This window comes from Ovis canadensis, chromosome 24 (assembly GCF_042477335.2).
Source record: "Ovis canadensis isolate MfBH-ARS-UI-01 breed Bighorn chromosome 24, ARS-UI_OviCan_v2, whole genome shotgun sequence".
NCBI classification, from domain to species: Eukaryota; Metazoa; Chordata; class Mammalia; order Artiodactyla; family Bovidae; genus Ovis; species Ovis canadensis.
The window spans coordinates 16,939,159-17,206,247 of record NC_091268.1 but is presented as its reverse complement, the minus strand read 5'-3'; the positions used below and the strand labels follow the sequence as shown (position 1 = coordinate 17,206,247).

The following is a 267,089-nucleotide window of genomic DNA, read 5'->3' as shown; positions in this document are numbered from 1 at the left end:
GGAGCGCGGCTCCGGGGCGGTCGGCAGTGGAATTCCTGGTTTCCCTCCGAGCCGCGTTGACCTGCCCTATTCTGGGATTCGGCCTTGCCGCTGAGTCGGCGGCAGAGATCCCGGCGACCAGAGCCCATGGCGCACAGTGGGTTGTCAGTGAAGGTCTGAGCGGCCCGGCAGCGCTTCCGAGCCAGGGGTCTCTGAGCGCGGACCCCGACGCGGTCTTCGACCTGCGTGGACGCAGGCGAGCGGGCGCCCGCGGGAGGCACCTCACCCAGGCTGCCCCCTGACCTTAGTGGCCTGCACCCTGAGGCCGAAGGCCCTGCCTCCCGTCCTTGCTTCAGGCGAGGAGACCCTTGGTTCTGTCCGTGCCGCTGTTGGTATAGATAGCAGGGCAGAAACAGGCCTGGGTGATTCATTCAGCGCGTCTGACTCCTTCCCTTGAAACGCGGCTCACCCTGGACCCCTCCATCCCTCCCAGGGCAAACCCTCAGCGTGTCACCTGGGCCTTGTCAGTCTTCACCATCTCCTCGCGGTCAATTGGGAGCCCACTAAAACAGAAGAGCACGCCTGCTTGCTTTAGTGGCTGCAACACTCCGTTCACCCAGGTATTAGGCAGTGCCCACCCGGCCTTGTCTTTCAGGAACCAGCTCTCACCCCACCTCCTCCGTGAGACATTCTGACAAGGAAAGAAATGCAACTTCTGGGAGACGTGCTTGATGGCCAAGGACATAGTGGTTTTTCCCAGAGAAGCCAGGGAATCTGGGTCAAGGCTCTCTTCTTACACTCTTCCCAAGGCATCAAACTGCTCTGTGCCCACACCCCTCACTCACGCTGCTCTCTGAACTCCAGCAGGGTACTGGTTCTGTGCTCAGCAGCTGAACACACACAGGACCCAAGGTGCCAAGCCTCCAAGCCAGTCTGGAGTAGGAGACAAGTGAACAGATGATCACAGCGTGGCTATGAGGTTCCAGGGGTGAGGAGGTGGGGGTGGTGCGTGCAGAAGAGGAGTGGGTAGAGCAGAGCAAGCCTGGGGCCTGCTCCAACCCGAGGGGCGGGTCCTCCAGGCCTGCAGGCTTTCAGCCTTTCTCACACACCTGTGTTCCTACTGGCTACAGCTTCCTGTTTGGTACTTTCTGTCCCCCCCCCCCCCCCCTGTTAACTTTTTTGCTAGACTCCTCCAGGCAGAGGCCCTGGCTCTGAGCAGTCACAGGAAGTCATAGGAAAGAGGGGTGGGTGTGCAGCCAGACGTGGGGGTGGGAAGTAGGGCCGGGAACAGCAGACACCACGCTCCTTCCTGGAGCTTGGCTTAGAAGGGAGGGAGAGGGCTACCTGCAAAGGAGCCCAGCGGGGCTTGTGAGAGGGTCTAGCGAGACCACGCTGGAAAGAGAAGCTGTGTGCCCGGGCCCTTCTTGGAGGAGGGCCCTCTTGATAAAGGTGCAGGGCCACACCCATGCACACTCAGGCTTGATGGTCCCAGCTCACTGCTGCTCATGCCTGAGCTGCATCATAACACAGATTGCTGGACCTCACCTCCCAAACTTCTGATTCAACGGTGCTGGGGTGGGGCGCAAGAACCCACATTTCTAACAAGTTTCTGAAGAGGTGGATGCTTCCAGCCAGGAACCCCACTTGAGAACTTCTGCCTAAGGTGAATCCTGGCTCTGCCATCAGCTGACCATGGAAAGTTGCTGGATGTCTCTATGTCTCAGCTTACTCTTCCAGGCAATGGGGATAATTATGACTACATCACAGGTTGATGGAAGGCCACACACAGGTTAGGGTGTTACGGCCAGGGCAAAGAACAGATGGAGCCACCCAAATCCAAATATTGAAATATTGGAAAATGGTGACTTAGGTTTGCAAAGCTGTCCTACCTTCAGAACCATGGCCCTGTTACACCGTGGTCAGGGGCACGGCCCTGTTACACTGTAGTCAGAAGCAGAGCCCTGTTACACCATGGTCAGGAGCACAGCCCTCTTACACTCTGCTCAGAAGCAGGGCCTTGTTACACCATGGTCAGGAGCACAGCCCTCTTACACTCTGCTCAGAAGCACGGCCCTGTTATACTGTAGTCAGGAGCACGGCCCTCTTACACTCTGCTCAGAAGCAGGGCCCTGTTACACCATGGTCAGGAGCACAGCCCTCTTACACTCTGCTCAGAAGCACGGCCCTGTTATACTGTAGTCAGGAGCACGGCCCTCTTACACTCTGCTCAGAAGCACGGCCCTGTTACAGCCATGGTCACCCCCAGGCCTTCATGCTCCTGATGGGATATGACAGGTGTCCCTCTGATCCCACGGCCAGGTCTCAGTGAGCCTGTAGGCCACTTACGTGTGATCCAAGGGGATCCCTTCCCACAGAAATGGACCTGGATTCTCCACCAGGCCTCTAAGGCTGGTGCCCTCCATCTGGCAGAGAGCTAGCCCACTCCTCCACCCCCAAGCTGAGCTTACTGGGTCTTCAGGTTGCCTCTGTACGCGCCTTGCAGCCCATGGCAGGCTGTGTGCACCCGGGCTAGCCTGGCACAGGAAACTCTTTATTACAGCAAGGCAGTTTTTGAGGGATGTGGTGAGGGAGGCTGGGAGGCAGGTGGAGAGCGAGGCAGAGAGGGTGGCTGAGATGAAGACCAGGAGGAAGGCCTGAAGGGAATTGGAGTGGGAGACCAGGAGAAAGGCTGGGAGGAAGATGGAGTGGGGGGTGGAGTGGGAGGTGGAGAGGGTTGCTGGGAGGAAGAGGGAGAGAGAGGTGGACACGGAAACGTGGGGTCTGCGGGCTTGGCCCTCTCTTGTCTATTACTCCCTCGGGCAGGGGGCACAGGGCAGCTGAAACTCAGGAAGATGTCCTCCAGGGAGACCTGGTTGACTGAGTAGTCCTCCAACATGTATGTCGCCTTGGCTTGCTCCATAATGCCGAAAACCTGCGGGAAGGGAGGGGGCCACTGTGGACGGCAGGCACAGGGGAGCGGGGGCGGACGCAGCAAGGGGTGGGAAGACGTAGGGTCTCAGATTGTTACAGAGCCCCCAGAGGCCCATTCCTCTCTCAACTGCTCCCAGACCACCTCTCAGGCAGTCAGTCCTGCGGAATTCAGCTATCTGTGATCTGAAGGAAAGGGACCTGGCTGGGAGTGGTGCCAGAGGCAGAGGTCCCGCTGGGTCCTGGCCTGCTGTGTACCTTGGGCATGTGGCGTGCCCTCTTTGAGCCAGCTCCCCTCTCTGTGAGATGAGGGGGCAGAAGGAGCTGATCTCTGAGGTCCCTTCCAGTTCAAATATTCTTATCAAAATTTTCTATGAAATTCACATGAATGTTGCAGCAGGACTGAATTGGACTTCCACTGGAAGCAGAACTCTGAAAGTGCACGACATCAGAGGTGTGCTCCCTGATGTCCAGGTATGTGCTCACCTTCGCCCAGCTGAGGTCATCGCCGGGCAGGTGGTAATGGACCATCCCTTGGTGCTCATCCTCCAGGACGCTGCCTGCACAAAGCAGAGACCATGTCCCCGAGGGCCAGGCTGGACGGCTGGGGGAGGGTGGCGTTGGCCCCAGAATCATGACTCCCATCCCAGTGCTCAGGGATGCACAGACGCATGGCGCCCTCTGCAGCACATACCTGGGAAGGTCAGGCCCACGAACGCCTTGAACTCCTCCAGGGCCTCCTGCTGCCCATCACTCCGGATCTTGGCCCGCAGGGAGTAGCCACTGCCAAACTTGCTCTTGAGGTGCTGTGGGCTGCCCAGGCACTTGAACTGACCCTGCACCATGATGGCCAGCCGGGTGCACAGGGCTTCACACTCCTCCATGCTGGGGAGAGGGGGCGGAGCCTGATACAGCAGCGGGGAATGCTGATGCCCGCCCTCCACGCCAAAACCGTGCACCTGGGAAAGTGCTGACGCCCAGATCAAGCTGTTCCTGATTCCCATGCTCAGGGTGTGGCCCACTTGCCTCACAGACTCTTCACCAGAGGCTAACAGGTTTTCTGTCCACCCAGCCCCTCCTGGCCCACCCAGCCGACAGCCCCCGTCCTGGCTGAACCTGTGGGAGGTGATGACGATGGCCTTGCCGGACTTTCGGGCCCGTGCCACAGTGCCCCAGAGCAGACGCCGGGCCACAGGGTCCATGCCAGTGGATGGCTCGTCCAGGAAAATGACCACAGGTTCTCCCAGCAGGGCAATGCCGGCACTCAGCTTCCGCCTGTTGCCGCCACTGCGGCCGAGGGGGAAAAATTGGGTGACTGGCAACCCTAAGTTTCCAGAAGTGCAATCTTCCCTGCTTTTTCCTTTGTTAAGCAAGTGCTCATGCACCCTGGTGGGGTGTTCAGTAACATGACCCACCACCCTCCCCCAGGGGTACACTGTGACTCAGCTGTCCACTCAGCATCTAAACCATTCTCCTGGGCATAGCGATTGGTCCAAGCTGAGCACACGATCCGTGGATTTCCTCTGAGGGCCTCTATGGGTGTCACAGGGTAAGGGCATAGAACCGTTTTAACTAACTTCTTTTAATGAACACATAGCATTTATGATGGAAAGGTACTTCCCAAATGTTAATTCATTTAATCATCAAAAGATGCAGGGAAACATGAAAACATGATTAAAACAGAAGTTAACGGAAGAAAGAGGGCACCATCCTCTAACTCCTGGGCTCCCTGACCCAGTTCTGCTAACAGTCTGCAGGGGTTCTGTGCACAGCTCAAGGGGCGGCTTGGGACTTGGGACCGAGTAGCCTTGCTTTGTTTAAGCTAACTTGAATTGGGTTAGGATCACTGGTGACAAAGACTCAGGAAGACCCCACACTCTTCAGCTGAACATCAGCTACTCAGATGGCTCACACAGAGCAGGGTGCGGGAGTGTGGGTGTGCAGTGCAAATCTGCCGCAGGTCAGAAGCCCTTGTGAAGCGGCAGGAAGAGTAACAGCTGTGGTGCGTCAGCCCATCCTCAGCCAAGTAACCAGAGGAAGCAGGGCCATGGGACAGCCAAGGCCATTGATCCATTCTCACAGAGGAGGAAGGCCACCTCCCTGGAAACCTGCGCAGTGGTGAGGACCACACAGCTCCCCCAGGCACAGAGCCAGCAGGCCTTGCCCTACCCCCCAGCACTGAACAGAACCAGAGCACATCTTATTTTGGGACAGGGAGGGCTGAGGGGACCCAGAGTCTCACCTGTAGGTCTTCACCAATTTGTCGGCATACGTGTACATGAGCAAGTCATCAAGAATTTGGTCCACACAGGAGCTGATGTGACGCTCAGGGATGCCCCGGAGCCGGGAGAACATGACCAGCGTCTCCCTGCCCGTCATGTGGTCCAGCAGGGCATCGACCTGGGGACAGTAGCCAATCCACTGTCGCACCTGGAGTCGGAGCACAGCCCAGGGGGAAGGTGGGTCAGAAGGAAAGCTGCCCACTGGGCAGGTGCCTGGCCTCTGCCTCATGCACACCCACAAGTGCCAGGTGAACAGACGTGTGCCAGGGGCCACCAGTGATATTTGGGAGCCTGGATGCAGCACTGGCTGCTGGCGTGAACCCCAACCCCAGAGGGCGCACATGGGTCTGGAGCACTTACAATCCTGCCTGCCCAGCAGGAAACCTCAGTGTCCAGAGTTGCCCTATCTCTTGCCACTTACCAAGTGTATGGTCAGCAGAAGACACTTTATTTTTTTCCCGTTTATGCATATTTTCTATTAGACAAGTAACCCACAAATACATTTTCTTTGTGAGGGTGCTAGAGTCTCTTGTACAGGGCCTGCCCCAGGTGGTGCAGTCACATCTAGGTACACTTCCAGACTTCTGCACAGCTGCGTAAAACACAACTGGATCACCTTTATTTACCATTCTGCACTTACCATTTTACCATTCTATCATTTTAATTCAATATTATGTGTTAAAGATCTGCCTTGGTCAGTAAATATTAACACAAACCTACTCTAACTTGGGCTTCCCAGGTAGCGCAATGGTAGAGAATCTGTCTGCCAAAGGAGGAGGCACAAGAGACACAGCTTCAGTCCCTGAGCTGGGAAGATCCCCTGGAGAAGGAAATGGCAAGCCACTCCAATATTCTTGCCTGGGAAATACTATTGACAGAGGAGCTTGATCATGGGGTCTCAGAGAGTTGGGCACTACTGAGCAACTGAGCACACAAGCCTATTCCAACCCAGTTTGATTGCAACTTAATCATTCAGATTTGGGTTCAGTTCAGTTCAGTTGCTCAGCTGTGGCCAGGCCCACATGCCAGGCCTCCCTGTCCATCACCAACTCCAGGGGTTTATGCAAACTCATGTCCATCGAGTCAGTGATGCCATCCAGCCATCTCATCCTCTGTCATCCCCTTCTCCTCCTGCCCTCAATCTTTCCCAGCATCAGGATCTTTTCTAATGAGTCAGCTCTTTGCATCAGGTGGCCAAAGTATTGGAGTTTCAGCTTCAACATCAGTCCTTTCAATGAACACTCAGGACTGATCTCCTTTAGAATAGACTGGTTGGACCTCCTTACTGTCCAAGGGACTCTCAAGAGTCTTCTCCAATACCACAGTTCAAAAGCATCAATTCTTCAGCACTCAGCTTTCTTTATAGTCCAACTCTCTCGTCCATACATGACCATTGGAAAAACCATAGCCTTGACTAGACGGACCTTTGTTGGCAAAGTAATGTCTCTGCTTTTTAATATGCTATCTAGGTTGGTCATAACCTTCCTTCCAAGGAGTAAGCGTCTTTTAATTTCATTGCTGCAATCACCATCTGCAGTGACTTTGGAGCCCAGAAAAATAAAGTCAGCCACTGTTTCCACTGTTTCCCCATCTATCTGCCATGAAGATTTGGGTTGGCTGTTTATAAAAGATTCAGGCACGTGTGTGATATTTCCGAGTTTTTGCTGTTATGAACTTGCAGCAAACCAAGCTCCTCTGACCATGGGATTCTCTAGGCAAGAACACTGGAGTGGGTGGCATGCCCTCTTCCAGGGGAGTTGACCATAAATGCATGGGTTTATTTCTGAGCTCTCTATTCTGTTCCATTGATCTATGTGTCTGTTTTTATGCCAGTACCATATAGTTTTGCTTACTGGACCTTTGTAGTATAGTCTGAAGTCAGGGAGCATGATACCTCTAGCTTTTTATCTCAAGACAGTTTGTTAACATATTTTTAAAAACCATGAATGGGTACTGAATTTTCATCCAATGCTTTTTCTGCTTCTATTGATAAATATTTTCCTCCTTTCATCTATGAAGGTAGTGCTTTATACTGGTAGATTTCCTACTGTTAAATCTTACTTATGTTTCTGGAATAAGCCTGACAATTGTCATTTTTATTCTTTCAATATCCTGCTGAATTTCTATTCTCAATACCTTCAGTTTAGTTCTGTTCAGTGGCTCAGTCATGTCCGACTCTGTGACACCATGGACTGCAGCACACCATGCTTCCCTGTCCATCACCAACTCCCGGAGCATGCTCAAACTCATGTCCATCAAATTGGTGATGCCATCCAACCATCTCATCCTCTGTTGCCCTCTTCTCCTGCCTTCAGTCTTTCCCAGCATCAGGGTATTTTCCACTAGGTCAGTTCTTCACATCGGTTGGCCAAAGTATCAGAGGTTCAGCTTCAGCATCAGTCCTTCCAATGAATATTCAGAACTGGTTTCCTTTAGGATGGACTAGTTGGATCTCCTTGCAGTCCAGGGGACTCTCAAGAGTCTTCTCCAACACCACAGTTCAAAAGTGCTCAGCTTTCTTTATAGTCCAGCTCTCACATCCGTACATGACTATTGGAAAACCAATAGCTTTGATTAGATGGACCTTTGTCAGCAAAGTAATGTCTCTGCTTTTTAATACACTGTCTAGGTTGGTCATAACTTTTCTTCCAAGGAGTAAGCGTCTTTTAATTTCATGGCTGAAGTCACCATATGCAGTGATTTTGCAGCCCCCCAAAATAAAGTCAGCCACTGTTTCCACTGTTTCCCCATCTATTTGCCATGAAGTGATGGAACCAGATGCCCATGATCTTAGTTTTCTGAATGTTGAGTTTTAAGCCAGCTTTTTCACTCTCCTCTTTCACTTTCATCAAGAGGCTCTTTAGGTCCTCTTCACTTTCTGCCATTAGGGTGGTGTCATCTGCAAATCTGAGGTTATTGATATTTCTCCCAGCAATCTTGATTCCAGCTTGTGCTTCATCCAGCCTGGCATTTCACATGATGTACTCTGCATATAAGTTAAATAAACAGGGTGAGACATACTCCTTTACCAATTTGGAACCAGTCTGTTGTTCCATGTCCAGTTCTACCTGTTGCTTCTTGACCTGCATACAGATTTCTCAGGGGGCAGGTCAGGTGGTCTGGTATTCCCATCTCTTTCAGAATTTTCCACAGTTTATTGTGATCCACACAGTCAAAGGCTTTGGCGTAGTCAATAAAGAAGAAGTAGATGTTTTTCTGGAACTCTCTTGCTTTTTCAATGATCCAGCGGATGTTGGAAATTTGATCTCTGGTTCCTCTGCCTTTTCTAAATCCAGCTTGAACATCTGGAAGTTCACGGTTCATGTACTGTTAAAGCCTCACTTGGATAAATTTGAGCGTTACTTTGCTAGCGTGTGAGATGAATGCAATTGTGGGGTAGTCTGAACATTCTTTGGCATTGCCTTTCTTTGGGATTAGAATGAAAACCGACCTTTTCCAGTCCTGTGGCCACTACTGAGTTTCCCAAATTTGCTGGCATGTTGAGTGCAGCACTTTCACAGCACCATCTTTTAGGACTTGAAATAGCTCAGCTGGAATTCCATCATCTCTGCTAGCTTTGTTCGTAGTGATGCTTCCTAAGGCCCACTTGACTTCAGACTCCAGGATGTCTGGCTCTAGGTGACTGATCACTGTGGTTATCAAGGGTCATCAAGATCTTTTATGTATAGTTTTTCCGTGTATTCTTGCAACCTTTCCTTAATATCTTCTGCTTCTGTTAGGTCCATATGTTTTCTGTCCTTTATTGTGCCCATCTTTGGATGAAATATTCTGTTGATATCTCTAATTTTCTTGAAGAGATCTCTAGTCTTTCCCATTCTATTGTTTCCCTCTATTTCTTTGCTTTGCTGAGGAAGGCTTTCTTCTCTCTCCTTGCATTTGGAACTCTGCATTCAAATGGGTGTATCTTTCCTTTTCTCCTTTGCCTTTCTCTTCTTTCCTGAGCTATCTAAATATTTTACTTAAGGCTTTATGTTCCTATATGAAGTTGGCCTATAGCTCATGTTGGACACTGTCTTTGTTTGATTTTCACTTCAGATTGGGTAGCACCCCATCTTCTCTCCTCTGATTCAGAAGAGGTATACAAGAAGGAAATAACTGCTTGGTGGTGGCTGGTAGACTTGTCCGTCAATCCCTTTTAGCCCGGACTCTTTTAAGAAAGGGTAGATCTTCAATTATTATTTCAACTTTACCTCCAGCATTGGTCTATATAGGCTTTCAGCTTTGTGAACAAATTTTTGGATAGAAGGCTTGAAAATGTTATTATTTGATGCAAAGGAAATGAAGGAGTGTGCTCTTTCTTACACACCTGAGTCTGGAGTAAGCCTAGTGCCATAGGATGGCCACGGAGCCCGGCTCAGAGCACGGAGGCCCCACGGACCAGGGAAAGTCCCACAGTGGAGCCAAACGATTCTGAGACAGTGAATGATTTTGACAGAAATGCGTGTGGACATTCAAAAGTCACTGCTGACTTTCGGCATACCAGCAGATTCTGAAAAGAACTGCTGTTGCTGTTCAGTTGCTAAATCGTGTCCGACTCTTTGTGACTCCATGGGCTGCAGCACACCAGGCTTCCCTGTCCTTCACTATCTCCCAGAGTTTGCTCAAACTCATGTCCACTGAGTCTGTGATGCCATCCAACCATCTCATCCTCTGTCGTCCCCTTCTCCTGCTCTCAATCTTTCCCAGCATCAGGATCTTTTCCAATGAGTCAGCTCTTCACATGTGATAAGAATATATTTTAGGAAATGTGAAAGAATGTTTAAAAATATTTGCACATGTAAAGGGTGCTAAGCAGAAAGCTCACAAAAGAAGAGAGCAAGGATGTAGATTTGAGTTTGCTAATGAGATTAATCCATGTGGGACTTCTAGGAGAAAGTGAAGAGGAGTATGTTGAACTATATTTCCTACCATGAATTTTCACAAATTTCCAGGAGGTGATGTGCAGACAGATTCCAGGAAGACTGAAATCCAATTTCTTGCCAGTCAGACAGGAGGAGGGTCTTGTAGGCAGATGCCACTTGATTTTAAATAATACAAAGAAATGTAACATTCCTTTTCATCTGAGTTTACAGAGCAGGTTTGTACTTGCCTCTCAGTGAGCTTCAATAAACTGGATGGATGACTGGTGATGGTAAGGCTAGTGGGTGGGTCTGTCATGACCACCTGGCCTCACCCTGTCTTGCCGTGTCTTTTATTCCTTTGCTTGTTCATTCCTTCTTCCTTTTTTCGGTAACAGCTTATTGAGATATAATTCACATATCATACAATTCACCCATCAAATGTGTTCAGTTCAGCGGCTTTTAGTATATTCACACTGGTGGTCCATGATCACAGTCAATTTTATAACATGGCATCGCTCCTCCCCAGAGAAAACTCAAATCCATGAAAAGTCACTACCCATTCTCCCCAGAACGCCCAAGCCCTGGCAACCATCAGTTTGCCTATCACCATGGATTTGCCTGTCCTGGATGTTTCATATAAACAGAATCGCACAGTCTGTGCCCTTCTGCGATCTGCTTCTCTCACTCTGCATCCCGCGTTTAAGGTCCATGCGTGGTGTAGCGTAGGTCAGTGCCTCACTCCTTCTTTATGGTTGAACGATACCCTTGCGCATGGATAGATCACATTTTGTTTATCCATTCATCTGTTTGTTGGTGGACATTAGGGTTGATTCTACCTTTTGGCTACTGTGAAAAATGCTGCTATGAACATTCATGTACAAATTTTTGTGTGAATGTGTTAACAGTTTTTTAGTTCTCTTGGATATATAGACCTACGAGTGAAACTGCTGGGTCATATGGTACCTCTGTTCTAACCTTTGAGTATCTTCTCTAATAATCTCAATCTTCCAATTGAAGTCTTTCATCCATTTGTATGTAATGTAATTACTAATGTAATTGGATTTGAATCTACCATCTTGTTAGGGCTATCTACTTGTCCCATGTGTTCTATATTCCTTTTTCTCTCTCACTTTGTCTCCTATTACATTGGTTATTTTTTATGATCCACAGGGCTGCCTAAGAGTCTTCATGACATGGCCGTTAGTCTTCCCCAGAGTGAGTGGTGTGAAGGGGAGTATACCCCAAAGAGAAGCTACAGTGTCCCTCATGACCCAGTCTCAAAAGTGACATACCACTTCTTCCACAGCATTCTGTCAGTCACACAGACCAACCCTGGTACAATCTGGGGTGATCTTCTTAAGGGTGTAAATCTCAGGAGGGTTACTAGGGGCTGTCTTGAAGGTATACCACAATGTCTCTTACCTTCTTCTGTATATTTGTTTTCTACACTTTGATTCTCCATGCTTCATTCTAAATTATTTTTTTTGTGGGGAGGAGTTGTTGTTTAGGTACATGTGCGTGATTATTATTATTTTTTTAATGTGCACAAAACACTGCATTTCAAGTTGTTTGCCGAAATCATTTGAGGCCTAGGATGTGAGCCTCTTCTGCCAGCTTCTCCTGACATTTGCTCCTGCCGGGCACCTGGGAGCACTGGCGGTTTAGAGTCACGTCAATTCCATTTCAGGGACTGATAAGAGTCCAGGCATTCTGCAGTTCCTGCATGAACCTGTCTGAGTACAGTTCATCCCTACACCTGGGATGCAGCCCTCCAGGGTCCTGACTCAAGGAAAGGATGCTTGCATCAGGCCTCCATATGCCCCAGAAAGCTCATCCTGAACTCCAGTGCAGGCCAGTTCAAAACTAAGGGCAAAAAATATTCACATCTCAGCAACTCAGACTGGAATGGGCCAGCTCCTTGGGTCCCTGTCCTCCCCTACCTCTTGGCTCATTAGTCTTCACTATCTTTTTAGTTCTTTGAATCCTTCAAAGACATGTTTCCAAAATTTGGTCCTATTTTTCTAGTTATTAATGACCACCAGGAAAGGGATTAGAGTTACCTGATTTGCCATTACCAAAAGGCTTGTCCATAATTTCTAAAATAATAAAAATTAAAATTAATAGTAAATGGATCCTAGCCATGAGATGCTTACACTGGTTATGGTTCTTCGGTCAAGCAGTGTATGCTAAAAGGTGACAGAGAGTAATAATTATGAGCACGGATTCTGGAACTAGCCCATGTTGATTCTTCCGCCTTCTCTCTAAACTTTATGTTGGTCATGGGCAGTAAAGCTAGCACAGTGCACGCTGTGAATGGCACAGCTTCAGATAGGCCCCTGTAATTTGGTCTCCTTGTATGCCTGTCATTGAATCCACTGTATACTGACCCCACTCCCCCACCATCATTACACTTAAGTCACTGCATGGCAATGGCTGGTTCTCATGATCATAAGCTCCTTGCAAGTGAGAGTCACTGGGCTTACACAACTGTTGACATATACTAGGCATTCAAAAATTGTTTCACTGAATTGGTGCCAAGTAGACTCCAAGAAGAGGGTCAGGTGTGAGGGATATATACTAAATTTGACTATGTCTGAGTCAAGCTGTTTAGAAGGGATGTATATGCAGGTCTGAAACACAGGACTGGGATTGGGCTGAGGGTGTGGCTACTTGGGAGCCATCAGCAAACAGAAGATAATGGGAGTCAGTGTAAGGAATGAGACTGGGGGGGTGGGGACAGTGTGTGTGGAAGGACGAAGACGGTGGGCTGCTGCTACGGCCCTGGGAGCAGCGCAGTCTAATGGGCTAGAGGAAGAAGATCCACCGCAGGAGCCTAAGGAAGAAGCGTCAGTGAGAGCAGAGCCAGAAGAAAGGGGAAGCTATAGGAGCAAACAAAGGAAAGCCAGAGTGTGAAGGAGAGCGAGGCCTGCGTTAAGAAATGCTTCAAAGAAGGCAAGGAAGCTGAGGCTGAAAGTTAGGAGTGGCCTTGGCTTGCGAAGTGCAGTGGGCACAGAGTCAGGGAGGACAGATTCCAGGGCTCACTGGGAGGAAGAATCCATGGACCGTGGCCGCCGGCTGGGTGTCCTGAGTGGTGCCTGGGACAGCAGTAGATGGTGCCACTCACTCCTCCAGGGAGCACAGAGGGAGGGGGGGAAGAGACAGGGGTTTGCGGGGACAGCTGATGGCTTTGTGGGTCCACTGGGCTTGAGATGCCTTGGGTTTCAGGGACATTTTCTAAGGCAATGTTGATTAAGCAGCTTGACATAAAATCTGGAGCTCAGAGAAGAGGTCTAGGAAGGAGCTATGGATTTGGGAGTCAGAGATAAACCCGACACCTGGAATTTTCAAAGATGGGTTTCATTCCAGTTCCCTGTCCCCAGCCCTCTGTAACACCCACAGGTGTATTTCAGGGGACCCTCTTCCCGATATACCCACACCACCCCTAGGTTCATGCCCCCTTGTCCCAGGTCACCGCCTACCTTCCTCAAGTCAGAGCTGACGCTGATGCTGTTGACAAAGGCGTCCCCTGAGGTGATAGACTCTTCCCCAGTCAATATCTTGAAAATGGTAGTTTTCCCAGCTCCATTGAAGCCAAGAAGACCAAAGCACTCCTCTGCTCGAACAGCGAAGGAAACCTTGTTCACAGCCAATGGAGGCACCTTCCTGGAATAGACCTGAGATAGCCAAGACAGAAGACAAGACACCCAGTGAGGAGGCCTGGAGCCAGCAGCCTGGAGTTGTCAGCTGCACTCCAGTTCTGCCCCCAGGGCTCCAGGACTCCGAGGTATCCAGGCTGGGATCTGCCTTCTCATCCCAGCTACTGCTCCCAGTGGGCTCAGGAGGTTTTCTCTCTTTCTGCCCCTGCACACTGAGAACATAGTTCTCTAAGATAAGCCTCTTTCCTGCTTTCCTCGAAGCAAAGAAAACCACTTTGATGTTGCCTGAGCTGGTTTCTGAGGGCTTTTAAAAAAAAATATAAATCTATTTATTTTATGGAGGCTAATTACTTTTCAATATTGTATTGGTTTTGCCATACATTGACATGAATCTACCACGGGTGTACATGTGTTCCCCATCCTGAACCACCCCCTCACCCCCCTCCCCATCCCATCCCTCTGGGTCATCCCAGTGCACCAGCCCCGAGCATCCTGTATCTTGCATCGAACCTGGATTGGCGATTTGTTTCACATATGATATTATACATGTTTCAATGCCATTCTCCCAAACCATCCCACCCTCGCCCTCTCCCACAGAATCCAAAAGATTGCTCTATGCATCTGTGTCTCTTTTGCTGTCTCGCATACAGGGTTATTGTTACCATCTTTCTAAATTCCAAATATATGTGTTATTATACTGTATTGGTGTTTTTCTTTCTGGCTTACTTCACTTTGTATAAGAGGCTCCAGTTTCATCTACCTCATTAGAACTGATTCAAATGTATTCTTTTGAATGGCTGAGTAATACTCCATTGTATATATGTACCACAGCTTTCTTATTTGCTGATGGACATCTAGGTTGCTTCCATGTCCTGGCTATTGTAAACAGTGCTGAGATGAACACTGGGGTACATGTGTCTCTTTCAATTCTGGTTTCCTCAGTGTGTGTGCCCAGCAGTGGGACGGCTGGGTCATATGGCAGTTCTATTTCCAGTTTTTTAAGGATCTCCACACTGTTCTCCATAGTGGCTGTACTAGTTTGCATTCCCACCAACAGTGTAAGAGGGTTGGTTCCCTTTTCTCCACACCCTCTCCAGCATTTATTGCTTGTAGACTTTTGGACTGCAACCATTCTGACTGGTGTGAGATGGTACCTCATTGTGATTTTGATTTGCATTTCTCTGATAACGAGTGATGATAAGCATCTTTTCATGTGTTTGTTAGCCATCTGTATATCTTCTTTGGAGAAATGTCTGTTTAGTTCTTTGGCCCATTTTTTGATTGGGTCGTTTATTTTTCTGGAATTGAGCTACAGGAGTTGCTTGTATATTTTTTAGATTAATTCTCTGTCAGTTGCTTCATTTGCTATTATTTTCTCCCATTCTGAAGGCTGTCTTTTCACCTCGCTTATAGTTTCTTTTGTTGTGTAGAAACTTTTAATTAGGTCCCATTTGTTTATTTTTGCTTTTATTTCCAATATTCTGGGAGGTGGGTCATAGAGGATCCTGCTGTGATTTATGTTGGAGAGTGTTTTGCCTATGTTCTCCTCTAGGAGTTTTATAGTTTCTGATCTTATGTTTAGATCTTTAATCCATTTTGGGTTTATTTTTGTGTATGGTGTTAGAAAGTGTTCTAGTTTCATTCTTTTACAAGTGGTTAACCAGTTTTCCCAGCACCACTCGTTAAAGAGATTGTCTTTTCTCCATCGTATATTCTTGCCTCCTTTGTCAAAGATAAGGTGTCCATAGGTGTGTGGATTCATCTCTGGGCTTTCTATTTTGTTCCACTGATCTATATTTCTGTCTTTGTGCCAGTACCATACTGTCTTGATGACTGTGGCTTTGTAGTAGAGCCTGAAGTCAGGCAGGTTGATTCTGGGGGCTTTTTAACCACTAGTAACTACAGGGAAACAACTCTCTCTGTCTCTGTCTCCCTCCCTCTCTCTCCGCGTGCATGCGTGTATGCGTGTGTGCGTGTGTGCGTGTGCATGAGTGTGTGTACATTCCTGGCTGTCTGAAGAATCTCTCAGCACAGTCCCCATGGGCTCTCAGGGAGATTAGCAGGCTTGCTGTGGGCTTTCAGAGCCCACATCCCCTCCTTGGCTCCTCCACAGACTGCTTTCTAGATCCAGGAGAGACTCAACCATGTCTACCCTTCAGGGCTTCTGGGGATCCATGGCTCTGGCGTCCCTCCCATCCCAGGCCTCCTTGTCCTCAGGGGTCCCCAGAAGACAATGGGAGGCTGAGGCGCTACCTGCTGTCTCTGGGTGCACGAATGAGCTCAGATGCCATCTGTTCAGAGGAAACCTCTCTCTGAGTCTTTCCCATCAAAACTCACCTGAATCCTCTGCCAGTGCAGTAGTCCCCTTATCCCCGGGGATATGGTTCAAGAACCCCAGTGGGGGCGTGAAACCATGGATACCATAGGACTCTCTACTTACTATGTTTCTCCTATACTACATTCCTCTGATAAATTAGGCACAGTAAGGGAATATCCAAATTGCCAACATCAGCACCCTTGGGCTTTGGGGTAAGTAAAATGAGAAGTCCTTGAGGGCAAGCACTTGATACTGTGATACTGACTCGGATAACTGAGCCAGCAACTAAGCGATGAAACAGTGGAGAAGCTGGACAAACGGGTGGAGTGGAATGGCTTGAGTTAACCACGCTACCCAGAATGGCACACAACTTAAAACTTTTGAATTGATATTTCTGGAATTTTCCATTTAATATTTTTGGACCATGGTTGACCGCAGGTAGCTGAAACCTCAGAAAGCAAAGCTGCTGATAAATGGGCGCTACACTGTACTCCAAGTCAGCGGGCGGGGTCCTGGAGCCATGATGGCTGCTTCCCTACACAAGGATCCCCAAGAGTAATGGGGATGAAAAGTAAAGCAATGCTTTTCAAGCTACATCGGACTTTACCTTAGATAGTTCTTTAAGGACCAGTGGGTTTTTCTTACACAGATCTTCCCAAGAGTTCTTGATCATTTTTGCTTCCTCTTCCACATCTTGGTCTCCAGGCACAGACTCTGCATTCTGCAAAACAACCTGTTTCTCCCGAGATAAGGATGGCAGGTGTAAGTGCTTTTGCAAGGATAGGAGGAAGACATCAAGGTCCTTCCCCGTAATGTTGTAAAGGTGCCCTGGCCATGCCAGTTCCCATTTGCACACTACCACCCATTCTCAGGGAAAGTCGCAGGCAGGACTGAGTGCATGTTGACACGACCGTGATATGCTAGACAGGAAAGCATTGGTTTTTAAAGAAAAAAAAAAGACTTGAAGCCCAGAGGTGTCAAGATACAACAAATCCCATTTTGTACAGGATTTCCATGATCATGGGGCTGGGGGAGGTGCTTTGCCACTGGAAGATATTCAGGTCAAGAAATGACACAACAGACCTTTCTCCTATCTGGCTCCTGAATGACTGAGGGGAGAGGTGTTACAAGCTGACTAGTTTTAGGGAATCCACGGCTGGCCAGGGTCACAGGGCCCAGGCCAATGCCCTTCCCCCTTCTCCCCTCAGGGCCCAGGGTCCTGGGGACCTCAGTAACCCCTCTGCCCTGAGGGAGGTTTACACCATCTCCAGGCCCTCTGGCTCTGAGAATCAAGGTCACCGCAGACTGCAGGAATTAAGCCGTGAAGCCAGCCTCTTACCTGTCCTTACAGACTTATACTTGGACCCACTCACCATTTTTTGCTTCCAGGAGAGGCCAGAAAACCTGGATTTCAGTTCCCATAAGACATTGGTTTCAGTGAGGAAAAGCAGGATGAGGTACACGAGCCCCAAGATGGCGAGGACTGTCAGGTACTTTCCTGTCCCGAGAGACTCCCAGGCATAGATGTCCTCCTGGACCACATAGCCCTCCGCTACAATGGGACAAATGGACACGATCAGATTACACAGAGCAGCTAGATTCCTACGATAACAAATGTCATTTAAAAGGAGCATTATTGTCATCACTGTAGTCACTTCACCCCAGCAGATGGGAAACATATACAGTATTCTGCTTTTCTTGCTGGAACCAATGTTTAGCAGAAATTATGCAGTAAAAGTAAAAGACTTCTCCCTGTCCATATGACAGTCACTTGAAACGCAAGCTATTTACGTTTGATTCTGTTATCAATCACCCTGTAACGTCAATTGACCACTCATGCAGAAACACTCCGCAGCCTCAAGTCTATTTTAATTTGATTTGCCTTCAAATTTTCTTTTAAATACATGTATTTTTAAATTATACAATACACACTCATTGGAAAAAAGAGACACATCTGAGGTAGAGTCAAGGTACTTCTCCTCTCCCTACAGCTGTTTTATGTATATATATATATATAAAATATATAATACTTCCATAGTCTCTGGATATAATCTTTTAAAATACAAGTAGACTGATACTATGCATTATCTTCTCCAATTCATTTGTTTTGTTTCAGTTCAGTTCAGTTTGGTTCAGTCGCTCAGTCGTGTCTGACTCTTTGCGACCCCATGGACTGCTGCATACCAGGCTTCCCTGTCCATCACCAACTCCTGGAGCTTACTCAGACTCACGTTCAGTGAGTCAGTGATGCCATCCAACCATCTCATTGTCTGTCATCCCCCTCTCCTCCTGCCTTCAATCTTTCCCAGCATCAGGGTCTTTTCCAATGAATCAGTTCTTTGCATCACAGGTGGCCAAGTATTGGAGTTTCAGCTTCAGCATCAATCCTTCCAAGGAATATTCAGAACTGACTTCCTTTAAGATGGACTGGTTGGATCTCCTGGAAGTCCAAGGGACTCTCAAGAGTCTTCTCCAACACCATAGTTCAAAAGTGTCAAATTTTTGGCGCTCAGCTTTCTTTATAGTTCAACACTCACATCCATACATGACTATTGGAAAAACCATAGTTTTGATTAAATGGTCCTTTGTCAGCAAAGTAATGTCTCTGCTTTTTAATATGCTGTCCAGGTTGGTCATGGCTTTTCTTCCAAGGAGCAAGCGTCTTTTAATTTCATGACTGCAGTCACCATAGGCAGTGATTTTGCAGCCCCCCCCAAAATAAAGTCTCTCACTGTATCCATTGCTTCCACACCTCTCTGCCATGAAGTGATGGGACCAGATGCCATGATCTTAGTTTTTTGAATGTTGAGTTTTAAGCCAGCTTTTTCACTCTGCTCTTTCACTTTCATCAAGAGGCTCTTTAGGTCCTCTTCACTTTCTGCCATTAGGGTGGTGTCATCTGCATATCTGAGGTTATTGATACTTCTCCCAGCAATCTTGATTCCAGCTTGTGCTTCATCCAGCCTGGCATTTCACATGATGTACTCTGCATATAAGTTAAATAAACAGGGTGAGAATATACAGCTTTGACATACTCCTTTACCAATTTGGAACCAGTCTGCTGTTCCATGTCCGGTTCTACCTGTTGCTTCTTGACCTGCATACAGATCTCTCAGGGGGCAGGTCAGGTGGTCTGGTATTCCCATCTCTTTCAGAATTTTCCACAGTTTATTGTGATCCACACAGTCAAAGGCTTTGGCGTAATCAATAAAGAAGTAGACGTTTTTCTAGAACTCTCTTGCTTTTTCAATGATCCAACAGATGTTGGAAATTTGATCTCTGGTTCCTCTGCCTTTTCTAAATCCAGCTTGAACATCTCGAAGTTCACAGTTCATGCACTGTTGAAGCCTCACTTGGATAAATTTGAGCGTTACTTTGCTAGCGTGTGAGATGAATGCAATTGTGGGGTAGTCTGAACATTCTTTGGCATTGCCTTTCTTTGGGATTAGAATGAAAACCGACCTTTTCCAGTCCTGTGGCCACTACTGAGTTTCCCAAATTTGCTGGCATGTTGAGTGCAGCACTTTCACAGCACCATCTTTTAGGACTTGAAATAGCTCAGCTGGAATTCCATCACCTCCACTAGCTTTGTTCGTAGTGATGCTTCCTGAGGCCCACTTGACTTCAGACTCCAGGATGTCTGGCTCTGGGTGAGTGATCACACTGTCATGGTTATCTGAGTCATGAAGATCTTTTTTGCATAGTTCTTCTGTGTATTCTTGCCACCTCTTCTTAATATCTTCTGCTTCTGTTAGGTCCATATGGTTTCTGTCCTTTACTGCGCCCATCTTTGGATGAAATATTCTGTTGATATCTCTTATTTTCTTGAAGAGATCTCTAGTATTTCCCATCCTATTGTTTTATTCTATTTCTCTGCATTGTTCACTGAGGAAAGCTTTCTTATCTCTCCTTGCTATTCTTTGGAACTCTGCATTCAAATGGGTATATTTTTCCTTTTCTCCTTTGCCTCATTGGCATGAACTCCTTATTGCCAAACTCAGACTTAAACTGAAGAAAGTAGGGTCCTAGATCAAATTCCTTACAGTTTCGTTTAGATCATTCAGGTAAGACCTAAATCAAATCCCTTACGATTATACAGTGTAAGTGACCAATAAATTCAAGGGATTAGATCTGATAGAGTGCCTGAAGAGCCATGGAAGGAGGTTGTTTTGTTTACGCATATACAACAGACATCGGCCATATCAGGACATACAGATCAAACTAATACAGATCTCTTGCAAAAGTAGATACATGGACGTTATAATGGCTAGTATTGCAGTAACTTTGGTTTGTAACTCCACTTTTTGTTTTCTGTGTAACTTAAGAAACTGATGCATAAAAAAACAACGAATCTATGGTTCTAGGTACACAGTGGATAAAGAGGTCTTGTGACATCAATAATTAAAAGCGACTGGGGACAGGGCTGCATAAGAGCAGTTTTTCTATACTGTTGAAGTTAAGCTAATACAAATTCAAATTAGAATGTTAACTTAAGGATGTTAAAATGCAATTTCCATGGTAACCACAAAGAAAATAGCTATTGAATATACCCAAGAGGAAATGAGAAACGAATTAAATGTTTCATATGAGGCAACTAGAGTAGCCCAACTCCGAGAGTGGAATGGTAGTCGCTAGAGGCTGGGGTGGGGCCGTTAGTGTTTCGTGGGTTCAGAATTTCAGTTCTGCAAGTTGAAGAAAGTTCTGGAGAGGATGGTGGTGATGGTACAACAATGTGAATGTATTTAATGCCACAGAACTGCACACTTAAAAATGGTTAAAATGGTAAACTTCACATGTTTTTCCACATTTAAAGAAAATAACTAATTTTAAAAGGTGTTGGAAAGGACGTGGACAAATTGGAACCCTCATATGTTGCTGGTGAAATGTAAAATAGTGCAGCCACTGTGGAAAGTAGTTTGGTGCTTCCTGAAAAAGCTAAACATAGAGTCAAAAGCAAACCCACTCCTAAGTATATACTCAAAAGAACTGAAAACTGGTTCACACAAAAATTGGTATGTGAATGTCCACGGCAGCATTATTCATAATAGCCAAAACGTAGAAACAATCCAAATGTCCATCAGCTGATGAACGGATAAACTACTGAGTCCATCCATACAATGGTCTATTATGCAGCCATAACAAGCAACAAAGCGGACATACATGACACAACCTGGGTGAACCTTACAAATACTGTTGTAAGTGAAAGAAGCCAGATACAAAAGGTCACACAGTCATTCCAGTTACAAGAAATGCCTAGAACAGGCCAATCCATAGAGACAGAAAGTAGATTATTGGTTGTCAAATGCTTGGGGGAAAAGGGAATGGGAAGTGACTGTTAATGGATGGAACATTTCTTTATTCCCGGTGACAAGAATGTTCTGGAATTAGATGGTGGTGATGGTTGCACAACCTTGTGAATATCCCAGAAACCAATGAATTGTATACTTTATAAAAGGGTGAATTTTATATGAATTATATCTTAATAAAAATGTGATTAACACAGAAACAAACACAACATTGTAAAACTTAAAAAACAATGTAAATAACAAAAGTCTGTTTGTCATACTCACAAACTTTACTGCACTCAATCTGGTCCAAGCTCTTGACCTTGCAAAACTTCTGCAGTTCAAAGTTGTAGTACAGGTTGGATAAAGCCATCCCTAGGCAATGGCCTGGAAGCGGTAGGAACATGTTATCCAGGGACTCTGAGATCGCTGTGTAGCCAAGTTCTGTGAGGGGAACAGAAAATATTAACCCTTCTTTCAGGAAGAAGCGGGTACGTCCCCCAGCGACTCTCCAGGCCCCACGGGCCTCTTCTCCTCTATAAAGGGTCTGTTCTTTCTACCTGTGGCTGTATCTGTCTCTGCTCATCACACTCCTGGGCCCAAGACCAGAAATCAGGTTCTCCCGGACTCCTAGTGTTCCCCCTTCTGAGGCAGCCACCCAGCCTCTAAGCTGTAACTATTTTTCTTTTGCAGCACTTCCTGAAGTCATTTTACTTCTATTCCAACTGTTTATGCAGGCAAGTCAGAAAGAGCTTGCTGTGTCTGAGAAAACCAGCACGGCATGGCTGCAGTAGGGGATGCACTTCTGGAAGTCCTGGCTTTGAAGGCTGGAGGCTTACAAATGAGTTAGTGCCAAACAGGAAAGCCTGGGGCACCAGCTTTGGATTTATTAGAGTGTCATCTTACAAGTAGATAAGGAGAACACAGTTGCTGTGTGGACAGTTCGCGGAGACAAAACCACCATTATTTGCAGATGCTGTACATTATCACATACCTAGAAAAGCCACAAGAATCAACCAAAGTGGTCCTGTGGTTAGAATTCTTTGCTTCCAATGCAAGGGGCATGGGTTCCATCCCTGGTCAGGGAACTAAGATCCCACAAGCTTTGTGGCAAAAAGAAAGAAGAAAAGAAAATAGACTCAAGGACCTGGAGAATATGCTCGTGGCCGCCAAAGGGCAGGGGGCGGGGCGAGGCAGCAAGCCGGGCTTGGCGGACGCATGTTAGGCACAGGACGCATGAGCACCAAGCCCTGCTGAACACAACAGGGTCCTGCAGCCGATATCCCATGAGAAACCATGATGGCAAAGAATGTATAGATGTGTAAATCACTAAGTCACTTTGCTGTACAGCAAAAATTAACACATTGTAAAACTGGAATTCCAGTTGAGCCATTTCAATTCCTGAAAGATGATGCTGTGAAAGTGCTACACTCAATATGCCAGCAAATTTGGAAAACTCAGCAGTGGCCACAGGACAGGGAAAGGTCAGTTTTCATTCCAATCCCAAAGAAAGGCAATGCCAAAGAATGCTCAAACTACTGTACAATTGCACTCATCTCACACGCTAGTAAAGTAATGCTCAAAATTCTCCAAGCCAGGCTTCAGCAATACATGAACTGTGAACTTCCAGATGTTCAAGCTGGTTTTAGAAAAGGCAGAGGAATCAGAGATCAAATTTAAATTTCCAACATCTGCTGGATCATTGAAAAAGCAAGAGAGTTCCAGAAAAACATCTATTTCTGTTTTATTGACTATGCCAAAACCTTTGACTGTGTGGATCACAATAAACTGTGGAAAATTCTGAGAGAGATGGGAATACCAGACCACCCGACCTGCCCCCTGAGAAATCTATACGCAGGTCAGGAAGCAACAATTAGAACTGGACATGGAACAACAGACTGGTTCCAAATTGGGAAAGGAGTACGTCAAGGCTGTATATTGTCACCCTGCTTATTTAACTTATATGCAGAGTACATCATGAGAAATGCTGGACTGGAAGAAACACATGCTGGAATCAAGATTGTCGGGAGAAATATCAATAACCTCAGATATGCAGATGACACCACCCTTATGGCAGAAAGTGAAGAGGACCTAAAAAGCCTCTTGATGAAAGTGAAAGAGGAGAGTGAAAAAGTTGGCTTAAAGCTCAACATTCAGAAAACGAAGATCATGGCATCTGGTCCCATCACTTCATGGGAAATAGACGGGGAAACAGTGTCAGACTTTATTTTTTGGGGGCTCCAAAATCACTGCAGATGGTGACTGCAGCCATGAAATTAAAAGACGCTTACTCCTTGGAAGGAAAGTTATGACCAACCTAGATAGATAGCATATTCAAAAGCAGAGACATTACTTTGCCAACTAAGGTCTGTCTAGTCAAGGCTATGGTTTTTCCTGTGGTCATGTATGGATGTGAGAGTTGGACTGTGAAGAAGGCTGAGCGCCGAAGAATTGATACTTTTGAACTGTGGTGTTGGAGAAGACTCTTGAGAGTCCCTTGGACTGCAAGGAGATCCAACCAGTCCATTGTGAAGGAGATCAGCCCTGGGATTTCTTTGGAAGGAATGATGCTGAAGCTGAAACTCCAGTACTTTGGCCACCTCATGCAAAGAGTTGACTCATTGGAAAAGACTCTGATGCTGGGAGGGATTAGGGGCAGGAGGAGAAGGGGATGACCGAGGATGAGATGGCTGGATGGCATCACGGACTCGATGGATGTGAGTCTGAGTGAACTCTGGGAGATGGTGATGGACAGGGAGGCCTGGCGTGCTGCAATTTATGGGGTTGCAAAGAGTCGGACATGACTGAGCCACTGAACTGAACTGAACTGAAAACAAGTATACTTCAATTAGAAAAAAAGAAATAAAGGAGCGGTCAGTAAGTTGTCTGGTCCAAAAACAAATACAGAAACTGTGGCCTCTTAGAGATTAGAGAAGCCAATTTTTTATCTTATATTGAAAAGTGAAGAAATAACAAACAAGGTTATAAATAACCTTTGGTATATTTAAAATATTTTAAATATTTACAACAAATAAACACAACTGCTCTGCGAAATAACCATGCTACTCATAAGCAAATTAATCTGTAAGAGGGTGAACTCGGTGTGCTGCATGGGAACGGACCTGCATTGGGGCTGTGCCTACAGCCTCTCCCACCCCGCAGGCTGCTTGGTGCTAACCCCAGGCCACTCCACGTGCCACCAGCTGACACCCTGCACAAACCACAACACATCTCCACCAACAAGGAGGTGGGATTAGAGCTTTCATTTCAGGCTTCATGACTGGCTACATCACCCGCTCCAAATCAGGGGGGTCTGCAAGGAAGACAGCCCGGGGACACGTGACTTTCTTCAGACTCCCTGAAGAGAGGCTGAACAGACTCTTCATCTGAAAACGGGCTCTACTCTCAGGGCTTGGATTTAGAGTAGTACAGCTTTGGGGGATCAATTTATGAAATTCCTGTCAGTGGATGCCACTGCGATGTACAGGGAGTTGAACTTGGATGTGAGGTCTCCAGACCAACATTTCCTGGACCAGGACCCAGTAACTGAGCAGCAGAGCCATGGGGTCCACCATTTGGGGGCATAGCTCGAAGTCGTGGCTCCACATTGTGGCTGAGGCATCAGGGTCATGGCTCTGGTGATCAGACAGTTGCACCTGCGGATACCAGGCCCCAGTGGGTAGTTGCAGAGGGGAAGAGGCACAGTGGCTCGTGTCCTCTTCTCATATAGAAGTCTAAATGTGGAAATCTACCCTGGAGACTGAAGTAGAGGGGAGTGGGGAAACTGCCCCAACTCAGCTCTGTGGCTCCTGCGTGGGACAGAGACAGACTTAACCACAAGGCAGTCTTGAGAGCCCTGCCTGGAGTGAACAGTCAGCCACAGCGGCTCCCAGACCTTCCTGGGTCAGTGACCATCTTCTGACGCCCAGGAGAGGAGTGCTCGACAATCCCACATGTGGTCACAGGGACAGGTATTCACAGCTCCTGCTTATCCACCTGCCTGCCTTCCTTCCTTCTCTGCTGGTCCCACTCTAGCACTGGCTGAGGACGGAGGAGAGGCCACAAACCACCCTACCTAGTCGTCCGACTGAGGAATCTCCTCTGCCGCACTCCAGGGTGGGATGCATCCTCTGCTGGCTCTTGCGCTTTCTTCCTCCTTCGCTTTACTCCTGCACTTTGTTGGCCGAGATCCTTGACTAACTTTCCAAGAAAGTGGGGTGTGGGTTCGATTGCTGTTGCCCAGCTTAAGTAGTCTTTGCTCTGTCCCCCCATCTGCCTGACGACAGTACTCAGTACAGAAACCCGTCTTTCAGGAAGTGTTTGGGTCTCTCTTCATTCAGTGTTGGACATTTGATAAATCCTTTCAATCTTGAAGTCTGCTTTTTTCAACTCTGGGAAATTTTGTTTCTTGGGCAGTTTCCTCAACCTGATTTCCTGTTTTCTCTTTCTGGAAGGCTTATTGATTGGATACAAAGAGCATCTCCCGCATTTACTGTCACCTTACCTGCCTTTTCTCTCAACTTCTCTATTTCTCTTAACTTTTTGTTCTACTTTCTGGAAAATTCATTGTCTTTATTTTCCAACCCCTCTGCTAAATTCTTATTTTGGCAATCAGATCTTTCTTGTTTCCAAAGTTTTTCTTCTTCATGGGATTCTACAGAAGTCTCTTATTACCTTCTCTCAAACTGAGGAGTAGTCTGTTTCAGTGAAGTGCGTGATCACCAGTGGATAGTTTGATGATTCTGACAAGTATTTTTGCCCATGTAATCAACATCTCAATCAGAATACGGCTGTCCCCATCGCTCCAGGTCCCCTCTGGTCTCTGTGCAGTGGACCCCCAGCCCCGAGCTCAGGGCTGCGTCGTCCAGGCAGCACCCGGTGTGCCGTCTGTCCGCACTGCGGCCTGTGCTGAGTGTCTGTCCCCTGGGGGGTGCATGTCTGCAACACTGACGGTTTGGGGCTCTTCCAGTGACCACTGCTGAGAAGAGCTTCATGCAGGCCCCAGACACATGCTCTCACAGGCACGACTTGTGTGGCTGCCAGAGGGAGGGTTAAAGCTGTGTGATGTGTAGACCTGATGGGCCTCACCTTTTTCACTTGTGACCGAGACAAGAACAAAGGGGCCAATGCTCAGAAAGGTCAGCATGATGATGAGTTTGACACAGGCATTCCCCGCATTGTCAAAGCAGAAGCTGGTCAGGTAGATGAAGGGGATGATGGCCCAGGCATAGAGCATCAGCATCAAGAAGACAGCTGGGACATTCTCCTTGTGTGTAAAAGCCTCCTCATCATAGTATAGAAACACCACCTGGGGAAAGTGGGGCAGAATTTGGAAAAGTCACTAAGACTCAGGCCTAAGCATGAGAGAAAGGATACGATAATCTCAACTTATTCTTCTAAGGTAAACAAGGTGTTGGCAGGACTCCAGCAGCACCGCCCCTCCCTCACTCCTCTGGCCGTGCAGGGGACACCAGTGCAGTGAGAGGAGGAGCACAGAGGCAGAACCAGGGAGGACTTGCTCCAGGCTGCACCCCTCAGGGCCCTAGTGGGCTACTTCTGGAACGTAAACACCTGCCCCCAGGGCACTGTCTTACCAGCCTGAGGCAGCAGCTCTGGGGAAGTCACCACCTAGAGGCCCCAGAGCAGGGCCCCTGCTCCTAACGACACTGGGACGGGAATCGCCTTTCACTGAGGGTCAGCGAGGAAGCTGCATTCACAGCCATGCAGCCCATCAGGGGCAGAGCTGCCAGCCTAGACTTCTGGCTGGGTCCCGGTTCTTTGCAGGGGCCCCAAGGCCAGTCCCCTGGACACACGGGGTTGGGGGGAGGAGCCCCTCACAATGCAGCTCACCAGCAGCAGCAGGCTGGGGACAAGGAAGGACAGGAGGTCCCACAGCAGAGACGAGAGCCAGAACGTAGCCACGTGGACGCCGCTAATGAACTGGACCTGCTTGGCCTTGAGGCCTCTCTCTTTGACTGTCAAGATGGAAAAGGAACTCGAAAGGAAAGCCATTCCAAAGAGCAAGTTGATGACAAGATAATGTCCTTTAGGGCCCCTGTCAAAGGCAGGATATAAAGAGAGAGGCAGTCATTTAAGTAGAACCGGTCAAAGCAACCATATTCCAAAATAACAATTTGTAATTAAAACAAAGAGACAAAAAGGGAGAAAGCTGGCTGTAAAGGAGAAGCTTAGCGAGGACGAAGGAAAGCTGTACATACTCATACAAGATGTCCTCCGCGATCTCCATGCTCGACTGAGGCTGAGGGTGGTTCAGTACCGTTATGGATGCCCTGGGCCCAGAAAGCAACTTGAACAGGATGTTATCCACCAACGCCAGCACCTGGGCCGTGGAATGGTACGCCTGGTTATTGAACAGTGCTGTCACGATGGTGTGGTTCCCCACGTCGTCAAAAGAAATGGCTACCAGGTAGTTCTGGTCAAAGACCTCGGGCTCCTCCTCCAACTTTTTCAGGAGGAATGGTTCCACTGGGCCTGGAAGAAAACAGACCACTGAGCGGGTCGCACCAGGCCTCGAGAGGCAGGGAGGACAGCGGCTCCTCCTGAACATCTCTCTCCTCACCAAGCCTCACACATATCCCCAGTGGGGTCCTCCTGTTGTGGCAGTGCCCTGACTTCCAGTCATCCACTTGGCCTGCAGGGCTGCCTCCTGCCTGAGCCCCTCAGGCCTGGGGCCTCAAGAAAGTTTTCCTTTCCTTGACTGGAGCAGCAGTGAAGTCTTGTCCAGGCATCTTTCAGGCTTCCCTGCTGTGCAGCCCCCATTCACACCACAGGCTTTGAACTCAGGCGCACCCTCTGACCCTCTGAGGCTGAGCTATGTCTATGTGACCATCACGGACTGTTCCTCTGTATTACTGCTTATCCACAAGACCTCTGGGCTAGGAGCTCTCTGAGAGCTGTTCATCACCACACTTCTAGCACACAGGCTGATTGACCAAGAACCCTAGAATTTTTAAGCTGGAATGATCACTGTACTGGTGGCCGAGGGTTACTGAGTGCCAGTGTTGCAGTGCGAAGCACCTTTGATGGGCACTCCCCTGGACCCTCTGGTGACAGTGTGAGGAAACCAAGGTTGGGAGAGGCAAGGCACTACCATCCCAACCATTTCTGCAGCTGATCTCTTGTACTTTACTAAATATGAATCCTTAAAATTTTCATTTTAAATTAAAATAACATGTCAATATAATTTTAAAAATCAAATAATTATACAAAACTTACAATGAGAGATGACAGTGCCATGGCCTTCCACAGCACTATCCCTGGCCCCTGCTCACCGGGGCAACCATGTTGAAGTCTTTCAGTCTGGGTCTCTCAGGATCAATAAATAGTCCATTTCTCCACTGACAGCCTATCTTGGAAGCAAGGACTTGGCTCTCTTAGAGGACTACCCCCACCTTCTACAGCCTTCCCTAGAAGGGCCTTCTAGCCACACACTCTGACTTCAGAGAGCATCACGTAGCCTAGAAGCACATGGCTTCACTGCAGGGAGCAATGGGCCTGCTTCCTGCCCCGTTTTCCTGGGCCTGGTACTTACTTTGCAGCTCCAGAGGATTCTGGTCCTCAGCCATAAGCACATCTGTCAGATGGTCTAGAAGCTGCGGACCCAGCCTGGAGTTCGGAGAAATGTAGAATGGAACAATAGTTTGACCATATGATTTTAGGGTCAGCTCCAATGGGCTGTTGTCCATGCTTATATCGAAGTTGAGGAATGAGAGGCTGATGCTAAGAATGACCAGAGGCACCAGGATCTGTATTGACAGCATCATGATCCAGTTGCGCCAAGAATAGGTAGCCCTTTTCAAGAACATGGCATAGAACTGTTGGCAGAGAAGGCTGAACTACAATTTAAAAAAAGGACACACCATTACCATGGTCACAGGTGGGAGCTGGCAGGCAGTGAAGCGGCTCGTGTTCAACGGTATTCTCTCATATTATGTCTAACATTTTGATTGTGTCAAAAATTGCTTCAAATTAAAATTCTTTGACTCAATTATTAGATTAACATTTAATGGCAGAAAAAGAAGGCGCAGATTGGAAAGAGTTTGGAAGAGAAGTCTAAACAGACACCAAATGTAAACAGGATACATTGTTTTTTACCTGTCAGATTGGCAAAAATTTTACTTTGATGAGGATACAGGGGGAGGGAAATGCCATTGCTTGCTGGCATTTTAATTTGATATTACTTTTTTAGAAAACAAATGAGCTGAATGCATAAATTTAATTCGACATCCACACAGTCAAAGAGAAGAGACTGCACTTCTAGTAATGCACCCACAGATGCACCTGTGGAGGGATGCAGGCCACGCACAGAGAGGTCCCTGGGCTTCGACAGTGAATATCAAAGCGTGCAGGCATGTGCACTGGGATCCCAAGATTCAGCCTTGGGCCCAGAGGTGGTGGCTGTGGAGGTCGGCGCCACAGGCTCCCATCAGCTTCTCTTTCACTGGTGCTGCGCTAGCTGGGTGGGCTGGGGCCTTCAAGTCTCAGGTTTCCCAAATACCAAACACCAAAACACCCCAGAAAGCCTCTCCCAAGCACCCACCATGTCTCCCACATTTGGATTTGAAGCTCCTTCCTCTCAAGCATTCACCAAAAGGCATTGCTATCACTCTGCCGGAGGTGGTGCTCTGAGAAATACTTCCTGGGAAGGTTCTGGAGTTGTTTCCAAAAGCAAAGCTTGGCCAAGTAGAGGCTGAATAGATCCTTCCTGGGGTTGGAGAAGAGCCTTCTGTGTAGGACAGGCACTGGTCTAGATAACCCCCAAGACCCTTTCCAACTAGGGGCTCCATGGATGGCAGCTTCCCCTTGAACAGGTGATGTAAGACTATGAAACAGTGAGTCCTCTTCACTAACCCATGAAAAGGCTCCCTGGTGGCTCAGTGGAAAGGAACTTGTCTGCTAATGCAGGAGACGCAGGAGACACAGGTTTGATCTCTGGGTCAGGAAGATCCCCTGGAGGAGGAAATGGCAACCCACTTCGGTATTCTTGTCTGGGAAATTCCATGGACAGAGAAGCCTGGTGGGCTCCAGTCCATGAGGTCACAAAAGAGTCAGACACGACTAAGTGATTGAGCATGCATGCATGCAATCCAAGAAAACCAATCTCATTATTTTGTAATATATCTCATAGATAGCTAAATCAAGACGACTAAGTAAAATGTATATCAACATTCTTTTTTAAGCATTAAAACCTGTATGAAATACAGGTTGTCCATGTATTTCATAAGAATTTTTTTTTTTAATTAAGAATTTCCCTGGTGGTTCAGTGATTAAAACTTCACCTTCCAATGCAAGGAGTGCAGGTTCAAACCCTGGTGAGGGAGCTAAGATCCCACACGCCTCATGTCCAAACAACCAAAATAAAAAACAAAGCAAATTCAGTAAAGAATTTAAAAAATGGTCCACATAAAAAAAAAATCTTAAAAATTTTTAATTTCAGGTGGTACCATGCATGATCTGTTTCATAGTGAAAGACTAATAAGAAAGGTTAAATATGCTTTTTGGACAGCAGATTTAATGCCTTTTTTTAAAAGCTAAGTCTCTTGATTTCTTTTTTTTTTTTTTTTTAATGCTTATCTATTTGTTTTTGGCTGTGCTGGGTCTTTGCTGCTGTGTGGGCCTTTCACCAGCTGAGGACAGCTGGGGCCCTTCTCCAGCTGTGGCACACGGGGTTCCCACTGCGGTGGCCTCTCTTGTTGCCAAGCATGGGCTCTAGGGCACTTGAGCTTCAGTAGTTGCGGCCTCCAAGCTCTAGAGTGCAGGCTCAGTGGTTGCGGTGCTCAGACTTAGTCTCTCCGCAGCACGTGGGGATCTTCCCGCGTCAGGGATGGAACCTGTTCTCCCATGCTGGCAAATGGGCTCTTCACCACGGAGCCACCAGGGAAGCTCGATCTAGTGCTTTTACTCTTTCTTTTTTCTGGTGAAAGAAATGGCCACTCCCTTTCTATGAGCTTTTCTGATACTTCCTTTCATTGGGTTGATCCTGGTCAGAAAAAACACTAGCATTCTGATTTTCAACTGGAGCAAAGAGCATGGTATTCCTGAAATCCAGCAGAGCCAATCTTTTATGTCTCAAATCTGCACAGTTTTCCTTAAGCCCCTATTAAAGGTTGACATTCATGTCTTGACAGAATAATATCATGATTCCAGGAATGAAACAGAAACCTGCTTCCTGCATTTGATGTATCTGCTCACCCCAGTGTTAGGATGGATGGGTAGGCCGGATGGTATTGAGAAAATCCTTGAATGAAGACGTTTAATCCTGTTGACAGGAACTCTGCTCACCAGTGGATGAGAATGGAAGGAGGGAAGCTTGATGATCTGCAAGTCTATGTCAGAATCCATCAGCTTATTAACCCTAAACCAAACCAAAAGCACAAAGAAATGAGAACTCTCAAAATCACAACACATTCCATTTTGTTCAGATTTAAAGAATGAAAGTCATGTAAGATATGAAAAAAATAAGTTAGGACACAAACAATGAGGAGAAAAAAAGCCACACCAAGATTACATACTGTTGGCAAGTATATACTGGCTGCTGCTGCTGCTAAGTCGCTTCAGTTGTGTCCGACCCTGTGCGACCCCATAGACAGCAGCCCACCAGGCTCCCCCATCCCTGGGATTCTCTAGGCAAGAATACTGGAGTGGGTTGTCATTTCCTTCTCCAATGCATGAAAGTGAAAAGTCAAAGTGAAGTCGCTCAGTCATGTCCGACTCTTAGCGACCCCATGGACTGCAGTCCACCAGTCTCCTCCATCCATGGGATTTTCCAGGCAAGAGTACTGGAGTGGGGTGCCATTGCTTCTCCAGTATACTGACTAGAAAGGGCTTAAAAAGGAACTAACAACTGAATTAACTGACCAATAGCTTCTCCAAATAACTGAGGCAACACTAGCTTGAATAGATTTCATTGTTTTCCTTAAAAGATACCACACACAAATTAAAACAAAAATATAATATCACTTAATATGTATTTTATGAGCAAAACTATAAATTATAAAAGGTGGCGTTTCTGACACTCCAGGTCTGGGGTTTATAAACTATGGCCAGTGGGCCAAATCCAGCCCAAGGTTTGTTTTGGTATGGGACGAGCTCAGAAAGGATTTCACATTTGTAAATTGCTGTTACATGGTTAATTAAGTGCCTACATAATACCCTTGTTATGTGACCATTCCTACACAGCCTAAAGTGTTTACCAAAGCTGTAATAATACTTTGGCCACCTGATGCAAAGAGCTGATTCATTAGAAAAGACCCTGATGCTGGGAAAGACTGAAGGCAAAAGGAGAAGGGGGCAGCAGAGGATGAAATGGCTGGATAGCATCACCAACTCAATGGTGCAAACTCCGGGAGATAGTGAAGGACAGGGAAGCCTGGCGTGCTGCAGTCCATGGGGTTGCAAAGAGTCACACACAACTCAGTAACTGAATAACAACAACACAATACCCTTGATTATGCGACCAACCCTACACAGCCTAAAGAGTATACTATCTGACCCTTTAGAAAAAAGTTTGCAGAAGCCCTGTTCAGGGTCAAATTCAGCAAAGTATGAGGTCAAAAAACATACTTTTACTCATAGTCTTTGAGCTAGTTATTCCATTGCTGGGAATTTGTCACAAGAATATAATTCAATAAACTGGTTCATTTTCCCTCCAGGACAGTTCTGCAAAGGACAGTAAATGAACCGTTATTTACTGCAGTGACACAGATTATCCCAAACTTAGCATCTTAAAACAACAGTAAGCATTTACAATTTCACACAATTCCAGTGGGTCAGGAATTTTGGGGCGGCTCAGCTGAGTGGCTCTGCCTCAAGGTCTTTCCTGCAGATGCAGTCCAGCTCTCGGCCACGCTACAGTTGTCTGAAGGCCGGACTGGGGCCAGAGGGTCTGGTCCACTCACAGGATAGTGCCCTTATGTGGCAGCGGAAAGAAGGCAGTGGTGTGTGGTTCTCTAAGTGTAGTTTGGACAAGAACACTGGTTGATGTTTTAATTAACATTAATGATTAAGACAAAACTGAAACAACAAAGATGTTATGTCAAAACTTCACTCATTCATCCACAAGGTGAGTAATGTTTTTATTGGACTAAATAACACATTTAAAAACCTCAAAGAGTATTTCCTCAAATTCTATTAATGAAATTGCTTCAGATAGGACGTACTTTGAAGTTTAATTCACACTATTAACATTTTCTCAGTCATGACTTTCTAAATCTAGACAGTCAACAAAGAAATAAACTCCAATTTATAGTGTTTACCAATTTTCATGTTGTAAATACTCTTACCAGTATTGATTTCAAATTGTCAACATAATGCTTCCATCACACAGTGTAAGTAGATGTAAAAGTAACCTCAAGAGCACTGATCATAGTAAAATGTAACCAAATCATGAGGACATAGGTTTTATTATTTCCCTCTGTGATTATTGTTATTTATAAGAAATATAGATTTGTTCTTTGTCCTGGTTCCGGAACAGAGCTCCTAAAACTCTTGCAAATTTCTAAGTGAAGAGAGCCATAAGAGTGTCCTTTGTCATGGTGACTTGAGATGGGGTCTGGTTGCCAGGGGAACCAAAACCATGTGATTGGCAGGTTAGAGCTTTTGACCACCTTCATCCAGTTACCACACCCCTGTCTCCAACCTCTGAAGAAAGTGAAAGCAAGCCAAAGTTGTTCAGTTGTATTCACTCTTTGAGACCTCATAGACTATACAGTCCATGGGATTCTCCAGGCCAGAATACTGGAGTGGGTAGCCTTTCCCTTCTGTAGGCAATCTTCCCAACCCAGGGATCGAACCCAGGTCTCCCATGTTGCAGGCGGATTCTTTACCAGCAGAGCCACAAGGGAAGCCCAAGAATACTGGAGTGGGTATTTCTATCCCTTCTCCAGCAGATCTTCCCAACCCAGGAATCAAACTGGGGTCTCCTGCATTGCAGGCAGATTCTTTACCAACTGAAGTATCAGGGAAGCCTGCCTCCAACCTCTGGCAACCACAAATCTGTTGTTTCTGTGAATTTTTTTTTTATATTCCACATTTAAGTGAGATCACATAGTGCTTGTATTTCTGTGCCTGACATTTCATTGAGCACAATGCCCTCAAGGCCCATCCATGTTGTTGCAAATGGCATGATTCCTCTTTAAAAAAATTTTTTATGGCCAAACAGTGTGTGTGTGTGTGTGTGTGTGTGTGTGTTCATCAATCACGTCTTCTTTATCCATTCACCTGCTGATGGACACTTAGGTTGTTTCCGCAACTTGGCCACTGTAAATAATGCTGAAATAAACATGGCAGTACATGTTTGAGGTAGTGAGTCCACTTCCTTTAGATATATACCCATAAAGTGGAACCAGATCACATGATAGTTCTATTTTTAATTTTTTTGAGGAAATTTCAATATTGCTTTTTATAGTGGTTGTATATCAATTTACATTCTCACCAACAGAATACAAGGGTTCTCTTTTCTCCATATCCTTGCCAACACTTGTCATCTCCTGTCTCTCTGCCATTCCAGTGGGTGTTAAGTGATAGCTCATTGTGGTTCTGATTTGCATTTCCCTAATGATTAGTGATGCTGAACACCTTTTCATGTACCTGTTGGCCATCTGAATATTTTCTTTGGAAAAAAGTCTATTCAGGTCCTCTGCCTATTTAGAAATTGGATTTTTTTGCTATTGAATTGTATGAATTGTTTATATATTTTAGATACTAACTGCTTATCATACGTGTCTGCAAATACTTTCTCCCATTCAGTAGGTTACCTTTGCATTTTGTTGATCATTTCTTTTGCTGTGCAGAAGCTTTATTTTGATGTAGTTCTTCTTGTTTATTTTCCCTTTGTTACTTGTGCTAATATTCTCCCCTTTACTGTGAGCTGGACCTAGTGACTAACTTCTAGTAAATAGAATATAGCAAATGGGATAAAATGACACTTCCAAGATTAGGCGACAAAGTGAACATGGTTTCCATCTGGTCATCTTTCTCTGATCACTCACTGTGGGGGATACCAACTGCCATATCACAAGGTCACTCCAGCACCCTGGGTGGGGAGGCCCACATCATGAGCAACTGAGGCCAGCCAGCAACAACAAGAGTGAATGTGAAAGTGGATCCTTCCCCAGGTGAGCCTGTAGAGACTACAGCCCCAGCTGGAGACCTGACTACATGCTCACGCTCAGACACTCAGTTGTGTCCGACTCTTTGCGACCTCATGGACTGTAGCCCACCAGGTTCTTCTGTCCATGGGATTTTTCAGGCAAGTATATTGGAGCGCGTTGCCATTTCCAACCACCTCAAAAGAGATCTGAGCCAGAATCTCCTACCTACTTTCTCCTGGGCTCCTGACCCACAGAAACTGTGAGGTAACAAATGTTTGTTGTTTCAAGGCTGCTAAGTTTCAGAGTAATCTGCTAGCACCAATAGATAATCAATACAAGCCAAAAAAGGAGCATAACAGACATGAGACACCTGAAAGGGAAATATCATGTCTAAGTAGCTGTCTCAGTAAGAATGGAAAGAGAGGATGGATCAGAAGAGAGATTAGGTGAGAATTTTCCAAAACTGACCAATACCAGCAAACCACAATGTGAAAAGCGGTAAAAATCCTAAGCAGAACACAAAGAAAACCACAAATGCATATCACTGTAAAAATGTTGAAAACCTAAGAGAAAGAAAAAATAATATTAAAAGCAGCCAGAGGTAAAGGACAGATTGCATTAAAAGAATAATAATAATACTAGCAGCTGACATCTCAGTGGACATATGGAAGTCAGAAGACAATAGAATGGAAGGAATAAGCAAAAATGATCTATTCATATAACGGAGAACTATTCAGCAATAAAAAACCAAAGTATTTATTATACATGCTACAACATGAATGAACCTCCAAAAATTATTCTACAGGAAAGAAGCCAGATATAAAATACACACTGTATGATTTTCTACATATGAATCCAAATGATTCCATTCTTATGAAATGTCCATAATAGGTAAATATATAAAGACAGAAAGTAGACTAGTGGTTTCCTTGGACTAGAAATGGGAACAGGAATATTTGGAATATTTGCAAATGAACATGAAAGATCCTTCCAGAGTGATGAAAATGTTCTAATGTTGGCTTATGGTCCCACCATAAATTTACTAAAAGCTATCAAACTATATGGTATGAATTACTGGTTAATACTACAGTATGTAAATTATACCCCAACAAATCTGTTTTAAGAAGAAGAAATCAGAATTACATTGTAGAAGTATTAAAAACAATCCCTGACAATGTAAAATTCTGTATCAAGGGAAAATTCTTTTAAAAATGGAGACCAAAAATATATTTTCAGGCAAACAAAAACTCTGAGACTTCATCAGATCAGAAAATCTGCACTAAAGGAAATATATATTGTTTGGGCAGAAAGAAAATAGCCTGAGATGGAAGCTTAAGGATGAATGATGCTTAAGAGTGTAAGAACAATGCAAAGGGTAAATACGTGCTAAATTTAAATGAATGCTGATTGCACAAAAAAACAATAATGTGCTATAGACTTTTAAATATACACCGAATTGAAATAGTTGAATAAATACCACATAACAAAAGTGGAACAAATGGAATTTAAGAGTGCTATAGATTGCATTGTCTGGAATGCAGTAAATGTGCTAGTTTATTGTACACTTTAATAAGCTAAAAATGCACATTGAAATCTTAGGATAACCAATAAGAGAAGAGCAAGATAACGTACAAATTCTAAACTAACGGAGGAGAAAATATAAAGAAAAAAAAAAACCCACAAAAAACCCTCTAAATCAATTCCGAAGACTAGAAAGGAAATAAGAGAATATGGAATTGATGGGATAAATAGAAGACACTGAGCAATATGACAGATTTAAAACTAAATGGATTAGAAGTTTATTACTCACTAGAAAAGACCCTGATGATGGGAAAGATTGAAGGCAAAAGAAGGAGGCAGCAGAGAATGAGATGGTCAGATAGCATCACTGACTCAATGGACATGAATCTGAGCAAACTCCAAGAGATAGTGGAGGACAGAGGAGGCTGACATGCTGCAGTACACAGGGTTGCAAAGAGCTGGACATGAATTAGCAACTGAACAACAACAACACAGAACTACTTAAAAGATAAAGATATACAAATGAATGTTTTTTAAACTCCAACTATATTCCATTTATAAGAAACACATCTAAAATATGTAGCTATAGTATGAATGAATGCAAAAGAATGGATAAGGAGAATATCCTTCAAAAATGAGAAACAAAATCATTTTCAGACCAAAATAACTGAGAGCCTTTGGCACCAGCATAAAAACAGTAAAGGACATGGGACAGAATGTACTTCAGGCAGAAGGAAAGTCTGAGAAGCACAAGGAAAAAAAACACAGAAAGAGCTGAATATGTATATGAATTTAAACGACCATTGTCTTTGACAAAACAATAATGTTTTGTGGACTTAAAAAAGGTAATTAAAATACATAATGATAGTATAATGTATAAGTTGGTAATGGTAGGATGTGTGTGAATAAAATTAACGTGTTTCAAAGCCTTGATATTTTCCAGGAGCAGAGTAAAGATATTACTTCACCTGAGACTTTGATAAATTACTTATGTGTATCTCAATATCTAGGCTTACCATTAAAATAATAAAATAAGAATATATAGTTTCCAACTAGTATGGGGTAGGGAGGAAACTACAGAATGAGAAAAAAATAATCCTTAGAAGGGATAGAATGTCATACAGACTCAACAGGACTTGTAGAAAATATAAGGTAAAATGATAGATATATTGTATTGTAAAGTAATTAGCCTCCAACTAAAATAAATAAATTTATATTTTTTAAAATGATAGATATAAATTTTAATATATCATAAATAATACTCATTAATAGCTTGCATATTCCATTTCAAAGACAAACATTATCAGACTGGGTAAAATAATACTGACCTGGTCTCCTTGCCACTTTATGGCCCAGTGTGGCTGCCTGGGTAGTTTACCAGGGAGGCCCTCTCAAAGCCTTCCTCGCACTGAGCCAGCATTCCTGCTTCATTCAAATAGCTTGGTGGATGAATCAGCCAATGCCAGAGCTGCCCTACCTTGGGAGATCTTTTTTTTCTTTTAATTGGAGGCTAATTACTTTACAATATTGTGGTGGTTTTTACCATACATTCACATGAATCAGCCATGGGTATACATGTGTTCCCCATCCTGAACCCCTCTCCCACCTCCCTCCCCATCCTATACCTCAGGGTCGTCCCAGTGCACCAGCCCTGAGCACCATGTCTCATGTATCGAACCTGGACTGGCGATCTATTTCACATATGATAATAAACATGTTTCAATGGTATTTTAAATGAAATAATAAACCTTCCTAATGGTCTAAACCAGTCGAGTTCGGGTTATCAGTTACTTAGAGTCAAAAGCATCCCAACTGATATGATGCCACTTTTTGCTTTTCATCCCTAGGAATTTATGTTAAAATTATGATTGTTGGATGATATCATATTCAATATTTTCTACACTAATGAAATCCCTATTATTGGAAGCACTAGTCAGAGGCTGGAAGACTATTCAGTGAGGATGTTATAGAAAGGATTCAAACACTGGGCAACGTTTAAGTACCCTTCCAATCCTAAGATTCCTGGAATCTATGGTTTTGTATTCACTTACCGAATGAAGATTTCTTCCATAGTGGTGACAGAGACCCCAAAGCTGGCAATGCCCAGCTCTTCCTGCCTCAATTCCAAGTCAGTAAACAGAGCTTCAAACCTGGAAGGGAAGAGCAGTTTTATTCATCAAAGGTGGAAGTTGAATCCCTCTTTATTACCCTTGGCTTTCTACAAAGGAAAAAGCATGGACTATGGAGTTAAGAAGATATTTGTTCAAATCTCAATTCTGTCCCTCTTGAGCTTCATGACTCTGAACTTGAACAATGAGCATAAATAATACCATTTACTTCAAAACTTTCTGTAAGGATAAATCAAATATACACCTAGCACACTGCAGGTGCAAAGTAAATATTAATTCATCTCTGAAACTGTATCAAGCATCTTTTCTGACTAAAACACTGTAAGACTAGAAATCAACTACATGAAGAAAAAAAAAATAACCTGCAAAACCACAAACACATGGAGGCTAAACAACATGCTACTAAACAACTGATGAGTCACTGAAGAAATCAAAGAAGAAATTTAAAAATACCTTCAAATGAAAATGAAACCACAATCATACAAAATCTACATGGTGTGGCAAAAGAAAGAAGGTCTAAGACGGAAGTTTATAGTGATACAAGTCAACCTCAGGAAACAAGAAAATTTTAAAATAAATGACCTGTTTGGGAACGCATGTAAGAATTAAAGATTTTAAAATTAAAACAAAACAAAATAAATTTAAAAAAATAATAAATGACCTAAACTTAACCTAGAGGAACAACAAGAAGAAAAAACCCAAAGTTAGTAGAAGGAAATAAATCATAAATATTAGAGCAGAAATGAATAAAGACCAAAAACAATAGAAAAAAGCAATGAAACTAAGAGGAGTTTCTTTGAAAAGATAAATAAACTGATGAACCTTGAGCTAGACTCATTAAGATAAACAGAGTGGGCCCAAATCAATAAAATCAGAAATGAAAAAGGGGAAGCTACAATGGATACCACAGAAACACAAAGGAATATAAGAACTGTATATGAACAATCCTACACCAATGATATGGCCAATAAAGAAGAAATGGGCAAATTCACAGAAATTCAAGACTGAGCCAGGAAGAAATAGAAAATATGAACAGATCAACTATCAGTAATGAAACTGAATCAGAAATAATTTTTAAAAACTCCCAACAAACGAAAGTCCAGGACCAGCTGGCTTCACAAGTGAATTCTACCAAACATTTAGAGAAGAAAAATCCTTCTCAAGCTACTTCAAAAAATTGCAGAGGACATAATGCTTCCAAGCTCATTCTATAAGGCCCTGATACCAAAACTAGACAAAGATATCACACACAAAAAGAAAATTACATGCCAATATCACTGATGAGCATAGATGCGGAAATTCTGAACAAAATATTGACAAACTGCATTCAACAACATATTAAAAGGTTCACATACCATGATGAAGTGGGATTTATTTCAGGGATGCAAGGTTTGGTTCAGTATCTGCAAATCAATCAATGTGATATACCACATTAACAAACTAGAGAATAAAACTCATATGATTGCCTCAACAGATGAAGGAAAAATTTCTGGGCAAAATTCAATATCCATTTACATCAGAAACTCTCCACAGAGTGAGAATAGAATGAACGTTCCTCAACATAATAAAGGCCACATATAAGCCCACAGCTAACATCACACTTGATGTGAAAAACTGCAAGTGTTTCTTCTAAGATCAGGGACAAGACAAAGATGCTCACTCTCACCACTTTCATTCAACATAGTTTTGGAAGTCCTGGCCACAGCAACTGGACAAGAAAAGAAATAGAAGAAGAAGAAAAAAAAAAAGAAATAGAAGAAATCCATATTGGAAAGGAAGAAGCAAAGCTGTCTCCATTTTCAGGTGACATGATACTATGTGTATAAAATCCTCAAGATGCCATAAAAAAACTACTAGAACTCATCAATGAATTTGTAAAATTTAAAGGATACAAAGTTAATATACAGAACTCTATTGTTCTATATTATTCTGCTCTGTACACAGAACTCTGTACACTTACAAAAAATTATCAGAAAGGAGAATGAAGGAAACAATTTCATTTACCATCACATAAAGAACATTATAGCCAGGGACAAACATACCTGAGGAGATAAAAGACCAGTACTTAGAAAACTATAAGGCACTGATGAAAGAAATTGAAGACAACACAAAGAGGTAAAAAGATACACTTGTTCTTAGACTGGAAGAACTATTATGGTTAAAATGACCATATAATCCAAGGCAATCTACAGATTCAATGCAATCTCTATCAAGATACCAATGACATTTTTGACAGAACTAGAACAAATAATTCTAAAATTTGTATGGAAACATAAGAGGGCCTGAATAGCCAAAGCCATCTTGAGAGAAAAAAAAAAAAAAGACTAGAGCTGGAAGTATCACATAAAGCGACGGTATGGTATTGGCACAAAACAGACAAGTGGATCAATGGAACAGAACAGAGACCCCAGAATAAGCCCACGCAGCTACAGCCAATCAGTTTACAACAAAGGAGACAAGAACAGGCAACGGGGAAACAGTCTCTTTGTTAAGCTGTGCTGAGAAGTAAACTGGGCAGCTACACGAAAAGAATGAAATTAGAACACTGTCTCACACCATATAAAAAAATAAACTCAAAATGGACTAAGACCTAAATGTAAGGCCAGAAATCATAAAACTCCTAGAAGAAAACAAAGGCAGAACACAGTTTCACATAAACCATAACAATATTTTTTTGGACCTATATCCTAAGGCAAAGAAAACAAAAGCAAAAACAAACGGGACTTAATTAAACTTAAAAGCTTTTGCACAGCAAAGGAAACTATTGACAAAAAAAAAAACATCAAAGATTAGCTACTGAAATGGGAGAAAATATTTGCAAATAGTATGTGACTGATAAGGGGTTAATATCCAAAAACATATAAATGGCTCATTGAACTCAATATCAAAAAGACAAACAACCTAATTTTAAAACGGGCAGAAGACCTGAATAGGCATTTTTCCAGCTTGCATGGAAGGGTGTGAAAGTCACTGTGAAGTAGACTGAGTAATGCGTGGGCAATGAGATAAAGCAGGCAACATGATTAACCTAGTTTTAGAGAGCTTCAGCTGCGCAGGGTTACAGGACATGGAGTGGTGGCTGGAAAGAGAGGCAGGCTCAAGACAGTGCATCTCCAGAGCACACTAATATGTTCATGGACATGAGCCAAAGAAGAAAAGTCGATGATGTAGATGAAAGAGGAAATAATCAAACCAGCAAACTCCTAAGACCAAGTGGCTGAGTACTTGAGCTGGTGTTGAAAAAAGCAAGCTTGTAGGTCTGTTAAAAGGGATAAATAGAGTACTTGTTGGATGGTATTTACTTTCTCGATGAAGTATAACTAAGATTCCTATCCGAAAGACACATGAGGACTGAGGAGAGGGAGAGAGGGACATGTTGGGAACAAGTCTGAGGTCTGAAATAATTACAAGGCTGACCTTGGCTCCCACCCCACATGGAAAATCCACTTATAACTTTATAGTTAGCCCTCCAAATCCAAATGTTCTGCATCCACATATTTAACCAAACGAGGGGTAGTGTAGTACCATAGTAACCTATTTATTGAAAAATCCGGGTATATGTGGACTCACACAGTTCAAACCTGTGTCGTTTAAGGGTCAACTGTAATATAAAGGAAAATCAAGTACAGTTTTCATCTGAGCCCAGTTACTTGGGTGCCTGTAATTAGAGTTCACATAGTCAAGGACCCCTTTGACGCCATCATAAAGAATTTTATTTTAATCTGAAAGCAGCTGGGCGCCATCAGGGGTTTTTAAGGAGGGAGGGAACATGATCAAAAGGCTTCCCTGGTGGCTCAGATGATAAAGAACCCTCCTGCCAATGAAGGAGATGCAGGTTCGATCCCTGGGTCAGGAAGATCCCCTGCAGAAGGAAATGGCAACCCACTCCAGTATTCTTCCCTGGGAAATCCCATGGACAGAGGAGCCTGGCAGGCTACAGTCCATGGGGCTGCAAAAGAGTCAGACGTGACTTAGTGACTAAACAACAACAGAGTCCTATATTCTCAAGTGCACTCTGGCTGGAGTGTGGTGTCTTTCTGCTGCTGCTGCTGCTAAGTCGCTTCAGTTGTGTCCGACTCTGGGCGACCCCATAGACGGCAGCCCACTAGGCTCCTCTGTCCCGGGGATTCTCCAGGCAAAAACACTGGAGTGGGTTGCCATTTCCTTCTCCAATGCATGAAAGTGAAAAGTGAAAGTGACGTCACTCAGTCGTGCCCGACTCTTAGCGACCCCATGGACTGCAGCCCACCAGGCTCCTCCGTCCCTGGGATTCTCCAGGCAAGAGTACTGCAGTGGGGTGCCATTGCCTTCTCCGATTTCTTTCTAGGAAATATCAAAGGCCTAGAAATCCAAACCATTACAGAATTGAAAGTCCTTGGTGAGGACAGGGGTGGGCGAGATGACTGAACATTGAGCACATGCAAGCAATTACTCCAGCCCTCTCAGCTCCATACCTGTGCGTGCTCTCTTTAGGAAGTATAAATGTCAGTTCTTCTCCAATGCTAGACTGGAAAACTGCATTTGGTATGTGCTGGTAAACCAGAAGGGAAATCTTCTCTGTGTCACAACGTGGTTTTCTTACCAGAGTTATATAATATCCTGCACCTGAAACATTTAAAAGATCATGAAATGGTTTTTCTCTTTTTAGTTACCCTTAAATGTTCTATAGCCTAGAACATGACAGCTCCATAGGTTAGACAAGCTGGAGAGCTGTGGTGAATTTGCCTTGGAAAGTCTATAACACTATTCTTGAGTCTCTCCTTTGACTCCATAGTTGGAAGGTGATAACAGCATTTAGCAATACTAGGCAAAATAAAGGAGGGCTGCATTAAAGGCAACACTCTGCTTAAGGGATAACTAATGTGGGGAAGTGAAAATTGAGCAGAGAGAGACCTTGAACATTAAGGGTAAGAACAAAAGTATCTCTTTCATAATTAAATTATGTTTTGAGAGACATACCCTATGGTATTCTAAATATTCTTTCAGAAGCTACTAGTAACACTTGTTGCTACATTGCTGGCACTGTAGTCACTCAACAAACAGTCGCTGAGCTCTTATGACCTGACAGGCACTTTTCTAGACATTGAGTATATAGAAGCAGGTCAGTCAAAACTCCCTACTCTCACTCAAGGAGCTTTCATGACAGTAACGTGAGACATATGATAAGGTAAATAAGTAAATCAAGACCATATTAGTGACAAGTGCTAAGGTGAAAGATGAACAGGAAGGGGATACAGAGTATTAGGGATCATGACTTTGAAGGTGGGGAAGGCCTCACTAAGAATGTGACATCTCTGAAAGGACTGAAGACCTGAGGAAGAGGAGGAGGCGTGATGATATGTGGTCTGGGATGCAGGAGGAGGCCCATGTCCTGGATCAGAAAGGGGGCCCTGAGGCGGAAGCAGAAGAATATTGGGAGAAATGGCTGGGGAAGCGGGACCAGGCTAAGCAAGGCGTTTGAGCAACTCCCAGGACCCTGCTTTCTCCTTTCAGAAAGTGGGATGGGAAGTCATCAGTGGACTGAGCAGCAGAGCAGCACACTCATTCTGACAAGTGGGCCAGAGGCCAGCTGTGGGCTGGAAGCAACTTCAATGATTCAGGTAGGGAGACAGTAGGCTGGGCCAGGGGGTGAGGAAGGCAAGGCCACCCGGATTGGCAGATGGATCAGATATGGGCTATGAGACGCAGAGGATCAGGGAGCCCTGAGATTCCGGCCAAGCTGCTAAAAGGATGGAGCTGCCTTTACTTTGCGTGAACTGGTGTGTTGGTCAAGAGCTAGAGTTCAGCTGTGCACCAGCCATGGACAGTCCAACAGATACATTCACTGTCTAGGGGTGTGGACAGTAAGCAGTTAGATACACAAATCTGGAGTTCAGCTGAGAGGTCCTGCAGAGACATTTTTCAGCACAGATACGTATAAGTCAGGACACTGAATGAGACCACTAAGTCAGTGAGCAGGGGAAAAAATAGTGACGCGACCTGGGCCCTTCCAAGCCTAGAAGTAGAAGTGATGCAGAGGAGCAGTCAGAGACACTAGAGGGAAACCCAGATGGCTAGGGGCCAGGAAAAGAGGGGGATGTCTGTGGCAAGACGTCCAGCAGGAGTGCACCCCACTGTGGAGAGAACAACTCACCCTATGCAGGCATTAGCTCCCTCTTTGAGGAACAAGGTCTCTTAATCTTCATTTTAATAAAGGAAAATAATAGAATGGGAAAGACTAGAGATCTCTTCAAGAAAATTAGAGATATCAATGGAATATTTCATCCAAAGATGGACACAATAAAGGAAAGAAACGGTATGGACCTAACAAAAGCAGAAGATACTGACAAGAGGTGTCAAGAATACACAGAACTGTACAAAAAAGATCTTCATGATCCAGATAACCACGATGGTGTGATTACTCACCCAGAGCCAGATACCCTGGAATGTGAAGTCAAGTGGGCCTTAGGAAGTATAACAAGGAATAAAGCTAGCGGAGGTAATGGAATTCCAGCTGAGCTATTTCAAATCCTGAAAGATGATGCTGTGAAAGTGCTACACTCAATATGCCAGCAAGTTTGGAAAACTCAGCAGTGGCCATAGGACTGGAAAAGGTCAGTTTTCATTCCAATCCCAAAGAAAGGCAATGCCAAAGAATGCTCAAACTACACAATTGCACTTATCTCACACGCTAGCAAAGTAATGCTCAAAACTATTCAAGTGAGGCTTCAACAGTACGTGAACCATGAACTTCCAGATGTTCAAGCCGGATTTAGAAAAGGCAGAGGAACCAGAGATCAAATTGCCAATATCCACCGGATCACTGAAAAAACAAGGGAGTTCCAGAAAAACATTTTCTTCTGCTTTATTGATTATGCCAAAGTCTTTGACTGTGTGGATCTCAACAAACTGTGGAAAATTCTTCAAGAGGTGGGAACACCAGACCACCTGACCTGCCCCCTGAAAAATCTGTATGCAGGTCAAGAAGCAACAGTTAGAACTGGACATGGAACAACAGACTGGTTCCAAATTGGGAAAGGGGTACGTCAAGGCTGTATATTGTCACTCTGTTTACTTAACTTACATGCAGAGTACATCATGCGAAATGCTGGCCTGGTTGAAGCACAAGCTGGAATCACGATTGCCAAAAGAAATATCAATAACCTCAGATATGTAGATGATGACACCCTTACGGCAGAAAGTGAAGAGGACCTAAAGAGCCTCTTGATGAAATTGAAAGAGGAGAGTGAAAAAGCTGGCTTAAAACTCAACATTCAGAAAACTAAGCTCGTGGCATCTGGTCCCATCACTTCATGGCAAATAGATGGGGAAACAATGCAAACAGTGAGAGACTTTATTTTCTTGGGCTCCAAAATCACTGCAGATGGCGACTGCAGCCATGAAATTAAAAGATGCTTGCTCCTTGAAAGAAAAGCTATGACCAACTTACACAGCATATTAAAAGCAGAGACATTACTTTGCCAACAAAGGTCTGTCTAGTCAAAACTATAGTTTTCCAGTAGTCATGTATGGATGTGAGAGTTGGACTATAAAGAAATCTGAGAGCTGAAGAATTGCTGCTTTTGAACTGTGGTGTTGGAGAAGACTCTTGAGAGTCCCTTGGACTGCAAGGAGATCCAACCAGTCCATCCTAAGGGAAATCAGTCCTGAATATTCGTTGGAAGGACTGATGCTGAAACTAAAGCTCCAATACTTTGGCCACCTGATGCAAAGAGCTGACTCATTTGAAAAGACCCTGATGCTAGGAAAGATTGAAGGCGGGAGAAGGGGATGACAGAGGATGAGATGGTTGGATGGCATCACTGACTTGATGGACGTGAGTTTGAATAAGCTCCGGGAGATAGTGATGGACAGAGAAGCCTGACGTGCTGCGGTCCATGGGGTCGCAAAGAGTTGGACACAATTGAGCGACTGAACTGAACTGAAACTAAGGCTACAAAACGATGAACTAACTTGGTAACAAGGATGAAGAAGGGGTAAACTAGCAGCATGGAGCTCAGGCACAGGCCTTCTGACTCCAAGTCTCAGAGATTCTTTCCACTCTCCTCCTCCTCATTCTCACAGCCCCTCCTCCTGGGCCTCGGGTCTCCACCCACAGGGAGCAGACAGGCCGCCTAGAGAAGGCCGCTCCTCACTTGACCTCAGGGGCCCTCGGAGAACGTGACCAGTGGACACTTCCTCCCGCTCCTGGGCCAGCCACGCGGACCCCGTGCTGAATGGACTTCCGGCTGCCCCCCGGCCCCGCCCACCGTATTTCTCCTTGAGGAACAGCGGCGACCCGCAGCACTGCAGCTCCCCCTTGGCCATGATGGCGATGCGGTCCCCCAGCAGGTCGGCCTCGTCCATGAAGTGGGTGGTCAGCAGGATGGTGCGGTCGCTCTTGTGCTGCTGCAGAAGGTCCCAGATGGCCCTCCTGGAGATGGCGTCCACGCCTGAGGTGGGCTCGTCCAGCATCAGCACCTGGAGGGCGGAGGGGCAGCCCCGTGAGGACGGAAGAGCCCCGGCCTGGGCTGCAGGTCATGCCGCAGGCCCCCCGGGCCTACCTTGGAGCCCGCGATGAGGGCGATGCCGATGGAGAGCTTGCGCCGCATCCCGCCGCTCAGAAACCTGCTCCGGGAGTCCCGCTTCTCCTCCAGCCCGAGCACGTGCAGCATGCGTTTGACCTCCTCAGGGCACTTCTGACGCGGCAAGCCTTTCAGCTGAAACGGCAGGGATGGAGATCCGGCCTGGGCTTCCAATGGGGCCAGGGAGCGTGCAACAAGCATTTTGCTTGTAGAGCAGTAACTCCTTATCTCCCTTATCTGAGATTTTTCTTTCCACAGTTTTAGTTACCCATTACCCACAGTGAAACATGGTCTGAAAACATTAAATAGAAAATTAACAGAAATAAACTTGTAAGTTTTAAATTGTGCACACCCTTCTGAGTGTCTTGAACTCTGAAATCGTGTGCCATGCTGCTCTGTCCTGCTCAGGATCCCTACCCACCGACATCATCTGGTTTTGACATCCAACCATCAACACTTCCACCACCTGATGATCCAGGATCACCTGGAGCCTGGATCCTTCTTTTGATGAATCGTCAGAAGGTCAAGAGCCTAAAGCTGCGTCACAATGCCCGAAGTCCTTCACCTCACTTCATCTCTTCACATGGGCATCTTAGCATCTCAAATCACAAGAACGGTGCGTGCATGCTAAGTCGCTTCAGTCGTGTCTGACTTTGCAACTACACAGACTGTAGCTGCCAGGCTCCTCTGTCCATGCGATTCTCCAGGCAAGAATACTGGAGTGGGTTGCCATGTCCTCCTCCAGGGTTTCTTCCTGACCTAGGGATCAAACCCATGTCTCTCATATCTCCTGCATTGGCAGATGGGTTCTTTACCACTAGTGCCACCTCTAAGTACAGTACAATAAAATATTTTGAGAGAGATCACATTCAGATAACATTTATTACAGTCCATCAGGCTCCTCTGTCCATGGAGCCCTCCAGGCAAGAATACTGCAGTTGGTGGCCATCTGCTCCTCCAGGGAATCTTATTGACATAGGGGTTGAACCTGAGTCTCCTGCTTTGCAGGCGGATTCTCTACCATCTGAGCCACCAGGGAAGCTCCTTTATTACAGTATATTGTTATAATTGTTCTATTTTATTGACTGTTTTTAATGTCTTGCTGTGCTTAATTTATAAATTAAACTTTGTCATACATTGCATGTACCGGGAAAAAACAGAGGACATATAGACTTTGGTACTATCTGAGATTTCAGGCATCCACTGGTGGTCTTGGAGCAAATCCCCCACAAATAAGGGGGGTATCATATATACATAAACTATACATGAGAAAGGTACACAGTAAACTTATTACCTTCAGGGAAAGGGATACAAGGCTTTTGCATCTTTTTTTCCCACAAGCTGTGAGGCGTGTGGGATCTTAGTTTCCTGACCAGGGATTGAACCTGGGCCCTTGGTAGTGAAAGGGCAGAGTCTTAACCACTTGACTGCCAGGGAAGACCTGGCTTTTGCATCTTGAACCATCTAAACAAATGACTTATTAATACTAAGTTCAGTTCAGTTCACTTCAGTCGCTCAGTTGTGTCTGACTCTTTGCGACCCCATGAATTGCAGCACGCCAGGCCTCCCTGTCCATCACCAACTCCTGGAGTTCACTCAAACTCATCTCCATCAAGTCAGTGATACCATCCAGCCATCTCATCCTCGGTCGTCCCCTTCTCCTCCTGCCCTCAATCCCTCCCAGCATCAGAGTCTTTTCCAGTGAGTCAACTCTTCGCATGAGGTGGCCAAAGTATTGGACTTTCAGCTTTAGCATCAGTCCTTCCAAAGAACACCCAGGACTGATCTCCTTTAGAATGGACTGGTTGGATCTCCTTGCAGTCCAAGGAACTCTCAAGAGTCTTCTCCAACACCACAGTTCAAAAGCATCAATTCTTTGGCGCTCAGCCTTCTTCATAGTCCAACTCTCACATCCATACATGACCACTGGAAAAACTATAGCCTTGACTAGATGGACCTTTGTTGGCAAAGTAATGTCTCTGCTTTTCAATATGCTATCTAGGTTGGTCATAACTTTTCTTCCAAGGAGTAAGTGTCTTTTAATTTCATGGCTGCAACCACTATCTGCAGTGATTTTGGAGCCCCCAAAAATAAAGTCTGACACTGTTTCTACTGTTTCCCCATCTATTTCCCATGAAGTGATGAGACCAGATGCCAGGATCTTCGTTTTCTGAATGTTGAGCTTTAAGCCAACTTTTTCACTCTCTTCTTTCACTTTCATCAAGAGGCTTTTTAGTTCCTCTTCACTTTCTGCCATAAGGGTGGTGTCATCTGCACATCTGAGGTTATTGATATTTCTCCCGGCAATCTTGATTCCAGCTTGTGCTTCTTCCAGCCCAGCCACTACAGCATATTAAAAGGGTTATACACCATGACCAACTGGGATTTATCCCAGGAATGCAAGAAAGGTTCAATATATTAAGAATCATTATAAGTATTAACTAATAAAGAATCTGCCTGGTGTCTGTCCCCAGTTACTGGGAGGAGCCTCTAAATCCTTGGAGTGATGGGATGTTTTTGTTATTCCTGGTAGTACCCTCAGGTCACACCTGCTACTGAAGTGATCAAGATCCTGGCTGATCATACCAGAAAGATCAACCATGTGATTTGAGAGCTGGGACTTTGAGCCAGGTTATCAATCTGATCTCCCAATCTGCTAGGCGGGAGAGAGTGCAGATTAAGTTTAGTCACGAGGTTCATGATTCACTCATGAACCTATGTAATGAAACTCCAATAAAAACTAGACACTTGGGTGAAGCTTAGGTGAGCGACCCTCTATACAGTGATGCACCAAGAGGGTGACGCAGTCTTAAGACATGGAAGCTTTTCATCTGGGACCCTCCCAGACATCACCCTGCATGTCTCCTCTTTCGGCTGGTCCTGATTTATGTATCCTTTATAATATATGCATATAATATATACTATAATCCTGCGTTCTGTGAGTCCTAGTGAATTGGTGAAGCTGAGGAGTCAGTGGGAACTCCTGACTTTGTAGCCGGGTTGCGGGCAGTGCTTTGTTGGGAGCCCAGGGGCGTGGCTGTTTTCTGACGTGGCCTCGGGCACTGTGCCTGTAGCGTGTGAAGCGAGCACTGGCTCCATCCTTAGTGCTGAACTGCACTGCAGTGATGCAGCATATTAGAAGAATAAAGAGTCCAAGGGGCAAGCTGACCCTAGAATTTACATGGAAATGAAAGGGACCTGGAACAGGCAAAACAATCTTGAAAACAAAAAAGGACTCACATTCGTTGATTTCAAAACTTACTACAGGGACTTCCCTGGTGGTCTAGTGGCAAAAACTCCCATGGTCCCAATGCAGCGGGCCCAGGTTTAATCAGGGAACTAGATCCCAAATGCCTCAACTAAGACCTGGCACAGCCAAATAAATAATTAAATATTGTTTAAAACTTACTACAAAGCTATAGTAGTTAAGAAATTGTGGTATTGGCATAAGGACAGACGCATAGACCAATGAAATAGAGTTGAGAGTCCAGGAATAATCCCACATATCTACGGTCAATTGATTTCTGACAAAGGTGCCAAGACTATTCAATGGGGAAATAATGGTCTTTCCAACAAATGGTGCTGGAACAACTGAATACTCACATGCAAAAGAATGAATCTGACCTCTATCTCACACCATCTAAAAATTAGCTCAAAATGTATCAAAGACCTAAATGTAAGAACTAATGCATGAAACTCTCACAAGGAAACAGGTGTAAATCCCAGGCAATGCTTTTTAAAATATGACATCAAGAGCATAACAAGTAAAGAAAATACAGATACACTGAATTTCATCAGAATTCAAAACTTTTGTGCATCAAAGGACATTATCAACAAAGGGAAAAGAAAATGCACAGAAATGGGAGAAGGTTTTTTGCAAATCATATACTTGATAAGGATCTACCATCTAGAATACATTGAAAATTCTCAAAGCTAAACTACAAAGAGATAAGCAACCCAACTGAGAAATGGGCAAAGGACTTTAGTAGACACTTCTCCAAATAAATAAATGACCAATAAGCAAATGAAAAGATGCTTAATATCATTATAGTCATTGGGGAAATGCAAATCAAACCCACCATGAGATATCAATTTATGGCACCTAGAATGGAAGTACCTCAGAAAGTTTTTTAAAAAGTTAAACGCAGAGGTGGACCTTATGACTCATGAATTTCACTGCTAGGCATATACTCCAAAGAACTGAAAATAGGTGTTTAAACAAAAACCTGAACACTAGTATTCACGGTATTATTCACATGGCCAAAAGGTACAACCCAGGAGTCCATCGACTGATGAATGGATAACCAAGATATGGCACACAGTTCCATACAATGGAACATTATTCAGCCATCGAAAGGACTGAAATATTGATACATGCTGAAATATGGATAATTCTTGAACACATTAAGTGAAAGAAACCAGACACAGTCGACAGTCACATTTTGTGTGATTCCACTCACATGAACTACTTAGAATAGTCAAATCTACAGCGACAGAAAGCAGATTAGTGATTTCCAGGGGCTGGGGGGAAGGAAGAATGGGGAGTGACCATTGATGGATCCAGGTTTCTTTTCAGGGAGATGAAAATGTTCTGTAGTTAGAGAGTGCTGTGAATGTAGTTTTCAAAACTACTGAATTTTATATTGCAAAATAAGCAAAATGGTGAATTTCATCAATAAACAATTAGACTAAAACAATACTTTCTAGAAACTCTTTAATTCAAAGATCTTAAATGCCACACCCCTCCCTCTTCCTGAATGTTTAGGGAATAGTGTCCATATGGGGCTTCAAGTCCCTCTGAGGTTGAGTCAGAAAGTTGTGAGTTATCTTACCATCCTTAAAAATAGATACAGAGGAAACCAAGTCTATCATCCAGTGACTCACCTGAGCATAGAAATAAAGATGTTCCGCTACAGTCAAGTTATCATACAAGATATCATGCTGGGGGCACCAGCCCATGGTCTTCCGGATTTGAAGCATGTCTTGAGAAATTTCATATCCATTGATAAATGCCTGTCCACTTGAGGGAGTAATAAGTCCTAGAAGTAAGTGGAAGATATAACATCCTAAAGTCATTGTCATTCAGAGCCACAACAGTGCAAAGGCTTACTGAGGCCCCCTGCTTTGTCTGCTGCTCTTACACATACTATCCTACGTTTCATGTCACAGTCAGCAGCTTTCAAGGAGTATATGTTCCATGACCGTGTACAGGGACATTTAGGGGTAGTAGAAACAGATGCAAAGAAATAGAGGAAAACAACAGAATGGGAAAGGCTAGAGATCCCTTCAAGAAAATTAGAGATACCAAGGGAACATTTCTTGCAAAGATGGCCTCAATAAAGGACAGAAATGGTATGGATCTAACAGAAGCAGAAGACATTAAGAAGAGGTGGCAAGAATACACAGAAGAACTGGACAAAAAAAGATCTTCACGACCAAGATAATCACGATGGTGTGATTACTCACCTAGAGCCAGACATCCTGGAATGCAAAGTCAAGCAGGCCTTAGAAAACATCACTATGAACAAACCTAGTGGAGGTGATGGAATTCCAGTTGAGCTGTTTCAAATCCTGAAAGATGGTGCTGTGAAAGTGCAACACTCGATATGCCAGCAAATTTGGAAAACTCAGCAGTGGCCACAGGACTGGAAAAGGTCAGTTTTCATTCCAATCCCAAAGAAAGGCAATGCCAAAAAATGCTCTAATTACCACACAATTGCATTCATCTCACACGCTAGTATTGCTCAAAATTCTCCAAGCCAGGCTTCACCGATATGTAAACCGTGAACTTCCAGATGTTCAAGCTGGATTTAGAAAAGGCAGAGGAACCAGAGATCAAATTGCCAACATCCGCTGGATCACTGAAAAAGCAAGAGAGTTCCAGAAAAACATCTATTTCTGCTTTATTGACTATGCCAAAGCCTTTGACTGTGTGGATAACAATAAACTGTGGAAAATTCTGAGAGATGGGAATACCAGACCACCTGACCTGCCTCTTGAGAAACCTATACGCAGGTCAGGAAGCAATAGTTAGAACTGGACATGGAACAACAGGCTGGTTCCAAATAGGAAAAGGAGCACATCAAGGCTGTATATTGTCACCCTGCTTATTTAACTTATATGCAGGGTACATCATGAGAGATGCTGGGCTGGAAGAAGCACAAGTGGAATCAAGATTGCCGGGAGAAATATCAATAACCTCAGATATGCAGATGATACCACACTTATGGCAGAGTGAAGAGGAACTAAAAAGCCTCTTGATGAAAGTGAAAGAGGAGAGTGAAAGTGTTGGCTTAGAGCTCAACATTCAGAAAACTAAGATCATGGCATCTAGTCCCATCACTTCATGGGAAATAGATGGGGAAACAGTAGAAACAGTGTCAGACTTTATTTTTTGGGCTCCAATATCACTGCAGATGGTGACTGCAGCCATGAAATTAAAAGACGCTTACTCCTTGGAAGAAAAGTTATGACCAACCTAGATAGCATGTTGAAAAGCAGAGACATTACTTTGCCAACAAAGGTCTGTCTAGTCAAGGCTATGGTGTTTCCAGTAGTCATGTATGGATGTGAGAGTTGGACTGTGAAGAAAGCTGAGCACCGAAGAATTCATGCCTTTGAACTGTGGTGTTGAAGACTCTTGAGAGTCCCTTGGACTGCAAGGAGATCCAGCCAGTCCATTGTAGAGGAGATCAGTCCTAGGTGTTCTTTGGAAGGACTGATGCTAAAGCTGAAACTCCAGTACTTTGGCCACCTCATGTGAAGAGTTGACTCATTGGAAAAGACTCTGATGCTGGGAGGGATTGAGGGCAGGAGGAGAAGGGGACGACAGAGGATGAGATGGCTGGATGGCATCACCGACTCGATGGACATGAGTTTGAGTGAACTCCAGGAGTTGGTGATGGACAGGGAGGCCTGGCGTGCTGCAATTCACGGGGTTGCAAAGAGTCAGACATGACTGAGCAACTGAACTGAACTGAAGGAGATAATAAAAAATCTGAATCTGGAAAACTGTAAGATACTGATGAAAGAAATGGAAGACAACACCAACAGATGTAAAGATTTACTGTGCTCTTGGATTGGAAGAATTATTGTTGTTAAAATGATCAAACTACCAAGGCTACCTACAGATTCAATGCAATCCATATCAAATTACCAATGGCATTTTTTTTCACATAACTGGAACAAAAAGACGGTTTAAATTTGTATGAAAACACAAAAGAACCTGGATCACCAAAACAATCTTGATAAAGAAGAATGGAATAGGAGGAATCATGCTTCCTGACTTCACACTATACTACAAAACTACAATAATCAAAACAGTATGATACTGGCATGAAAACAGACACATTCATCAATGGAACAGGATAGAAAGCCAGAAACAAATTCATGCACTTATGGTCAATTAATCTACGACAAAGGAGGCAAGAATATACAATGTAGAAAAGAGAGTCTCTTCAATAAGTGGTGGTGAGGTAATTGGGACATTCACATGTAAAATAATAAAATTGGAACATTTTCTCACACCATACACAAAAATAAACTCAAAATAGAACTAAATGTAAGACTGGCTACTCTCAAACTCCTAAGAGAAAACAGAAAATTCTTTGACATAAATCATAACTTTTTTGGATCTGTCTTCTAAGGCAAGAAAAATGTAAACAAAAATTGATGAATGGGATCCAAAAGCTTTTGCACAGCAAAGAAAACCACAAACAAAACAAAAAGACAACCTACAGAATGGAAGAAAATATTTGCAAATGATGTATCGACGAGGGATTAATATTTCTAAAATATACAGGTAACTTACACTGATTAATATTTAAAAAATCAATCAAGAAATGGGAAGAAAATCTAAATAAACATTTCTCCAAAGAAGACATATAGATGGCTAACAGGCATATGAGAAGACACTCAATATCACTAATTATTAGAGAAATACAAAGCAAAACCACAACAAAGTATTACCTTACACAAGTCAAAATGGCCACCTTAACTTCAAAAAATTTACAAATAGTAAATGCTGGTGAGGGTAAGGAGAAAAGGGAACCCTTCTACACTGTTGGCGAGAATGTAAATTAGTACAGCCACTATGAGAAACAGTCTACTACTACTAAGTCGCTTCAGTCGTGTCCAACTCTGTGTGACCCCATAGACAGCAGCCCACCAGGCTTCCCCATCCCTGGGATTCTCCAGGCAAGAACACTGGAGTGGGTTGCCATTTCCTTCTCCAATGCATGAAGGTGAAAAGTGAAAGTGAAGTCGCTCAGTCGTGTCCGACTCCTAGCGACCTCATGGACTGCAGCCCACCAGGCCCCTCTGTCCATGGGATTTTCCAGGCAAGATTAATGGAGTGGGTTGCCATTGTCTGGAGGCTCCTAAAAACTAAAAACAGGATTACCATATGATCCAACAGTCTCACTCCTGGGCATATACCTGGAAAAGACAAAAACTCTAATTCAAAAAGATACATGCACCCCATGTTCATAGCAGCATGGTTCACAATAGTCAAGACATGGGAGCAACCTAAATGTCCATCAACAAAAGAATGGATAAAGAAGGCTTTACTCAGACATAAAAAAAGAATGAAATAATGCCATTTGTAGCAACATGGATGGACCTAAAGACATCATACTAAGTGAAGGAAGGCAGACAATGCAAGACAAATATCATGACATCACTTATATATGCAATCTAAAAAAATGAATACAAATAAACTTATTTACAGAACAGAAACAGACTCACAGACATAGAAAACAAACTTATGGATACCAAAGCGGAAAGGGGGCTGGATAAATTAGAAGTTTGGGATTAACATATATACATTACTATAGACAGATAAACTATATTTTACCACAGGGAACTATATTCATTAATATCCTGTAATGACCTATAATGGAAAAGAATCTGAAAAAAGAATATATATGTGTGTGTGTCCCAATACCAAAGGCACCTGAGAACAAGCTTCACAATATCACTGCTCTTCAAAGTTTTCAGTGGAAGGATGTCAGCAATCTGTGAGGAGGGTTGAGGCAGCTGGAGTCTGAGGAGCTCACAGCTCTCCAGATGTCTGGTGTTCTGTGTCCAAAACCAGTAGAGGAACTGGTCAGCTTTCAGAGCTCCTTGAGATTTGGAAATGTATCTTGCTGGTTTAGTACAGAGCCTTACATGGGTTAACCCTTCAATAAATACATTTTTCTTGAATGAATGAGTTTTCAAATATCACAGATATTATTTTAGTTGATGGGAAGAATTATTTAGGCATAAAAACTATTCTGAAACAGACAACTTCAACATAATCCACCAGGTATCACTCTAAAAGTGCTCCTGGCAATCAAAAGTATGATTTGTTTGGATGAAATGTTTGGTTGAGGGATCAGTGGTGCCTCACTGTACTGGAAGGTTCTGCTTGGAAGGAAACATGCCCAGCAGTGTTCACAGTTTCCTGGAAGTGTTTGAAACTAAGTACCTCAGACTGACTGAAAAAGTCAGATATTCCCTCCTCCTGACACAGGGTAGTGTGAATCACTAGATGGTAAAAAACAAACAACAAACAAAAATGTCAGGGAAATCCGATGGCGGGAAATGGAGCCAAACAATCTGGATCTGGATCAAGGATCTCTCCAGTGCCTCCTTGGGCGAGCTGGTCCACACGCACCTGTGAGAATGCTGCAGGTGGTGGTCTTGCCTGCTCCGTTGTGGCCCAGCAGAACCGTGATCTGGCCCTGGTATAGATTCACGGTCAGGTCTTTAACTGCCACGTGTTCATCCCTTCCCTTGTAGAACACCTGTTGAAAAGCCAAGTGTGACTGATAGCGTAACATACACGCTGTGGCGTTTCTAAAGAACCTATGACAGGCCGAGCACCCACACCAACATCCCCTGGAAGTTCAACAGTGGAACTCCAAGTGGAAATTCACAAAGGGAGCCCCTTCTTTCACAGTTTAGCTGCCTGGAGCTACTGAGGACCAGCAAGGTGCGGGGGGTTTCCCTGGCCTCGGGAACCCGGTGGGAGAGCAGCAGGACCACAGAGGCCAGAGTTCGAGGACGAAGGGCCCGGAGCTGGAATGAGATCATCTCCCTGCTTCTAGAGCCCACCTTGCTCCTCACCGCCTGGCCAAGCCCCTGAGAAAGGGCACCCTGCCTCTTCTGTGGGTGGTTGTCCTAGGGAGAGAACCCCAGACAGACTGGCCTGTTTTCTAAATCAGATGCTTTCAGTATTTTAAACACCATTTTTTTTTCTTATTATACAAGTAATCCATTTATAAGAGCATAAAGAAGAAAATGAAACCACCCACAATGCCATTTGCAGAGATAACATCACATTTCAGTCTATGCCTTAGACAATTTCTGCCCCATCAAACTCCATCAGGGCTGGATGTGGGGTCCGGAGTGCAGACACTATAGCTGAGTGAGACTTGGGTATCACTCCTCCCCACAATTTATCTACTGTGCTTGGGAGCACGGTGCTGAGGAAAGGAAGCTGGCACACTTCCTTGCCGCCAACACCATTTGGTGTGATTATTATGAATCAAGTGTGTCAGGCCTCTTCCCTGACTTCTCACTCTCCTTTCTGAAGTCAAGGTGGACACTTGGCAGAATTCTAGGCAAGAAGAAGAAGGGGTGATCTACCGGAGGGCAGAAGAGAAGGGAGGGAGGGAGGAAGGAAAAAATTTTTCCCAAAAGAAAGCCCCTTGCTCTTATCCTTCCCTGTAGATGAGCTTCAGCAGCCGTCTTGTAACCAGGGAATGACAAGCACACAGCAGGGAGCTACATGCTTCCACTGGTCCAGGGAAAATAAACGAAAGTCAGTTAGTAGAAAGAGCAAAGGGCTCTGGGATGGCTTTACTGAGCAGCCAACATCATGGCAGAACCATATGCCTGCAGGCTGCCTGTTTTGAAAAAAAGAGAGAGAAATCCCTGCATACTGAAGCCACAGTAAATCCAGTGAAGATGGAGCATTCCCAGCAGCTCCCACAGGGTGTGGAGGGGCTGGGGATGATCCCCCGTGCCATGGATCCCCTGGACTAGGACGTGATCCACTTGATCTCATAGGTCAGGAAAGGTGACACAAAGTGCTGAGCTAGTGCCTTGCCTCTGACCGTGTATCAGCCACACGGAGGGCACCACCTCTCCATAGGCCCATCCTGTCTGAGGAATGGAAGACTCCCCTGGAGGACACAGCAGGTATAGAGCTTACCCCCCAGGCATCCTGTCAGGGGAGCCCTTGGTCAACACAGGACTCAGCAGACGCTGGAGAGAGGATGAACACTTCCATATCTGGAAGCCAGCAGTAACATCTGGTTTACCACTTGATTTGGTTGCATAATAACACTGGTGGATCAAAGCTGGCCATCAAATGACTGAGTTCTAAGGCGTCCCCAATAAGAGATGCCTGGCATTTGTAAGACTGTTTTAAGAGAGATCATCTAGACCCTCCATCTAGTCATTTAACTTTATGACAGACAACAGGACATTTTACGTTAAACTTCTAATTTGGGGGATAATGTGACAGAGGGAATTAAAAATCTATCACGAGGCCACTCCTTTGGGGTCAGCCTGCCCTCACTGCCTGTTTAATAAAGTTCTGCTTGTTTGAGATGTAAAGAAAAAAAAGAAAGAAAGAAATCTATCACAAAATGTACCTTGTAACCGTCAGAATGAAACAGAAACCTCTATACACTATTTCTCAAGTTCTCAGAAGATCTGAGAGCTGATACCTTGTATAGATGCTGGATTTCAATTCCTTTTATCAAATTGGTAGGCTCATCCTGAATGAACTTGTTTCCCAGAGCTTGCTGAGGATCCTCTAAGTCTAGCACAGGATTCCTAAGGGATATAGGTTCTCCCGACCAGTAGGAGGGCTAGAGAGGAAGTAAACTCATTAATATGTTTAGGTGAACTGGCTTCTTGTTCTGAAAGAGAAATATTTTGGTAAATTAAATTCTCACACTTCCCTATCCTCAGCCTCGCCTGCCAGATTTCCTGGTATCCAACACTTGATGATGCCTGAAGGAGTCAAGAATTTGCTCACAGACTCGCTACTAATAAACTGCATTTGAACCTACAACCCATGGTCCAGGGGATGGAGCTACAGAAGATGCCTCACTTGCACACTCCTGGTGCAAGGGGGAAGCTGTTGGGACGGCCAGCAGCCTCCCCATGGGCAAAGGCCTGGAGAAACACTGGTGCTAACACCCACTTCTCCACAGACCAAGAAGGGCAAGCATGGCGGCCTTTGCCAAGGCCTGAAGTGAGGACCTGTGCAATTCAGATGGGATCAGACTGAATCTGCAAGAGGGAAAAATCAGGCATAATGAGTTCAACTTTGTAAGAAAAATGCAGCCATTGTAGAAGAGAAGAGATTCTGAGAACTTCATGGGGTCGTCAATGAAAGCTGTGCCCTCGGGTCACAGAGGTTTCAAAGAGCGCCAGGGCCTTGCCACCAGTCCAAGAGAAAAGAGGCCAAGGAGTCCTGAGGGCTCTAGCTCTTTGGGGTGGTATTCTGTGGGGAAATGTAGGGCCTGCCACTCAAGGGGGCCCATGAGACAGCCACCACACTCTTAAGGGGCCTCTGCACAGGGAATTAGCAGTGGGGCAAGAGTCAGAGAGACTGAGACTCATTAATCATGCTCCTTTGGCAACCATAAGTTGACAGGTTTGGGGTGAATCCAGACTGGAGAACCCCACTTAGATTCCTCAGAGTTTGAAGGTGCAACCAATATCACCAAGAGGGATAGGAACATTGATGACAAGCATTGATCCTGGTGTCAATCTATAAAACAGCAGCATCAGTACTCACCATGAGAAAGAAGTACCAGGGCTTGGGTGTACCATACTCTCCTGGGAAGACGGCCTCCACATACCAGGCCACCAAGCCATATATGACAGAGTCCAGCAGCAGCATCAGCAGCACCTGAGTGAAGTTAAACTCTCCTCCTATATGGCCCATGTTCCTCCACTGGATGCCTGTGCCTGTCAAAAGGGAGAACAGTCACCACAGCAGAGACAGAGAAAAGTTACCAGAGTTTTCCAATCAAACAGTAGAGACCAGGCCAATGAGAAGACTGGACTATTCACCTCTGGAGTATTAAGAGACAAAAATAAGGAAAGCTAACTGTTAGTTTCTCTTTTGAGATAAAACTTTTTTTTTTTTTCTTTTGGCCACACCACACAGCTTGCAGGATCTTAGTCGCCTAACTAGGGATTGAACTAGGGCTCAGCAGAGAAAGTGTGGAGTCCTATCCACTAGGCCACCAGGGAATTCCCAATACAACATTCTTCTTATTGCCAAAATGGTCCCTTCCTACTCCTCCTGACCTGCTCCACCTGGGTTAATTCTTACTTTGTAGGTCAGCACAGGTATCTCCTTCCCCAGCAAGCACACATCCTCTCCCTCTGGGATTACCTGCCTAACCCATGTGCGTCTGGGTCCCCTGCGCAAGCTGTGAGCACTGCAGGCTCTACTCTGCACTGGAAATCTGCTCATCTACTGCCACCCCAGCTTGGGGCCAGGGACTGTCAGATTACCTCAGTTTCTCCAGTCTCTGACCCAGAGCCTCACATGCAGCAGGTGCTCAGCACACACATGCTCCGTTAAGAAAGGAAGGTGCTGAGAAAGGGCCTGGGACGGATTCCTGGGTGTGAATAAAGGCAGGTATCCTTTGTGATGCCAACGGTCTCATCTGAATGCAACTTGACTGCGCTTCTCATGTAAAGCATCCAAGATGCCTGCACCTGCTGCCATTCAGCAGAACTGAGGAGGTGGTAACTAACAACACCATAGCAGATAAATCAAGGACTGGTGAGCAGACGGACGAGCTAGAGTGGTGCTTACTAGTCACCTGGAGATGCGGTTCTGATTGTATGTCTGGGTGGGTCTTGGAGTCTGTGTTTCCAACAAGTTCTCCCAGGGCTCTGATGCTGCTGGCACCCAGGCCATGCTGTGAGGACCAATATCAGGAGACCTCTGAGGCCCTTCCTGAGATGACATTCCCTGACTTGTGTCTGCCTCTGTGCCAGTCAAGAGCTGTGCCTCTCACTGTGGCTTACAGACAGGTCTCGCAACCCTCAGCGGCCGTAAACAGTCAGGGCACTCAATTCATGAAGGGCAGGTGCATCCTTGTTCAGTGCAAGTCCACAGTGTCCCAAGGAAAGGAAGAATTGAGGCTCCTTCCCCACCTCAGCAGACATTTAATTGCCACTTTATTTATTTATCAGGAATATACATTTCAAGTACAAAAAATGGAGTTTAACAAGCAATTACAAAGAAATTACCCTTGTGCAGCTACCACCTAACTCAACCAGCCCCAAAACCCCAGATATACACACCCCCATTACAACTTCACCGCCATCTTTGTTTGTAGGCAGCATCTAGTTGGGTTTTGCATTTTTATCTAAACAGTCTCTTTTTACTTGGTATTCATGTTTACTGTGATTATTGACTGTCTGGATTAAAATCTACCACTTTGCCAGCTCTTTTCTATTTGGTCCAAATTTTTGTTTCTTTTTTCCTCTTTTTCTTGCATTAATAGGAATTTTTATGATTCCATTTTAGTTCCACTATTATTATTTATACCTCTAAATTTTGTTTTTCAGTTTTGTTCTAGGGTGTAAAGGGACTTCCCTGATGGCTCAGGTGTAAGGAATCCGCCTGCAATGCAGGAAACCCAGGTTCAACCCCTGAGTTGGGGTTGAAGATTGCCCTGGAGAAGGGAATAGCTGCTCACTCCAGTATTCTTGCCTGGAGAAGTCCACGGACAGAGAAGCCTGGAAGGCTAAATACAGTCCATGGGGTCGCAAAGAGTCGGACATAACTGAGTGACTAACAACACACCAGGGTGTAAAATCCTCTTTAGAGTCTACATTCAATATTATTTGAAGATACTTCATGTGCAGTGTGAGGAACTCACAACAATCTTCCAGTCGCCAGTGCTTCCCTCCCACCCTTTGCTACTGTTGTCATGCGTTTTATTGTCATACAAGTTATTAGCACTTACACTGCTCCCATTTTTGCTTTAGACAGTCAGTTCTCTTTTAGACCCAAAAAAATTCCACAAAAGACATTTATTCTATTTTCCATTTTTAGTGTTCTTTATTTTTTGGTGTAGATCCAAGCTCCTGTCTGATATATTGTTTTTGCTCAAGGAACTCAACATTTCTTGTAATGTCTCCTAGCAATCAATTCTGTCACTGTTGTTTATTTGCAAGTCATCCCTGACTTTCTCCTGGATATAGAATTCTGGGTTGACAGGAGTTTTCTTCAGCACCTTAAACATGTCACTTTATTTCCTTCTAGCTTGCTTATGTTTGCTGCCGCTAAGTCGCTTCGGTCGTGTCTGACTCTGTGCGACGCCATAGACGGCAGCCCACCAGGCTCCCCCGTCCCTGGGATTCTCCAGGCAAGAACACTGGAGTGGGTTGCCATTTCCTTCTCCAATGCAGGAAAGTGAAAAGTGCAACTGAAGTCGCTCAGTCGTGTCCGACTCTTAGCGACCCCATGGACTGCAGCCCCCCAGGCTCCTCTGCCCATGGGGTTTTCCAGGCAAGAGCACTGGAGTGGGGTGCCACTGCCTTCTCCATATTTGAATATGCTTGTTTTGGTGAAGCACCTATTTTTGCCTGTTTGCTTTTTTATACTACAAAGTACAATTTTTAATTGATTTCATGAGTTCTTTAAATATCCTTTAAATACAAGCCTTTTGCAGGTTAAATGTGTTTCAAGTATCTTCCCCCACTCTGTAGCTTCTCTTTTCATTTTCCTTATGGTGTTCCTCGGTTTCAAGTCATTATTTATCAGTCTTTTCCTGACAGCTATTTTTGTGTCTTGTTTAAGAAATCTTTCTACTTTAAGAACATGAACATACTCTCTTTTATCATATCTAAAAAACTATAGTTTTTTGACATTGGAAACAATTTCTGTGTATGGTGTGAAATCAAAGTCCAAGTTCAATGTTTTCCATAATGTTCTTCAGTTGCTCCAGGATTGTTTATTAAACCCCACTGCTCTGAAGCATTGTCTCTGATACCTAACAGTGCATTTGTCTGTCTCTTCTTTTCCATTAGTCTATTTGTCAACTATAATTTTAATTACTACTGCTTTATGATAAATCACAAAATCTGGGAAAGCACGTTTTTCTCTCGTATTCTTCCTCAAGAGTTCTTGGCTCTTCTTGGTCGTTTATATTCCCATGTAAATCTGAGAATCAGCTCATTGAGTTCTATTTTTAAAAAAAACTGCTGGAGTTTGGACTGGGTAGGAGTTAGATGTTACTTGTTCGCACAATTCATACGATTATGCTTGAGAGTGAGGTGCTGCTGAAAGGAGTCTGGCAAATTCCCCTGCCCCTGTGTCTCTCTGATCCTGACTGTTCCTCTCTGACTTCTCAGTCTCCTCTGCAGTAGAAGAGGCCATGTGACACAAGCCCCTCCCCACACTACTTCTCTTGACTTAACCAAGCTTTTGATTATTCTATTTTCTATTAAGTTTGAAAGTTTTACACTGTTTCTAGCCTTTTGCTGGTGGGCTCAGTAATCAATTACCAGATCTACTCTGCTGCAAAGTCTAAAGTTAATCAACATCTTTACTCTCCTTCCAGAAAGTATTTATCCCCATTGACTTCTGACTTTATCTCTTCAAAAATCCTTTTATATATTCTAATTCCATCTCTTAAAAAAACAAACCATAAAGACATTATCATCATTATTATTTTATACAATATATAGGGATTTCCCTGGTGGTCCAGATGCTCCCAATGCAGGGGGCATGGGTTCCATCTAGATCCCACATGCCTTAACTAAGACTCTGCATATCCAAAAAAATTTTTAAGAGGTAATGCATTAATACAATGATATCTTTGTTTTGTTTCTCAACTGGTTCAGAAATTAAGGAGGAGGGAAAGGCATTATTTACTGGGCTTCTTAAAAATTAAAACTAATCTAGTAAATTAGTTTACTAATACAAAAGCTATGGTTTTTCTAGTAGTCACGTATGATGTGAGAGTTGGACTATAAAGATAGCTGAGCACCAAAGAATTGATGCTTTTGAACTGTGGTGTTGGAGATGACTCTTGAGAGTCCCTTGGACTGCAAGGAGATCCAACCAGTCCATCCTAAAGGAGACCAGTCCTGAATATTCACTGGAAGGATTGATGCTGAAGCTGAAGCTCCAATACTTGGGCCATGTGATGCAAAGAACTGACTCACTGGAAAAGACCCTGGTGCTGGGAAAGATTGAAGGCAGGAGGAGAAGGGGATGACAGAGGATGAGATGACTGGATGGCATCACTGACTCAATGGACATGGGTTTGGGTGGACTCCAGGAGTTGGTGATGGACAGGGAGGCCTGGCGTGCTGCAGCTCATGGGGTCGCAAAGAGTCAGACATGACTGAGCGACGGAACTGAACTGAACTGAACTGAAAAAAAAAAGAGGCCAAAATGTTTCTGCCATACAACCATAGGTCTGATTTATGTTGTATTAATATACAGTGATTCCTGCTTCAGATTAGAACTGAAAGCCCTGCACTAGACTTACTGAGAAAATGTAGAGGAATTCCATTTGTTCACTCACTATCAGGTCTGCCATCTGATTTGAACAGATAGGTCAGATGACCAGGAAAACCTAATTCAGTGAAAGCATGAGGACTCTAAGAAATATTATCCTTGGATTTTTAACATTTCATCAATTACATTCTCAGAGAATCCTAAATGTTTATGGTCATATGCACTTGCATTTCCTTCAGCTGTTACACCAGACAGCACTTGCGGGCTATCCCGTGCCTTTCAGGAAAGAACACTGATCATAAATAATCAAGACAGTCTTATCACGAGAACGACTTTAGCATAGGCCCAACCAGTCACTCTGATTCCCTCAGTTTTAACAAATAGACTCCATTAAGCATCTACAGTCATTCACTAATGTGGAAGGAATCAGATACACCATTTAAAATCTACTCTCTCCCCTGTAAGTATTTGTGATTTATGGGATCAACACTGCTTTGTTAAAGAAAATCACTCACCTTCAATAAATTCTGGTCAACTTAACATCTTTTATTAAATTTTAAGCACCCTTAATCCATTTAGCGGAGAAGGCAATGGCAACTCACTCCAGTACTCTTGCCTGGAAAATCCCATGGATGGAGGAGCCTGGTAGGCTGCAGTCCATGGGGTCGCTAAGAGTCGGACACGACTGAGCAACTTCATGTTCACTTTCCACTTTCCTGCATTGGAGAAGGAAATGGCAACCCACTCCAGTGTTCTTGCCTGGAGAATCCCAGGGACGGGGGAGCCTGGTGGGCTGCCGTCTATGGGGTCACATAGAGTTGGACACGACTGAAGCAACTTAGCAGCAGCAGCAGCAGCAGCAACCCATTTAGACCATCCCAACTTAACACAGAAATCCATTGGTAGGTGATGCCTCTCATCTGGCCATTGGAGACTATCCCAGGGGCAGTAAAGAGACCTGAAAACTAGACCCAACTTCAATTCCTATCCCTGCTATCTGCTGCAAAACCAGCTGTGTCATTTGGGATGTGGACTCTGGTGATAAAAACTAACACTGAGCAGTGAAGCGACTTGCTGGAGTGCTCAGAGTGGATCATCCTAGCACCGCTGAAATGTGAAACAGTTTCACTCAGTAAGTACTGAGACCCCACAGGGCTCAGAGTCCTACATTTAGATTGATATGTTGGCTGCAATCTTCTGCAATGATGTAGGTGTTGTGGAAACTCTTCAAACTTCAGAAACATGAGACAAAGGAAAACCTGGCATTGTACTTTCCACCCCAAAGTGTGTAAGCTGTAAGAGAGCTAGGACATGTCTGATGAAGGTCCCTTAGACTAGCTTGTTGTGAAAGAAGGCCCACCTGGAGGCCTATGAGGATATAATATGGTATCTGCAACAGCACATCATCTGTGAAGTTCTAAGGGGTTATTTGAACTTCTAATCATAACTCTATGCATTTTAGATCCATACAATTATATAGGCATATAATTCCCTAAATCATCAGCACGCTCTAGTTTTTCCCTAAAACTACATTGCAAGCTGCACAGTCTAAGCTTTGTTCCATATTTCCTAAGTATTCCTTACAGTACCTATCATCGATGTAAGTATTGTCCCGAACACCGAATAAAATGAACCAGTCATGTTCACTTGGAAATAAACATCAACTTTGCCTGTCAGGAAGTGGCAAGACATCAAGGCAGTTTACCTTGAGAAAGGTAAGGCTCACCTCTTGCTTCATATGTGGAGATTAATCGGACTCCCAGTGCCATGGCAACATTGGAGAAGAGGCAAAAGGTAATCTTTTGGAAGAGGCTCCTTTGGGTGTATGTGAACGTAAGGTAGAGATAAGGGAGGTAGGTGAAGAAGAAGATGATGCCTCCTGAGGCAGTGGCAACATGAGCTGCAGATTCAGAAGGCAGAAATGAAAAGAGTTTCATCAATAATGCACAGTCTTTTCAGAAATTTTGATAGAAACCTTTTACACTTGCACTTTCACTATCAAAAGATGAAGAGGATTTGTTGTACTTTAAAAAAATGAATACATCTTATGAAAATGCACAAGCATTTAACTTCCTAGAGCTTTCTCTAATAGTGCATTAATAACATCTCCAACAGTAAAAACCGTCTTCTTCAAAGATGAAAGTGCAAGTCACTCAGTCGTGTCCGACTCTTTGCAACCCCATGAACTATGTATATGTATCTCCAGGCCAGAATACCGGAGTGGGTAGCCATTCCCTTCTCCAGGGGATCTTCCTAACCCAGGGATCGAACCCAGGTGTCCCGCATTGCAGGTGGATTCTTTACCAGCTGAGCCACAAGGGAAGCCCAAGAATATTGGAGTGGGTAGCCTATCTCTTCTCCAGGGGATCTTCCTGACCTGGGAATCAAACAGGAGTCTCCTGCGTTGCAGGCAGATTCTTTACCAACTGGGCTGTCAGTTCAGTTCAGCCGCTCAGTCATGTCCGACTCTTTGCGACGCCGTGAATCGCAGCACGCCAGGCCTCCCCGTCCATCACCAACTCCCAGAGTTCACTCAGACTCACATCCATCGAGTCAGTGATGCCATCCAGCCATCTCATCCTCTGCCGTCCCCTTCTCCTCCTGCCCCCAATCCCTCCCAGCGTCAGAGTCTTTTCCAATGAGTCAGGGAAGCCCAAAGATGAGCAGTAGATTAAACAGCATCTATGGAGCATTGCCTGGCACCGTGGCTAGCACTTTAGATACAGTATCTTATTTAATCTTCCTAACCTCCCTGTTTTCCAGAGAAGGAAATTTATTTATTTACCCACATTAAATAAATTTGCTCAAGATCATGGGACTCATAAACAATTGGTCAAGGATTCAAGATTTCCCACGCCCTGAAGAAAGCTGAGTGCCAAAGAATTGATGCTTTTGAACTGTGGTGTTGAAGAAGACTCTTGAGAGTCCCTTGGACTGCAAGGAGATCCAACCAGTCCATTCGGAAGGAGATCAGCCCTGGGTATTCTTTGGAAAGACTGACGCTAAAGCAGAAAGTCCAATACTTTGGCCACCTCATGCGAAGAGTTGACTCACTGGAAAAGACTCTGATGCGGAGAGGGATTGGGGGCAGGAGGAGAAGGGGATGACAGAGGATGAGATGGCTGGATGGCATCACCGACTCGATGGACATGAGTTTGGGTGAACTCTGGGAGTTGGTGATGGACAGGGAGGCCTGGTGTGCTGCAATTCATGGGGTCACAAAGTCGAACACTACTGAGTGACTGAACTGAACTGAACTGAAGCATAGTGGTTTCAGATCTGGAGATAAACCAATCAAATGGAAGTCTGGGAAATGAGTATAAAATAAAGGCAAACATTTTCGTTCTAGGAAATTAAGAGAACAAAGATCAAAAATGTAAGGATTGCATACATAACAGAAAGAACCACCGTTAAGGCATCAGGCAGCCCTTCACTGAGCCCGACCACATGAATGATGGCTGACTCTGGGTCTCCTCCAGCTTCTCTGAATTTGCTTCTTTCGTAAAGGCTGATAATAATTGCTAACACGTTCTAAGTGCTATCATTTTCCAGAGAAATGGATATGGCATCTTTGGATCTGCTCAAGGTCAGGATAAACACTGAGAGGCAAATGCAGTGCTCTGAGGCCAGAATAAGAGCTTCTGATACGTAACAAGTAAATCTAGTTGTTGGTCTACTTGATATATAGTAGTCTGCATCTGTTAATCCCATACTCCCGATTTATTCTCTCCCTTTTCCCTTTGCTAACAAGTTTGTTTTCTATGTCTGTGAGTGTGTTTCTGTTTTGTAAATAAGTTCGTTGGTATTTTTTTCAGATTTCACATGTAAGTAATATCATATGATATTTGCCTTGCTCTGACTTACTTCACTTAGTATGATAATCTCTAGGTCTATCCATGTTGCTACAAATGGCATTATTTCATTCTTTTTTATGGCTAATACTCCATTCTCTATACACCACATCTTCTTTATTCATTCATCTGCTGACAGACACTAATGTTGCTTTCATGTCTTGACCATTGTAAATAATGTTGCTATGAACATTGGGGTGCATGCATCTTTTTGAATTACAGTTTTTCTCTTTTGCAGATATATGACCAGGAGTGGGACTGCTGGATCATATGGTAATTTTTTTAAACTTTTATTTATTTATTTTTGTCTGCGCTGGGTCTTCATTGCTGTGAGCAGGCTTTTCTCTAGTTGAGGTGAGCCAGGGCTACTCTCTAGCTGCAGTGCACAGGCTTCTTGCTGTGCGGGCTTCTCAAGGTGCAGAGTATGGGCTTTAGGTGAGCTTCAGCAGTTGTGGTGCACAGGCTCAGCTGTCCCATGGCATGGTGGATCTTCCTGGGAAACTGGAAGGTCCAGGAAGATCTGAACCAGAGATCGAACCCATGTCCCCTGCATTGGCAGGAGGATTTTTATCCACTGCACCACCAGGGAATTCCCCAAGTTCTCTTAAACCCTCTTTTTTTGTGTCGCCAGCTGCCAGGCCTGTCCTCCATCAGTGTTTCTATCTGCACCTCTCCAGGTTGACCCATGACTCAATTTTTCTGCACTCTTTGGCATCACTTCTTATTATTTTTGCCTTTCATGATTCATCTATTCTACCTATCATTTTAGAGGTAACACCCCTCCTGACAGAACCAAATTCCCAGGAGTTCCTCTTTTATTATGGCGTCTTACTATTGTTATGCCACAACTTCACAATCAGGACCTGGAAAATTATCTGCCCTGGATGTCTTACCCCTTCTTTCCTTCCAAACTGTGATTTATCATTTCCATCTATTTTGAAATAACATTTAGAAGCCCAGAGAAGCATAAAGGTATACATATATGGAGATAATTTCACGTCTTTCATGGTGAATGGAATTATTCCATTGTTAAAGTAACCATACAAGTGAAAAATTGACTCTGAAGGAATAATAATTAATGCCATAGGTAATGGACACAGCAATGCTACCAAGAAAAGAAGTTATAAACACACTCCCTGACAGAAAATTGTATCAGGACTCACCTTTTTGGAAGAAAGTGCTGATCATGAATGCAAAGAAAATTGTGGCAATTGCAAAACACATTAGAAACACAAATATCAAACTAGGGTCACTGTTTCCAAACACTGCTGACTTGTCAAACTACAAAACAATCACAGGTGCGCATAATTATTACATGGAAAGAATGAAGGCGTAAAAGACCCTTAAAACAATGTGTACATTTTAAAAAACCAGGACTATCTTAAACAAAACAATATATATGTAGGTTTTTAAGGCAGACCTTTAATCCGGCTTCCATTACCATTTACAAATCATGCTCTGTGTGTATACCTTTTTTAAGGAAAGCATAAGTTTGAATTCAATTTCTGGCCCAATGTGAATGTTCTTTTTGCTTTAATAAGAGAGTTTATCCTATTTACCATTATAACTACTGCAAATAATTTTAGTATTCTTTTTGATATTTTATATCTCCTCTTTTTTTATTTTCAGGCAATTTTCTTTGTTTATATATTTTGCTATATAGTCTGAGTTTTCCTGCCTTTCTACATTCAAAATGCCCCAATTTTGGTAATTTAGAAGGCAAATTTTCATGTATCCATATATTATAATTTAGTTATTAAACACAAGTTACTGAATTGGAACACAAAATTCCATTGACAGCATAAAAGGAAAAATTAACATGATACCTGGGCATAAAAGAACATTCTTAACTTTTACAATAGCTATTTTCAATTATTTACAGAGCACAAAATTTGCTATGTTTTAAAGTTTATAACTCAACTTTCCTAATGAACTAATCACACTCAGGCCCACTACTTGAAGACTGGAGAAGTGGAGGGAGGGCAAAGCTCTCCCAGATCATAAATTTCAATGCTTCCTCTGCCAAAGGCTTAGCAAATACCACCACATGTCAACCTGAGGTTTTTAAAATGTTCATCAATTACTGTGTTTTCACCATCTCTTGAATCTCACCACCGCCACCCACACCACACCATACTTTCCCCCCATTATCTTCAGAGCTTAGCACATCCTGAAAGACAAGAGACATGTACCTCTATGCAGAACAGAAAGGTCATGAAAGAAACCACAATGGAGGCAGAAATGAAGAACACGATGAACCAAGCCACCCAGTGTTGCCAGCTGTGCAGCCCCATCATGCACATATACTCCTAGAAAGAGCGAAAGAACCAGACGTTACAGGGTCTTCAGGCTCAGTCTGAACTGGTCTGGTTTAGCTGTCTGTTACTGAAGCCTGAGCAGTCTGGAATAAAGGGTCCCATGTGTGTCCTGGGAAGAGGCAGATCATGGATGTGATGGGGACTGAGTTGCAAAGAAATCAACAAACCAGACAGTGGCGTTTCTCTGGTAGAGACAGACCTTGGATCAAAATTATTCTTCTTTGGCTATGGTTAGTAAACTGCTGGTTCATTCATTTATTGAACACTGACTATCCGTGAATGGCTCCTATGGCCCTGAGGATAGAACCTAAAGTCCTCGGCATCCTGTGCTCTGGTCACAGAAAATCTTCCCATAATTCAGGAAACACATCTCAACCTCTGTGTCTTTTTTGTTTGCTTTGCCTCTCATACATGTTGCTCTGACCCTTTCTTCTCTCATTCTCTCTTTACCTATTGAAATCTTGCTTGATTTTCAAAACCTAGTTCAAGTGTTACCTGCTCTGTGAAGCCTTCTCTGCTCAGCTCCGCCCTTGCCCCATACAGCCATCACATCCACACATCCCATTACCCAAGCACTGGGGGCTCCTTTGTAACGTGTGACCTTACCACCATGAATCACCCGAGGAAAAGGACAGTGTCATTTTTATCTGTAACTCACACGCATATGTCTAGCAAACACAGGAGAAAAAAATGTCTGGTAAGTGAATAAAAGCAAAGCTCTATGCTGGGTACCATGCAGAAAAAATACTACAGGCAGAGCAACTGCATTCCAAAAGTTCACAGTCTCGTACTGGAGATAAATATGTGGTAATAAACCTGTATACTCCATGCCCTAAGTACAGAAATAGAGTTTTTATCTTTTATAAAGACCAGAAGAGGTAGTAGGTCAAGGAATCAAAAACGAGTTGGTTAAAGCAGGGAATCACAAAAACGACATACACGATTTAAAACTTCATCTTTACATAAACACGTAATGTGGGCCAGTACTGCGACGTCAGAACACGAACTCTTCTTCTGAAGCGTGTGCTGCTCATGGAGCACTGGAGCTCATGTGACTGTGCTGGGCCTTCACTTGGGTGCAGGCTTTTCGCTAGGGGCTACTCTTCATTGTGGTCCACGGGCTTCTCACTGCGGTGGCTTCTCTTGCTGTGGAGCATGGGCTCTAGGAACCACAGGCTTCACTAGCTGCAACACACAGGCTCAGTAACTGCAGCTCGGGGCCCCAGCACATGCGCTCTGAGACACCAAAGGCCTTCTGATTTCTTATTTAATATTACATCTTCTGTTGTATGTGCTTTTGTGTGTATGTGTGATTCCCTTTGTTTTCTATCTTTTGGTATATGGACTATATTTTCTTTCTTTTTATTTTCTCCAGGGTTTTTAATAATTAAATGTCCTACTTTTCAATACTATCTGGTGTTTACTTTTAAGCTTTTCAGAAGTGTTCTTTATTCTTGTCTAGAGAACAAACTCCGGTGTGAAATAGGAAACATACAACCAAGTCAATGATCTGAGTGAAAATATTCAATGCCCACCCCCTTCCCTCCACCAATCTGTTGTTGAAATGACTTAACAAATAGGAAAGAGAAAACTCCCCCCCTGAACTGGCAATGAAAAAGGGTTTCCAACAGCACACCAGAAGCTTCTGGCTTCCGTGGAGCTTTTCAGTCCATGCAGAGCCAAGTGGAGAGGCCTGCCATCAGGTCCTGTCTCACCAGCACCCGTCACAGTGGGTTAATATCCCTACCTTCCACCGCATCTGATCAAGCAGGAAACGCCCCACCCCCCACGGCCTCCCACAGCAGACTGATCACATGAGAAGGCAGAGCAAACGAGACATCACTGTTGAGGCTAAGCATGGCTCACGGAGCCACTGGCCACCTATTTTACATAAGAATCAACAAAAAGAGAAGAAAGCAGAGAGACTGAGAAGAGAAGATTTTCTTAAAGAGCAAAAAGTGAGGAGAGAAGTAACAAGAGAGATTAAGTAAGGAACAGAGGAGGGCAGAAAGATCTACCCTATCTTAAGTTGTGGCTTCTAGAGAACGCTCCCTGTCTACCCTGCCACAAAATAAGACTGAGTTAATTTTGGATGATTATTCCTCTCATTTGTCAGTTAGTCAGTTCACAAACATTTTCGCACACCTATCATGTGTGAGGCAGTGTGCTGGCAAGTCAGGAAACTAGGACAGACACTCCCCTTCTGAAAGGAAGAGTTCACCTAATAACATGAGCTAATCTGCAAGCCAGTTAAGATGGTGAAAGAACATCCAAGTTCCAACTCACTTCAAAGGCTGCTCTCATACCTGAAGCCGCCTCTCACCTGCCCTGGCCACCCTCCTCCCCTGGCCATTGTTTATTAGCAATTCCCACACATTCCTGGCCACCTGTCTGTTATGACAGGATTACCTTCAGCTTTCTCTCCTTCTCCAGTACGATGGAATTGATGGTGATGAGCTCAATGCAGATGAAGCTGAGCATAAGGAAAAGAGGGAACTCATTCTGAAGGACGAGGAAGAAGAGGTCCCGGACATATGCACCATGCGGGAATCTCTTCAGAAGCACAGTGAGGCTCTGAAACAGCCCGGTCGTCTCAGCGGGAGCGTGGTGCCACATGATGGCTCTATCTGTCGCGTGCTGTATGGCCAGGAAGCCTTCTTGGTAATATCCTGCGTGAAAAACAGCGGGTACAAGCACAGGAGATTAGGAACAAAGATGCAAAACAGCTGATAATCAGATGGGTGACGGCTAGCCATTCACATACAGTCAGGAATAGAAAAGGCACTGCTATAGCCAAGGTGCTACGATATAGAAGAAAAAGTCACAGTGGGACTCGTGCGGCGGAGGGAAGGTGTCTTTTATCAGAAAAATGAGACAGACAAATGAGGGATACCCAACACAGCCATCGTCGGGGCAGGGGGGCATCTCCTCCCGAGTCCTCAGGCTCTGCGGAGGGTGCCCACTCTGCAGTTGTGCTCTCCACCACACAGGAAGAGTCAAATTCAAAGAACTTGGAAGACGGAGCCCCTCTCAAATGCTGTGACCTGTCCCTGAACTGTCCCTGCTGTAGTCCAAGGGTTATGGTCACTGAATTTTGCTGCCAAACCTCAAAACCAGTCTTCACCATAAACAACCCTTGTTTCAATACAGCATAGCTGGTGTGCCAAGGTCAGCTTTGGGGAACAATACATAGACCGAGAGGCAAAGATCCCTGGTCCTGGAGTTTTCTAAGAAATAATAGCCCACGTCCAAGCAAGGGTCACCAGCCCTCCACACTGGCAGAGCCGAGCAGGGTATGCCAGCATTAGGGTAGAGAGGACCGAGGTCTTCTGGTGCCTGAGACCTAGGGAGGCCTCCAGATATGTCAGGATGAAAAGGGCAGGAACAAACTGTTAACAATAAAAGTCTGGGAACTGTTACATATCCGTGCTTGCAAGCAGGAGAACTGCCACAGAACTGCTAACAGCCTTTCTAGAATCACATGAAACTATAAACCCTGGGCCTTGGATTCCCACTTGGGGGGCTTCCAAGCCCAAGGCTTCAGGTCAATAGTGTGGCCACTCTACAAGGCGCTGCAGACTGGCGACTTAGTTTCCTAAAAGCAGTTCATCCCCAAGGGCGCAGAGGACGGTCACCCTAAACCCCTCATGAGGACAGAGGCCAAAACACGACAGGGGCTTGGAGGGCGCGAGTCCCAGAGAGGCCTGGTCCATGCGCTCCAGGCAGGAGGCCACTGCTTACTGTGGAGGAAACAGGAGGCACGAGTCTCCCCGCCGCCCCACTGTTTTCCCTCAGCACAGGGAGCTAACGGCAAGGACACACTGTTATAAGCGGGAACATAGAGAAAGCGCTCATTCTTGAAAAATGCTGCCATTCTTCTCGAACAATTCAGTATCATTACAAGACAATTAGCGGCTAAACTGCTGGACTAACTTACTCTAGAATGTAAGCATTTTACTAAATGCCACATTCCTTTTTTTAATGTTAATTTATTTGGCTGCACTGGGGCTTAATCGTGGCACGTGGGATCTTCAGCTGTGGCATGTGGGATCTAGCTCCCTGACCAGGGATTGAACCCAGGCCCCCCACATTAGGAACACAGAGTCTTAGCCACTGGACCACCAGGGTAGTTCCCTGAATGCCACATTTCTAAATGCACTGCTTCAGCCTCTTCTGAAATGTTAGTTTAGCAAGTGTTCAGACACAAAAGCAACACAAACGGCATCATTAAGACTGGATGAAACCAGCTGACGATGCAGAGAGGCTTCCTCACCTGGAGCTCCCCCTTCAGAAACTCCGTAGTCTCGGGGCTCTTGGCTTAGGTTCGGAGGATAAAGAAAGGATGTGAGCCAGCCCTGCATGTCATCTTGTTGGAGGATTAACCTCAAGGATAAATAATTCCTCTGAAAGAAACTGAAGCGCAAGTAGTACTTAACCTATGAAGAACAGAGAGAAAACAAAGGCAGTCATGAGATCGAGGAACTCAGAAATGGAACAGGACCCAGCAAGGGTGTGCCTGACATTAGCTGTGACAGGAGGAAGGGCACCCGCGCTGGGAGACATCCTCTGGGAGCACACACGGACATGTCTTCCCTGCATCCTTCTGTGACCAGCCTAAGAAACAAGAGGGGTCACAACTCCCATCAGGAAAGCGGTGCTGCGCAAAGGCTCTGAGTGCAGGCTCTGGAGCCAGACCACCGGGATCCAAACCCCCATCTCCTAATGAGCAGCCACGGCCATCTGGGCAAGTTACCTAACCTTGCCTAGGTTTCCTCATCAGTAAAACAGGAATGATGTTAACAGTACCTACCTCCAAGGTGCTGTGGGATCAAGTAAGATGGTCCCTGGGATGGGCTTGGCATTTGTAAGTGTCCAACATCCTGCACCAGTTCTAACAACTGATTGTTAAACTGTACCAGTTCCAGTTCAGCCACTTAGACAGGTCCGACTCTTTCCGATTCCATGAACCACAGCACGCCAGGCCTCCCTGTCCGTCACCAACTCCCAGAGCCCACCCAAACTCATGTCCATTGAGTCGGTGATGCCATCCAACTATCTCATCCTCTGTCATCCCCTTTCCCTCCTGCCCTCAATCTTTCCCAGCATCAGAGTCTTTTCAAATGAGTCAGCTCTTTGCATCAGGTGGCCAAAGTATTGGAGTTTCAGCTTCAGCATCAGTCCTTCCAAAGAACACCCAGGACTGATCTCCTTTAGGACGGACTGGTTGGATCTCCTTGCAGTCCAAGGGACTCTCAAGAGTCTTCTCCAACACCACAGTTCAAAAGCATCAATTCTTTGGTGCTCAGCTTTCTTCACAGTCCAACTCTCACATCCATATATGACCACTGGAAAAACCATAGCTTTGACTAGATGGGCCTTTGTTGGCAAAGTAATGTCTCTGCTTTTCAATATGCTGTCTAGGTTGGTCATAGCTTTCCTTCTAAGAAGTAACCATCTTTTAATTTCATGGCTGCAATCACCATCTGCAGTGATTTTGGAGCCCAGAGATATAAAGTCAGCCACTGTTTCCACTGTTTCCCCATCTATTTACCACAGCAGAGCACAAAAGCTATACATCAGTGGTTTTCCCATCCTAAAGCAGAAATCAAATATTCTGATATTTAAAACATTGCCTTTTCTTTAAATGAACAGATCCACTATATCTGAAGTCCATGGGATTAGTAATAATGACAATGACTATTCCTTCTGGAAAATGCCTCTACTCCATAGGCATAAAACTCATTTAATCCTCACACTAGTTCTATGAGTTAGGAACTACTATTAATTCCATTACACTGATAGAGAAACTAAGGCCCAAGAATGACAGTGGCTGTCCCAAGGTTACACAGGAGGAAGAACACAACTGGGACTCCAGTCTATGGGGTTGGGCACTGAGGCCCCCTTCTGTAGCCCAGTGGCTGAAAAGATGCCATCCTGCACCCTCAGGACACAGGCTCGCTCCAAAATGTCTTCTCTTTCGAAGAACAAGAAAACAGGACGTAAGGTATGAAATCAGGAGTACTGTCTGATCTCCTCTGGATATAAGACAGCCACCAGCCAACAAAGCTGATGAGGCACAGCTCGGTAATAAGATCGCTTACTGAACTCGCGTTGAAGGCAGGCATCATGAGAAGACTGTGACGGAAGAGATGCTCTTACCTCAAGTGGCAAGGGTTCCATGCTGTCATTGAAGTCATGATAAAAAACAATCCCAGCCAATACATAAAAAGCTTTGGGATCTTGAATTATGTACTTTTCAAACAAAGGTACTGAAGAGTAGCCTAGAACTACAAAGAGAAAACCCCAGTTAGTGAGTGGTTGGCAGGGGAATGAGGATGGGGGTGTTAAATGCTCCCCAACTACCCCCTTCCACCCCAAAAGATACGGACTTCCACCTCCTCGGCTGGCAAATGTCACTCACTCCTTCATCCTGCAAACAAATGCGCACATCCTACATAAGACACCCAGAACCATCATGGGCAGTGGGAATGCATAATCAATGATAACAGCTAAACCTCTGTAGGGTCTCAAAGCTCATGTGTATTTGAGTTCTTCTAGGCTGACTCACTGGAAAAGACACTGATGCTGGGAAAGATTGAGGGCAAGAGAAGGGGCAACAGAGAATGAGACGGTTGGATAGCGTCACCAACTTGATGGATATGAGTCTGAGCAAACTCCGGGAGATGGTGAAGGACAGGGAGGCCCAGTGTGCTGCAGTCCATGGAGTCACAAAGAGTCGGACACAACTTAGTGACTGAACAACAACAAAGCTGCACTTGGGACTGACGTAGATGGAACACAATTCTTGTTCACATGAATGAGAAAATTATCACTGCATTTCCAGCTTCTCTTCATGGTTATAAAAACCAAAAGTGGAAACAAAATCATCAAGAAGTATAGCTGCTCTGAAGAATTAAGTTTTACAGGTCACCTGCCCTCACATCAGACTGGCAATTCAGGATCCTCCTTGAGAATAATTCTTTCTTGGAAGGTTGAAGGTGTGACTACACCACTGAGCACGCAGTGCTGCCAAGGGCAATGTTTGATTCCTCGGAAGTAACTAGAAACCTGTGAGACTTCTGTTCCTTGATCCCTGGGTTCAGAAATGTCACCAACACAGGCCCACCTTTGCCCTTTCTTGTTCCCTTGCTTGTGATGAGTGCGTCCGCCCAAGCTGGCGATGCCCGTGTTCAGAAAGCTTTTCTCTATTGCTGTTTTCTTCCTGTCATTTGTCACCTTTCTTTCTTCCAGAAATCTGAACAGACGAGCTGGGACTTCCAGACATACCCTTCATGTCTATCCCCTCCTCCTTCATACATATTCCTTCATCCATTTCTTGGTCTCTTGGCTTTACAGTCTTAAGAGGCTTGACTTTACCTTCCCCATCACCAACAGAACTTCACACATGTCCATCCTATTATTTCCATGAATGTTATTTTGATAGTCATTTTTAATTTCTAAGTCCTCTGTTTCTTCCACTGTTTCCTTTTTTATGGGGGCCTGGTTTCACTTTGGAGTGGCAATATTTTCTCAAATGTCTCTGAAAATACGAATGAGAATTTTTTATCAACTAGATTAAAAAACAAAAACAAAAACAGGGCATGTACCTGGTAGAACTCTGAGTAATCCTAAAGGTTAAACAATGGAGTCCTTCAGCTACCACTGGCTCCTGATTCCTTTATCATGACACAATCTCTGTAAGCCAATTTCTTTTGTATACTAAAAAAAATCCATGACTTATGTTTTTGGTCATGATGGAGTAACAGAGATTGAATTTATCCTCCTACCACAAATAACCAAAAAATTGGACAGGCAAGAAAAGAATAAAGTTTTTCAGACAATGGCCAATACACAGCACAGCATTATGATTCCTGGGAAGAGAAACAAATAAGATGACCACTAAGAGTGCTCTGGTTTTCTGTCTGAAGGCACATTTCGGACCACAGAACAGGGAGGGGGAACCCAAGTGGAACGCAGACAGCTATGTGGCTGTGTTGACAGAGGTTTGAGTTGGAAGAGTCTGAAGTGGCTTTAAGTTGCAGGCCAGAGTTCCCAGGAGAAGAAGGCTGCGCTGGGAAATGGCCCCAGAAACCTGCTCAGAGGACCCTTTAATGACTCCTATGATGTGCCCTGCCTGGGTGAGCAGGACAGGATGGGCTCAGTGGTGCCCAGAGCCCACTGAGACCAAGAGGCACTTGAGTTCTGACCAGCCAGTGGGGACAGTTCCTGGTGATCACTTGAGGTATTCAGAAGAGTCACACCTTAGTAACGGAATAAATTAACTTTAAAGCACAAGCTGTTCCACACCTTGCCCCACACACAAAGAAGATTAAAACAACTCCTGAACTTTACCTTTTTACCAGAACAAAACCCACTCTAGATTAAACAACCACTTGATCCACAAAAGCTGAGACTTGATCCATTCTCAAACTGTATGATCAAGACTTTTCCGTTTTGTAGAGAAGTTCATTTGAACCTTTTTCTTAGATTACCATAGAAGCATTGTCATATGGTGCCTGTCTTTCTCTGTCTGACTTCACTCAGTGTGACAGTGAAGGTGAGGGAGAAATTGGAAGACTGTGACTGACATATACATACCATTATATATAAAATGGATAATAAGTACCTACTGTATAGAACATATTACTATACTCTGTAATGAGCCACACGGGAAAAGAACCTACAAGAGTGGGGAGATATATGTGTGTGTGTGTGTGTGTGTGTGTGTATTACTGATTCACTTTGCTATATTCGTGAAGCTAACACAATGTTGTTGCTGTCGCCGTCGTCGTCTAGTCATTCAGTCATGCTCAACTCCTTTGGGATCCCATGGAACTTCTAATAAAATTTTTAAAAAAAGACTTTCTTTTTCTTCCTCTGTATTACTTTTTTGATTACTTTTTTGATGTTAGCAGTTTCTGGGACTAAGACTTCCCAGCTGAAGTTCTAAATGGAATAATGAGGGCCCTGTCTCTTTTCTTCTACATTTTGTCACTTCATCTCTCTCTGTGTTGTATTCTGAAAGTCTCCTTCAGCTCTGTCTTCCAGTGCACCAGTTTTACCTTCAACTGAGTTTTGTATTATATTCTGATTATTTTTCACTTCTAGAAGTTCTGTTTGGCTCTTTTTCCCCCCTCACATCTGCTAGGCAACTCTTATAGTGGAATGCTATCTACAAACACTTTCAGGTTGTCTTTTATATTTTAAATCTAGTAAACATGGTGATTTCATAATGTGAGGCTAATAATCCATCATCTGAAGTATCTCTGGTTCTGTTTCTGCCGCCTGTCATTCACACTGATCTTCACCCTTGCTCTCTTGCTTCCTGGTATGTGCTCACTGACTGTGACACATCTGTGGCTGCCCTTCTTTGACATACAGAATCATGGCATGTTCTTGCAGAGGAGGGTAACATTTGCATCTGGCCATCAACATCTCACTTTGTACTTTGAGGGGTTTTCTCTTCTCCTTTTCTTTTGACAACCAGGGGATGTGAATCTGGGCTCCAAACCCCGGGGGCGGGCGCTCCTGCTGCTGTGCTGTTTTCTCAAAGCCCCTCCGGGGTGGGAAAGAGGCTTGTCCCCTTCCGGCTCAGGCTTACAGTGCGAGTACAGGCATTTGGGGTCCCAGCTCCATGGGCGATGGTCTCCTACGAGACATCCCACCTGAATGAGCTCAGTTCCCTCTTGTACGATGCAGGTTTCACAAGAAGCAGTTTGGGGATCCCATTGACCTCTCTCTGTGCTCCTTCCTTCACCTGGATTTTTTTTTTAATAAAAATATCTAAGAGTGCAGAAGTACTTTAACAATATGATAAATAAAATGTAGGTTAAGAAGAGTTCATTCAAGACAATCCAATTTTTGTTAGAAAAAAGGAAACAAGTGTGTATACAAGGCTTTAAAAAATCAAAGTGAAAGTCACTCAGTCGTGTCCAACTCTTTGTGACCCCATGGACTATACAGTCCATGGAATTCTCTAGGCCAGAATACTGGAGTTGGTAGCCATTCCCTTCTCCAGGGGATCTTACCAACCAAGGGATCGAACCCAGGTCTCCCACACTGCAAGTGGATTCTTTAGCAGCTGAGCCACCAGGAAAGCCCATACAAGGTTTTAAATAGCACTTATATCTGGGTGATAGGATTATGAGTACATTTGCCTTTTATCCTATACAAAGATTTGTTGTTGTTCTTTTGTTTCCTTAGCCTTATTTAGGTTGCCTTTTTAAATACATATATATACATACACACATATTTTGTTAAATTGTACAAAATAGTATACTTACAGGAAGGCATACAAAACACAAAGATTCAGTTTAATGAACACTTATAAAATTAACATCTAAGTAATTAATCCCTGGATCAATATATTTTTCAGTTCAGTTCAGTTGCTCAGTCATGTCCAACTCTTTGGGACCCCATGAATCACAGTACACCAGGCCTCCCTGTCCATCACCATCTCCCAGAGTTCACTCAGACTCATGTCCATCGGGTCGGTGATGCCATCCAGCCATCTCATCCTCGGTCGTCCCCTTCTCCTCCTGCCCCCAATCCCTCCCAGCATCAGAGTCTTTTCCAATGAGTCAACTCTTCGCATGAGGTGGCCAAAGTACTGGAGTTTCAGCTTCAGCATCAGTCCTTCCAAAGAAATCACAGGGCTGATCTCCTTCAGAATGGACTGGTTGGATCTCCTTGCAGTCCAAGGGACTCTCAAGAGTCTTCTCCAACACCACAGTTCAAAAGCATCAATTCTTCAGCGCTCAGCCTTCTTCACAGTCCAACTCTCACATCCATACATGGCTACTGGAAAAACCATAGCCTTGACTATTTTATTTGTCTTGATAGTTGGGTTGGTCCAAATAACCTAGAGTGCCATATTTCCAGAGGCAGAACAGCAATCATCTCTTTCTCAGAGATCCCCAGGAAAAAATCTTGCTGTTTCCTTGAGTCTTACTGAGTTATGTGTCTTCCCTGGAGAAACCCCTACAGTGAGGGGACTGCCAACTAGTACAGAGAAATTACAACTCATCCTGCACCCAGGGCGGAGCCAACATGGCTCAGACTGGGAGAGGAGCCAGGCCTCCAGGGAGGAATGGGCTCTGTGTGTATATCAAAAGGGTGGATAGAAAGGGAAGAAAAACCCAGATGTCTATCGTGGTTTGGAAGAGATCATCAAGCTATTGCTTGTCCTTACTTCTAGGCTGGAGGATTTGCTTAGGGGAATGGCCTGAAGGTATTAGTTGCTGTTGTCCAGTCGCTCAATTGTGTTCGACTCTTTGCAACCCCACGGATTGCAGCCTGCCAGGCTCCTCTGTTCATGAGATTTCTCAGACAAGAATACTGGAGTGGGCTGCCATTTCCTCCTCCAGGAGATCTTCCCAGCCCAGGGGTTAACCCGCATCCCCTGCATTACAGCCAGATTCTTTACCACTGAGCCACTAAGGAAGCCCATGGCATAAACAGGGGAGTTTAACGTTTATTCCCTATCTCTTTAATATTGTTTGCAATTTTCAATGCAAGGAACTTTTGTATTTATTGTAAATTTTAAGTTCCTTAAAAAAATTTTTTTAATTCCATAAAAATACATCCCAAACAGTTAACAAAGAATTCTGGGAAGTGGGATCAGGGAAGAGACTTTAACTCTGTTAACTCTGTTCCGTGTCACATATGGTTCTGTAATAAGGTGAGAGCTGTCTGAGGACAGGAGTGAGCCATGGGAACGGCAGGGAGGTGGGAACAGGTGAAGACTGCAGTGTCACAGCACTCAAGCAGCAGAGAATCCCAGGCAGGAAACGCATGAGCGCAGCCCCGCATGCTGAGGGCAAAGGAGAGGAAGCGCTGGGCCTAGCAGTCAGCAAGCCATCTTTCCCTCGTGAATGTCTGTGGGTACCAGCCCCTTCCAATCACCGCTCCAGAGGACAGCCAGAGAAATCTTTGTACAACAAATGACACTGCAGTCTAACCTGTCTTCTCAAAAGCCCTGCAATGGACCCCTTCTGCATGCAGAAGAAAGCCCGACGCCCTGACAAGGCCAGCGAAGCTCTGCACACTGTGGCTCCTACAGACGTGCCTGACCTCACCTAACCCGACACGTCGGCTTCACCTGCTGACTTCCAGAGCCTCAGTCACCCCAGGGACTGGCTGCTCGCTGTCCCCCTCCTGGATAGCCCCTGAAACCCACCACCCTCCCATTTCCTGTGGGTGGATCATCGTGTTTTATCACACTTATCACCTCATCAGGGAGGATTTCTTTTTAATTTTGTAATCTCGTATTTATAAAAGGTAGCTGAATTAGAATAGTATTTTAGAATACTAGGAAAACATAAAGCACAGCTTTCGAAACAGCTTCCCCACATGCTACACCTGAGGACCTTTAAAACAACTGCCACATTGAGTGGCACTCAAGTCAGGGAGTAGAACCCTTTCTTTTCACTTTCTGCCTTATGTATTATTAGAACACTTTATAAAAACATATAATTATAGTAACTTTGAAAAATTATTCCACATTTTGAAAAATTTTATCTACCTAACTGCATTCATTCATTCAGTAAGTATGTCCTGAACACCTACTGTGCACCGGGTGCAGTGTGTGCATGGAACACACACGCCTCTGCCCTGTGGCGGAGGCAAAGCGCTGCGGGGAAAGGCAGGCAGTGCACAGGAGCACAGTGAGCGGCAAGGCTTTAACTAAACAGCTATCAAGATGCCATGAGCACATCCAACAGGATTCTGTGAGAGAGAAAAAGGCAGAATTGGGAAACCTAAAACTTACATTCCTAACTGCCATTTTTAGCTGAAACCAGAATGATAAGAAGGAAAAGCTGGAGGCAAAGGGTTCTGTCAGAGGGAGGAAAGGCTCCCAGAGCCCAGGATATGAAAGGGGGCACGAGGAGGGCAAGCACGCAAGACTGGGGAAGGCCCGACCTGGCTCAGCGCGGCAGGGAGCCACTGAGGGCCGCAGGCTGGGCACTGGCCAGATCCCACCCATCTTTTAAAGACCTTTTTGGCTCCACATAGAGACTGGATGAGAATGGGACAAGAAGAGGAGAAAGGAGATCGGGTAAAAGACTAACTCAGAATCTCTGAGTGTTTTCTGTTTATTAGACAGGGACATATTATAACTGCAAACCAGGACTTCCGATTAAATATATGAGATGACCAGTATCACTTTGGTGAGTCAGAACAAACACTTCACATTTTAATTAGCCTTGAAGGCTTGCGACATAAATATACAAGTCTCTTGTGTATGTTGTGTGAAATAATAAAGATACATGCAGACTCTTCAGAATTTGGAGAGCCCAGATGTGGAACCACTACTGTAAGAACTCACAGGAAAATACTTCAAACTAGACTTTATAAAAATGCCCCCTCTGCCCTGCCCCCATCTTTATGGCTAACCTTCAAACTCAACAGTAAAGAAGTCTTTCACCATTTCAGTGATATTCTTCAAAGTTTCACTTTTGGAAGGGATATAAACTAGTTGAAATTTATTTTTCAGAGGAAATTGATTGAAGAATTCTGGCAGAGAAGTGATGTCAGTTACATTGTAGTCTACAGGAGGTCTCTTTCTTGGCAAACTACCAAAACGAAGATATATTATAACTGCACAAAACAGTAACGGCATCAAGATTTCAAGGACCGTTACCAGAGTCTTTCGTTTCTAAAATAAAAACAAAAGCCATATGTTAATCCAAAATAGAACACAAGCATTAAGACACTATATGGGAAATGTTCTTCCATTAAGAACACTTTCAATCAACTACACTTCACTAATAAATATGCTAATCCAAAATAAAACACAAGCATTAAGTCACTACATGGCAAATGCTCTTCCATTAAAAACACTTTCAATCAACTATGCTTCACATATGTGTGTGTGTGTGTGTGCGTGTATGAAAGAATGCTTATATTTCTTCCAGCCTCCCTGTACAACACATGAAAAAGTAAAAAGAAAAAAAAAAACAACAGAATGAGAATTAGCTAGAAACATCTGCTTTTATCTTTTCTGTAACACCAATGGCTAGAAATCAGTAGCAACGACTGATATCTTCAGTAATTAGAGCTAATGGAACTACCACAGAAAGGTGGCTCATTTGCAGAAAAGGGCTCCTTTACAAGTTCTTAATTTTTTTCTTTACTCCATGATTAGAAACCAATTTAACTACACCATTCAGTTCCTCCGAAGGAGACTCACATTCTCCCTACAGATAACCATACCCACCTTTAAAATGAAATTCTTCCAGAGAAGAAGTTTTAAGTTCCTGAACATTGTCATTTTTCTAGCTGAAGAGGAGTGATCGCCGCTAGCTGGGAGACAAATGGGGAGATGTTACTAACGTTAAAATGCTGAGTGGCTCTTCGGGCCTGGGGACACTCTCTGCTCCCAGGCTTTTGGAGCCCCGCCTGGACCACTTTTCCTCCTTCCGGTCCAGCAGTGCTGGCCCCTCCCCTCCCTGCCCTCTGAGTATTAAAGTGCTCCAGGCCCCACCCGTGGACTCAGAGCGGCGCCACTCTGTAGGTGCTCTCACTCACTATTTTGGGTTTAAATCCATCTACATAATGACTTTTCAAATTTACATTTCCAGCCTTGAGTTGCTTCTAGAGCCAAATGTTCAACTGCCTGCTTGTCATCTCCACTCAACCTGCCCAAACGAGTCTACTCATATATTTCTCCTACAACAGATAATCCTTAGTCTTCCTCTCCTCAGACAATGTCAGTTCATTCTTCCAGCTACACAGGGTTACTGAGTCTACTTCTGAAATAGACCAGAAGTCAATCCTTTCTCACCACTGCTTCTCTTCGCACCCTGGTGCAACATCACCTCACCACTCGCCTGAATGCCTGCAAGAGCCTCTTCAGTGGTATCACTGCTCCTGCCAACCTGCGGCCCGTCCTCCCTGCAGCAGCAGGGGCAGTCCTGTCAGGCCACATCCACTCCTTCACTCAAAACTCTCCCGGGGCTCCTGTTTCGCCGCAGGGAAGAGCCTGGCCTTGTTGACGACAACGAGCATCCCATGGGACGCAGCCTGTTAGCTCGCTCGTGTCTGCTCACCCGTCCCCTACTCTACTGCCCCTCCTCCTGCACTCCCAAGTCACAGGCTTGAGCAGAGGAGCCCCATGTCTGCCCCACACCTTTGCCCCCGCTGTCTCCTCTGCCCAGCACACACTTCCCTCTCATGTTGACATGGCCAGCTCTTCCACTTTTTTCAGATCTCTATTTAAAAGTCACTTTCTCAGCCTTTCTTGATCATCCTACATAAAATTTCAAAACACTGAACATTTTGTATCAGTCTTCCCTGTCAATTTTGCTTCTTAGCACCTTTAAACTATTTAACTTGATATTTATCTGATTTAATATGATTTCGCTACTAGAACTGACATGCTTCAAGAAAACAACAATTTTTTGTCTTTTCTTTTACCACTGAATCCTCAGACACAAGAATAGGGCCAGCATGTGGTAGTCAGTCGGCAAATACTGAATGGATAAATAAATAAATTCAAGGGCCGGCAATTTTTGCAGGAATGCAGTCAGAACAGCCATAACTGTGAGGAGACTAAACGCTCAGGATAGCACCAAGTCCCTTCCCTTTTCAGTCTGTGTTTCCCAAGTGTAACATAAGCTTTACCTTTTAGATACGACCACAATGAGGTTTTCTTTTTCAGAAAAATATTTTTCCATTGAGGGAAGAAAATGTGTATTTTTCCTTCAGTTAAAGTACCTCTGATGTTGCACATTAGAAGGTAAAGAAACTGGGGACTCCCCTAGTGGTCCAGTGGTTATGACTCTGCTCCCAACGCAGGGGGCGCAGGTTCAATCCCTGATCAGAGAACTAAGATCCCACACTGCCCCCACCACATGGCCAAAAAGAGAAAAGACATTAAAGCAACAGCATTGTTTAAACTGTACAATTTAACATGGCTAATTATGTGCTATGTGAATCTCCCCTTGATGAAAAATAATAGTGAATGAAGTGGCTCATTTACTTAAGTCAGCTACTGCTGCCATAACCTTACATGACAAACTCCACACCAGAACTCAGTGACCAAGAGCAACAGGCATCATTTACTTCCTGCCTATGGGTCTGCTGGAGATTTGTGGCTGTCCTGGCCTCTTGGGGCTGGCTGGACCTGTCTACAGGTCTGTCATGAGCTGTATGGTGTCCCCTCAGATTCACATGTTGAAGTCCTAACCACAGTATCCCAGAATGTGACTGCATTGGGAGTTTGGCCCTTTACAGAGGGGAGTCAACTACAACGAGGTTGTTAGGGTGGGCCCTAATCCAATCTGACTAGTGTTCTTAGAAGAGGATGAAGTCTGAATACACAAAGAGGCGTCAGGGATGCACAGCACAGAGGAAAGACCACGCAGGACACAGCCAGAAGACAGCCGTATGCAAGTCGAAGAGAAAGGTCTCAGAAGAAACTGAACCTGCTGACACCTTGATCTCACACTCCCAGCCTCCAGGACTGTGAGAAAATAAGTTTCGGTTCTTTAAGTCCCCCCGTCTATGGTATTTTGCTACGGCAGCCCGAAATAATACCGGCTTGTTCTGCGTCTCCTCAACCAGTCACCCACTGGAGCATGTGGTTCTAGTGGCAAGAGGCCAAGACAAACCACATAGGTACATGGAAAGCCTGTGCTCACACAACACTTGCTAAGCATCCTACCAGCCAAAGCAAACCCCACCCCAAGCCCAGTGTCAGCACCACAGGGGAAGAAACCAGCTCCTCTGGGGAGGGCACTGCAGCATCACACAGTGAAGGGCACGCATGTGAAAGCTCACACAAGGGAAGAGTGAGGAGCTGGGAACAGCACCATCTACCAAACGTCCTGCATTTAACTCTTTAAAAATTGCCATTAGAGTCTGCCAACCTAAACCCTCACCACTGGAAAAAGGAAAGATTTTGGCTCATTACTGGCCCAACACAAAAGGTAACAGCCAGAGACAATGAGAATGCATGGCTTTCTCTGATCACAGTTCCAGTTCAATGGAACGGGACAGCAAAATAGTAAGAGCAGATGGAGGTTTTCATATCTTTTAAAATGTGTGATAATACAGGTAGACTATTTCTTTTGAAAGAACATCTGGACTTCCCTGATGGTCCAGTGGTTAAGACGCCAAGCTCCCAGTACAGGGAGCACAGGTTCAATTCCTTGCCTGGTAAGTTTCGCATGCTGCCAGAAACGGCCAAAATTTTATAAAAATAAAAGAGCGTTTATTTAGATGCTTGTAATATACAACAGGGTTTCCCTGGTGTCTCAGTGATAAAGAATCTGCCTGCAATGCAGGAGTCCCAGGAGATGTGGGTTGGAACCCTGGATCGGGAAGATCCCCTGGAGGAGGAATGGCTACCCACTCTGGTATTCCTGCCTGAGAAATCCCGTGGACACAGAAGCCGGGTGGGCTACAGTCCCAAAGGGTCACAAAGAGTTGGACACGACTGAGCAACTGAGCACGCAGGAGGGCATGTACAACAACCAGCAATCACGTACTGAAGGCACTATCTCTCGGCAAAACGATACCATAAAAAGACTGATCCTAATGGAGCTCATCTTCCTGGAACCCAGTGAAGGAAAAAAGCCTAGTGAAGAAAAACGATATGTACAGGGGAAAACATGACAGCACAAGTGTGAAGTGGGAACCAACAGAGATGCACTTCAGGGTAAACAAGCTGACCAACGAAACAGAACCCAAGTCTAGAAAGACCCCACGGGCATACAGGCCCTTGTTTCTAACAAAGCTGACACTACAGGACACAGAGTTCAAAAAACTGCTCAGAGTCCACTGGGCCTCCACCATATACTAAATAGCAATTTCAGATGAAATATAGCTCAAAACATGAAAGATAAAACAATGAAGCTTTCAGGGGGAAAGCAGAACATAGTCTTGACCCTACAGTAGGCAAGCATTTCTTAAGTATGACTCCAAACCACTAAATACAGAGAAAAATGATAAATAGAATTTTGTATCAAAATTAAGAATTTCTATTCTACAAAAGACATTATCTGGAGAAGGCAATGGCAACCCACTCCAGTATTCTTGCCTGGAGAATCCCATGGACAGAGGAGCCTGGAAGGCCCCATGGGGTCGCAAAGAGTCAGACACAGCTTAGCAACAAGCATGCACACATATCCTTTAGACCCAACATGTGCAGTTTGGCTTGTCTCATTAAAGATGCTTGATGTCATCATTGGTTAATTTCCTTTTATTTTCCCGCAGACTTTTTCACAGATGCTATTTTTCCAAATCTGTATGGCTTTTTTTTTTCCTGTTTGTTCTGTTCTGCTGTGAATTGCTTTGGTGAACTTGTGTGAGTATACTTAGCTCATAGACGTTCGAGCCATTGTGAATTTTCTTCATCTCCGTAAACAGTTCATCTGTGCTTCTCCCTAATGACGTTTTATTTTTACCCCCATAAGCAACTGAGGTAGAAAAATAAAATTTTAGCATGGAAAAAAAAAAAGACGTTATCTATAATACATTTGTTGTCATTGTTGTTGTTCAGCTGCTCAGTCGTGTCCAACTCTTTGCGACCCCATGGGCTGCAGCATGCCAGGCTTCCCTGTCCCTCAACATCTCCCGGGGTTTGCTCAAACTCATGTCCATTGAGTCAGTGATGCCATCCAACCATCTTGCCCTCTGTTGTCCTCTGTTGTCCCCTCCTCTTCCCACCTTCGATCTTTTCCAAATGACTGGTATACAGAATATTTACAGAGTTCCTACAAGTCACTAAGCAAAAGACAGACATCCCAGTAGAAACTCAGGCAAGAAATCTGAACAGATGATTTCCAAATGAGGTACCAAATGGCCAGTAAGCATGAAAAAGTGCTCAACCTATCTGGTCATCAGGGAAGTGCATTTTAAAACCGCATAGCTGACACTGAGATGGTGATCTCTGCACAAGAAGTTTATTGAAAAGCACTCTCGAAATCAGTGCTTTGGAGAGTAAAGGAAGCAGGCCTGAGCAGAGAGAAGCCAGGCCTCAGTGGAGTCAGGATGAAGGCCTCAGTCACTTCCGCAGGCTCATAGCATCACAACAGAACACAAAATGTGAACTATCAGCCTCATGCCCAATTGTGAGGACTTCAGGATTCAAACAGGCCCCAGAAAAGCAGGGAAGGGATTAAGGAAACTCCATTTATGCTATATTTGGGGAAACAGATGGCTGAGACAAAGAAAAAAGGGCTGAAAATAAGCAACACGACAACTTTTCAGAATTTCTACACGAACACATTGCTAGTCCTTTGACCCACCAATCCCACTTCTAGGAATCAATTCTACAGACACAGCTGCACAAACATGAAATGACGTATGTATCAGGTTATTCACTGCAGCAGTGTTCGTAACAGCAACTGTTACGAACTGTAAACAGCCCATCAGCAGGGGATATAAAGTTATATAAACTGGTGTTTATCTAAGCAATGAAATGATATGCAATCTTTAAAAGGGTGGGGGAGAGTTCTATGTACTAGCAGAAATCTGGGATCTGCAAGATACATATGAAAAAATATACTTTCTTATTTATAATAAATGTGAGAAAATATACGAGAAAAAGAATAGAGACAAAATAAAGAGATAAGACTATAGACATAAAAGATGAGAAGATAAGAAAGACGCAGATAATTAATGTCCCTGAGCACAGAATCATGTGCTGGTGCTCTTGGGTGCCATAACAGACAGCACAGACTCCATGGCTTGCGCAACAGAAGTTTATTTTCATACAGTTCTGGGGGCTAGCGGTCTGAGATCAGGGTGCCAGCACAGTCCGGTCCCCGCAGTAAGGGCTGACCTCTCGGCTCACAGACGGCCACCTTCTCGCTGCACCCTCATACGACGGAGAGAGACCTCCCTCTCCCTCCCTCTTCTCACAGGACCAGTCTGTCAGAGCAGGGTGCTACTCTCACAGCCTCATTTAACCTCCATTACCTGAAGACTCTGTGTGAGTCAGAGTCACACTGGGGGTGAGTGCTTCAACACATGAATTTTAGGGGAACACAATTCAATCCGTAGCCCATGGCATAATTAGAACAGAAAATAAAACAGAAACAGACTCAAAGACATAGAGAACAGACTTGCTGCCAAGGAGGAGGGGAAAGGGAAAAGGATGGACTGGGAGTTTCTGGTTGGTAGATGCAAACAATCATATTTAGCATGAATAAACAGCAAGGTCCTAATGTACAGCATAAGGAAGTATATTCCATACCCTCTGATAAACCATAATGGAAAAGAATATAAAAAGATTGTATTTTTTAAAAAGAACAGAAATATATATAGATACACATTTGTATTAGGAGAAAACATGCTTTAAATGACGGAAGAGCTGAATTTGAAAAAAAAATTTTTTTTAAGATCTTCATGTTCCAGTAAAAACCTAAATAGAACTATAAAAATAGAGACCATCCTGGTGAATCACTGAACATCATGGATAAAGATTCCTACAAGCATCCAGGCAAAAAAATCCCAAAAAATATCAACTCACATCACTGACCAGAAGGGAGAAAATCAGTCCAGCCTCCCTCAGTCCTCTCCCCAGAGACTGTCAGCAAACAGTGCAGGAATCTCCTTAGAAGATGGAGGCAAAGAGCACAATTCTAAGACCTTATAATCAGCTGAGTTAATAGGCAGATATTTTTAAGCATGCAAACATCAATGGACCCATAAATACCCTGGGGAAAAAATCGAGGATGAAATCAATCAGTACTCAAATAATTCCAAAAAACTCAGAAATGGGTCAATTTTCACAAGAAAAGTACTTTTACTGGGCAGTGAATCTAAAGGGCATCTCAAATTTGAAGTGTCCACAAAGGTACTCTTGATTTTATTCTCTCTGCCTTGTCTACTATCCAGCTCAGTAAACAGTAAGTTTATACCAGATGCTTATGACAAAATCTAGGTTTGAACCTTAATCTCTTTCCCTCACCTCTCATATCAAATCCATCAGTAAGTCCTAATGATTCTGTCTCTGAAAAATATCTCAATATCGTCCACTTCTTTCTTTGTATTTTTCATTTATAAGTATCAGAAGTCCAACTCAACCTAACTTAAGCACTCCCCCAAAAAGAATTCATTACTCACGTAACTGGAAGTCCAAAGTGGAATGAGCCAGAGAACACAGCTGAATCCAAACGGTCAAATAACATAATCAGAGTTTTTTCTCTCTCCATTCTACTTTCCTCATGTCTTCTTGTCAGTTCAGTTCAGTTCAGTTCAGTCGCTCAGTCGTGTCCAACTCTTTGCGACCCCATGAATCGCAGCACACCAGGCCTCCCTGTCCAACACCAACTCCCAGAGTTTACCCAAACTCATGTCCATCGAGTCGGTGATGCCATCCAGCCATCTCATCCTTTGTCGTCCCCTTCTCCTCCTGCCCCCAATCCCTCCCTGCATCAGGGTTTTTTCCAAGGAGTCAAATCTTCACATGAGGTGGCCAAAGTATTGGAGTTTCAGCTTCAACATCAGTCCTTCCAAAGAACACCCAGGACTGATCTCCTTTAGGATGGACTGGTTGGATCTCCTTGCAGTCCAAGGGACTCTCAAGAGTCTTCTCCAACACCACAGTTCAAAAGCATCAATTCTTCAGTGCTCAGCTTTCTTCACAGTCCAACTCTCACATCCATACACGACCACTGGAAAAACCATAGCCTTGACTAAATGAACCTTTGTTGGCAAAGTAATGTCTCTGCTTTTGAATATGCTGTCTAGGTTAGCCATAAATTTCCTTCCAAGGAGTAAGCATCTTTTAATTTCATGGCTGCAATCACCATCTGCAGTGATCTTGGAGCCCAAAAAAATAAAGTCTGACACTGTTTCCACTGTTTCCCCATCTATTTGCCATGAAGTGATGGGACCAGATGCCAGGATCTTCGTTTTCTGAATGTTGAGCTTTAAGCCAACTTTTTCACTCTCCTCTTTCACTTTCATCAAGAGGCTTTTTAGTTCCTCTTCACTTTCTGCCATAAGGGTGGTGTCATCTGCATATCTGAGGTTGATATTTCTCCCGGCAATCTTGATTCCAGCTTGTGCTCTCTCCAGCCCAGCGTTTCTCATGATGTACCCTGCATATAAGTTAAATAAGCAGGGTGACAATATACAGCCTTGACATACTCCTTTTCCTATTTGGAACCAGTCTGTTGTTCCATGTCCAGTTCTAACTGTTGCTTCCTGACCTGCATACAGGTTTCTCAAGAGGCAGGTCAGGTGGTCTGGTATTCCCATCTCTTTCAGAATTTTCCAGTTTATTGTGATCCACACAATCAAAGGCTTTGGCATAGTCAATTAAGCAGAAATAGATGTTTTTCTGGAACTCTCTTGCTGTTTCGATGATCAACAGATGTTGGCAATTTGATCTCTAGTTCCTCTACCTTTTCTAAAACCAGCTTGAACATCTGGAAGTTCACGGTTCACATATCGGTGAAGCCTGGCTTGGAGAATTTTGAGCATTACTTTACTAGCATGTGAGATGAGTGCAATTGTGCAGTAGTTTGAGTATTCTTTGGCATTGCCTTTCTTCTTGTAAGGCGGGCTTTAAATACATGGGGCTGTGGGGAGATGGCCCCCAGGAGCTCTAGGCTTATATCAAAACCCCAGACAGAAGAGAGTCTCCATCCTAGCGGTTTCCAAGAGGACTCTTAATGGGTTAGCTTGAGTCCCAGCAGGGTGGCAGATAGAAGGAGGGTAGGGAAAAGTGGCGGAGAAGAGGTCAGCATCTCCTGAACCATATGGAACAGTTACCCCTTTACACACCCACTTATACACAGACAAAGAAGGTTTCTGTTACCAGCAGAAATCGGGGGGGGGGGGCAATTTCTGTTTTCATCCTGCATACACAATTTCTAACCTTCTCTACCTGATATAAAAAACCACCTACATACAACATAAAACACACTCGCTCCCTTTCCAAAAAGAAGGTCTGCTAGGTTTTGTGCAGTTTCTGCATCCAGGATCAAGGTTAGGCTGTCGGGCAACGAGCATTCCTCTGGTCCCGGTGTGCGTGTGACTCCCCAGGGTATAGCAATTCATGCTAAAAGATGAGAATATGATCACCCAAATCACCCAATGGATATTGAAAAGGGGAAAACTGGTTGAATCTGCGATCTTCATGACCCTTCACAAGTACGGAATAGGAGGCAATTTCCCTTCTGAGGTCACAGAACCTTAGTAGCTCACTTCCTACTGGTGTGATTTTGAGAAGCACCTACCTAGAGATTACCTTAGGGTTTGAGAGATTACAGAATTTTATTTATTAACCATTTCCCCCACTTCCAAAAATAAAAGTCCAGCAAAATATCAGTCTTTGCCAGTCGACTTACATTATGTTGGCTCCCTAAGATAGGAATTAAAACCAGATACCCTGCCCAACTACAGGGCTTGAGTCTGAATGGCGGCCATGGAGTTCTGTTTCTTTCCACAGATAAGGTCTCTCAGGTTCTCGGTTTACTTTTAGAAGTCAGAGCCCCTGACTCTGAAAGGACTGAGATATTGATGTGGTTCCCTGAAATTAGTTTAGTGGAGTTCTTGTTGAAAATACTTTCAAGATGAAAATTCATCATTGTTGGTATAATTCTACCTTAAAAGTGTACACACAAATCATCCTTGGGATCAAAATGTCCACTATATGAAAACAGGGTTAACATAAGTGAATCAAAAGAGTTCATACACCTCCACGGACTATTTATGAAAACCCAGTTGTGTAACCATAAAAAAGTCAAAATTCTAAAATGCTGAATAATATTGAACTTATTCCTAGATCAGAATGCACTGAAAGTAAATATTAATAAGATAAAGACACTAAGAACAGGAAAAACAAACAAAAAGCCCCACAAACCTTGGAAAATTAAAAACTCTTTCCTAAACCACAAAATACTATATAGACCAAGAAAATGAGAGGCTACAGGCCACAGGCTGGCAGAAAACATTTACCAAAAAACATATGTGATAAAGGACTGTTATTCAAAATATACAAAGAACTCATGTAACTAAACAGTAAGAAGATGAAAAACCAGACTTAAAAATGAGGAAAGAAATTAATGAACTAATGAGATAACAAATAAGTACATGAAAAGAGGCTCAACATCATTGATTATAGGGAACTGCAAATAAAAGCAATGAGATAGCACCACACACCTTCTAGAATAGCCGGATTTTCCTAGTGGTCCAGTGGTTACAAATCTGCCTGCCAATGCAGGGGACATGGATTCCATTCCTGGTTGAGGAAGATTCCACATGTTGTGGGCAACTAAGCCTGTGTGCCACTGAGCCTGCACACTCCAGAGCCCGTGCTCCGCAACAGGAGCAGCCGCCGCGATGAGAACCCCACGCACCACAACTAGAGTGGTCCTTGTTCTGTGCAGATAGAGAGGGCCCCCACCCAGCAACGAAGACCCAGTGCAGCCAAAAATAAATAAGTAAATGAATGAATAAATAAAATTATTTTTTTAAAGGGCAATAGGGTATTAGCTGAAGCACAAGCAGGCAAACTATGGCCCATGGACCAAATCCAGCCCACTACCCATTTCTCTACAGCCTGTAAACTAAGAATGGTTTTGACACATTTTAATGGTTAGAAAAGCTGTCCTCAACTACTATTATTCAACACTAAATAGCTTTTGAAGATTAGCTTTTACAGTCCTTTTATGTGAAACTCCTACTGTGGTACAGCCATTTTTATAACAACCAATGTTGTTTGGTTGTCACAAGCAACCACAAGGTGATCTAAGCACTTCCAATGCTGTCAGAACACAAGAAGTGCAATCTCCATCCCCAGACAAATTTGCAGCAGGTAGATTTTCCAAGGTCAGACTACATTTCAGAAGCATGTGTTCAGACCTTAACAAAAATGCAAAGGAAATCTTCATATTTCAAAATCAATTTAACTGTGCAATAGAGGAGCTTGCACCTAACTTTCTACTGAATGTGATTAATCTGGAATGTAAGAACAAGCGAAAAGGAAAGAATTTAATAGAATTTGATCAATGCCTTTCAAAGTCATGAACGCATTCAAAATCATATGTTCATGATGAAATATGCAAATATCATTACAGATTAACATTTACAGTAAATTTTGATGGTAGGGGACACTATCTTTGAACACAGCTACACAGTATGCTATCCCATAAAAAAGAATTCCATTCTTCTCACTAGTAGATATATGCTTTGAAAAAAACACATTCAACTATTATATTGAATCCCACTAATAAAAACTTTATGGAAATTTGCTTTGTCTCATGTAACAAGTAGCTATATGATATTTTCAACTCTGCCTCTTGGCATTAAAAGTCAAAAATATTTGCTATCTCACCCTTTGCAGAAAAATTTTCCAAATTCTGGGCTAAAATATCATATACACACAGATCAACGGAACAGAAGAGTCCAGAAATAGACCTACACAAATAAGGTCAATTTTTTTACAAAGGACCAATTCAATGAAAAAAGAGTAATCTTTTTAACAAGTGGTGGAGCAAGTAGAATCCATACAGGAAAAAATAAACCCACTTTGATCTATACTTCAATCCATTAAATGAAATTAATTTCAAATAGAACACAAACCTAAACTCAAAACCTAATAGAAAAAAACAGGACATCTTTGTGACCTTGGATTAAGGAAAATAGTCTTAGCTATGACACCAAAATCATAAAAGAAAAACTAATAAACTGGACTTCACCAAAATTAAAAACTTTTTCTCTACAAAAGACTGTAAACAGAATAAAAAGACAAATCACAGACTGGGGAGAGAATGTGTGTGAATTGCTTACTGACAAAGGAGCTGTATCCAGAATACATAAAACTCTCAAAACTCAATAATAAGAAAACAAACAACCCAATTTTTTTAAATGGGCAAAAACATTGAAGATGCTTCACCCCAGAAAAGATGTATGTATGGCAAACAATGGAGAAGGAAATGGCAACCCACTCCAGTATTCTTGCCTAGAGAATCCCATGGTCAGAGGAGCCTGGTGGGCTGCTGTCCATAGGGTCGCACAGAGTCGGACACGACTGAAGTGACTTAGCATGCATGCATGGCAAACAAGCCCATGAAAAGATGCCAACATCATCAGTCATGAGGGAAATGCAAATTTAAACCATAATAAAATACTACTACACAGCTACTAAAATGGCTAAAAAATTTTAAGAGCTAGCAAAGTCACAGAACAACTGAACTCTTATACAGAGCCAGTGTCAATGCAAATTGGTAGAGCCATTTGGGAAAATACGTTGGTTTTTTTTTTTATAAAGCTAAACATACACTTCCATGCCATCCAATAATCCCATTCTTTTTTACCCCCCAAACTGAAAATTTTTATTTTCAAATGTAAAAATTTTCTTTTTACACAAGAATCTGTCACAAATGATTATAAAAGGCTTTACTCATAATCTCCCCAAAATTGAAAATTGACCTGTAAAGCACTTTTTAAAGTATTTTATATGTTTTGATATATTGAATACTCATAACAATCCTATGAAGTGGGTACTGTATCATCATCCTCATTTTATACATGGAAATCAAGGCAGAGAAGAGTTAAGACATTAAGATCCGGGCTTCATTTCAACACTGTGTGGCCAGAGCCCATGACCAGTTTTAACCACTACAAATTAATGCCTCTCAGTCACTGAATGAAGGAGTACGTGTACAGCCCTTGGTCTAGAAGGCATCCCCCAGTTATAACATAGTCCTCTGGAAACAACTGGAGAAGCCCTATTCTAAAATTCTGCATTGAATGTCAGTAACTACTGCATACACTAGTAAAGTGATGCTCAAAATTCTCCAAGCCAGGCTTCAGCAGTACGTGATCCCTGAACGTCCAGATGTTCAAGCTGGTTTTAGAAAACGCAGAGGAACTCAAATTGTCAACATCCGCTGATCATTGAAAAAGAGAGTTCCAGAAAAACATCTATTTCTGCTTTATTGACTATGCCAAAGCCTTTGACTGTGTGGATCACAATAAGCTGGAAAATTCTGAAAGAGATGGGAATACCAGACCACCTGACCTGCCTCTTGAGAAACCTGTATGCAGGTCAGGAAGCAACAGTTAGAACTGGACATGGAACAACAGACTGGTTCCAAATAGGAAAAGGAGTATGTCAAGGCTGTATATTGTCACCCTGCTTATTTAACTTATATGCAGGGTACATCATGAGAAACGCTGGGCTGGAGAGAGCACAAGCTGGAATCAAGATTGCCGGGAGAAATATCAATAACTTCAGATATGCAGATGACACCACCCTTATGGCAGAAAGTGAAGAGGAACTAAAAAGCCTCTTGAAAGTGAAAGAGGAGAGTGAAAAAGTTGGCTTAAAGCTCAACATTCAGAAAACGAAGATCCTGGCATCTGGTCCCATCACTTCATGGCAAATAGACAGGGAAACAGTGAAAAGAGTGGCTGATTTTATATTTCTGGGCTCTAAGATCACTGCAGATGGTGATTGCAGCCATGAAATTAAAAGACGCTTACTCCTTGGAAGGAAAGTTATGGCCAACCTAGATAGCATATTCAAAAGCAGAGATATTACTTTGCCAACAAAGGTCCGTCTAGTCAAGGGCAGAGATATTACTTTGCCAACAAAGGTCCGTCTAGTCAAGGTTATGGTTTTTCCAGTGGTCATGTATGGATGTGAGAGTTGGACTATAAAGCAAGCTGAGTGCCGAAGAATTGATGCTTTTGAACTGTGGTGTTGGAGAAGACTCTTGAGAGTCCCTTGGACTGCAAGGAGATCCAACCAGTCGATCCTAAAGGAGATCAGTCCTGGGTGTTCTTTGGAAGGACTGATGTTGAAGCTGCACTCCAGTACTTTGGCCACCTGATGCAAAGAGCTGACTCATTTGAGAAGACCCTGATGCTGGGAAAGAGTGAGGGCAGGAGGAGAAGGGGATGACAGAGGATGAGACAGTTGGATGGCATCACTGACTCAATGGACATGCGTTTGGGTGGATTCCGGGTGTTTGTGATGGACAGGGAGGCCTGAACCAAATTGAACTGAACTACTGTATAAAAAGACACATATGTAAGCATATGTAGATACATAGATACTATTTGTGCCCCTCAAATGAAATAGAGCTACAATACTGCTTTCATTTTAAAAATGTATACAGTATATATACATATATTACTATATATGTCCTGCGTGTATGCTCAGTCACACAGTCCTGTCCTACTCTTTGCAACTCTGTGAACTATAGCCTGTCAGACTCCTCTGTCCATGGGATTTTCCAGGCGAGAATACTGGAGTGGGTTGCCATTTCTTCCTCCAGGGGATCTTCCCGACTCAGGGATCAAATTTGCATCTCTGTGTCTCCTGCACTGGCAGGCAAATTATTTCCCACTGAGCCACCTGGGAAGCCCCACTATATGTCAGCCAGCTATTATGATGACTAGGCTTACTGATGCTTGTAAAGCCACAAGATTTGATTATGAGTGTCACTATCCACTTTAGCATTTTCCATCAATCTTGAGCAATGTCTGAGCCATACGAACCCAAAGAAGTTTATCATATAACTTTTAGGCATATATCCATGGTATATGAATGTGACTAATTCACATACCAGAGTGTATTAAAGAGCTCAAGAACCTGAACACCTGGGTTCTGGTCTCAGCTCTATTATGTACTTTGACGACCATTATATGGATCTCCCAATGGACAAAGACTAGATGGAGCATTTAGGTTAGCCTTGCTTTTTTAGCGGGCCTTCCGCAGAAGGCTGGTGGAATTTTCAGTGATTGGGGGATGTGTGTGTGTGTGTGTGTGTGCACACACATGCATGTTTAGTTGTGTCCAACTCTGTGACCCCATGGACTGTAGCCCTCCAGGCTCCACTGTACCTGGAAGTTTCCAGGCAAGAATACTGGAGTGGTTGCCAATATTTCCTCCTCTGGGGGATCTTCCCAACCCAGGAATTGAGTCCCAGTCTCCTGGGTCTCCCGCATTAGCAGATGGATTCTTTACCACTAGCGCCACCTGGGAAGCCCTTAGTGATGGTTGAAGTGAGTCAAGAGTCCAGTTGGCAGCTGCTTGCAAACTGGGAGTCCAGAGCCTGGAATCTTTACATGTGACAATATGCCTTTGCCAGTGACCTTCACACCCTCCCAGTTCATGATTATGAAAATTGATAATAATTACAATCGCAGGCACCCTAACATGATTAAGAACAAAGATATAGAACTCTCTGCAGTTTTCTGCCTTGATCCACAAGATCATTCTTCTTGTAGCCCCAACCATAAAAGGGAAATTCTGAGTCAGCCAGTTCTGTTTCTGGACTTGGTTATGCAAAACTGTGATCAGGTTTAGAAAGGGGTTGAAAAAACTCATGGAGTAACCAACTTAAGTTAGAAATGGGAAGAATTGGTTCTTGAAATAAAAAAAAGATTAAGGAAGAGAAGCAGGGTGAAGAGAAGGACCAGTCATCCAGGTTCACAGAGCTTTTCCCAATACTTTCATTGTGAGGGAAGGGGCCCAGTATACAAGGAAAGATGGGAGAGACAATTTTTAAGATGTTTGTGACATTAATAATCCACTCATTCAGTAATTGCGTTCAATTTTTTTTTTTTTTGAATACTCATTACAGAGACCAGTATAGATTAAATCTCTAGTTATATTCTGCTTGCAGATCCCAGGGCATTGCAATCAGCACTTATGGTTTTTCCCATTTCATTTTGAAATACTAAATACCTTTGAGTTTGGTATTATCATTTTAATTGCAGGAATAGGAAATTGAGGTTCACGAACTTTAAGTGCCAGGCCTGCACTAGTTAGGGAATCCGGGCAAGATCTGAAGCCAGGTCGTTGTGGCTTTTTCATTCAATAAATATTTATCAAATGCCTCCTCTGTGCCGGGACCCTAGGATGTCGCCATGAACTATAAACAACGTCCCTCTTGGAGCCCACCTTCTGGTGAGAGAGACAGAAGAACGGCAAACAAGTAAATAACACCATTTCAGAGAGTGAAATAAGTTCCGAAGTAAAGACGCGGGGCTCTGTGATGCTCCATCGCTAATCCATTAAGAGTCTGGGGGCAGAAGTAAGCTCCCGCCACGGGTCATTACTTTACGGTTCAGAGGGTCGTGTCCGCATCCCAGGGACGCACTCGGAGTAGGCAGGAGCCCGGCTGGTCAGCAGGCGGCGTCCGGGCTCAGCGACCTCCGCCAGGAGCCGCCCGAGGCCCAGCCAAGGGCAGCCAGGCAGCCTGCGGCAGGCGGACGTTGGGCCGCGGGAGGATCCTCGGAATCGACGCGCCGCTGGCCGCGCTCACGACTCGGGCAGTCAGGAGCCGAGTAGCCAACCCCCGGCGACTGTTGGCCCCGCGCCGTCCCCTCCTCGAGCCCCTCCGCCCCCAGTGACCCCGGCCGGCCTCGGGACCCTCCCGTCCAAGGTGACCCCTAACCCATCCTCACGACTCTCTCGGCTTCCCTCCTGAGGTGACCCTGGCTCTGACTCTCGACCCTCCTGCCTGAGGTGACCCTCGAGGCCTCGCTACCCCATTAATTGACCCTGGCACTAACGCCACACCCGGGAAGTCTGGGCCGTCCTACCGACCCCACGGCCGTTTTCTAGAAATTTCCACGCCCTCCATGTTCCCCAGGGCCTCGTCTGCCTAGCCGTCTCCTCGCCAGGCCCATGGTGGCAAAGCACCCTTCTAGCGTCGGGAGAAGAGGCCCAGAGCTCAACGAAAGACCGTGCTGGAGAAGAAATGGAGGATGGCCAGGAAAGCCAGAAGTCGGGCAACGACTACTTCAGCTGCCTGGAAATCATGTGGACCACGCGGTTCTCCTCACGGGTGGACCCCGCACCCAGGCTCCCGCGTCGCGCGCCCCCTGCCGACCGTGTCGCGGACGCGCGGAACACTGCGCAGGCGCGAACTGAGCGGGGCCTGGGCGGGTCGGGGCGGGGCTTCCCCGGGGCGGGTCCGACACCCGCAGGGGCGACCTGCTGCGCATGCGCGAGCCGGCCGGCGCGCCCCCTGCAGGACCCGGGGCGGCCAGGTCCTCAGCCCGACGCTGGTCGCAGGCGCCCCCTCCCCGCCGCGGCGGCCCGGCAGCTGTCAGCAGCGATCGCCGCCGCGAGGCAAGAGCGGAGCCGGGAGCCGAGGGAGGGGACCCCGCGAGAGGGTAGCGCTGGCCGCCGTCGCCCGGGCGCTGAGGGTCGGTGAGTGCAGCCAGGACCCGCATCTCGCGCGAGCTGGCTCGCAGGGCTCTTGGCTTGGGGGCTACTTCCCCGCCCGGGACGCCCTTCGTCCCCCCGGCCGTCCCCGTCCCGGTCCGGGCACCCGGCCGCTCCTGCGAGCCCGCCGCGCCCCTGCCCTGCCACCGGCCTCCGGCGCCGGGCCAGCAGGTGCATCTCCCCGCAATGCCAGGCCGCCCTGACTCAGGCTGCCCCTCGGCGAGAGCTCTGGGCGTGTCCCCATCCCCGCAGGCAGCTGCCCAAAGCCGCTCCCCTAGGAGAAACTTAACCTTCCCGGAACTAGAACCTCTGCGGAATCCATTGTGCCGAGCCAAGGAGGGTGGACAGACGTTTCATACCTTAAGAACCGCTGGCCTTTACCCGGCAGACAGTTTGAGCACTTGCTGCGAAAGCCATGCAGCATCCCTGGCCGGGGAGCCGAGGCAGGGCCGCCAAGGATGCTGCTGCCTCATCTCTCGGTGCAGAGATTCCCAGTGTGGGTGGGAATGCATTCTCGTATCGGAGTCCGCCCTGCTCTCCAACCCTCCTTCTCATGAGCCTCGGGGTGGGGGTCCAGTGGTCCACTGTTAGTGGTGGGAGTTGTGTGGGGAACCGAAGGAAGAGGACCTCCTGGTCTAGGTGGAAGGGCCTTCAACAGCCTTGGTGCCCATGGTCAGTCTGTATTTGGCATGAATTTGTGTTTACCACACAGAGTCGGACACGACTGAAGTGACTTAGCAGCAGCAGCAGGTATCCTCTCTTGCCTGAAGTAGACTGTAAGCTTCATGAGGGCAGGGGCCGTCTCCTAAAAGAAGGCTTAGGTTGCAAGCCTGGTGCATATTTGTCCCTTGAATGAATGCCCCTCCCCACTTCCTGGGACTTTGCCTGATTAAAGACAGTTACCTGCTAGGGTTATTTCTGTTTGCTTGCCTCTCTGCCTCCTGAGCTGTGAGCTCCCTGAAGGCACAGAATGGCTCTTGTTGGGGCTTTCGCTCCTAGCACATAGCCAGCAGTTTGGCACATGTCAGGCACTCCAGGAATGCTTGTTGAAAGAGTGGATGAGACCTTGGAGCAGTGTGGAGACCCAGGCAGGCGAGGTGCAGGTGGAAGAGTTAGGCTCTTTTTCGCCTGAGCACATGCATCACTTGATTCAAAACACTTTGGTGCTGCTTTTTTTAAGATTAAGAATGTTTTCCTTCAAAAAGTTAAGGTCGTTGGAAAAGTAAAAGCAAGGGAAAACAGGTAAAAACTGATGCCATGGGAATCCGCTCCACCTAACTTTTCAGGGTGTTGTTTTTATTTAATTGAACAGTTGCTTACTACGTTCAACAAACAGGATGACATCATCCCTTCGCTAAGGTTATCGATCACCATTCTGATGAAACAGCATTTTGGAACAAGACAGGGAGTTCACATTGTTTTATTTTTTTAAGTCACTAGCTTTACACAGTGTATATGCCAGGAAGTCTCATGGGAACCTGTTTTCAGTTAGTCTCAACTGGGAAGGCCCAGGTAAGACTCCCTAATTGGCAGTTTCTTCTCCAGCCCTTCTTCCTGAAATAACAGTAGACTCCTCTGCTCTTGAGGCTTTTGGGGGTGTGGGGGGAGCAGAGCAGTCTAGAACTCTGGGGAGGGAGATAGGCAAGACACTGTGCACGACTGGGGACCTTGGGATAGAGCTAAAGAAATTAGTTATTCCCAAGTAACTGACCTCAGACAGAATGAGATAAGTGCCACACAGGACATCCAGAAAAGCTGCTGCAAGTGTGCAGAGGTGAAGGGATGGCTTTTGACAAGAACAGAAGGTCTCAACCCTGGCTGCAGGTTAGAATCGCCCAGGAAAGAGTCCCAGGCCCAAATCACAGCCCAGAATCTCCAGGGGTGGGCCTCAGGTATTAGTTTCTATCTTAAAGCACTCCAGAAAATTCCATCATGCAGCCAAGATGAACCCCCAAACCAGTCAGGGTTGTCGGTGGTGGCTGCATGAAGGGGCGAGGACTAGTCTGGGAAATAATAGGAAGGATTTCGGAAAGCAGAGGCTGGAATAGTGGATGATACTCCAAGCCGACAAAAATCACAGAAGGCCTATGTCCCAGCCCCAGGAAAGCATTAGGCGATGTCCGTCCCTGTCCTGGGAGACTTGGGCAGTGCCTGTCCCCCTGCCTCGCTGAGTCGTCCGCCACATTTGGAGAGATCTGGAGTCAATGGGCAGAGAGGCACTGTTGCAGGAGCTAATGAGCTTGCTGCCTTGCTTGTTACAGAAAATCCATGGTTACCTCTCTCTGGGGATGCTCAGTTGCCTCGTTACCTCGTTTCCTGCACCTCCAGAGGCAGAAGGCTAGTGGGATGGCAAAGCGGACCGAGGCTGCAGCCAAGGTTAAGAGAGTAGGCGATGGCACAGACTTTGTGGAACTCTCCCCTTGTAGCCTCCTCTGGGCCACACCTTTGGTTTAAAAATATACCCCATCACCTGTTGCTGGGAGCTTCAGTGCAAACTCAGAGCCATGTGGTTCTGAGGAGCCCACCACCACAGATCATGGCACTGAGTGTGAGACTCACCAACTAAGACTCCATTCCGGCCACCACATGACCGTGCCCTTGAAGCATGGCCTTGAACCTGGCCTTACAGGGCCCTGGGGCCGTGACCACGCCTTGTAGATTTGTTCCTACCTTATCTGCAGAAGGGCCAGTTGTGTGAATAAGTTGTCCAGAAGCTCTTTTCCGGGGCACTGCTATATGTAAAAGAGCTGGATCATGCACCACCATATATTTTATTTGCTTATTAGAAAAGAGAGCCATGTGGGCACTTCCCCGGTGATTCAGTGGTTAAGACTCCACAGGGTGGTGAGTTTGATCCCTTGTCAAGGAACTGAGATCCCACATGCCATGCAGTGGCAGAGCCAAAAAATAGGTGAATAAATTAAAATTTTAAAGATAGCCATATGCTACTGTCCTGAATATCATGGACACAGAAGCGCGTACAAATACAGACCTGTTAAATGGATGAGAGGCAAAGTGAACATGATTAATTTTTTCAATAGTGCGAAATCTACTGCACAAATGTGTGCTGTTCTTAAAAGAGAGCCAGGTGATCAAGTCTACATCCCGTTTATGAACTCTTGGTGAGGCCTGAGCCCAGCATCTGCAAGTCTGGTTCTGAGTTCTCTGTATGTCAGTTCCTGGTTTTCTAGCGGTCCACAGTGATCTTCAGGAAGGCACGCAGACTGTGCTGTGCGCCTGATCCTTGCTTGTCGATCCCAGCCACCAGTTGTGCCAGAGCTCTTGATGAATCTGGGCTGGTGAGTGTTCAGGGGCTCTCAGGTGTGGGGTAGACATTCTGGCTCCCAAAGCTTTTGCTGTTCGGGTACAAGTGTTCACGTGATGGTGCTCTTGCCGCATCTGTGGCAATACTGTCACGCGCTGGGGTAAACATCCCCAGACTCTGTGCTCATAAATGCTGTGTTCTCGGCACAGGTTATTCTGAAAAGCTGTAACTCACGCATCTTCACCTTTTCCTTGAAGGGATAGATTTGAGCACTTTGGCTTAAAACTGGTAAGCTGACTGACAGTCTGCTGCACTCCTTTGTCACTAGAGGAAAAAGAAAGAGATTTCCAGGTCTGAAACTTCTCATGAAAGAAGACGTATATTTCCTTTTTAAGTTGTAAGTGCTCACAATAGATGCTCACCAAATCACTGCAAAGTATCATCGAGCTTTGGCTCTTTAAGGGTCTGCTTAAAGCCACGATATCCCGAAGTGTGTAAACTCTAACACACCTGAGAGACAGCGGGCAAGGGCCCATTATCACCCACATGTCACAGAGTGATGACGGAGCCCCTCTTCCATCAGGGAGCCACAGCCACTGACACGCAGACCAGCAAGAGTGCCAGGGTGCATCCATGGATTAAATATTAGCAAAACCAAATTTTTCCTCATTTCTTAAGTAGGATTTCTCGCCATTCCTTTACTCCAGATTGTCTTTCCCATCGAGCTTGAAGACCAGCAGTGGGGCTCACTGGTGGGAACCATCCTCTATACATATGCCTACTGTTTTCAGCCTGATTTTTTTACGTTGCTTGTTGGTATTGGGACATTCACCTGTGGAATCCACTGAGTCAGATATTTTCACAATTTAAAGATCATTTAAAAGATCTTTTACTGGGTAAAAGATTAAGCAAAACAGAACACCCTCGAGCAGAATTACAGCACTTCTGGATACCTTTCTACCCGCTCTCGGCCCCTACCCAGGTTCCACCCCAGTGCCCTTCCTGGCAGAGAGTCCCAAGGCCTTGGTTGACTGCCCTTCCTGGTTCAGTCCCTGCCACTCTTCCCCCGCCACTCAGAGTTACTTTCTGTTCCCCACTGCTCCTGCTGCTGCTAAGTCACTTCAGTTGTGTCCGACTCTGTGCTACCCCGTAGACAGCCGCCCACCAGGCTCCTCTGTCCCTGGGATTCTCCGGGCAAGAACACTGGAGTGGGTTGTCATTTCCTTCTCCAATGCATGAAAGTGGAAAGTGAAAGAGAAGTCGCTCAGTCGTGTCTGACTCCTAGTGACCCCATGGACTGCAGCCCACCAGGCTCCTCCGTCCACGGGATTTTCCAGGCAAGAGGACTGGAGTGGGGTGCCATTGCCTTCTCTGTCTGTTCCCTACACACACTCTTTAATTTCTCCAGAATCCTATAATGCCCTCCCCACCCCAAGGAAACTGGTCTCCTGTGCAACCTCCTGCGAGCCTTCCCAGAGCCACACACTCACACACACACACACACACACACACACACACACACACACAGAATCCAGAGCTCCTCCAGAATCACCGTGATGCTTCCTTTGGCTTCAGCTGTAGCAATCACAGGTGGCGCTAGTGGTAAAGAACCTGCCTGCCAATGCAGGAGACGCAGGAGACATGGGTTCTGTCCCTGGTTTGGGAATATCCCCTGGAGGAGGGCATGGCAACCCACTCCAATATTCTTGCCTGGAAAGTTCCATGGACAGAGGAATCTGGCGGGCTATACATAGTCCATGGGGCTGCAAAAGAGTTGAACACAACTTTTCAGAACACAATCTGAAGCAACTCAGCACGTAGCGATTACAGTCCATGCAAGCATTTGCAGACTGTGAACTCCTTGGGTTAAGAACACAGTTTCATTTCCGAATCCTTAGTACCTGGTGTAAGTGCCCATCACACATAAGCACTTAGCAAACGTTTGCTGGATGAGTAAATGCTTTTTTGCTTTGTATATCCTGCAAGGCTGCAGGGTCTGCCAGCATACAATTAAGTACTCTCGTGCCTTCTTCAGTGGGTACACACATAGGCTTAAAACCGCTGACTGTTGTGGGCTCCCTGTGTCCATCAGGAAATGCTTTCCCAGCTGGGATGGGTTCTTGCCCACCTTGGTCCTCAGGAAAAGTGCCAAGACCCAGCCAATATCACCAACAAGGCTATCTCTCTCTGTTCTGCATCTGAGTTCAAGAGGGCAGAGCCGTGACTGTCTGCTCTCCATAACGGGGGGGATCTCACACTTTGGCCTTGATGAGACCCCTCCCACCCAGCCATGCCTCCCTCCACGCCTGTGCAGACTTGGCTTCCGTGGAAGGAGAGGTGCCAAGCTTGGGAAATATCAGAACATGAGATGGAATGCTATGTGCCTGGCCCCAGGGGCCTGTCCACTTCTTGCTGGCCTTGACACCTGCTTGGCAGCGACCTTTTCCAGAAGTGTTTTGTTGTTGTTTAGTGGCTAAGTTGTGTCCGACTCTTCATGACTCCATGGACTGTAGCCTGTCAGGCTCCGCCATCCATGGAATTTCCCAGGCAAGAATACTTCCCACCATTCTGTTCTGTGTATGCAGAGATAAAAGCTTCTTTTGCTTGGGTGCATAGAAACTGGAGGACATATTCAAGCCCATAATGAAAAAGTCCCCAAATCAGGAAGGGAGGTGTTGGGACTCAGCACGTGCTGGCACACACCCGACATGGTGCTCCCAAACTGGGACATGGTTTTCAGAGGGACCTGGTGCACCCTCGAGAGCATGCTCAGGAGTGAGCAGCCCACGGCTGTACTCACTCTGAACCAGCTCAATTGCTCACCTGAAAAGCAAACACTGAAATAGTCAATGATTTGTGTAATGTTTAATGTTTTAACAGTAAGCAAACAAGCCTTTCCGTGGTAAAAAGAGCTTTCCCTTCCTTTGCTGGCTCCGTCCTGGGAGGTGTGAAGTGAGCCCAGTGAGAAGTCCTCAGATGCTCTTGAGGGGCTCTGCGGGCAGAGCCTGGAGTGGACCCACCTGGCCTGGTTCTGGATCCCAGCGCTGCCCCCACCCCCACCCCCCAGCCAATTCTGGGAGACTCTGAGTGCCGCGGCCTCAAGTGTTTTGAGGAACTTGAACTTCCTTTCCTCGTGTACATTTGCTTTCATAACCAGAAAGCTTCCCAGATTTTGTAATTCTGGGAATCTCCTCCTTTAAATTCCTTTTCCACTCAGACAGAGCAGACCACTGGTATGGCACTCAGGGAGACTTCAGCTAGAGCCAGGCCAGCACCGAGCCATGTGGGGAGACAGAAATACATACGATGGGACTCCCGTGGTGGTCTAGTGGCTAGGACTGTGCACTCCCAAAGCAGGGGGACCAGGGTCGGTACCTGGTCAGGGAGCTAGATCCCACGGCTGAAACTAAAAAAGATCCCGCATGCTGCAACTAAGACCCGGTACAGCCAAATATATTAATTAAAAAAAGAAATACATACGATGTCTGTTATGGTAGTGAGGCTCCAGGGATATGCTTTCTTTTTGATTTCTAGTGTTAGGTTCTGGGAGAAATGTGTACAGATTTTATAGTGGTGTTTGCTGCTTTTAGGGTACATAAGATTGTAGGGGTTTCCGTGGTAAAAGCAGACCGGGAGGGTGGGATCCTGGGACAGTCGCTTCCTCCTCATCTGAGAAAGGAGGAGGGTACCAGAGCCAGGGCTGGGTTAGGAAGTTCTGAAATATGAAAGAATAGGAAAGGAAAGTCTCTCATGGTTTGGCGCTAGGAGAGAGAACACAGTGCCTCGCCAGAGTTCTCAGTTTCCGCGAATCCAAGTTTCTTTGATAGTATTTGGTTCTGCTGAAGTAAACCTGCTTGTGATCTCTTTTGCACTTTGATTTTCTAACTCAGTGAAAGGTGTTTTATGATTATTTTTTTATTTTTTGAATTATGCCCTGGCGCCCACCCCTCCATTTGCCCAAAGGTGCCGGAGCGTCATGCCAGCAAGCCCCAGGCCCCTCCCGATGTCCCATGAGGTATCCGTGCTCCCGAGCTCCAAGGTCAGCCCTCTGCACTTCAGAGGCCTGCCAGCCCCACCCCAGAGCCGTCCACACGGGGCCACCTCCTCCCAGCCAGACCTCCCGTAGGCCCAGAGGACAGCCTCAGCCAGGAGCCGCTGCTGGGACTCAGGTCAGTTCCCTGGCGCCACTGTCCGGGGTTGTTCTCATGGGAAGCTGGATGGGCTGTCTCTCCGCCTTCCCAGCCCCCTGCGCCTGGAGAGGTGGAATTAGGTGGAATTAGGGGACGTGTCCTTTCTTGGCCAGACCTTTCCAGAAAAGGAAGTCGTCGACTCCTCTGTCCAGAAGACGTCTTTGAACTGTGACCTTTTCGCCCTCCGCTCTTGGTCGAGGAGCGATCGTCTTGGCCACACCAGGCGCCCGTCAGCCAGCCGTGCGGATGACCAGCCCCTCTGGAGGCGCCCCTTCCCCAGCTTAGCCTGAACCAGTTCTTGAAACTGATCACAGACCGCAGGCCTTCGTGGGTAACGCTACACAACTACTCTATTATCAATGGTCTACGATTTCTCTTAAGACAGGTTTTCCAGCTTGTTAATTCTAAAAGAATTCGGATGACTTACTAAGTTGCTGCTTAATAGCACTTCATACTATTTTAGCTTTTATCGCTTCACATTTTAACTGTGCGGTTAATGAAAAGCCGTATTTTTTTAAGTTAATTTGTAAATAACTTCTCGCAGTTGCGTTTTCTATTAATATTTATTGAGTGCCCTTTAAAGCATACGTTTTGAGGAACTACCATTAGACAGATACGGACAGCCACATTTTTTTTTTTAAAGCAAGAGTTTAATTTTAAAAAGAGCTTTCCTGAAAATGATTTTCAACTAACTGGAGACAAAAGTAAAACTGGCTGTTTCAGAAAACAAACGAGCTCTTGCTCCGTGAGCACTGGGTCTGGAGGTGGGTTCTCTGGGCTGGAGTGCTGGAGTGGGTTAACTAGGGAAGGATTTTCCAGCCATTTGTCCGAGTCTCCCTTGGGTCCTGAGCCGCCTGATGGACGGTGTTGGGTCCGTGTGAGTGTGGAGCTGGCTGGTCGCACGCAGGACTCTTCCTGTGAGTCATGGGGGCTTCTCCCCACAGGCAGGACCAGGAGCTGTGAAGGGCCCCTCTGCGCTCCAGCTGCGTCCTTGGCTTGAACAGTGACCAGGAGCTCTCGGGTCACCCTCCTCTGCTGCCCTCACCGCCCACCTTAGGTCCAGCCTCAGCCTGCAGGCCGGCGGCTTCTGGAACCACGTGCTTCTAGCCACAGGCATCCTGGGGCCTTCCTGAGCTCCTCCAACCCCCTCCTTCTCTAGAGGTTAGTGTGGCTCTGTGTCTCTGCTTCTCACACTGCAGTCTCAGAAGGCGAATTTCCCTCAATCCAGGGAGAGCTTGATAAGCCCCTGTTCTTGTTTCTGCTGTCACTGTTTGGTGATCCATTTTGCATCAGATTCTCCCAGTTCCATGTGCTGGATTTAAATTAGAACATTCGGAGTGGGATGGGTTGGAGTGGGAGGAGGTTTGAGAGGGAGAAGGAGAGGACATAGGTATACTTACGGCCGATTGACGTTTTTGTTCAGCAGAAAGCACCATGACATTGTAAGGCAGTTATCCTCCAGTTAAAAAAATGTCAGCTTTCACAAGTGACTGAGAGTAGTTCTCTCTAGAGGAAAGTGGTCAGTGTTGTCAGGAGGAGGCCCGCAGGCCACTACTCACAGTTAAGGCAGGAAAAACTGGTCCTTGGGGCTGCAGGCGGGAGAGCACGCGCCCTCCGGCCACCTGTGTGTCCTGCGGTGTCTGCTCCCGGGTCAGGGCCCTCACCGCTCCCCCATAGCCCTCTCCAGCTCTCAGACATCAGCCCACAGCCAGGACTCTGAGCTGACTTTGCTTTTACTGTCCTAGGATGGTGGAGAGTAAAGCGTCAGGGCTGGGATTGCATCGGCCTGAGTTTCGGCCAAGAAACTGCACATTCAGGGACTTCCTTAGTGGTCCAGTGGCTAAGACTCTGCGTTCCGAATGCAGGGGGCTCAGGTTCAATCCCCGGTTAGGAAACTAGATCCCGTGTGCCACAACTGAGACCCGGCATATCCACATAAATTTTAAAAAAAAAAGAAAAAAAGAAACAGCACATTCATATCAACTGCAGAGAACGTACGAGTAGCGTTCATCACGATTGCCACTCTGGTGGGCACGGTGCATCTGGTTCCAGAAGAAACTAAGTCAGCTTCCTAACAGGGCGTGTGTTCCTGGAACTCACAGAATAGGACAGAACAGACCTGACACCCTCTTCTCCGGGAGCTGGTCTGAGTCAGGCTGGGACACAAACAGGTGCTGAGGGCCTGTGTCTCATGACCGACTGTCCCCCCACCTCCCACCTTCCACCAACACCATTCTCGTCTCACCAGCACCCTGACCCTGTCTTTGATCCATGACTAGTGGCCCCTCCAGCAAGGATGGCGGTGCTCAGGCAGCTGGCGCTGCTGCTCTGGAAGAACTATACGCTGCAGGTGGGCCCGGCTCTGTGGGTGCTGTGCGGGGCAAGGGGCCCGGTGGAGGGGCATCGGTGGGAGGGGCTGTGGGGCCCTCTACCTCCAGCTGAGGGGGTGGTGAGGGGCCTGGTGGAGGGGCATCGGTGGGAGGGGCTCTCGTGCTCCCTCACCCCGCGGTCCCGTCTCTCTCCAGAAGCGGAAGGTCCTGGTGACCCTCTTGGAGCTCTTTCTGCCCCTTCTGTTCTCTGGGATCCTGATCTGGCTCCGCCTGAAGATACAGTCAGAGAACGTGCCCAATGCCACCCTCTACCCCAGCCAGTCCATCCAAGAGCTACCCCTCTTCTTCAGCTTTCCTCCCCCGGGGGCCACCTGGGAGCTGGCCTACATCCCATCCCAAAGTGAGGCGGTGCGCACGGTGGTGGAGAACGTGCAGAGGGCGCTGGTGATCAACCTGCGAGGTGCGGTGTCCGGGTCGCGGTGGGCGGGGGTCCATAGCGCGGCTAGGCTTGGGCCTCAGGGCAGGGCTGGTGGTGCAGGAGCCGGGCAGCGGCTGGGTGGACCCCGCCACCCCCATTGTGGCCGCACTGCCCGAATCGCTCGGCCGTGTGGAGTCTCAGTGTAGCAGGAACCAGGGTCGTGACGGTCACGCAAAGGAACGTGCGTGACGATTTGCAGCCCCCAGCTGTTCAAGTGGGGATGGCGTCCACATACCCCAGCGAAGTTCTTTGTCACGAGGGCGAGGCGTGTTTCCAGTGCCCAGTGCCAGGGACCTCTCCTGGGATGTGGTTTTGCGAGGGCAGCTCTGACAAAGGTCAGCAGGAAGCCCACTGAGGAACATCCCCAGGAAACGTGCAGCCACCCTCGTTAGGTCTGTGCTCGCAGAACAGAGAGTATCTCCCCTTTTCTCTTGCGCTTGGTTTGGGCACCACTTTCCCTTGATCTGTACAGGCCAGTGCAGCCAGGACTTAGGGGAAGGTTTTGCTTCCTCCCTGGGGGATTAAGAGTCAAACCCTTCATGGGAAATGGGGTCCCTGAACAGATTATATGTCCATACCCCCTTGGGTTTTTGAAGCCCACTGTTATGGTTCTGAGAGAGAGACAGACGCGGGCTGCAGAATCCAGGGCAGGGCAGCCACCCCCAGAGAGGGGCCAGTAACCACTCAACGCTGCTGCCGGCCCAGCTCTGGTTCTCAGCTTCCAGAAGCCCAGGACCCTCTTGGATGGTGAGGTTGTGCCGGTCTTCACTACAGCCCATCTCTGCCAGAAACAAAAGCCTCCTAGAGTCTTAGGAGAGGTTTATAAAGCGCTAGAGAAACTTGGGAGTTTTAGTCCTTGATCTGAAAGTGCAGTTTTTTCAAGCAGAGCAGGTGATTGGGCAACTCCAGGCGCCCCTTCTCCCCATAGCTCACGGCTTCGCCTCCGAGAAGGACTTCGAGGACTACATCAGATACGACAACCGCTCCTCCAACGTGCTGGCTGCCCTGGTGTTCGAGCACACCTTCAACCACAGCCGGGACCCCCTGCCGCTGGCGGTGAGGACCCCAGCCCCAAGGGGACCAGCTGCTTCTCCAGGAGCCAGGCCGCCAGTGGTCACGGCAGACACTCTGCCTGCCTGGGAACAAACGTGACTGTCCCCTGCATCCAGAAGTTTTTGAGGCCTCGCCTGGCTGAGGACAGTGGCTGTAGACTGTCGCTGTGGCCCCTCTGTCCTGTTGTTCTGTAAAAGGCATTTCTGATCTCCCTGGACAGAAGCAAATAGGACAAGTAGGAAAGCCACAGATGCTTGGAACTTGGTGCCACATGGCATTAAAACTTCAGTCACGCATTTAAACAAACAGAAAGAAAGGTGTTCTGGTTCCCCCGGCGGCACTAAGGCTGGGAAGCTGTCGGACCCCCAGCCGTGCGCTGGAGGCCTGCTGGTCAGTGGTGGTGCGTCACAGGTGGAGTTGCCGTTGGTGACGTAGAGGAGGGTGCGATGGGTGATGCAGAGATAACCCCGGCTCCCTGTACCCCAGCAGGACACTCCCTCCCACCTCCTGAGCCCCGGACCTTGGGGGGCGGGGTAGAGCTGAGGTCACAGCAACAAGGGTCCCCCAGGTCCCCAACACTGGACGTGGACATTTGCTCCTTCGACCAGACCCCTCACAACGCCTGGTTTTCTGTTTACTTCTGCAGGTGAAATACCACTTACGCTTCAGTTACACGCGAAGAAACTACATGTGGACTCAGACAGGCTCCTTTTTCCTGAAAGAGACAGAGGGATGGCACACCGCTTCCCTTTTTCCACTCTTCCCGAACCCAGGACCCAGGGAGCCCACATCCCCTGATGGCGGAGAACCTGGTGAGGAGCACTTTCAAGGGGCCTCCTTCCCTCCCTGGGTGCTGGCTGGTGATAGTCGCATGGGGGAACCCACTCTGCATTTCTTTGGAGGAAGGTTTTTTTAATAATGTTACTCATTTACTTGTTGATGGCTGTGCTGGGTCCTCGTTGACGTGTGGTCCTTCCTCTAGCTGCGGCGATCAGGGGCCACTCTTCCTTGCGGTGCCCAGGCTTCTCGTCACAGTGGCTTCTCTTGTTGCGGAGCACGGGCTCTAGACTCACAGGCTTCAGTAGTTGTGTCTTCTGGGCTCAGTGGCTGTGGTGCCCGGGCTCAGTAGCTCCGTGGCCTGTGGGATCTTCCCGGATCAGGGATCGAACCTGTGTCTCCTGCATTGGCAGGTGGATTCTTTACCACTGAGCCACCAGGGAAGCCCTGGATGAAGATTTTTTTATGAATATTAGATCTTCTTCGCAGAAGAACGGGAGCTTCCCAGGTGGCACTAGGGGTAAAGAACCCGCCTGCCAACGCAAGTAACATGAGAGACACGGGTTCCATCCCTGGGTTGGGAAGATCCCCTGGAGGAGGGCACAGCAACCCGCTCCAGTGTTCTTGCCTGGAGAACCCCGTGGACAGAGGAGTCTGGCGGGCTACAGTCCACGGGGTCACAGAGAGTCAGACAAGACTGAAGTGACTTTGCACGCACGCAGTAGAAGGAAGACATCCAGTAAGCCTGGATTCTGAGAGACCAAAATAATCTTTAAAAACACCTAAGGCTGTCTGTTTCCAGGAGACGTGGGCTTTCATGTTTCTGTTTTTAAGGAGCTTCAATTTGCACAGGGTCTTTAGGGGCTGGTTCTGCATTTCCCTTCTCTCCTGCCCGTCTCTGTGTACAGTTTTATAGGCTTTGTAAGCTCTGTGGTCCTTGTGTAATTGTCCGCGATTTCACTGAGTCAGTGGAGTGTTTGCAAAAGTCAGATCTCGGCTCGTTGTCTGTCACGGCATGCGTAGGTCTGTCCAGTGTAACGCTGGCGCGTAGTTGGCTTGTTTGTCTCCTCTGACAGTGGTCCTGTCTTAAAACTGAGTTTCTGGGCTCCAGGACTAGGCTTTGCCCTCAGGCCAAGACCTTCAGGCATCATCCTGGGTATTTCAAAGAATGTAGAATTCCTAGGTCTGCAAGAAACAGAGCTTGTTAGAGAGTCTGATGAAAAGACCCCGGGAATGTCCCTAGACGGAGCTGGGACTGCAGGAGGCGGCCAGCCTCTGGAGATGCATTTCAGAGGCCAGGGCCCTGTCACCAGGCTAAAGTTCCAGGGGAAAGGTTCAAATCAGAAAGTGGAGCTGGGACAAGCATGGCAGGGTGAAGCGTATAAGGCCCCACAGTGGGACCCTGGGCAGGTCCCCAAGTGGGGAGGAGAAACCACGTCAGCTGCCACGCCCACTGCCTATGGCCAGCGGCAGGAAACCCTGGCCACGGTGATCCAGGGCAGCGCTATCCTTCCTGTTTGTGGGGACAATTTCCTAAGCTTGGAAGCAATAGAGGAAGCAGTTCCGCAAGGAAAGGCCTGACAGATTTCACTGTGTACAAACTTGAAATTTGCTTAAAAAAAAATGAAAGGAAAAGATAGAACAATGATTTTGAAACAAGAGATGGGGAAAGCATTGCAGCAAATGATGAAGAGTGAATGTTTCCTGTGTCATAAAGGACTCCTTAGTCCAAATCAGCTTTAAAAACCCACAAAGACCAGAGAGGCGTAGAAAGGACGTGAACCTGGCACACAGTACCACGCCCCCCGCCATGAATGAGGCCAGGGTTGTCCCCAAGCCCCCCCACCAAGGGTCCATACCTTAGACCCCTGATCCCTGATAAAGACACAGCCCCTGGAATAGCCTGAAAGAAGGAGAAAATCCAGACACACAAAGATGTTTCCCACAGCATTATTTACGATCATTAAAATTTCAGCTGTGGGGCCATGATTGATCACAGAGGATAGCTGCTCGTCAGTGTTGAGCAACCGCAGAGGTTGTGGCGGTAAAGACCCTTCAGCAGCATGCGTGGCCTCACAGGGGAACCACATGTGAGCAGGAGGCAGGCAGGGTGTTTCCTGGGGGAGGTGGCGTGCAGCCAGACAGACGTTGGCTTTCAAGCCAGGAGACCAGGGTCCATCTTGGCTGCGGCCCCTCCTGCTGTGCGGGGGCTCCACACCTGGGCCTCGGTGGCCCTGTGTGTCCCGTGAGGACAGTGTTGCCTATTCTGCAAGGTCTTTGTGAAGACGAGAACTAAATCGCCACCCTGCACAGCGAGGGGTACCGTTCACTGGGCGCCTGCTGTTATCGCAGCCATTGGAACCACTTACTCTCAAGGGAGATGGCAGACGTGACGGTCTTGTGCAGGGGGTGGGCATAGGATTGCTTTTCTGTTTTCTAGAGGCAGCTCACAGTTCAGTGTCAGAGGACATTAGGTGTTCCAAACATCACTCATTATTTTAGGGATAAGGGTACCTACGCCACCCAGGCCTGCACCCCACATCCCCTGGGCCTCGGACCTTAAGGACCCAGGCTGCCCTTCTGAGGCTGGGCCCACGCTTCCATAGGCTCAGCCCCTAGCAGGCCTTGCTCTGGACTGGAATATGTATCATCCCTCTCTTTTTCACTGTGAAAGTTTTATCACGGACGCCTGTGAGGAGTCAAACAGGGCTGGCAGAGAGGGATCACCGAGCGCACAGAGGTGTGTAGTGCTGGCCTCTGGTCTGTGGATCCTGCCTCCCTGTAAGATGGGGATGAACGTTGCTGATCAGCTGGTCTCAAGGGAGCAAGACTATTGTCGATTATCTCAGTAGGTCCTTAAAAGGAGGTAAGGGAGGCAGAAGAGAGACAGAGAAAGAAGTGATGACACGGAGGCCGGTCAGAGAGATGCTGCCTGGCCGGCTGGGAAGGTTGAGAGAGGGCTCAGGAGCCAGCGAGGAGTGAGCGGCCCCTGCGAATGGCAGGCCTCCAGGAGACCTCAGCCCGCCACCAGCTCGGTGCCCGCAGCACTCCGAGTGCCCGCACCGGGATGTGACGTCCCCCGTGCGTGTCACTCCCACGAGCCAGAACACCCTCTGCCCCCACACACAGGTTACATCCGTGAGGGCTTCCTGGCTGTGCAGCACGCGGTGGACAGGGCCATCATGCATTACCATGCCAACGCCTCCGCGCACCAGCTGTTCGAGAAGCTCACGGTGATCGCCAAGCGGTTCCCTTACCCACCTTTCATCTCCGACCCCTTTCTGGTCGCCATCCAGTACCAGCTTCCACTGCTGCTCATGCTGAGCTTCACCTACACCTCCCTCAGCATCATCCGGGCCATCGTGCAAGAGAAGGAGAAGAAGCTGAAGGTAACCCTTCTGTGTCTGCCTGGAGGGACCCTGGGCTTTGGTTCTGTGCAGCCACAGGCAGTCCTGTCCTGAGTCCTGCTGTCCAGCCTGGGCAGCTGCTGGGCACTGAGGTCACCGGGGCAGCTGGACGTGGGGCTGATGCCCACGAGGTCCAGCCCATCTTGGGCTTCTCTGAAATCAAGCCTGGTCCATCCAGATTTTTACCGCCCTGATAAAGCACCGTGGTTCGTATGCTGTACACTGAAGACCTAACCTGATGGCTCAGACAAGAAAGAATCTGCCTGCAGTGTAGGAGACCTGGGTTCGATCCCTGGGTTGGGAAGATCCCCTGGAGAAGGGAATGGCTACCCACTCCACTATTCTTGCCTGGAGAATCCCATCGACAGAAGAGTCTGGTGGGCTATCGTCTATGGGGTTGCAAAGAGTCAGACATGACTGAACAACTAACACTTTTTTACTTTTCATGTTAAAGACTGAACATTGAAAAGACAGTGTTCTGAATGCATCAGGTTAAGTGAAACACATCATTGAAACTGATCTTACTTTTTGCTTTAAACTTTTTTTTTTTTGGCCATGCCGTGCAGCTTGCAAGGTCTTAGTTTCCTGACCAGGGATTGAACACAGTCCCTCCACAGTGAGAGCACAGAGTCTGAGCCACTGGGCTGCCAGGAAACCCTCCCTTTAAACTTTTTTGATGCAGCTGCTAAAATTCCAAATTATGTGTGTGGCCTGCATCCTCTTTCTGTTGAGAATGTAGGTCAACGGGAGATAAACGTTCCCCTACGTGGCGAGCAGGAAGCTAACTGTAGGGCTAATCAAGGGCGGCCGGAGTGTCTGGCTGCCAGGCAGATGTGTGGGGGCCTGGGAGGTGTGTGAGGTGCACCTCACTGATGTTACGTAGCTGCAGACACCTGGATGCAGCTGCGTCTCCTGCGAGCTCCCAGCACTGACTCTGCCAGAGTCATCAGAATTTACGTGAGGTTCTCCCTCTAGCAGGGCTTCCTTGTTAGCTCAGCTGGTAAAGAATCCGCCTGCAATGTAGGAGACCCCAGTTCGATTCCTGGGTCGGGAAGTTCCCCTGGAGGAGAGCATGGCTACCCACTCCAGTATACTGGCCTGGAGAATCCCCACGGACAGAGGAGCCTGGCGGGCTATACCCCATGGGGTTGCAAAGAGTCAGACATGACTGAGCGACTGAGCACAGCACAGCACTCCCTTTAGCAATGTCTGCAGTGCCAGTGGAAGGGCATTTAGAGTATTCTCAGCAGCGCCAACTCTGTGCTGGAGCTTTTAAACTTGCAAATGAGGTGCTCAGGGAACTCATGAAGTGGGTCCTGTTCTCTTAGCGCCTAAATAACTTTAAGATAATGGTGCAGTGTTGAAGCAGTCAGCTGTGGACGAGGACACAGTTCCGGAGAAGGTGTTTGCATGTGTACATACCCCCAGATAACATAGATGGACCCAGCGTGGCCGGATGCTGAATGATTACGGAGCCCAAGGGGTGGGGGTGGGGGTGGCCACTGTTCCAACTGTCCCATTTTTCAGGCCATTTGAAATTGTGAGTAGAAAGCCGGGAAATCAGCCTTGCTTAGTTGCCGGCCCAGGAGAGACGCTTCATCGGCCCTGGTCCCACCTCCCCCAGGGCAGCAAGACCTGGGTCCACCCCCTCTGCAGGTCCACTGGGCACCTGCAGCAGGCAGGGCTGAGGAGCAAGGTTTTTAATCTTAGTTTCAGCCAAATCAGCCCCAGGTGGCCGCGGGCACGGCTGTATGGGCCAGGGCAGGCATGGTGTGGCATGGTGGGGGCGCGCTGGGCCCCGGGGAGGCAGTGTGGATTGAGTGCAGCAGCGCCCGTGCACCCCCAGGAGTATGTGCGTATGATGGGGCTCAGCAGCTGGCTGCTCTGGACCGCGTGGTTCCTCCTCTTCTTCCTCCTCCTCCTTGTTGCCATCTCCTTCATGACCCTGCTCTTCTGCATCAAGGTGAGCGCAGCCCCGGAAGGGAGTCTGATGTGAAAAGCAAGGCGTCCAGGGTTGGGGGTGGGGGCAGAGACAGCCGTGGCACCCCCAGGGCGACCCCCAAGACTCCACCCTGGTGGGAGGGAGCGCCGTGTGGCACCTCCTCCTGCCGGTCCCAGCTCCAACGATGGAGACTGCCTGCCCAGAGGGCGCGGAGGTGGCCCTGTGTCCCTGTCCCCGCCACCAGCTGCCCCTGCCACGCAGGTGAAGAAGGGTGTGGCGGTGCTGGCGCACAGCGACCCCGCGCTGGTGCTGCTCTTCCTGGCCTGCTTTGCCGTCTCCTCCATCTCCTTCAGCTTCATGGTCAGCACCTTCTTCAGCAAAGGTGAGTCGTCCTGTCTTAGGGGATCCCCAGCTCAGAAGACGGCAGTGTTTCTCTCGGGATGAGTGAGGCTCAGGGGTCCGAGGGCATCTGAGCAGAAACGACCCAGGGGCCGACGTGTTCTTTACTCTGCGCGTCCTCTGCATTCAGCTCTCTAAGTGTTGGCGTACATCCTAGAACAGTCCTTTCAGTGAAGTTCAGCAAGGGGTTAATTCTCCGTGACTTTCTGTGTCCTGTGAGGGCTCTGTTTTGCCCTCACCTCCAAAGGCTGTTTTAGCTGGAGTGTAACCGTCTCCTTGGCACTTTGATAACATTAGCTTGTGGCCACGGGGCTTCCCTTATTGCTGGGAAGAAGGCTGCTGATGGTCTAGGCCTGGTTTTTCTGTGTGGATGTTTGGATCTGAGGATCTCAGACCTTCATTTCAGTTTGTCATCTGTCAGACTGTGCCCTGTTATTCCCCCGTCTCTCCTATTAAACCTGACTCGGAGCCTCAGTCTGGGGGCAGCCTCAGTCTGCCCTTCGTGTCTTGTAACTAACTTCTTCTTTTTTTTTTGTTTATTGTGGTAAAATACATATAAATTTACCACCGTAACCAGTTTTGTTTATTTGTTTGGTTTTGGTTGCACTGGGTTTTTCGCTGCTCCACGGGGGCTTTCTCTAGTTGTGAGCAGGCTTCTCCTTGTGGCGACTTCTCTTGCTGTGGCTCGCGGGCTCCAGAGGTCAGGTTCAGTCACTGTGGTGGACGGGGTTAGTTATCTCAAGGCATGTGGGATCTTCCTGAGCCAGGGTTCAAACCCACGTCCCCTGCATTGGCAGGCAGATTCCTAACCACTGGACCACCAGGGAAGCCCCTGATGTCCTCAACAGATCTTTAGAGCATAAAGAAGTCTTAAGGCCGGAGCCTGTGGGGGTCACTGCATGGACTAAAGCCCTACCCAGCACCCGTGGACACTTACCTCTTTCACGTCTTTCCCACGTGTCAGCTTCCCATCCAGGCCTCCCTTGGCCACCTGGTTACAGTTACAGCCCCCAGCCCAGGGTGCATCTTGTCCCGGATCAGCGGCTTGCTGCCCCTCGCAGGCTGTGCCCACCCAGCATCCCTGCCTTGTTGGCTTTCTTGTCCACCAGCTATGTACACGCTGGTCCTAAGCTCCTCCAGTTCCACCAGCTATGTACGCACTGCTCCTAAGCTCCCCAAATGGAGGGCTTTGCCTCCCTGGTGCCTGGACCAGGGCCTGGCACTGAGCGGGTCCATCGAGTCTCTGTGGGCCGAATGAGTGAATGAGATGGGGCCGGGCTGGGGGTGCGCGGTGGGCGGTCAGGGCTCAGTGTTGGTCACGTCAGGTGAAGGCAGCTGGAGGCGGGTCTGTGGGAGAGGGTGGAGCAGTCACGGTGGGGTGGCAGACATGTGCCGCCCCAGGTGGGGTGGTGTGCCCTGTGGCATAGGCATCCTGACAAGGGAAGAGGCTGTGGAGTGAGTGGGGGCCCCCCAGCACTAAACTTCAGTCCCCAGCCAACATCAGGCTGGGGTCGGGCGGCTCGCCCGAGGGACGGGTCCTTGGTGCCCCAGGGGGTGCTGGAGGTGCACACACCCGTCTTACCCTCTCTCCATCCACAGCCAACATGGCAGCGGCCATTGGCGGCTTCCTCTACTTCTTCTCCTACATCCCCTACTTCTTCGTCGCTCCTCGGTACAACTGGATGACGCTGAGCCAGAAGCTCTTCTCCTGCCTCCTGTCCAATGTCGCCATGGCGATGGGAGCCCAGCTCATAGGGAAATTTGAAGCCAAAGGTGAGTAGTCTCCCTTTCCACAGCTGCCCTTGCTGGTTCAGTTGCCCCGAGAGGGTCTGAGCAGAGGGCCCCCCAGACCCCGAGACGCTCGCTCCAGCCACATCAGCGCAGCTCCATGAGCCGAATACCCGGAAGGCAGGTCCTCACAATGGGGAGAAGGGGCCGGAGCCACAAGGGAGGCAGGTCAGAGACACGTGGTAGACTGGACAGAGAGTCAGTGTGTCCACCGCGACATCGGCCACCCCCGTCCTTGCTCTGAGCTCCCCACGAAGCCCTGCCTGCGACCAGCTGTCACTGCCGGAAGACACCGGACGTGAGAGTCTGCCTCTGCCGGTCGTGGAGCTCGGGCTGGGCACCTCTGAGTCTCCGCCTGCCTCATGGGCTGGGTCCCTAGGCCTGGGGTCTCAGTCTGCGGGCTCCATAGCTCCCAGCTCTCGGTAAAGCGGTGGGATTAGTGTCTCCCCTCCCTCTGTTTCCCTGATACCTCCCGCAGGGATTGGCAGTGAAGACAGGGAACCTGAGAGAGGAACAAGGGGCGTGCCGGGACATGGCTTTCTTGGGTTTTGTGACATTTCCTGACTTGTGAAATGTCATGTGTTAGTCGCTCAGTCATGTCTGACTCTGCGACCCCGTGGACTGTAGCCTGCTAGGCTCCTCTGTCCATGGGATTCTCTAGGCAAGAACACTGGAGTGGGTTGCCATTTCCTTCTCCAGGGGACCTTCCTGACCTAGGGATCGAACTCTGGCCTCCTGCATTGCAGGCAGATTCTTTACACTCTGTGCCACTAGGCTTAGGTGTGAAATGTCTTGGCAGTCAAATTAACGCTACTGGGCTGATGCTGGCCTGGGGACTCCCGTTTTTGCTCAGATTTCACTTGATGATGGAGTCAAGGCTCCTCTGAAGGGCTGAAGGTGCACCTGGTCTTACCCTTCACCCCACACCTGCTGGGAAGTCTCCAGTGGCAGAGCACTCACCTCTCAGGAGAAGGCCCTGATCATTCCCATCACTCAGACCCTCTCAGGGAAGGGCTTGAAGAGGCGCGTGGACCCAGACGTGGCCCGCCTTCCAGCTTTCTCGGCTCTAAGCAGAGGCAGGAGGGACAGGATGGGTTTCCACGTGGCCCATGTTGTGCTGGCATCCATCCTGGGATAGCTGGCGTTGCTCTGCTCCCAGGAGGGGAAATACAACCCTGCTTCTCAGCCCCACCCCACGCAGACATCCTTTTTCAGGAGCAAAGCCTGCGTTTCTTCCAGGCCTCAATTCCTACTTCTCATGGCTTCCTGTCTGTGGTCTAAGGAGGGAGGGCGTGGATGTCCACAAGAACATTCAGTGTGGCTTTATCCTTCATTAGAATATTTTTCTTCAGCTAATACTGGGACTTTTAAATATATGTGTCTCTCCGTGTTCAGCAGTGTGATAAACTGTGAATTTTTTTTTTTTTAATGCACAGTACCTTCCAGGGCTCAGATGCTCTTTAAAATAGACATTTACAAAGAGAAGTCAAACTAGATGGCACTGTTTTTAAAATTCTATACTGAATTTTCCTAAAACAGACAAATCTGTAGTTGTTTGGAAGTTAACAGAGCACAAGGCTGGAGACCAGACATTTCCACCAGGGGCCCTGGAGTCAGCCACACGGAAATCCCCAGGCATGCTTTGGACGGTGATGCCACAAACCAGTGAGAGGACAGGATACCACGAGCACTGCTAAACAGAGCTTTACGTGCACTGACATGTTTCCCTTCTCTGAAAAGACCTGTATTAAATGCACCTCATACGTGTATGTGTACATGTATCCATATGTCTGTGTACAGGTGTGTTGTGTAGATGGACACAGTTGCACACTTACATGTCGCAAACCAAACATGAGCCCCTCTTGTCAGTTCATGAGCTTTGCTGGTTCTGTGACACCGATCTGGTGACCTGCTCTGGTCTGAAAGGCCTGGGGAGAGCTGTCGGGTTTGCTAGGAGCGGGGGGCTGCCACGCTGACTCTGCCCTGTGGGTCCTCATCAGGCCCGTCTCCTGGCGTGTCTTCCAGGCACAGGCATCCAGTGGCGAGACCTCCTGAGTCCCGTCAATGTGGACGACGACTTCACCTTCGGGCAGGTGCTGGGCATGCTGCTGCTGGACTCTGTCCTCTACGGGCTGGTGACCTGGTACGTGGAGGCCGTCCTCCCGGGCCAGTTTGGCGTGCCCCAGCCCTGGTACTTCTTCATCCTGGTGAGTTCTGATGGCCACCTGCGTGCCCCGAGCCCTTCCAGCCCCTGACCTACAGTGCCCAGGTTCGAGAGGAGGAGCTGGCACTGGCAAGCTGGCCACAGGGCCTGCACGCAGCCCCACCCAAGCCACCTTCCTCAAAAAATATCTGGTTGGGTTTTCTGCACGCAAAGTAACAGAGCTTCTTGCAAAACTGATCATGTTGCTGAAGTGAACAGCACAATCCCACCACCCAGAGAGAAACACCACTGACACTCTGAGTGAGTTCTTCAGATGGTTTCCTGTGCGTGTGCGGCACACGTGATGTTATCTGACATCTATATGTTTGTTCTTAGAAAAGGGGATGATGTAAAAATGCTTGAGACTTGCTCTTTTTTCCTAGGTACATTTTATAAAGTATTAGTCGCTCAGTCGTGTCCAATTCTTTGTGACCCCATGGACTTTAGTCCCCCAGGCTCCTCTGTCCATGGGATTCTCCAGGCCCAAATACTGGAGTGGGCAGCCATTCCCTTCTCCAGGGGAGCTTCCCAACCCAGGGATCAAACCCGGGTCTCCTGCATTACAGGTGGATACTTTACCATTTGAGCCACCAGGGAAGCCCAGTGTACATCTTAGGTATTTTAAGTACATATACACATGGGTCTATTTACAAATATACTTTTAGATTTTATCTGTGCATATTTATAATTTTTTTAATGTATTTGTAAATATATTTCTATTTAAACATGCATTTTTCTCAACCAGCTTCACTTTTTAACAGCTACACAGTATTCATGTGTGCACCACAAATTCCCTGTTGATTAGCTAGGTTAGCCAGGAGCCACTTTATTGTTTATCTTTGGTTCAACTAATATTTATCAAGGGTCCATTCACTTTGTCCTTGCTGTTTAGTCACTAAGTCGTGTCCGGCTCTTTGTGACCCCACGGACTGCAGCACGCCAGGCTTCCCTGCCCTTCACTGTCTCCTAGAGTTTGTCCAAGTTCATGTCCATTGAATCAGTGATGCTATCCAACCATCTATCCTCTGCCACCCTCTTCTCCTTTTGCCTTCAGTCTTTCCCAGCATCAGGGTCCGCTCATTGTTTCATCAAATCTAAGATGGTCCTGATCCTTAGAGGCACTATCACTTTGTCACCAAGAAAGAAAACTACTGGCCATTGTTCTGTGTGGTGGTTTCTGTAATTCATAAGACACACTCTAATTTCAAAGTCACTTAAAATGGGAGACAGGTGTCCCCCCAAACCAATGGAATGTGACGCGTTGGAACCGCCCCATTGGCTGCGGGGTACACAGGGAGCAGGGCTGGAGCTGTGGGTGACATATTCTCCCCCAGCAGGGCTTCCCCTGGGGGGCTTCTCCCAGAGCCCTGTGCTAACCTCTCCTGTGACCCCGCCCACACCACTGTGCTAACCGTGTGCCACCCTCGAGTGACCCCTGCAATGCGGGAGCCAGACCGTTGGGAGAGAGGCCGGCCCGCGGGCATCTCTTGTTTGTTTCACGAGCACTTGGGAGAGAATGCAGCCAGCAGCCGGGCCTCCCCACGTCGCCCTGGGCAGCATGCTTTGTGACCTGGCTTTGTATTCAGTTTCTTGGTTCACTTTCCCTCCTATCACCTCTGAGCTCTGTGCCCGGTGAGCCCTTGCGGCAGGGCAAGGAACAGACTCCGCACTTCCCAGGGCAGTGGGTGCGGGGCTGCGCGGGGTCTCCGTCCAACCCCAGGACTCTCAGCAGCGCGTTCTCTGCAGCAGCGCCTCATGGGGGAGGCCAGGGCTGGCAGGCTCGCAGCTCCAGCGTGTCAGTCAGCGGTTGCTCTGTTTGTGGCAAAGAAAATATGAGCTGACCTGACTGGGCTGATCGCGATTTCTGTTCTAGCCCTCGTACTGGTGCGGACGCCCGAGGACGGTGCTCGGGAAAGAGGAGGAGGACGACGACCCTGAGAAGGTGCTCAGGACTGAGTACTTTGAAGCTGAGCCCGAGGACCTGGTGGCCGGGATCAAGATCAAGCATGTGTCCAAGGTGCCACGCCTGTGGGGTCTAGACCATGGTGTCACGGGGCAGGGACCATCCTCTGGGCCTCGCTTCTCCTGGGTTCCTGGGGCTGCCCTCTGACCGGCTCTCCCAGGCCCTGGCCACCCCGGCTGTGCCCCAGGGCCCAGTGTGGAGGCTCAGGATCGAGTCAGGACCCGCTGTTGCCCCCTTAACCTCTGACCAGCTTGGCAGTGGACACTGTGTGGGCTAGCTGTATGCAATGCCTGGGTCTTCCAGACCTTCTAGTCCTGCCGAGACGCTGGGTGCTGGGGGCCTGGGGAGGGGCAGATGGGGAGCCACAGGAAGGAAGGGGCCTTCCATCAGCACTCCGGCCTCGCGGTGCACTGGGCATGATCTCCACCCGACACCCTCGGGTGGACAGGGATTCCTGGGGGAGTAGGATGGGGGGCCTCTGCAGCGAGGGCCCCGGGGCTCCTGATGCCCAGGGCCACCCCTGCCTCTCCCACAGGTGTTCAGAGTGGGGAACAAGGGCAAGGCGGCCGTCAGAGACCTGAACCTGAACCTGTACGAGGGCCAGATCACCGTCCTGCTGGGCCACAATGGCGCGGGAAAGACCACCACCCTCTCCATGCTCACGGGTGAGGACCCAGCCTCCACGCCCCCTCCCCACCCCTGACCGCCAGGCCACTTGCCCTCAGGTGGCCTGTCTGTGCTGAGAGCTGCGGAGCCGGAGGGGCCCTGGGACAGGGCGGAAGCCCCTTAGGCCACAGGGAAGGGCTCCACCCACATTGACGGGAGTCCCGCGCCCACTCTCCTAAAAGCCATCCTGGACACGCCGGCCCAGCTCTGGCGGTAACCCCGTCCTTCGTGAGCACAGGCTCGAGTTGGGACCTGGGCTCCAAGGGTGTGGGGCATGCCACCTCATCCCTAAGAAGCCGAGGTGGCTGGAATCAAGATCAAGCATGTGTCCAAGGTGCCATTCCTGTGGGGACCGGACCACAGGGTCAGGTCATGGGGCAGGGACCATCTTCCGCGCTTTGCTTCTCCTGGGTTCCTGGGACTGTCCTCCGACCTGCTCCCCCAGGTACCAGCCACCCCATCTCTGCCCGAGGGCTCAGGGTCGTGTCAGCACCCAGGGCTGATGACCCTCCTCTGTCTCTGGAGGCCCACTCGGTGGGGCGGGGTGCTCACCACGCGAACCAGGGAGACTCAGCCCTCCTCCTGCTCCTGGAGGGTGTTTGCATTGACCTCAGGCCCTGGGGTCTTCTGCTCGGCCCTAGGTCTCTTCCCCCCGACCAGCGGACGAGCATACATCAGTGGGTATGAAGTCTCCCAGGACATGGATCAGATCCGGAAGAGCCTAGGCCTGTGCCCACAGCACGACGTCTTGTTTGACAACCTAACCGTTGCCGAGCACCTCTACTTCTACGCTCAGGTGAGCCAGCGGGGGACAGGATTTGCGGGCTGCCGTGGTGGTCCCATCACCCGCGAGGCAGCCTCGGGAGCCCTTAGCCTCGCAGCAAACCGAACCTGCCCCAGGGAGCCGTCAGCAGACTGCGGGGTGTGGGGTGGTCAGGGCGTGAGGTTCAGCACGGGGAGGGACAAGGACAGCACCAAGGCCGGTGCCGCCTGGACGGGCTGGATCTCCATCCCTGCCGTTTCAGCTGAAAGGCTTGCCCCGTCAGAAGTGCCCTGAGGAGGTCAAACGCATGCTGCACGTGCTCGGGCTGGAGGAGAAGCGGGACTCCCGGAGCAGGTTTCTGAGCGGCGGGATGCGGCGCAAGCTCTCCATCGGCATCGCCCTCATCGCGGGCTCCAAGGTAGGCCCGGGGGGCCTGCGGCATGACCTGCAGCCCAGGCCGGGGCTCTGCCGTCCTCACGGGGCCGCCCCTCCGCCCTCCAGGTGCTGATGCTGGACGAGCCCACCGCAGGCGTGGACGCCATCTCCAGGAGGGCCATCTGGGACCTTCTGCAGCAGCACAAGAGCGGCCGCACCGTCCTGCTGACCACCCACTTCATGGACGAGGCCGACCTGCTGGGGGACCGCATCGCCATCATGGCCAAGGGGGAGCTGCAGTGCTGTGGGTCGCCGCTGTTCCTCAAGGAGAAATACGGTGGGCGGGGCCGGGGGGCAGCCGGAAGTCCATTCGGCACGGGGTCCGCGTGGCTGGCCCAGGAGCGGGAGGAAGTGTCCACTGGTCACGTTCCCCGAGGGCCCCTGAGGTCAGGTGAGGAACGGCCTTCTCTAGGCGGCCTGTCTGCTGCCTGTGGGTGGAGACCGAGGCCCAGGCGGAGGGGCTGTGAGAATGAGGAGGAGGAGAGCAGAAAGTCTTAATTTCTTAACATTGTTTGGCCTTGACTGGTGGACTAGCAGTCAATGCCGGGTCTGCCAAGAGCAGGGGTGCCATTGGAGGAGCCAAGTCTGCTTGCCAGCATCACAGCTCCCGAACAGGCGGGGGTCCCTCAGCACTGCCCAGGGCGGATGGGCAGTGGGTGCAATCAGCCCCCTCTTTGGTATGTGAGTGCAGCTTCCCTGCTGGAGGACTGCTCGCCATCTGACGTGGTCCTGGCAGGCCAGGTCTGCTCACGTCCCACCGGCAGAGGAAGCAAAGGCAGAGAAACAGCACCCCTCCCCCAGACAGCCCAGGAGGTGCACCCTGGACTCCCGTGGCTTCCCCTGGCCAACACGCAGCCCTGCAAGTGGCAGGCGGCCCGAGTGCTCACCGTCAGGCTGGGGGGAGGCTGGCCTTTGTCCTGAGGCTCTGTTACCAAGGAAGCAGGGAGAAGAGGTCTTGGGGACAGTTTGGACCCAGCCTCTGCCACTTGCAGTCTGAAGTCCAGCTTGCTCTCACCTCCTTGTGCTCAGTACCGCGGGTCCTCCAGCATCTCTTCCCAGCGAGGGTGAGGGGAGGGGATCTGAGCCCCTCATGACAGCCCTGAGGCACCCTGAGGGGCATCGATTCCACTTCACTTGCCCCCACTCTGCAGCCCCTTCCCTAGGAGCCTGCCCCCTCCCCGGGGAGCCTGGGGCCCTGGGTGAACCCCACTGGGTCACTGGGTGAGCACTGAACACTCTGGGGTGTTCAGGCGCAGGCTACCACATGACGCTGGTGAAGGAGCCTCACTGCAACCCCGAGGGCATCTCCCGGCTGGTCCAGCACCACGTCCCCAATGCCACCCTGGAGAGCAGCGCCGGGGCAGAGCTGTCGTTCATTCTTCCCAAGGAGAGCACGCACAGGTACATACGTGTGCCCCAGATCACACAGAGATACATACGTGTCCCAGAGCATGCACGGGCATGTCTGTGTCCCAGAACACACACGGGTACATATGTGTCCCAGAGCACGCATGGGCACTTGTGTGTCCCACAACATGCACAGGTATATATGTGTCCCAGAGCACACATGGGCACGTGTGTCCCAGAGCACACACAGGTACATATGTGTCCCAGAGCACACACGGGTGCATCTGTGTCCCAGAGCACGCACAGGTACATGTGTGTCCCAGAGCACACACGGGCGCATCTGTGTCCCAGAACGTGCACAGGTATATACGTGTCCCAGAGCACACACGGGCACGTGTGTGTCCCAGGGCATGCACAGGTACATGTGTGTCTTAGAGCACGCTTAGGCACATATCCTAGAGAGAGCACACAGAGGTACATACATGTCCCAGAACACACATAGGCGCAGATCTGAGAAGGGGGCTCAGTGGGACTTAAGGGGCCTGTGTGTGAGACACGCACCCTGCACCTGTGGGCTTGGCCAGGGTCCCTCTCAGCTCCCGGGCCGGTGATGGTTGGTACCTGGTGAGTCTACTTGCTGGGCCCGGGGTGCCAGGCCTGCCTGTGCGTCAGGGCTGTACCGAGGAGAAGGGTGGTCATCACAGGGTGCTGGGTGCACTGGCGCTCTCCATGCGTGGCCTGCTCCTCACACCGCAGCCACTCAGGGTTGGTGTGCAGCTGTGAACTCACATATGTTCTTGGTCTCGTAGTCTGAGCCGTAAACAGAGCAGACTTCCCATATGGGCAGGTAAAAACGAAACTTCTGATTCACATGCAGAAACTTTGGAATAGAAAACTTACAGGTGCATTAATTTTGCTACAGGCCTGACTGAGCAATGTGGTTTTAATCACGGCAGCGTTCCCTGACTTAGATGTACTATAATTTAACACCCACTCTGTCATCACATATTCATGTTTTACAGACACGCACGCAAATATGCTAATGCACATCTTTCTAGAAAACTCTGTTGAGGTCTCCAGTGGCCCCTTGGGGTAGATCCCCAGCAGTGGAGTACGTGTTACCAGACTCCCCCCGGACAGGTGTTGAGTTTGACTTCCCCAGCAACAGGACGGGGAGGGTCCATTTTACAGACACCAGCTTTGAGTCAGACTTCTCTTCATTACTTGTGTATCTCATGGGTGGGAATGGCCCACACTGCGTCCTGATCATCTTGTGTTTCTTCCACTCCTGCTGGCAGGAGATTGACCACTTCCGGTGCTTACTGGGTGCTAAGCGTTGCTTCTTCTGGCTGTTGCCTGTCTCAGTCCTGTGTATACAGTATTAACATCAACCATTTCTGTTGTACCTTTTTTTCCAATTCATTGCTGCCTTCTAATTTTGTGAGAGGTTTTTCCCTCGCAGATATTTTACATCAAATGGGTTCTATCTTTTCCTTTGTGATTTCTCCATAGAAAGGACTTCTGTGTCCTACAAGTCCATGAATATTCCCCAATTTCTTTCGGTTTGGTCTGTGACTTCACGTACGTGTGTGCTATCAAAGAGTGCTTTACAGGCCCAAGTACCCAAAAGAGGTTGTGTGGGGACTTACCTGGCAATTTGACGGTTGGGATTCAGCGCTTTCACTGCCAGGTTCAATCCCTGGTCAGAAAACTGAGATCCCACAAGCTACACAGCATGGCTGGCCAAAATAAAAAGATTATTCTAAAAAATGCTATATTGGGCGAGGAAGGGGGACAGGGGAAGACAAAGCTGAACTTTTTTACTGAGACACCATCTCCAGGAGCTCACCTTCCTTTGCCCCTCCCCCCACTGCACAGAGGTGATTATTTAGGAACAGATCATCTAGAAAGTCACTGAGAAGCAACTTATCAGCCTGGTCTCTTTTTTTTTTCAGGTTTGAAAGTCTTTTTGCTAAACTGGAGAAGAAGCAGAAGGAGCTGGGCATCGCCAGCTTCGGGGCCTCCGTCACCACCATGGAGGAGGTCTTCCTCCGGTCAGTACCCGCGCGTCTGCATCCGTCAGGGTCTCAGCCCTGTGGGTGGCTTTTCTAAAGCGTGATGATAAAGCAGTGCCCTTGACTGTCATCTGGAACACCCGTCCGAGGTGGACCTGCAGGCCGGGGTGGCGGGAGGGCAGCGGGCCGGCCCTCAGGGCCTGAGCTCACATCCACAGGGCCCTGTTAGTAACACCGGCACAGATTCAGCCAGGTTCCCGACACTCGGGTGACTCAGACCGCAGAGCAGTGGAACTCTGATACCAGGATGCTCCACCCACACCGTGTGTGTCAGCCTCTCCCCTGGGCCCCTCCCGGGGGGCTCTTCTAGAGTTCAGGTGATCATCCCCAGGCATGCTTCTGTAGTGAAGATGCGAAATTTAGCCTTCGCCCCTCAGAACTGGGGCAAGGGCTCCAGACAATTAACACATTGGTCAAGCATTTCCTGAATGCTTTATTCAGCAGATACAGTGCTAAAAACAAGAAATACAAAAATAAATGTTATGCAGATTTTTTCCATTGGGGCTCACGCAGCCTAGAGGCGGCAACAACCATCAGCGAATATAAATACACAGGTGCACAGGTTGGGTGGCTCCTAGCCTCAGTGCAGCCCCCCATGCAGCCCAAGGCCGTGACTCCGAGCTCTGCCACCCGAGGACCTGCCAGCTTTGCCCCAACCCACCCCCCACATGTACTTCTGAGTTGCTCAGTTGGTAAAGAATCTGCCTGCAATGCAGGAGACCCAGGTTTGATCCCTGGGTCGGTAAGTATGCTGGAGAAGGAAATGGCAACCCACTCCAGTACTCTTGCCTGGAGAATGCCATGGACAGAGGAGCCTGGTGGGCTACAGTCCATGGGATCGCCCCCCACGTGCACCGTCACGCCTGCCCTAAGGCAGCCCCTCCCAAGCTGCATTCTTCTGCCTCCTGGTCTCGACATGCAGTGAGCCCCGACCCACAGGTCTCCACACTGTGGCAAGCCCTCTCCACACTGCCACTGTGCCCTGTGCCCTGTCCTGTCCCTCTGGACAGTCTGGGGCATAAATGCTGACAGTAGTCAGTCTCCCCAGGAGACCAGGGCCCTCAGGATCAGGGCCTGCCTGGTTGTCTCTCTCTCTCCTGGGCTTTGCCTGGTCTTCGCAGCTGGCGTCCTGGAGATAGGCAGGGATGAGTGTGTGAATGGGCACACGACGGCCCAGCTGGCAGAACAGATGGCCATCTGCCTTAGTGCCCCTGACAGTCACTGGCTTTCCTCCTCTGCTGCCCCCTCCCTCCCTGAGGAGCCTGTTCTGACCCAGCCTTCGTGTCTCGGCCAGGGTTGGCAAGCTGGTGGACACCAGCATGGACATCCAGGCCATCCAGCTCCCTGCCCTGCAGTACCAGCATGAGCGGCGGGCCAGTGACTGGGCCGTGGACGGCCACCTGTGCGGGACCATGGACCCAACCGACGGCGTCGGTGCGCTGATTGAGGAGGAGTGCACTGCCATCAGGCTCAACACTGGGGTGAGGGCGTGAGAGCATCAGAGGCCGCGAGGGCGGACACGGGCATCCAGAGGGTCTGGGCCCCCCAGGAAGAGGGCAGGTCACAGCTCATGCTCCTGAAGGCTGGCCCAGAGAAGGAAAACCGGGAGCATTTTAACTGAGCACCGCCACTTCTCGTTGTTCTAACTTGGCCACTCACGAATAAGGGCAAATGCCGTTCATAAGGCTGACAGTGCCCCATGTACATGTGCCCTGTACCCAGCAAGACAGAGGCAGCCGTGGGCCCGTTTTACAGACAGGAAGCTGAGGCCTGGGCCGAGGTCGCCTGGGCAGCTCACAGCGGAGCTGGGCTCTGGTCCCTGCCAGCCTGACTTGCACAGTGAAGGACTGAACGTGGGGAATACAGGCAGCGGGAGGTTTGTCCACCTGCTCTGCTGTGAGCGCGGCTGGAGTCTTCCAACCAGCAGGGATGGAAGGCCGAGGCCTTGGCTCCTCTCTGGGGTATCCCAGGGTCCCCTAACATCCTTGGATGATGGAATAGCACCTGCCCTGCTGCCACAGCTGGTGTGAGGCCCCAAGGCCCAGGGGGCGCCTACAAGGAGGTGCTCTCATGGGTCCTCCATGTCAGGAGAGGACCTGGGAGGAGGCCCAGGACCCAGCGCACCACTGTCAGCTGGAGGCCCCAGGCCCACTCGTGCTGCCGGGGGCAGGAGCAGGGCCGGCTCGGGCCGATGGCCGTGTCACCCAGTGCCCCTCTGTCGCAGCTGGCCCTCCACTGCCAGCAGTTCTGGGCCATGTTCCTGAAGAAGGCCGCCTACAGCTGGCGCGAGTGGAAGGTGGTGGCGGCCCAGGTCCTGGTGCCTGTGACGTGCCTCACCCTGGCCCTCCTGGCCATCAACTACTCCTCCGAGATCTTCGACGACCCCCTCCTGAAGCTGACCCTGGGCGAGTACGGCCGCACCGTCGTGCCCTTCTCGGTCCCCGGGACCTCTCGGCTGGATCAGCAGCTGTCGGAGCATCTGAAAGACATGCTGCAGGCCGACGGCCAGGAGCCTCGAGAGGTGCTGGGTAAGGGGCGTCTCAGGGGGGTGTCCTGGGGAGCTCGGGGGCGTGGCTTGTGCTGGCAGAGCCCCCTTCTCACCCACGTGAGGGTGCAAAAGGAAGAGCTTGTGGCTATGGGGGTGGCCCCCCAGGCCTGCAGCCTTGGGTCCAGTGGCTCCCACCCCGTGGCTCTTCAGCCCCTGGACAGTGTGCAGGTGAAAGGTGATGTGTCCTTTCTGTGGTTCCTGCGGCCCTTCAGGACAGGCACTCAGAGCGGGGCCTTGGCGGGCTGCCGGCCTTGAGCCGGTCATCCACGCCACTGACCCTGCCATTGCCCCTGCCACCACCACACAGGTGACCTGGAGGAGTTCCTGATTTTCAGGGCCTCAGTGGAGGGGGGCGGCTTCAACGAGCGGTGCCTGGTGGCAGCGTCCTTCAGAGACACAGGCGAGCACACGGTCGTCACCGCCCTGTTCAACAACCAAGCGTACCACTCTCCAGCCACCGCACTGGCCGTCGTGGACAACCTCCTGTTCAAGCTGCTATGTGGCCCCCGAGCCTCCATCACAGTGTCCAACTTCCCCCAGCCCCGGAGCGCCCTGCAGGCTGCCAAGGACCAGTTTAATGAGTATGTGCCCCGTCCCACGTCCCCAGGACTCCGTCCCCAAGTGCTCAGGACCTGCTCCTAGCACCAGGACTGACTGCCTCCACACCCGAGGCACTGCTGGGCTCCCCCCCACGGGGACCCCAACCCCACACCCTCCCCAGCCTTCCGCATACAACCTTTCCTGGGACAGCAGAGACTTTGGGGAGACCCCAGCCCACACACACCTAGGCCCCACCAGAGACTCCTATAGATTTGGAGGGTGCTGCACCCTCTTCCCAAATCTGCACCCAGCTCTTGCTGACCTATTTCCTGGGGGTGCGGCCTTCAGTGCCCGGCGTGTGTGTGTGTCACTGCCCCCCAGTGGCCTCAAGTCTGGGACCACCTCAGGCATCTCTGTCCTTGGCCTTGTCACCTTCATGGTGTAGGACTCTCCTCTTCCCGGTTGCAGAGAGAGCCCCTAGAACTCTGGGGACCGTCCAGATGAAACCAGAAAAGTCTGTTTATGGCAAAACAATCACCCCACCTCAGAGCAGTTCATTGATGGGGCTTTCATCGCCACCTCCCACTTTAGACTGCCTCCTGGCCCTTCGGTGTCCTCCGCCCATTCTCGACCCCACTGTGAAAGCAGAGACTGGGTGGAAGTCCTCTGTTCTCGCTGCACCAGGGATCAGGCTAGGGAGTTGGGCTTAGCATGGTGAAACTGGGTGAGAACAGGAGTTTTTCTTTTCCTAGAACAGCTCTAGGAGATATGACCCACCTGCCATATGGTTCTTCTGTTCACGGTGCACAATCGAACGGTTTCTAGTACACTGAGTCATGGAGCCATCACAATATAGTTTTATTGAATGTTTTCATTATCTTCAAGGAACCACGGCACTGTGGCAGTTCCTCTTCCCTCCACCTCTAAGCAGCCGGGGGTCCGCTCTCTGTCCCCATGGTTTGCCTGTCCTGGACATTTCCCGTAGGTGGAATCAGACACCGTGTGGCCTTGAGTGACTGGCTTTCACTCTCAAGACTCATCCACGTGTGCCAGCACTTCATCGGTTCAGAGCATTCCCCACCCCAGCACCGCGTGTTGAGACGCTCAGGGGGTGGGGAGGGGGCAGTTTAAGCCACAGAATGATGCTGTCAGCGCTGGTCTCTGATAGGTGTTGCTGGCACTTGAAGGTCTTGCCCACTCGAGAACGAGAGTGGGGAGACTGCCGCTACCCTGATGCCATGCCCAATAGCGGGTCTGACCTGGGCCGCCACAGAGCCGGGTGGAAGTGCCAGATTCACACCTGAGCGTCTGTGGGGAGTAGGTGCACAGGGAACAGATGGAAGGTCACTGGGAGGGCGGCAGTGCCATCACTGCGGACCGGATGCCCGGAAGGGGAGCTGTTCCTGGGCAGGGTAGGGCGATGCAGTTTTCCTGGTGCAGACCCCCCTGAGGCTCTGGATTCTTCCTTAACCCTCTTTAGTGGCTGAGTCACTGCATCACCTGCTTTGGACAGTAGTGAGCCAGCACTGGATGGCCCAGCAGCTGGGATGTGCCGTGCTCTATCCCTGACCTGTCTTGTGCCCTCCGCGCTTCCCACCACAGGGGCCGGAAAGGATTCGACATCGCCCTCAACTTGCTGTTCGCCATGGCATTCCTGGCCAGCACATTCTCCATCCTAGCAGTCAGCGAGAGGGCCGTCCAGGCCAAGCATGTGCAGTTCGTGAGCGGTGTCCACGTGGCTACTTTCTGGCTCTCGGCTCTGCTGTGGGACCTCCTATCCTTCCTCGTCCCCAGTCTGCTGCTGCTGGTGAGCTGCGTGGCGCTGGGGCCTTTCCCCTTGCGTCTGGGGTTGGGGGGAGCCTGCAGAATCACCCTGGGCTCCCAGCAGGTGCTGGCGGCTCCACCCCTGCTGCGGGAGGAGGGTGGGAAGGCCCTGGCAGCCCCGCCCTTCAGCCCCGCCCCCTCCCGTTTTCACCTCCCGCCCCCACCTGTCTTCGCGCCCCCCACCCGATCCTGGCCTCACCCCCCCCGACCCCGCCCTTCTTAAGCCCCGCCTCCATCTGTATTCACGCCCCAACCCGTCCCTTCTTTGCGCCCCACCTCCCGTCTTCGCGCCCCACCCCTCCGCTCTTCAAGCCCCGCTCCTTTGGGAGGTGGGGCCTGGGGGCTGCTGGGCCAGGACTCACGCACCCTGTCTGCCGCTGCAGGTGGTATTCAAGGCCTTCGACGTGCACGCCTTCACGCGGGACGGGCACGTGGCTGACGCCCTGCTGCTGCTCACGCTCTACGGCTGGGCCATCATCCCCCTCATGTACCTGATGAGCTTCTTTTTCTCCGGGGCAGCCACCGCCTACACGCGGCTGACCATATTCAACATCCTGTCGGGCATCGCCACCTTCCTGGTTGTCACCATCATGCGCATCCCAGGTGGGCGCCACGAGCCCACCCCCTCACCCACTCCGTGACCCGCAGAGCCGCTCAACCAGCTGGCACCCTGGCCAGCCGTGCTGCAGCCGCTGTGCCCAGCGGCCCTGCCCCACGGCACCCGCACCAGCAGGAGAGCAGGCCCGGTGCCGGATCGCTGGGGCAGGCGCAGCTGGGCTGCATGGGGAACTCCGGACACCAGCTCTTCCTGCACCGCCCATGCAGGTGCAGTCTGTCTTGCCACGCTGACCGGCCTGTGCTTCCTCCCCATAGCGGTCAAGTTAGAAGAACTTTCCAGAACCCTGGACCGCGTGTTCCTGGTGCTTCCCAACCACTGCTTGGGCATGGCGGTGAGCAACTTCTACGAGAACTACGAGACCAGACGGTACTGCACCTCCTCCGACGTGGCGGCCCACTACTGCCGGAAATACAGTAAGTGTCCAGGCCTTACTCTGGACAGCTGAACCCCTTGCAACCACAAGGGCCACCTCAAAGGTGAAGCCACCAAAACGCAGGCAGTGCTTGGGTCCCCATGTGGCTGTGACACGCCCTTAGAGGCCCAGCGGACCCCACCTGTGCAGCCTTCACCCAGGGGTTGTACACAGGCACTTCGGAGTCGCAGAGAGAGGGCTGGAGGGGCTGGGACCCCCGGAGGGGAGGGGCGCTCCAGGCCACGGGTGCAGCACCCTGTCCTGTGTTGCACAGACATCCAGTACCAAGAGAACTTCTACGCGTGGAGCACCCCCGGGGTCGGCAGGTTCGTGACCTCCATGGCTGCCTCAGGGTTTGCCTACCTCACCCTGCTCTTCCTCGTGGAGGCAGACCTGCTGTGGAGGCTGAAGACCTGCCTGTGTGCCTTCCAGAGGAGGCGAGCACTGGTGAGTGGCCTGTCGGGCTCTGCAGGGGGGCACCCTGCCGCTGAGGTCAGCCTTCCTTGGGGCCACTGCGCAGGGAGTCCACCGGCAGCGCTCACAGCGTCCCCTGGGGCTCTCTGAAGCCATGGGTCGAGGGAGCCTGGGGCCTTGGGGATCTTAGTCTCCCCGGAGACCTGGGTACCCTGGCGCCCTCGTGTTTGTCACATATGTTTCCTCCCCAAACAAAACGTGCCAAGACAGCACTTGCAGGGCAGGTGGCCCCAGGACTAATGGGGCGAAGACACTAGGCTTTTCTAAGGAAAGGGGTGTGTGTCTCCTCGGGGCCAGTGTCAGCCCTGATGGCCGCCCAGCTCTCCTTGTGAGAGACCTGAGTTGGCCCGCGTGGGGCTGAACTGGGCTGAGCGGCCTGGGAGCCCTCGAGGGAGCTCATCCCGGCGGTCTCTTTTCCAAACAACTAGACAGAATTGTACCCCCGGACGGCGGCGCTGCCTGAAGACCAGGACGTGACGGACGAAAGGAACCGCATCCTGTCCCCCAACCTGGACTCCCTGCTGGACACGCCTCTGATCATCAAGGAGCTCTCCAAGGTGAGGCGGCCCGCCCTGGATAGCCCCGCCCCCGGATGGCTCTGCTCCGCCCCACCCCGGCTGGCCCTGCCCCCGGCCAGCTGCCCCCGCCTCCTCATGGCTGTGTTCTCCGCGCACGCGCAGGTGTACGAGCAGCGGGCGCCGCTCCTCGCCGTGGACAAGGTGTCCCTCGCAGTGCAGAAAGGGGAGTGCTTCGGCTTGCTGGGCTTCAACGGAGCCGGGAAAACCACGACTTTCAAAATGCTGACCGGAGAGGAAACCATCACCTCTGGGGACGCCTTTGTTGGGGGCTACAGCATCAGCTCTGATATCGGGAAGGTGAGTGCGGCCAGGGAGGCAGGGATGAGGCTGGCCTCTGGCTCGAGGCTCAGGGACAGCAGGACGAGGCAGTGGCCACGGCCAGAGCTAAGCAAGTGATGGAGAGAGGGGTGAGGCTATATCAGGGCGCCCGGGGCCGGAGGAGACCAGGCGCGGCAGGCGGGCAGGCTGAGACTGGGTCCCCCCCAACCCCGGACTGGTGACATCTCTGGACCTAGGCACAGAGCAGCACCCACAGAACTCTGCCCTCTCAAAAGGACTCCAGTCTGTGTACACAGTGATGGCAGTGGTGCCCTGGGCCATTCAAACCAAGAACCAAAAGCTGGATGAAAGGTTAACCTTAAACCACGTGGTTGAGATCATGGAAGAGTGAGAGGCTTAGTGGCGACCCCCAGCTGGAGTCTGCAAGCAGGGGCCACCCCTGCACAGAGGCCACTCTGGCCCCTGAGACTAGGGCGTGTGTTAAGGACCTTATTGTGTGTAGGGGGCAGAAACGAAGAGCCACGCCTCTGGGTTAGCATGAAGCAGGCCATCCTGCTCCCGGGGACTGTGGACAGTTCCGCGTGTGCTGAGCATGGCAACGGAAGGAGCAGAGAAGGGCCTGTGCCTGGGAGCGACAGCATGTACTGAACCGGCATCAGGGGCTCCCAGTCAGCCATGCCCCGCCCACAGCACGCAGAGCACCTGCTCTGCAGGAAGGCTTTCATCCTGGACCTCCGAGAACCCCTCACGTAGTACTTCAAGGCCTGAACAGCACACAAGCAAAGCAGACAGAGGAGACCCCATGCTGAGGCTGGAGCCCACAGACACCAGGACTCTGTAGGGGTCAGGCCCACCACTTTGGATTTGCAGTTACCAGACCTAGATTATAAAACAACTGTGTTTCCGGTGTTCAGAGAAATCAACAAGATTAAAAAGGCATGCAAGGAAGAGAGATCTATAAATGTGGTCCAGGAAACGCAGGCCAGGGTGAGGAGCCTGAAACACGTTTACTCTGCGCTCCAGTTGGAAGGGAGAGAATAGGGAAGAGATAGTAACTGCCACGGTCACAGCCAAGAAGGTCTCCAAACCAGTTAAGAACATATCCTGGAAGCCTGAGAACCCAGAAGAGGTTAAAGAAAAAGAAATCCCATCTCTGGAATCCACAGAACCCAGGCATGTTTGTGCCCACCAGCTGCCGAACGTGGCTGGAGCTGGAGGCCAGCCATGCGGCGTTCTGGCTTTGCCGAACGTGCCCACTCACCTGAGACCAGCTCTCATGCCGTCTTCTTAGGCTACACCCCTCCCCAAAGGTGTCGCCAACAAACATCTCTTAACAGAGGGAGAAAAAGAAGGTCCCAGCACACGTTAGGTGTTTGTTAAACATCCGATGAACTACAGAGTGGATATCTCTCAGCTGTAAAGCATTGCATAGACACGGTCTCTTTGTACAATCAATGTATTCCTGTAGCTGTCCGCCGCCTTGCTGCCCAGGGTAGACCGGGCTTTGGCCAGTCTCTGACCCCTGGTTGGGGGGTAGTCTGGGTCCTAGTGCTCCCAGCCCTCACTGAACCAGGCACACCTCTCTTAGTGTCCCCACTGCAGTGCCCCTTGGCCAGTTCTGGCGGAGGGTAGTGCACCAGCTGAGGGACCACCTTGGGGAGATCTCCTGAGAGTAGGCTTCTGACCTGCCAACTCCCTGCTGTGCTCCAACCCCAGGTGCGGCAGCGAATCGGCTACTGTCCCCAGTTCGATGCCCTGCTGGACCACATGACGGGCCGGGAGACACTGGTCATGTTCGCCCGGCTCCGGGGCATCCCCGAGCGCCACATCGGCGCGTGCGTGGAGAACACGCTGCGGGGTCTGCTCCTGGAGCCGCACGCCAACAAGCTGGTCAGGACGTACAGGTGTGCCTCAGTCCCGGTGACCCCAGACCTTCCCAGGGTGGGGCTGGGGTATCCCTTACCATAGAGCAGGGGGCACATGGGTCAGGGACTCCCACCCGTTGTTCCATGATCCACAGGGATATGGCAGCAAGGCTCAGGCAGTGCTAGATGAGAAGGGCTACCCTACAAGTACTCCCCACTGGAGGCACTGCCGGGCCCCCAGTCAGGCCCCCTTGGGTGCAGACAGGCAGTGGTACCGCTCTCTGTGGGTTGCAGGACGGCTCCCTAGGCACAGCTCTTAAGGGCCTCCTGCTTCCACCTTGTTCTCCTTCCCGGGGGCTCTGCCATCCCTGGGCTCTGTCCTCTGCTGGGACCTGGGACCCCACACTAACTGTCAGCCTCGCCTTCCCCCACGTCCCTTCGGCCTTAGCGGTGGCAACAAGCGCAAGCTCAGCACCGGCATTGCCCTGCTGGGAGAGCCCGCGGTCATCTTCCTGGACGAGCCATCCACTGGCATGGACCCTGTGGCCCGGCGTCTGCTCTGGGACACTGTCGCACGGGCCCGAGAGTCTGGCAAGGCCATCGTCATCACCTCCCACAGGTTCAGCCAGGACGGGGGCTGTGGGCCAGATGGGCTGGGAGGGGCTGGGTGGACAGAAGATCTGTTAGCCTCTGGTGAAGAGTCTGTGAGGCGAGTGGGCCACACCCTGAGCATGGGAATCAGGAACAGCTTGATCTGGGCGTCAGCACTTTCCCAGGTGCACGGTTTTGGCGTGGAGGGCGGGCATCAGCATTCCCCGCTGCTGTATCAGGCTCCGCCCCCTCTCCCCAGCATGGAGGAGTGTGAAGCCCTGTGCACCCGGCTGGCCATCATGGTGCAGGGTCAGTTCAAGTGCCTGGGCAGCCCACAGCACCTCAAGAGCAAGTTTGGCAGTGGCTACTCCCTGCGGGCCAAGATCCGGAGTGATGGGCAGCAGGAGGCCCTGGAGGAGTTCAAGGCGTTCGTGGGCCTGACCTTCCCAGGTATGTGCTGCAGAGGGCGCCATGCGTCTGTGCATCCCTGAGCACTGGGCTGGGAGTCATGATTCCGGGGCCAACGCCACCCTCCCCCCGGCCGTCCAGCCTGGCCCTCGGGGACATGGTCTCTGCTTTGTGCAGGCAGCGTCCTGGAGGATGAGCACCAAGGGATGGTCCATTACCACCTGCCCGGCGATGACCTCAGCTGGGCAAAGGTGAGCTTGGGCCCCAGCAGGCCCCCAGCAGTCACTCCTTCTCCAGTCAGCTCTTTCCAAGGAACAATCGCTTTCAGTTTCTGCTCTAACACTCACCCAATACTTACTAGGTTTGGGGTGTTTGTAGCCAAAATATCTGAGATGGGGGAAAAAATTGGATGGAAAAGGGAACTTGCAGAGGGGCCACAGCTGGGAAGCGTCAGGGTGGGGAGTAGCGCCCAGGCCCGCTCACCCCAGGCGGGGGTGGGATTTCTGGTGCCCTTCCCACCCGCTATGGCCAGAGGACTCCCAGACCCACCGGGGTGCCGGGCCCTGCCTGGCTGACAGCGGCTTCTCCACTCCCCCAGGTGTTTGGCGTTCTGGAGAAGGCCAAAGAGAAGTACGGAGTGGATGACTACTCCGTGAGCCAGACCTCACTGGAGCAGGTCTTCCTGAGCTTCGCCCACCTGCAGCCACCCACCGAGGACGCGGGTCCGTGAGGAGCCAAGCGCCCGGTGGGCGTCCTCTCCCTCCACGCCCACCCCGCCCCGCACCTCTCTTCTGATCGCTGTTCTCTACGATGGAGATGAGAATCAAGGCACAGCATGGACCGGGTGTGTCGCTGCCCTCGAGCCGAGAAGCAGCCCAGGCGGGCCTTCGTCTCAGGTGGTCCCAAGCCTGCTCTCCAGAATCTCGATCGTCTGTGCAGGCAGGCCGCAGGTCTAGGCGGAGGGCGCAGCCACACCCCCACGTTCGCACCTGGTGAAGCAGGAGGCCAGCAGGCTGGGGCAACCAGCTTATGGGCTGCCTGGGTATGGACAGTGGGGTGCCCGTCGCCATCCCCAAGGGCCACGTGGCCGGATTAGGCGCTGAGGTCTTGGCTCCCAACACGGCTGCGTGTCCTGGGAGCCCCTCTCCAGAGAGTGTGGACGCTGCACCAGACAGAGCCAGCCCTGCACCCAGCGTCATCCCACCGGCGTCTTCCAGGGGGACGCCACGGGCCGGGAAGCCAGTCGGGGACCACCTGGGGCCCAGTGGCCGTCCGTGGAGGGCGCACCTAAGGCGCAGTGATTGTCTGGGAAATAAAGGCTGGGAGGGAAGGCAACCGTGGTCTGTGAGTCAGGAGATGGGCCCGCAGCCCCAGCACCACCCAGCCCCAGACAAGCCTCCTGTATCAAGTTCTGGATGAGAGCAGGGGGAATCCTGGTGGTCCAGCAGTTAAGACTCCACACTCCCAATGCAGGGGGGCTCAGGTTTGATCCCCGGTCGGGAAACAAAGATCCCACATGCTGCAAGGCATGGCAAAAAAAAAAAAAAAACCGAAAGCAAGAGCTCGTTTTTCTCAATTTGCAGTAAATTTACAGAACTCACTCCTGTGGAAGAAGCCTAAACTACAGGTACAAAAGCAGGTTGGATAAATGGTCGCTTGACAGACCCTCCATCCAGGGTGAGGAATGAGGAAGGCAGGGTTTGTGGAGGAGGGTGCGGATCTGGGTGAGCCAGGGGCCTCTGGCTCCAGGGCTGCTCGTAGCCTCAACACCATTTTCCAGAAGTGTCTTCTTCAGCATCAGCTCCTTTTTGGTGGGTGCATCCTTATTTCTTACAGCTTTCTAAATTCCTGTGATTTGAATCTCTGAGCCTTTTACAGTCCATTAGAATTCATGGGCTTAGAAAAGATTTGGTTTTGTTTCATCTGGTACAGTTTCAACTTTGCATTTTTATTAGTCTCTCAAAGTTTATGAATGCTGAAAATAATTTCCAGTAGCTGTCACTCCCTTTAAGGATCTTCAAAACATTCTCATTTAGTTACATGTTATAAAAAAAAAAATACACAAAGGGGTCGTTGTGGCCCTGAACGTTGCCCGGCAGCAAACGTCCGAGAGGTGGGCTGCAGCTTGTCTGCAGGTGCGTGGCTGCTGCAGCCTGGTTGGGTTTGCCGGTCCTGAGCAGAGGACAGAGGCCAGCAGGGCATCCTGGCCTTGTTTTTAACCTTAACCCCTACACTAAAAATTCAGAAATTCATCATTTTTCCCTCACACAAAACACGGTGTGAGGAAAGGTGCTCAGGACTGAAGGACAGCATGTGTGAGGCACATACACTGCGATCAGACGGCACAGGCCGGGGAAGAGGTGAGTTTGCTGATGGGAGATGAGGTGGAGACGCGCAGAGGACACTGGCAGGATGAAAGTGGGGCTCTGGTGATCCGAAACCCCGTCAGCAGGTGTGGAAAGGAGGGTGTAGGCACAGCCTAGCTGCAGCAGCGGGGACCAGAGGGGAGGCACACGGCAGGTGGGAGACAAACCACGCTGCACAGAGCTCTGGCAACTGTAGGGGAGTCACTTAGGAGACACCCCAAGAGCCACAGATGGGTGCCACTGTTAGGGTCCACGTGGCACCCCCGGGTCATCTGCGAGGCTGCTGGGAAACCAGCATTGGAGCCACGTGTCCTCGAAGAACCAGGATTAGGGCCTCAGAAGCCCCCACCGCAGCCTTGGTGGTTTGCTTTGAGCTGTGGCAACTCCAAGCCCAGAGTTGGGGGCAGGACCCGCAGGTTCCCCAACAGGAGGGTCAGCCTGTTCCCCCCACCCCCACCCCCAGCATTGTCCACTCTACTCATACCTCCCAGTCCAGACAGTCCTAGAGACACTGGCCCCAAATGGCTGCCACATCCTCCAGGGCCGAGGTCATGCCTGCCTTCTCTGCACGGCCTGGTCTCAGCTCCCAAGGGCTAGAAATCGCCACAGGGCTGACAGCCAGGTCTGTGGAAGAGTCCTGCCCACAGTGTGCCTCAGCTGAGACCATCGGTGGACACAGGGGCCGTCCTTCAGCCCGACGGCCGCACCCAGAACCGAGGGCCCTCAGGAAGGAAGGGGGGGCGATCGTGTCTGGGGTCGGCGAGTGGGCCTGAGGCCGAGCCCCTCCTCTGCCTTCACCATGGGGAAGGGCTGCCAGGCAGACGGTCACCAGAGCAGCCCCTATGGAATGAGACTGCACTAGGCCTGCTACACACGCCAGAAAACCACACCGCAGGGGTTTACAAAGGACAAGAGTTGATTTCTCTGCTGAGTACAAAGTTCAGAGAAGGCAGGTGTTCCGTCACCGGTGGTCAAGGTATCAGGGAGCCAGACTCCCCTTCCTGCTCCATGGAGGTATAAGCCTCCCTCCTCAAGGTCACTTTCCAGGGTCCAAGGTGCCACCGAAATCTGGGATGAGTGAGCAGGAAGCAGGGGGCTGAGCAGAAGGGCAGAGCTCCTGACTGTTACATGCTCTGTGTCCCTGTCATCGTCTAGAGCGCAGGTCCATGGCCTCACCAGATGCAGGAAGCTGGGAGACACAGTCTTTTATTTAGACAGGCACCCTCTGCCAAAAGAACCCCCGATACCAGGAGACAACCGCAGTCTCCACAGTGGCAGTGCTGGGCAGGCTGCCTCATAGAGGAAGTGACCCCCCACCATGACTTCACTGTCCACCTGGGCTGATGAGACACCCCCTCAAGCCAGGAAGACCCGGGTGTGGACACTCTGCTGGTCTGTGGCCAAATGCCAGGGTCCACTTCCCCACCCCACCCCTGCCAGAGGGCCCTAGCCCTGGGGCTGCAAGGGCTCAGAAAAGCAAAACAAACTGGACAGTTTCTGGGCAAATTCCAACCCCAAATCTTTAGCCCAGCACTTGAGAGGAAGCCAAGGTCACCCCAGTCAGGTGACCTTGGGGGACCCCTGTGCCCAGACTCACAAAGCAGCAGAAAGACTGAGGCAGAGAAAGCCCAGCAAAATGGGGGAGGGAGCCAAGGTCAGCACCTCTAGGGGAAGGCTGGAAGGCAGGTCCCAGGCACTCAGAGACTGGGAACGACCACACAGGCAGTGGAGGAGGGGCCACCCCTGCCTGCCTGGGCTGGAGTCACCCCCAGCCCAGCTGAACTCAGTCCGGTCCTCGAACAAAGAGGTGGTGGAGTCCTAAGGCCCCAGGGCACTCAGACTTGACCTCTGTGGGGCCAGAGCCTGGGAACGACAGCAGGGGGTGAGGGGTGGGGGTGGAGGGTTCCGAAAGTCCAGACCACAACTAGACTGCCAGCTGCGGCAGTCAACTCCTGCGGCTCCATCTGAGGGACACCCCACACCAGCTGCTGTTCAGTTCACCTCTGGGGACCAGCGCAATGCTCATGGCATGAGCTAGCAAGGCCCCCGGGACCCCCACACCCACACAGATCGGTCAGTGTGAAGGTGAGTGCCACCCACCCTCATCAACACCCCGCTGTCCGGGCTAGAGGTCCAAGCTACACCTGCAGAAGGCCCATCCTGGCTTGAGAGGCTAAACTCCACCCGTTTCTGCATCAAGGAGAAGACCCACAGGGGCGCCACGAGGTACCCCCAACACCAAGTTCAGGGTTAGGTTCACCTGACTCCGCAGCTGAAGCCAGCAGGCCAAGTATACAGTGTCCACTCTCCAGACACAACGCCCCACTCCCTGAACCCTAGCTCAGGCCTGACCCCAAGCTCCTGAAGTCCCTCTCCCTTCCCCAGGAGAGGGCAGGGCACCCTAAGGAGGGTTCAGATAAAGGTGGGCCAGGAGGCTGCCCAAGGAGGGGCATCAGGATGGCAGATCCCCGCAGGAAAGACAGCCAGGAGGCAGCACAGCACCGGGCCCAGAGTCCCATCGCGCCTGACGGGCACACATGGCCTGGGCTCCAAGCTGGCGGCACTGAAGCTGGGGTCGGGTCCGGGGAGTGGGGGCCCTGCCTTCCTTCCTCAACACACAGGGCTGCCCAGGCCCCACTCCTGAGGCCCAGCCCACACCCCACGGGTGCCAGCATGAGAGGCCTCCAAGGTCGGAGAAGCCCCAAGTCCACTGGCTGCAGATGGCCAGAGCAGGCCTGGAGCCACAGCGGCTCACCCAGTGATGGGGCACACCTGCCCCCTTCTCTGGCCGTGCCCTCCCTGTGCCCTGCCCCAGGGTAGGCAGCTCAGATATAGTGATACCTGGTGCACCTGACCTCCCCGGGGCAGAAATGGACATGGGGTTCCAGGCATGAAAACCAGCACAAGCCCCCAAGCCCATCATTCAGCGGCCCCCGGCCCCGCAGCCCCTCCTTTGGGCAGTCTGTCTCTCGCAGTAAGGGGGTGCTCAGGATTTGAAACCCCCATACCATGGAAACACAGAGCCAGGGAGGCCTCCCCACAACTACAGACCCTCACAGCTGGCTGGCTCTTTCAGATCCAGCCTGGCTTCCGAGACGGACAGGCCGGCACCTCCCCCTCCAAGGCTCCTTTGGGGGTTGCAGGCATTCACCCCTACAGACAGGAGTCAGTCCCCCTTGACCCACCCCCTCCTCTGATGCCTCTCCCAGGGTCACCGATACAACTGCCCTGACCCCACCCAAACCTCTTTCTTCTGCTTGGCTGGACCATGCCTGCCCTTGGCACAGAGTCTGTCAGCAGTGGGCAGACATGCTTCCTTGACGTGCTTTATAAGTGGATGCAAATGCCTGCTCAAAGCTCCTGTGTGGCCCTTGTGACCTCCAACACAGCCCAGGCACTCCCTGGCCCTTTCAGTGTGCAGGGTACCAGCCTGGAAGGGCAGACACTGCAGAGGCCGCCAGACTCATAGCAGATAAAGGGAGGGGGACAGTATGCCTTGATGGGGGCATGCTCCTCAAACTGAGTGCAGCCCTACGTTATCAGCAGGTGGGCCTTGACCCCGGGGGTTAAGGGAGAGGGGCTCAGGATACTGACCAGGGCCACAGGATGCCTATGGTCTGGAGCTCCAGGCCTGGGGCTAGCTGCCCAGGGCCCTGACCAGGGAAGCCCTGCCCACCCCATCCATCAAACCTACACCAACCACCTCCTGAGGTCCCCAAAGGCCACAGCTTCCAGGCCTTCAATCTCCGTGGCCTCAGCAAGTTGGCACTGGGGGCTGGGTGGAAAGGAACCCAGGGCTCCTGGAAGGCTGGGGTTGGGGGACCTCCAGAGTTTTATTTTCTCATGTTCCTTCCGAACACATCCTGCTGAGTCTCAAAACGGCAAAAGCCAAGATGCTCAAAATTTTAAAGCTCAATAGCTGATAACACACTTGATAATGAAATCAACAATATTTAGAAACAAACTGGATTAAATTCATAAGTGAATAAATCATGCTTTTACATTTAATATAAAATGTGTTAAAAAAAAAATTTACTTGCATGCCGAATTCTATTACTCTAGAGCATTAACAACAACAAAAACCCAGATTCCAGATGGCTGTGTCTCCACCCTCCTTCCACCATGGTGATCACCGGCTTGCCCTGTCCCCACTTTGGGTGTCACTGTGTCCCTGGGCAAAGGCTCTGGATTCCAAGCCTTCCCAGACCCCCCTCCCCAAACCTAAATGCAGAGGGGAACAGGGACCCGGACTGACCGCCAACCCCCACCACCCAGGGATGCTGGTGCCAAGGCAGAGGACACAAAAGGCAGGCTGCCCACCCCCCCACCCCCGGAACTGTCTTCCATCCCCAACTCCTCAGATGCCCCTCAGCCCAGGCTAGTTTTAGGGGCACACTTGACACCTCGGACAGGGCCAGAGGAACTGGATTAAGGGAAGGGGCCACCATCCACTGGCTGGGAAAGCTACATGGAGAAAAAAGCAGTGACTCGACTTCAATCACAGATCCATCCATCCATCCGGAGCCACCAAGCCCCATGTTGGTCTGTCTTGTCTTTTCCCCTGATATTTGATCCATCTCCAAGCTACACTGGTTCCTTCCCCCACGAGGGCCTTGAATCTGTTCCTTTCTCTTCCTTGTGGGACCTACCTGTTCACATGCCCATCAAGCGGGAGCGCACCTTCTCTCCCCCCACTGCTGCTGCTGCTAAGTCGCTTCAGTCATGTTCGATTCTGTGCAGCCCCATAGACGGCAGCCCACCAGGCTCCCCCGTCCCTGGGATTCTCCAGGCAAGAACACTGGAGTGGGTTGCCATTTCCTTCTCCAATGCATGAAAGCGAAAAGTGAAAGTGAAGTCGCTCAGTCGTGTCTGACTCTTAGCGACCCCATGGACTGCAGCCCACCAGGCTCCTCCGTCCATGGGATTTTCCAGGCAAGAGTACTGGAGTGGGGTGCCATTGCCTTCTCCGCTCCCCCTAACAGTCACGAAACGTTGACTGCCTGCCAGGCGCTGCTCGGAGAGGGGAGGGACACAGCGGTAAACACATCCGCAAGCCCTGGCCCCCTCAGCGCCGGGTTTTACTCCGACAGCCTCCTGCCTGGTCCTGGGCCTCTAACTCTCAGCTTCCTGCCTTTGCCAGAAGGCTCTGACAGTGCAGGATGAAGCCTTGGCGCCGTATGTTGCACAGGTTCTCTGTTCCTCCAAACGCTAGACTCCACCTTCCTAGCCCCGGTTTCTTCCAAGGAGCCTTCGCACCATTTGTTCCTTCTGCCGGACATGCCCTTCTACTGCAGGCCTCAGCGGCAGGGTCAGCGCCTCGGAGGCGCGTTCCCTTCTGCACACTGTCTTCCACCCTGCCTTCTGCAGCCCGCTCGTTCTGGCTGCACTACCCGCTGCCTTGTCCTCCTGGTACAATTCCGCCGGCACAGAATCTGCGCCTGCAGGATCACCCCTCACGCCATGAGCGGTAACTGCACGAACCCATCCCCGCAACTGCCCTGCTCGCGAAGCCACCTCCGCCCTACGGGTGCCCACGGCAAGCCGCCAGAGCGTGCAGCACCTGTGCACCCTTTCTCCAACCCCGCCGCCGGGCCGCCCGGGACCCTCCACGTAGCAGCCGGGTCGGGAGCCCAGCGACCTGGGACGCCACCAGGCCCGCAGCCCGCCCGGTGCGCACGTGCACGGAGAGGGGCGGGCCCGCGGCCGCCTTAACCCTCTCCGCGCCAGCCAGCAAACTGCTCTCACGAAGTAGCCCTCGCAGCCCCAGAGAGCTGCCAGCTTGATGGCCCCACGAGGCGTGCAGCCCGCCCGGGGGAGCCCCGGTCGACCCTCCAGAGTAAGCGCCCCGACGCGTCTCTTCCTAAACAGGCCTTGGCGCTTTAACACTCTCGCTCGCGCCCATTGGCCGAGGGGCTCGACGTCATCGCTGCGCGCCGGACGACCGCTCCTTCCCGCTCCCTAATCCTGACGCCAGAGCCGCGCCGCCCTCTGAGGCTGAGAAGAGCGGGAGGAGGTCGCGGCGGCGGGAAGATGTAAGTACCGGGAATCCGACCCCATCCGAGCTTTGGGACCCGCCCGCCATGTTCGGCGGGGCGCATCGTGGAGCCGGCCTGCTCCTTGGCCACGTGGTGGTGACGGTGGGGCCTGTGGCGTCGCTCCGGGTTTGAGAAGAAAGAATGTGGCCCGGGGCGGGCTGAGTGGGAGGCGCCGAAGCTGCGGCCCGGAAGTGGTCGGGGCCGCGGCGGGCGGAAGGGCGCCCTCGTTTCCTCGGCTCTGCAGCGGGACCAGTGAGGCCCGCGGGATTCAGAGCGGCCGGGAACTCGGCCTCCGCCGTCCGGGCCCTCTCACCGGGCTGGAAACCCAGGCCCGCAACGCCGGGCCCTGCCCTGGAAGCGCCCGCGGCCCGGCTCCTGGACTGGGGAGTTGTGAGTGAACGCGGACGCGGGGTGCTGAGGTCGCGTGCGGGGCCGGGGCCGGGGCCGGTGGGTACGAGATGCGTTTTGGGAGCCCCTGGGTGACCGACTGACCCTCCCTTTGAAGCCATTAATTTCAAACATCGACTCCACGAACGTCTGCGGGGTTCCTGTGTGTCGTTCCCGGTGCTAGCCCTTGGGGATACGGCCCCTAATGTCTTGGAGCCCAGTTTGACGGTAACCCCAAAAGAGAGGATACGGAAAGGTTAAATCGACGGAGCAGAGGCGTGGCCTTTTCCAATCTCTCATGAATTGTGCCTGAAATGTACTTGTAAATGGAGAAGGTGCTCCGAAGATGTGAGCTGAAACGCCATGTACGCGAGATATGACTAATTGTTCTCTCCTATTTTTGGCTGTTGGACGCGCACCTTTCCAGAGGATGGGGGAGGTAACCACGGTCCTGTTACCTGCACTTGTGTAAACATAATCAACCTTTGCTTTCTAGCCCTCTGGCCACACCCAGAAAAGCCTTCCTTTACTCTGGTCTTAATTGAGTTTTAAGAATAAACGCTGGTGCTTGTTTTCACAAACTACAAAGAGCAGATCTTTAGGACTGGGGTGGGGCCCTGGAATATGTATTTTAGGTCAGCTGTGTAATAAGGTAGCCTCTGGCCACACGTGGCTACTGAGTACTTGAAATGTACCTAGTTCAAATTGATGTGTTTAACACGCTTAGCATGGGGAAGCATGGATATTTTATTAATGATTTTGTATGCTGATTGGTGAAAAGATTATGTGTGGGGTGTAGTGTGTCAGATAAATACGTTACTCAAAGTTAACTTCATCTGTTAACTAATGCTTTTTTGGAACGTTGCTCCAAGAAAATTTTAGAGTACTCTTGTAGCTGGCTCTCTTTCTATTGGACAGTGCTACTCTTGGTGATCGTAATGGGGGCAGTCCAGGGACCCCTGCTGATCATTCAGAGGCTGTGTGACTTAAGAGCCAAGAGTTTGCCTCAGAAAAGCCTCCAAAGCCTTTCTCCTAATATTAGCTAACATCTGTTGAGCCTTAACTAGGTCCCCAAGACTCTTTTATCGGTTACTTTTGTTTATATTCTTGACAGCTATGAAGTGTAGGAACTGTCTGTCTCTCCTTAATGCTGATGAGAAATTGAGGCTCGGAATGATTAAGGGATTGATACAAAGACACAACAAAGCTTTGAATCAGACCCCAAGCAGGGGAACTTCAGACTCCTAAGCACTGAATTATACTCACTATTTGTCCAAGCAAGCCCGCTACAATGTTGCTTAGTGTTACAGGCACCTTACTGAGTGTCTGTGGTGCCTTTTTTCTTTTTTAATTTTGACTTATTTTTGTGTGTATGCCCTCTCATTTTAAGACATAATGTCTAAAAAGACTTTATAGCCCTGGAAAAGAACAGTGCACTCTTATTTGTTTGTCCACAGCTGGGCACTCTTTCTTGAGTCAGAAATTTATCCAGCATTTTGGCAGCACTGCGCACATGGAAACAGGATTCCGATTGGTGAGCTGTGTCCAGGTTACTTACAGGAAGGTGAGATAGGAGTAGTTGAGGCTAACACCCCGAGATCTTTGCTTCTACAACTCAAGCAAATTGCGCAAAACCTCACTGGAAATACTTAAAGGCAACAGCCCCAGGAAACAGAGCACATAATGAATTAATAGTTTGTTCTTGAGTAGTGTTTACTGATGACCTTTTACTGAGTACATGCTGCAGCTCTGGAACTTAGCTAAACCCTTACATGTGAATGCATCCATTTCCAAAAATGGGAGCATACAGAAAAGCTGAAAAAATTTAGTGCACCAAATAGTCACAGAACCACCACCTAGATTCTACAGGTTACATTTCTGTTATGTTTTGTCTCACTTTACTACTTTTTAAATGTTCATGGGGGACGTTTCATTTGTTTGGTTATTAAATGTTTTGATACTGGTACCAGTCACTTGAAATGGTTTTTGCTTCCAGTCATAATATCTATCCAATGTATCCTGCAAAGATTCCAGCAGTGAAGCGAGGTCGAATCCTGTCACTTAGGGTTTGCTCTGCCTGCCAATGTGCTCCTGTAGTGTCTCTAAAGGACTGTAGAGGGCTTACCGCAAAACTGGTGAGAAACGGGCATTGTACTACCTGTCAAAGAACAGGACCCCACCACCCACACCATTGCTTAAGAAAAAGACAAGCTGAGCCGACAGTTCTTCACGTGTCTCCTGTGGGGGCAGGATCCCCTGAGGAAATGGACCCGGCCCAAGTGTTCCTGGCTTGGTAGATGCACACTGCTGACTGTGTTCCTTGTTGCCTGCTCCTATGCTCAGCTTTTGACTGCAAAGTAGATTTGTTGCCTTGCCAATTTACTCTGTGAATCCTTTTATCTTGTTATTAGGCTGCACTTTGGCGTAAATTGCAATCGATTAGGGATCGTTTCTCAGACTCAAGTTAGACGTGAGAGTTCAGATAAGTGAGGCCGCCATTGCTGCTTTGAACACCTCAGAAGGGGAGAATGGATTTATCAGGAGTGAAAAAGAAGAGCTTGCTAGGAGTCAAAGAAAATAATAAAAAGTCCAGCACTAGGTAATCCTTCTGTCAGATTTTTCTAGTGCTACTTTCGGGGTGCTCGTTGTTAGGGACCCTCAGAAAGGGGGACATTGGAAATATCTTGAATTTTACAGTGAAAGTGTCCTAAGCCACAGACCCTTTTGCTCTGTGGTGGCCTGGGGTTTCTGTAGCCCTTTGCATCCCCTTTTGGGTTGTGCTGTGGTTTCAGGGTTCAGCCCAAGGGGCATGTCATCTCACACTCTCCCTCACTGTCCAGGGCGCCTTCTCCCACCAAACGCAAAGACCGCTCTGATGAGAAGTCCAAGGACCGCTCTAAAGATAAAGGGGCCACCAAGGAGTCGAGCGAGAAGGATCGTGGCAGGGATAAGACTCGGAAGAGGCGCAGTGCTTCCAGCGGGAGCAGCAGCACCAGGTGGGGCTGGCAGGTCAGGGCCTTGCCAGGGCCTTACTTCCAAGGCCATGGCCCTCTTCTTTCCCAAAGAGCCTGCAGAGTGTTCTTTCTTTTTATTGATAAAGCACTCAGATTACTAATTTATGGCAGACTGGTTTGGGCTTTTCTCTGATCATACAGAGGACGGTGTTGGTATGTTTGGTTGTTTTCTTTTTTGGAGGCATTAGGAATGCAACATCTTGAGTTATGCTTTTTTCTCGCGTGCTTTTGATTTGGAGTTGTGGTTGGATCATCCTAGCCTGGCTCTTTCTTTTTCCTTTTGTTGAAAACCAGCCTGTGTCAGTCAGTAGCTGCCTTCCAAGCTGAGCCGGGGGCTCTGATTTCCCAGACTGCTCCTTTTCCTCCCAGTAGGCAAGGCTTCTGTGTAGGTAGGAAGCAGTCCTGTCACTGCATGGTACATATGCTGTTTCTGTCCCTGCAAGGGCTTTGTTAGGATGGGGCTGGAGGGTGTCCATGGGTGCTGGGGAAAGCCTTGAGGCTTGAGAATACGAGCCCAGTGGTTCCCCTTGACTTGTCTGCAGTGAGGCAGCACTGCTTCTACTGGTGACCCCTCCGTCTCGGCCCTCAGGTCCCGGTCCAGCTCTACCTCCAGCTCAGGCTCCAGCACCAGCACGGGCTCCAGCAGCGGCTCCAGCTCGTCTTCGGCTTCGAGCCGCTCGGGAAGTTCCAGCACGTCGCGCAGCTCCAGCTCCAGCAGCTCCTCCGGCTCCCCGAGCCCTTCTCGGCGCAGACACGACAACAGGCGGCGTTCCCGCTCCAAGTGAGCCCCCTTCCAGCCCCTCTTCTCCACGGGGGACTGGTCAGTTCAGGGGATTACCTCTAAGACTCATGAGTTATCTGGGATCTAAATTTACAGACTGGGGCTATAAGATTACCATTAGTTATTACCAAAGTAGACCAAAAAAGGAGTTTCACTGTCTTAATAGGATTTTGTATTTTTCAATTAGGTCCAAACCACCCAAAAGAGATGAAAAGGAAAGGAAAAGGCGGAGCCCTTCCCCTAAACCCACCAAAGTACACATTGGGCGGCTCACCAGGAATGTGACCAAGGTGAGGAATCTGCTTCTGTCCAGTGGACATTGGGGTGATTCTTGCAGATGTTTAAAATGGAAAATGAGAAGCCCGCCTCTGCCAGAAGGTAAACGTAGAATGCAGCATTTCTGGGGGCTGAGTTGGTGGCATGTGACCAAGTAGAGCACTGGTTACTTCCTTTTAACAGAATATATTTTGTGTGTGTGCTTAGGGTGCTGAGGGTGTGGTCATTGTGTGGCGAGTTCTCTGACTTCTACACAAGTGAAGGGAGGGTGAGCCTAAGTGACCCTTCTTCCTCCCTAGGATCACATCATGGAGATATTCTCTACCTATGGGAAAATTAAAATGATTGACATGCCTGTAGAAAGGATGCACCCCCATTTGTCTAAAGGCTACGCCTATGTGGAGTTTGAGAATCCAGACGAGGCTGAGAAGGCGCTGAAGCACATGGACGGAGGTAAGTCCAGCCTTGCTCTGACCTGTCCCAGACCAGCTGCCCACCATACCTGGTGTGATGAGAACCGATTTCCAGTCTGGCTGCATGTGAGAATTTCCTTGGAGCTCTGTCAAGATTCCAGTTCTTACTCAGTGGGTGTGTCTTTACCAAAACCGTGTTTTACAGAGCATTATTCTTGAAAAAGTATTCATCAAATATGAATATATTAGCATTTTAAGAATATTTCAATCTGTTAAAACTTAAGGATCAAATGAACGATTTTTTTTTTCTTCACAAAGTATTTGACTATAATGAAACATTTTTATATGGGAATGTTTTCTTTAATCCTGAGTTACTTTCTGTTTTGCTAAAACTTAGCATTTTTAAGATAACTTTCTAAATCCACAGATTTTACCTCTTCCTAAAATGCATCCTAACTGTTGATGACGTTTACAGCCACTTTGTATTGGCTTTGACACCCTTTGAAGGACTAAACATTTGCCAGTCGTTTTGCATCTCGAATAGGCAGCATTTTAAGGAGTATAGGTTTCGCTGGACCCTTGCTGCTTCTGTCCTCCAGGCAGCTGAGCTGAGCCAGGAGTGCCCGAGCCCCACATGGGCTGCCAGGCCGAGTGGGGGGAAGAGTCTGAACCCCTGAGAACCTTGGCATCCTTGGAGGCCCTTTTACATGTTTGAAAGATAATTGCCCTTGAACCCTGGTAGAGTTTGTATAGTACAAAATTTTCCTTGGTACTTCTAAGTCTTTCAATCTCCTTAAATCCCCCTGGAGTGTTTTTAGGAGTTCAGCATAAACTGGGATCTGTCACTGTGCAGGCATCAACTCTTATTGAGTCACGCCTTTGTTTTAGAGATTGTCAGTCTTGTGTTTGATGGAGTCTGAGCACTTGCTAAAAATTTAGGAGGCTTAGACACATTCAGGATGTGTGTGATGATAAATATTCCACCTTGTCTTAAGATTCTGGTAGGACTTTTTCTCTGTCTCTTTGTATTGTGCGGAATGGAACCGATCAGTCTCCAGAAAGAAATGGAAGGGCTTGGTTTTTACTGGCAGGTAGCTAGAGGATGAGAGAAGACAATGGCATCCTACTCCAGTACTCTTGCCTGGAAAATCCCATGGACAGAGGAGGCTGGTGGGCTGCAATCCATGGGGTCACGACTGAGCAACTTCACTTTCACTTTTCACTTTCATGCATTGGAGAAGGAAATGGCAACCCACTCTAGTGTTCTTGCCTGGGGAATCCCAGGGGTGGGGGAGCCTGGTGGGCTGCCGTCTGTGGGGTCGCACAGAGTCAGACATGACTGGATTTAGCAGCAGCAGGTAGAGGATGACCTTTCTCCTTTTTTCCCCTTTTTTTTCTTTGTTGTTACATAGTCAGTGCCCATGCAGTACCTTAACCAGGAATAGCTTTTGGCCTGGGCCTCCCTGGTGGCTCAGATGGTAAAGCGTCTCTCTGCAAAGCAGGAGACCCGGGTTCGATCCCTGGTTTGGAAAGATCCCCTGGAGAAGGAAATGGCAGCCCACTCCAGTATTCTTGCCTAGAAAATCCCATGGATGGCGGAGCCTGGTAGGATACCGTCCATGGGGTCGCAAAGAGTCCTACGCGACTGAGCTACTTCACTTTCACTTTCATGGGCCAGGGCCACCTTAGGCTGTATCTACTTAAGCCTTTCAAGTATGTTCTGAACATAGGTGCACATCTTGGATTTGTACTGACGTGAGTCAGTACCTCAGAAGTTCTCTTGAAAGCAAAAACTGAGAAGGTAGAAGAGCCTGCCACCCACCCTTGGGAACACACTGGCTGTGCTTGGTGCCCTGGGATTGTTGGGTTTCTGCCTCAGTTTCCTTACTTTCTCTCCCTGAGACCCTGCAGGCTCCTCGTGCCCCATTCTGAGCTGCCTCCCCTCGCAGTTCTGCAGTTTCATTCACCTGCGTGGCTTTAGTACTGGCTGTGCACAGACTCCCCTCCCTGAGGCACGTTTGCATGCTTTCTTTAGACAGACTTGAAGTCTCCTGAATATCCTGTCCTTTGTTTCTTACCCCGAATTAGTTCCTTCTTTGTCTGATGCAACCCTTCCCCCCGCCTCCACCCCCAAATCACAGCTCATCCGGACACCTGGTGCCAATCATCCTTTACCTGACCCATTAGCGGGCTCCCAGGATTGTCCCTCCGTCATCCCTGAGTTCTTATAATTTCACCCCATCTCTGTCCTGCTGAAGCCCAACTGGTCTCCCCGCTCCTCTCTCCTGCCCCCTTCCCGTTGCTTGCAAGGACGACGTCCAGGGGCAGCACCCGCTTCCAGCTCAGGGTGGGAGCACAGCCCTCCCCTCGCTAAGCAGGCTCTGGCCTGTTCTTTAGGTGCCAACCTGAGTGGGCTTCCCCAGAAGGCTATCCAGTGCACCGAGATGGAGTCCTGGGTGGGGTCCTGCCCCCGTGGGTCTCCTGATGAGACCTCCAGTGAGAGCGATCATGAGCTGCTTTTTCTCTATGACCAGAGTGCGTTGTCCTTGTTCCCTCAGACTCCTTTCTGTCTTGCCCACCAGGGTAGGTGCTTGTTAGATAGGGATTTTGTGACTCTACCCTTTTTTCAATAGGACAAATTGATGGCCAGGAGATCACTGCCACCGCTGTGCTAGCTCCCTGGCCCCGGCCACCGCCCCGGAGATTCAGTCCTCCCAGGAGGATGCTGCCGCCGCCTCCTATGTGGCGCAGGTCACCCCCGCGGATAAGGAGAAGGTGGGTCACTCTGGAGTTTCATAGGGGGCTGATTAGGACCAGTTTCCCTGTATTTATTGACAAAACAAAGTGAGGGGGCAGTGACTTCAGGGCCTTGTCCAGCCCTGCCTGCCCCCTGATGGGGGTGGGGAAGCAGCATGGGTACTGGTGGCCTTGGAGGTCTCGAGTTCTTTCCAGCCCGGGAAGGGCAGAGCTGCCCGACTGAGGGACCCACAGAGGTGCGGCCCCTCCCTGCCCTCCCTGAGAAGACCCGAAGGGTCAGAGGAGTAGGGAACAGCCTTGGCAGAGGCCGGGGTTGAGCCGTCCCTCTGCTAACGCTGGCCAGCTGCACCGCACGGCCCGCGGAGACAGAACCCTTAGTCTCCGGAATGGTTCCGGCTTCCCCAGGGCTTCTGTCGGCGCCACCCAGAGGGATCTAGCGGTGTGACTGGCAAGTTAGAGCCATGCCGCTCTGTGTGAAGGCGGCCGCAACCCTGTGGTCTTGGGCGTGGGTTTCCGGGTTTCCCCGTCTGACACTGTGTCTCCTCTCCCCGCAGGTCACGCTCCCCACGCCGTCGCTCGCCCGCGCGCCGTCGCTCCCGCTCGCCTGGCCGCCGCCGCCACCGCAGCCGCTCCAGCTCCAACTCCTCCCGATAGGCGGGGCCCGGAGCTCCGCCCCTGCGACTCCCTCCCACTGCTCTTGTTGGTTTCCAGAGGGGTCACAGGGAAGAAATCCCTCCCTCGGGGCAGGCTTCAAGGTGGAGGCAGCGATCAGACGTCTCCCCAGCGGCAGGGTTCTAGCGGCAGGAGTGTTGTGGGTCTGGGGTCGTGCTTGTAAAGATGCTCTCCAGTTTTCTAGCTAGAGCAATTCCACGTTTCTAGTTCCTGAGAGTCAGTTTAGTGGCAGAGCCAGCAGGGGTGAGCAGGGGACTCCAGGTGGGGGGATCGCCCCAGCCTGGGAGCCCATTTTCCCATTCCACAGATGACCTGGGGCCGGTCTCAGGGCCCCACAGGAAACGCGTGCTTTTAGGCAACTGCTATTCCTGTTAGCCTGGCCCAGCCTGAGTCCTCTTCTAACCTCTAGGGTCAAATACCACCCCCACCCCCATCATCTGCCCAGAACGGTTCTTTACACACGTAGCCGTGTGCAGGGACACACACAGAGACCCCCTCTTTCTGAAATTGTTGAGAGCCAGCTCTGCCAGGTCATCACAGAACCCCACCCTCACCCCAACTCCACTGTGTTGGTATTCTTGGTGGTCTTGCTGGTTACCTTGGCAACGTGTACATTGCTTTTTCAGCTTTTATTGTACAGTCAGTACTATAAATTTTGTTTTGAGTTTTGTAACTTTGTAGCATTTTAGATGATGTTGTGTTTGTACTTCGTTGTGTAGATTAAAAGAACTGTGTTGAATAAACCTAGGATTAGAGTGCAATGTCTCCCGGGTTCACTGCCTCCTTCCTGCCCCTTGCCCCCAAAGGCCGCGTCAGTTGTGAGGGAATTAAACACAATTGCCTAAAATAAATGTTTGGTTTCATTTCCAAAGTCATAGCTGCAAAACACTTTAACCAGGAAAACTTTGAAAGTGTATATCTTAGTTCCCTGGCCAGGATCCTGCCTCCTGCCTTGGGAGCACAGTCTTGACCACTGGACCACCAGGGGAGTTATCAACTGTGTGTTCCAGGAGCCTTGAATTCTGCCCGACCAAAAAGGTGGATTTCATTCACTGCTGTGTTAGATGGCCATGGAAAAACTTCCCCACCTCAAAAACGGGTTTGTTCCAGAAGGAAGAACGCTGAAGACATAATGCCTTGGCCCTGACTGTGTCCAGCGTTTTCAAACTGCATGCCAGCACAGTGTGTCCTCAGCAGGGTTGAGGGCAAAGGGAAGCTGCCGCCTCCTCCACCCCCAGGAGGAGCCCGGGTGAAATGAGCTGCCTCTTGAGAAGGTGAAAGGTCAGTTCTCTGTCACCAGGCTGTTCTGCCCCCGGCTAAGCTAGCAGCTGCAAATCTGGTCGCCAGCAGGAAGTGGCGCTCTAGTGCCCACGCTCTGCGGGGTGGCCGGAGCCAGGTCCCCGCAGCCCCTGGCCACCGCTGAGCGCAAACCTCTGGCTCCGTGACTTACGTGCAGTCGCATCTACCCAGACGTCCTGCTCCGCGGAGCCCGAGGCTCCGCCCTGGAAGAGCGGCCCGGGCCCCGGGGGCGGGGCAGACGGCAAGATCGCTCCCCCGCGCCGCCTCCTGCCCATTCTCGGCCAAGATGGCGCTGGCGTCGGGAGTGCGCTTCTCCGCGCGCGCCCTGCTCCGTCCGTGTGCGTGACCGGCGCGGGGGCGCGGGGGTCCCGGGGTCGCGGGGGTCCCGGGGGTCGCGGGGGTCCCGGGGGTCCCGGGGGCCCGGGATAACCGATCTCTCGCCGACCTCCGCAGGGTCGCTGCTCCGAGACACGACCCTTGGGCGCTCGGAGCCGGCGGCCGGCGGCGGCGGCGGCGGGGACGGCGCGCGACTCTTCGGAAGCCAGAGAGTGCTGGTGGAGCCGGACGCGGCCTCAGGTAAGCGACCCCGAGCGCCCGGCATCCCCGCGGTGGGGCCCGGCTCCGCGGGGCCCCCGGCTCCGGACCCAGACCTAGAATCCGGACCCGGGAAAGCGCTCGAATTTCTAAAGATCCCGAGATAAAGCCTGATTTTGAAGTAAGTTTCTGTTGAGTTCAAAGCTAAGGGTCATCTCCAGTCGAGTTGTTTCGCCACGACCACCACCAGCCCCCGCGCCAGTTCATTATGAAGATAAACATGTTTCTGTTTTTAAAGTTTGGGGTATGTGCTCCTTATATAAGCTATTAACTTGGGAAGTGAAAATAATTGGAAGCATCATGGAATAACATTTTTAACTTTTTGTTAATACTCCCAGGTGGCACAGAACCCAGCAGATATTTTTTAATTACAGCCAGGAGCCACAAGTAAAATCACTCCTACCCACCCCCATCAGAACACCTCTTAAAAGTCTCCAAGGTGGGTAAAAAAAGAGGTAGAAAGAGCACTTTTGAAAGAGAAAGCTGTGCTTTCTCCACCAGAGAGCCCTTCAGAGCTAGGTCCTGAGCGGGCTTGGGGGCAGAGACAGACAGATTCACATTTTAAGACAAGCTGTCTTGTGGCCTCCCACCTCCGAGCCTCCTAAACATTGCCGGCTTATCCTGGTAGGAGGTTGAGTTTGAGGTCAAAGCCAAGCATGGTTCTGTCCTCATTGCCAGACCCAGGTGGCCTTCAGGCATGTTGAGACTTGGAGGAATTAATGGAGTAAAAGTGCATTATAAAATGTTTTCATTTAAGTGCCAAAGTGCTATCATGTTGATGTATGGCAGAAACCAACACAATATTGTAAAGCAATTATCCCCCCAATAAAAATAATATTTTTTTAAAAAGCTGATTTTGGATTCTGTTCAACATTCAAGAAACATTTATTTTGTACCCACCCCATGCCAGGGATGTGATTATTTACCTGGTGATGTCCAAGTCCATTTGTTCACCTTTGGTCTCTACCTTTCCCCCAAACTCTTAGATATTGTCTCACTAAACAACAAAGATCCAGAGTCAGCTTCAGAAACAGCTCCGCACCACGTTTGGGGAGCTCACTTCTGAAAGTTCTGATTGATTCTTCTGTGTAGGATGACATTTCTGAAGCCCCTAGGGTCTGCCCTTGGGCCAGGCAGTGGGAACAGACGGCCTCACCCAGGCCAGTAGCCGCACTGTCCACAGGGGCAGGCCTTTCACTCCCGCTTTTCCTGTTGCTGGCAGAATGAATGTATAAACGGAGAGTTTAAAGAACATCCGGCCCCTGATATTCTTACTCTTGATCCTTAAACAAGTATGAACCAGAACCCCCAACTGGAGTTCCTTCTCACACGTCTAGTTCTTAGAGTTGCTCACTTACAATAAGGCCGTCTGCTCCCATGAGGATGTCAGGCTTGGTATCTGGGAGAAAATTGGACTGATAGCATCGTGAGCTCTTCATTTGTTTTCAACATTGATTTATTTGGAGCGGAGGCATTGTTTGTGAGGGAAAAAAACATGTCATGTAGGTTGTCTAAAAGTAAAATGCATTTTAACCCCCCAAAAAAGATCAACAAAAATGTGTATGTGAGTGCTCCCAGCAGCATTACTCTCAATAGCCAAAAGGTGGAACTAACTCAAGTATCCACTGGCCAGTGAATGGATAAGCAGAACATGCTGTACACAGACCATGGAAAGTTATTTGACCTTGAGACGGAATGAACCACTGACACCTGCTACTTCGTGGATGAACCTTGAAAACATTCAGTGAGAGCAGGCAGACACAAAAGGTCACATATTTTCTATGATTCGGCTTCCATAAAATGTCCACAGTTGGCAAATCCTTAGGAACAAGAAGGAGATCAGTGATTAGTGATCCCTGGGTCAGAAAGATCCCTGGAGGAGGGCATGGCAACCCATTCCAGTATTCTTGCCTGAAGAATCCTATGGACAGAGGAGCCTGGAGGGCTTTGGTCCGTAGGGTCTCAAAGAGCTGGACATGCCTGAAGTGACTTAGTACACAGGCATAGGGGCTGGGACGGAAGGAATGGTAACTGCCGATGTGTACAGGGTTCCCTTTATTATAAGATACGTGAATCTCACCTCAATTTAAAAAACCCAACAGCTGTATGTCTTCCCATGGCTTTCCCATAGGTGACTGGGGGCACCCTTCTTGTGCTGGCACGAGCTTTGTCCTCTTTGTTTTCAAATTAGGGGTAGCCGTCATGAAGTTCAGGAATCCCCCCGTAAACTCCCTCAGCCTGGAGCTGCTGACGGAGCTGGTCATCAGCCTGGAGAAGGTGGAGAATGACAAGACCTTCCGCGGTGTCATCCTAACTTCCGTGAGTGCTCCTCAGCTCCCCATAAGGCCCCAAGCTCAGAAAGGCCTCCACACACATCACAGGCTGGAGAAAACCCAGGCGGCCCAAGCACAGGTGTGATCGCAGGCCTTCCAGGGGTCATAGCCCTGGGTGTGACTTGAAGGAGCCAGGATGTGGGCAGCTGGTCCACCCACAGGCGACTCTTGCCTCTGTCCCTGGCCGCCTCCCAGGCCCACGCGGTTGTGGGGCCAGGCCCCGGGGCAGGCCTTGGTGCTCCATACCCGGGCCTGGATATAGGTGAGAGTGGGTTCCTTTGGGCAGGGGTGACCTTGAAACCACGCGACTTCACAAAGTCTGGACCCTGTGCAGACTTGGTTTTCAGCAGCTTCCTGGCGCCCAGGCTGGCCCCCAAGACTGTGCTTGTTCCAAGAGCACTGCTCCCCATCCCTCTGCAGGCAGGTCCTAGAGCCGAGGTCTCAGAGGGCGGGCTTTTTCCTTCTGGATCCTCCTTGGACCCGACAGTCTTAGTCGCAGGTTTACATCAGTAGGCAGACAGCAGCGCACCAGAGAAAACGCGGCATAAACCATATGCCTGACAAAGGCTATGAGAAAATGAAAACCTCCTGGCAGAAGACTTTTTATGCCTGCGACATCCAAGAGAACAAGCTAGAGAGCCAGTTTTCATTTCCTTGCCCACACTGAATGGCAAGGATTAGTAGGCAATTACCTGTGGAAGTCAAATGGCTTGTTGACAGATTTTCTTGGCTTGGGTTTCTACCTGGAAGGAGGTGTTAACTTCATATGTGACAAAAAGTATTGACAGTTGCACAAACCACTCCTTTTCTGCTCAACATTCAGAAAACTAAGATCATGGTATCCAGTCCCATCACTCATGGCAAATAGATGGGGGAAAAATGAAAACAGTGAGAGACTTTATTTTGGGGGGCTCCAAAATCACTGCAGATGGTGACTGCAGCTGTGAAATTAAAAGACACTTGCTCCTTGGAAGCTATGACCAACCTAGACAGCATATGAAAAAGCAGAGACATCACTTTGCCAACAAAAGTCCGTCTGGTCAAAGCTATGGTTTTTCCAGTAGTTGTGTATGGATGTGAGAGTTGGACCATAAAGAAAGCTGAGCGCCGAAGAATTGCTGCTTTTGAACTGTGGTGTTGGAGAAGACTCTTGAGAGTCCCTTGGACTGCAAGGAGATCAAACCAGTCAGTACTAAAGGAAATCAGTCCTGATTATTCATTGGAAGGATTGATGCTGAAGCTGAAACTCCAATACTTTGGCCACCTCATGTGAAGAGTTGACTCATTGGAAAAGACCCTGACGCTGGGAGGGATTGAGGATAGGAGAAGGGGATGACAGAGGATGAGATGGCTGGATGGCATCACTGACTCGATGCACGTGAATCTGGGTAAACTCTGGGAGTTGGTGATGGGGAAGGCTGGCATGCTGCAGTTCATGAGGTTGCAAAGAGTCAGACACGACTGAGCGACTGAACTGAGTCAACCCCTATCAGGTACCATCTTGGCCAGGTAATCTAGCCTCATTTAGGGTTTTGCTTCTGTGAGATGTAAATCTCAGCCCCAAGTCCTCTTTCTTAAAAAGCACGACAGCTGCATGGGCATGTAAAAGAAGGAGGGCATATTTTGAGTGTGTGCATATCTTTATAATTCTTCCCTCACAGTTTTTCTCCATCCCCCCAACTTACCTAAAGGCCAGGCAGTGTTGGAGTACAGTTTAAGTTTTCCCTTTTCAGCCCATCTGTTTTTTTAGATTTCCAGTTTTTAAGGATACAGTCCAGAGGTGTTTCTTCTGGCTTAGAAGAGGATCCTCCCATGTTGAAAACCCTTCGGCCGAGAGTGCTCCTACAAATGAAGTCCCGGGTCCCAGAGGCATTTCACCAGGAGGCTTTGGTCAGAAGGGGTTCGAGGGTCCTCCAAATGCCTTCTCACCTTCTGGGGTTTTGAGTGTCCTCTGCTCTCCTGTCGATTCCTAGCCAGCCGTCTCTGGTCATCGGTCCCTCACACGAGGGGTTCCCCAGAGGGGCCCTCCCAGCCAGTGCCAGCGTGCTGCCAGGTCTCTCCGGAGGGGGATCTGCTGTCTCTGACGTTCATGCCTTATGATGTATGTAACAGTGTCCCTGATGTCGGGGTGACCTGCTTGAGATTGTGCATGTGAAAAGGCAGAGGAACCAGAGATCAAATTGTCAACATCCGCTGGATCATGGAAAAAGCAAGAGAGTTCCAGAAAAACATCTATTTCTGCTTTATTGACTATGCCAAAGCCTTTGACTGTGTGGATCACAATAAACTGTGGAAAATTCTGAAAGAGATGGGAATACCAGACCACCTGACCTGCCTCTTGAGAAACCTGTATGCAGGTCAGGAAGCAACAGTTAGAACTGGACATGGAACAACAGACTGGTGCCAAATAGGAAAAGGAGTACATCAAGGCTGTATATTGTCACCCTGCTTATTTAACCTCTATGCAGAGTACATCATGAGAAACGCTGGGCTGGAGGAAGCACAAGCTGGAATCAAGATTGCCAGGAGAAATATCAATAGCCTCAGATATGCAGATGACACCACCTTTATGGCAGAAAGTGAAGAGGAACTAAAAAGCCTCTTGATGAAAGTGAAAGAGGAGAATGAAAAAGTTGGCTTAAAGCTCAACATTCAGAAAACGAAGATCATGGCATCTGGTCCCATCACTTCATGGGAAATAGATGGGGAAACAGTGGAAACAGTGTCAGACTTTATTTTTTTGGGCTCCAAGATCACTGCAGATGGTGACTGCAGCCATAAAAGACGCTTACTCCTTGGAAGGAAAGTTATGACCAACCTAGACAGCATATTCAAAAGCAGAGACATTACTTTGCCAACAAAGGTCTGTCTAGTCAAGGCTATGGTTTTTCCAATGGTCATGTATGGATGTGAGAGTTGGACTGTGAAGAAGGCTGAGCGCTGAAGAATTGATGCTTTTGAACTGTGGTGTTGGAGAAGACTCTTGAGAGTCCCTTGGACTGCAAGGAGGTGCAACCAGTCCATTCTAAAGGAGATCAGTCTTAGGTGTTCATTGGAAGGACTGATGCTAAAGCTGAAACTCCAGTACTTTGGCCACCTCATGAGAAGAGTTGACTCATTGGAAAAGACTGTGATGCTGGGAGGGATTGGGGGCAGGAGGAGAAGGGGATGACAGAGGATGAGATGGCTGGATGGCATCACTGACTCAATGGACATGAGTTTGAGTGAACTCTGGGAGTTGGTGATGGAGAGGGAGGCCTGGCGTGCTGTGATTCATGGGGTCGCAAAGACTCGTATACGACTGAGCGACTGAACTGAACTGAACTGAAAGCCTAGGAAGTGGGCTGCTTGGACGTGGCCAGCCCAGTAGGTAGTCACAGTGTCTGGGCTGCCAGGGCCTGGAGGGAAGGAGATCCTGGAGGAACTAGAGCTGGACGCAGTGGGAAATGTCACAGGGCCAGGACCTGAGGGCCTCAAGCTGGGAGTGTTCCCGCAGGGTGTTTGGATGTAGAGTAAGGGGGAGAGACTGGACAGCGGAAGCACCCCAAGCCCCCTCCCCATCTGTTATGGTGGTCGCGATAAAACTGGGGAGAGCCCGATGGTCCCATCTGAGACCAGCAACAGTGAGTTTGGACAATGTTTCCCACGGAATTTAACACACCCAGTGAACCCAGTTAGCTTTGGATCTCTCTTTGTGGACGTCAGTTTCAAAGTTAACCTGGACGTCAAAAGAACTGTAATTTCAATTTGATATTTGGAAAGTCCACCCAAAATCTCACAATGTTATAGATAGAATAGATAGATAGAATCGTAGGTTGATAGAATCGAGGTGACTGTGAAACAGTTATTTCTTGATCTAAGGTGGAAAACAAAAAGATTTCAAAGGTCATTACAGATCACTTAAAGGCACAGAAACACACAATCTGATGTCAAACGCGGCATTCCAGGAAAACTTTGTTCTCTTCTGAGAGACAGAAAGCAAATCGCGTCTTGCATCAGCTTGCCCTGAATAAAACCATTTACCCAGTTAAACTGATTTCAACCTTGGAAAGGCCTGACCACAGAAAAACTCTGTTCTCCATGTTTCTCTTCCGGAGACCTTTTGCAGCTTTCATCAGCCATACTTTGTCCCTTACTTTTTCCGTTGAGAAATAACCAGCTTTAGGACAGAATCACTCTTTTTCCTTTAACAAACAAAATGTATCTCTGCTCCTCATACACCCTTCTGAAAACACACGCCCAGCTTTCCTTAAGCTGCCATGAAGGGCCTTCTGCACTGGCATTCTGTAGGTTGGCAGGGGCCACCTCAAGGTAGCACCAAACGGCTTCTTTTCTCTTTCACAAGAAGACGAAAGTAAAAAGTAGGTCAGCTTCCACATGCTTAGCCAGCAGTGTTCTCATTGTCTCATCTTATTTGAAATGGTCCTTGAACCCAATGAATTCCCTTCATTTGACTTAGTTTTAGTTTTTAAGTTACCAACATTGGGAGGGACTGCTTTAGATGGACGCTTTCAACACGAAACTATTCCTCTAGAGTTTACCAAAAAGCTCGAACCCCACTTACATTCACTTAAAAAATTAATCATGTCGGGTTGTTTCCCTGGTGACAAATTTTATAACAGGAACAGTATGCACTTCCTTTCAGTAACCCTGGTGCTGGTGCTACTGCTAAGTCACTTCAGTCGTGTCCGACTCTGTGTGACCCCATAGACGGCAGCCCACCAGCCTCCCCCATCCCTGGGGTTCTCCAGGCAAGAACACTGGATTGGGTTGCCATTTCCTTCTCCAATGCATGAAAGTGAAAAGTGAAAGGGAAGTCACTCAGTCGTGTCCGACTCTTCACGACCCCATGGATCACAGCCTACCAGGCTCCTCTGTCCATGGGATTTTCGAGGCAAGAGTACTGGAGTGGGGTGCCATTGCCTTCTCCATCAGTAACCCTAGGTACAATGAAAGTGTTATACTTAATGTGAGTGACTCTAAAGTACAGGTCTGTGTTAATTAAACCCACAAGCTTAAGCCAGCACTAATACCAGATATTAATTAAATATTGACTATTTTCCCAGATCACAGGAGCCCAAAATGTATTCTGATGAGCCTCTTCTATGTTTCTGAGAATGTGTAAGGGCTCAATTGCCTTTAAGCTAATTGAAGACAGCCCATTTACAAGTTAATTTTTACATAAAGACAGAACCAGAGGCCTCATAGTTTTCCCACTTGAATTTAAAATGCCTTCCCCGCACCACCACCACCCGCCCCCCCGCCCCCGGCATTTTCCCTTCATTCTGAGGGACTACAGATGAATCAGGTGGTTCCTGAGCATGCAGTCAGAGCAGTTCCATTGCAGAGACAGAGGAGGGAGAAACGAAAGCTCCTTTCTTTCTGTTCTTTAAAATCCCACCAAGTAACCCAAGGTTGGAGTCTCAAGCAGTGTTTGAGATAATACAATACAAGGGCTGCTTTTGTATTTCAAGGCTTAAGTCCTCCACCGTGCCCACATCAGCAGGGCAGCTGGACAGACTAAACGACCTAAGGTGAAGATAGCAATGACAAAAGCTTATAGACACGGGCAAGTTTTCCAGATTAAAAAAGGGTGGGAGTGCGGGTATGAGGACCAAAGGAGAGGTGAAACGGGAGGGACAGAAGACTGAAAGAGAGCGGGGCCTTCCAGCCGCTGCCCGACGTGAGGACTGAGCCTGTCACTCTCGCGACTCTCTGGGCAGGGATGGCCCGCTAGGTCAGGGTCTGCACGGGTGAGGCTAGCCTCTCCGGCCTCTGCTGGCCGCAGGTCAAGGTGCACCGTGGGCGGCCAGAGGTCTCGCCAGCCGAGAGGAGTGAGGCTGTGGCTGCCCGGCATGCACTCTCGAAAGCAGAGGACAGAGAAGAGAAGCAGAGAAACAGCAGGAGAGGGGGAAGGACGAGGAGGCGGGGACAGTGTTGCCTATGAGGGACCTGAGCCCCCAGGGTCAGGAAGGCAGGGTTCAGGTGGCCACTTGCTGCCCACTGGGAAGCTGCATTCAGGGGCCCCAGAGGTGCCCAGATCCCCTCCGCAGAAAGGGATGAGCCACACACTGGGGGCCATAAATCTGATACCAACCAGGGTTCTTGGCCTTGCTCATCCAATAGAAATTGACTAGAGGCTCGACAAGAAATTCAGGCAAGGCTTTATTAGAGCCCCTGCTACAGTGGGGTCGGGGGAGGGAGCGAGAACAGACAGCAGGTTCCCTTGCTTGCTCGCTCCTGACCTCGACCCGCTGCAGAAGAATCACTGAGGTCGGAAGTCACAGAAACAGGCCAGCCCCCATGCCTTCTGTCTGGCAGAAGTCGCCCCGGCTGGCATCGATGCAGTTGCTTCGCTCGCATCCAGAATAGAATTCTTTGCCTTTGCTTCTCTCCAGTGCCAGGACCATGGGCCGCACTGTCGGCCCGTCCACTTCGGTGCTGAGAACGTGTGTTGAATTTGGGGGGCAGCGGGGAGGAGGAGCCAGGGGCCAGGGGTGGGAAGAGGTTAAGGAGGAAGGCTGGAAAGCTAGACAGCTGTCCTGCCACATCCTCGGAGCAGGGCGGCTCACCACCACCCCCCAAGATTCTGGCAGGTGACGGCCCAGCTTCCCATCCCCAGGGGTGCTTTTTAGAGGCAAGAGTGGCACGCGGTCCACGCAAACAAGGCCAGCCTGCAGGTGCCGGGCACACACGGGCACCGTGTATATGAGAGGCTCGGGGCACGTTTACAGCTGCCCTGCTTTTGGCTGCAGCCAGTTTGTATGAGGATGTAGGGGTGTCGAGTGAGGCCGCCCCTCCTCATGGACACTGGGGGGCGGGGGGGGCCTGTCGTTTGCAGCGGCCCGTGGCGACCGTAGCCAGCTCTGCTTAGCGATCAGCAACCTCACAGCAGCCTCGGGCGCCAGACATGCTCCAGCGAGGGCTTGCGGGAAACCCAGGCGCGGGGTCCCTGTGTGACAGCCGGGGGTCCCCTCCTGCCCCGGCCTACATTCTTCACCGAGTGCCCTGAACCTGGTGTCCACACTGGGAGCACTGGTCCCCTCTGTCTTGGTCTGCACCCCCACCCCAGCCTTCAGTCTCATGAGTTATGGCCCGTGGCGGAGGGGAGGGTATCTTCTTGACCGCTCACTGCTCCCTCCTTCTCTGGTGGGTCTGTGGTTTGCTGGCCCTTTGGGGTTAGCCAGAACGCTTGTCCTCTCTGATGTCAGGAGCCTCCCCGACCTCTGACTCCTTTGCCTGGGCTGTGCGCATGGGTACACAGAGCCTGCATTTTATGTCCCTGGGGAGCACCTGGCCCTGCTGCCTGCCCGTCCTGTTTGAAGCTGGAAGGGGAAGAATATGGCAGGCAAGGGGGTCCCAGCTGAGTCCCCGGAGCCCCCAGCTCAGGGCATCTGGGGGCGGCATCCTGCTGCTGAGCGTGACCTCAGCTTCTGTGGCCCTCGAGTGCCTGTACACCCCCTGGGCCCCTGGGACAGACTCTAATGGCGCCCCCGCCCCCCCCAGGCCTGCCCCAGGGTCTTCTCCGCTGGCCTGGACCTGTCGGAGATATGCGGGAGGAACCCAGCTCACTACACCGAGTACTGGAAGGCCGTGCAGGAGCTGTGGCTGCGGACGTACCTGTCCAGCCTGGTGCTGGTTGCTGCCATCAACGTGCGTGTTCCTCCTGGGGGGCCACCTGGGTTGCTGATTGTGGGCCAGCCCTTGGTGTGGGTGGGCGTGGCCCTCCCTTAGAAAGCCCTCAGGGAGGAAGGGGGCAGTCAGGGAGGCCTGCAGAGGTTGTCAGCTTGCCGTTACAGACCAAGTGAGAAGAGGGGGTCACGTGGTGGTGGTGAGTGTGGGGACAGGAGCCAGGGCCCATGGTTACCTCTGGGGAGCATCGCTTTGGCCTAACCTAAGGCAAGGGTGGGGCGGAGGCCGGGGCCCTGAGCCGGCTGGAGAGGAGGGGCTGGGCAGCCAGCCACCTCCTCATGGACAGTGGGTGCGAGAGATGAGGACAGTGGTGGCCCCGGGCCATCTGGGGCAGGATTGAGGTGACAGCCCAGGCCCGAAGTGCATTTGGCATCTGAGGGACGGGACAAAAGCAGAGAGGAGAAGCCGCTCGCAGCCCCAACGTGAGCCTGAGGGAAGAGGGGTGTGCGGGCTGATGGGTGAGCAAGTCCTGCTGTGCACACCCCTGGACGGGGTTGGTGCAGCACGGGGAGGGGGAGGGAAGGGGACTGGAGGCACCCAGGAGCTCACCACCGCTGGGAGCGTGCAGGGGCGGCTCAGAGGTCTGGCTCTCCCTGCAGGGAGCCTGCCCCGCGGGGGGCTGTATCATCGCCCTGGCCTGTGACTGCCGGGTCCTGGCTGACAACCCCAAGTACCACATAGGGTTGAACGAGACCCTGCTGGGCATCACCACCCCCTTCTGGTAAGGCCAGGGGCCAGGCCCACCACCCCCACCCCCTGGCCAGGAACCCCAAGCCCCCACTCCAAGTCGGGTGTCTGTTTCCAGGCTCAAAGACACATACGTGAACACCATTGGGCACCGCGCTTCGGAGCAGGCCCTGCAGCTGGGGTCACTCTTCCCGCCGTCAGAGGCCCTCCAGGTCGGCCTGGTGGACCAGGTGGTGCCGGAGGACCAAGTGCTGAGCACGGCACTCTCAGAGATGGCCCGGTGGCTGGCCGTCCCAGGTGAGGTGCGGGTGGGGGTGCCCGTGGGCTGGCAGAGCCCCCTCCTCTCTCAGCCTGAGGCTCCTCGTAAGCCCAGGAGTTCTCAAGCCATACACAGATGAGCCGCTCACAGTAGCAGACTGACTTTGTGTCCTGAGGCTGGTATAACAAGTGACAAGACGGGGAACTGAGGGGTGAGGGCGCTTAGGTGCTTAAAACAAGAGAAATGCATTCTCACACAGTCTGGAGGCCAGAGTCTAAAATCAGGGTGTGAGCAGGGCCTTGCTCCCTGCAGAGGCCCTGGGGCGGCACCTTCCTGCCTCTTTCATTTTCAGGGGCTCCAGAGACTCCTGGGCTGAGGCTGCATCGCTCCAGCCTCTGTCTGTGTCTTCACACACCGTCTCTACATGTTTCTCTATCTCAGACCTCCCGTTCCTTCTCAGGACACCCGTCCCTGGATTCAGGCAGTGGTTATGGTGGTTTAGTTGCAAAGTCGTGCCCGACTCTCTGCAACTCCACAGACCGTAGCCCACACAGCTCCTCTGTCCATGGAATTTCCCAGTCAAGAATACTGGAGTGGGTTGCCATTTTCTTCTCCAGGGGATCTTCCTAGGTCTCCTAGGGTCCTGCATTGTGGGCGGATTCTTTACCAACTGAGCCACCAGGGAAGCCCTCTCTGGATTTAGGGCCCGCCCTAAATCCAAGATGATCTCATCTCAGTTACCTCTGCAGAAACCTTTTTCCTAATCAGGCTACTTACACATGCCTTTCCAGGGTCCACTATTCAACCCACTACACAGACAACTGGAAACGGCTCTTAGGTTCCACATCCGGCGATAAGAATGCTTATGTCAGTGACAGTAGAAACCAGGGGTCACCTGTCTGTAAAGGGCCAGGGAGCTGCCCGGCTTTGCTGGTCACACGGTCACTGCCATAACCACAGCACTGGAGTGAGGCCTGTGGGTGTGTGAACTAGGAAGTGTATCTAGCGTTGCTGGAACACCACGCCACTGAGTTCTGAATTTCAGATGATTTTTACATGTCACAAAATACTAACCTTTAAAATGTTTTTCCCACCATACATAAAAATGCAACCACCGTTCTTAGCTCTTGAGCTTTGGGGGGCCAGGTTTGCTGATGCCTCAATACCACATAGCCAGCCGTTAATGACATGGTAAAGAATAGTTAGCAACATAGAAGATATTCCTGAAGCTAAAGCTGAGGGAAAATAACGGGCTGACAAGGCAGTTTTCACAGTATCATCCCGTACGTTTTTAAAAGCAGTCGGCGGACAGCAGGGGACGGGTGGTTTTCCTTTTCTTCCCTTTGCTCCCTTGAGTTTTCTGCTGGCGTTTCGGCTGGAACCGTCTGGGGCAGCTCAGCAATACTGCTGTCCCGGCGCAGAGCCCAGGTCCTCACAGGGGGGCCCCATCTTCTTCAGATCACGCACGCCAGCTGACCAAGACCATGATGCGAAAGGCCACCGCAGACCGCCTGCTGAGGCAGCGCGACGCCGACATCCAGAACTTTGTCAGCTTCATCTGCAGAGACTCCATCCAGAAGTCGCTGCAGGTGTACTTGGAGAAGCTCCGACAGAGGAAAGGCTGAGGGCAGGGCTGCCTGCCGGGGTTTTGGCTGAACCCACCCTTCTGGGCACTGTGGCTCTAGAGGACTTAAGTCCAGTCTTTGCCCATTTAAAATTACTTCCAGCTCTTTGTTTGGCCCATCTCCCTAGAAGGCCCTGATCCTCACAGCCATAGTCCCAAGACCTGCTGCCACTCCCAGGTGCCCTTTGTGCCTGGCGGGTAGGCAGGGGCACAGCTGGCAAGCAGTGTCTTGACTGGGGATAATAAACTGGCAGGCGGGCCCCTCCTGGACCTTGGCGACGTCACCATTGAGCGTGCGTGCTGTTTTTTCCCAGAGCAGAATAAAGCCCTCGAGTGTCCCGTTCCTGGCTGGTGGGACGCCTCATTGCTAGAGGCATAAGGCCAGGTAGTTAGTGCTGATGAGCCCCACGAGAGAAGGAAATGGGAAAAGACCTTGGGCCACCATGTTTGGATGGAAAACCCGTACAAATTTCTGAGAAACTGGGTAACTTGGAGAGGAAGAAGGGAGGCATTTTACATTGCAAGTGTCCTAAATGTTATTTCAGAAAGATCTAACAAGAAAAGGTTGTCCACACTCTTTTGAAACAAAAGTTTTACTCTCCAGTATAATTCAGGCCAATTAAATCTTGCCAAAGGTGAGATGCTTCAAAAACCAGCAACCTCATCGGGTCCCTGTCAGTTACACTGTGTACCCCAGTCTGCTTGTCCCCCACCCTTGGGATGGGCTTACCCCAAGTGCAGGCCTCCCTGGCGAGCCTCTGCCCAGCGAAGGGCTCCTGAGGAGGAAGCTACCAGGAAGGCACTTTTGAAGGGGTTGTACCAGTGAGTTGCTGGGGTTCTATGGGCGGGACCCTAACCCAGCCTGCCTGCTCACCAGTGAGGGGGCTCTCCACAAGTCCCAGGGCCGCCAACAGGTGGGGGCAGGGGGACAACCTTCCTGACCTCCCCCCGCCAACTGCAGTGCTGGGTGGGACAGGACCCTCATACCCACAAGTGCTGCTAGAGGCCTGCAGACTGGGAACCGGGGCTGGAGGAGGGTCACTGAGGATTGGGAGGCGGACCTTGCACACTCACACGACGTGTGTGAGAGCACTTACCCCATGTGCACTCAGTTCAGGTGCTTGGAAGCACTTAGTTTACACAGGCACTGTCTTCTGGAGCCAGCCAGGTCTGGAAGTGGTCGGTTCCCAGCAGAAAAATGTGGTGTGGGCAGGCCAGGCTGTCCTGGTCCCCTAGGTGGGCTGGGACCAGGGATCTGCTGGGTGGCAGGACAAAGGTCTGTGTCCCAGAAGTCCTGAGCCCTAAGAAGGAACCTGGAGGAGTCAGAGCCCACATGTGTGTGGGGCCCTGGCTGAGTGTGTGCTGTTTATTGAGCTCAGCTGCCTGCCCAGCATGCTGGAAGATGTTTCTCATAACCTTATGAGGTAGGTGGTGGCAGCCCATTTCACAGATAGGGAAATGGGCTCCGAGTGGTCCCATCACTTGTCCAGGCCCAGCTGCCTCTGCCCTGCAGCCTCGCTGGGGGTTGGCTGGCCACGCTGGAGGAGATCTGTGGGGCTTGCTCCTTGTGGCCAGAGTCTGCAGGCAGTATGCCCCAGCCAGGCCCCAGGGCTGTCAGTGGGACTTGAGGGTCACCTCCACAGGAAAATGGTCACTGATGGTCAGGGCCTGGAGGGAGAAGGGGCCAAGCCTGAGACCCTGGTGAGCAGCCAGTCCCTCAAGCACCACCCCGGAAAACTGCCCCCCATCCAGGAAGGGGCCCACTGGGTGTCCAAACAAACCGCTGCATCTGGGGGGAGGTGTTGACGTATACGCCAGGTGTGGCCTGTGGGTGGGCTGGGAGCACAGCCTCAGGACCCCACTCCAGGGACGAAAGAGCTTCCTGCACTGCCACCCCAGGTTTGCTCCATTTGGCCAGACCTGAACCTCTAAGGGCCTTTTCTAGAAACGCTAGTGCAAGGAGGGGAGTGCCTGATCCCCTGAGGTTGGGATCCGGGTCCAGCACTGCCCTCGCCCCCTGCCCCGCCCCGGCCCCAGCACTTGCCTGAGTTTGGTCCAGGCCGAATTCCTCCTGGAAGTCGTGCACGGTGGCTGACTGATGCTTCAGGCTCTTGCGCAGGTGGGAGCCGCAGACCACGATGCGGTCGTAAGCGCAGTCCGAGTTGCCCACCGTGGTGTCGGCGCTGTCCGGGATGAGCCACTTGAAGACCTCGCTGCTGCGCAGGCGGATGACCGGCCAGTCCTGCGCCCTCACGTATTTGCAGTCGGCGTTGAAGTCGCCCAGAAACAGGATGTCCTGCGGGGCACGGCGGGAGCCGGGTCTGAGACTCTGTGGCCAACCCAGGAGCACGACTCCCTCCCGGGTGGGGTCGTGGGGGCGAGGCGGGGCCTTGCGGACGCGGGGCGCTTACGTCGGTCCCCCACTTGTCGATCACGTCCAGGTACACATCGTAGAGCGCGTCGATCTCGGCCACGGCGTGGTGCGGAGCCGCGTGCAGCGGAATCAACACGAACTCCTTGGCGGCTGCGGGAGGAGGTGGGTGTCAGGGGCCGGCGGAGGGGCGGGGCCTGCGGGGGCGGGGCGGGGGCGGGGCCTCACCGGAGCCGGGCGCCGAGAACTTGACCACGAACGGCTCCCGGCTGAAGGCGTCCTCGGCGTCCGGGTACTGGTACGTGTCAACGACCGACACCGTGTCCTTCCTGGGGGCAGGGGGTAAAGGACGGGTGGGCGACGTGAGGGGGACCCCCGCTCCGCACGCCCCGCGGCCCCTCCCCTCACCTGTAGACAAACAGGTACATTTCCTTATACTGGTCCCGACCCAGGGGCTCACTGCTCACGAAGCTGTACTCGTGCTTGGACACGCTGCGGAGATGGGATTCGGGTCGAGGGTCAAGGCATCGCTCCGAGACCTGGGGTCTGGGCCGGGGCTTCCCACACTGGGCCCTGCCCGCCGCACCTGTTGATCTGCTCTATGAGAGCGGACACGGCGCTCAAGTCGGGGTCTCGCACCTCCTGCACGAGCATGACGTCATAGCCAGCCAGGATCTGGGGGAGGAGCCAGCAGGTGCAGGGTCAGGCGCCCCCAGATCAGCCCGAGGAGCCCAGCCAGGACCCCGCCACAGGCCCCCAGCCTCACTTGCGCGATGACGCCGCAGCAGCCCGGGTCCGACACTTTGCTGTCTCCGAAGCTCTGGATGTTGAAAGCTCCTATGCGCAGCGCCTGGGCTCTGGCAGCCTCCAACGCCCAGAGCGCGGCCAGTAAGGTCAGGGGCCCGCCCATGGGCGGTCTTAGAGGGACAGACACTGCCGGGTGTGAGCGCAGACCTGGAGTGGGACACACCAGCCCACTCTTCATCTTGTCCCTTTGAGCCGGGGCAGGCAGGTTCTGCTGCCTACAGTCTGCCGGCAGGAAGGCATCTCCACCGGGGGCTGCTTTCCAGGTCTCCCCAGGGTGCTGCTGGGCTCACAGCCTTGTCCATTCTCCTCCTCCATGGGGAAACTGAGGCCCAAATATTGGGAGTCCATTCCCATCCAGCCCCCACTCAGCACTCCTACACCGCACTCACCTGAGGGGTATGGATAGACTCAGGATCAGTAGAGGTCTGAGGTTCAGGCTAGGGGTGTGTCTGTGGCATGAGACAGACTGCAAGGGCTGGTGCAACAGCAGTGCTGGTGCCCAGGCTCCAGGGGTATTTGTAGCCCTGGCCCAGGGAGGGGCCAGACTGCCTGTGTCCCGCCCCCTCCATGAAGCTGGTGGCTGTACTCCTGGTTCTCACCTCTCATTCTACAGAGGACTGCCCCCACACACACAGGGGGAGGTGGGGACAGGGAGGCAGGACATCCACCCTGATACTGATCTGGGGCCCCCACATCAGAACAGGGGCTTAGATGGCTCTGCCAGCCCAAGAGCTGCATCGGGACTCGAAAAGAGGGCCAGCCATGCCCACAGTCCAGGGCTTCCTCTTGTCCCCACCCCCGAGAAACTAGGTCACCCAGAATCTCCTTCAAGCTGCATCCCCGCAGGGAAACTAAGGCCACCCAATCAGGAAAGACCAGCCCTGTTTACAGCCCAGCATCTTCTGCTGCTTCTCCATGTCATTACTTCAGGGATAAAGCCAAGACTCCTGGCTCTCCCGGCCTCATTCCCCAGCAAGCAGCATCCCCACGCACCCACTTTGACGGGCCACAGGAAGTGGGGGTCACGGCTCCAGCTGAGCAGGGCAGAGGCAAGAGGCTGCCTGTCCACATGCCAATGACACCCACACATCGCCAAGGTGCCGCCAGCCCCATGGGAACCCTGGGTGGACTGGCCAGGCACCAGAGCCTTGAGGGTGGCCTGAGCAGGCAGGGACTGCCCTGGGGGGAACTGCCAGACACCAGCCCCTGAGGCTGCTAATGCCACAACATCTCAAGCGGTGGATTTTCACATTTTATTGTAAAGCAACCAAAAACTCTATTTACACTCCCGCATCGCCTCTCAAAGTCTGAGTTCTAAGCCCCTCTTGCCTGTACTCAGCCAGGCAAGTACGGGCAGGGAATCCAAGGTCCTCAGCTCCTGCCCCAGACCGGCCCGCCAGCCCCTGCAGGTGCCCGTGCTTAGACAATGACCGTCTGCACCTCAAGCTGGCCCTCCGGGGAGGCGATAACTAGCTCGCCAGCATGCTCCAGGATCTCAATGTCCTCGGACGAAACCATGGTCACAGTGGCCTGCTCGGCGCCACTGGTGCCCGAGCGGGCCGTGAGCACAGTGCCCTCGCTGATGGCCGAGGCCAGCGTCATGGCCACCTGCTCCGTCAGGCTTTCGGGGGTGGCGATGGTGATGGTGTCGGCGGCGGCCGCCTCCGGGCCCAGCCGCGCCTCCTGGTCCATGGTCACGTTCTGCACGATGATCTGGTGCCCAGCGCTGGCCTGGTGCACTATCTGCTGCACCACCTTCATGATGTGACTGTCCACCTGTGGCGGCCCACGGCTCAGCCCGAGTCCGAGGAGCGTGCCAGGCTGCCCCTCCGCCCGTCCCCCAGCCCCTCACCTCCGTCTGGGTGCCCTCGATGATCTCTGTGGCTTCGCTGGTCTCTGCATCATCTGCGGTGGCCTGGATGGGGGTCAGAGGTCAGCCCTGCCCTCCCCAGGCCTCACCCCAGCCCGGCGGGCCCCCGCCCACCTCAATGATGTACTCCTGCGTGTCGGCTACCACGGATGAGAACTCAACCAACACAGTGTGTGGGTCATCGGTCAGGACAGCGGCGGCCGCAGTGGGGCTCTCCTCGGACACCAGCAGCTCCTCCACCTCTAGCAGGCAGCCCCCTGTGGCGGGGAACTCAGTCAGTGCTGGTTGTGGGCATCCCCCCACACCCCGCCTGCCAGCTCCCGGCCCTACCTTTGGTCCGCAGGTGCCGGTTGAGCGTGCCGTGCTCAGCGAAGCCACGGCCACACTTGTAGCACTTGAAAGGCTTCTCGCCCGTGTGGTGCCGCACGTGCCGCACCAGCGAGCCCTTCTCCCGGAAGCCGCGGCTGCAGAACGGGCACACATGCGGCTTCTCCTCCAGGTGTGTCCGGAAATGCACCTGCTGGGCATTCTGCGGAGACCGCCCCCCATCAGGGCCGGCCTGGCCTTGGCTCAGCCAGCCCCCTCCGAGGGCCCAGGCCAGGGCGAGGGGGCAGGGAACCAGGGACAGAGCGGGCTCAGGGAGCGGACAGCCATGGGCAGGGGGCCAGGACCCACCTTGGTCTTGTAGCGCTTGCCGCACTCAGGACAGGGATAGGGCCGCTCATCTGAGTGGACGCGCCGATGGCCACGGACGTGGGCTATGGTCTTGTAGAGCTTCCCGCAGTCGCCACAGCGGAAACGGCGCTCGTGCACGTGGACCTCCTGGTGCTTCTTGAGCAGGTAGGCCTTGGGGAAGGCCTTGCCACACTGCGGGCACGTGAAGGGCCTTGGCCCTGCGGCCATGCTCCACGTCAGGCTGGGACCATCACCCGAGGGCCCCACCCTAGCCACTGGCCACCCTGCGCCCGCAGCTGTCCAGGACAGTCACCCTGCCACCCACCTGCATGGCCTCTTTTGTGGGCCTCCAAGGTGGCTGCCGTTGGGAAAGTCTCACTGCACTGAGGGCACGGGTGGGTCCTGGGCACAGACAAGGCCTCGCCAGCCACCTGCTGGGGGACCACAGCACCCCTCCAGCACCCATGGCTGCACCCCATCAGCAGGGCTGGAGCCACACTGAGGCACCCCCACCCTGGGAGGTGGTAAGCAGTTCAGGGGACAAGTCACTGCACACGGTGAGGAGCTTCCCACCGCCAGGACGGCCAGGGAGCCAGCAGTGGCCGGGCTAGCGTGTGACTTGGCACCCCAGGTCCAGCCCCCCTAGAAGGAGCCCACCGTGGGGCAGGGACCTACTGTCTCCGCCTGCTCCACCTCTAGCAGCGGCAGTTCCGGGGCAGCGTCTCCTGGCGACTGAGGATTGGACACGGTGGGGGTGGCTGGCCCCAAGGCCCCCTCCTCCCCTGGGGCCCGCTCGAGGACAATGCCGGAGTTCTGCATGGCTTGGTGCAGAAGGTTCTCTCGGCCACCCTCGCTGGAGCAGGGAAGCTCCTGGGGGCCGGTGGGCTGCAGGGGAGGCAGAGGGAGGGGGCTGGCCAGGCAGTCCAGCACTTGGCACCACCTGCCAGCTCCACGGAGGGCCACCCCAGGGCCCCATGCACACCTAGCACCTTCACTTGGGAAGGCTCCCTGCACCTGCCCGGGCCCCCAGCCCACTCCCCCTCACCCCTCCCTGCCACAACCTTGGTCTCTCATCTCCCTTCCCCTGCAACCAGACCGAGTGCCAGGAAGGCAGGCCCAGGTCAGTCCCATTCCTAGCGGAGCTGGTGCCCAGAACAGGGCCCGGACTGAGCAGACAAGGGCTGCCCCTGACCTGCCCCCACCTCCGGGGCGAGGGCCTTCATGCCCAGGGGAAGCTCTTGCATCTGGACGTGGACTTCATGGATGACGGTGCCCTTGGCATCTGTCACCAGGTGAATCACCGGCGACGTCTCCATGGGCTCACCTGCCACCGACGACGGGGTGACAGCCCCCACAGTGGAGGCACCGGACCCTTTAAGGGAGAATCAAGAGAGCCCATGAGGACACATGGAGCAGGGTGTACCGAGAGCAACCAGGGCCGGCCGCGGAGGCCCCCAGGCTGACCTGCGGGCACGTCCTCTTTGCCGACGACCACATCTTTGCTCATGCTGAAGCGGATTTTCTCTGTACACGGGGTGAGAGACTTCAGGTGCCGGGTCAGTGCCCCCGACTCCCGGAAGCTCTTCCCACACTTGGCACACTTATAGGGGCGCTCGTCTGTGGAGAGAGCGGTGTCAGCCCCAGCCTCACATCTCCAGGAGTCAGGGGCCACAAAGCCCAGGAGCCGAGCCCCCGGGGCCAGCGGCAGCAAGCTGAGGCCGGCTCACCTGTGTGCCTCCGGTGATGCCGGATGAGTGAGCCTTTGGTCCGGAAGGAGGCCCCACACAGTTTGCATTCGTGGTCCTTGCGGCTGCTGTGCGTGACCATGTGGGCCTTGAGGATACTGCCCTGTGCGGGAGGGGCGGCAAGGCTCAGGCACCGCTCAGAGAGGGAGGGGCCAGAGGCCCGGCTCCCCACCAGCGCCTGCGGCCCCGGGGCCTCACCGTCTTGAAGGTCTTGTGGCAAAGCATGCACACATAGCGGCCATCCTTGTTCACCAGCAGTTTGACCTGGGTCTGCTCGCCCTCCACAGCGAGCCCGGGCCCCCGCCGGCTGGGGCTGCCTGGGCCCTCGGCCACCTCGCTGTCCCCCGGCTCCGCCTCTGAGGCCACGATGACCTCTTTGATGTGTCCGCCTCCTGAGGAGAGGGAGAGTGCCCTGAGCCCCGGGATCCACCAGCCCTGCCGCCCTCGGATGGAGCCTGAGGACCCCGCTGGGGTCAGGGGGTTCGTCTCAACTGACTCCAGCCCAGCACACGTCACCTGCTTGGCCAGAAGGGATGGCGGGAAGGGATGCTCAGACTCCATGGGGCAGCCCAGAGGAGCTCCAGGCCTCTGGAACACAGTTAGCCAAGATGTGAACACAGATGCCCTGCCCCCAGCAAAGAGGCACACAGGACAAGACATGCACAGGCTTCCTGCTGTCCCCAAGAGCAGCCGAGCACCAGTGCAGAGGCAGTGGACAGGCCAGCCTGCCTCCCTGGTTCCTGCTAACGTGAAGAGGAAACACCCCTGAGACTGCCCACCAGCATGGGTTTCAAGGCAGGCGGGCCAGGGACCCGCCTGGAGAGTGATCACTCCGGACACGCCTGGGACAGTCAGGGCAAGGAAGCTGGGCCTTTGCAGTTGGGCCTTTCAGCTCTCGTGGGTGTTGAAGAAATATGACAATGTTCAAAACTAAGCTGTAAACATACTTCACCATTTCTGCTCAGGAAGATGACATGTGGAAAACGGCTATGAAGCCGCTTCTTAGAAACCATCTCACTCAGGCCGGCGTCGTGTTTTGACAAGCCATTCTTCCAAAACAGAACGGAAGCTCCGTGACTCAGAAACAATTAGGGCATCTGGCACTCCTGCGGGGCTGACAGCCTCCCTCCACCCCAGAGGCGAATTCCTAAAAGAACAGGGCCTTCCGCCAGGCTCAGACCTGAGTCTGAGTGTCACACAGCAGATGGAAGGGTTGGAGAAGGGCAATCGTGGTTGCTCCGGGGCCAGAGATGAAAAGCAAGTTTGGTCCCAAGGAAGAGGCAGGGGACCTGAAGTGAGTATCTGAAACCTGTGTGGTCCCCATGAACCGTGCGCCGGTCCCGCGAGGGCTGGGAACCATCCTGGGATGATGCCAGCAGCTGGCGGTTCAGGACTCTGGCCTGGGCTCCAGATCATTGAGCCAGGGGGACATCTGGGCCACCCAGGACGTCTGCAGAAGGGAAACTCCCAGGGGCAAGAGAGGCAGAGGGTGCCCAGAGAGGAGCCCCTGGAGTGTAGGGTGGGCCAGCTAGAGGCTGGGTGGCAGGCAGGGCTTCCAGGGTGCCAGAGCCTGGAGGTGCTACCTGAATCTAGGGCACGCGTTTCCCCACATGACACCCTCCCACCCAGAAACCAAATGCCACATCAGGGCTGGAGCACAGCCCTGCCCCACTCGTCCACACTCCTGTCCTGGAGGAGCGGCAGGCAACCGTCCTCGTCCACAGGAATGTTGGGGGAAAGGCGGCATGGAGACAGGGACAGGTCCCACGGCGTCCCTGGAGAGAGGGAGGCTGCCTGCTCTGAGGTCCCTGTCCCCCAGGCCACCTCCACCCCTCTTCCTGCCCCAGCTGGTCCCCAGGGCCTCCCAACGCCAAGTTCTCCTTATCACCCAAACCTTCCTGTCCAGCTACCGACTCGCGTACCTTCCATAGCCCCTGCCCATTTCCTTCCCCACCTCCAGTGGCATCGGGCCAACCCAGCCTCTCTGCTGCCACGCGCACACCCAGCCACCGGGCCCCTCAGGCTGCCCTTTGAATGGCCCAGCGGCACGCTCCCTGTCCCCTGAAAAGGAGCACGTGACCCCACCCAGACCTCCCAATGGCCCCTACCCTCCTGCACATCAGTGAGACACTTCGGCTTTAAAAAAGCCATCAAAGAGCGTGACTTGGCGTTGCACGCTCTTAACAGCCAAAGCCGTGTGGGAATCAGGGTGGGAATTGCTGGAGGGAGGAAGCGCCAGGGAGGTGACAGCCAGGGTCAGGCAGCAGGTTGGGGCTGAGCCAGGGCACCCACGCGCACCCCAGCCTGACCCTCCAGGCTGACGGTGGGTCGGGAGCAGGCACCGGGGCCGGGGTGAGGGCTAGCAGAAAAGTGGGGAAGATTCTGGAAGGACCAGGGCAGAGAGTCTGGGGACACAGCAGGGGAGAGCAGCCAGCTCGTGGTCTGTGCACAAAGCGAAGCAGCCCCAAGGCCCAGCATTCCCTCGGGGCTGCCAGTCTCTGGCTCCCCTTTCAGGGCAGGGCGGGGCCTGGTGCGCAATGCTCGCTCCTCTGGCAGGCCCTACCCTGGGAAGGCGCACACAGGGCCCCAGCCCCTCCTCAGCCAGGCCCCGCTCCCGGGACAACAGACGGGCATGGGCAGCAGAGGTCCCAGCCCTGCCCACAGATGACTACTGGATCAGTGCTGAGAAAGCCGCGCGTGGACAGCCACGGTGGGGCCAGACCAGCTTACCAACTATGTCAGGTGAGTGGTTGATGTCTCCTGCGAGTGCGGCCGCCTCCACCACGATGTGGGCCACGGTGATGGGCTCCTCTGAGCCGGCCGCTCCTGGCGCCACCTGCCATGGGGTGGAAGGATGGAGGAGACCTGTCTTCAGGCTCTAGGGCTCAGGTGTGCGTCCACCTGGGGGCTCGCATCTCCCCTGCAGAGCACTGCTCCCAGCCTGAACCCCTCACCCCGGGCCGAGGTCAGCCCCATCACTCCAATGCCTCCGGCCAACGAGGACTCCACGCGAAGCCCTGAGCAGCCCGGGAAGGACTTCAGGATGAAGTGACCAGAAGCTCCAGCAGAGCCTCTACAGAGAGGAAAGGAGGACTCCCACCCACCGGCCCAGCCAGTAGGTCAGGAGAAAGGGCCCCCAGGGGAAAGGGGCTGGGGACCCTCCCAAAGAAGAAGACACCCCGGGGAGGGGTAGGAAAGACCACAGGGCAGAGCAAGACGACTCTGGGCCCCGTCCTCGGGCCCTCCCAGGGTGACCGGAGGCACTGACTTCTCTTAGACTGTCCTCGCCCACTCCTGTAGGCTTAGGATGTCAAAAGCGCCCAGCCCACGAGGGTGCCATGGACCTCGTAAGACTGTGTGCACAGCTCCGGTACACACGGTGTGCAAACAAAGGTGGCCATTTTCACAGCAGAGCCACGCTTCGTTTGTGGGATCCCCAGAAACCACATGTATCGGCCAGGAGGGCAGACAGAAGGACAAAAGCCATCGTGATGTCCCTGAGTCAGGATGGGCCTCAAGGAAGGAGAGACCCCAGGCCCCAAAGTGCGGGCTCCACACAGAGGCTGCTGAGCAGGCCAGTATCCCAGGCCGACCAGGGGAGCCCAGAGCACCCCCAACCCACGACCGGATGCCACCCTCTGCCCGCCCTCATGTCACAGGGACCCAGCTGCATGGGTGTGTCCTGCCACGCCACCACCTCCTCATCCTGCTCTCAGATGAGGGGCAGGGACGTGTGTGCACATCTGCGTGCGATGGTGGGGGGGGCTCACCTCCCGCCCCAGCAGCGCAGCCGCCGGGGTGGCGGGCAGGGCCTCCTGGGGCGCCCGCTGGCAGGCCTTCTGCAGCTTGTGCTGAACGAAGTTCTCCAGGGCGGTGAACTCTGCCTGGCAGCGGCCGCACCTGTGTACGTCGTCCTCATCTGCAAAGTGCCCACGGTCAGGGGGACTGGGGGGGTTCCAGTCCTAGGCACACCCATCCAGGGGTGGCATTAGAACAGGGGCCCACCCCAGGGAGAGCCGCATATGGGAGGAGGCAGCCCTGACCATCCACTTGGGCATCAGGGTCCAAAGCCCCTACTTCAGAGAGGAGGGCAGAGAGGCCCAGGGAGCAGCTGGGAAGCAGGGGGATTCAGCCATGCTGGTTTGGGAACGGGGGAGGACCCGGGGTTCACATGTGCCCTCGGGCACCTCAGCAGCCATGTCTGGGTCTGTTTCATCATCTGTAAAATCGGCCTACTTGGCGTGTGTGCAACTCCAGCTGAGCGGCCAGCACCCGGCAAACACGGGACAGATGAGGCGCCCCGACCCACACCCACTCTTTTCTCACTCTGACCTGACGCTTCACTGGTTCCAAGCGGGCAACACCTCCCTAGCCTGGTGAAGATGCCTAGGGGGTGCTTCCCAGAGGGGCTCCACACTCCAGGGCCAGGGGCCATTGCCCCTGAGCCGCTCACCATTGAGGCTTACCAGCCAGTCCCTGCCCCAGGTTCTGCAGGAGGACTTCTGGCTCACTGAGTTCCCTACAGTGTGCCAGGCACCTCCCTGGGGATATCACCCAATCCGACCAGCACCCTGAAGAAATGGAAATGACTATTCCCACTCCAGAAAAACAACTTGAGATCAAGGCTACCCTGCTGTTGAGTGTTGGGGCCAGAACCTAAACTTGCAGGTCTACCCCAGACACCCTGCTGTTTGCACCACAGGATGGGAGATGTTCCATCTGCTTTTGTAAGAGTCTATCCATTCCCACCGCCTCATGTGCAATCCCACTTCAAGGTCAAACCCAGGCTGGAGCACAGAAGGAGCCCAGATGATGCCTACTGGATTAATGAACAAAGGGCCAAACCACAGCTGAGACTCGCCCACAGAAGGCCACCTGGCAAGGGCGGTCACCCCTCAGATGGCACACAGTCACCGGCCAAGCACTGAGGTGCCTCCACCCTCCTAATCCTCCCAGCCCACTCACCGAGTCTGACTCGGCACCAGCGTGTTGCCATTAAAGGAATCCTCGCCGCAGAGGGGAACACTCCCAGCCCTGTAACCCTGAGAGAAAGCCGTGGGCAAGCCCAGCAGGGCACAGCAACCTCCAAAGAGACCCCTTGGTAGGTGGTACTGCCCCTACGCAAGCTGGAATAAGAAGGAGCAAGGAAAGATGTACCGAGAATACAAACCCTGTGGGAACAAAGACCACCATCCCAGGATCACCAGCCAACCCCTGCCTGCCTGGCCCAGTCTAGAGTCTCCTGGGACAGGCTCAGAGGGCAGAGACCAGAATTCTGGCTCCAAAAGTCATCACCGCCCCTGTGAATGCAGCCCTCAAGGGTCCCCAGAACTGCTCTCAGAGATGCACATGCATGCTCTCCTTTGAGTCTCACCACCATCCTACCAGAGACAGAGCCCCAGAAGTTAAGGGAGTGTGTTGAGGGGTCACACAATCCTGGCATCCAAATAATATGTGGTATTAAATAACTGGGTGACCTGGTCACTTTCATATCTTTGAAGCTCAGTTTTCCTCATCCACGAAATGGGAATAACAACAATAACAATAATGGTATCTAGGGCTGGCTTGAGAATGAAAAAGGCTGAGGCAGGATGAGGGCTCCGTACATTATCAACACCGGTAAGCGGAAATGGAGGCTCAGAGAGGTATGTGGCCACCTGCGCAAGATCAAACAGCTAGAACGTGGCAGGTCTGGGGCTGGGCGGCCTGCACCTTTGCAGCACTGGGCTCTGCCACCTCCCTGTGGGTGCGGGAGAGACCCGAGGCCCCGCCCACCCGGAGCCTCAGCCACACCCCGGCCAGGGCGCTGGTGGCCTGTCAGGTGAGGTGGGAGGGGGCGCAGAGGAGGGCCGGGCCCTGTCTAGACGCGGAGACAGAGGGGCCGGCAGGCGGTGGAGCCTATTGCCAAAGTCTCCACGGACAGCCCGTGTGGCTTGGACATCAGTGAATATCCGCGGTGGGCGCTGGAGCCCACACCGGTGGTGATCGGCGCCCCGCAGGGTGAGGCCCGAGGGCCTGAGGAAACCAGAGGGCTCGTGGAAATCTCTGAGGCGTCCCGCGGAGACCCACGAGGTCTGCAGGGAAGCTGGCCCGGGAGGGTGTGTCGCGCCCGCAGCTCAGGCCGTCGGGGCCTCCACCAGCCAGGCTGAGCCGCCCCCACCCCGGCCGCGCCCGGCCCCGTGCGGCCCTGTTACCTTCCTCGCTGAAGGGCGCCGGGAGGCCGAGAAAGCCACCAGGGGCCAAGGCCGCCGCCGCCGCGACCCCGCCCTCGCCCGCTTCCCGCCCAGCTTCGGCCCGGGCTTCTGCCGTATGCGCGGCCGTCACCCGCACTGCCATCGCGCCCTCCATGTCGCAACGCGCCGCAGGAAGATGGCGGATTTACGACCGTGTCGTCATAACAACGGGCCGCGCCAAGGCGAGCGAGCGAGAAGAGAGTAGGACGACGGGGCGGGGCCAGGGAGGGTTTGACGGGCAGGCGGCGGGGCGCCTTGCGAGGGTGTGGCTTGGAGGCGCAGAGGCGGGACCAAGCGTTGAGACATAACATCGGGCGGAACTGCCGGGAGAGGTGTGATTAGGGTGCAGAGGACTGACAGGCGGGGGGGCGGAGCCAAGGGGCGAGAGGGGGCGGGGCCACGCCTGAGAATTGAAATGCTGGGGCTGCCGTGCACAAGCGGCATTTAGGCACTGGAGCCTGAGGAGACGGCCAGGTCTCCTGGCGGCGCCTCCTGCTCGGCCCTGAGCGCGTTCAGCTCTCGGGATTCGAGCTCTAGAGGGCCGCTGCAGGGACACTGCCCCAGATCGGACCGGTAGAGTGGTGCTCGCTGCCCGCCTCTGAACCCCCTCGGATGGCAGAGCCTCCCTTACTGGTTGACACAGTCCAAGGACAAAACCCGAATTGGGGATGGCTTCACTAACTCTTTCATTCTTTTGTATAGTTTTCAAGTTGTGATAAGTACACATAAAATTTACCGTTAGTGACAGTGCCTTCACAATGTTGTACAACTATCACCACATGTAGTTCCAGAACGTTGTCTTTATTCCAAAAGAAAATCTGTACCCACTGGCAGTCACCCCTCATTGTCCCCTCCCTCAGCCCCTAGCAAACCTCTTTCTCTGTGGATTTGCATTTTCTGGACATTTCGTATAATCAGAATTTTACATATGGTAATGTTTTGCATCCCGTGTCCTTTACTTGGGAGAAGGCAATGGCACCCCACTCCAGTGCTCTTGCCTGGAAAATCCCATGGACGGGGGAGCCTGGTGGGCTGCAGCCCATGGGGTTTCGAAGAGTCGGACACAACTGAGTGACTTCGCTTTCACTTTTCACCTTCATGCACTGGAGAAGGAAATGGCAACCCACTCCAGTGTTCTTGCCTGGACTGAAGCGACTTAGCAGCAGCAGTAGCAGCAGCAGTCCTTTACTTAGCATGATGTTTTTGAGGTTCATTCAGGTTGTAGCATACAGCAGTACTTCATTTCTTTTGATGGCTGAATAATATTCCATTATATGAATAGACCAATTTTCCCTTTGCCTATTTGGGTTGTTTCCACCTTTTCTATGATTTTAAATGGTGCTGCTATGAACATGAGCATACAGATTTTTTAAATTCTTTTTAAGATAGTATTTAAGTAGTTTTTTGAAGCTAAGTGTTTTACAGGATTTTCTCATTGAAGATGCCAATCATCCCCATTTTGAAGATGAAGAAACTTCAAGAACTGATGGAACACTTGCCCAAGTGCTGGCCAGAGGTTTGTCCAGAGTCTTGGGCTAGAAAGTCAGAGGGTGTGCTCTCTCAGCTTAGTTATTCTCCGTGGCTCAGCTCAGTGCTGGAGACTCAGGTGAGTCAGACCCCATCCCTCCAGAATGGACAGTCTCTGGGGGAAACCAAGCAGGGATACAAGGGCCCGGGCAGAGAGTGGGCAGCTCTGCCCCAGGAAGGGCACCAGCAGAGACATCCCCATTCTGAGGCTGCCCAGCTCAGGAACCCAGGACCCTTCTGCACCTGGCAGGAGCTGGGATGTGTGAGACACAGGTTAGATCCCCAGAGGTCAGGCCAGGGTAACAATGGGGCTGCTTTCTGCAAGGGGTTTGCTCACCATTGCAGGGGTTTAAGCAGAGGGAGTGACTGTTTCAGAAGGATCCTTCTGACAAGCTGGGCAAGGAAGAAAGACAGTCTCTGAGAGGGACAAACAGGAGGAGGAGCTGGTGGGTGCTTCTGCTGCAGGAGGCATCTGGGAAGCACCTGAGAAGAAAGGACCAGGACACCTCTCTTGATGTTCTTGGGAGTGATGGGAGAGCCAGCAGCAAAGAGGTAGAGGGAAACCCCCAGAGAAATGGAATGGGGGCAGACTTCAAAGACAGAGCACAGCCTGGGTGTGGGTGGACAGGAGGAGGAGGTGGCCCAGAGGAGACCGACAGCCTGCCCTGCTCCGTGCTCCAGAACCTGTGTGACAGAGTCCTCAGCAACAGGCCAGGGCTCTTGCCTAGTTACTCTCTAGGGGTCAGAAAAGGGAATCCCGATCCGGAAAGCTCTGGGCCCCACTTCAGCTGAAGCCTAGGTAGACAACAGACACAGGAGTTGATAGGCCTGAAGTCCCTGGAAGGCAGAGTGGCCAGGGCAGTCCCTTCCCCCAGGTGGCCTCCGCTCCCACCCTGCCCTCACATGGGCTCCAGCTGCACACTGTGTGTTTGACTGTTGACACCAGCTTATCTATGGCCAGAGCCTGACAAAAACTCCATCACCCTCCAAAGTGAAAGTGAAAGTGTTCATTGCTAAGTCCTGTCTGACTCTTTGCAATCCCATGCACTGTAGCCCACCAGGCTCCTCTGTCCATGGAATTCTCCAGGCAAAAATACTTGAATGGGTTGCCATTTCCTTCTCCAGGGGATCTTCCTGACCTAGGGATCGATCCTGCATCTCCTATATTGGCAGACAGATCTTTTTCCGAGAGCCACCAGGGAAACCCATCAGCCTCTGTGATGGCGGCTAATCTCCAGTCCTCGGATGTACTTATATTTACTCAACCAATCCCACGTTGAGAAGTATTTAAGTTGCATTCTCCACCCCCCCCCCTTTTTTTTTTGCCACTTCAGTCCTTTTTCTTTGTTTTAAATAGTTTTTGTTTGTTTTGTTTTGGCCGCAGGTGCATATTGTGGGCTCTTTGCTCCCCAACCAGGGATTAAACCCACATCCTTGGCAACGAAGTCTTGTAGTTTTAACCGCTGGACTGCCAGGGAATTCCCTTCAGTCCTTTTTCAATGGCTTCCCACCCTTTTTTTTTTTTTTTTGCTTAGCTCATTAGAAAGGAGAACATCTGTGAAAACACAGATTTAATGGCTATTGGTAGTTTCAAATATAATTTAGATCATTTATTTACTTTTGGCTATGCTGGGTCTTCATTTCTGCATGCAGACTTTCTCTAGTTGCAAAGAGCCAGGATTACTCTCTAGCAGCAGTGTGCAGGCGTCTCATTGTGGTGGCTTCGCTTGTTGCAGAGCACGGGCTCCATGGTGCACGGGCTTCCATAGTTGCGGCTCTCAGGCCCTAGAGCGTGGGCTCAGTAGTTGTGGCATGTGGGCTTAGTTGCCCCGCAGCATGTGGAATCGTCCTGGACCAGGGATCAAACCTGTTTCCTGCATTGGCAGGCAGATTCCTAACTACTGGGCCACCAGGGAAGTTCTCTAACACAATTTAAATGCATGGACTGCTATGAAGATTACTGTATGTCCTTGAAACATCTAAGTCCATGCCCCACTCTGCTTGTGGTCCAGCTTCCTCACTTGGGAGGACCCTGGCACTGTCCATTGGCAGGTATACACTGAGCACCTACTGTGTGTCAGGGACACAAAGCCATCACGCTGTGCACCTCTCCCATCCAGATGTATCGCCACTCTTCCAGGGACAGTCCTCCCCAGTAAAGGGTGCCATCCCTTCCAGCCTCCTTCAGGACCTTGTCCATAACCATCCCCTCTCTTGATACTGGCCATTCCACCTCTCCTGCCATGCCAACTCAGACCCTACAACCTACAGGGGATGTTAAAGCAGAGCTCAGCTTTGGGGTCAACTGAGTTTAATCCCAACTTTGCACTGTCCAGTTGGTGACTGTCTATGGCTCATGTTCCTCATCTATAAATGGGGACATTAATCATCCCCGCCTCTGGGAGTTGTCCTGTGATTCTGACAAGGTAGTGCAGCGCTCAGTGCCTAGATACTTACTGACTGCCAGTAAACCAAGGCAGCCAGCAAGTACTGCGCCAGCCAGCCCTGGCAAGACCGAGCAGCGTCTCCCACTCCTGCCAGTGAGCCACGCACACTGCCTCTGGGTGGCAAAGCGGGATTTGTGACCTCCTGTCAAATCAATTCTTCCCATGACCAGATCCACCAATGAAACTGAATGGGAGACACAGAAGGAAGGTGCTAGTGGGTACTAGCTACTCCTAGCTAGTGGGTACACCAGGCAGGAACACTGTATACCATGCCCTTACGGCCCATGGTCCCTGTCCTCCAGCGGTTCCCAGACCAGCCAAGACCAAACAACAGGCCATAGGGGAACAAGCAGGGCCTTAAGGGTACTGAGGTTACTGGCTTTACCTCATGGGTTTGGGGGTGAGGCGGGCCCCAGAGTAGACTTTATGGAGATTAGGGACCCAAGAGAGGAGCAGAGATTTGACACACTAGGAGTTGGAGGTCTGGATCGCCTGGCACAGGGTAAGTGCTTGGGAAGCTGGGACCTGCTAGTCTGCTCCCTGGCCCTCGTGAAAGTAATGAGAAAACTACACCGACTGTATGAACTGGCAATTCCACTTCTAAGTGTCTGCCCAAGAGAAATGAAGGCCTGTGTCTGGAAATGAACATGTAGGAAGAACCTTCATAGGGGCATTACTTACAATGGCCCCAAACTGGAAGCCACCCAAATGCCCATCAAGTGAGGAACAGGGGAGTAAATTCTTACAATGACCCATGTGGCAATTTAAAAAAACAAAACAACAAAAAAAAAACACTGAGAAGAATGGATTTCATTGATACTATGTTGATCCATAAAAAGGAATAACCAGGAGTACACAGGGCAAGCTCCTGCAAAATAGTCCAGGACAGGCAAAGGAGGCTGTGACTCACTCTTTGGTGACAGAAGTCAGAAAAGCAACTGGAGGGGTAACCTCTAGGGACACCTAGCGACCTGAGAGAACTTTCTGGAGTGATGGAAATATTCTATACCTTGATCTCGGCTGTTTACACAGGCCTGTTCAGTTGCCCAGTTGTATCCAACTCTTTAAAATCCTATGAGGCTGCACACTTAAGATTTATGCACGTTATGTTTTGTGTGTGTCCGACTCTGCAACCCCATGGACTGCAGCACGCCAGGTTTCCCTGTCCTTCACTATGTCCCAGAGTTTGCTCAAATTCACATCCATTGAATCAGTGATACCACCTAACCATCTCATCTTTTGTCGCCCCCTTCTCGTCCTGCCCTCAATTTTTCCCAGCACCAGAGTCTTTTCCAATGAATCAGCTCTTCTCATCAGGTGGCCAAACTTTTGGAGCATCAGCTTCAGCAACAGTCCTTCCAATGAATATTCAGGATTGATCTGTATGTTTTATGCCTCCATAAAAGTTAGTAATACGTAGTAATGATGAGAGCGACCAGTTACTGAGTGCTGTATCCTAGGCACTAACGTCCTTCTCTTAGACCCTGATCCCACTGCCCTGTAAATGATTCGTCCACATGACCACCAAGCACAGGGAAAGCGGTTTTGCAAAGGCCTGGAAACGCCTTTCCAGAACGCAAGGCTTGTTAGGAAGGAGCCTGGGCCTGCCTCTCAGGAAAGGCCATAATCGGCCAATGCGCAGACACTGCGTCCACGGCGCAGGGAACCTCCCAGCGCCGACCCAGCAAAGGTGCGGACGTGACTCCGGCCCAAAGGGGAGAGCGGACCCCTCCCGCCGCAATCCCGCGGAGCGCGCAGCCTGCAAGATCGGAGACAAGCCAGCCATTCACAGCCGGCCCGGCGCGGGGGTCACTCGATTCAGGTCCTCCGTCACCTAGGCTGACCAAGCGCCTCCAATGGGCGAGCTGTCCCGCAGCAGCCAATGAACAGCAGCCTTACGTCCTGCGCCGGCGCTCCGGTTCCTCGGCCGAATTTCCGCAGTGAGCGCTCCACGCAGAATGCCGGTTGGCTCCCAGCCAGCCAATCATCGCAGCGCCTAGGGCGCTCCAGCCAATGGCCACCCGCCTGCCCGCGGCGGACCGTGACGGTTGGTCCGGCGCTCCCGCAGCCCGCGGGAAGCGGGGGCGGATTGGCGCAGGCGGGGCCCAATGGGCCGCACGCGCGAGGCGCGGGGCCTATGAGCGCGCCGGGGGCGGGGCGGGCCCGGCAGCAGGCGGCTGCGAGGAAGAGCGGGCGGCCGGTGGCGGCGGCGGCGGCGTCGGCGGCGGTGGCGGCGGCGGCGGCGTCGGCGGCCTGTGGCGGCGGCGGGCGGCCATGGCGGAGGCGGAGGCGGAGGCCGGCGGCGACGACGGCCGCTGCGTGCGGCTGAACGCCGAGCGGGCCCAGGCGCTGCTGGCCGACGTGGACACGCTGCTGTTCGACTGCGACGGCGTGCTGTGGCGCGGCGAGACGGCGGTGCCCGGCGCGCCCGAGACCCTGACGGCGCTGCGGGCCCGCGGCAAGCGCCTCGGCTTCATCACCAACAACAGCAGCAAGACCCGCGAGGCCTACGCTGAAAAGCTGCGGTGCCTGGGCTTCGGCGGCCCGGCGGGGCCCGACGCTGGCCGCGAGGTCTTCGGCACGGCCTACTGCACCGCGCTCTACCTGCGCCAGCGCCTGGCCGGCCCGCCGGCCCCCAAGGCCTACGTGCTGGGCAGCGTGGCCCTGGCCGCCGAGCTGGAGGCCGTGGGCGTCTCCTGCGTGGGCGTGGGCCCCGAGCCGCTGCGGGGCGACGGCCCCGGCGACTGGCTGGACGCGCCCCTGGAGCCCGATGTGCGCGCCGTCGTGGTGGGCTTCGATCCGCACTTCAGCTACATGAAGCTCACCAAGGCCGTGCGCTACTTGCAACAGCCCGACTGCCTGCTTGTGGGCACCAACATGGACAACCGACTCCCCCTGGAGAACGGCCGCTTCATCGCGGGTCCGTGCGCCCCGGGTGGAGGGAGGCTGGAGGGCGGGCAGCGAGCCCCTCCCGGCCTCTGACCCCCGGCACGCGTCCCTTCCCTCTCCACCCCCGCAGGTACCGGCTGTCTGGTCCGAGCCGTGGAGATGGCCGCCCAGCGCCAAGCCGACATCATAGGGAAGCCCAGCCGCTTCATCTTCGACTGCGTGTCCCAGGAGTACGGCATCCACCCAGAGCGCACCGTCATGGTGGGCGACCGCCTGGACACAGACATCCTCCTGGGCGTGACCTGTGGTCTGAAGACCATCCTCACCCTCACGGGCGTCTCCAGTCTGCGAGACGTGAAAAGTAATCAGGAAAGTGACTGCATGGCTAAGAAGAAAATGGTCCCTGACTTCTATGTTGACAGCATAGCCGACCTTTTGCCTGCCCTTCAAGGTTAAAGATTTAGTCTCTTTAATCTCCAGAATAAAAAGAAAATTGAAAATCACTTACCCAAATTAATAGGTGGGGCTTCAGCATCGCTCAGCTAGATGGCTTCAAGTTTGCTTACTTGGAGTTAAGCAGCGGCACTAGTTGTTAACCTTGTAAGTAAATGTTTGGGGCGCGACTTTGTTTACAGATACTTACATTTTAAAATGCACTTTTAAGCTTGGAGGGCATTGTGGGGATCCTGGGCCTTAGGTGCCAGTGGGCCTTGCTGTTGGGTTCAGTGTGTGTCCAGGATTCAGGTAACCTCAGGGCCTACTGGTGAGACTGAGGTGGGTCTAGGGGTGTCATGTATTTATTGAAAGTTTCAGGAATCAGTGGGGAGGAGGGACTGATCATTTCCACTGTTGTGAGCAACTTGTGCAAACCAAGCCGGGGCCCCATCGGTGTGGTCCTCAGAGGAACCTGCTGCCGCCTCAGGTCTTCACCTGCTGGGTGGAAGCGAAGGAAAGGGCTGCTCTTGGGTGGAGCCTCCCTGTCCATGGGGTCTGGGGTGCTGCCCTCACCACCCCACACTTCCTTCAAAACCACTCCGATGTCACAACTGAGTGTCTGTTCCGTTTTAGAGACGAGGGCTGCCACCCTCATGCAGTCGTGCATTTCTGTAAACTCAGCCCGGCTGAGCCTGGTCCTTTCCAAACGTGCATGTAAACCCAGGTGGTCTGGACAGCCTGTTGCTTGGCGAGCAGCCAGGAAGGCATGAATGCCGTCGTTGAACTCAGGGCTGCCGTTCAGGGAGCTCAGAGCAGCATTGGTACCAAAAGTTTTTATTTTTTAGCTTTCTAACAATTTTGTCAGGTGGTGGACTTGAAGCGTAAGCATATGGTTAATAGCTGTGCTCTGTCTTATAGGGAAAATCCCACTGAAGAAATCTGCGGGCCCGATAGCCAGCAGTTGGGCCAAAGGCATGTGCTGGCCAAAGAATGCTTATCACCCAAGGCTCCCTCTGGGTAGGGGAGGAAAGAGGTGTCCCCCAAAACAGGAATTGAATCTCTTCCTGTCTTCCCAGACACTTGGTTGGGATAGGTGTCATATTCCAGGGCTCCCTGAAGCCATGTGTTTTGACCCTGAGGTACCTTGTCATTTGCCAGTGGGAGAACTGGCTGGGTCCACTGACTAGCCAAGGGTTCTTGGCAGAGGGCCGTGGCCTTTTCTGCCTGCTCCCTGAGTTGCTGACCTTTGAGGATGGGCCGCTGGCTGCACTTGTAGGGGAGTGCCTGGGAAGCTGTTCCTTTTGGCCGACTACTTCCTGGTGCCTCGCCACACACCCAGCAGCTTCTGCTCAGAGCCCATGGTTCTCTCCTAGCCTCAAGATCACCTTGCTCCTTCACCCACCCTCTTAAGAGTTCTCAGAGCAATAAAGCGTGTCCTGAGCCTTGGCTCCTCCCAGGCCTCAGCGTCTGGGGTTCAGACTCTGCTGGGGGCGACGTGAGGGCAGCGGCGCCTGTGAGCTTGGTGGTGCTGACGTTGGCTCTGCAAGGTCGGCTCAAGGTGGGTCTGGATGTTGAGCAGGCCTGTCAGGGCGTTGTCACCCACACCAGGAGCGTGCGGCAGCCGGCGACACCTCCCTCTTGCCTGGGCAGCAGCCCAGGAGCCTGTGCATCCTATCCCCCCACCCCTGTTGCACTGTGTGAACCCAAAGGTGTATTAAACTCTCGACTGCAGTTGACTCTGGTGTTCCTTGCTCTCGCCTGGACAGCAGCCTCTGCGTGGAGGGTGCAGCTGTCTCGCCACAGCCGGATGGCCAGGGAGCGGGAGGGGGTACCCTCAGGACACGGCCATTCTGGGACTCCAATTCAATTTGGGACTCTGAGCACAGAAACTCCGCCCTGTTTGAGGCCCACTACAGAGAGACTGGTTCTGAAGAATGAGGAAAAACAAGGCACAAAAAATAACCAAAGAAGGAAGCGATCATGGGGTGAAGCTGGTGAAGGACACGCACTGCCTGAAACCTGCCAGTGCTGGGAGCTACTGGGTTTTGGGATCCATAGCCCAAAGCGGCTGGAAACGCATGGCACCGGTCAGTTAGGGACAGCCATGCTGGGCCAGGCAGGGGTCTGTGGGCACGAGGCTGGCCTCACCATCCTGCAGTATGCAGGCAATCCAGGAGGCTGCCCCTCCAGCAGTGGAACCTCCTAGAAGCTGCCCTGGTCTTGGGCAGGCACCTGCGGGCTGCCTTGCATTGGTGGGGACTGGGAAGCAGCTGGGGTGCCTGGGAGGAAAGGGAAGTGGCAGAGCCCTATGAAACAGCCACTTGCTGATGGCCCGCTGTATGCCAGGCCCCGTGCCCAGAGTGTAGAGGTAACCTGAGAGACTGGGAACAGGCATCTACAGGAAAATGAAATCAGCCCCCGGCCAGACTTTGTATTAAAAAGTCCTGGGCAACCTAGGCTGCCCTCTGCGCCAGCCACTGGGTCTCCACTTCCACAACGGCTCTTGAGCTGCCAGGCCCATGTGCGTTCTGGTCTGCGCAGACCAGGCATCAGGAGAGCCAGGCAGCGATGAGCAGCCCCTCCAGGCGTCTCTGACTGGGATATCAGGTGGCTGGGCTGGGGAGGAAGCAGGGGGGTCAGACGGGGAGGGGGCCAGAAGGACTGGCTCATCGGAGGTGTCCTGAGGTTTCCCAGCCGACTCGGGAGCAGCAGACAATCTCGCATTGTCCCCTGGCTGCACAGCATGGGGCAGGGGAGCCACTGGGCCCAGCACCCCACACCTGCGAGGGTGAGCGCTTCCCCCACTCACACCCTCTTGGGGACAGAGGCCCAGGGCTGCCTGGCAGGGCAGGAAGAGCATCTGTCTCCTGAACTTCCTTAGCCTCTATTGCCCCTGAAGGAGCCCACTGCCTGGCCTCCACTCTGGGCCCTACTGACTGCTATGTGCCTCCAGGTGGAGACCAAGCCCTGCCACGGGCGCTGGAGAGCTCCTGGCCTGCTGCTGCTGCTGCTGGCGCTGGCCACCGCTGCTGCTGTGGTTGGAGGGCTCCTTGGTTTCAGCCACAGCCCTCCTCAGGTGAGGCCCTTCTCAGGACCCAGGCAGAGGCTCAGACAGTCGGGAGGAGGAGGAGACCAGCCCTCCAGTGGGGCCAGGGCAGGGAGCAGACATCAGAAACCCAGAGGAGTGGTGGGTCAGAGCCCTGCAGCTGGGCTGGGGGTGTGTTGAGGCAGCCCCAGCCTGGCCAGCGACCTCCCGCCTCCCACTCAGGCCCCTCTGCAGACGCTCCGCCTGAGCCTCCCGAGCCCAGGCATGCCCCGGTCCAACCAAACTGAGCAGGTGGATGTGGCTCAGAACGTGGCAACCATCTGGGTGACTCCAGCCCAGAGCAACCGCAGCTGGGCAGTGCTATTCGACGGGCAGAGCGTGAGTGGACTGGCAGGGTGGGGTGTGGGGGCGGGGGGGGTTCAGGTGGCCCTGCCTCACCTGCCTGCTTGCCCAGGGTTGCGTCTGTTACCGGCCCTCGGAGCACCAGGCCTGCTTCCTGCGCCTGATGGAACCCCGAGACCGTGAGACTCTGCAGCTGCTGGTGAACACCTCTCAGGTGAGGAGCCTCCGGCCAGGGGCCGGACAAAGGGTCCTGTGTGCAGCCTGGGCCCAGGGCGGGCTGGGGCTCCAGTTTCAGGGGAACAGAAGCTCTGTCTTCCTGTGGACGAGGGTGCTGACAAGAGCTGGGGCAGGGCTGGCATGCCACCAGCATGTCCTGGGGTGCATGGGCCCCACCCCGCCAGAAGCAGCGCGAGCATCCTTCTCCGCAGCTCCAGGCGACGCAAAGCCCCAGCCAGGACACCCACTACGCCCAAGAGCTGCTGGCAGTGCTTGGGAGCCAAGAGGTGGACCCTGCCCAGGTCGGGGCTCCCGTGCAGCACCTTTGTGCCAAGACTCCCATTTACTGGGCCCGACGTGCAGAGGGTAAGTTGGGGCAGGCTGTGCGGAGGGGCCTGGGCTCCCTTAGGACAGTCTGGGGACGGAGCGGGAAGGGTCCTTTGGGGTTCACAGAGACCCCTCCTCCAGGGCCCCAGAGGCAGCGGCTGATCTACCTATGTATCGACATCTGCTTCCCGAGCAACATCTGTGTGTCTGTCTGCTTTTATTACCTCCCGGACTGAGCCCCCAGCCTGGTCCCACAGGCCGGTCACCTGGCCGACCCTGTCACCAGTCCACAGAGGGTGGACAGGGATAATAAACCACTCCACCTGGCCGTGACGGTATTCTCTGTGGCCTTGGGGACGCAAGACAGGGCTGGCGTTGGTGGGGGGTGGGGGGGGGGCGGCTGAGGAGGCCCCAGCTGGGGGTAAGCGCCAGCCTCAGACGCCCTTGGTGGCTCTAGGTCCCGTGGGTCAAGAGTTTCTGAAGGAATGAGCCCTGCTGCATCCACATAAGCAGCCAGGGCTGAGAAAGTCCCAGAGTGGACTGGCCTGGCCAGGGGGGCCAGGGTCACTCAGTCCAGTCCAGCAAGCCTCGGATGAAGCAGCCAGCCCATGGGTGTCACGTTGACAGCTGGACAGACACACCCGGCTGGTGCCGCCTGGACGGCTGCCTGCAGTGCCCAGGAACAAGGCTAGCCCAGCACGCTGTCATTGAAGGCCAAGCATACGACGGCTTTCTGGTGGCCGCCGTACTCTCTCTTGATCTCGCCTGTCTCCACGCACCAGAGCCGGGCCAGGTTGTCAGAGGAAGCTGCAGGGAGGGAGGGAGAGCACGGATGGGGTTCGGGGAGCAGCCCCGGGCTGGGCCAGTGGGGCGGGGGGCAGGGCGGCGGGGCCCACCGGTGACGATGTACTGCGAGTCCCCCGAGAAGGCGCAACCCCACATCCAGCCCCGAGATGATTCTCCGGGGTTGCTGCTCTTGATGCTCAGCTCCGTCATCAGGGAGAAGTTGGACGTCCTCCAGATCTTGCATGTCTGGTCAGCCGAGCAGGTGGCGAGGAGCCTGGGGGCGGGGGTGAGCACGGCAGGGGTGCCATCAGCAGCCGCTCCCATCCCGCACTCTGTGCTGTCCTCCAAGCAGACCCCAAAGCATCAGGCCCCCAGCCCCAGGCACACCACCTCCTGCCCCCCAGCCCTGCACACACGTGGAGTCGGGGCTGAAGCGGCACTGCAGGGCATAGCGGGTGTGCGCCGGGATCTTGGTCTTGGGGATGAGCTGTGTCACCTCATCGCCAATGCCTCCGGTCAGGTTCCAGACATAGCAGTTCCCCTGCCGGGGAGGAGGGAAGTCACAGGAGGCCGGGGCCTCCAGTCTGATGGGTCGGGGAGGATACCCAGCAGCAAGGCCTAGATCCAGGGGCTGCCACCCAGCACTGCGGCTACGCACAAGGACCTGGGGGCCGGGGATATGTGACAAGGAGCACCTGGGAGACCCGGCCCTGAGCAAGGGCCACGCCTGATGGGCTGAGGGCAGGAGGTCATGCCTGGCCTTCCTGCAGGATGCGCCTGGCCAACAGGAATGTGCAGAACAAGACGGGATGAGGGCAGCCAGACACAGGGAACTTCAGGGCAAAGGCTTGGGAGTGGACAGTTTGGAGATGTCGAGGGATAACTGATTCGCTGAGATCAAATGGACATTAAAGGGAGAAAAGGAGGCTGGATAGGAGTCCAGGGGTCAGATGGCAGGGTCCTGAGGCCCTGGTAAGGAGCCCGGGGCATCTCAGTGTTAACCTAGGAGAAGGAGGTGGTCAGGCTGCTCCTGCTGAAGGACAGGGAGATGTCACAGGGGAAGGAAGTCAGAGAGGCTCCAGCCACTGTCAGGAGAGAGGAGGGAAACTGGAACCAGGAGGAGAGAGGGAAGTGGACAACTGGAAAGAATGGAGGTGGAGAGGCCCCGTCTGCCGCATGGGCCGTGGCCGGCGGCGAGAGGCTGCATTGGGCGTGACCCCCAGGGTTCTGGCTCTAGGGGCTAGGTCAGAGCTGGAGCCCCAGCTGGGGAAGCAGGACTCGGGAGGAGAGGGGAGAGGCCACCTGCAGGAACAGGGTTCTAAAGAACAGGGCACCGAGCTGCACCCTCTCCCCGGGGCTCACAGTGCTATTGACAGCAGCCATGTAGCTGGCGTCTGGGTCGATGTGGGCGGACGTGATGGAGACCTCTGGCTCCGGGATCAGCTGCTCATTGTGGTCGGTTTTCAAGTCCCAGATGTGGATGGCGCCACTTTGGTCACCCACGATGAGCTCCGCCTGAGGAGGTGTCGGGGAGGTGAGGCCGGGCAGCACCCCTGCCCTCCAGAGCCCCAGGATGCCCAGCCCCAGGCGGCCCCCTCACCTGGTTGGGGTGCAGGCACACACAGTTAATCGGCGCATTCACCTGGAAGATTCGCTGACACTGCAGGTTCCGGGACCTTCGAGATGGGGGGACACACCCCGTCCGTGGTGCGTGGCCGTCGGTGCCCCCCTCCTCCCCGAGTGACCCTTTCCTTTGCTCTTTGGTACAGCTCATTCCAGACCCCTCTGTGGGATCAGGCTAGGGATCTGCTCGGGGTGGGGGGGAGGGGGTCTTTGTGGGTCTGCCTCCCTGCCCTACCTGCTTTCCTCACCTGCCTTCAAGAAGTCACCTGCATAGACAGTCTCCTGGGCTGGCCCTCACCCTACCCACCTGGGCAGCAAGCTGCTCCCCACCCACCCACCCCCCGTGCCCACACCTGAGGTCCCAGATGCGGGCGGTGCAGTCCTCCCCGCCCGTGTACATCCAGCGCCCATCCTCGTGGAAGCCCACCGACGCGACGTTCTTGTTGACCCCATCGTAACTGATGATGGGGTTGGGGTTATTGGAGTTGAGGTCATACATGCGAATGTGCTGGTAACCTAGGAGCAGAGACCAAACAAGTGAGGCTGTGCCGACGGACCTAGGAGAAATCAGGGGTTGGGGTGGAGGGCAGGGTACCTGCAGCTGCAATCATGGTGCGGTCGGGTGTGATCTCCAGCGCGTTCACCTGCTGGGTCTGTTAAGGAGGGTGACCAATAGGGGCCTCCGAGGCCTCCACCCCGGCGGGTTCAGGGCCGCGTCCTTCCCACCGGGCATCCTGTCCGGCACCACCCGCCCCATCGCCCCAGCGGAGGATACGGAGTCCTGGTGCTGCACAGTTCGCGTACAGATCCCGCTGTGGGCCTGCCAGAACCGCACCGTGTGGTCATAGCCTGCAGTGGCCAAGATGACGGGGTCACTGCCCACTGTGCCTGGAGACGTATTCATGGTGTGGCTGCCGAAGGGCTCCGAGCGACACAGGGCACTAGGTCTGACCCGCAGGGGCCAGAGATCAGACCATCTAGAGCAGAGATAGGGAGTGCAGTGTTTAGAGAATACCCTACGTCCTAAGTACGTTACAGCAGATTACTCGGTGCTGGGGAATAATGAAATCATCCCCATTTTAGACAGGGAGAAAACCGAGGCGCGGAGAGGTTCAGGGCAACCGGCAAGGGACAGCTCCGCGCTCCGAGCCGCTGCCTCCGTCCCCGGCCCCGAGAGCCGCTGCCGGAACGCCCTCCCACCAGCGGCCTGCAGGGGGCAGTCGCGCCGCGGGCGCCGCGGTACCGCAGGGGCGGGCCGCGCGTGCGCAGGACTGCGCACTGGCCCGCGAGCAAAGCCTGAGCGCGGCGACCGCGCGTGCGTAGTGGGCCTGCGGCGGGCCCTGTGGGGCGGCGTGGCGGAGCTCCCTGGCTGGACCCTCGAGCTTCCCTGCGCTCCGCCGACCGCCCTGACTCTGTCCCGCGGAGCCAGCGCCCCCCGGGCGCGCTCTCCCGGCCCCTGGATGTCGCCTTCCAGCCCTCGTCCCGCGCCCCCCGTACCTTTCAGGCGGCTCCCCGCTCCGCCGCGGCCCAGGACGGCTAGCGGAGCCGGAGCAGGTCGATAAAGGCAGAGCATCGAGTTATCGATGGGCTAGTAGGGCGACACCAAGGGGCGCGAGGGAAGGGGGTGGCGGGGACGAGACTGAAGCCCTGGGGTAGAAGGCTCCTGTCTCCTGGCAAGAAGCGGTACAGGCCCCGGGACGAAAGCAGCGACCCCAGCCTTTTCCCCTCTCGGGGACCCCACCCTCCCGAGAGCGGTTCCCTAGGCTGGATGGTACCATCCACCTCCCCCCCCCCCCCATCCGTCTGGTGCCCACTAGGATTCCCAGGTAATTTACAGGACATCCAGTTGCATTTGATTTCAGGTAAGCAACGTGTTTTGTTGAGTACAGCCTAAATATTGCACGGGATATACTTATACTAAAAAGTTCTACGTTGCTTGCGTGAAATTCAAGTGTGGTTAGGTGTCCTGTAGTTTTATTTGCTACATCAGGCAACCCCTAGTCTGGGCCCTGTCAGGCCTGTGCAGACCCATCGGACCCTCAGGTCCCTTCACTAATCCCAGTGACCCGTCCATTACTGGGGTCCCTCGCGGCTTCTCTTCCATCCAGCCTTCCCACATTCTACACACGTGGCCTCAGAAAAAAAATAAAAAGAATCTTGCGACAGCCTCTCCCAGGGCATCTTCCCACCAGGCTTCTAAATTGAGCTGCACCCCTTTTCCTTCCTCTGGCCCCTTGACCAAGGCCATGTCCCCTGCCTATCCACCCAGGCCCTGGTCCCGGCAGCCTTCCTCCCTGAATCTTCCCTCTTTCCTTCCTGTCAGCGTTTCTTTTTCTTGTCTTTCTTTAATTTTTTGTCTGTGCACCGTGTGGCATGCGGGATCTTAGTTCCCCGACCAGGGATTGAACCTGTGTCCACTGCAGTGGAAGCACCAAGCCTGAACCCCTGGACTGCCAGGGAAGTCCCTCCCTCAGCATTTCCACACCATCCTTCCAGACGGCACCCTTTCAGAAATCCAGCCTCACTTCTCACTAGCAGCTTGACTCGCTGTCAGCTGTCATGTTTTACTCCCAGCTCTCCAGTGAGAGTTTCACAAGGTCACTGGCCATCTCACACTGCCAAACGCAGCACATACTTTTCTCATGCATCTTGCTACGTCTGTCTACACAGTGGCTGACAGCACTGCTCCTAGAAAGCTCCTGTGACTGTTGCTAGCTTCTTACCCCCCGCTTTCATTCTCTTTCTCTGCCTTCCCCTCAAGGCTGGCAGCCTCCAGAGATCCTGTGTCCACCCTGTCCCTGGGGCTCCTGCCCACTCTCCAGGGATTTCAGTACCTTCCTTGCTCCGGGTCCTTCCTTCCCTGTCTCCAGCTCACAGCCAGCTCCCTGTTTGACATTGTCCATCAAGGGCCCCACAGACCCCTCTGCTTCCCATGGCCAAGACAGTTCATGATAGACCTGCCCCTAAAGGCTTTCTCTTCTGTGTGTGGTGCCCACCCATAAGTGACAGCCAGACAGGATCCCATGGACCACCACCCCCCTCAGGAGCAGCTTCCCCGTCACCCTTCTCCTGCCCCCTCCAAGCTGTCCTTCACATTATAGAGTGGTCTTCTGTATACCTAAGACTGAGGACTTCCCTGGTGATCCAGTGGTTAAGAATATACCATCTAATGCAGGGGCTGCTCCTGCTGCTAAGTCGCTTCAGTCGTGTCCGACTCTGTGCGACTCCAGAAATGGCAGCCCACCAGGCTTCGCCGTCCCTGGGATTCTTCAGGCAAGAACACTAGAGTGGGTTGCCATTTCCTTCTCCAGTGCAGGAAAGTGAAAAGTGAAAGTGAAGTCGCTCAGTCCTGTCCAACTCTTTGCGACCCTATGGTCTGCAGCCCGCCAGGCTGCTCTGTCCATGGGGTTTTCCAGGCAAGAGTACTGGAGTGGGTTGCCATTGCCTTCTCCCTAATGCAGGGGATGTGAGTTCAATCCCTGGTCGGGGAGCCAAGATCCCACATGCCGCAGGGCAACTAAGCCCACGCATTGCAGGTACTAAGCTTACAGCTAGTGAGCTTACATGCCACAACTAAGACCTGATGCAGCCAAACATAAATAAATATTTTTAACTAAAAAAAAATCCTAAGCCTAAACCTTGTAAGAATCCTGCAAGTGTCACCCATCACCCTTCGGACTCCTGGGCCCAGCCCCTGCCAACCCTGCAGCTTTCTCCTCTCCACTGCACAAGCCACGAGTGAATGGCAGTCTCAGAATTCACTGCACCCTCTCTTTGAACCCTTGCCCACACCTAGGATGTGTCATCTCTGCCTCTTTACCTGCTGAACTCCTGATTTTTTTAGCACCTTTCATAGCTTTGAGAGCTTATTCTGTATGAAGGGGCTATACCGAATGTTTTGTTTGAATTGAGGTGAAATTCACATTACATGAACGTTGCCATTTTTAAGTGAACAATTCAGTGGCACTTAATGTTGTGCAACCACCACTTCTGTCTAGTTCCAGAACATTCCCATCATTCCAAAAGAACCCCTCCTCCCCCACCACCCGTTAGGCACTCACTCCCCATCCCCCACCCCACCTCCCCTCAGCCCCTGGCAGCCAGTGATCTGCTTCCTGACTCCATGGATTTACCTCTTCTGGACAGTTCATAGCAATGAAGTCATACAATATACGGCCTTTTGTGTTTGGTTTCTTTCACTGGGCATAACATTTTCTAGGTTCATCCAGGTTGTAGCCTGTGTCAGTGAAAGTGAAAGTCGCTCAGTTGTGACCGACTCTTTGCAACCCCATGGACTATACACTCCATGGAATTCTCCAGGCCAGAATACTGGAGTGGGTAGCCTTTCCCTTCTCCAGGGGATCTTCCCAACCCAGGGATTGAACCCAAGTCTCCTGCATTGTAGGTGGTGCTTTACCAGCTGAGCCTCAAGGGACGCCTGTATTAGTACTTCATTCCTTTTTATGGCTGAACAATATTTCATTGTATGGATGGACCATATTTCATTTATCCGTTTTTCCATTCATTGATGGACACTTGATGAGATGGTTTCCACGTTTTAGCTAGTACAAATAATGCTTGCAATGAATGTTTCTGTTCAAGTACTTCTGAGTACCCGTTTTGATTTTGCTCCAGTATATAGTAGCAGTGGGGCTGCTGCATCTTGTCATTCCACGTTTCAGTTTTTGAGGAACCGCCAAACTGGGCTGAGCCTTTTACCCACATTCTGCATTGGGTCTTCGCAATAACCCTGCCAAGGAGGAACCACTCCCATTTGGTAGGTGAGAAAACTGAGGCTTGGGGCTTCCTTGGTAGCTCAGTGGTAATCCACCTGCCAACGCAGGAGACGTGAGTTCGATCCCAATCCAGGAAGATCCCACATGCCACGGAGCAACAAAACTACTGAGCCCACATGCCCTAGAGCCCACGCTCTTCAACAAAAGAAGCCACTGCAACGAGAAGCCCGGCACTGTAACTAGAGAGTAGCCCCCGCTCACTGCAGCTAGAGAAAGCCTGCTCTGAGATGAAGACCCAACACAGCCAAAAATAAATTGAATTGAAACCCCTCGAGACTCACAGATGTAGAGTCACACATCCCAGGGCACGTGGTTAGAACGCGGCAGAACCCACCCCACTGGGCTCAGCTACACCCTGACCTTGCCCCTTCTGGCTGGGCGACTGCATGCGGGCACACCCACCCCACAAACATGCTTATCTTCCTCTTGAAGTACAGGTGCTCCCCAGGGCAGCTCCGGGGAGTGGCAGATGGATATGCAGGCCTGGGAATACCTGAAGGATATCCAGAGCAGCATAAAGCCTGAGAGCCTGAGTGTGGGAGAGAGGCGGGCTCAGGAGAGGGCTGGGGGACACAGCCAGGTGTCTGAGTCCTGAGCATTTTTGTGAGGACTCGGTGGGGGGCTTCCCAGGTGACACCAGGGGTAAAGAAGCCCCTTGCCAATGCAGGAGACATAAGAGACACGAGTTCGATCCCTGGGTCAGGAAGATCCCCTGGAGGAGGACATGGCAACCTACTCCAGTCTTCTTGCCTGGAGAATCCCATGGGCAGAGGAGCCTGGCAGGCTACAGTCCACGGGATCGTACAGAGTTGGACATGACTGAAGTGACTTGGCACTGGGGGGAGGGCTGCATATGAGCCATGCCTAGGGGGTAACTGAGAGACCAGGCCAGGCTCCCTGTCCTGCCTGAGTAGCTCCAGCATCCCTGCTGAGCGGAAAAGGGAGACTCGACCCATAGCTGAGGATCCCTTCCATGTACTAAGCATCAGCTGAGCACTGTACAGAGGCGGCATCTTTGAGAATGATAGAAACCATGGTAGCTCTCAGACTTCACGCTCCCAGCAGTCCACCGGGAGGGGACGTTCACCATCACCATTTTTTACATAAGGGGCTGGACCTCAGGGCCCTGGAGGGCTGGGGGGCACCAGGGAGCCCCTGGCAGGGCATACAGTTGGTGGGCAAGAGCAGGGCTTGTGCTGCGGCCAGGGGAGAGGAGAGGTTGCTGTGCAGCTGGGCAGGGGGCCAGCCCAGGCTGCGGTAAGGCAGCCGCTTCACTCCAGGCTGAGCCTCGGCAATTCTGCTGGTTCAGCGGCCCCTCCTCCTGGGATCGTCCTCCCAGGCCCGACTTCCTGGAGGGCTGCCCAGGTCCCACGCCTCTGTATCCTCATATCCCTGGCCAAAGCGGATGGCCCGCTCTGTCGCCCCCATCCCTGGGATGAGGGGACCCCAGGAAGGTTCACATCTCTGTTTCCAGGTGGACCCTCCCATCAGCCGTGGACTGTGGGCACAACTACTGGCCCATTTTACAGATGGGAAAGCTGAGAGTAGGGAGCTTGTCCTGGGTTCTCTGGGCTGGTTGGTAGCGGATCTAGAATGCCTGATTCCTCCTAGGGCATTAGGCTCACCTATCAGAACGAATCTAGCAGAATCTGTCAGCTCTCTTCCCAGGTCTGTCCTGAAAGGATGATGGGCCACACAGCAAGTTGCCCACTCCCAGGTCTATCAGCTACCTGTTAGTTGTCTAGCGTGGAGGTGGGCAGAGATTGGAGGCGAGGCAGCTAGAGGCAGGGCCAGTTCATTTTCCAGAGCTATGTGATCATTCTAAACTAGGACTTGGCCTTTCAGGTATGATGAAGGTGTATTTGTCAAGGAAGGATGGTAGAACATATTTTATTTAACATCTTATTAGCACGACTTCTAATGTTTAAATTCCTAGACATTTGGTGTGTGGGCCTCTGCTCATACTCCTGCCCTAGGCCCTGAAAATCTTAGGCTCAGACCAGAGTGGTTTGCTACAGACTCTGCAACCCCATGAACTGCAGTACGCCGGGTTTCCCTACGCTTTACCATCTCCCGGAGTTTGCTCAAACTCAACTCACATTCATAGAGTTGATGTGCCATCTAACCATCTTATCTCTTCTTTGTCACTCTCTCCTCCTGCCTTCAATCTTTCCCAGCATCATCATCTTTTCCAATGAGTCGGCGCTTCGCATCAGGTGGCCAATGTGTTGAAGCTTCAGCCTCAGCATCAGTCCTTCCAGTGAATATTTGGGGCTGATTTCCTTTAGGATTGACTGGTTTGATCTCCTTGCTGTCCAAGGAATTCTCAAGAACCTTCTCCAACACCACAGTTCATGGTTTGTCTCAGACAGCCAAAACATAAAATAATGGTAAGGACGCTAACTAACTTTTTTTTGTTTTTTGTTTTTTTTGGAACTGTTTCCGGTGTGCTAGGCACACTGTTAAGCTCTGCAGATGAATAAAATGCAATTGCTACCCAGATGGGGAATTCACAATACCCACAGAAGCGATTTGCTGAGCACTTACTAAGTTCTACGGCAAAGTGCTTTATAGGTAGCATCACAGTTAATCCTCGAATAATCTACAGGGAGGTATCACTCCCTATTTTACTGAGGGGGAATCAAGATGCAGAAAGACAAAGTGACTGGAAAAGCAAATCTGGTAAGAGGGAGAACTGGGACAAATGCAGAGGTGGTTGTGGGTTCAGATCTCAGACTCATGAACTGGAAACTCTGGGACCTCAGGTGAGTCACTTGGCTTTTCTGAGCCTCACTTGAATCTTCATCTGTGAAAAGGGTACAGTAAGTGCAGGTTCACCTAGGAAGTGACCAGCATGGTGCCTGACGCAGCAGGTGCCCAGGAATTGGTAACCATAAAGGGTCGGGGGAAAGGCCCTTGTGTTTAGGGACCCCCATGGATGTAAGACATTGGCCTGCTCTCTAGCTTCATGGGAGACCCTACGGGGGGACTGACCAGCTGCCCAGATCAGGGAATCCCAGTGCCTGCTGCTCACCCTCCTCCACCCTCTGGCTGCCTCTTCCTGGACCAGCTTGATGATCTGGGTGGGAGAGGGGTGTCCCGCCATCATGTGTGTGAACCTTCCCAAAGCTGCGTGGAGGAGGGATCATCCGCCCGTCCTTGCAAATGAGGAGAGTCTGAGCAGCTCTGTCTCTAGAATGCTGCAGCCATGCCAAACAAGGTGAGGCCTGGAGGAGGCTGAGGTCGGAAGGATGAGACCTGTGTGTATAGGGGGAGTGGCGGAGCTGTCAGAAGCTGTGGCTGGAGGCTGGGGGGGTAAGCAGGCTTGTGGGGGGGGAGGGCGGTCAGGTTGCTGCTGGGCAGGGCTGTGACCCCACTGGTGCTGGGGGTGGGGGTATTGAAGCCTCCTTACAGACCCCCCCACTCCCCCCCCACGCTTGTGGATCTGAAGAGTTACCTCCCACTCGGTGCTGGGGATGAAGTAACCCAGTCCCTTAGTGGAAGGCATAGGGGGCTTAAACCCCAGCTGGTGATGGGCAGGTGCACTGAGGTCGGGGTTCGGATTGAGGCGGGGGTGGGGGTCGCGGAGCATTGTTTATGGAGAAAGCTGGAGACAGCAGGGCGTGAAGGTGCAGTTGCGGGGCGGGGGGTGTGCGGGTTCCCTGACACCGAATTCATTATTGGGAGATTCCTCTTCACAGTCCCTCGACACCTCCCACGGGAGCCACGGGCCAGAAATGTCTGACAGCCTCTGGCGGCCCGGCTCCCGCGCCCGGTGCCCGGGTCTCTCGGTGCCCGGGTCCCCGCCCGCCCAGTGCCAGAGTCCCTCCCCCCGTGGGTCCCGCAGCCTCTGGAAGGCTCTCGGGCTCTGCCTGACGTCGCCGCCGAGTCGGGGCTCAGCGTCCAGTCCCCCGGCCATCGCCCGGGCGGCGGGGTGTCCGCAGAGGCCAGGCCGGAGCCGCGCGGCCGGCACGTGGGGAGGGGGCGTCTCGGGAGGACGGAGCCAGAGGTAGGGGCGGAGCCAAGGAGCCGGGCGCGCGGCCGGCGCGGGCGCACCGAGGTCAGCGGCCGCAGGAGGGGGACCCAGGCGTCCGGGAGGCGGCGCCAGGTGCCGCGCCCCCGCCTCGCGCCCGCCGCCGCCGGCCCCCGCCCCCGGGCCGCCCCCCGCCCGTGACGCGCTCCCCGCCCCCTCCGCGCCGGGAGCCCGATCCCTAGCCGGAGCCCGAGGACGGCGAGGGGAGCGGGCGGCGGAGGAGGCGGGGGAGGGCGGAGGAGGCGGCCGGTGCCGCGGGGCCGCCGCCGCCGCCTCGGAGTCGCGCCGAGCGCACGGAGCGCAGCCGCGTCGCTGCGGCCCCGGCCGCGCCATGGGGAAGGAGCAGGAGCTGGTGCAGGCAGTGAAGGCGGAGGACGTGGGGACCGCGCAGAGGCTGCTGCAGAGGCCGCGGCCCGGGAAGGCCAGTGAGTCCGGGGGGCGCGGGGGCGCGGGGGGCGGGCGGGAGCGGCGGCGCGCCCCGGGGCCGTCTCCAGTGCCGAGCCCCCCACCCCGCCCGGCGCCGGCCGCGGAGGGGGATGCTCTCGGGTCCCGGGGGGCGGGGCGGGGCCAGCAGCGCCCGGACCCTCGGTCCGCGCCCCCTGCGGCCAGCGCTGAAGGAGGGGCGGCCTCGAGCGCCCGGCCGTCACCCCGAGCCCCGCAGCGGGCACCTGGCGGCATCCGCCTCCCTGGCCGCAGGCGTTCGCAAACGTCTCTCCCGCCTGCGATCCCCTCCCTTCCCGGGCTGCGGGCTGACAGCTGGAGGTCTCTGCTGGGCCTTTAAAGGGCGAGGCGGCTCCCCCCCACCACCACAACGCCATGGAGAGAAGGAGGGGCGCCTTGCGGTGAGGGGCGACTACAGGGCCGACAGTCTCTGTCAGACCCCTCCCCGCCCCGTGTTTAATAACAGGCTTGGCAGGGAGAGGGGAAGGACCACGCTGGGGGTGTGGCTGCCCAGGCATGGCCGGCGGGGGGCAGTCTACCGGAGGGGGAGCCGAGGCCCAAGGTCGCCCAGCCCCAGGCAGGCTGAGTTGCAGGCAGGTGCCATCCTGGCCCTCTCTGGCTTCCCTGCTGGGAAAGGGGGCTGGGAGGGGAGGGGGTCTCCCACTGGCCTTCCTGAACTGGGGCTGTGGGTGCCCCAGGGGACGCTTAGGAGCTTGGAGCCCTGATCCTAGCACTCATCCCAGCTCAGCTCAGAGCCTCCCCCGGGACGCTGGGGATGGACGGAAGGGCGTGTGCGGCTGCGCGCGTATGGCCGTGTCAGTGTGTCAGGGCACCTGTGAGGGCACCGGCCGGCCTCCTGTGGGTCGCAGGTAGAGTCTGAGTGGCCGACGCCCCATGCCGTCCCCTGGGACGGTGTGCAAGCAGGGGAAGCCCCCTCCCCTCTCTCCAGGCGAGATGCTGAGAACTAAGAGGGCCCCTGGGGCAGCTGGGGAGCAGCTCCTTGAGCCCCAGGAGGAGCCCTCCCACCGCAGCCCTGCCTGGCCGCTCCTTGTCTGCCCTGTGCAGTTAGAGAGCTGCACTTGTATGCTTCACAGGCACAGGCCGGCCCTGCCTTCCATACCCGGGGCCCAGGGACGGGCTGCCACTGAGGACCGGCTTCAGGGCCTCGGGGCCCAGAAAGGCAGGGCTTTCAGGCAGAGGCCGCCTCAGCTGAGCCTCAAAAGCAGGAGCAGGGATGAGAGGTGAAAGCAAGGCAAAGACTTCCACCTAGTGGCCAGCCAACCTTGGGTGCCGACAGCTCGGGTCTCCTCATCTGTGGGATGGGACCCTTGGTGGTCCCTGCCCCACAGCCTTGTTTTAAGAACAGTGAGAGTGTGCAGGGAGCCCAGGCCTTCGTGTGTTCTCAGGAAGGGCTAGTAGTGATAGTGGTGGTCACTCAGTCGTGTCAGACTCTTTGCAGCCCATGGACTGTAGCCCACAGGCTTCTCTGGAAGGCTCCTCTGGAATCCACGGGATTCTCCACGCAAGAATACTGGAATGAGTTGCCATTCCCCTCTCCAGGGGATTCTCCCGACCCAGGGATCAAACCTGAGTCTCCCGCATTGTAGGCGGATTCTTTACTGTCTGAGCCACCGTGGCCATTTCCTAGACAGCCCAGGGCAGGTGCGTGGAGGAAGTGGGGGCGTCAGGTTTGGGGACTCCTCTCTTCCACTCTGGCCCCTGGGGGGATGTGTGGGGCTTTTACTTCCACCCGTGTCCCCACGTGGATCTCTGCATTTGCCCCTGTGTGGCTTGGTCCCCGGGTAGGAGAGACACCTGCCTGCCCTGGCCCCTGAATCTGGGCTTTCTGACTCACAGGGGCGGGTGTAATAAATCAGATGGAGAAATCCCTCCATGAATTAGCTCAGTTGTCATGGCAACACTGGCCTGCTTTGGAGTAAGATGTATTTTGATTCAGCAAAGTACAGCTGGAGTTTGGGCCATAGGATGGGGGACATCCAGCCGTGTTCCCTGGGGCCCCCCAACTCTAAAGGTGTTCCCACAACCCTTGTTTCTGCAGTCCCTTCCTGGCACTGACACCTTCACTTCAGCCCACCCCCCACCCAGCGTCACCCTGGGCTCTGGCGGCTCCCCCATCCTGCCTGAAGGGAGCCTCCGCTCACATGCACGGGCTGCCACCCTTAGCAGTTGTCCTTGGAGAGAAGAAGAGACCGCTCTGCTTGGAAGGGAAGCTACTGGGGTGGGGGCTGGCCTTCTGGGGTGCGGTGACGCCCTGTCCTTCCTCCAGGCCCCGCCTCCCCTTTCTTCAGATTCACTGGAGACCACAGGCCAGTGCTCCCGTGCTGGCTCACCTTAGCCCCCGAGAGCTGCCCTCCAGCGCCTGGCTTGGTGCTGCCTGCTCTGGGGGTGTAGGGGGGCCTCGCCCTGCTGGAGGCTGCGGGGTGCAGCCAGGCTGACACAGGAGCAGAGGAGGCCGAGGCCCCTCCCTGGAGGGCACGGATGTGGCCTGTGCGTGGCTTCCGTGGCTGGAGGAGCCCCTGGCAGAGGGGTGGAGGGAGGCTATGAGGACAGGGCAGAAGAGGGTCTGGGGTCGTCTCCCCGGAGGCCTCTGCAGCTGGAGTTTGCAACTGGCCTCCCAGGTTGGGGTGGTCAGAGGAGAACAATTAGAGGTGGGAGCCACAGGAGAGCCCGAGTTCTGGGGGTCAGGGGCCAGGTGCGTGCCCCATGACTGGCGGTGAGCCGTAGGACTCCATGCCTCGTGGGAAGGGTGAGGAGCTCCTGGGACCTTCCGCTCTGTGCCCACCGCCCCCAGGCCTGGGCATCCCTGCTCTGCACCAGCTTCACTCAGGACACCTGTCTCCGCAAGGTGCAGCCCCCCCAGCCCCAGGCAGGCTGCCACTGTAGGGGCTTCCTGGATGCCCAGTTTCCCCATGGGGGTGCTCCAAGGCGTCAAGCCCGCCTACATCCAGTTCCAGCACTTTGAGGAGACCAGCCCAGGGAGGGGCGAGATCACCTTACAAGAAGCCTCCTCCTCCTGTTGGGGGTGGTCCCCTTCCAGATGCAGATGCCCCCTCCCCACTAGCATGTGTCACTTCCAGGCCTTGACCTCCAGCCCCTCTGAGACCTCAGCACCTGCGGGCATGGCCGGGCCTCCGCCTCTGCTCGGAGCTCCTGGAGCTGCTGCCTGGGTACCCGCTGCTGGAGGGAGAGTGAGCTGGCCCGGGGAGGCTCTGGGGAGAAGCTGAGCCTGGCTACACTGGAACTAAGGGCATGGGGGCAGCAACATTAGAGTCAGGCAGAGCCTTCTGGAGCGAGAAGGTGCTGAGCACGGCCCTGAGTACGGCGGGGTCCCTAGTGGGCCACCAACGCCTGGGCTCTGTTCAGCTATGCAGCAGGGTTTGCGGCCTACCTGGCCGCATAGTTCACAGAGCCCAGTGCCGGACGAAAGGAGAGGCTGCCTTGTCCAAAAGATAACAGTTTCTAGACGACGGCGGCAGAGCATCCACCCAGTGCGGGGCTCCTCTTGAGTGGCCACATGGGTCTCATGCTTGAAGCTGGGCCTGGCAGGTGGACAAAGTATGTGGGATGAGGTTCAGTTCAGTCACCAGGCACTGAGCTCCTCGTGTGTGCCCGGCACTGTGTTAGCTGAAAGGATAGGGCAGTGAGCAAAGTAGATAAAGACCACTGTATTCTTGGAGCTTGTAATGTAGTGATGGAGGTGGATAATAAAAAAGATAAATGGGAGTTAAAGAGAAAAAGACAACAGACACGGGATGGGATGGGGGGTTACCATTTTATTTATTCATTGGAAAAGACCCGGATGCTGGGAAAGACTGAGGGCAGGAGGAGAAGGGGGTGACAGAGGATGAGATGGTTGGATGGCATCACCATCTCAAAGGACATGAGTTTGAGCAAACTCCAGGAGATAGCAAAGGACAGAGAAGCCTGGTGTGCTGCAGTCCATGGGGTTGCAAAGAGTAGGACATGACTGAGCAACTGAACACGAACAGTTTTTTTAAATTATTTGACCATGCTTCGTGGCTTGCAGAATCCTTAGTTCCCCAACCAAGGACTGGACCTGGGCCTGAATCCTAACCACTGGACTCCCAAAGACCTCCCAGATAATTACCATTTTAGATGGGAGTGAGGAGGCTTTGACAAGCAGGTCTTGAATACAGGCCTGGAGGATATGAAGAGGGAGTCATGGGAAGAGGGAAGAATAATGCCTGCCCCCTCCACATACACAGCTTGTGCAAAGGCCCTGTGGCGGCAGAGGCAGGTGTGCTGGAGTGCCGTCAAGGAGGCTCAGGTGACTGGAGCAGGGGTGAGGGGGGAGCGTGTCCGGCTTCGGCCTCTAACCCCAGTGAGACGGGAGCAGTGGGATCGGACGCATGTCCTCAGGGGGCCCCACCGACCTCAGCGGGTGTGGAGGCGGCACTGGAGGAGGCAGGCTGGGAGCAGGGAGGCCAGTGGCGAGGAGGTGGCTGTGGTCCTTCGAGAGATGCTGACCTGGCCCGGGGTGGGGATGTTGGTACTGAGAAAGGATAGGATTCCAGGTGTGCTTTAAAAGGGTTCTAAAGGCAGAGCCCACAGGATTTACCGATGAAGACGTAAGGACCCAGGGCTGCCTCCAAGGTTTTGCCCTGGACCACCAATGGCTGCACTGGTGCAAACTGAGACAGACTTCAGCATCAGCCACATGTCTGAGCGGGGGCAGGGGCGGGGGTGGAGACGCCGCTGGTCCTGGGGCCTCTGCTCTTGGGCTGTTGGCTGGGGAAGCCCCTCCCTGGGGAGGGTGGGGAGGCTCCCTGTGGAGCTGGGTCAGCAGCGGCCACGTGTTGAGCCCTCGGACCTGCGAGGTTGGCCCGTTAGACCGTCCGAGCTCATGGCCCAGGCCGCAGGGCTGGTAAGGGGCAGAGGCCCGTCTGACTCTGCGGGCCTTGTGGGCCACCGGAGGCTTCACACCCCACGTCCAGCAGCTGAGAACCGAGGCCAGGGGTGGCTGGGGCTGCCGTGGGTCACTAAGCGGGCCCTGCAGCAGCCCCTCTGGGCCCCGATTCCCTCAGGCTTCCGCCCCCATCCCTGTCCTGGGCCTGGACAAAGGGGCTTCTGTCCTGCCAGCCCCTCCCTCACAGAGTGACTGACCCACAAATGGGTTATGTAACCACGGCCCAGACAGGCAGGGGATTGGCCCGAGTCCTGCTGGACCTGAGCCCATGGGGAGGGCATCGGTGGGCTCCGCTCCTCTGGCCGGTGCCCAGTGGAAGCCAGGACTGTGGAGGAGACCGGGGCGTCCGAGGGAGGGCCGGAGCCCCGAGGGCTTCAGGCAGGCCGATGAGGGGGTCACTATCGCGTGGCTGCCCAGAGGCATGGGCCCACTTGTCGGCCTCCCCTTCCCGCCTGGCTGGATGGGGCACATCCACACTGGCCAGGCCTGCGGCTAGAGCTGGGGGAGGCTGCACCCTGGAAGTGTGGCTCTCCCCCAGAGATACCCCGGTTTCCGGGTGTGGCAGGCCGCCCCCGGGCCCATCTGGGCCCTTCTGAGAGACAGATTGGGCTGGCTCTCTCCCTCCCACCATTGGCAGGGGCTCAGCCGGCGTCCCCAGGGAGGGCTTCGTGTGCACATGTGTGCGCCTGTGTGGGCGCCCAGCCCCGGCCTCGCAGACAGGGCCTGGCCCGGGGAAACCTCCCAGCATCTCAGTTCAGTCAGAAACCGAGGTCCGAAAGCTGGTACCTGGTGCTGGGTGCAGGGAGCAGAGCTGAATGAATGAACGCTTCTAGACTGAAGACCTAGATAGCTTTGGCTCTAAGCCTGCCAGGGAGCTAGCCAGCTGCTCTCGGGCCGCCTAGAGGGGGCTGGGCCCCAGGTGGGCCTCCTTTACCATGTCTCCTCCCCCCGGCAGAGCTCCTGGGCTCCACCAAGAAGATCAATGTCAATTTCCAAGACCCTGATGGGTGAGTTCTCAGCCCCGGGAGGCATCAGTCTGGTGTGGGGGTCAGGGACTCCTAGGGCAGGCGGGTGTCTGGCACCTGCCCACATGTGTCCATCACCCGTCGCAGCTTTTCAGCCCTGCACCACGCGGCCCTGAATGGCAACACAGAGCTGATCACCTTGCTGCTGGAGGCCCAGGCTGCTGTGGACATCAAGGACAACAAAGGCAAGGCCTGACAGGCAGAACATGGCAGTGAGCGAAGTGGATAAAAACCACTGTCCTCTTGGAGCTTGTAATTTAGTGATGGTGGTAGACAGTAAAGACCAGGGATCTTGGAGCCAAGGGCACAGGGGTTAAGATCAGAGCTTAACCCTGGAGGGACCCTGGAGGCCTCAATGTTCCCTCATCTGAGGTCAGCCCGGGGTCCTGGTCTGGGTCAAGGCAGCTTCTCGTGGGGTCAGCGTCCTGGAGGTCAGGGTTGGGGTCAGGGTCAGGGTCTAGCTCCAGCTCCCAACTTCCCCCGTCCACCCCCCAGGCATGCGGCCTCTGCACTACGCGGCCTGGCAGGGCCGGAAGGAGCCCATGAAGCTGGTGCTGAAGGCGGGCTCGGCGGTGAACATCCCATCCGACGAGGGCCACATCCCCCTGCACTTGGCGGCCCAGCACGGTCACTATGATGTGGTAAGGACTGCCCCTGGGGGTTACAGGGCGCCTGGGGCAGCAGGAGCCTGATGGACACCCCCAGGCCTGACCGTGCCTGTGGTCCCTGCAGTCCGAAATGCTGCTGCAGCACCAGTCCAACCCCTGCATGGTGGACAACTCAGGCAAGACGCCCCTGGACCTGGCCTGTGAGTTTGGCCGCGTTGGGGTAAGTCTCCCCGGGGAGTTGAGTGAGACTCCATCTGCTCTGTCTTCTCCTGGGGCCCCCCCACCCCATTTCTTGGGCCCCCTACTCTTCACCCCTCCCTCCAGGTGGTCCAGCTGCTGCTAAGCAGCAACATGTGTACGGCCTTGCTGGAGCCCCGGCCGGGGGACACCACTGACCCCAACGGCACCAGCCCCCTGCACCTGGCAGCCAAGAATGGCCACATTGATATCATCAGGTATGGCCGGGGTGGGGGTGGGGTGATGGGCTCCCCGCCTCGGGGTGCCTGCTCCTGGCTTGGCAGTAAGACCAGAGCAGCTGGGGAGCCATGGGGATGTGGTCAGGTCTCCGGTACAAGGGATGCCTCCAGCCGCCCCTGTAGAGGATGCCCCAGTGGGGGTTGGGGGCTTCTACAGCCCCCCAGCCTGTGCCACCTGCCGGGTGGCCCTGTGGCGACTCTCGGCGTCTCTGAGCCTCTGTTTCCCCATGTTCAACGTGCGCATCACAGCACTGCTTGTCCTGGGATGAGACGAGACCAGAATGTGAAGGATCTGCACCGGGAGGGGGACTCCCACAAGTTCCTGGTCACTGGCGGAGGCCATCCTGTTGGGGAGGTGGGGTCGGGTTGGCTCATTCTGGGCCCCCAGGAGTCAGAGGCCGACTCGGGATGCCAGGCCAGTGGACTCCCGTGCAAGGCCCTGCCTGCTCCCTCTGCCGCCCCGCCAGACTGCTGCTCCAAGCCGGCATCGACATTAACCGCCAGACCAAGTCTGGCACCGCCCTGCATGAAGCTGCGCTCTGTGGGAAGACGGAGGTGGTTCGGCTACTGCTGGATGTGAGTTGGGGCAGGGGTGGGGGGCACGGGGGTCAGGCGAGGGCGGAGGGGGCTCCTGACAGGCCTCGCTCTCTGGCACGCGCAGAATGGGATCAATGCCCACGTGAGGAACACCTACAGCCAGACCGCCCTGGACATTGTGCATCAGTTCACCACCTCCCAGGCCAGCAAGGAGATCAAGCAGCTGCTGCGAGGTGGGCTTGGGCGGGGCTGGGGGGCCGGGGCAGGGCCGGGGCGGGGCCGGCTCACAGGACCGGGGGGTCTGCCACCTCCTGTGTCCCCAGAGGCCTCGGCGGCCCTGCAGGTCCGGGCGACCAAGGATTACTGCAACAACTACGACCTGACCAGCCTCAACGTGAAAGCTGGGGACATCATCACAGTAAGGACGGTCTGGGGCTGCTGGAGCAGGGCTGAGAGGGGCCTGGGATGCTGCCCCCAATGCCTGGCAAGAACTGGGGGGGCCCAGGCCACCCATCCATTTGACCCAGAGGGGAGTCCCCCCAAGCGTGCTCCCCTCACCTTATCCACTTGGCTCAGAAAGGATCCCCTCACCTTATCCGGCCAGGTCCTTGAGCAGCACCCAGATGGCCGCTGGAAGGGCTGTATCCATGACAACAGGACAGGCAATGACCGTGTGGGCTACTTCCCATCTTCCCTGGGCGAGGCCATCGTCAAGCGAGCAGGCAAGTCCAGCCCAGGCCAGGGGCTTGTGGCCAGACGGGAGCATGTGCACGGTGTGCTGCAGGGTGGGCTGGGGCCGTGAGCTCCCGCCATCGCTGGGTGTGAGGTCTGGGGTTTGTCCTGCCAGCTCTTATCCGGGTCTGCAGGTCCCCAGACCTGGTCCTCCATTGATTCAGCAGACACTGCATGCCAGGCTCGAGGAATAGACGGTCACTCAAATGGCCTTGTTCCCGCTCTCAAGGAGCTTGCCCTGGGGGGAGGGGAGCACAAGACAGTGAAGTCAGCATGGAGGGAAAAGTGCCGACCAGTGACCCAGACATTGCAGACAGACACACGCTTCAGACAGTGGTCGGACAAGGCCCTGAGAAGGGGGAGGGGGTAGGCTGCAGGCGGTGCCTTCGGGGCAGCGGGAACCACACATGCAGAGACGCTCAGGCAGGGCAGAGTGTGACCTGTGCGAGGGTCAAGAGCCCAGGGCGGCTGACTTGGTGACAGAGCGAGGGGCGTAGGAGGAGGCCACAGGGCTGTGGAATGGCTTCAGGTGGGTTATGGGTGTGATGGGCTTACCCTGTGCAGAGGACATGGAGGTTGATAGGCTGAGGAGAGGGCAGAGAGGCGCCAGCTAGGAGGTGTGGTCAGTCCACCCAAGGTCATCGAGTGCCCTGGCCCCAGGCTCCTGGGGACCTCCTCCCCCTGCTCCCCTGTCAGAGGGGTTTGTACCCTCCTGCGAACCCCACCCCCACATACAGGACCCCTGGCAGAATAGCCTGGCCTGCACCCCGCTCTGCCCTGCTCTCCTGCTCATCAGTGTCCAGGGTTGGGAGGGGTCTTCTGACGGTCTCTCAGCTCCTTGGAGACAGCCGGGGAGAAGGTGGCGCTGAGCCTCCCGGCCTGTGTGCGCATGTGTTCACACATGCGTGTGTCTCTCTGTGTGCATGTGCACACGTGTGTCTGTGCATGCGTGTCTCTGTGTGAGCGCGTGAGTGTATATACTCACACGTGTGTGCACGTGTGTGCGCGTTTGGCCTCTGCTCTACGCAGGCCCTGGAGCTGGTCCAGGGCTCAGGGCAGATGTGCTCGGCCTGCAGGTCCCCGAGCAGGTGCCGAACCAAGTCCACCCCAGGGAGGCAGCTCCTCGGGGCCCGCTGCGCCCCCCGAGGAGATCTGGGTGCTGAGGAAGCCTTTTGCAGGTGGGTGGGGGGCCTCAGGGGGAGGCGGTGGGCGGGACGGGGTGGGCGGCGGCTGACCTTGTTCTGTCCTGTGGGCAGGTGGGGACCGCAGTGGCAGCTTGAGCAGCGCGGCTGGGGGCCGGAGCAGCGGAGGCCACGCCCTGCACGCTGGCTCTGAAGGGGTCAAGGTAGGTGGGGCGGCGGCAAGGCAAGGGTTCCTGGGTCTGGGGCAGCACTGGCCAGCCAGTCTGTCTGGGTTCCAGCTCCTGGCAACGGTGCTCTCCCAGAAGCCGGTGTCCGACTCCAGCCCCGGGGACAGCCCGGTCAAGCCTCTGGAAGGCCCTGCAGGTAAGGGCAAGGACACAGCGCTGCTGGCTGGGCATGGAGGTAGCCCCTGGGCAGCCCTCGCCCCTTCTCACCCTCTCGTCCCTAGGTGCGACCCGGGCCCAGCCTCCAGTGGCCCACGCGGGGCCGGGCTATGGGGAGCAGCCACCCAAGAAGCTGGAGGCGGCGTCCGAGGGCAAGGTACAGGGCCAGGGCGGCTGCAGGGGCGGGGGCCGGGGAAGCCCGCCTGGCTGGGCCACAGCACGGCCAGCGCCGTGGGCAGGTCCGTCCTTCTGTCGGTCTGTCAGTCTGTGTGTGTAGCTGTTGTCTCCTGTGCAGGCTGTGTGTGTAAGCCAGTGTGTCTAAAAGTGTGACACAGCGTGAGGCGAGTGGGGGGTGTGTTTGTGTGTGGCTAGCGTGACTGTGGTCTGGGCATGGGTGCACCTGTGTGTGCGTGTGGAGGGCGTGGGTGCGAGATGAGTGGAAACGTGTGTTGGGGTGAGACTGGTCCATGTGCATGCACCTGCGTGCTAGGGCAGGCGTGACCTGCTGGCTGAGTCCTCCTGCGTCCCCTTGGGCATTGCCCACCTCCCACATGGGGGGGCAGGAGTCAGGGGCCCCTCCTGAGGCCCCGTTCCCAGAGCCCCTGTCACGGGCCACACGGCAGGGTGGCCCTGGTCCAGGAAAGGGGGGCGGTAGGGGAGGCCTGTGATATGGACAGCGGCAGGACCCTCCTGGTGGAGATCACAGCAGGCAGCCGAGACATGTGGGACGACGCGGAGACAGCGGAGCCCCGGACTCAGAGGGAGGAGCACCCGGCCAGGCTGACGGGGGCCTGGCGGCTGCAGACGGCCCAGCGGACGGCAGCTTGCGCCGCGTGGTCTTCGGCTGAGCAGAGAAGGAGGCGCTGCGGTGGCTGGGTGCACGCCTGGCCAGGGGGCGGGTAGGCGAGCCTGCAGCGGGTGCCTTGTGTCTTCCAGGGCGCCGAGGCTGTCAGCCAGTGGCTTGCCACGTTCCAGCTGCAGCTCTATGCCCCCAACTTCATCAGCGCCGGCTATGACCTGCCCACCATCAGCCGCATGACCCCCGAGGTGAGCTGCCCAGAAGGCTGCCCACCAGCTGGCCTGGAGATGGGCCCCCAGCCTCTGGCTAACAGGCATCTCCACCACCTAGGACCTCACTGCCATCGGGGTCACCAAGCCCGGCCACCGGAAGAAAATCACTGCGGAGATCAGTGGTCTGAGCCTCCCTGACTGGCTGCCCGAGCACAAACCTGTAAGGGCCCCTGCACCCTGGTGGCCAGGCGCAGGAGGGGCAGACCGACAGACGGACAGATAGCCACGGCCCTCCCTGCCTTCTGGGGAGCCCAGGGAGAGGACAACGGAGGGTGGTCTCTGTCTGTCAGGGGCCCCGGGGCCAGGCTCCCTGGGCAAGGGCCGGGATGACCTCCTCTGAGGGCTGTTCGGGCAAGGGGAGCCTGGAGCCCGGAGCATCCCCGTCTCTACTACCCACTTGCCACTCAGGGATGTTGGCACCACCCGGCACCCTGCAGTGCTGCCTGATGCATGCCCACCTGACACCGCAGGGGGCTGCCACGCACCCAGGCACACACCCAGGCACATGCACAGGGAGGGCGTGTGTGAGCACAGGCCTCAGCATGCAGACCGCACGCGTGCGCTGAACACATGCCCAGTGCCCACCGATGGCCACAGTGGCCTCAGCCTGTGCTGTCGTGCACGGGCGCCCTGCGGAGGCACAGGCCCTGGGATGGGAGAGGGGGCCTGGGGCCTGTCCCATCTGCACCGCCTCTCTGGGCCTCAGGCTGCCACCGTCCAGGACGGAGATGCTGCAGCCACCGAGGGCCCCTGGGGTGCGACAGGCGGGTGCACGCTCACCCACGCTGCCTGTCTCGCCCCACTCAGTCCATGGCTCAGGGGTCCTTCCAGCCAGCTCGCCCGGGTCCCTGGGGCTTCACTCTGCTTGCTCACCCAGGCGGTGACCGAGTGTGCTGAGTTGGTGCGTGAGTGACATCCAGCTGGGAGTGTGGACAGGTGGATCCCAGTCAGGGCTCCACCGGCTGGTTCTGGGTGAACACCATCACGGATACTTGCGCATGCATGTGACAAGGCTGTGTGACGTGTGCCTGAGGATGGTGGGGAAATGGTGAGAGGGTGTGAGTGTGACTCAGGGGTGTCAGTGCCATGGATGACTGGGATGCAGGCTATGTGTATGCCTGTTGCTGGTCGGTGGTGCTGTGTGTCTGCGTCCGTGATGTGTGAGGAGTGTCCACGTGGGTGCTGTCCCCAGGGCTGCCTGGCCTGCCTGGCAGGTGAGGAAGTGCCTTCCTCCCCCGCCCCGCGAGGGCATCCCGTAGAGAGGGTCGCGCCTCTGTGTGTGTCTGCCCGTGTCCGCACGTGTGTGTGCGCTGGCCTTGGCTGTGCTGACCCCTCCGGCCTGTCCATTTGTCCTTCCGTCTCTCTGTGCCAGGCTGGCCCAGCGCCCACCCCTCCACCAGCTCCGAGCAGCAGGCAGGGTGTGGGCAGCCAGCTTGGGCTGCCCTCTGTGTCCCCCGCCCCGTAGGCGAACCTGGCCGTGTGGCTGTCCATGATTGGCCTGGCGCAGTACTACAAGGTGCTGGTGGACAACGGCTACGAGAACATTGACTTCATCACTGACATCACCTGGGAGGACCTGCAGGAGATCGGCATCACCAAGCTGGGTGAGGCCCGGCCCACCCTGCCCCACCCCGCCCTCAGTGTGCTCCCGGGCCTGACCTGCGCCCCGCCCCCACTCAGGCCACCAGAAGAAGCTGATGCTGGCTGTGCGGAAACTGGCAGAGCTGCAGAAGGCAGAATACGCCAAGTACGAGGGGGGACCCCTGCGCCGGAAAGCACCGCAGTCGCTGGAGGTGATGGCCATCGAGTCGCCACCCCCACCGGAGCCTGCCCCGGCTGACTGTCAGTCTCCGAAGATGACCACCTTCCAGGACAGCGAGCTCAGCGGGGAGCTGCAGGCAGCTTTGACCGGCCCGGCCGAAGGGGCTGCTGCTGCCACCGCCCCAGCTGAAAAGCCCGCCAACCACCTGCCGCCCGCCCCTAGGGCCTCGGGGAGGCAGGAGCCCAGCCTGGGGGGCAGGGCGCGGCACATGAGCAGCTCCCAGGAGCTGCTGGGCGACGGGCCCCCGGGGCCCAGCAGCCCCATGTCACGGAGCCAGGAGTACCTGCTCGATGAGGGGCCGGCCCCCGGAACTCCCCCGAAGGAGGCCCGGCCCAGCCGCCACGGCCACAGTGTCAAGCGGGCCAGTGTGCCCCCGGTGCCTGGCAAGCCTCGGCAGGTCCTGCCGCCAGGGGCCAGCCACTTCACGCCCCCCCAGACACCCACGAAACCCCGGCCAAGCTCCCCGCAGGCCCTGGGGGGCCCTCATGGCCCAGCACCAGCCACAGCCAAGGTGAAGCCCACCCCTCAGCTGCTGCCGCCTACGGAACGACCCATGTCCCCCCGCTCGCTGCCTCAGTCACCCACTCACCGCGGCTTCGCCTATGTGCTGCCCCAACCAGTGGAGAGCGAGGCTGGGCCGGCTGCCCCAGGGCCCACACCCGCAGCCGCACCCACGCCGGTGCCGACGCTGTGCCTGCCGCCCGAGGCTGATGCAGAGCCAGGGAGGCCCAAGAAGCGCGCCCACAGCCTGAATCGCTATGCAGCATCGGACAGCGAGCCGGAGCGGGATGAGTTGCTGGTGCCGGCCGCCGCTGGGCCCTACGCCACGGTCCAGAGGCGCGTGGGCCGCAGTCACTCGGTGCGGGCGCCCACCGGTGCAGACAAGAACGTCAACCGCAGTCAGTCGTTTGCCGTGCGGCCGCGGAAGAAGGGGCCGCCCCCACCCCCGCCCAAGCGCTCCAGCTCCGCCATGGCCAGCGCCAACCTGGCCGATGAGCCAGCGCCAGACGCGGAGACCGAGGGGGCCGGGGCTGAGGACGGCCGGCTGGGGGTCCGGGCGCAGCGCCGGCGGGCCAGTGACCTGGCTGGCAGCGTGGACACAGGAAGTGCCGGCAGTGTGAAGAGCATCGCAGCCATGCTTGAGCTGTCATCCATCGGGGGTGGGGGCCGGGCAGCCCGTAGGCCCGCTGAGGGCCACCCCATGCCTCACCCTGCCAGCCCGGAGCCAGGCCGGGTGGCCACGGTGCTGGCCTCGGTGAAGCACAGGGAGGCCATTGGACCTGACGGAGAGGTGGTGAACCGGCGCCGCACGCTAAGTGGGCCTGTCACGGGACTCCTGGCCACTGCTCGCCGGGGTCCTGGAGAGCCAGCGGGGCCTGCAGACCACGGCCAGTTGGTAGAAGAGGGTGCTGCCCGGCAGCGGCCCCGAGGTCCAGCCAAGGGCGAGGCGGGTGCAGAGGGCCCGCCCCTAGCCAGGGTGGAGGCCAGTGCCACCCTCAAGAGGCGCATCCGGGCCAAGCAGAGCCAGCAGGAGAACGTCAAGTTCATCCTAACTGAGTCTGACACGGTCAAGCGCCGGCCCAAGGTCAAGCAGCGGGAGGCGGGTCCCGAGCCTCCCCCACCGCCGCTGTCTGTGTACCAGAATGGAACAGGCACTGTGCGCCGCCGGCCAGCCTCTGAGCAGGCTGGGCCCCCAGAGCTGCCCCCGCCACCCCCGCCTGCTGAGCCCCCGCCCTCTGACCTCATGCACCTGCCCCCACTGCCCCTGCCAGACAGCGATGCCCGGAAGCTGGCCAAGCCACCTGTCTCTCCCAAGCCTGTTCTGGCTCAGCCCGTACCCAAGATCCAGGGCTCGCCCACACCTGCCTCCAAGAAGGTGCCACTGCCAGGTCCCGGCAGCCCAGGTAGGTGCAGGAAGCCAGCTGGGGACGGGCCCCACGCCACCATCTGCAGGGTTTTCTGCTTCTTGGATCTGATGAAGGCCAGGGGGAGTGGGGTGGGAAGGTATAGTCAGACTCCCTCATCCAGCCGCCCCTGGACCACCCCATCAGCCCAGAGCTGGGACAGTTTTGGTCTTTAGGTCCTCAGTGGAGGAGGCACAGGTGCATAAATAGCAGCACCTGTGGAAGGAGGACAGGCCCAGGAGGCCGGAGGGCTCAGGGGGGGACTCTGACATGGCTGTAGAGTGATCCTAGCATGGGAGGGAGGGGAGAGGCTTCCAGACAGGAAGGTCAGCGGTGCAAAGGCCCTGTGACATTCAAGCAACAGAAGGGCCAGTGGCTACAACAGGCCACACCTGGAAGGGGATGGAGGTGGAGGGCGGATGGGTTGGGGTTTGGAAGCAGTGACCCAAACAGGTGTGCACAGGGAAGCGCTCTCCCCCCCCCACCCCCCCGACAGCCTCAGGGAGACCCAGGGCGGAGGGGCACGGAGGGCTGGAGCTAAAGCCGGGCTTGCAGTGCAGAGGGCGTTATTGTCGCTCCTGGTTGCGAAGCAGAGCCCTTGAGCAGTGTTTCGGCAGGGCTTGGGTCGGGACGGGCAGCGCGCGCTGCGCGACCTCCCACCCCGGTGCGAGTCTCCTCCTCCCCGCAGAGGTGAAGCGTGCGCACGGCACGCCTCCGCCCGTGTCTCCCAAGCCGCCGCCACCGCCCACAGCGCCAAAGCCGGCCAAGGCCGCGGCGGGGCTGCAGTCGGGCAGTGCCAGCCCGTCGCCCGCGCCCTCGCCGGCGCGCCAGCAACCTGCCGCCCTCGCCAAGCCGGTTAGCACGTCGCCCGCGCTGAGCGCCAGCCCCGCCAGCCCCGCCAGGCCGCCGTCTCCCGGTGCGCCCGCGCTGCACGTGCCCGCCAAGCCGCCGCGCGCTGCCGCCGCGGCTACAGGGCCCCCAGCTGCGCCAGACGGCGCCTCGCCGGGGGACAGCGCCCGGCAGAAGCTGGAGGAGACGAGCGCGTGCCTGGCGGCGGCGCTGCAAGCCGTAGAAGAGAAGATCCGGCAGGAGGACTCGCAGGGCTCGCGGTAGGTGCGGGACCCGATGCGGTCTGCTCGAGGCCTAGGCTGCCGCTCACCTGTAGGATGCCCTGTGAGGGAGGGATCGAGTCACGCCGGACGGGCGTGGCCTTTGAACTAGCCCCGCCCCACACTGTGGGGCGGGGCCCGGCATGGGCGGGGTCTCTGAGAGGCGCCCGGTCCCCCAGAGGCGGCCGCGCGTGGGGCGGGGCCGGGACTGGCAGATGTCGTGGGGGCGTGGCCTTGAACTAGCCCTGCCCCACGCTGCGGGGCGGGGCCAGCATGGGCGGAGAGGGGGCTGGTCGTGCGTGGGGCGGGGCAGCCGTCGTGGGCGGGGTCGGGCGCGGAGCAGCCGCCCTGGGGCGTGGCCTACCCGGCCCCTCCCCGCAGGCGGGCCGTGGTGTCCGCGAGCAGGCGGCCTTCGCGCGGAGGGGCGGGACGCCCTGCCCCGGGCCCTCGTGCTTACGCCGCGCCTGCCCGCAGCCCCTCGGCCGCGGAGGAGAAGAGCACTGGCAGCATCCTTGACGACATTGGCAGCATGTTTGACGACCTGGCCGACCAGCTGGACGCCATGCTGGAGTGACGCGGCCGCCCACGTCGGGCCCGCACGCTGACCTTTACCTCAGGATGGGCACCTCTGGGCGCGGCGTGAGCAGGCAGGCGGGCGGGGCCGCGAGGGCGGGGCGCAGGGGGCCGGGCGCGAGGCTCCTGCACAAGCACAACTCCTGCCGCCGGGCCCAGCCCGGACGACTGCCTGGCCGGGGGACCCAAGGGCTCTGGTCAGATGCTGCTGCCCCCTCCCTGTGCAATAACTGCTGGGCCGCCTGCCCCCACCGCCAGGCTCTGCCCGCCGTGGTGCGGGAGGGGCCGCTCCTGAACCCCTGCCCCGAGCCCGGGTTGGGCCCACCCTGGGGGGCAGCGGGCAGGGGGCAGCCGCTGTAGCCCCGTCCCCAGTCTGGGGCAGAGCACAGGCCTATGCCCAGCACAGAACTGCCCGATGGGGACCTCCGCCAGCCGCTCCTGCGCAGCACAAGGGGCTGGGTTGGGCCCCCTGCCCCAAAGCACCCCCCCTCCCCAGAATATAAGCTATCGAAGAGTATTAATTTATTGGGAATGAGCTAAGGCAGATTTCCCCAGAGATACAAAAAGGTATAACTTTAACAAATATATATTTAAAGAAAGAAAAAAATATTATTGATTCTATAGAAAACCATTTACCAACTGTAAGGACGCTGGAGTCTAGTTCAAGACAAAAGCTGTCAAGAGGCCCTGGCCATCTGTCTGTCTGTCCGTGCTTCCCTTGGTCCTGGAGTGGCCAGAGCCCTGGCCCAGTGGCACAAACAGGAGGCTGGGGCCCAGGGAGGGGTCCATGCTCCGCCGGGGCCTCCCCTCTGACCTCTCTCCTAACTTCTCTGCGTCTGAAGAACCTGAAGGATGTGCCTTGCTCGCCGCTGGGCTGTGTCCTCTGTGTGGTGGAGACAGTGGGCAGGGCTCCGTCTCTCTCTGGGGTGCTGGGGCCCCAGTGAGGGTGCCCCTGGATTCCAAGGGAGCTGTGTGCACAGCGGGGGTGTGTCAGCCGGGTGACAGCAGTGGGTGCAGGGCGTGCATGCCAGGCTGTGTGGTGCGTGCGAGGGTGTGCCCGACCCTCCCTCCCGGGGGCCCCAGCTGGCCCCATGCAGCCAGCCAGCCCCACCCCTGCTCCCAGACGCTCTGCTCGTGGGCCGAGGCCGTGTCATGTGGCCCTTCTCGCCTTCTCTCCGCCCCCCCCCCCCCACTCCAAAAAAGTACTGACTGGCCTCCTCTGTCGTGTTTGCTGATCCACATGTGTTGGGCACAACTTTGACATTTCTTAAAAAAGAGAATTAAAAAACGCCGAAAACCAGCGACTGTGATTCGGGTGGGTGGAAGGGTTCTGCCTAGGTGGTGTCTGGGCATGTGGGTCCCCTCCCAGCAGTCACATGCTAACACGTCCCCAGGTGGGTGGACCTGGGCATCTGCCTGGCCTCTCTGCAGTGGGTGGCCCAGACCAGGGCTAGCAGGTGGGGAGGGGGGTCCGGGCAGGGAGCTACTGTCAGCTGTCAATAAACAGCAGAAAACGGAGCTGCCTGGCTTTTTTTTTTGGTGGGGGGTTGCATATTGGGGTAAGTGGGGGGCTTGCCTGTTCCTGGCAGGGGGAAGCAGCCACCAACAGGACCACATCCTGGGGTTGTCAACAGGCACCTCTGTGGTCCCTGCCCAGCTTCCCTCCCGCTGGCCAGTGCCTGTGCCCCCGCAGCATGCTCAGGTGTCCCCCATCCCCGAGGACCATCCCCACTCAGAACCACAGTCTGTGCAACTTTTATTTCAATCAAGAAGTAATCAAATCTATGTACAGTCTAAAAACAGTGTAGAAAAGGTGAGTAAAAAGGCCCACAGTCCATCTGGAGTGAGGATGGAGGTGGGGCTGGCGAGCGTCGTACCTGGCACCCAGACAGGCTGGGCACTGTCCTGGCAGTGACGGTGCCAGGGCCAAGCAGAGGGAGGCTCACTGGGCACAGGGCAGGGAGGGTACTGCCTGCCTGGCTGAGTCCCCACAGGGCAGGCAGAGACCCCAAGACCAGTCACGCGGCCCACTGGACTTAAGACAGTCCTAGGTCAGGCCCAGAGGAAGCCGAGAGCCGGCGTGGATTCTGTTAGCAAGTCCACACCTGCAGGGGGAAGACTCCATTTCAAGTGCCACTTTGGCCATGCAGCCCCCAAGCCAGCTGCCATCCAGACCCGCCCCCAGCTGCCCGGGCTGCCAGTTCCCACCCGCCTCCCTCGCTCCCACTTCCCCACGCAGCCCCTGCGGATGGCCTGAGCCATGGTGCTGACCTTCACAGTGCTGTCCACGGCTCCGGAAAAGAGCCGGCCCCGGGACACGGCCAGCGCGGTCACACTGCCCTGGTGACGCAGCAGAGTCTGCGTGCAGATCATGTTGTCCATACTCCAGACCTGGGGACACACGGGACATGAGGACCGCCCAGGCCTGGCACCCGTCCTGAGCTGCCCCCTCCAGGCACTCGGCCATCTCGTACCCTGAGAGACCGGTCATAGGATGCGCTGAAGACTTTGGTCTGGTCTGGCGTCGAGATGACTGCCAGGGCGTACACGGTACCAACATGGCCCGTCAGGGTCCGCACCTGCTCCTTAGACTCGATGTCCCATACCTGGGGGGCGGCACCGGCAGGTCAGAGGCACAGATGGGGGCAGACAGGGGCCCAGAGTCAGACGCCGACCCCTGCGTTTGCTCTTACATGGATGAGGTTCTCGTAGGTGCCACAGACGATGTGGTGATTGGTCACGGCAATAGAGTAGACACTGCCGCCAGACGTCTGCAGGACGTGGATGCAGTCAAGGGTCCGGATGTCCCAGATCTACGGGCAAGTGCGGGCCACTTGGTCCCCGGCCAGGCCGCCCACTCACGACCCAGAGTGCACGTGAGGGTCTCCCTGTGCCGGCCCAGTGGGGGCAGGGCAGACAGAGCTGGTTTGGGGTCGGGGGGCCCACCTTGATTGTCTGGTAGGAGCCGCTGTACAGGTAGCTTTGGGCGGCCACCAGGGCTCGCACCCAGTGGTTGAGACCGGTGAGCTCCTTCTTCAGCTTCAACTCGGTGCCCACGATGTCCCAGACCTGTGGGAGTGGCCGTGAGCGCAGGCCGGAGGGGCACACACTGGCACCGGCATGCACACACACCTCCCGGCCTGACCTTGATGGCCTTCAGGGAGCCACTGAAGAGCATGTTGTGTGATGACACCAGTGTGCACACCGGGTTGTCGTGGGCCCGGATCGTGTTCACTTTCTGTAGGTTCTGGATGTCCCATACCTGGTGGGAGACAGGCGCGAAGCCTGAGGCCCTGCTGAGCCCAGGCCCCAGTGGCACAGATTGCCTGGGGCTCTCAGGCACGCGTGGGGCCCGACCCCGCCAGCCCGCCGGCCCCACTCACAATGATGGTGCAGTCGGCCGAGCCACTGTACAGCTTGCATCTGGGGAAGCAAAGCCAGGGTGTCAGGGCGCAAGAAGACAGCACCCCTGCTGATACCGCCCTGGCCGGGCCAAGAGAGCACTAGCCACCGGAAACCAGAGGCCTGGGCTGTTGCTAGGACCGCTACCGCTTCCTTGAGCCCAGCGTCGGTCTTCCCACCTCAGCGAGAGGACCTTGGACACGCCTGCCTGGCAAGCGTCTGACAGCTGAGCCGGGAGGTAATTACCCTCGTTAGCATTGCTGGCAGTCAAGCTGTTGCTTCCTGTGCGCCAGCATCTCACACGCACACACACACTCACGCCCACAGCACACAGCCTCATGACACGTGCCAGGAAGGACGGTCTACAAGGGGCACTCTGGGCTAGGGGGTGGCTGGGCCTGCCTCCCCTCCGGTCCTGCCTGTCCTTGGCCACCTGAGGCTCTCCGGGGTCAGGGCTCTGCTCAGGGAACACACAGCGTCAGAGACAGAGGCCCCACGTACCGCCACCCATGACTCGGCCCTGCTCAGGGTCCCAGGAGTGGCAGACAAAGTCACGCTACGACACATGCAGCCACAGTCCATGTGGGCCCTGTGCTCAGTGGACACACATGCGCCCTGGACTCACCCCTGGATGCAAAGGGCCAGCACGATGCCGTCATGGCCCTCCAGAGTCTTCTGGCACTTGTAGGTGGTACATGTGTCCCACACCTGCAGAAACCAGGGTCAGGCCAGATCCCAGCAGGACCAGCCCAGTGGCAGGGGACACTATGGCACGAATGATGTGAGCATGGGGGAGCAGAGAAAGCCCTGTCCATGGGCAGGCCTGGAGCTGGCAGAGTTCGGCGTGCCATGCCCAGCCCTGCTGCTCCAGGCTGCCCGGGCCCTGGGCAGGCCCCTACCCACCTTGATGGTCTTGTCAGAGGAGCCGCTGAAGAGCAAGTCCCCCATGGAGTAGACGCAGAGACACCAGACGGGGCCCTGGTGGCCCACAAACGTTCCCTTGCATTTGAAGATCTGCTGTGGGTCATAGGCTGCAGAGACAGGAGGTATGAGGGGTCTGGGGGCCTGGGGACCACGGGGTGGGTGGCAGGGGGCCCACACTCACAGCCGAGGATGCCCATGTTCAGCCGCGCGTTGATGTGGGACAGCTCGTCCTGCGGGGCCAAGAGCAGAGCAGAGCGTGGGGTGGGTGGGGCCCCAGTGGCCTTTCCTACCCAGGCAAGGGCCCCCAGCATAGACACCTAATCCTGAGTGGGAACAGGCCTCCTGCTGGGACCCACCCCACCCGCTCCCAGTACCCGGCCCCGCCCGTGGCCCCTGCCCGCTCACGTTCAACATGGACGCATCCCTCCGGAACTCCATGAGGTCCTCGCTGAGCTTGCTCTGGTTTTCGTCCAGGACATCTGAGCGGCAGGGCAGGGGGTGTCAGGGACCCAAAGGCAGGGCTGAACCCCTGCGCCCCCTGGGCCGGGCTCTTACCGAACTTGAGCTCCAGGCTCTTCTCCAGCTGGTCGATCTTCTCCGAGAGCTTGCCCAGCATGGAGCGCAGGAAGGCGATCTCCTGGTCCTTCTGGGCCAGCGCCACGTGCATCTCATGGAAGCGGTCGTCTGTCTGCTGCAGGAACTCCTTCAGGCCCTCGAAGCGGCACGTCTCCAAGTGCGCCTCGTACGTGTCCTGGTTCCCGATGAACGTGCACCTGGAAGGACGGGACAGCTGTCCTGCCCACCGGCCCGCCAGGTGGGCCCTTCCCTCTGCCTCTCCAGCCCAAAGAGTCTCCCACAAATCCCACTTCTATGCCGGGCCACTGCCCTGCGCATAGCCACTCGCCCACCACCTGTCCTGCCTCCCCCAGCCATCCAGCCGCTGCACTCCGGCCCAGAGCTCCTCCAGGGCCCGCTCCCCCTCACTGGCTTCCGCCCCGAAGAGCCAGCTGCCGCCTCCTCTGCCGGCCCCTCTCCCCTCTGCCCTCAACTCGCTGCTGCTGGTCCAACTGCCGGAAGCCCTCTCCCAAGTTCAGGCCCGGCTTGTGCCCTCTCATGCATCAGTCCCCAGCTCCCCGGGCGCTGTGTCCCCATGGGGCTCGGGTCTCCTCCTCGGCACCTGTACCTCGGTTTGTAATTACAGAGTCGACAGTGTGGCTCCCGCTAAGGCCGTCTCCCCAGTGCCCGGTACTCAGGCGGATCTCAGCCAAGGTTTGCTGAAGGAGGGACCGTGAATGCCAGCCCAGGCCTGCCGCCCCCCGCCCACCCGCCCCCGCCCAGGGCGGCCCCTTGCGCCCACCCCCGCCCACTCACCCGTACTTGGAGTGGGGACACTTGATGTGCTCGCACTCCTTGAGGTGAGCCTCCAGGTTCATCTTGAGGAGGGGTGGACAGCTGGGGTTGTTGGGGCAGCGCACAGGCCTGTAGTCACAGCTGCCCTCGTGGTCCCTGGAGGGGCGGCCGGGTGGCACGGCATGGGGGCTGAGTCCCCAGAGGCCCCAGCTCTTGGGGGCCCCAGGGGGGCGGGGACTGGGGGCAGACAGGGGCCCTTACTTTCGAGCGCTAAGCTTGATGGTGAAGGGGCACCCTCGGGGGTCCACCTCGAAGACGGAGGGCTTCCCGCCCCCCGCCGCCCGACAGCCGTGCCTGCAGTGGATGAAGAGCTCGCCGATCTGCTCGGCCACCGCGATGTTGTTCACCACCACCGTCAGCTTGGCGTTGTCCACGGGGCACTTCTCTGGGGGGGAGGGCACGCTGACCCCACAGCCCGCCCAGCCAGCCCCGCCCCGGGGAGAGCATGCCCTGGTGGGTGGCGGGCCTGGAGCCTGCTCCCCTGCCGGGTGGGCTGAGCCTACACCGGGGGCCTCATCCCCTCATCTACCTTCCCCTCTGGGGCTCCCAGGACAGGAAGGGACGCTCGGCTGGGCCACCAGGGATGACCACTGGGTGAGCGGTGGCAACAGAGGCCTCTTAGTGGACCCAGGAGTCTGGAGGAGTGCCGGGGGGCTTGGGACAGAGCATGGGAAGGGCCAGCGGCTAAGGCCTGAGTCCACAAGGCCGGCAGCCCTGACAGCGGGCGCTGCACCCAGGGGTCTCGCCCACGCCTGCTGCGGGGAGGCCCCGAGCCTGGCCTGAGCGCTGGCCCGGGAACTGCCGGTGGCAGAGGGTTAGGGGGCTCCATCAGAGCTGGGCCCCAGGCGGACCTCCCCAGAGGGACCTCCCCACCACTGGGGACCTGGGTGGCCAGGCCTGGGCTGAGAGGGTCCTACCTGACTTCAAGGCGCATCTTCGGCAGAAGGTGTGCTGTGGGGACAACGGGCAGGTGGGGGCGCGGCCGCAGGGACCCCACCCCTCGCCCACTGCAGAGGGCACGTGCTGGGCGGCCAGACCGGGCGCCCCAAGGTTCGGGGCTCCCGGAGCACACAGGCCGGGAGGGCAGCTCACCCCACACGTGGTGATCACGGGGTCCTTGAACACACCGCAGCAGAGCTGGCAGCACAGCTTCACCGAGGGCTGCTCGGCGAACACCAGCGGCTCCTGGGACCAAGCAGGGTGGGGTGAGGGGCCCCGGGGCTGCGGGCACCCAGCTCCCGGTCCCGCCGGCCGGGCTGCCCTCCTGGGGCGAGAGCACCTCGGCTGCGGTGTGTCCTGAGGAGAGCCTGCTGAGGTCTAGGGCTTGAGGGGACTCATGTGGAGAGGCCCTCCAGCTGTGCCCACCCTCACCCTAGGATGCAGACCAGAAGGGGCCCCAGGTGAGCCCTCCCTTTCCTGCCAAAAGCTGGTCCTTGGGCAGCCCCTGGAACTGGGAGTGAGAAGAACGTGCCTGGGGGACCCAGCCTGGGCCCCCGGGTCCCCGATGTGGACCTGTGTGGATAGGGGGCCTGAGGGGAAGGGGCCCCCACCGGCCACACCTACCGGCTCCTCCTCCTCCTCCGGCAGCGAGAACGTGGAGCGGAGGGACATGCTAGACTCGGAGTGCAGGGAGCGCACGGAGATGGCCGAGTCGGAGCGGCGAGGCGTGCTGATGGGGGGCTGCGGGCAGGGGGGCGACCATCAGCCGGCGAGACGGCCAGGCCCGGACCCCCAGCCCAGCGGGCGCCCGCCCAGTCCCCAGCGTGCCGAGGGCGTGAAGCTGGCCCCGCAGTCCTGGCCCTGCAGTCGGGACTGCCGCTCACATCTGCCAACTTTCTTTGTGTAAATGGAGAGACTTCCTGCTATTCAATTCTACGAGGACACGCTCGGCCTGCTTCCTGCTTCCCGTGAGGGAATGTGGGCCACAGAGGGGGCACCTCCACCAGCCAATCCTGGGGCGGGGGCGGCCACAGCCCCCAGACTGCCAGAGGGAGGGGCTGGAAGGCTGGCTGTGGGGCTCCAGGGGCCCAGGGGCCGTCCTGCCCGGGGACAGTAGCCCAGGCCAGGGAGGCTCCCAGGGGAGGGTGGACACCCCCACCAAACCCCAGCCCAGCTTCTGAGAGCAGGGAGAGGGGCACAGGTGCTGGACTCTGCCTGAGCCCCCAGAGACACAGAGAGGGGTGTGCCAGGACAAGGGGCACCGTCCCTTCTTTCCCTCAGGGCCCAGAATTCTCCAGGAGAGATCCTACGAGAGCAACTGCTCCAGTCACTCCCATGCTCCTCTCTCACTCTCCTGAAGCCTCATTCAAGAGCCATAAACCGCCTGCCTCCACGCTCAGCCCACCGGCCCCTCTGGGCCCAGCCCCCTCTGGGCCCAGATGCCTCCTTCTGAGCCGCGGGGGGTGCGCGGACTGTTGGAAGGGTCCCCTCCCCACCAGCCCGAGGCACGAGACCCCTGTGGGCCCAGGGAGGCTGGCCGGGTAGTGTCAGGGCCCGGCTTCCTGGCGTGCGGGCGGCAGAGATCCATGTGCCCAGCGAGCCCACAGACGGGCACCTCCCTCACCAGGGCAGCACCCAGCAGCCCAAGTGGCACGTTTGCATGGAAAGGCCACGTGAGGAGCGAGAGGGGAAAGTCAGAGGAAGTGAGTCAAACCATCCCCAGGGCAGCAATGGAAACCAGAGGGCAAGAACAGGTCCAGGCGGGAGCGGGGCCAAGCGCGCAGGCTGGCTGGGCTCTCTCTCCCTGGCCGCCTGCCCGCTGTGGGGACCCCACTCCGCCTGAGTGCAGGGGCAGCTGCAGGCCTGGGCCGGGGGCAGGGCCTGGGAAGGCCTGGCTCCTCAGGGCCAGCAGCGGGCGTGGCCTGGGGCCTGGCAGCCGAAGACTTGGCATCCAGGTGGCCGTGGCTCCGGGCCCTCACAGCACGCGCCCACATCCCGAAGCCACCGAAACCCAAGGATTTCAGACACCACAGGGGATCCACTGTCCTCACGGCCCAGCTGGGCAAGCGGGCCTACTGCTTCCAGCCTTGCTCCATGAACACGTCACGGGCCCTGGGCATGTCACAGGCCCTGGACACGTCACAGGCGCCAGACACGTCACAGGCCCCGGACACGTCACAGGACCCAGGCATGTTACAGGCGCCAGACACGTCACAGGCCCCAGGCATGTTACAGGCGCCAGACACGTCACAGGCCCCAGACATGTCAAAGGCCCCGGACACGTCACAGGCCTCAGACACGTCACAGGTCCCGGACACATCACAGGCCCTGGGCACATCATAGACCCCAGATACAGAGGCAGGCAGAGCCCAGGGGAGGGGGTGAGTGCTTGGGGAGGGCCTAGTGCCGTTCTGGGCACATGAGTGTGTTTTTTGAATAATTAGAAATACTTTGTTTCTCTCTATTAAACAGAAAACAAAGGCTGGCCACTGAGGAGTAAGCTTGGGTGCTGGGGGGCTAGCAGGGCTGGCCAGCTGGCCAGAGGGACGTCCAAGGGAAAGCAGAGGCAGCCCAGAGAAGTGGGCGAGGGTGAGGGCCTGAGGCTGACTGTGCCCCACGCCCGCTACCCGGGCCCACCTTTGCTTCCCCCTGCAGCCCCGGAGCCTGGCGAGGGGCCAGTGGGCAGACTGGCAGGGAATGGCCACTGTGACCCTGGCCCCACTGCCTGGGCTCCAGCCAGCTCCAACTCTGCCCCAAACCCCTAAATCGGTAACCCCCCCCAGGGCCTGTCCACACTTCCCCACCTGCTGACTCCTGTCTCTGGTCAGGACCCCCAGGCTCAGGGCCCCTGCCTGCACCCGGCAACCCACACACACAGCCTCCACCCAGCAGAAGAGAAAGCTTCAAAGATGGGGATCAGACCTGGTCACGCTCCTGAATGAACCTTCCGTGGCTCCCACCACCCCCACATGATGGAGTCAAACACCCAGACCTGCGGACGCTGCACCCCCCAGCCCGGCTGCCCCTCGCCCCTCTGGAAACCTAGCCATAGGGGCCCAGGTCTCGGGGTGTCGCTGTGCTGGACCCCTGCCTCACCACTCTCTCCACCCTCACCCCTGAGCTCAAGGAGCTCCCTGCAGCTCCTCCCGGGCCCCGGGAGGGAGGGCCTGGCGAGAGTGAGGCCCGCTCCCAAGGGCAGAGAGGAGCATGGCGCAGACCTACCATGCTGTCCTCCTCGTCCCGCGGGGAGTAGGCCAGGGAGCTGGAGGAAGAGGGTGTCCTGCGGTGCTGTTTGTATGTGCTGGTCCCATCGGCTGCAAAGAGAAAGGACCACGGTGGGCCGTGCAGGGAGGCCGGACCGCCAGGGAGGGCTGCGGATGCCCCTGCTCCTGGGCCAGGCGGGGGCCGCCCCGGACAGCCCCAGCACTGAGCCTAGAAGGCCCCCGCCCCCGCCCTGCCGCACCCAGGCAGAAAGGTGTGCAGCCCCTCAGCTGGTGCAGCAGCCTGGTGGTCCAGGCCCCTCTCTGCCCACCTCCTCCCGCCTGTCACCCCAGCTACCCAGAGAAGGCACTGGTCAGGGGTCCACGTGGGAACAGGGATTCCCCTCTGAGTTGCCGCAGGCAGCAGCCGGAGGCACACAGTGGCCCCCACTGGTCTCCGGCCCAGCCGGGCCCAGACATCACAGCAGCCCCCAAGGCATGGGTGCACAATCCAGGCTTCAGTGGGCTGCCCTGTGAGTGGCCGTGGGTCCCTGCCTGTAATCAGACCGCCTGGGCAGGGCAGCTGGTCAAGCCTGGGCAGGGCAGCTGGTCAGGCCTGGTCGCTGGCTCTGCCCCGCCCCGACACTGAGGGGGTACTGGGTGGGACAGGCCCCGTCTGCCTCTGCCCGGGAGCTCTCCTCCGCCAGGGCAGTGTGCCCTGCAGCTTCTAAAGGCAGATGAGAAATCAGGGACCCAAGAGACGCGGGTAGGGGAGGATGCGAATTTGCTTTTCCCTCAGAAAGGAACATCTGAGGAAAAAAAGAGGACTCTTTCAGAGCCCCCCGGGGCAGGGGGGTCACTCGGCAGGAGAAAGGAGCCTGGGTGAGCAGACGTATGCAGTGGGCTGGGGGCCCCGCCACCAAGTGTATCCAGAGAAAACCCTGGAGAAGCAGCTAAAACACTACTTTAATCAGCAGCTGGTGCACCCTGAGGTGGGGCTTCCCACTAGCTCAGTGGTAATGAACCTGCCTACACGCAGGAGCCACAGCAGACATGGGTTCAAACTCTGGGTGGGGAAGACTCCGTAGAGGAGGGCACGGCAACCCACTCCAGTGCTCTTGCCTGGAGAATCCCAAGGACAGAGGAGCCTGGTGGGCTACAGTCCATGGGGTCATGGAGTCGGACACGGCTGAGGCGACTTAGCACACGCGTGTACCGCGAGGAGGGCAGAGCCCTGAAGAGGCAGAAGGACGAGCAGTCCTGCCCGGAGGGGCCACGTGCAGTCTCCAGGGAGGAGGCTGCGCCTTTGTGTGCTGGTTCCTCCCCACCTCCTGGACACATCCCGCTGGGGGCTCCCCAAGGGACCGGACTCCAGGAAGGAGCCCAGCAGTCTGTCCTGCCACTGTCCCCGAGCCTGACCCTAAGAGCCTGGGCTGGGATGAGTCAGGGGTCACTTGATCAGGGATGGGGTGTGAAGTGGTGCCCACCCAGAGAGGCGGCAGGCAGGGCTCCGCGAGGAGGTGCAGGGGGACCTGGGGGCAGGCAGCGGGATGGTGGACTGCTTCCCCGGCCCAGGCTGGTCTGGGCTCCCGGGCTCACCTTTTGTGATGGTGGTGACAGCTGAAAAGGCAGGCCCAAAGGTGGTTTCCATTCTGGTCTGGAGAGAGAATGAATGTGACTTGGCCCCGACCCCGCAGAGGATGTGGACACACACGTGGATATGGGCTGACACACTGTCCCACTAAGGACCCCGTGTGCACACACACTCACAGACACACCAATCACACACATGGCATGGCCCACCCGAGGGACCTCCAGGGACGGACTGGGTGTTCTGGAAAGCCCCCCGGGGCCCTGGGTGTGTGGGATGGGCTCGGGGCGTGCCCAGAGGCAACCCTCCCCGGGGTTGGCCCTCACCCCCGCGGTGTCTGGGGTGGGAAGGTTGCTCGGCCCCCCGGAGAAGCGGTTGTAGCGGGCGCCCTTGCCCGAGCTCATGCTCTAGAGCGGCATCCAGGCTCCTCGGGTGGCGTCCCCTGTGGGCAGAACACAGATACGGGGCTCCAGACGGCGGCCCAGGCCCCGCTCGTTGGCAGAGCTGCTCTGGCAGGCCTGGCTCGACCACCAATCCCAACAAGGGTGGGCTCCTGCAGTTGAGGCCCTCTCCCCTCCTGCCCGCCCCAGGTGTGGACAGGCCGAAGGAAAGGAGGCGGCCGGCAGGAGCTGGTGCTCAGTCCCACCTTGCTTCAAGGCTTAGCCCTTGGGAAAAGCCTGCCAGCTCTGCCCCCCAACCCGCCCCCTCACTCCTGCTCTGTCTGCTCCTCAGGGGCCAAGGCCAGGATGCTGCTGGGACCAAGGCTGGGCCAGCCTCAGGCTGTTTACCCACCAGGGCAGGTGTGGCCACACCCCAGGAGACCTGTTGGGTGGTGCCCCACCCCTCACCAGCCGCACCACACATAGAAAGCCCCTTCAGACAGGAGAGGAGCGCAGAGCTTGGGCTCTTGATCGTGTACAAGGGCTGGGGTAAGCAGGTAGCAGGGAGACAGTGCTGTGGGCATCACCCCCGGTTTCTGGGGACTCCCACCCGATAAGAGAGGAGCTAAGGTGGGCCCAGGGAGAGCTAGCCAGGCCTGGGTGTAAGCAGACCCCGTCAGCCGCCCACAGAGGATGTGCCCTCCGGGAGGGCATCTCCACTCCTAAGATAGTGCCCACCCTGACGGGGCCATCTGATGTGAAGAACTGACTCACCGGAAAAGACTCTAATGCTGGGAAAGATAGAAGGCAGGAGGAGAAAGGGGCGACAGAGGATGATGGTTGGATGGGATCACCGACTCCATGGACGTGAGTTTGAGTAAGCTCCGGGAGTTGGTGATGGACAGGGAGGCCTGGCCTGCTGCAGTCCATGGGGTTGCAAAGAGTCAGACACGACTGACTGAACTGAACTGAACTGAGGTGGCCATATCAGCAGACCCCACCCCCCCCAGAGCGGTGTGCCTGACGTCAGGACCTGCTGAGTCTGCAGCCAGGAACACCACGTCCCCCACGGCGGCCAGCTGTGTTGAGAGCCCTGCACAGGGAGGAAGGCCACATGCCCAGGCCCTATCACCAGGCCCGCATGAGCTCTACACCTTGGGAGACCGCCAGCACCCCTGGACACGCACCACGGGCTCATCACCCGTCGCTCGGCCCAGGCATCACGCCAGCATCAGGAACTGCTCTTCCCACGCTGCGGGGCAGACAGGGGCCCACCCGGTGGTCTGGGGGTCTTGCAGGACCCTGAGGCTCCAGGGGGAAGGACAACCCAGCCCCCCACGAGAAGGTGGGAAATGCTCTATGCCCCCCATGTGAGTCCAGCAGACAGCAAGGCACAGTCCAGTTGGTTCTGGCACTTTCCATGCCAGGCCCTCCTGACCTGGCCCATCCAGCGACAACCACGCCCCCCACAACGGCCAAGCAGTGTGTCCTGGGGCCCAACCCGGCAGGACAGCAGGGAGGGGTTGGCTCTAAAGCTCTCCTTATTTCTCCCCAGCTGCACCCCTCCCAAGACCACCTCTCGCCACTGGCCCAAGTTTTGAGACTCAGGCCTTGACACGGGGGCTCTCAGCCCCCACAAGTGGCACTGCCATGAGGCACCTCGCCCACCTGCAGGGCTCTGAGTGCCTGAGGGGGTTCCCCAGAGCTTGGCCAAAGCCTCCCCCTCCTGCCTGCTGCTGGCCCTGCTGTGACTCAAAGTGCTTGCCCCCCCCACCCAACCCCCCCTCTCTGTGGCTTGTTCTTTAGGGTTAACAGGGGCTCTGGAAGCCCACCTCCAGCGCCCCTGTGGGTCTCCCTGTTAAGAAGGAAGTCCTGGGGGCTGCCCTGCTAGGAGTAAGGCCACTGGGCCGTGGCTGCGTGAGGCCCAGCCAGCGCCAGCACTCAACCCATCCGCGCGAAGCGCTCCACCCCTTTGGGGAAACCCGCGGCTGGCGCTGGGAGGCCGCTGGCTGACACTGACCTGGATTTTACAATCATCTGCTCCCTCCGCTGCAAGCTCTCCGGGGCCACGAGGCCAGCTGCTGGCTGCAGAGAGCAGCGCCCACGGTCCGGGCGGCCGTGACCCTGGCAGGCGCTTCCCCCCGGGCCGCAGCCAGCCTGCCCGCCCCCTCCGGGGTGCCGGTTGCCTGAGCGCCTGTTGCGGCGGCGGTCTGGCTGTCCCGCTCCGAAGTGAAGTAAACAGAAAGGCACGCAGGAATCGCAGGCAACATGCAAATCAGCCGGAAAGTCCCCAGACAGCCAATAGGGTCAGGCGGGACGAAGACACAGGACCCGGCAGGGGACGGACGGGACAGGACTGGCCCCGTGAGCCGGGCTGAGAGAGGGAAGGACGGAGGGAATCACTTCCCGGTTCACGGGGTTCAGTGCACCGCCCAGGCCCTGGATGATGGGGGACCTTGGTCGTCCCGCCCACCCGTGCACCCTGGACGGTGGGGGTACTCTGGCCACCTGGTCCACCCGTGCGCCCTGGAGAGTGGGAGGACCCTGTCTGTTCCGTCCACCCACGCGCCCTGGATGGTGCGGGGAACCCTTCCGCCCCACCCACTCACGCACCCTGGAAGGTGTGCGGGGGCGGGAGGGAGAGGACTGTTGCCCCGCCCACCCTGCTCACCCCGCCCACCAGGAACGCTGAGATTGCTTCCAGAGCTTCTTGGAATTGAGCGAGATGCCACCCAGCCCGCCCTCAGACTGGCCCCCCAGAGACTGCATTTCGTAATAACAGTCCTCCCTAGTATCCTCTTCCTGGAGGCCAAAACCCCAGGAAAGCAAGAGCACAGGCCAGCCCGGGGGGTGTGCCCTGGCCCTGGGGGAGGAGGCCCCTTCCCCACCCCACAGTCCGCCTGAGGCTCATACACAGGCAGGACGTTGTTAACAGAGAGTGAGACAGACTCCTCACCCACGCCAGAACCTGGCCCTTGATAAACTGGGAAAAGCTGTGGGCTGGCAGACCAAGGAGACCCCACCCGGTGTGGGGGAGGGCCAGAAGCGTTCCCCCTCACCCTTCCTCCTTCCCGGCCAAGGCACCTCAGCACAGTCTGGGGGCTGGATTCAGAGATCTTATCCCTAAGAAAGGCCCCAGTCCTGATGGAAATGGGGTGTCCACCTGGGGTGAGGCTGGAGGGCCGGGAGACCAAGAACAGCCCTGCCCCTGCCTTGCCTGAGCTGAGGTCAACGCCCAGGGGTCCCTGGCCACCCACACCCATGTCTAAGGGTCTCCTGGGGCCTGGGGTGCACTTACTGCCCAATGAGGAACTAGCAGTTCACCGCAAATGCCCCAGTGCCTGAACTTCTCCATCCACCCGGCTTCAGGAAAGCCCCCCCGCCCACTCCTCTGATCAGCCCCCTTGGGAGGGAGCCCAGAGGGATCTGATGGGGTGTCCCCTTCAGGGGTGTGGGACATGATGCCCCTTCCCCTCGGGAAATACCCAGAGGGCTGTGGGGGCAGCCATGGTCAGCGGGGTGGCCAGACGAGGCCGAGATCTGCCTCCAGACAGCTGCTCTGACAGCCCAAGCAGGGGGTGTGCTCGGGTCCCCCGAACAGCACAGCACGTGCTGAGCCAGCAGGGGGTGGACTGGCCTCTAAACACCATCAAGCCACACACTTGATGCTGACTGCCCCAGGGAGGGGCGTGGGTGGCTCCGAGGAGCTCTGTGTGCAGCCTTGGCCTCACCTGCAGATCACACAGCCCCAGGTAAGTCCTGCCCCGGGGCCCCCTGGCCCAAGCCCAGGCCAGGCTGCCAAGTCCTATAGAGACAGGCCCGGTTGCCATAGCAAAGCTACACACACTTCCCATCATTGTTCCCTGTGTCTCCTTAATATGCTTTTTCCATCCCAGACAGGCAGGCTGTGACTGTCAGGGGTCCCCTTGGACCCCAGCACACCCTGGTCTGGGGCCTGCCCAGCTACCTTCCCTCCCAGCACTCAGCCCAGGCCTTTGCCCTCTCCTCTCCATCCTGCCCCTGGCACCCACAGCCCAGACTCTGGAGGTTTCAGAGCTGCTGAAGACACCTGCTGTGGCCTGCCCTCCCCAGGGCTCTGCCCCCTTGCCTCCTCCACCCAGCCTCCTCGCCTTTCCTGTCCAGGGGCAGCCTCTCCAGCCTGCCCATCCCTCCTGCACCACAGCCCAGCCTTAACCTCTACTTGGCAATGGAAATGCCTTCCCGTCCCCACCTGCCCTGGGGGGCCAGCCTCACCCCCCCAATCCTTTCTTCCCCATATGAGAGGACCATGTATGAAGTCAGGGCCTGGCCCAGCCTGGGGGACAGCGCAGGGAAAGAATGTGCTGGAAAGAGGTGGGATTCATCTTCCTCTCTCAGTGTCCAGCTGCAGGGCCGCTTTTTCCTGCCCACACCCTCCCTCCACCTCAGGGCCCAGCCAAGCCCCAGTGGCTGTCCTAAATCAGGGTGTCTAAACTCGTGGAGACAGGCCCGGGGCCTCGACCTAAGAGCCAAGTGGCTGGTGGCCCCTGGGCCCCGTGTGCACCTTCAGGCTCCCCTGGCCGTTGTCTCATGGCTCCCTGTGTGGCTTCTGTCTCCTGGTTTCCTCCTTCTTGCTTCCCAGTGGAAGTCGGGAAGGGCATGTAGGCCCTGGGCCAGATCTGGGTCTGGAGGTGACCAGCTCAGCCCTCAGGCACACCCCTCCAGTCCTGGTTTCTGCTGGGCTGCTCCTCCTTGCTCCTGGGGGCTGCTGGAAATGTCCATCCCCCAAAAGACTGTCAGACAGTCCACTTCCTCCTGCCCAGGCGGCTAAGGGCTAGGTGTGCACAGTGACGCCAGCACCAGCCCCACCTGACTCGACACTCCCGAGGAGCGACCATCTCTCCTGACTCAGGGCTAGCACACGGGGACACTGAGGACACCAGCTGAGAGGGATTGGTGGGTCCGTCTTCATGAGTCCCCCCGCGTGAGCCAGCTAGAGGCCTGAAAGGCTGGGTGCCCACCCACGAGTGCCAGGCTCGGGGAGACCTGAGTTCAAACCCCACCTCTGCCACTTGGCAAGTGTGCAACTTTGGGCAAGTTGTGTGCCTGCCTGGTCCTCAGCTTTCTTCACCCGTTAAATGGACTGGCTACACCCAAGCCTGGAAAGAACTGTGAGAGATGCATGTGAGTTAGCAACGAAGGCTCCACTGACATCAGCTCCTTCTTGAGAACTGAAAACAGAAGCTGCAAGGTCACCACAGGCACAGCCAGCCAGCAAGAGGTCAGGGCCGAGGCTGACCAAAGTCCTGTTCCTTCTGCTTCCTCTGTGGCGGCCAGCAAACCAAGGGGCCCCACCTTGCAGGTAAACCAGCCCCTCCCCAAGCCAGCAAGAGGCTGGATCATCGTGTCTGGGCAGCCGAAGCCTCCAAAGTGGCTCAGGCCCTTCAGTCACATCCTCCTCCATTTCCCAAACTGCCTATTCCTTTGTCCAGCCAACTGGCCAAGATTCACACCCGACTCTGGAGAAACCAGGAGCCGGGGTGCGGGGAGCAGGCGGAGAGGAGGCAGAGGATCAGAAGTACCACTGAGCTGCTCAACCTGCCAGAGGCATTTTTCTGGGGGTTCCTGTCCGCCCTTAGGCAATACAGAAGACTGTGATCTTTTCCATTTGTTTCCAGGGAGGTCATGACACACAACCATAGTGGAGTCACTCCACAGAGAACCTCAGCTCAAGCTCCTCCTTCCTGGCTGGGCTCTTATCAGCCAGTAGCCCATGTCCCGGCTCTCCCTGCTCCGAGGGAGGAGGGTCTGGCTTCCTGGAGGCAGTGCTGTAATAGCATGCAGACACCTTGAGACACAGAGACTAGGGTTTCCATAGAAAAGCTTGGATGCCCAGAGCAGTACGAGGAGGGGATTTACGACAAAGAGAAGAAGAGGTGTGGGAAGGGAGAGACCCAAAGAAATGAAATGTGGAAGAGAGATGCCACATGCTTGCCAAAGGCTGGGGGTGGGCAGCCCCCAGGAGAGGGGGCCTGCGTGTAGATGAGGAGAGGTCTGAGGGATGGGAGAAGGGGACACTGATGAGCAGCACAAAGCTCTAAAGCAAGGGACATAGCACAGTGGGTGGAAACCCTCCCCCTGCAAGAGCAGGACCCCAGACTCAGCCCCAGCTGACCGTCCTGACCTGGCTCAAGACAACCTGGCCCAGGCAGCCAAACCCAAGTGAGGATTAGAAGAGGAACCGCCCCCGCCCCCCCCGCCCCCCCGCACCCCCCCCTCCCCCCCCCGCACACAATCCTACCTGACGCCTACTCTCCTGTGCTCGAGTTCCCCAACAGCCTCCCTTGTGAGCACCACGCAGCCTCCATCCTGCACTCTGGCCTGGCCTTACCACTTCACCTCTCACCCCATCGCCAGAACCTGCTGGCATCCTCTGAGCTTTTTTATCCTGGGCCTTTGCAGTCCTTTTTCTCTGCCCAGCACGCTTTTCCAGCAACTTCCCAGGACAGGCTGCATGCTGGAGGTGCCCCTCCTCAAGCCTGTCTCTTTCTCAACGCCCTGCTTCTTTCTGTTTTCCATAGCACCTGTCACAGATCCCCATGGCTATGTCTGTGTATTGTGGGGGACCCCCGATCACCGGTTCTGAAAAGAGGGGACGCTTGGAAATGGCTGGAGACATTTTTGGTTGTCACACCGGGGGCGAGGGAGGCTACTGGCATCTGGTGGGTGGAGCCCAGAGACAGTGATCAACACACCACAAGGCACAGCGGGCAATGACGATGGGCACGAAGTGCCAAGAGGGGCGAGGCTGAAAAATCCTCCTAGAGAAGAGTACAGGAGAACTGGGATCTCGCTCTCCGCAGTCTCCCCGCGCCTGTTACAGTGCTGGGCACCCGGCGGCGAGCCGTAAACGGAGGAAGAAGAAGCGAATAAAGAAAAGAATGGAGGAGAGAAGCAAGCGATGGCCCAGCTGACAGACAGACAAACGCACGGACGAGGGAAACCCCGGCGCGCCTGAGCCCCGCCCCCCAGGCCCGAACCCTTCCCGGGGCCCCAAACGCCGGGCCCCTCGCTCCACCGCGCGGACCGAAGGCGCGAGCTCCGGACCCGGCACGCCGCGCGGACACTCACCCGCCCGTGGACGCTCGAGAACGGGAGCACCACCCTCTCGCCTCATCGTGGCCCCTCGGCCGCCGGCCGGGGAAGGGACGGGCCGCGAGCCGGAAGCGCACCGGCGCGCTGCCCGCCGGGAATTGTAGTTCCCCAGCTCTCGAGGCCCCAGGCAGCCGCCTTCCCCTCGGCTCTTCAGGAACTACGACTTCCGGCGGCTTTACGTCGCAGGGATGGATTGGTGGCTTAGGAATCACTCTATTTTGCAGGTCGGGCTCTGATTGGCTGGGTTTATCCGTCAGTCACAGCTAGGTTCAATGGCCTCTGCAAAAGGGTGGGGCTTAAGGGGTCGGGTGCTGGAGCTCGCTCCCGAAAAAGATGCCAGGGCTCGGTTGGTGGAGACAGGAAGAGTAGAAAGAAGAGCGTATCAGCGGTGACGGGGGCGGATACTTCCTCCGGGATTGCCCAATTGCAGAGTTGGGACAGTTTCTATAAATGCTTGAGTTTCGCGGACTCGCGGTCTTTTAGGATCAAGCACGCGTTGGGGGATGTCTCTCTAAGTTCTCAGTGCTGCATTTTGGAGGGCGGGACCCTGGCCCGGCGGAGCCTGGGGAGGTGGCCCAAACTCGTTGGCCAACCTGGCCTCCGGGCTCCTCCGTCATCTCGAGTCCCCACGTTGATCTTTAGCTCTCTGCGCCCGTCTACTTCCCGCTCGCCCCAGTACCGTCGGAAGTCCGAATTGTTTCTGCTTCCCAGAGGTAAGACTGGACTGAGCCTGGCTTCCCAAATCCAATTTCGAGCCTGTGATGAATTGCTTTAATTTCTGACACCTCGTATGAAAACTGCACGTGCAGTCTGATTATATTGCAAGACTGAGGCTTTAGAGTGCCCCCACCGTGGAAGGCCCTGGGGATGAAAACACGTCTTGCAGGATAGAGCATGGGCTCTTTCTGACTTTCAGGACCGTCGGTGACCCGGCTGGAGACCTTGAGTTTAGCGTCTTTCTATGGGGCCTTGGTGCCCTGACGGGGATCCTTGGATTCCAGGTAAATCCAGGGCCTTTGCCAGCTGCGGCTGGGAAATGTCTGGCTTCTCTCTCTCTTCCCCCTTTCTGCCTCGCTTTTTTTCTAAGACTTCCCTCTTGAGAGGAAGGCTGGTGTTTCGTGCCTTTTGGGAAGATAATTTCTTGAACCTCACTCGCAAACTGTGCCTTGGTCAAACTCAATGCTATGTCCGGTAGAATTCATACGTCCCTTTAGGCATCATCAGGAACACAGGGTGAATGACTTGGGACCCTCCTGTTGCTCCTACCTCAGCCTCTGCCTTCGTGCCACCTTCTGTTACTCCAATTCCAGTTCCTCCAAGTTATTTTCATCCCCTCTGGGACCCCCTTCCAGCCTGTGCAGTGTATTCCCACCTGCAAGCACCCTATTGCCTGATCAGGTCCATGCAGCCCAGTCCCCAGGGGATATACTCAAGTATAGGAAGGTTTTCTAAAAATCCTTCACAGGCTGTCCCTGAAAGAGAACAGGGTTTTCTTCCTCTTAGATCACTTCCTTGATCTTTTTCAGTGTTAACTGGCTTTCAAATACTTTCTCATTCCTTCTAACAGTTTGACCTTTCTGCTCCCTAGGGTTAGTCCCCCTGAAACTAGGCCAAAACTCAGTTACAATTAGACCTACAAATACAAATGCCATAACTCCTAGAGGTGGCCTTTGAAGTATTTAGTGATGGAGAAGGAAAGGACTCACCATGAAAAAGCTAGGCCAAGGCTCAAACTAAGTAGATAGCCTTTGCTCTCGGCCATGCTGCATACATAACCTCAGGGCAACCCAAAGTGGGCAGGAGGGGTCAACCATCAGTCTGGAGGTGAGACCAACAAAATGGGTTTAAGTGTAAGCCAACCAGCCATTGGCCAGTGCGTACCAGGAGCTCCCAGGCCATGCCCAGTCTACACACAGGCCAGTCACTGGGGATGGGACTGCCCTTGGTAGCTAAAGAGGGGGGGCCCTTCTCCTGGGATAGCCATGCTGGAAGCCCAGGGATTCTGGTTGCTCCCCCACCACAAGATGTCTGTATCCATCAAGGAACCCCTGATGGCAGGTAAGAATTTTTTTTTTAATACAGGAGCCACTTTGTCCAGATTTCTCAGGCTGGGCCTTCTTCCTGGTGGCTAGCTGATGGAAGTCCTTGCCCCCTTCATGAGCCTCTCACATGCCTTTTGAGTTGAGTGTCCTACCCCACTATCAAGGAGAGACTTGGGCTCCCTCAGGACTACATGGCGGTTAGGAGGCCTTAAGCAGCCTCTAACCTTGACCCTGGCTAAAGCTGATCAACAAGAAGAGCAAGGGCCTGTTCCCAACCAGAGTCTACAAGCTGTGAACCCTGCATTTTGAGACGGAGGAGTCCTTGGAAGGCCATAAACGGCCAACCGGCAGAAACTCGCCTTAAGCCAAAAGCTGCTTACCCTAACTGACAATAGCCATAAGATTAGAGGGGAAAGGTTACAACCCTAAACAGATGTGTTCTTAAAACATAGGCTCTTGCTGTCGGAATCCAAGAGTCCCATTCTGTCACTTAGCCAAATGAGGGTTACAGGATGGTGTGAGACCTCAGCAGGAAGATGCAATGGTCCCTATACACCCCCTTGTGGCCAGTCCTTATAGAAGTCCCTGAAGATGCTATGTGGTTCACTCTGTGACCTTAAATCCCGGTTGATCCCTCACAATATCAGATTGCCTTTGAGTGGATTAACCCCAACTTGGACCAGAGGCAACAATGCACTTGGTGGACAGAAGTACCCACCATAGGCGTGTTGGGACATCAACACTTGCTTGCCCAAACCCTAAGAAAGGAACTAAAGAAGATATGCTAAAAGGGACTGTCCTACAGTCTGTAGATAACATGTTGATATGGAGGCTCAGATGAGAACGACATTGAAGTTTTTAGTTTCCTTCAAGCCCGGGGTTTAAATACATGGAGTATATTATAACCCCTGGAAATAGACAACTGTCCCAAGAGAGAAGAGCTATATTAGGCTTGAGTGCCCCTAAAGATGTTTTTTTGTACTTAAAAAATTTGCCCTCACTAAAGCTCCTGTTCAGGGTCTCTTTAAAAAGCCATTTTGTATCTGGCCGGAAAGGGAGGAACTACTCTGGAGGGTAGGGTTCTCATACAGAAGCTGGGAGACGTTCATCAGCCAATAGGCTATTTTTCCAAGCAACTGGATTAAGTGGCTCCAGGTTGGCCTGGCAGTAGCTGCTGCCAATTTGATTACTGGAGGAGGCTAACAAGTTTAACCTTTGGAAAGTGAAAGTCACTCAGTCTTTGTGATTCTTTGCGACCCTATGGACTATATAGTTCATGGAATTCTCCAGGCCAGAATACTGGAGTGGGTAGCTGTTCCCTTCTCCAGGGGATCTTCCCAATCCAGCCCAGATTCCCCCGCATTGCAGACGGATGCTTTACCAGCTGAGCCACCAGGGAAGCCCTAACCTTATCACTGTTGAAAATGTAAATTAGTGCAGCTACTATGGAAAACAGTATGGGAGTTCCTCCAGCTCCTGGGCACATACCCAGACAAAACAATTATTCAAAAAGATGACATGCACTCCTGTGTTCATAGTGAAGAGAGAAAAAACAGTTGCTTAAGTTTATTGCTGTGCTCACCACTCTGCTTCTGTGAACCAGCCTACTTACTGGGTCAGCCAAACTGCTTCGTGGGGAAAGTCGCTAGGACCCAGAATCCCATGCCATATAAAAGATAGCCAGAAGAAAGCCTGTGCACTCAGCCTCTGGACGCAACTCTGCGGAGTCCAGACAGGTGCTAAATAAACTGTGCTGTTCTGCATCTCCGAGTGTCACTTGTCTCTTTCCCTGCCATGGTTTCTGTAACAAGACATGGAAGCCACCTAAGTGTCCATCGACAGATGTGGTACATATATACAGTGGAACTAAGTCCTGTCCAACTTTTAGGGACCCCATTAACTGCAGCTCACCGGGCTCCGTGAGATTTCCCTGGCAAGACGACTGGAGTGGGTTGCCAATTCCTTCTCTGTAATGAGTTCTAAGCCAGCCTTTTCACCCCCAAGTGGCAAGTTCCTCTTCATTTTCTGCCATTAGGGTAGTATCTGCATATTTGAGGTTATTTCTCCTGGCAGTCTTGCTTTCTCCATGATCCAGTGATGGTTGGCAGTTCTGTTCTGCCTCTTTGAAACCCAGCTTGTATATTTGGAAGTTGTTGGTTCCTGTACTGGTTTTGAGCATACCTTAGCTAGCATGCTTATTTCACGTGCTACATGGTTAGGAGCAAAATCCTTCATCTCACAGTGGAATACTGTGTGCTCATTCGTGACCACATGAAGTGTGTAGCCCATGGGATATTCAGTCCTGTGTCTCCCAACTCTTTCAATGTTAATTGGCCATAAAGCATGAAACGCTGTTTACAGCAACGTGGATGGACCTAGAGATAGATGTATGATGGGATCACTTTGCTGTACACCAGAAATTAAAACATTGTAAGTCAGCTATACTTGAGTAAAAATTTTAAAGAACTTGCTACACCTTCAACCCTCCTAAACCCCAAGTAACAGTAACACATTAGGCTTGACAACAAAATCTGACCATGGACTGTCCCTGGAATTCTCCAGGGGATCTTCCCAACCCAAGTGTTGAGCCTAGGTGGATTCTTAACCAGCTGAGCCACAAAGAAGCCCAAGAATACTGAGTGGGTAGCCTATCCCTTCTCCAAGGGATCTTCTGACCCAGGATTCAAACCGGGGTCTCCTGCATTGCAGGTGGATTCTTTACCAACTGAGCTATCAGGGAAGCTCAGAGGAAGGAAACATTCAAAGTGCCATGCAGTTGTAGAGCATGTAAGAATCCCCTATAAAGTATGGAGCTGAGATATTGCGGCTTGAAAACAAGTAGCCACGATTCACTGCCATGGACTCCAAAAGGTCCCAGGTAGATCTCGTCAAGAAATTTGGAATTAACAAGGGAATGTTCCATGCAAGGATGGGAAGGATATAGGACAGAAATGGTAAGAATCTAACAGGCAGAAGAGGTGGCGAGAATACACAGAACTATACCAGAAAGGTCTAGTTAACTGGATAGCCAGGATGGTATTGCCACTCACCTAGAACCAGACATCCTGGAGTCAAGTGGAGAATAGGCATTACTACAAAGCTAGTAGAGCTGATAGAATTCCAGTAAGCTATTTCAAATCCTGAAATAATGCTGTGAAAGTGCTGCTCTGAATGTCAAGAAATCTGGGAAACAGGCAGCCACAGGACTGGGAATGGTCAGTTTTCATTCCAATCCCTGTGAAAGTTGCTCAATCATGTCCTACTCTTTGTAACCCCATGGACTATACAATCCATGGAATTCTCCAGGGGATCTTCCCAACCCAGGAGTCGAACCCAGGTCTCCGGCATTGCAGGTGGATTCTTTACCAGCTGAGCCACAAGGGAAGCCCAAAAGTAGTGCTAAAGAATGTTCAAACTGCAGCACAACTGCACTCATTTCACCTGATAGCAAGGTTTCAGCAGTACATGAACTGAGGACCTGGACAACCTGGGTTTCGGAAAGGCAGAGCAACCAGAGATGAAACTGCCGATAGTGGTGCCCCCAGGTCAGCTGGCCCAGTGGGATCTGTATCTCCTGGGTAGGCTTGGCACCAAGCACCTAGTACAGTTTTTGCCTCCACCAAAGCCTTTGGAAAGGCTTATACAACCATATTCAGTGGTGGGATCTCAAAACTGCACCAGAACCCCCGCCCAGGTGGACTGCTGAAGTGGCTTAATTCCACAGCAGTGCCCCAGGCCTGTACCCCTCCCAGACATCTATTTCTTTGTAGTCTGGATATAAACAAACTGCCCTCTTTAACAGACCACAACCCCTCTTTCCCAGGTTAGCTGTGGCATTTGCTTGTATGGACCATGGTCTGTTTATGAGACAGTGTATACTAGGCCAACTGAGTAACCAAACGAACCTAGTATCACTGTCTATAACATCACCCACCCTGGGGGAGAAGGGCAGTTGGCCTCGTTTCAGCAGGGGTTTGAACTGTCTGTGGTGAGGCCACCCGAGATGTCCTGTCTGCCGTGAGTGAACCACCTGGAACTCCCTGCAGACTCATTGTCTCAAGTTCCTGGGCTGATAAAGTGACTGGTACTAGACTGGCCTTGTTCTTCCTCCTAGCTGAACAAAGGAGGTGTGTTACATCATGACACTGGGGTAGTAAAAGAAAATACACGACCATGCCAAGTGGCCTCATCCTTTCTGACGGGGTAACCCAAGTGCTGACTGTCTAGACTGCACTTTAAAGGGATGTTATTGAGTATTGTCTGGTTTTTAATCCCCATTTGGGCCTCTAGTTGCCATAATCCTTTTACTAGCATTTGGTCCCTGCCTTTTTAACCTGTTGAGTTTGTTTCTTCCAGTTTGCAACAATTCCATGTCAAGGTGACGGTGAGGCAGGGGCTCCAGCAGAAGTCAGCCTGGACGAGGCAGGGATAGAGTTCCATGGCCCTGGTTAGGTAGGGGCCGTGAGCCTAGCGCTAGGCTGAAGAAGCTACAGAAGACCTTTACCTCTCAAGCTCTCAGTAAAGATTTCTTGGGGTCCAGCATGTGTGTGTGTTTTCACACCTGTTAGCACCCCAGAGGACTCCCTGGGATGACAGCTCATCCCTGGGCAGCCTTGGAGCAACATGAAAATGGAAGTTCATGCCAGTGATTTTCCACCTACTAGGACAACCTTCTCTAGGTTTTGGGGTTGTCTTTGCCTTGGGGTAGTTCGTGAACTCTTAATTCCTTACGGATGGTCCCAGAGCTTGTGGATGTCTTTCAGTGGACAAGGCAGGCACTCCAGAAAACAAACTTTTATTCACCAGGACCGGAAACAAAAGCTTTTGATCAAAAGACTGACTTGGAGTTTTTTCTTTAGTACAAGGTGGTATGCCCTGCCCACCCCTGCGACTTGACCTCACTGAGCCCAGGCTGTGTGTCAGCCTGCTAAAGTGGTACCCTGGTCCACAGGCAAGGCTGGTGGTCCTGGTTTCCCTGACATTTCTGTAACTTCCCATGGCCTGAACACCGTTACAAAGCCATAGCCTTGGCATCCTCCAGGGGAATCTGAAAGACCCTGTTGATATGGAACTGGGGCCTCCTATTGGGGGGCTGGCAGCAGGCAGTTGTCCTTGGGGTGCAGTGCAGGATGGGATTGGCGGTGAAGCCCTCTGCCCTGGGTTTGGGCAGAGTCCTGCCCCTTCCTTCCCGGGCAGCGAGTGCAGCTGAAGACATGGCTTTCTAGGCAGTTAGGCACTGTACATAATGGTGTGGGTGCTGCAGCCCAGCCTGAAAGTTGGGTGCCCATGGGGGGCTGGAGGCGGCAGAGCCCCGTGGCCAGAGGGCCAGGTCCCTGGCAGTCTACCCTTCGGTGTCCCTCCTGTACAGAAGACGGTTGCTTTGGGGCAGCAGCCAGTGAAGGACTGCAGGGGCTCTGGCTTTGTGCAGCCTGTTTGTTGGGACCTCAGCTCTGGATTGCTGCCCAGATGAGGGGTGGGTGAGGCTCAGCCTGGAACTGACTGCTGTAGACTGTCCAGTCTCCCAGGAGGATGCCCGGTGGCCGGGCCCCACAGGCTCAGGGTCTGCAGCAGGAAGACACCCGGCCCTCCCTCTTGATGTAGTCGTGCAGCCGGAAGCGGGGCTCGCTGGGGGCCTTGGTGGAGCGCTGTTTCAGCTCCCTGTGGGGCAGAGATGACTGTGGGATGGGGTGGCCTGGACCCCCAAGGAGGGGGTGCAGAACCCTGGGTCTGGGGCTCCTGGTGACCACGAGGACTCACTTGGCTATGGCTGTGAAGGCCAAGTCCACATTGAGGCCCGTCTTGGCGCTGGTCTCCATGAACGGCAGCCCGTAGTCCTACAAACAGCCGTGGGCAGCCTGGCAGGGGTGGCTCAGGTGCCATAGCCCTGGGGCGCTTGCCCGCCACCCACCCCACCCCAGCTCACCTTGGCCAGCTTCTCTGCATCCTCCCGCTTCACCGCACGCTCCTGGGCAGAGTCCACCTGGCGTAGGAACCTTGGTGAGAGCTGGCCCCGGTCACCCCCAACCCCCACCCCCGGCTCCCCTGCGAGAGAGGGGGTCTCCACCTTGTTCCCCAGCAGCATGAGAACCACATCGTCCTGGGCGTGCTCCTGGATCTCGGTCAGCCAGGCCTGCAGGGGCGGAGCTGAGGCCAGGCTGGAGGCCAGTGCTCCGGGCCCCCTGGCCCCTCCAGGACGCACCCCCAGAGTGCCTGATGGTGCTTGACCAGCAGAGGGGCCCCGGAGCTCATGCTCCCTGGGCACCATGCACAGGCAGCCCAACAGCTCCCTTATCTAAGCTGTTGGACTGGAAAGTCCCCCAGGACCCCCACTTTGGCTCGTTCAGCATGCACCTTGGCGGGGCAGTCTTACCCCCTCCCCTGCTGTCAGGAGGGTCCTCAGGAGTCTGGGACCCTGAGGCCGTCTGTGCCGGAGGGGGTTGGGACCCCATCCCGGCCTTTCTCCCCACCGCCGACCCCTGGAAGGAAGCCTCTGACCTGGATGCTGTCGAAGGAGGCCTTGTTGGTGACATCATAGAGCAGCAACAGTGCTGGGGGGAAGGGCAGTGAGGACCTCCTGAGCCCACAGCGCCCGCCCCTCCCCTCCGCCTGCGGGTCAGGCTCTTCCCGCTCCTGCCCCCGTCACACCCCCGGTGCCCTCCTGGGGCAGAGGCCTGGGGGCCGTGGCCCTGTGCTCACCATGGGCGTCGCGGTAGTAGGCGTGGGTGACGCTGCGGAACCTCTCCTGGCCTGCCGTGTCCCAGATCTATGGCCGGGGTGCGTGCAGCCATCAGCGCTGCCCGGGCCTTCCCAGGGGCCCCCTGCCCTCACCCCCTCCCTCACATCACCCCTCACCTGCAGCTTCACCTTCATGCCGTCCACGTCCACAACTTTGTTCTGAAACACAACCAGCCAGCTCCAGCAAGGGCCTGTCCTAGGTGGTGGTGCCCCTAGGGTCCGAGGACCTGTGCCCCTCTGGCGGGGTTGGGGGTCGGGGGGTAGTGGATAGGGTGGGGGGACAGGCAGCGCCAGGCCAGGGCTGAACCTGAGATGAAGAGCTCCAGTGTGCCCTGAGCCCACTGCCCCACACCTCCGCTCGCCAAGCTCTGCCCTCAGGCCCACCTCCTGCCCTCCACCTGCAGATAACACGTCCCCTTGAATCTGAGTCCCCTCTTGGTGGCCCAAGCACAGCGGGTACCCAGGCCACTCCTGCCCAGATGGCCATCCTGATGGACTTGGAGGTTGCCCCCCTCCATGGCCAGCTGTGTCCAACTCTGGGCCAGGTGTTTCTTCCTCTGCCCAGCCTGGAGGCCTGGCACACAGCCCCGCCAGCTCCCCTGCCCTCCAGGGACCCTGGTGGCCAGTCACTGAGGCCTGTTGACCTGCACCCCCAGCCTATCCCCTCTCCTTCACCCCAGCTGGTGCCAGCCTCAGCTGGCTTCCCTGTGCCCACTTGCCGTTTCAGCTTCACCCTGTATTCCTCTCCCCTGTGCTCTATTCCTAGCCGCCGGGCCCCCAGCACCTCTCTCTTGCAGGGCTTATTTGAAGTCCCCCACGGTGTGACTCCAGGCCTATCGCCCACACTATGCCTCAGTTTCCCCATCCACAAATGGGGATAGCCAGGGTGTCCGTTAAACAGTTGCCCCGATTACTCTATGAGCTCTGCGTGCAAAGCACAGAGAGAGAACTGAGTCCGGCCCGGAGCAGGGCTAAAGTGGTCACTTAAAAGCCTCTTTTCTGCAGGCCCCTGGGGATGGGCTCCAAGCAGTAAGCACAGAGCCCAGGACCTGGCCCTGTACCCAGTGGGCGCTCCCTGTGGGCTGGCTGGCGATGCGCCCTCGCGGAGCCCTCCCAGTTCAGGACTAGGGCAGGAAGTGGTTCAACTCCGGCTCCCATCTGCCGAGGTGGGGGCAGGGGCTGCCAGTCACCAGCTGAGGCTCCGGGAACAGCACTTCCTCCCTCTACACCAGCTCCTGCTGTTGGGGTGTTTCTGGGTCTCCAGGGAACGGGCGCAGCCATCTGCCCAGCTGCAGGGACATCCCACCTTCCCTGGCGCCCCGAACAGGGTGTGAACCAAACCACCTCACCTCCCTCCACACCTACCCTGGAGCCAAGAGGTGACAAGAGGGAGGTGAGGCCAGGGCCACCTCCGCTTCTGGTGCCTCAACCCTTACTTCATCCCAGAGCACATGAGGCACTCTGCCCCCCAAAATGGGATAGAGAGCAGCTCCCCAGACCGGAGGGAGCTCCCCCCTCTACCCCCGTCCCCAGAATGGGCCTCCCTCCCCACCTTCTGCAGACTGGGTCTTAATTAAAGGGTGAGAAAAATGCAAATCTGGGATTTGCTGAGAACACATCAGTACCCCAGGACATGGAGTTCAGACGGGTGCCAGAGCCCAGCAGGCCCAAGGCTGTGGTCCCCCATGACCCTGCAGGCTGCTTGGGGTGCTCGAGGGCTCTTGGGGAGCCGAGTCGAGGGCCATCCCCGAGAAGGACCCCAGGACACAGCCCTGGAGGGGGTTGAGGTGGTGAGGGGGTTCTAGCAGGGGAAAGCAGTCAGGGCTGGGGGGGGCCGGGGATCATTTCCCAAAAGCCTCCCTGCCCAAGGGCAGGGACTTCTCCCTGGCTCTGGGACCGAGGGTGTGCTTAAGCGCCACAGCCATCTGTCTAGTAGGACCTAGCACCTCAGGGCCCCTCTGGGCAGTGGGCAGTGACGCTGGCCTCCCCAGTGGCCATGGGTTTTGAGTTCCCATGGGGGCACCAGGACGCACCTCCTGGGCACAAGATCCAGGCCCCAGGGTCGTGCCAGCCCGGGATGCAGGGGTACCATCTCTGCTTCAATCATATACAGCTGCCACCTGTCCCCAGAACCCTTGAGGTGTCGGGAAGCAGGCAGCTTAGTGGTGAAGGCGTCCCAGCTTAACTACCTTGACTGCGGGAGCCAGGTGGGCCAGCCGGGGGCTTCACCTCATGAGGCTGCCGGTCCCACAGGGATAATGGAGAACCAGCTACCAGGGGTGTTTCAAGAAGCCATGAGCTGGTGTTGGGGGCCCAGGGCATGGCTGAGCCCAGTTGGTGCTTGGGATGTCAGCCCCCTCTCTTACCCGGAAGTCGATGCCCACGGTGGAGATAAAGGTCCCCGCCAAGAAAGCCCCATCCTTGAAGCGCACGAGCAGGCAGGTCTTCCCCACGCCTGAGTCCCCTACCAGCATGACCTGGGGCACGGGGAAAGGGCAGAGGGCACCTGGGTATCTGGGAACCCCTCCAGGGGAGGGGCCAGTCTCCCCTGAGCTGGCCTGGCCAGAGGGTGCCCGTGGGTGAGGGGCAGAAGTGGAGGAGGTTTGCAGGTGCACCAGGGCCTGGGGAGACATAGGGCCTGGACTTTTAACTGCCTCCTCTAGAAGGTTCTGTCTCCTCTCCATCAGTGGAGGGACAGGAGCTGCTGTCTTCATGTAGGGCACCACCTGGACACCATGCTTAGTCTGGAAGGGGAGCAACTGGAGTTTCATGGGGAGCAGAACTGGAGTGTTGGTCACTGGGGGCCTCCTGAGAGGCCTGGGGTGCTGGGGGTGGGGGTTCTGCACCAGAGGGCTTCTTCCAGTCCCAGCAAGACTCTAGAGGAGTCTGCCAAGTGAGGGTCAGAGCTTGGCGTGAGGAGGGGCTCAAGCTAAGTTTGTGAGCCAGGAGGGCATTCAAGCCCTTCTCCCCTCCCCCACTCTGTTAACCAAAGGTTCCCAAACCCAAGGATGGGCCTGCCACCGCCCCACCAGCTTCTGCCTTGGCCTGAAGGAGGCCCCAGCGTGCCTCACTCAACCTGTGAACCTCGTCCTAGTCTCTCCCCCTAAAAGGAGACTAGAAGACCCTGTGGGCCAGAGAAGGCAACATATGGGGAGATGAGGCTGGGGCCTTTGGTAGGGGCAGGAGCATCAGGGAACAAGGAGAAGACACCTGCCAGGCTCTGACTTCCGCAGGACCCCTTGTTCGGCCCTGCCCGCCGGGTGGGGGTCGCGGAGGGGGAGGGGGGCCGCCTTGCCATATGTTGGGTATCCCAAATCCGGGTTTGACAGCTGTGTGTGTGTGTGTGTGTGTGTGTGTGTGTGTATGTGCGCGCGCGCGCGCACGGTGCACCGCGCCAGCCTTGCCAGCTGCGGGGTGCCGCTCGGGGAGCCAGCTCGGTGCTGAAGCTCCGCAGGGCCCTGCACCGTTTCCCCGGATCCCCTCCCCGCTCAGCTCGGGCCGGACGCCACCTGCTGCACTCGCATCACTTGGGGCTGGGGGTGCCCGGCTCACCTTGAAGGCGACGTCGTAGAAGTCGCCGCCGCCGCCGATCGAAGACCAGCCGGGCTGCGGGGGCCCGTTGGGCGGTGCCTCGGGGCAAGGGCGAGCAGTCCCGGGTCGCACCGGCCGGGGCCCATTGGCGGCGGGCAGGGCAGAGGTAGCGGGTGTGCTGCCCGCCTTGCTCTTGGAGGTCTTTTTCCTGGACATGGCGGGCGGGCTGGCGGGAGCTCAGTGCTCTCCCGCCGCAGCTGCCGCGCCCCGGGAGGCCCTGCTCCCCTCGCCGTCGGAGCCAGACCCGGAGCAGAAGCCGAAGCTGTCCCGCGGCGTAGACATCCCGGGCGCCAGGCTCCGCGCCGCCCCGCCCCCGCCGCCCCACGGCCGCGCAGCCACTCTGGCCCGGCCTCCTGCCGCCGCCGCCACCAATGGCCGCCAAGGGGCGGGGTCATGCAAATGAGACGGCCTCCCTGGGGGCGGGGCCCGGGTCCAGGAGCCCCGTATCCCGGCGCCTCTGCGCCTGGGGGGCCGTTACCACCCTGTCCTGCGCCCAAAGGCCCCTCTCCGTAACTGCACCCGGGCTTCGGTGCGGGTGCGGGGCGGTGGGCCTGGGTGACTGAGCACTCGGCGTCCTGTCGCTCCTCTAATGTGCACCGCCCTGCCCGGCGCTGCCCCCTGCCCGGTGACCCCCGCCCCCGGACTACCTCCAGGCCCGGGATGAGAAGAGAGGGCGGCACTAAGGCAGCGGGCCTGCGTGGGATGGGCACCTGGGACTCGATCCCTTCTCAGCCGGAGGTGCCACCTGGCCTGCTGTGGCACCGCCCCCTCCCTTCCAGGGCAGGCAGGTCCAGGAAGCTCCAACACTCCGTGCTTGGCAAACAAACCGGGGTGCGCCCGGCCACCTGGGGCTCAGCTGACAGCTGGTTATCAGAAGCAGGACGTAGGGGCCAGGCTGAGCCGTAGGGGCCAGGCTGAGCCGCAGGGCCGAGGTGGCCAGGTGCTCTCCCCCGGAGCTTCTGTCTGCTGGGCTCAAGCTTCAGGATCTCTGGGGAAGGGGAAGTCAGTGTCAGAGCCAGTGGCAGGCCCTCTGAGCGTCCACTCCCCTAGGGCTGTCCCCTTAGGGACCCGGGAGGTGAAGAAGGTGGGAGGCCAGGCTGTGCCTGGCTTCTGGGCTTTCCAGTGCTTTCAAGTGCTGACAGTCCAAACCCCCCGCTGGGTCCTGGCAGACCCCTCTGCAGGGCCTGGCACCTCTGTCCCAGAACTGCCACCCAAGATGCTCCAAGTTTTGAGGATGAGGCTGAGTTGGTCCTGGAATCCTGGGAGTGGTGAGCCGACATGCCCTTCTCCCAGGGCTTGCAGGCAGCAGGTGCAGACAAAAGGCAGCTCCCTGCTCTGCACTTCTCTGTCCTGAGACGTGACCACTGTCACTGGGACCCTGGGCCCTTCAGAGGCCTGAGCCCTCTCAGCTGGCAACACCCAGAGTCCAAAAAATCACAACGGGCAGACGCTGCCTCTGGGGCTCAGAGGTCTGGGCAAACACAGATGGAAGGATGCCACCCAGCCAAGCGATTCCTCAAGAGACCTGGCAGGGCCCTGCATGAGAGGGTTGGGGCAAAGCTGCCCTGCACTGAGTGCCATCATGTGCTAGGTGCAGATGGGAGCTGCTCTGGTGCCCTGACGATCAGATGGGAAACAAAGGCGGGGGGTTGGCAGGAGGGGTGGGGGGAGAAGGACCAGGAAGGGAGCGGTCTAGTCACCAGGCAGGAAGCTGCAGAGCTAGGATATCTATGTGAGAACTGTGGCTCCTGAGAGCATAAAGCGGGGCTTGCCTAGAGGTTCCCTGGAGAAAGACCCATCCCTCAGGGCCCCGTCAGAGCTGGGGACCCACCTGAGGGCCCCCTGACCTCCTTGCCTGTCTTGCTCCTCTGGTTCCCCAGTTCTTCCAGGTCAGTGCCCAGACGTGTGGTTGGTGAGGCCTGAGTTTGGGGTGTTGGGTTCCCACAGCTGTGGCCCTGGGGACTCCAGGTATCTCACTCCCATGAGGCTGGCCCAGGATCTCAGCATGGCGGTGCCCACTGACCCTGGCATCCTAGTCCATGGGCTCTCTGCCTCTTCCTGCCAGCTGCTGCCAAGGCATAGGAAGCACCAGAGGTTTGAGTGCCTTAGGGCTGGGGCTACAGATGAGGTGTCCTGAGTTGGGGGGAGAGGGGTGGCTGCTGGCAAGGTAAACAGAAGAGAGGAGGCTGGCAATCCAGAAAGAGTGGGAAGCTAGGGGCGGAGGGGACTGAAAGCAGTGGAGAAAGACTTGACCCTGCGACCTTTAAAATTGGGAGAGTGTGTGAAAATTCAGGTCTCTGGTGTCTCTTGGAAAGAGGGAATTCTGAGTCCCTGGCTTGCAGGCCCCCTCTGCCTTCCCTGCCTTCCTGCAGTTCTTCTAATCTTTGATCATCGTGTCTTTTGGTTCCTGTTTGCCATCTGTCTCACTCTCTGGGATGTAAGCTCTCTGGGCACAGGAAGCAGCTTGTCTTGGTCACTGTCATATCCCTGGCAGCCAGCTCCAGGCCTCAATAAACAGTTATGAAATTGGTGAAAGAAGTATGAGCTAGAAATGTGGGCCCCATTTCAAGAGGACACGTCGTTGGCAACATGGATTTGAGGGAGAACATGCCTCCAAAGGCAAGAAGAGTAACTCTAGTGTGTTGCGTAGTGAGAGCAAGACCTTGTGAGAGCAAGAGCTTGTGGAGGTGGGACATTTGCACCGGGCTTTGAAGATTGAGCAGGAGTCCAACACTAGTGGAGACAGAGAAACTTGCCAGGTGGAGGGAGTATGTGTAGATTCAGAGAGCCGGGAGGTGGGCACTTTGAGCAGAAGAGGCCGAAGTGTGGTCCAGTTGCTTGGAAGAAATGAGAGGTGATTTGATTGGTGACAAAGGAGGGGGATAGATTGGAAGGTGAGTTTAAATGTTTTTCCTAGGAGCTTGGAAGTTGTTCGGTGGGAAGTAGGGAGCCATGAGTGGTTTCTGAGAGCAACAGAAAGAGGGTGCTGCTAAAGGAATAGTGGGTGTGGCCGGGGGGAGCTGGGTGTGCAGCGTGTGGACAGGGAGGTGAGTTTGAGGGGATTGCAGGAGCCCAGGGAGGGCTAATGAGGACGGAGGGGAGACAGAGTCTGCAGGTCTGGAGGGGAGGCAAGAAAGAATCCAAGACCCTGCGGGGCGCCCGGCTAGACTCAAGATGACAAGCCCTTTGCTGCTCTTCCCAGTGAGGGGAGGGTCTATGGCAGCTGTCTGTGACTGCGGTGACCAATGCAAGTGACCCTGAGCCTGTTTCTGGGCCATGCCCTCCAGGCTGGCAGCTCTCCATTCCTGTCTCCTCACACACGCTTTCTTGGGACCCAGCTGCCACCCCGTGAGAAAGCTCGAGTGGCCTGGCAGAGAAGCCCAGGTGGAGAGGACCTCACTTGCCAGCCTTGTGAGCCAAGAAGACACTCTGGCAGGTCCCAGGGAGAGGAGGTGAGCCCACCCTCGCTGCAGACGCTGAGCACATGGAGTTGTCTGTCGCACAGCCCTGGACTTGGGCACCCAGCAACGGGAGAAGTGGGCCCTGTGGTGGGGAAGGTCAGCAGGGTGGCTCTGGCTGGAGCTGGGGGTCTTCAGACCTGGAGAGACCTCCCCAAGGCAGGCTAGGTCCCCGAGGTGGGGGTTGGAGGTGAAATGAGCCCTGGAGCTGAGGTAGAGGTGAGGATGAGGGCTGTGTCTCCCTGGGGAGGGGACACCTACCAGCACTCAGCACTTCTGGCTTAGGGCTGGCCCTGCCTGATACAGAATCCACCTGCAATGCAGGAGACCCTGGTTCGATTCCTGGGTTGGGAAGAGCTGCTGGAGAAGGGATAGGCTACCCACTCCAGTATTCTTGGGCTTCCCTTGCGACTCAGCTGGTAAAGAATCCGCCTGCAATGTGGGAGACCTGGGTTGGATCCCTGGGTTGGAAGATCCCCTGGAGAAGGGAAAGGCTACCCACTCCAGTATTCTGGCCTGGAGAATTCCATGGACTGTATAGTCCATAGCATTGCAAAGAGTCGGACACGGCTGAGCAACTTTCACTTTCACTGCTGGGCGGGAGGGGCTGCACAGTTCCACATCCCAGCAAATGGATGGAACCACCCCAGGCACCTCTCCTGGACCCTCTCTCCAGCACCCTCTGCCAGCCTGGACCCCTGGTCCCCTTGTCTGGGGACTTCAGCTCCTGCATTCTGCCTTCTGACTTGCCCATCCACATGTCTGACCCCCTAGTCCTGGAGTGATGTGCACTGTGGCTGCCCAGCCATGAGAACCCTCTGGAACCGATGGCTTTGGGCAGTCTTTCTCTGGTCCCTGATTTTCCAAGCTTCACTGTTCAGCTACAGGCTGTGGCCCTCAAGCCAGGTAGCCTTAGGCAGGAATGAGAGTCCTCCCTGACCTTTCCAGGCTCTGCTTGGATCCTCCTCCTGCGAGCAGACTTCCCGGGCTCCTCCCGCCCCCAGTCTTGTACAGGCACATAGACACTCACATTTGCTCTCCAGTGGTTCCTGGGGGACTATGCTGCCCCTGCACCAGTCAGTGAGGTTCCTGAGGACAGTGTCTGTCCTGCCCACTCCTGCCCTCACCACACACTGGAGGGTCAGCCCAGGGCTGAGCAGAACAGAGGGAGGCTGGACTTCATGCTCCTTTAGCCAGAGGGGAGGGGCAGAGTCCCCAGAATACCTCTCAAGAAGACAGTCCTGCAGAATTCAACAGTTTGCAATCTCAGGGAGAGGGACCCTGGCTGGGAGTGGTGCCCGAAGGCAGGGGCCCCGCTGGGTATGTGGCACCCACTGACCGCCCCCCTCAGGTATGTGGCGCACACTCTCTGAGCGCCCCCTCCTCTCTGTGAGCTGAGGAGGTGGGAGGAGCTGGTCTTCGAGGTCCCTTCCAGCTCAGACACCTTATGTTCCATGAGATCCGCGTGAATGTTGCCATGGAGACGTCGGAGAGGAGCTGCAACAGCACAGATGTGACTGAGGAGTCACCTAAGGAAGCGGCTGGTGTCAGAGGAGCCCTCCCCACCCCCTGCCGCCCCCAAAGCCCTGGTGCACAGGGGCCACACTGCGTGACCCGTGCCAAGAGGACACGCCACTTGCCCTGCCATGTGCTTCCATGAGGCCCAGCGGGTATAAGGAGTGCATGTCCATCCCTGTCTGCGGGGAGAAGGACCGACTGGCACGGGGGGGTGTTTGGAACACAGCATTGTTCCCTTGCAGGTGTGGCTGTGAGGTCCGCCCCCTGTCCTTGCTTCCCACGGCTGCTCAGGAACTGGCATCTGGCTGCCCTTGGCAGTCTCGAGACAAAAAGCATGCCAGTCACAGTGTGGAGAGTGTGGGGGAGGCCTCGCTCTGATCCAGCCCCTGCACTGAGGCCCCAGGTGGGTGAGACCTCTGGGCTCAGAGCACCCCCAGCTGTCGCGTGGCTCCTGAGTGCCACACGTGGCCTCCTGGCAGGGGAGGCCTCAGTGTCGGTGGGAATGACTAAAATGAACCCCAGGTAACCATGACAACCACTGAAGTCTGCAGCTGGCTGCCCTTGGAGTGGGCCAAGCTCTTCACTTGCCTCATCTCTTCTTTTTTCTTAATTATAAAAATAATATATATATGAGTTTTGCAGGCACGTCAGCCACACAAAAGGGAAAGGCAAGAGTAAAAGTCCTTGCTCTAGGACTTCCCTGGTGGGCCAGTGGTTAAGAACCTGCCTTCCAATGCAGGGGACTCGGGTTTGATTCCTGGTCATGGAAGTAAGATCCCATGTGCCTCGGGGCAACTAAACCTGTGTGCCACAGTGAAGACCTAGCTGCTGCTGCTGCTGCTGCTAAGCCGCTTCAGTTGTGTCTGACTCTGTGCGACCCCATAGATGGCAGCCCACTAGGCTCTTCCGTCCCTGGGATTCTCCAGGCAAGAACACCGGAGTGGGTTGCCATTTCCTTCTCCAATGCGTGAAAGTGAAAAGTGAAAGTGAAGTCGCTCAGTCCTGTCCGACTCTTCGCAACCCCACGGACTGCAGCCCACTAGGCTCCTCCGTCCATGGGATTTTCCAGGCAAGAGTACTGGAGTGGGGTGCCATTGCCTTCTCGGAAGACCCAGCACAGCCCCTCTAAAAATGTCTCTCCCCCCAACAGATTATGTCCTTCAGGGTTAGCCACTGTAGCTTTGGTAGCGGCTCCTGGGTGAGTCCCTTAACAGTGGCTGTGACAAATTCCCACAGACACGCCAGCACAAAGCAACTCAGCTTGGCCATCCTGTGCTTTGGAGGCCAGAAGTGTGACATGAGCCTCGTGGGACTGAAGTCAAGGTGTCAGCAAGGCGGGTTCCTCTGGGGGCTCCAGGGCAGAGTGCCCGACTCTTCAGCTTCTGGTGGTCTCCAGCTTTTCTTGGCTTGTGGCCACATCACTCCAGTTTCCACTTCCGCAGGCACCTGGCCTTCTCTTCTGCCACTGAAACTTCTTACAATATGTTCAAGTTCCGCCTGGATAGTCCAGGGTCATTCCCCATCTCGATCGTTCGTTTAGTCACATCTGCGTTAACTTTTGTCCTGTGAGGTGGTCTTCATACCTTCTGGGGATTAGGACCTTGATGTCTTTGGGATCCTTCATTCAGCTGAAACAGGGCCATTCAAGTTTTTATTTTGGGACTTTGAAACAAGGTTTCTGTGACTGAGCAAACCTAAAAAAAGTCACTGGATTATGGATTTCTTTTTCTATCTTATCTTTGTCCCAGTTTTTTTAGGTATCCAAATTATGTTTACTAAGTACACTTTATATTTATGCATAAGCATGCATAAATTACATTGAGAGGTGATCCTTGTTCTCTAGGAGTATAAATAAAATCACGACTACCTGATCTTTCCACGTTTGATAGGACTTTCCCATTAAAAGAGCTGGACTAGGGACTGCCCTGTGTAGGAGTTCCATCCGGAAACTAAAATCCCACATACTGCAGGGTGTGGCCAAAAAAATGTTGTTTTAATTAAGGAAAGAAAAAAAAGATCTAAGTGTCTTTTCCTGGCAAGGCTCTGATATATTTTCAGTTTCTTACTTGGATGTTAATTTTTTATTTTTTCTTGAGTCAGTTTTTATAGTTTATATTATTTCAACATGTTTTTAGATAAAAAAAATTGCACATAAGCTCATAATTTTTCACTCTTTATTTCTGTGAATAAACCTTCATTCTTAATCTTAACGTGCTGTATTTTATTTTCATCTCTCTTTCGGCTATACTTGCCAGGAGGTTTAAAAAAGAACCTTAATAGCCTTGCTTATTAAACATAGCTCTTGATGTTATTAATCAATTCGACTTTCTTTTATTTTACTGCTTGACTTTTGGGTGTCCTGGGTGTTTATTGCTGCGCAAGGGTTTTCTCTAGTTGTGGCAAGCGGGGCTACCCTTTGTCGAGGTGCATGGGCTTCTCGTAGCAGCGGCTTCCCCTGTGGAGCACGGGCTCTAGGCAAAGGCGCTACCAGTTGTGGCGCACAGGCTTGGTTGCCCTGCAGCAGAGACGGAACCTGCGTCCTGCGCGTTGGCATGCAGATTCTTATCCTCTGTACCACCAGGGAAGTCCCTCTACTTTCGTTATTTTTTTTAAGATTTTTTTATTTGGACCATTTTTTAAAAGATTTTTTTATATGGACTATTTTTTTTAAGTCTTTATTGATTTTGTTACATTATTGCTTCTTCTTCTTCTTTTTTTAATGTTTTGGTTTTTTTTTTTTTTTTTTGGCCAAGAGGCATGTAAGATCCTAACTCCCTGACTAAGGATCAAACCCATACACCCTGCACTGGAAGGCAAAGTCTTAACCACAGGATCACCAGGGCAGTCTCTACTTTTTCTTTTTAAAATAGCTGACTGATACTCTTAAGTTTCTAATTTCCTTCCTTCTACTTTGCTTTGGTTTATTTTATAGTTGTTTTTCTAGAATGTTGACAAGGATGTTTAACTTATATACTAGTTTGATATTCCATGATCATCAATTTAAAAAAGTAATGTTATCAGTTTCTCTCCATATATAACTGCGTACCACAGATTTGGTAAGATGTGTGCTCATTACTAGTCATCTCTATAGATAATCTGATTTTAATCTTGATTTTAAATTACTAAAAGTTAAAAGATTGACAAGAGGGTATTTCAATTTCTAAATGGTAAGATTTTTAAATATCAGGTTTATTGGGGCATAATTTATGTACACCTGTTGGTTTAGTTCCTCAGCCATGTCTGACTTTTGTGATCCCATGGACTGTAGCCTGCCAAGTCCCTCTGTCCATGGGATTTTCCAGGCAACTCACAGGAGTGGGTTGCCATTTCTTTCTCCAAGGGATTTTCCTGACCCAGGGCTTGAACCCATGTCTCCTGCACTGGCAAGTGGATTCTCTACCACTGAGCCACCAGAGAAGCCCTTCTGTATACCGACATTCATCAGTTTTAATTAAACAGTCCGGTGAGTTTTGACAAATATCATTTAAGCATCATCATACTCCCGATATAAAACATTTTTGTCACCTCCAAAATTTCCTCATGTCCCTTTGCAGTAACGCCCTCCTTCCACCCCTAGCTCCTGGCTACCACTGACCTGCTTTTTGTCACTGTGAGTGTTTAAATATGTAAGAAACAACTTTATGAATGTCTAACACATCCAATAACTGCACATTTTTAAAGTGTGCAGTTTGATTAGTTTTGACACGTGTACACCCATGAAACCATCACTGCAATCAAGATAATGGAGATATCCACCCCGTCCACATTTACCTTTCAATTACCTGAGTCATCAAGATGTCCACCCTCGTCCCAGACCCTCAGTGAATGGCTCTTCAGGCTTTTACCCAGGTGAGCATCCCTGGGTTAAGGTGGGTTTGGGGAAGCCCCAGCTGTGAGCTAGACTCATGATGTGGTTAGCAGATGAAAGGACCCAGAGCACCTCTAGGGGGCAGTGTTTCCTAAGGCCACTTAATTGCGTAATCTTCCAGATCCTTGGCAAAGTCCTGTTACATAAACTAGAACTTATTAACTGTGTGGTTCAAACTCTCCATATCGTTAATGAACTTAAAAAAATGGTTCACTTGATTTGTACAGTTCAAAGGAAGGTGTAAAAAGTCTTCCACAATGATTTTGTGAATTCTTAAGTTTAGCTGGGTTTGCTGATGTTCTTTTTTCAGGAACACAATGGTTCATTGTATGTTCTACATAGATTGTATCTTTAGTGCAAAAAAAATTGGACTCTTTTTCTCATTTACTGTCTTTCACTTTAGGTTTTATTTTCCTAGTATTAATCCTGCCACTCCACCCTCTTTGTGTCTTCATTTTCTATTTCTTCACTCTCAGCCTTCTAGGTTGTTTGTCTTAGCTGTGTCTCTGTAAACAACATTTACCTGACTGAGTGTGTCTTCTTATGAAAATCTTTGCTCTTTATCAAGGGAATTTAACTCATTTATATTTATAATGTTCACCCATATGCTTGGTCTTCTTTTGTGTTCTGGTTAATACACTGATCCACTGTTTCCTTTTTTAATTCTTTTCTTCCTGCACCAATCAGAGTTTCTTGTTTCTTTCCCCTCACTTCTAGTTTCCCCCTTTATTTTAAACTACTAGTTATCATTAACTATTAATAAAAAGCATTTAAATCTATATTTTATCAAGAATTAGACATTTCTTGGACTTCTCTGGTGGTACAGTGGATAAGAATTCGCCTGGTAATGGGTTTGATCCCTGGTCCGGGAATATTCCACATTCCACGGAGCAACTAAGCCCGTGGGCCGCAACTACTGAAGCCCGAGTACCTAGAGCCTGTGCTCCACGCAAGAGAAACCACCACAATAAGCTGGTATACCACAACAAAGACTAGTCCCCGCTCGCAGCAACTAGAGAAAGTTTGCTTGCCGCAGTGAAGACGCAATGCAGCCATAATTAATTAATTTTAAAAAAGAAACATTTCTCCAATGT

General features: G+C 53.1%; 12 protein-coding genes, 3 long non-coding RNA genes and 1 other non-coding gene across 37 annotated transcripts; 9 read left to right on the top strand and 7 right to left on the bottom strand.

Moving 5' to 3' along the window:
- Positions 1–2,509: 2,509 nt before the first annotated feature.
- On the bottom strand, positions 2,510–77,517 carry LOC138429251 (ATP-binding cassette sub-family A member 17-like). Its single transcript, XM_069570538.1, has 28 exons — positions 77,466–77,517; positions 75,580–75,742; positions 73,716–73,975; positions 71,181–71,297; positions 70,152–70,269; positions 66,864–67,037; positions 60,437–60,609; positions 59,355–59,498; positions 57,293–57,422; positions 52,519–52,673; positions 47,614–47,769; positions 47,320–47,530; positions 43,525–43,675; positions 38,993–39,091; positions 31,522–31,684; positions 28,862–29,165; positions 27,528–27,801; positions 27,160–27,364; positions 26,398–26,617; positions 21,595–21,753; positions 17,398–17,576; positions 16,632–16,757; positions 13,531–13,725; positions 5,150–5,337; positions 4,024–4,194; positions 3,602–3,792; positions 3,394–3,467; positions 2,510–2,911 (listed from the first exon to the last, which is right to left on the bottom strand). The coding sequence occupies exons 1-28, from the start codon at positions 77,484–77,486 to the stop codon at positions 2,534–2,536; spliced, it is 4,899 nt and encodes a 1,632-aa protein (XP_069426639.1). The 5' UTR covers positions 77,487–77,517; the 3' UTR covers positions 2,510–2,533.
- Positions 77,518–102,198: 24,681 nt separating this feature from the next.
- Positions 102,199–143,010, top strand: ABCA3 (ATP binding cassette subfamily A member 3). Of its 4 annotated transcripts, none has more exons than XM_069570537.1 (34): positions 102,199–102,441; positions 109,685–109,890; positions 110,025–110,238; positions 110,856–111,072; positions 112,191–112,261; positions 112,437–112,701; positions 113,648–113,775; positions 114,419–114,584; positions 117,679–117,938; positions 119,803–119,919; positions 120,160–120,280; positions 121,897–122,070; positions 124,111–124,292; positions 126,162–126,305; positions 126,787–126,916; positions 127,559–127,713; positions 127,943–128,098; positions 128,182–128,392; positions 129,366–129,516; positions 131,418–131,516; positions 132,832–133,018; positions 133,762–134,065; positions 134,393–134,666; positions 136,228–136,432; positions 136,833–137,052; positions 137,323–137,481; positions 137,755–137,927; positions 138,383–138,511; positions 138,635–138,829; positions 140,528–140,715; positions 141,125–141,295; positions 141,527–141,717; positions 141,853–141,926; positions 142,274–143,010. In XM_069570537.1, the coding sequence occupies exons 5-34, from the start codon at positions 112,208–112,210 to the stop codon at positions 142,403–142,405; spliced, it is 5,115 nt and encodes a 1,704-aa protein (XP_069426638.1). In that variant the 5' UTR covers positions 102,199–102,441; positions 109,685–109,890; positions 110,025–110,238; positions 110,856–111,072; positions 112,191–112,207; the 3' UTR covers positions 142,406–143,010. The 4 variants fall into 4 exon arrangements, with proteins under 4 accessions (XP_069426638.1, XP_069426636.1, XP_069426637.1 ...); XM_069570535.1 differs by having other exon boundaries at positions 112,160–112,261; XM_069570536.1 differs by having other exon boundaries at positions 110,025–110,242.
- A 6,274-nt stretch (positions 143,011–149,284) lies between these two features.
- RNPS1 (RNA binding protein with serine rich domain 1) lies at positions 149,285–159,137 on the top strand. 4 transcript variants are annotated; one of them, XM_069569767.1, is made up of 8 exons: positions 149,951–150,073; positions 152,875–153,062; positions 153,304–153,459; positions 154,067–154,258; positions 154,446–154,548; positions 154,834–154,987; positions 157,581–157,722; positions 158,259–159,137. In XM_069569767.1, exons 2-8 carry the CDS (start codon positions 152,992–152,994, stop codon positions 158,356–158,358), a joined length of 918 nt encoding a protein of 305 aa, XP_069425868.1. In that variant the 5' UTR covers positions 149,951–150,073; positions 152,875–152,991; the 3' UTR covers positions 158,359–159,137. The 4 variants fall into 4 exon arrangements, with proteins under 4 accessions (XP_069425872.1, XP_069425868.1, XP_069425870.1 ...); XM_069569769.1 differs by having other exon boundaries at positions 150,014–150,466; XM_069569770.1 differs by having other exon boundaries at positions 150,014–150,902.
- Positions 159,138–159,639: 502 nt separating this feature from the next.
- ECI1 (enoyl-CoA delta isomerase 1) lies at positions 159,640–173,207 on the top strand. 2 transcript variants are annotated; one of them, XM_069569766.1, is made up of 7 exons: positions 159,640–160,013; positions 160,129–160,251; positions 162,461–162,588; positions 170,109–170,255; positions 170,894–171,015; positions 171,100–171,278; positions 172,699–173,207. In XM_069569766.1, the coding sequence occupies exons 1-7, from the start codon at positions 159,962–159,964 to the stop codon at positions 172,863–172,865; spliced, it is 918 nt and encodes a 305-aa protein (XP_069425867.1). In that variant the 5' UTR covers positions 159,640–159,961; the 3' UTR covers positions 172,866–173,207. The 2 variants fall into 2 exon arrangements, with proteins under 2 accessions (XP_069425867.1, XP_069425866.1); XM_069569765.1 differs by lacking the exon at positions 170,894–171,015.
- A 234-nt stretch (positions 173,208–173,441) lies between these two features.
- DNASE1L2 (deoxyribonuclease 1 like 2) lies at positions 173,442–177,329 on the bottom strand. The gene is made up of 7 exons (XM_069569772.1): positions 176,002–177,329; positions 175,822–175,910; positions 175,644–175,727; positions 175,464–175,564; positions 175,276–175,388; positions 174,909–175,160; positions 173,442–174,532 (listed from the first exon to the last, which is right to left on the bottom strand). The coding sequence occupies exons 1-7, from the start codon at positions 176,218–176,220 to the stop codon at positions 174,479–174,481; spliced, it is 912 nt and encodes a 303-aa protein (XP_069425873.1). The 5' UTR covers positions 176,221–177,329; the 3' UTR covers positions 173,442–174,478.
- E4F1 (E4F transcription factor 1) lies at positions 177,282–186,755 on the bottom strand. Of its 2 annotated transcripts, none has more exons than XM_069569760.1 (14): positions 186,527–186,755; positions 184,103–184,251; positions 183,063–183,168; positions 180,531–180,724; positions 180,315–180,435; positions 180,052–180,204; positions 179,790–179,959; positions 179,263–179,472; positions 178,913–179,021; positions 178,588–178,805; positions 178,243–178,441; positions 178,027–178,169; positions 177,895–177,957; positions 177,282–177,818 (listed from the first exon to the last, which is right to left on the bottom strand). In XM_069569760.1, the coding sequence occupies exons 1-14, from the start codon at positions 186,678–186,680 to the stop codon at positions 177,462–177,464; spliced, it is 2,346 nt and encodes a 781-aa protein (XP_069425861.1). In that variant the 5' UTR covers positions 186,681–186,755; the 3' UTR covers positions 177,282–177,461. The 2 variants fall into 2 exon arrangements, with proteins under 2 accessions (XP_069425861.1, XP_069425862.1); XM_069569761.1 differs by having other exon boundaries at positions 178,913–179,018; positions 186,527–186,729.
- On the top strand, positions 186,173–189,339 carry LOC138428840 (uncharacterized). Its single transcript, XR_011252609.1, has 3 exons — positions 186,173–186,766; positions 187,991–188,171; positions 189,218–189,339. It is a non-coding gene; the product is annotated as an uncharacterized lncRNA (long non-coding RNA).
- Positions 189,340–192,464: 3,125 nt separating this feature from the next.
- On the top strand, positions 192,465–195,594 carry PGP (phosphoglycolate phosphatase). The gene is made up of 2 exons (XM_069569762.1): positions 192,465–193,459; positions 193,559–195,594. Exons 1-2 carry the CDS (start codon positions 192,553–192,555, stop codon positions 193,882–193,884), a joined length of 1,233 nt encoding a protein of 410 aa, XP_069425863.1. The 5' UTR covers positions 192,465–192,552; the 3' UTR covers positions 193,885–195,594.
- A 125-nt stretch (positions 195,595–195,719) lies between these two features.
- BRICD5 (BRICHOS domain containing 5) lies at positions 195,720–198,122 on the top strand. Its single transcript, XM_069569773.1, has 6 exons — positions 195,720–195,950; positions 196,817–196,939; positions 197,132–197,287; positions 197,364–197,465; positions 197,680–197,833; positions 197,936–198,122. The coding sequence occupies exons 1-6, from the start codon at positions 195,798–195,800 to the stop codon at positions 198,028–198,030; spliced, it is 783 nt and encodes a 260-aa protein (XP_069425874.1). The 5' UTR covers positions 195,720–195,797; the 3' UTR covers positions 198,031–198,122.
- Positions 197,995–201,760, bottom strand: MLST8 (MTOR associated protein, LST8 homolog). 2 transcript variants are annotated; one of them, XM_069569763.1, is made up of 9 exons: positions 201,701–201,760; positions 200,979–201,180; positions 200,799–200,850; positions 200,557–200,719; positions 200,181–200,256; positions 199,943–200,095; positions 198,997–199,121; positions 198,691–198,854; positions 197,995–198,601 (listed from the first exon to the last, which is right to left on the bottom strand). In XM_069569763.1, the coding sequence occupies exons 2-9, from the start codon at positions 201,105–201,107 to the stop codon at positions 198,483–198,485; spliced, it is 981 nt and encodes a 326-aa protein (XP_069425864.1). In that variant the 5' UTR covers positions 201,108–201,180; positions 201,701–201,760; the 3' UTR covers positions 197,995–198,482. The 2 variants fall into 2 exon arrangements, with proteins under 2 accessions (XP_069425864.1, XP_069425865.1); XM_069569764.1 differs by having other exon boundaries at positions 200,799–200,847; positions 201,701–201,754.
- Positions 201,761–209,191: 7,431 nt separating this feature from the next.
- Positions 209,192–227,321, top strand: CASKIN1 (CASK interacting protein 1). Of its 4 annotated transcripts, none has more exons than XM_069570744.1 (20): positions 209,192–209,457; positions 215,377–215,428; positions 215,534–215,631; positions 215,942–216,087; positions 216,179–216,274; positions 216,379–216,509; positions 216,998–217,106; positions 217,192–217,300; positions 217,391–217,485; positions 217,672–217,789; positions 218,876–218,977; positions 219,056–219,144; positions 219,220–219,304; positions 219,390–219,481; positions 220,261–220,371; positions 220,454–220,555; positions 221,861–221,999; positions 222,076–224,121; positions 224,810–225,230; positions 225,705–227,321. In XM_069570744.1, exons 1-20 carry the CDS (start codon positions 209,364–209,366, stop codon positions 225,802–225,804), a joined length of 4,335 nt encoding a protein of 1,444 aa, XP_069426845.1. In that variant the 5' UTR covers positions 209,192–209,363; the 3' UTR covers positions 225,805–227,321. The 4 variants fall into 4 exon arrangements, with proteins under 4 accessions (XP_069426845.1, XP_069426843.1, XP_069426842.1 ...); XM_069570743.1 differs by lacking the exon at positions 209,192–209,457 and adding an exon at positions 213,654–213,782; XM_069570742.1 differs by having other exon boundaries at positions 219,056–219,304.
- LOC138429341 (uncharacterized) lies at positions 213,248–223,911 on the bottom strand. 2 transcript variants are annotated; one of them, XR_011252778.1, is made up of 5 exons: positions 222,807–223,911; positions 221,867–221,971; positions 219,035–219,298; positions 217,659–218,678; positions 213,248–216,874 (listed from the first exon to the last, which is right to left on the bottom strand). It is a non-coding gene; the product is annotated as an uncharacterized lncRNA (long non-coding RNA). The 2 variants fall into 2 exon arrangements; XR_011252777.1 differs by having other exon boundaries at positions 217,659–218,037; positions 221,867–223,911.
- A 221-nt stretch (positions 227,322–227,542) lies between the features above and the next one.
- On the bottom strand, positions 227,543–244,969 carry TRAF7 (TNF receptor associated factor 7). 4 transcript variants are annotated; one of them, XM_069570745.1, is made up of 21 exons: positions 244,760–244,969; positions 237,596–237,711; positions 237,278–237,335; positions 235,701–235,792; positions 233,103–233,219; positions 232,632–232,724; positions 232,457–232,490; positions 231,741–231,924; positions 231,501–231,635; positions 230,685–230,902; positions 230,535–230,608; positions 230,311–230,359; positions 230,109–230,236; positions 229,831–229,913; positions 229,187–229,226; positions 228,949–229,065; positions 228,750–228,872; positions 228,497–228,616; positions 228,278–228,409; positions 228,075–228,194; positions 227,543–227,908 (listed from the first exon to the last, which is right to left on the bottom strand). In XM_069570745.1, exons 2-21 carry the CDS (start codon positions 237,671–237,673, stop codon positions 227,894–227,896), a joined length of 2,010 nt encoding a protein of 669 aa, XP_069426846.1. In that variant the 5' UTR covers positions 237,674–237,711; positions 244,760–244,969; the 3' UTR covers positions 227,543–227,893. The 4 variants fall into 4 exon arrangements, with proteins under 4 accessions (XP_069426846.1, XP_069426848.1, XP_069426849.1 ...); XM_069570747.1 differs by having other exon boundaries at positions 231,507–231,635; positions 244,760–244,895; XM_069570748.1 differs by lacking the exon at positions 244,760–244,969 and adding an exon at positions 239,670–240,267 and having other exon boundaries at positions 231,507–231,635.
- A 79-nt stretch (positions 244,970–245,048) lies between these two features.
- Positions 245,049–248,588, top strand: LOC138429338 (uncharacterized). The gene is made up of 2 exons (XR_011252776.1): positions 245,049–245,496; positions 245,700–248,588. It is a non-coding gene; the product is annotated as an uncharacterized lncRNA (long non-coding RNA).
- LOC138429822 (small nucleolar RNA SNORD60) lies at positions 245,537–245,619 on the top strand. The gene has a single exon (XR_011252910.1). It is a non-coding gene; the product is annotated as a small nucleolar RNA SNORD60 (small nucleolar RNA).
- Positions 248,589–251,604: 3,016 nt separating the features above from the next.
- RAB26 (RAB26, member RAS oncogene family) lies at positions 251,605–257,493 on the bottom strand. 6 transcript variants are annotated; one of them, XM_069570735.1, is made up of 9 exons: positions 257,113–257,493; positions 255,927–256,037; positions 253,678–253,719; positions 253,522–253,588; positions 253,321–253,373; positions 252,890–252,955; positions 252,749–252,805; positions 252,583–252,659; positions 251,605–252,483 (listed from the first exon to the last, which is right to left on the bottom strand). In XM_069570735.1, exons 1-9 carry the CDS (start codon positions 257,305–257,307, stop codon positions 252,381–252,383), a joined length of 771 nt encoding a protein of 256 aa, XP_069426836.1. In that variant the 5' UTR covers positions 257,308–257,493; the 3' UTR covers positions 251,605–252,380. The 6 variants fall into 6 exon arrangements, with proteins under 6 accessions (XP_069426836.1, XP_069426839.1, XP_069426840.1 ...); XM_069570738.1 differs by having other exon boundaries at positions 251,605–252,500; positions 257,113–257,480; XM_069570739.1 differs by lacking the exons at positions 252,890–252,955; positions 253,321–253,373 and having other exon boundaries at positions 251,605–252,500; positions 252,583–252,680; positions 257,113–257,480.
- Between the last annotated feature and the right edge of the window lie 9,596 nt (positions 257,494–267,089).

Bases quoted from the DNA above. Each gene is read 5' to 3' on its own strand.
- MLST8 (XM_069569763.1), bottom strand. From the start codon at position 201,107: ATGAATACGTCTCCAGGCACAGTGGGCAGTGACCCCGTCATCTTGGCC. The intron at 200,720-200,798 runs GTACCCTGCCCT...CTCTGCTCCTAG, and splicing joins CACCATGATTGCAGCTGCAG to GTTACCAGCACATTCGCATG. The intron at 200,257-200,556 runs GTGTGGGCACGG...CCCATCTCGAAG, and splicing joins GCCCGCATCTGGGACCTCAG to GTCCCGGAACCTGCAGTGTC.
- RNPS1 (XM_069569767.1), top strand. From the start codon at position 152,992: ATGGATTTATCAGGAGTGAAAAAGAAGAGCTTGCTAGGAGTCAAAGAA. The intron at 153,460-154,066 runs GTGGGGCTGGCA...CTCGGCCCTCAG, and splicing joins AGCGGGAGCAGCAGCACCAG to GTCCCGGTCCAGCTCTACCT. The intron at 154,988-157,580 runs GTAAGTCCAGCC...TTTTTTCAATAG, and splicing joins GCTGAAGCACATGGACGGAG to GACAAATTGATGGCCAGGAG.
- RAB26 (XM_069570735.1), bottom strand. From the start codon at position 257,307: ATGTCCAGGAAAAAGACCTCCAAGAGCAAGGCGGGCAGCACACCCGCT. The intron at 253,720-255,926 runs GTAAGAGAGGGG...GTTGTGTTTCAG, and splicing joins CCGTGGGCATCGACTTCCGG to AACAAAGTTGTGGACGTGGA. The intron at 252,484-252,582 runs GTGAGTCCTCGT...TCTGCCCCACAG, and splicing joins GCCTTCACAGCCATAGCCAA to GGAGCTGAAACAGCGCTCCA.
- BRICD5 (XM_069569773.1), top strand. From the start codon at position 195,798: ATGAGGAAAAACAAGGCACAAAAAATAACCAAAGAAGGAAGCGATCAT. The intron at 197,466-197,679 runs GTGAGGAGCCTC...CCTTCTCCGCAG, and splicing joins TGCTGGTGAACACCTCTCAG to CTCCAGGCGACGCAAAGCCC. The intron at 197,834-197,935 runs GTAAGTTGGGGC...CCCCTCCTCCAG, and splicing joins CTGGGCCCGACGTGCAGAGG to GGCCCCAGAGGCAGCGGCTG.
- ABCA3 (XM_069570537.1), top strand. From the start codon at position 112,208: ATGGCGGTGCTCAGGCAGCTGGCGCTGCTGCTCTGGAAGAACTATACG. The intron at 112,262-112,436 runs GTGGGCCCGGCT...GTCTCTCTCCAG, and splicing joins GGAAGAACTATACGCTGCAG to AAGCGGAAGGTCCTGGTGAC. The intron at 119,920-120,159 runs GTGAGCGCAGCC...CCTGCCACGCAG, and splicing joins CCCTGCTCTTCTGCATCAAG to GTGAAGAAGGGTGTGGCGGT.
- ECI1 (XM_069569765.1), top strand. From the start codon at position 159,962: ATGGCGCTGGCGTCGGGAGTGCGCTTCTCCGCGCGCGCCCTGCTCCGT. The intron at 170,256-171,099 runs GTGCGTGTTCCT...GTCTGTTTCCAG, and splicing joins TGCTGGTTGCTGCCATCAAC to GCTCAAAGACACATACGTGA. The intron at 171,279-172,698 runs GTGAGGTGCGGG...CATCTTCTTCAG, and splicing joins CCGGTGGCTGGCCGTCCCAG to ATCACGCACGCCAGCTGACC.
- CASKIN1 (XM_069570741.1), top strand. From the start codon at position 213,677: ATGGGAAGAGGGAAGAATAATGCCTGCCCCCTCCACATACACAGCTTG. The intron at 217,486-217,671 runs GTAAGGACGGTC...TTATCCGGCCAG, and splicing joins AAGCTGGGGACATCATCACA to GTCCTTGAGCAGCACCCAGA. The intron at 220,372-220,453 runs GTGAGCTGCCCA...TCCACCACCTAG, and splicing joins TCAGCCGCATGACCCCCGAG to GACCTCACTGCCATCGGGGT.
- E4F1 (XM_069569760.1), bottom strand. From the start codon at position 186,680: ATGGAGGGCGCGATGGCAGTGCGGGTGACGGCCGCGCATACGGCAGAA. The intron at 184,252-186,526 runs GTAACAGGGCCG...GGCACTTTGCAG, and splicing joins GGCGCCCTTCAGCGAGGAAG to ATGAGGACGACGTACACAGG. The intron at 180,205-180,314 runs GTGAGCCGGCCT...CTCTCTCCACAG, and splicing joins GCATCACCGGAGGCACACAG to ACGAGCGCCCCTATAAGTGT.
- TRAF7 (XM_069570745.1), bottom strand. From the start codon at position 237,673: ATGAGCTCGGGCAAGGGCGCCCGCTACAACCGCTTCTCCGGGGGGCCG. The intron at 233,220-235,700 runs GTAGGTCTGCGC...CCCTGCCCGCAG, and splicing joins GGGACGAGGAGGACAGCATG to CCCCCCATCAGCACGCCTCG. The intron at 228,195-228,277 runs GTACGAGATGGC...GTGTGTCCCCAG, and splicing joins CCTATGACCGGTCTCTCAGG to GTCTGGAGTATGGACAACAT.
- LOC138429251 (XM_069570538.1), bottom strand. From the start codon at position 77,486: ATGGAACCCTTGCCACTTGAG. The intron at 67,038-70,151 runs GTGAGTCCTGAT...CTGAATCTGCAG, and splicing joins CAGCACTTTCTTCCAAAAAG to CTCATGTTGCCACTGCCTCA. The intron at 57,423-59,354 runs GTATCAGCTCTC...GCTTTTCAACAG, and splicing joins AAATCCAGCATCTATACAAG to GTGTTCTACAAGGGAAGGGA.
- PGP (XM_069569762.1), top strand. From the start codon at position 192,553: ATGGCCACCCGCCTGCCCGCGGCGGACCGTGACGGTTGGTCCGGCGCT. The intron at 193,460-193,558 runs GTCCGTGCGCCC...CCACCCCCGCAG, and splicing joins GAACGGCCGCTTCATCGCGG to GTACCGGCTGTCTGGTCCGA.
- DNASE1L2 (XM_069569772.1), bottom strand. From the start codon at position 176,220: ATGAAGAGTGGGCTGGTGTGTCCCACTCCAGGTCTGCGCTCACACCCG. The intron at 175,728-175,821 runs GTGCGGCGGGCA...CCATCTCCGCAG, and splicing joins CTCATAGAGCAGATCAACAG to CGTGTCCAAGCACGAGTACA. The intron at 175,161-175,275 runs GTAAGCGCCCCG...CGTGCCCCGCAG, and splicing joins TCGACAAGTGGGGGACCGAC to GACATCCTGTTTCTGGGCGA.